Below are 231,430 nucleotides of genomic sequence, written 5' to 3'. Positions count from 1 at the left end.
AAGTAACATCACTCCTTTGATCCACACTTGTTTAAGGATTTCAAAAAAATGAGGCCACTTTGAGAGGATCTAAATTTGCTTCGTTAACTGAAAATAAATAAACACTTTTGCACTTTCAAAACGCGGTGTATTTTCAATATCACTGCTTTTTTAATACTGGAAATTGTTACCACATGAAAGTCGGAAATGGGTAAAAACGGAAAAAATTGTTATAATTAAGCAAACTGTAAAATGCTGAAACAGGAAAATCTCCCTCTAAAAGATTATGTGCAAACATTGTTTGAAATTAGTTTCAGGAGTAGAATATTTATGAGTGGTAATTTAAAAAAGTAGTTTTAGGTGTAGCAGTAGAGCGAGGTTTATGAATTTAATAAAAATATAATATCTCAGTGGAGATATCAGGCGTGGAGTAATTTTTACTTGCCTCTGGTTCCTGTTAGGCGTTTGCATGCAACATGCCCTTCTAATGTCTCTTTTTATTTGTTTTATTGCATTTAGTACCGCAATCTGGCGTAAGTTTCGAGATATGACACCATGGTGGTAATGGTAGATCGATAATTTTTGAATATAAAGTGGACTAATATCTGGCGTCGTTATGTCAAAGAGGTGCGGCAGGAATGTGTCTCACAATTGTCCTTTGAAATTGAGTTGTTCAGGCAAACTGCCTGTGGCAGAACAATTCAAAAGCCATCATAGTGAAGTTGAAAAACTGGCCGTTTATTTAAGTTTGGTCGATATAAATAGAGTCAATTTGAGCGGCTCTCGGTAATCACGAGGATTTAATTGCGATTTGGAGTCCTCGCCGCGTCTGCATCATCAGGATAATTAAGCCGGGTCTGGAAGTGTCGGAATAAATTTAAAAGATCGGGATGTAATTTAAACGTAATATTTCGTGAGTATCACGGGCGAACTAGTTAGGAATTTGCTAAGAGCTTTTAGGGCCATTTTTGGTGTTAACGTATTCATAAAGTCTAACGACTTGCTTTAACTTCCTGTTGCCTTAAATATGGTTAATATTCATGCGATTGGTTGTGTTGGGAACTGTGAAGTTTCGCAACTAATTAAGCGTCCGGCCTTGATCTTAACAATTTGCGGCTCTCGGGATTAAAAACCCTTGTCGGGGGTGAACTTATCATCTCACGCATTCTTTTTATCGCCCCTTGAGACGAATATTAAAATGCACTGCGGCCGCGCGGTCGGTAAGCGGGCCTTATTAAGGAGGCGTCGGGGAGCGCCGTTACGGCCAAAGTCGACGTTTACGACGCCCTAACCACGACGAATTCGAGCCCAAACACATGCAATTTCCACTTAACATTAACGAATAATTAACACGGCTGTATCGATTCGTTAAATACATAACGCGGCGGTCGGCCGGCGGTCACATGTTGCAATATTCGCTCATTATGCGAAAGTTAATTGGAATCCGAATTCGAAATGGAGTTGGCAGGGCCGGACTGAGGCAACGTAGGGTCCAAAGGACCCAAAATTAAGCCCTTGTTTTGGATAAATTAGGTTCCGTGGCAACATCAAGTCAAATTTTAATGTATGGTCTGCTCTGACGATAAATCTCTGTTGTTCCGCTGAGTTTGCAGAATATTATTAGCAACAAGGCATTGTTTTCGAATTTGCAATTGTCTAGTTGCTTTTTGTTCCAGAAGTTTTTCATAAAGCTTATTGAGCTTGATAAAAAAATTCACGAAAAATGAAAATTAAACATCAACAAAAAAATTGAAGAACAATACAAAGAAAATCATTGCTTAAGAAGAAGAAAATTATATTTCTATATTATATATCTGAATTACTTATTTGCGTACAAAATAAAACAAAAACATACAATTTGAGGTAAAGAAAAATATTCCTAATAGACGAAAAATTGAGTTCAGAATACTTACAACAAATAATAAAAATTTGAAAATCTAGGTTTTGTTATCAGCAAAAACGAGTAGCACTTATACAGTGATAAATCTTTTAATCATGTAAATTTTGCGTTTCTTAACTTACCCTTTTATTTAGGTAAGGATTTGCCACAGATTTATGATTGTAAGATTATAGATTATGTTCAAAAAAAAAAAAATCAACGTTTCTTCCTAACGAGTTAAGTTAAAAATGACAATTAATCTGAGCTACATTCAATTGAAGAAAAAACAGTTTCAATTAAAGAAAAATAAATACAGCGTTTCCTTCTAGAACAAGCTGTGCCAATTGTTTTTTTAAAGGTGTACCTTTTTCCATTTTTTTGTTTTTTAAGGCAAAATTCTGAAAATAATTTGAAGCTTCTAGTTTTATCTACAGATCACATTTTTATGCAGTTCTGTACATTTTAAAAAAGATTACAAGATTACTGTTATTAAACAGAGAAAGTCACTGTAGATATGTTGTTATCAGAAGACAACTGAATACAAATTTTATTACAGATTGTAATTTTTACAGTAATAGGATAATAACATAGTAGATAATTGGAAACTTAAGATTTCTGTATGCAGTATAAAAACTAAAACACAATTGAAAACCATTTTTTTGCTGTTAACATTCCTGAAATTAATTTATATTAATTTCAACAATAGAAATATTAAATAAAACATAGGTATATACTTTTTTCAGCACTAAATTCCTTTATTCCCGTCCCAATTTTTAAGTAAACATCAAATGCCATTTACTATTATTGGACATCAAAATTTTGTGTTCCAATTTTACAAGAATTTACAATAAAAGTCTTCTTTTGGAAAAACCAAAGGAAATTGTGGACTTAAATAAACTTATAGTAATAATTTAGAACAGGATTTAAAATTCGCATAGACTTTTTTCTGATATTTGTAAATCCTGAATAAACATAAATAAATGCGTGCGCATCCAAGAAAATCTCGTCTTCTAGTGAAATAAAATTCTTGAAATTGTACACACCTGACCGCTCTCAATTTTTATTAATTTTTTATTAATAAATAAAGTCGTTACAGTTTTATGACTTTTTGGCACTAACTGTTAATTTATTGACTATAAAAATTTCACACTAAGTGAATCCTTACCTGCTAGTGAATCGAACTCTGGTATCATAATTACAAATTTTTACTTGGTTGATTAAATAATCGTTTTTTTATTTAAATGCAAATCAAACGCGTCATTTATTGGAAGATGGTATAATTTGCCAACAAAGGGATCACCTACCAGTAGTCGACCTTTTTGAAGTCCCTTATTTGCAGTCTCGCAATAAATAAAACTGATGCCTGCATTCAAACATCCCAACAAAATCTTTTACAATCTTACCCCAATTACAGTTCACATTGTCACCTAAATTTATGAGGCCAAAAGTAGCAGTTCATAAATAGAAATAATTTTTAAAGTTGAAATAAAAAAGTGCGTTTAATTCAAAACCTATTTGTTATTTTTTCGCTAAAAAAATGTTTATGTTAAAGTGTTTACAGTGGTTCAGACGTAAAATTTTTGAAAAAAAAAACGTTTTGAACTTTTATTAAAAACCGGTGTCATCATCAAGACTAAGCGCAGTTACTTATCGAAAAAGAGAAAGATTTTTGGACAATTTTTTTTGACTTTTTTATCCAATTTTGATTTTTATTATAAGTCTTATAAATTTTCTTGGAGAAATAGTAAATCTTTTGAAATAAATATTTAAAAATCGAGAAACAGGACATTGAAAGATCGTGACCTTTTCGATTAAAACGTGTCTTGAAATAAAAAATTACGAGATTACATTTTTTTGGTTTATTTTGACATTGGAGGCGGCATTTCGGCGGCTCCGGGATCTTTAAAAATAGCTTTTCTTGTGACAATTTATATTCTTCAAATTAATATTTAAGCGGTTGGTGAATGCTGCGGTTCCTTTACGCCAAATCCAGTCAAACCGCCCCCTGAGTCCGCCGCTGGGAGTTGGGGGGAATTAATTTTCGGTGCGGCAGGGCAGCTGTCGGCTCCGACACATGTTGGTAACATGGTCGGCGATGGCAGTACTTTACCGGTTTACGTCAGCTGGTCATGATCACACGCCAAAGCAGCTGATGAGGAGACTTAACAGACGTCCAGGAGTTTATTAAATTCGCCCCGGTCGGACCTTGACACCTATCGGCGAAATCTACACCGGAAAAGTCGTGAGTCAGCCGGAAAATTTCGACGGCTGGAAAATGATGAAATCAGGGAAACGAGGGCGGCGGCGCCGGACACGCGGACGCCTTCACGAACACGGAAATTTTTGTTTATTCATTTACTCGGTTTTAAATTACAAAAGTGAAGCCTAACTAAGCAGAAAATTTCATGAAACAACGAACAAAAAATGACTCTATTGAACTCGAAAGTTTTTCAGCGCCAAACTTGGTCTACATTTTACAAACAACTTGCGTTCAAATTAATTTTAATGAACGAGATTTTGGAATAAGAAACGGGGAGCTGACGCCGGGAAACTGGGGAACAAAATAAGGTAGATTTGGCTCAGGTTACGACAGAATTTTAATAAAAGAAATAAAACCCGAGCTGGGACGTTCCTGAATTCATCCTAGTTTTTACTCTCGTTTTCATTAATTTTGCTTTTTCTTTGTTGGAAATAGAAGCCTGATTAAACCAGTCTAGTTAGCGCAGCGGAATTAAATTTTTCAGGTCACACTGGACGTTTCAAACTAAACGTGTGTTAAAAATCGTTTAATTTCCCATTTAATAGATGTTTCAAATTTAATACGAATGCAAGCTACCGAACCGAAAACTAATTGGGAGCTCGGAACAACATTATCGGATTCATAAAAGTTGCCCGCTTTCATTTTAAATGAAACGAGGTAATTAATTTTGTCTACTTTAAAGGTACACTACTAGATAAATGAAACATGAAAAACGTGCAAACCACACATTTCAATTAAAATGACGTGTAATCATTTTTTTGTTAACCTGTTTTAACACAATTAGAGCGACGAAATTAAACAACGTTTTTTAAAACAACTTGCTTTTGTGAAAACATCAAAAACAATTTATTTCGCGCGCTCAATTAATTTAGTTATTACTGCAAAGCAATGTATTATTATGTACGCCTGAACAACGAAATTGCTGAAATTTGTTGAAGTGCAAATGGCGACACAGATTTGAAATTTAAATTCTGCTTAATTGCTGAAAGCCGTAGCAGACATGACGTTTCAGGAGCGGTGCTTTAATAGCAATCTGAAAAAATACAAGCGTTTGGTTTTTCCACTGCTTCCTCCGAGATTTCGTACTCCTGAGGATTTTGCAATCAATACAGTTATCTATATTGAAAATGCTTCTAGAGGAGAATAAAGAAAACGCAATATCATGGGGATTTCTAAGAGAAATATTTGAAGAATAATTCATATTTATATCAAGATAATACTGTGCGGGTGTACAACCCAAGTCTGCAGATAGCTTTCCAAGTCTGAAATATTTATACCAAGTTTTCAATCTCATAGGAATGATGGTTGAGAAATGTCTCGATTATTATTGCCCACTTCTTTCATAAATTTAATATTTGAGCAACTTTTTTTGTAAATACTGTAACCGCTTTTATTACGTTATTGATCCAGGTTTCAGGTATATTTGTCAGATAAAAAAAATTAAGAAAAATGAGGGCGATATGTTAAATAAATGGCTGCAATATAGTTTAGTATTCATATAGCTGATTGCTCTTGTAATCCTGTCCCGAAACGGCTTTGTAAAGAAACTTTACAATAATAATTCCCTAAAACTTCCCCTTTCCAAAGTGATGAATTTTATTGAAGCCACGATGTCAGCTTCGGTTATTATCGTTTATTATCCTCACCGTCGTATGCACGAAAACATGAAATATTAACAATAATAGCCTTAGCGTTCCATAAATTCGCAAAAATTTTTGCTGAAAACGTCAACGAAATTGAATGCAAACTCCGAGAAGACGTGCCTTCGAGAAGGTACGTTCGGATTTATTCACTTCCAAGGTAATTTAACGACGGAATTGCTTTTCCTTTGCAGATGCTTATACGTTATCAGAGAAGGTTGTGCGGATTCAAATGCATTGTTTAAACCAGTACGATGCAAAATCGTGACGTGTCTACTTGGCAATCCATAAATTTACACCATAAATCCCAAAATTGATCGTACAAATGCATGCCAGGGTTCTATACATCTGATTTATGAATTGCTGCAACGGCATAACAAGCCGAGTTGGAAAGTGGAAGTAGCTAGTGGTTGCGGGAAACAGCAGGGCTCGTGTAATTAGGGGGAATAACTAAAAGGCGCAAAGCACCACAAGAACTCATACTGTGCTTAGCGAGCAACAGTTCTTATGCTTATTTTCTACTCACCGGATATTTTACGCCCCTGAAAAGTTTTCAGAACAGATAAAAGTGTCGAGTCGTAACAACCAAACACAACATTTACATCAAATGTGTACTAGTATTTATGAAATAAATAAAGCTCGTACCTTCTTCTATTAGTGTGAAGAAGTATTTTATTTCACATTTTGATCTGGAAAGCTTTACAAATTCTTTGTACATTGAAGTTTCTTCAACCAAATGTGCCGCTATTCGATGGAGAAGAAATTCGTGGCTGTTTATTTTTGTTTCATCGCGCTGTCTCCTTTGTTATCGCATTTGAACTTGAAAAATCAGACTGGCTTTCCAGCGACCTTTTCCCGAAAGCTCGCCGGACAACTTTTTGCAGCCAGGACCGGAACAATGCTGTACTTTTTGTAAAGTGGGACGACAAAAAGTATTTATTTTGTTACCTCAAATAATGGTTACTTTGACTACTTTCCGGTGTAATGATTTTGCAGCTTTAGCTCGGGGGTAGAGATTGTTCCCCTCCGGCAATGGTCGATTATTTATTCAGTTTGACGATATCGAGCTTCACAAACCCTTTATTTATTCGGGCACCCTTGTGGGGCAGTGTGTCGCGTGCATACAGCTGGCAGGGCAGATGTACAAAACTGGTCCTGCACTCTCCAGCACGTGCAGATAGACGCTGCAGATTAATCCCATTGAATGTCTATCACTGGACGCGAATTGCGTACGCAAAAAATCAAACAATAAACAAAGCCCGGTTTTATTAAATGCACCCTCCTCGACTCGATTTAGCGCAAAATTCGGAATTTCGGCGTCCCCAACGACTCGACCGTTGTTAATTGCGCTTCCGCTGAAGCAGTTGTACGAAAATAATTATTGTTATTATTGCCCTCGTTGCCGTTATGGGAATTTGTGAATTATTCCCATGGCGAATCAACGGTCTCTAAGGTATTTCAAAAACCCATCATCAAATGAAAGCGATATAAATCTATATATCGCCGCATGATGTACTTGATAACGAGCCGTCTGCTGCCAACCCCTTGTCACATTGCCAAATGTATTCCGGGGGCTACTGTTGGCGGTATTGTTACAATACACGTATGGCTAATGAAAGTGTGACGTCACATCAACGCGACAGATGGCCTACGGGTGCATAAAACGCACCCTCTGACGCGTGTCTGGCTGGGGTGGCTCGAGGGGGCTTTTCGGAAATTTTCCCAAATTTGTCATCATGACTTGCCGCATTATCGACGCTTCCAAACCTAAATTAATCGCCACAAACTTAACTAAGCAATTGAAAAAAGTGTGAGAACGGCTAATTTAATTGGTGAATACGTTACACAAAAAAATAATAATTAGGAAAGAGAATCCGTTCCGCGGATTCCCGTCGCTGTAGAATCGCTGGCAGACTTAGTTCATTATTGTTTCAGTTGCACCTGCACGGTATTAACAAATCTGCATAAATTGGTCTTTGTTTTAGCAGCTTAGAAACAGGAAATTAGACGCTTCATTTCGTCTAGGAAAATTAGCGGTTGTACAAAAGCGTTTTCCAGATTCAAGATTAAATATTTGAGTAGAAAATTGCATGTTTAAATAAATTTATACGCCTGAAATTAATACATTTCCACAGTTTTGCCGACAAAAATTTGAAATATGTTGCTGTTTGAATAAAGCAAAACGGAATTTGAATTTTACATTAAATTAATTCAAAATATTGGAATAAAATATCAGGGTTATAAAATTACAATAGCGTTATTTGAAAAATCTAATTACAGGATTGTAAATGTCATTATTCAGAAATCTAATTACACGATTATAAATGGGTTGCCACTGCATCAAAGCGGGGATGTAATATACAACCCCTCCCACATGACTGGATGGTGCTTAAAACTAATCAACTGTTTAGGTTTATTAATGGTTAAAATTGCGGCGTATATTAAAAAATACTGGATTTAGTTTCAGCTGACAATGGCTGTGTTATTTACGGCCAATGAATTTGTAACAGCTGTCTAATCATAAAGAGATAAAATCAGCAAACTAATAATTTGGGCTAGATATGGGCCAAACATAGAGCGTGGTATAATATGAGGGTTCCAGACCCATCCGTGAGGGGATCTTAGATTTCGTACCATTACCTTTGAAACCACGTTGACACCTTTGAAGCCTGCTCCGAGACAACCCCTATGTCGAGTGTACTATTACATGGTGGCCGGTCTTTTCGGTAATTTAACTGTCTGGAGTGCGAGCTAACTGAAAGGTTAAATAAGCACGATGCAGGTTTAACAATTTTCCTCTTCAATCCGGTGTTTCTTTGTGATTCGACTTCCAACCCTTTCATATCTCCTTGCGAAAAGCAAATGTAATAAGTAAAAGCTCCGCTTCGTTTTCTCGAATTGTGTCAGGAACTTTTATCTTCCCCATTTTTTGCATCTAAAATTTCGGTGTCGCACAACACTTTTCTGAAGTAGTATACAGATGCAAGCTTTCCCGGAACGTTGATACGAAGTTGATACCAATTACCGTTGCAAAACTTGAATATTTACGAATTGAACCGAATTTTCCTGCACGCTGCGCACACAAATTGAACGGTTTGTTTTTCGTTTATTTTGCGTTGCTGATAATTGCACAAAGAGAGTTTTTTCCAATACGTTGCAACAATTTACAACATTGCTTTAAAATGGATTCCAAAAGTTGGGACCTCGTAAAACGTTGCAGCTTTAACACTTACAGATCCAAGACAATGCTCCCTTGCTGTTTCGTAGTTCCCGGATGATACTTTGAATAACTTTTAAAATTCCTATTTTCCGCATGGCATAATTCAAAGCCAATACGGAAGATAAAGGTTTACGAAGCTACAACATTTAGACATGCGTCATAGTCACGAGTCCTTCCATATTTCTGAATTCTAGTAACTTTTCTGTATCGTTTCCAAGTCATCAGCTCGAAATTTGCTAAATATTTCACGTCTCACAGAACTATTCCAAAGCGATCGGAAGTTAGATTTAATTAACTATAGAACCTGTGGATCCATAAACTCACAAATCTGATTTAATTTCAGCGTACAAGTTTAAGCTCATGCTATTAATCGGTTCGGCGCGTAAGTTAACAGCAAAACCGAATATCTTCATTATAAATTTTAATTTTCATCAAACAAAGCCCCGATACTGTTTCGATCGGTAATTAAAGGCGAATTATGCAAATCCATGAAAAATCACTTTTCTAAATTAATGAAAAATAGGAGGGGTCGTAAGACAAGTAAAATGATGAATGGAATGACCAAACAAATCCAGGACGTAATGCCCGGGGGAAATCGACTTAAAATTTCCCTAACATTGTTTGCAGAGTTGACAATGTCATCGCAGAGCTTACATTCCACTTTAGAAACGCTTTGTTTTTTAAATCAATTGATTGGAGCACCTTTTTCCCAAACAAGACACAAGCTCTATCCAACGTATTGCAAAATTCTACTTTTTACCCACTTAACTACATTGCTTTTCACCTTTTGTAACATTTGGTGGCGGTGTTCCAACTCCCAGCGTATCAGCACAAAACTAATTAAAACATTAAATTATTTTTTTAAAGTGACAATTATCATGTCGACGATTTTAAATTCGATGATTTTGAAAAAGAAAAATGTTGCACAACTTATTCCAACTTTGAAAGAAGCCAAAGTTATGTTGCCGGACGTTAAGCAAAAATGGTCGTGCTTCACTCATTTTGACTCAATTTTTGTACTCTTCTCTATTATGACTAGTTTTATTTTTCATCTAACGTACAAATCTGGTTGTTATTTAATTCAAGACTTATTAGATGACGTGGAAATGGTTCAGTCGTTGATAGTTTTACTAACTTCTTTGAAATTCCTGGAATTGTTATCGAATTACTTTGACCAAACTAATAATTATTTCGATATAATTTTGAAAAGTGAGATATTTATTAGTGATATGAAAATGAGACGAGTCAATCAGCTCTACCGGACATTGTACCGTATACTTGAATTATGGAACAATATTTATGGAGTATTTCTGCTCCAATTATTTCTCCACATTATGGTTGTTTTAATCGACAACTTGCTAAGTTTGGTAGAAGAATTTAAACTGGGTTACAGTTTTTCTTGGAAGGTGGTAATTAGATCTCAAACGATTGCTATTTATTTGGTACCTTGCTTTACAATTTTTTAATAAGTAATTAATATCAGATTAATTCTTCTAGGTCCTGGCACTGCTTCTGTCGAAAATTGGATACCAGATATCGGAGAAAAAATATAAAACTTCGAAAACTGTTTTAAATGGTTTAGTTGAAATAACTCTAAGAGGTGGCAAGCAAAGCCAGTTGAATTTGTTGCTGCTAAAGTTGAAAACTTGGCCCAATTTTGTGTCAGCGTCTGGGTATTTCCGATTGGATTATGGTTTTTTCTTATCGTTGTTGGCAGCAGTAGTTAGTTACATCGTGATATTATTACAGTTGTCGTAACTTGAGTAGTTAGTTTGATATTCTGTGTATGTAAAGCACAATGCATATATCAGCACGGTATGATAAATGGCGTCTCGATGGAGCTACAGCAATAGACTAACTACACGTGGAAAATCATTAATCTTAATTTAGTCCCGTAGACATTCTCGTGTGGAGTAATGTAAAATTTATTTTCTTTACTGGAACTTGCTGTGTACTTCTGACAGTTAAAACGTAATTGCTTAAGTTTTGATTTATTGTTAAGAGCCATACCTTGTGATAAGCACATAAATATGTTAAGGCTTTTAATTAATTACTGCAAAAGGTATCGAGACGTAAAATTTTTCTCTGATAAAGCAAGAAACGCGTCGAGATAAGACGTCACAGGCGTCGTGTGTATCTGGCTCTATCTCGACGCCTCCATAACGAAGCTAATTAGCCTCCTTTGAAGTTTATTCGTTTTTACAATAAATTTAGACGTGATATTAGAGCTGGAAGTTCTGAATTCAGAATGCGTAAGATAATATGAAACAAGGTATAACAGATGAAAGGTCTTCACTAGTCCTGAAACACACACGAACATGTAATTTCCTGCCAAGCGCAATTATTTCGCTTAATTCAGGACAAATTCAGTTAGAAACTACTGAAACACGCTGGTTCGACCTGTCAAAGGTTGCAGGATCGATCCCAAAATGAATTAAAATAATTCCTGATCGATGAAGGAATGTCAAGGGGCGATTTTGATGCGACGTCAATTTATTAGTCGGAAAGCTGTTTTCACAACTTTGTTTACACGACGTTCCATTTAGGTTAAGCTCGGAAATGGAGCTACAAACTCCACTAGCCTCAAAACCTTATCAAGCTTTTTTTGTTTCCTGAGTTGAACTTGTTTGTGAAAGGATAATCATGTATCTAATCGGCGGCGGAAAATATTGAAACTGATAGTGCAAGGACGAGCTCACTTTGTTGCTAAGTGCACGGATTTCACGTGAATCCCTATGAGTTTTTCAAGAGGCAGGAAGGATTAAAATTAACTCCCAGAAATACGACTCAAAAAGGTATCGTCCCTTTTTTTATCACTGTGACTTTGTAAGGGCACTTAGACTTATTGATTCCAAAGGATAATCTTCTTTGAAATGTCTTCACATTACGGCACTTAAACTAAACGCAATTTGCCACATGTGAATGTAATAATAAAATCTCCAGGATCAGGATTCAAGGAGATCAATAGATGAGTCGAATAAGACATGCGCCACTGAATAGTGGGGAATCCCCACTTCCAGAATGATCTACTCAAAACACATTCCATTCATCCAGCAATAGAAAAGAAGAATTGGATACACTGAAAAAGAAAAACTTCCACAATCAATTGTGCTAATACAAAATTCCATTAATAAAACAGTCTTTTACGTTGGATTAATTATTCAACTTACTCTACAACGAGCTTTGGTTATTGACTGTGTTAATAATTATTTTTTAATGAAAAGAATAAAAATATCTACTGTTGTTTTTTACTGCTAAGTTGTTCTCTCTGAAACTATTTTTCAATAAACGTGTTTTAAAATAAAGATTCAGATATTAAAAAGATGGACATTGATTAAAATGTTACCAACAAAAAAAAGTTTAACAAATGTCCTTGGCGCGAAAATGTTTGGTAGGTGTAAATGCATAGTTTATCAACACTATAATTTTAAAAAATTAAAAGCAGGTAGTGTTTGGTAAGTGCGCTTTATTTCCGTTTTGTGTGCGTAAGTTACATCTCTCTGGACAGCTTGGCATTAATTTGCAAAAACACTATAACATAACTAACCGTCGACACTAACATATTAAGAATCATCGTGTAATCAACATCGAAAAAGCCCGCTGCAGAGATACGCGTTTTCCTGTTTTGCAATTGTAAACTGAGGAGTTGAAGCATCCTCTGGACTTCTTTATTATGCCCCGCGTTCGTTCTGAAGGTGTTACATATTCTCTGTGTATTTTGAAATTCCCTTGCAATTCTTTGTGACGGTGCAGCCGTCATAAAACTCAACGTCTGAAATTGTTTCAATTACTAGTGATTTTCCCTCTACGTCAATATTTTACCAGAAAAAGAGTGAATTTTGTTAGTGTGGCTACGTTTACAACGACAGTGCGAATGACTGAAGGAAAGGACACTTGAGACAAGCTGAAGAATATTCCCTGGACCATGATTAGTGGCGTCACAATTGAAGTGCCCAAAATTTGTAATCCAAAAGATTCATTGAAAAATCGGATACAATCAATTAATTTATCGAAGTTTTTTAAAAACGGCCGAAGTTCTTTTTCTGATAAGTACCGCTTTCTGGTCAAAGTTTTGAACAGTAGGCGATTATGTTCGCACAACAGGTGTTTGAGTAATTGAAGTATCATGAATATTTTCATTATCTCCATTGCCGTTAGATAATGGTTGTAGTAGACGATACCAAACACCATAAACTTTTTAAAGGTCATTAAATGACCTATCCAGTACGTCATAAATATTAACCAGGGAACCATCGTCACTTGAATCAAAATAAAGTCAAACTTTTGCATTTGGATCAATTTTTTCTCAGTTTGGCGGCCAACTTTTCGATTAACGAACACAAGGAGTTCGTTCGTTAGCCGCAGCAATTTATCGATGCTACAACGTTTAAAATACCCGTTCTGCAAAGTGGCCACCACATCAATTATGTTTATAACAACATAAATTAAAATGTAAAAGAACGCATTTAGGGTGTTTGAAGCGAGGAAACGTATTACTAAAGTTGAATACAGCGAAACTCCAGTTAAAGTAATATAAAGTGCACTGAGTGAAAAAATATAAAAGGAGTAAAGCCTTTTCTTGGGTTTTTGTAAAGGGAGACCCACACAGTTTAAGTAATTTATAAAGATAGGAAAGAACATCATGGCACTCAATTTTATGAATGCTTTGCGGTTTTATATTGTACTCTTGATTGCACCCCCGAGGACCATTATAGGAGATTTGATTAATAATTTATTCGATTCTTAGTTTCATGCAGTCGTGTTATCGTCTATGGAAATTTTCATGATTTCAGTCGTTGTTATTTATTAAAATCGAAATGTCAAATAATCGTTTTATGTGCTGGGAACGTTTTACTTTACCTTTGAGATAATGTTTGGCAATGACCGAGTGTGACCTTTTGATTAAATAATATATAAATAATTTTAGCCAAATGTTGTGTTAGTTTCCTAAAATGGCGACTTTGAAGTTCAAGCAGCCGTCACCGTATTCGGTTAAAGCTCCTTCGTCTCCAGATGAAGATATTAAATACAAAAAGTAAGCAAGTATTACACAAGATTGCAAAAATATCTTAAGCTTTGCAGATATCAGGAACATTTGAAATTAGATCACTCTGGCCATTCACAGTTCGGTTTCGCTCTATTTGGTGTTGGTAGAGCTGGAACTATACATTTAGCCTTCTTGGTGAAAGAACCTAGAGTTAAATTGCTCTATGTAGTAGACGATGATAAGCCAAAGTGGGAGAAACTGAAGAAATATTGGAATCTGGAAACCGTCCGCTTTTTGACAAATGCAGAATCCAAACTTGTTTACGAAGACCCCAAGTAATGTTCATAAATCGTGTAAAACTTAACAAAGATCGTATTTTAGTGTCCGAGCTGTTGTGGTTGCCTCACCAACATACACTCACGAGGAGATAGTAACAAAAGCTCTAAACCATGACAAAGCAGTTTTTTGTGAGAAACCTGTAGCTGAGGAACACGATAAAATCAAAGCTTTGTGCAATTTAGCAAAGAAAGTGAAGCAGCCGCTATTTTGTGCATTTAACCGGTTTGTGATTATTTTGGTGTGTAACAAATTTAAGTGGCAAGTTTTAGGCGTTTTGATCCTTCCTTTGCCGCTATTAGAGACAGGGTTCGCAGGGGCGAAGTCGGTAAAGTTTCGACCGTGAAAGTCTGCAGTCGCGACTCCCCTTTGCCTTCCATCGAATATTTAAAAATATCCGGTGGCATTTTTCACGACTGCGCCGTTCACGACATCGACATGACTTTGTACATCTTGGGGGAATACCCGACCAAAGTTATGGTCATGGCAAGCGCCAACATACCAGAAATTGCCCAAATCAATGATTATGATACCGTCGGAATCATGCTATCGTTCGACAGTGGAGCTATCGGGCTTATAGATCTGAGCCGCCACAGCGTTTACGGTTATGATCAAAGAGTGGAAGTCTTTGGACAGAAAGGAATGATTAAAGCTGAAAATCAGCTGCCAATTCACAACGTGGAAACCTACACGGAAAGGAGCGTCAGCAAGGCCCCTATCGCTTACTCCTTTCCGTCGCGTTATGCCGATGGTTATGAGATGGAAATGAGACATTTCTTGGATGTTTTGGAAGGTAAATAGCTTATTTTAGCCAAATCGGTTTCGAATAAACACGCATCTTGCCTCTGTTTGATCTCGAAGCGTGTTTTATTTTCATTTAAACCGCTCAGCGGGTGCTTTCAATAAAAGCGGAAAATGTTTACTGCCTTCGCACTGGTAACAAACAGTTGTACAGCAAAATGCATTTCTCTGAAATATTATCCGCTAGATCCTTGGTTTCGGTTTTGGCCAAACATTTATTAATTGTGAAGTTTGCACTTAGTTAATTCGTGTTTCAGGTAAAACGACGGTGTGCGTTGACAGTAATGATATCCTCGCAGTGACTCGTATAGCATCAGCTTGCGAGGAGGCCGTAAAGACGGGAAAATGTGTGGAACTTAAATGGCGAGATGATGAGAAACCGAAATTAGTTTGACGGTGTTAAGCGTTGTAAAAACTCCCAATAAATCTTTCGCGCTTTATATTTTGTTTTATATCAGCGTTCATATTTTTCATAATCCCTGGAGATGTAAAAAGCGGCTGCGTAATACCATTTTAATTAAAACTTGCTCTTTACCGACAAGCGTTCCTATTTCATCGCAGCTACTTATACGGTTCGTGCATTTTTCAGCGACCATTATTCCGAGTATTACAAAATTATGAGCGAACAAACATCCATCATCAACAGCATCCAATCTGCTGCCAAGTGTCACAGCCGATCGATCTGCACACGTTTCATTTTGGCCGTTTTTACGCTGATTGAATCCTCGTTTACCCTCGAAAACTCATTAAAAAACTTGTTCCAGCGTGCATGTAGAGACCGGATTATTTTGTGATATGAATTTGTATTGGATTATCTCCTTGGGGGTTGCCAATCTCGGGGACATAATTCACTGCAAATTCCTATTTGTGTCGATGTTTAACTCGATTCGGCGATGGAAATTTAGCGCTTGACCCAAGAGTCTTGGCGAGAGATTTCAGCTCCAATTTATGGAAACGACTGTTTTAAAAGCCTTTCTAAATATTCACGCTTTCGTGTGCTAAACAACGGAACGAAATAATTGCAAATACTCGTAGAGGAAAATTCCAATTTTAAATCATAATACTCGAAACTAATGTGCACAATGAATTTTATTTCAATATACGGTTTTATTATTCATTTGCTGGAAAACTAGACTGATATTAAAATTCTATTGGTCATTTTGTGGACGCCAATATTAAAATTTGTTATTTCAGCGAATGCGTTAAAACTACACATTAGAGCCTGCAAATTGCAGTAATATTGTTAAATACATTACGCTAGATTTGCAATAATTATCGTTTAATGCGTCCTTTTTACTACACTTTGGCTAAAGTTGGGTAAGGTTTGGGCGTAATAATTGCAAAAAACGTGCGATTTTAGTAATACCACTGGCAATGACATAAATTTTCAAATACAGTATTGAAAAACACAATTTTTAAGAAATAATGAGACTAATTAACACTTTTACTGATTACACTGACTGCGTGTTTTTTATCAACCTGGCCTTGAACCTGAAACACAGATAATTTATTGTTGTTTATTTTCTATTGACCAACTCACATTTTTCGCTCGTTCCTTGCAAAGTCCACGCACGTAGACATAACCAGGTTTACAACCGATAGAGGAGCTAATTACACCATCATTAACTACGCCTTCTATTACGGGACTTAGGGGTAAACAATGCTACGCAAAATATTAATCAAAAACTTTTTTAATTACTAAAATTAAAGATTTACCACAAAGCGCAGCACTGCAAGAAGTAGAGAAACTTTTATTAAAGTAGCTTTAAGCGACATTTCACAGACTGATGATTCTAAACTTATAAATTAAGAAACACAGAATAAAGGTTATCGTTGACTATGCGCAATTCTTTAATAAAGTATCTCAGATTTATGGAAAAAATTCGATTTTTCAGCTGCAAGTGAGGTGTTTGTAGTTTTTATTTGTAGAAAAATTACTTACTTGGTTGGCCATAATGGCCTACAAACTTTGTTTTTTCGAATATATCCTGGCTGACAGGGGGCAACAAAAATGCGTCTATTCGTGCTTTTACTCTCGTAGGTCATATTATTTGAAGACAGCTAAAATTCGTGAGGTAAAAGCAGTCCACATTAAGTTGATTTTTACCACAAATGGAAGGAAAAATAAGGTTGTTATTAAAATTATGCAGAATTGGAACAACATCACTCAGTAATTACGTCGTTTCAAATAATTCTAGTGCATTGGAGAGGAGTAGTAGGTTATCAAATTGTTTAATTTTGTTTACTGTTCGTGATTTAAATGGAATTTGAATTAAAGCAGTGTAATTAGAATAAAAAGACATCAAATTTCTACAGGGTAAACATTAGAAGGAAAAAAGTAAATCAGTAACTATTTAAGTTTGTTTTTTTATATTTAAAGGACTGTTTATTGTCCCAAACCCTTCCTTGTCCGAAACACCTACTTTATTTGTTCAACATTTTTCGATTATCAAAATAATGTCTCACAGGAAATATTTACAAAATTCTTTGGATAAAGTGAAATGATTGTCATGTTAAGTTAAACATTATTTGAGATACTAATAAATAGGTATACTTGTATTTATTTTTAAAAATTACGAAAAGGAAGCTTGTTGTAAAATTTATAAAATAAATTAATATAATATTTATGATGAAACTTCAGTCACTTTTGTAGATTTTGAAACCGGTGGGTTGTCGAGGTAAGCTCTTTCCTTACAACCATATCTTGTCATTTGATGGGTAGTAGGGCAGCGTATAGGAGTTGTTACTACAGATGCACTACTGGAATGTTTTTCCATATGACTATCAGATATTTCAATCTAAAATAATTACAAATAATATGTAGGTAGTTATAACACCAATTTTTTTCTTACCTTAGTGTTTCCTGATATTAAAGAGATACTTACCATTAATAAAATTACAACAATTTTTAACAAATACATTATTTGTGACATCCTATAAAATTATTCGAGCTCAAAAATAAAAGTTGGTTGTGAATACTAACACGAATCTACTGCTTTTATACCATATAAAGATTCATATATCTCTTATCTTTTCCAAGAATAAAAATGTTTATTTTTCTTAATAATTTTTCAAAAAAAAATACTTTCTTCAAAATATTCTTTTTTTCAAAACAAATTAATTAATAATTAGCAACAATCTGTCTCAATTAGCAACATTTATTATCTCATTTATTGTTTAAAATATTAAATTAGAAAAATGCTTATTTGCAATTTAATACCTTATTGCTTTTGAAGATATTTATAACCACTAATCAGTTCGGTAATTAAGAAAACAGAGGAGAAATAATAACTGTTTAACAAAAACTTGTTATCGTCTTGGAGCAGATGTAAACTGTAAACTGCTTCTGAGTATGTTTTTATAATTTCAGAAAGATAAATGTATTTTTATCAATCATTTAATTTCTAACATTGCCTTTAATTTTTATTAAAGTCATAATAAGGATTCTAACTCGATTTCAAGTATTTACCTAATTATTTCAGGTGATCTTTGGAATAGAAGTAGATTTATTTGCAAAGGAATTAGTTATTTTAACATTTTCAAACATATCACCTATACCTATTCCTATTTATTTTTGCTGATATTATAGACAATGAACATTATGAGCAACTACCTACAGAAAAATTTGTTTATTTTAATAACATTAAAAAATATGGTAATATAACGTTTCACAATTCTTTAAATACTACTACTACGACGTAATATCAATACGGGATCACAAACTGTAAGCTTACGCATAATGTAGAATATTAGGTTATCGCATTTGTAATTTTTTTAGCCCAACATCGTAAAAGATTATTCGTGCAGTTGACTGTAATCACTAGCCTAAAAATTTAACACAGATACAATTTGGAGTAATTTAAACCTAAATAAAACGTGTGAAGCTGATTGAAGTCACTGAAAATGGATATTTTCTAAGTTACTTTTTTTCGAAATATGTTACAACTTTGCTGACGTTAAAAATGTGCATAACTAAAAAGTCATATTCGAAAAAACAAAATTTTTATTTCCATGAAAGCTGGTTTAGAGAACGAAACAAAGGGTAAAATCTGACTGCGAACAAAGTCGAAATCAATATAAATGTTAATTCAAAAATCGTGCTAAAATTATCTTTAATTTTAGCATTCTTAGAATGTATATTTTTCGCTTAGGATGCTATTTATACAAATGTACTGTATTAAATGTCGGTATTATTCAAGGCAAAATTGTTTAAAGTGGCAGTTGGGTTATCGGAATTTGCATTTATCGAATGGGCGCGGAAGACTTTGCATTTTGCTCATCATAAAAACAAAAACAGATGAGAAACGTACACAAAAGGAACAATCAAAAATGGCACGTGCTTTCGATGTCAACAAGCCGTACAATTTTTTATTTTAATTCTTTGTAAAAATTCTTGATCTATGAAGCTGTTGTGACGATATTAAATTTTTATGGAAGAAGCAAATTGGAAGTGACAACGGATTCACTATAAACGTTATAATAAAAAGAAGCTTTTATAAAAAACTTTATTAAAAATAATTTTACCAATATAAAACACATACAATTCTAAAAGTGTGATTATTACACTTAAATACTTGAGCAGCTCTATTTATTAAACGAAAATATTTGTCTGCATCGTCCCCTAATTTTAACATATCCAGACTTGCACCCCACGTTTACCAAACTGTAAGGTGTAAAAGTGTAATTTCGTGCACTGATATTCATTTGGCAACACTGCAAGAAAAATTGTTTTTATTTAATAGTCGGAAAGTAAGTAAACATACCAGGATTAAAAAAAATATGAATAATACTAAGAATCGTCTCGTTAGTGCCATTTCTTCATTGATTCATTACATTGACAAACAGAAATCGTAACACTAATGGGTTATCGAAAGCTTCATTTATAGAATATATACCCGGAAGAAGTATATTTATAACAAGAAATAAACAAAATTAAATTTTGTTTTGTTCGAATAACACACATATTAATCATTCAAAATTAATGGCACGTGTCCTCAATTAAACATCCTGCAAACCTGAAACCTCCACGGAATTTTTTCAACAACCGTAGCAAAGAAGCAGATTAATGAGGCGTCCTAAAAAACTTATCAACTCCATCGTTTCGCCATATTGAAAATGTTGCGAGAGATTTTGTTCGTGGATTTAGTGTTTGCGGCGATTTAAATCCCGTGTATGCACGTTATGTTGACAAACGTTCAAATATATTGCATTCCCTCGTAATAAAATGCGGTTTCGGTAAACTGTTCGTTAGGTGTTTGCGGATATTTGCCGAGCAAACGAATGGAACAGTGCAACCATTTTTCCTCTTTGCAAATCCTTTGAACGATTATTACGATTTTATTAATTAGAAAAACGATCATTCAGATTCGTTATCTTGCAAACTGTTGTAATTAAATTCAGCCCGGGCGAATCCCGGCGACAAAAAACCTAATCCCGCTGGAGCTCGGGAATTAATCAGACACATTTATAGTAGTGAATTGGACTGGAAGGAGTCTGCATTAATGCTTTTGAATGAAAATTGCATATGTCCGGGGTGCATAGCAACTAGTACTTGTCGGATCGATCGGTGTTCATCCACTTGTTTATTTCTATTTTTCGCAATTATTCCATGAGAATATTAAAGGCGATGAGCGGAAATGCTCCCGATTGAGCCGCTTTTTACTGCCGTTATGGGAGGGCCGAGCTCCTCCACCCTTATCGCGGCCTCTTCATTATTGCCACTTGACTAGCTTTCGACTGAATTATCCTGCCTGGAATATCGACTACCGAAAGCAACAATTTCGCCAATTATTCTCTTTCTATAATTGAATCGCTGTTGATGGGTTTGGGTGACGCACAGGGAGGGTGCCGCCACGTGACCGCAGGACCCATGAAAAATCGGAAATTGGAATGAGAAATGACGTCATCCGCCGCCAAATTAGACCCTTGATGCGAAAACCTTGGATTGTTTACTCCCTGAATTTGACGCCGATATAAATGCAAAATGCCACTGTTGAGGCGAGCACAGCGAGATGGTGATCGAGCCGATTACTGCTGCGCTTTTAACTGAAATTGATTTGTTTTAGGCTCAATTAGAGGTCTTTGTTTTGCTGTTCGTTTTAATGAGCGTCGTTTGTGACTGGAAGGGCCCCGTTTGTGCATATCCAACCGCCGAGGAAGGAGCAATCGATGCCGGAGCTGAATCCGTGTCCAAACGAATTACGCGCAATACACAGAACACAATTCCGCAAAATTATGTGAATCCCGGAGGAGAAAGAAGCCAAATCCGCATAAAGAAAAGAGATTTGAGGAGGAAAAGGAAGTTTCGTCCTATTCCCGTGTTTTGCGGGTAACTTGCTTATCAATTGACCGTTTACTGCGAATTATTTTGCAACGCGTGAAACGACCGAACACACAAAGGGTGTGTTTGCCAAAAATTTATTAAATTAATCAATTCATTATTTAAGTTTGCTCATTGTTAGCGAGGGAAGCAATTATATCGTAATCCTAATTTGTTATTCAATGTGTATTGTGTAACACAATAAATGTTAATTTTCTTGTTTGGTAAACATTGTGATATAGGTACGAAATATACGCTCAACTAGTTAGTAATGTGTACAAGCTTCATCGCAAAAATTACTGTCAGAGCAGTGGCGAGGGTGTAAAACTAGGAGATGAGTGAGCTACGTTCTTAATTCTAAAGTTATTTAAATTATGAAACCAAATGGTACACATTTCTGCTGAAACGCATAAACATGAGCATATGAGAAAAAACAGTCGTTAAAATAAGCCAAAAAATCGCCTAATACGTCGAACTTATCTTATTACTTCGTAAGCAGTGTAATAAGATTTCTTAATTTGATATTTGTTTGGTGTTAGCATGTAAGCATGTAAGCAAAGAATTATCATGTACTCGTATATATTATTTGAATAAATCATTTGTATATAGTGGGTGTGTTTTATTTAAAAAAAGAACCGCCAAAGTTTGACTAGTAGAAGGTGTATTCTGAAAGGTCACTAAATAACTTCCTAAGGTGTTTTTCTCCATGGAAATGTCGACTTGTGAGAGTATAATAAGAGAAACACAACTCCATCCCTGCAGATTCACTTGAGTCCGGACCTCTTCCGTTGAAATTATAAAGACCTCTCTTGGTGGAATAACTTCAGGACCTATTCTGAAAGACTGTGTTCTTGGGACCTTTTCAAAGAATACAGTCGATAGGACATCTTTTGTCGTTAAACCACAACTACTCCTAAATCTGAAGGCCAAGTTCATTGCTGAACACGGGTCACAAGACCTTTTTTGTGGTAAGAGTCGGACCTCTTCCAGTTGGTGAGGTTCTCTGGACTTCTTCAGGGAAAAAGTCAAGATTTCTTCTTCCACTTCACCCGCGGAGAACTTTTTCTCAAAGGATTAGAGTCTACAGGTCCAAGTTAGAATATGTTTGTATTATCTTTGGTGTTGTTACAGTAATAGTTACTGATACTAAATAAATTTCTCTTTTCAATCATGGGTAACTGTTTAATTTAACGAACCTCCAAAATTCTTCACTGTCTACAAACTAGTCGTAAAGGTACTCTTATGTAAAAAAAATGACACTTCTACAACCAAGCCGCATAGCAAAATTTCGAATAAAATTTTTTGGTTATATATTTTAACAAATAAGTGAGTTTACAAACTGACCAGCTAGTTTACACATTACCCGGTTAGTTTATAAACCAGCCAAACGTACACATTAACCGTTTCATATCAAAAAGATTTGTAGCTGCGATTTCAGGAGTGTCATCTTTTTGACCCTGACGTACCTACAGTTTTTCAACTTTTAGGAAAAAGTTGATGACGCTTAGTTTAAGATAGTTAAAAGTGTAAAATTACAGAAGGAAAAAAATACATTACAATAGTCAGTTAAAATTTATTCTTTTTGTTTACTTTTTTTGCATATGGTTGATCAAACAAACCGAGAAAATATCTCAAAAATATTATCTATAAAGTTAAAAAATTAGGTACGTTATCTTTGCATTTTTCGAATTTTAGTAAATATGTCTTTTAGTCAAAAATTTTACCAAAAACTGAGCAAAAAACTATAAATAGGACTAGAATTTTTTTTTGTTAGACTTATATATTATTTTAGAGCGATAAATTCACTTCGCAAAGTTAAATCGTCGTAATTGATGATCTTTTTCATTTTTACGTAGAAACTTATAACTTTTTTCTTTTTGTAATATTTTTGTTACAAATAGTCTAAATCTATTGGCAATCGTAAATTTTTGGTACACACATGTTTTAGCTAAAAACGCAATTATTTCGCTGGAATAGGTAAGTTTAAAATCAAAAATAAAAAATTATTTCCGTTTGATTTAGCTCCACTTGATTTGTAAAATTTCGACAAAAAAATTAGCAAATTAGAAAGAAACTGACGTACTTTTCATCTGTTTATTGTGATTAATAATTAAATGCGTTTAACGAGAAATAACTTACTTTTCTGTAATTTTTATTTATTTATAATTTTTTTTGTAATAACTAATAAGGCGAAAAATTTCTAGTGACTTGAATCAACTTTGGAATAAAAAACTGAAGCGAGGAGAATATTATTTTGTTCTTGGCATTTGTTTTGTGTAATGTAATTTTTAATGTTTATTGTTATTATAGAATATAATTAACTTGGACCCTGTTTCACCAAAATTTTTTGCAACTTTGCACTTTCCAAACTCTAAAAATATGTCCGACCAAACTTTACAATCGTTTTTGCAAATTTTTGTAAAGCAAATTATTTTTGCAAAATATATTTTACAAAGCGTGAAAAATATACTGTTGATGGTGGAACGCAAAGGTGTTTGGCAAAGTGCAAAGCGCAAAATTCAAAGTTGCGAAGTCGTTTGTGGGCCCTGATTTTAGGAGAAGCGGCACTTCACCTACTTCACCAAGTGAGTCGTCAGGGTTTTTCAAACAAATGAGAATAAAAAACATTTTGTATTTTGGTTAGCACTAAATTTGCATATTTCGCCCGGTCCCATTTAAGAAATTAAAATCTGGAGGGTTTGGCTTTCCGCTTCGTCCACAACTCAAGAATCGAATTAGCCAAATTGATTTCCCGAGTCCTTATTCTTTCAAACTTTTTAATGCATATTAATGCCAAAATTCGCTCACTCAAACCCTCAAATTGATGTTTTCAGAGTTACTCAAGTCAACTTATGAATAATAACCGTAATGGAGACAACGCGGACCGTTGACATAATTGACTTATAGGTGCGCAAATCGATGACGTGCCCTAACATACTTTCCACAGATGGAATTGCGTTTTATTTCACAATTTCGCTTCGAAAATTCAATATCACTGTGGAAATTGTTCGGAATAACGTCGTTATTTAGCGTGTGATTTTTCAGACCTTAAGAGATAGCCTCCGGCCTGTCGAACAGACGGGGTGGTTTTTACAACCAATTTAATCACGCTGATGCGATGAAAAGTAATTAGGTAGTTTATTTCAGGGAAACTCGCACGTTTTCGATGCATTTTCCGGTTTTCCCCTATTGTTTTCCGCTTCCGCGGTCATGGACTCAGCATCAAAGTACCTTTTCATTTTTTCTTTTTATGTCTGTCGCATACTAAATGAGATTTTACGAATATGACTAGATTTTCTCTCACAAAGTTTAAAAAAAAAATAATTTAAAAAATAGAGCCTAGAAAGGCATGTTTGCCGCTTTCAGCGTTCGGAAATGGAATCTTGTCCGGTTTTGAAACCGCAAAACTTTATGAGTAATGTAATTTCGTCGGGTATTCCCCGAAGGCCTGCCTCTGTCCTGTTGTTGTTTGGCTCCCTCAGGCGTTGCTAAACTCACGAACAACCATTTTGTATATCGCACTTACTTACGACTACTTAGAGAGCTTCCGAATCGACACTCTTTCTGTCCAAGTCTCTTCTTCCCACGTTCGGAGCGAGCTTTCATAAAGCGCCGAAACTTTGATAATTAATAGGTTTCTTCACAATCACAACCTGCCCCTCGAGCGAAAGTGCTCGTGTAGTTTTCGTCATGTGTGCCGGCAATAAAGAGGGAGTCATCGGGTCATTGTTGCGTGACTCACCGGGATATGTGAAATGTCCCTCGGGAAGAGAGATCTTCCTGGGAACCGGACCAGGCGTATTTCCATTTAAACTAAATTACTTACCTCTGGGTTAGTAATGTATCATCACGACCACCTACTGTCGGATGATTTCCAACGAAGCAATCTCTTAATGAGGCAAATATTTGCCCTAGATCAAAATCGCCGAAAGCCTCGGCTGGAGATTTCGAAATGGGTCCTTTCCTCACTGGAACAATAACCCTTTGTTCGCGGCTCCGCAACTTCGACTAAATATTTTATTAATTAAAAGCTTGCCGGTTTATCGAAAACTTGACTCCTGCGGCACTTCTTTTCAAACCAACACAATGAACGCAGGCAAAAATAAGAAACTTTTCGCATTAAACACTAATAAAGCGGGAATAATTATCGGCTTACTTGCACTCTTGTAAAAAAGCTTTTTCGTTTCGTTTCGAAATAAACATAAATAAATAATAAGTTCAGCAATTAATTTTACTTGTTAAGAGACTGATTTTAAAAAACTTTCATAACACGCAATTTTTAAGTTTTCTTAAAACTGAAAATATTTTTTTTGTTAAAAATGGAAATATTTGACTTTCTTCTTATTTTTTGTATCCTACATGAGTTTTAAATATCCTACAGTTGTGATTAATCTTTCTAATTTAAAATACGATACTTTTATTTTGTTTTAAAACAATATATACACCATATTTTTTAATTTAATAGTTATTTTATTTAATAATTCTTTGATTCTCACTTCTCAGGCTTCCAGTGTTTTAGCTTTTTAGTTTCTTAATTTCTCTATAGTATTTCATATTATTAATTTTATCAGTTTTTCTTGGTTTTACTATGTTATCTTATTAGTGTTTTTACTTTGCAGTTTCATAGTTTTTTAATTATTATTTTTTTCAGTTTCTTAGTGTATTGGTTTTTTATTCAGAATCAAACGTATTTCTCTTTTCCAGTTCAATAGTTTTTTCAGTTTCTCAGTTTTTCAGTCGCTTAATTTTCCTTTCTAATTTTTTGTGTTTTTAGTTTCTCAGCGTTAAAGTTTCTTTGTCAGTAGTTTTTGTATTTAATTTTTTGAAAATATAAATACTCTACCTAATTTTATATTAAATTATTTTTTAAATTTAAACAATTTTCATGTATGTGTCAAAATTGCAAAATTGTAAATTTTAATTTTAAAAATTTATTTATTTTAATTACTATAACTCTAATTATTAGTTTTTACAAACCGACAGTGTAGATGTTAATTAGTTGTGTAAAAGTTCTACTTTTCTAGGATCCTTAGTTTTTGGGTAATAGATTTAATAAAAAAGTGTGTTTCGCCACGTCCTTTATTTCTTTCTGGAGTGAATAATTTGTTCAATAAAAATATAGAAATCATTTCCTACTTGTTTATTTGGTGCACAAAAAATTGCAAGACGATTGAAGATTGAAGCTTTTATTACTGGATATCGGAGGGATTGCAACTGTTCAAAAGGCAAAAAACTTTGTAAGTTTCGGCCAAACCAACTGGAATTTCGTTGTTTTTTAAAAAAATTTCAGGTTTTTTTATTATACTTGGGTTCAAAATTCGTGGATAAATTGTGGATCGATTTGTTTTTAATGAAGAGTGATTCTCGCAATTAGTTTGTGTTCAAACATTTTGCAAGTTTTTCAGCAAAAACTCAATTGTTTCGCAAGATTTCCTCATAAAACTCAAAAATGTACTAAATTAGGTCAAAAATCTTTATATCTTTTCAGTTATTAACTTGAGCGTTTGACAATTTATTTTTTTTGAAAAGCAAAAATGAATAAATGAAGTGTTTTATTTAACTTTTTAAACTATTGTTAATGCAGAGGTGCCTGATTTTAGTTCTAGTAGATACTAAGTTTTCTTACAATGAGTTCAATTTCTACGTTACGATGAATTCTTTCAGAAAAACAACTAATTTTTTAACAGCAAATTTAGCACAATATTAATTTAAATTCAACAACAGTTTATTAACTTTTTTATAGCATTTTATGGTGTAATAGATGAATTCAAGTTTATGACAAAACGTACTTAGTTCGTGTTGCTTGTTTATTTATGTAATCAAATTTATTGAAAAAAAAATTATGTTTTTTTCTGTAATAAGAATTAATAAAAAATTTATCTTAAATTACCAAATTTTAATACCTAATTTCAGTTTTTGTACAACCTTTTTTGTCTTTTCATAAGGATTTTAACTTTCTAAAAGTCCGGTCTCTCCTTATTACCTAGGATTGAATCAGGCAGAAAGTTGAGAAAAGGTTTTTATTCTTCGACACTGTCAAAATTTCGGATTTTTCTCCTGTGTAAGACAGTTTTGACAACTGTTTGGCATTTCTCAATACGAAACGTCAGATTATTTTTAACAGATTTTAAGCAATTTTAAGCTTTGTTGAGTCTAATTCGAAGAATAAAATGTTGTATTCAACTTATTTTCGTGTAAATCGGTTCATTTATTTCACCTCGTGGATGGTAAACCTCTCGTTATCACTCGAGGTTTAAAAAACCACTCGTGAAATAAAACGTCCGATTTACACTCAAACTCGTCGAATAAATAACTATTTTAATAAAACACTGATTTAAAAATCTATACTTTTATTGCATTTTTATAGTTTTAGAACTATTTGTTATAAGTCCTGTATGAATCTCTTTAGTGCTATTACTTTTTAAGAAACTGCAATTAATTAGGACAATGGACAATGTTTAAGAGCCAGAAATAAGTTTCTTTGTGTTTATCTTAAACTCCGCGTTATTGAAGGCTTGAGAGGCCTGAGCCTATCGATGTATCCTTCTTCGAGGGAACAAAGCCGGATAGGGACATAAATTTCGCAATCGGTGCGCCATCTATCGGGTGGTTGGCATACTGATGGTCCTTTTTCCGGGTAAAAATGCACTCCGGGAGCAAGCTAAATCACTATTCACAAAACATAAATTACCAAGAGACCAATATTGTCAAGCGAAATTTACACGAGCGATTAAAATTTATCGTCGTCGTGTGTGATTGCGGCCATGTTATAATTTAAATCGGACAGTGATAAATTTATGGTCGATCAATGGGAACACGTCCACCACTTTGTTGCGATGATGGATGTTTCCGGTTCTGTTCAGACGTTGACCCTGATGGCGATAAAACCGACGCCGAAACGTGTCCACAGGATGCTCCATTGAATTCTAACAAAAAATCGTCCCTCCTTCACGATATTTTAAAGGACTAAAAGCTCCGAGCAAATTTATAGCCGATGGAGCTGTTGCGCTATATATTAATGATACATTTAGTGCAATACTGTAGGGCTGTATAATGATAATGGGTGCGCAGCTTCCAATATTGATGATAGGCCCTAATGCCAACATCACTCTTTGATTAAACCAAACACGATGAATATTTTACTGCAGGGTGTTAATATTCATACCGGACGCGTACACGAAAATGATACTAGGTAATAAAAATTTATTGTGTTCAAACTGCGAGGGTGAGGTGCATGAAGCCACGAGAAAGACGAAATATAATTCAGTTATCTCAGTGTGATTTATCCGCACGGAAAGCTCATCAAAATACACAATGAACTTACTCTGTAGCAAAATTGTCTCAAACCGCGGCATTTACCGTCTAATGATAATGATATATGAAAAGTTATTACAGTTGTATTAAAGTTTTAATAGAACGATCCGTAATTTTCCCATTATTAAATTTGCAACAACCCGAATTACACGCAATAAAAACTTATTAAATCAGCCTTTCCAATACTTTTAGGGGAAAATAGAAATGATGTGAGTTTATGGTCCGAGAGGAAGTGAAGTTTCACACGTCACCCTCGAAATATTGCCAACAGCCACCATTAATAATTGCCCGAATACCGTAAAAATAATAACGACTGACCGCAGAACGCGTTCAACCAATTTACTACCCCGCTTTCGATAAAATACTTGACGGTGTGGCAGCTCTATTAATATACGGGGAAAACGCCTTAAGTAAATAAAGAGAGGTATAACTTGATAAAGCACGGACAAACAGAACAACAGGGAAGTGGAAGACGTCGTCCATTATTGCGATAAGCGCTTTTTTATGGAAAAATGTTAATTAAGACAATAAACACGTAATTGTATTTGTCATGTGGGCGAAGAAAGTTTTAACTTGAACTCTTTTTTGGCGAAATATCAAAGCATAATTAACTCAACCTTTCCAACTGTCAGCAACATTAAAACTTTTTTCGTAGTCTTTGAAAAAAATCCTCGTTTCAACTGATACGGGATGAGTTGTGGCTTTTTCACGCTTTTGCGCTTGTTCTCCTGACTTTTGGCTTTAATTTTACGTTAAAAAGGTGAAAGACGTTACCCAAGGTATCATCATTAAGGTCTAAACCGGCAGTAAAAACTTTATAGTATTCTAAAAATAGAAAACCAAGTACCGTTTTGTAACTCTGTAGATTTGACTCATCATAAAAAACCCTCGTTTCGTTAGACACACAAAACTTGTAACCCGAAATTGGAAGCAGATACTGTAGCACACTTCACTGTTTGTAATTTCGTTTTAATATGCAGAACCGAAACGAGTATAACTTTTATTAGAATCACCCGAGAGAACAGTTTGCTCAAAACTTATTCCATTCGAATGATATTTTTATTCCTGGAATAATTTGTGTCTGGATGAATTTCCTTGCAGCAGTCAGTGACCTGTCTGGTCTTTGCCAGGGCCTCCGGATCCAACCCATTCATTGATCGGAACCTTGAACTTGAGGCAACTATCGCCGCCGTCGGGACGCTCCTCCACCCCAGCGCAGTTTTTACCGGGTTTAACGGCCCTTTGCAGAGTTTATCACCTCGATTTATGGCGGTACGCGCAGTCTGCGTCCATATTACTACAATATGCGCCGGCGAGACAACCAATCAATGTTTTGTAATCTCATTCGTCTTCAAGCACCAGACGCGCTTAATGGATCCCTCACTGATTACTTCTTTTACAACGCTTGATGATAAGTGATAACGCTAATTTAATGCCTCTATAAGAAGCATTTTGTAACCTTTTCGCTGTGTCCGGGGGCGGCAACAGATAAAAATACATTTGAACGCCAATATTACGAACGCTCGAATGTAACAAACAAAATTGAAAGTCCCGTTTTATATTATAGTAAAAAATCAGTTCGGTTTTAACGAATAATTGAACCTCGCTTACAACGAATGCTGGCTTTTAACGTCCAATATTTAGACAAAAAACTGGTCTAAACATTTTCGATATTGCAGAATGATTTCAAAAGTGAAACATACCTTAAAAACAGCTAAGGTGTTAAGTACAAACACAAATCATTAAATAAATAAAATATTTGTTATAGGTATACATATGTATAACTATGAACTCATGTAATTATATAGCTTTTAATAAAATATAATCATACTTTATTTCATAACGTATATCTATCTTAAACTTTAGAACTCATTTATCTTGAAAATTACTCCATATGTTAAAACGAACGATCGGTTACAACAAACAAATTCGGAAGTCACTTAGGTGTTCGTTGTAACTAAGTTTCACTGTATTATTAATTGACGCGCTTGTAGTATTTATGGCTCTACAATCTTGCATTAGGTGTAACTTAATAAACTTAAAATACAAAATTAATTAATTTTTTTTAATATCTGAACTTTTTTTAATCAGTCAATCAAATAGCAAATTCAGTTCTAGCACAAATTCTCTAAAAATGCAAGATAATTCTGAAAATCACATGGGAAAACCTGAAACAATTCTTAGTAATGTCACCAAACATGTACTAGGTATTAAATGTTCTCATTTATATTCTGAGATATGTTAAAAAATCAGCCTGTATTTATTTATGAAGTTTTAAAAAAAAAAGCGTAGCTATTTTGCACTTTTTTCTACAATATTAGTTGTACGTGTACGTTGTCGCTGACTTAAAAACTTTTTCTGTAGATATTTGCATTAGGTACTCAGGCTTGTTCTCTGTTTACTTATTGTGAATTTAATATAATATAATTTGAAACTATTAAAAACATCTTAAAACTCATTATTTCAACCATAAAAAATCAGAACCTTTAGTTTGCAATTTATTTAAAAAATAAAGCTTGTAACAAAAAAATTCTAAAATTCTGTCGTTCTGGGCTATAGCCCATTTTCTCCTTATGTAAATATGCGACTGCTAATAAGTAATGAGAGCATAAGAGAAATTCGTATTTGCACGTATTTGGAGGACATCTTTTTTGAAACACACAGTATAAACAAATTTTAAAGTAGCTTGTGCCATCTCTTGGATAGTTGCCAAACATACCATTTCAATTTTACAGTTTTTCTTAACTTTTTGGGTTTTTTACAATATATTTTTGAGTTGTTTATGTTTTAGTAATAAGCGTGGTGAAAAATTTGCGGTAAAAAAAGCTGATTATGATTATTTCCAAAAAAAACAAATATTAAAAAATTTAACCGTGGATACAAACCAAAAGTGCAGATCGGTTTTGAGAGCATGCGTGTTGTTTGTTTTGCATTTGTCAAAAATGTCAAAACGAAAATTCAACGAAGGCGATTTTTCGCAAAATAAGCGGCGCCAGGTGAAGTTTAACGCAAAAAAACATTCCTTGGATTCGGACGAAGAGGACGATTACGATGAGACCGCTGAAGAGCTCAACGCCGACGACATCGAGGGCGAAGAGGAGGGAATTTCGCGTCAGGTTGAAGGGGTCCGGATGACCGCCTTCAACATGAAAGAGGAGATGGAAGAAGGGCATTTCGACAAAGAGGGCCACTTTATTTGGAACAACGAGAAGGAAATACGGGATAATTGGTTGGACAACATCGACTGGCATAAAGTCAACAGTGACGATAAGTACCAGTTGGACCCCAACGAGAAAGGCTTGGGGGCCGAGAGTGATTCTGAGTCGGAAGCTGAGGATTTCGATGAGGTCGGTTTGTACAAAAAGATGCTCAACTACATGAAACCCAAAGAAACGGTCAACAAGTGTTTGAGGCGGTTAGGGGGCGATTTGAAGTTGTCCAGTGTCGAGAGACTGAAGCGCAAGAAGGCAGGGACTTTGAATTCGAATCAGGATGTGGCGGACATGACCGAGATCGCGAATAGTATATTAACGAAGACGGGGAACATGAACGTATACCAGGAGACTTTTGAAGAAATTACCAAAAAAATTGACGACCGAACGAAACCGAAAAACAGTGAGCCTGTTCTGGACATGTATGCTGACGACTTCGGCGACAAGGAGAAGGAGAAGATGGAGACGGCGTCAGTGTCAGGTAAACCAGAGCAGTTAATGTGGGAATTTAAGTGGGACCAAGACAAGGACCAAGTCGAGGGTCCGTACGACACCTCACAAATGTTAAAGTGGTCCAAAGAAGGGTACTTCAAGACGGGAGTGTGGGTGCGTAAGTGTGGCGAACAATCCAACTTTTACACCTCGAACCGGATAGACTTCGAGCTGTATGACTAACAGTGTTATAAAAATTTTATTATCAATATACATAAAAAGTCAAGCAATTTGCTTAAAGGCACTTAATTACATTCCGTTGTAAGCCGGGCCGCCACCTCCTTCGGGAACCACCCAGTTGATGTTCTGACTCGGGTCTTTAATATCGCAAGTTTTGCAATGTATACAGTTCTGGGCGTTGATTTGCAGCCTTTGACCGTCCCCACTTTCAAGCGGGACGAATTCGTACACTCCTGCTGGACAAAACCGGCCTTCAGGCCCGTCATAAATGCCCAAATTTTGCTTAACAGGAACGGTATCGTCCTTCAGGGTTAGATGCGGGGGTTGGTCACCTTCATGATTGGTCCCAGTCAGCGCAACGGAAGAGAGGAGATCGAAGCTGATTTTACCGTCAGGCTTCGGATAATCGATAGGTGTACAGTCTTTGGCCGGTTTGAGTCTCTTGTAATCGGGATCGCCATGTTTGAAAGTCCACGGTTCCATCCCCCCAATCATTATGGAAAATCCACTGTACATCACTCCTCCATACATCCCCAAAGGATTATGGAAGCTGGGTCGTACGTTCCTCACCCGTTTCAAGTCTTTCCAAATGAAACTGTTCTTAACTTTGTCTGGATAGCTCTTCGGTTCAAAACCTTCAGTTTCTTGTTTTTCGCTATTAATGGCTTCGTAGGCGCTTTCCGCAGCCAACATCCCACTTTTCATGGCATAATGCGTGCCTTTGATTTTTGGTACATTGAGGAAGCCGGCCGAACACCCAACGAGACATCCTCCAGGGAACGTCAGTTTGGGAATACTCTGGAAGCCACCTTCGTTCAAAGCACGCGCCCCATAGGCAATACGTGTACCTCCCTCGAAGTAGTGTTTGACGCTAGGGTGGTGCTTGAACCTTTGGAACTCTCTAAAAGGGCTCAAATAAGGGTTGGAATAGTCCAAGGCGACAACAAATCCAACCGCCACCAAAGGAGTATCTTCATTGAGGTGGTAGAGGAAGCTTCCACCGTAGGTGAATTTATCCAAAGGCCAACCAATCGAGTGCTCAACGCGGCCAGGACTGTGTTTCGAAGGATCAATCTCCCAAATCTCCTTCAAACCAATACCGTAGGTTTGTGGCTCGGAGTTTGCCCTCAAGTTGAATTTGTTTATGATTTGTTTGGATAAATGTCCATGGCAGCCCTCCGCAAAAATGGTACATTTGGCATGTAATTCCATGCCTCGTTCGAAATTGTCTTTAGGGCTCCCATCTTTGGCGATACCCACATCGTTGGTCGCCACCCCTTTAACGCTACCATCGGGATGGTAGAGGATTTCCGAAGCTGCGTACCCTGGGTAGATTTCAACACCCATGGCCTCGGCTTGCTCCCCAAGCCATTGCACCACGTGCCCCAGCCGCACGATGTAGTTCCCGTGGTTGTACATGGGGGTACCTGGCAGTACCGGAACAGGGATTCGACCCGTGGCTGTTAAAATCCCGAATTTGTCTTCCTTTACTGGGGTTTTTAACGGTGCCCCCTTATCCGCCCAATCAGGGATTAATTCATCGAGTGCTGTTGGTTGTATAACAGCTCCTGATAAAATGTGACCTCCTACTTGAGATGCTTTCTCCACAACACAAACCCTGAGCTCTTTCCCGTCTTTTTCAGCCAATTGTTTGGCTCTTATCGCGGCAGACATCCCCGCAGGACCTCCCCCGATTATTAAAATATCCGTCTCGTCCCCGAACCGTTCCATATTCACCTCTGAATGAAAGCTGGTCAATTAGTGAGTACTTTGAAATAATTACCTTTCCATCGTGGGTCGTTTTCTCGCGGCACAACGGTATAGTGGGTCGTGATTTTGGGAAACTGGTCCGAATAACATCGTGCCAAAGGTTTCAAAGATTTAGCTGGAAAAAAAAAACAATATGCACTTTGCAACATAAACACGGTACAAAGGTCACTCTGGACAATATTTCATAATTTATCCGTGAAAAACCACCAGAATGACTTACAACCATTAAATTAACGTAACTTCCAGCAAATTCTAACATAATTATCCCAAGATTATTGTAACAATAATTAGTTTTTTCAAAAAAAAAAATTATGAAATAAGTGTAGTGACCATTGTCGTGGTTTTAGTTTATTAATGTATCAGTTGGTTGCCAAGTAACTTTATAATAAAGAACTTACCGTATTTTATACTTGTAAACAAATTTAATGCCATGTCGACCAGCTAGTTGCCCTACTACACCTTTGACGTAACATTTGTGATTGACAAACAGCTGTTTTTAAGTGTGTCTGATACTGATTCCGCCAGAGGGCCCGTCATTATTTTATCGGCTTATATAATTATCTCATGATTTATTACATTTTTTATTATTATACAACAATGTGAGAGATTAGATCCTTTTATTATATCATTTATAGCGTTACTTCATGGAGTTTTGGGTTATTTCCAGTCACAGAATCCTGTATTATCGGCCACCTGTCAAAAGATTAATGCACGTGTTTTTTCCATTTCGTCATATTTTGGTGTTTTTGTGAGTGAAAATGCCGGATTCTAGCGACGATGAGTCCCAGGCGCCCTCAGGTCCCGTCGAGAACGCTTGGGCGATGAAAATCCCGGAGTTTAAGCCCGAGGATAACCCCCATGGTCTCCTGGAGGAGAGTTCATTCGCGACGCTTTTTCCCCAATACCGGGAGCAGTATTTGCGCCAAGTGTGGCCCCTCGTGCAAAAGACTTTAAAAGAGCACCACATCAATGCAGAATTGGACGTGGTTGAGGGAAGCATGACTGTGAGAACGACGCGTAAAACTTGGGACCCTTATATCATAATCAAAGCTCGAGACATGATCAAATTAATGTCCCGGAGTGTTCCTTTTGAGCAAGCCAAGCGGGTGTTGAATGACGACGTCGGTTGTGATATCATTAAAATAGGGAAAATTACAAGGAATAAAGAGAAGTTTGTTAAGAGAAGACAGAGGCTAATTGGGCCGAACGGTTGTACGTTGAAATCAATTGAATTGCTGACTAATTGTTATGTGTTGGTGCAAGGACAGACAGTGTCGGCTTTGGGGCCTTATAAGGGGTTACAGCAAGTCAGGAAGATTGTGGAAGATACCATGAAAAACATGCATCCTATTTATAACATCAAAGCTCTGATGATCAAGAAAGAATTAGCGAAGGATCCCAAGCTCAAGAACGAGAACTGGGACCGATTTTTACCCAGATTTGTTAATAAAAATATCAGTAAGCGGAAACAACCGAAAAAGAAGAAGGAGAAGAAACCGTACACGCCCTTCCCGCCCCCACAAACTGAAAGCAAGGTAAAAAATTCAAAAATTTTGTAGGAAACAAATAACACTTTGTTAAATTTTAGATCGATAAGGAGCTAGCTTCTGGCGAATACTTCCTCAACAAGGAGCAAAAACGGCAAAAGAAACAGAAAGAGAAGAATGAAAAACACGCTGCGGCTGCGAAGAAACGTGAGGAGAAAAGAAACGAAGCGTTTGTCCCACCTGAGGAGCCCTCAACCTCGAAGCAATCACCGAATGTTAACACGAAAGTTGATATAGCGTCACTTAAAGAAAAAATCATGAAGGCGCGCAAAGGTGCAAAAATGTTTAATAAACCTGTAAAATAACAACTTGTTTGATTTGACACCGAAGTTTGACAATGTCTGATCTAGACGAAGACGAATCCCAGGAAAGAATCGCCGTTAAGGGTGGTTTTCCAGTGCGCATAGTTGAGTACAAGAGCATCAAACTGATTGCAATTTTTTTGACAGTGTTTCTTGTAATTGACGTAATTTTCTCGTTAAAACTTTTAATTTCCGCAATACAGATCAGATCCCACCTCGGGTATTTTATTAACATGATTTCAAGCGGCGATGGTGATACTTTACCAGCGTTGCAAGCCGTGCCGGTATTTTTTTTTCTCATCATTAATTTAATGATGTGTTATTTCGTTTATGCGGTGTTCGATCCCAGCGAACAACCCGGCGCCAATCGAATGATGTTCTTTTTAATTATCTTGGCCCTTGTTATGGTGGTTGTTCTTCTGATAATAATTGTTAGTGTTATCGCACACGCGTATAGCACGCATCAGAAACTCCACGATGGGATTGTCACTGCAATGAATCATTATTTGAACAGTACGACCTATAAATCACAGATTGATCGCTTACAAATTGAAATGCAGTGCTGCGGAAGCAAGAAATATGACGAATGGTATACCATCAAGTGGCAGGATCAAACACTGGAGAAGGAAACTGGGTATGTTTAAGTAGAAAGCAGCTGTTTTGAAGAGATTATTTAGAAAACGAAAGTTCACACATTATTTTTTCTATTTTGTAACTTTAACAATGCTATTAACGCACTTGTTTAGGTTTAAAAAACTCGAAATTGAACAAAAAAAGTTATAACTAAACCAAAGATGTTGGTCCTCAATTAAGTAGTAACGATATTTTTGTATCCTTTAGCGGAAGACAACCATTTGATTAGGTAGAATTCAAAATGGAAACGTTTTATTTTACTAATTAACAACATAACATTTTCACTGATACCTTGTACCCCTTCTTTGTTTCTCCATTAACAAAAAAATTGTTCAAAAATTCTTTTTACTTTTGGAAACAGATTTAGAGTCGCTTCTTTCGCGGCTTCCCAAATTCCCTCATTTTATTCAAAAACACTTTCAGCGTTCATCTGATAAAATTCTGTTTGTTTAATTTCTTGTCATGCGTTGATAAAAAACAATTTTCGTTAAAATATTTTAAGGTTTTACAAGTTGTCCATTAAGGATAAAAAATAGCGTCTTTAACTCGTAAGAAAAGTAGTTAATTATCTCGTGAAAACGCTCGTAAATCAAACTGCTTTTACTCGTTCGTAAACCACCACTTTACTTGTTTAACAATCTAAGTTTTTTTATTTAAGTTTTGTTTTGTTAGTAATTGCTTTATTTTTCTTATTTGTTTTATGTTTTTGTATTATGATTGATGAAATAACTATGAACTATCACCAACAGTCAATTAAATACAAATACAGTTTTGTTTATTACAATCTATTTTTAATGTTCCTTTAAAAACAGCATAAAATGCGCAAAGTAGAAAAATAGTACAAAAGACGGCCCAAGAAGTTTGGAATTTCACACTTTTGTTTTTTAATTTCTGAACGACATTATCACACTGGTTCTAATTGCAGTACTTTGTTTAAAACTTATTTATCACCCGTATCCTAATCTAGCGTAGAAAGCGACAATTATAAAAACATCGTTAATTAGTAAATTGGTTTTTAAGTTCTGCTGCTGATGGTAACACACCGTTTAGTTGTTGTTCTATGAAATCACTTTCTCCCTGTATCCACCACAATATCGAAGTCACAGGAAAAGCATATTTGTACACTCCTGAATTTAATTTGAGCATTTCGACGAGAGGATGTTACGAAATGATCCGCGAAAAAAAACAAACAGTTGGATGGATTATTGTGGGTAATTTAATTCTCTATATTATCCTTGAGGTATGTAGGACTCCGTCAAAATCAAACTTGTTTTATTATAATTTTTTTCAGGTTGTGACTCTAATTTTGTTCAGGTTAATACAGACGGCTCATTTTGAGAGCCGTAGGTTTCAGGGACGAGCTCGTTCTTACACCGTTTGGTTGTTCGGGAGTTACACTGGCAGAGTTAAGAACAATAAACCACCCCCAACGCCGCCACCCGTACCCCAGGAATTGAGAGACTAGATATTGCAAAAAATATATTAAACCATCACCAACAAATTTGTTTATCTGAGATCAAATTCTTGAGAGTTTTCTCCGTAATCAGTCGCATTGCGAACGTCGGAATCGACGAGTTGAATAAAACCGCTAGAATATTATCCCTGATTTTCATTGCGAAGCATTTATGATACTCCGAGCACCAGTAGGTTTCAAGCCCCACATTCGCTTCACTTTTATTGGAAATTTCCGCATCTTCATTCGAGTCCTCGCTCGGCACAAGGAACGTTAAAACCGATTGATAGAAAAACGTTCGTAAAATATCCAAGCGATGCGAGCTGCTCGCGTTCTTTTTATTACTATTCTGATGCGGATTTCTCGTAATCATGTATTTGCCGTAAGTCGTGTTCACCAACAGTAAACCCAAAATCCCGCCGTCGATGTGACAAGTCGAGTGGAAGTTGCGCGGGTGGCATTGTATGGCGGAACTTAAAATATCTGCGGAATTCTTGAAACAATTAGTCGCGGAAAATTCCACCTCCGAGAGCACGGGAGTGGGGCCGCAGAGACAACACAGCTGGATGTCCGGAATTAAAGTACAGCAAACGAAACGAAAAGCCACCTGAAATTAAATTCCCCCATTATTTCCGAAACGAATAAATCACCCCACGTACGGTTGGGCTTTTGTATGGCAGGAAAACGGGGATGTCTTTCGAACTCGACGTGTTCTCGCTCTGGGCCAGAATGGCCAAAAGCTTGATCTCTTCTGGGTGCAGCGACCACCAGCTGTTGGTCGCAGCCGCAATTTTGCCATGAATAAGGACGCAGCTAAATAAGGAATCGACGCATTCGGTAAACGAGTCAAGAACGATCTGGAATTACTTTCCTGTTTACCGAGTAGATTAAACGAGCGGCAAAAACCTGAATCAAGTGGTTTTCGGGACATAAAATCGTTTCCACCAGTCCGATTAAATCCGACGAGTGTCTGCTGCCAGAATCGCCACAGTCTAAAGAATCCAGCAGGCGATCGATCAAAGGGTAGCAAATCTGGAACAAAATTTTACGACAAACTAACTTTTTGTTGGCGGTTTTTACCCGCAATTCTCTCTTAAACCGTTCGATATTTCGCTGCGACTTGATTTCCTCGATTCCGACAATTAACACGATTGCGTTGAAAATCGAGTCGAGGGTCTTGGTGAGCACCTCGATGGTGCATCCACTTGATATCCCTATCAAAACCAAGCTGAAAGTACCATTTGAAACAAAGAAAATGTAGTTGTGATTAGTACCTGTCGTGGTACTCCTTCCAGGCTAAAGAGTAGTCTTCAGTTACCGTATTTTGAAGGGTGATTTTTTGCGATTTGCCAAACATGTGGACCCCATTTAGGGACCCAATGGTTGAAAAGGGCAGCTAAGGCAAAATGGCGCCAATAAATTTTGGACATCCCCGAAATTGCTAATCTGCATTATCGGTAGTGAAAGGGTTAAGTTAAGTGCTTAGATAGGGCAAGACATAAGACATTGTAAAAAGCTAGTTTTGTACTTTTTATTCAGTCATTGTTAGTATAAGTATATTTTAAGCTTAATTTGTTGTAAGACTATCAGGCATTCGGTGTGAAAGCAGATAGTTGTTAGGTGTCAACATAACCTAAGAATATTTACACTGTCCGTATTCCCTTTCTTCCTGGAAAATATGGGCAGACCACCCCCCGAGGTGACACAAACAACATGTGCCGACATTTTTCATGGGTTAGGGCAAATATTGTACAAGTAAACATTGATACATCACCGGAAATCCGGGTGACCCAGCGATTGCGGGCCTGAAAGGCGCTTAAAACACTGAAATTGGCCGATTATTGGCCGTAAATTTCGCTGTGGAGCGTTTTGATTGAAGCGAGTCGACGCCCTCTGTGGGCCACCATGACAAATCTCTGGTTATTGAACAGGAGACGAAGAGCGTCGCCGTGCGGACTCGTCGAGGACGGGGCTGGCATCGACCGTCCTTGTCGGTCCCGCGTGAAAGTAAAAGAGAGCGGTTGAAAGTCTCACTAGCACGAGGAGAAGCTGCAAAAACACGATGTCGAACGTCGCCGCGATTTTAGTATTGCGGCGGCAACGGATGTAGATGTAACGCGAGGAGGTGTTGATGGTCCTCAAAGACACTCTGAGTGCACTGTGACCGAGAAGCCGACACCATGAGGAGGAACGTCAAGGTTTTGCTGCTCTTCTCCATGGCATGGATGTTTGTTATTATTTACTATTTGCAAACCACCGGAGACTCGAAGGTGAATTTTTCAAATATATGTTTACGAAAGCACGTTTTCACTTAACCTGAACGTCGGCACGATGCAATTTTGGTGGCGGCGAAGGGAGAATTCCGCCTGCGAGGGGAGCGCTTTTTCATTGTTTGGGACTTGCTGAGTCAGAAAAACCGCAACTTGCCCTATCGAACCCTCCGACGACTGTATTACGAGAGTTCTAATTTTCAGCCGTGAAAAAGTGGTGTTGCGACACTTTCACGATCTTCTAACGACTTTGTTGCGAAATTATTGCACGCTCAGTTTTTTGCTAATGATGGTATAATTGATTTTAAGACGCCCACGCAACTGAGGCGACAACTGTTGAATTGTAATAATAGTGAACTTTAAAAGAGACGAGTATGTGCAGCCTTGGCATTACCATCTAAATTTTTTGGAACAAGATGAAACTGAAAGTGAGAGATTTATTATTAGCGCATTGGATTGGTTTCATCGCGACATTGACTCTATTAAGCGAATGAAGAATCGTTATCAGTGCCGCAGTTTTAATAAAGACAGAATCTTTCCATTATTTCGATTGAAGGGAATCGTTGTAGCAGATGGTGTGACCGAATCTTACAATTCGATTCAGTGAAGCGAGTAAATGCAGCCAAAAAAGATATCGTACAATTAAGACGAAACTTATTCAACCACGTTTAGTGTGAACGATTTATTATACTTTTATGCAAAATTTAATGAAGTTTTTGGAGCGTGAACTCTCTTTGCTTACAGTTGAAACTTTTTTCGGTTTCCGAACTTCTATTAAAATTAGATTTATTTTGTTAATTAAGTTGCAAAGAGACGAAAGATTCAAGTTAACAGTATTTACAGAAATAAAGCATTTACGACGAGGAACAAACGCAGTTCCAAATTGATTTCGGACAGTTAGTAGCTAATTAAAGTTGCATCAACGCAAACCTCTTTACTTTATTTAAAATTAAGAGCCTATTCTCAAGCGAATACAAAAGTGGAAGTTACGCTTCGGTTAACTTTGTATTTCCTCATCTTCCACCGTGAGAATTTATTAAAATAACTCGCAGCTGGTGCTGTTTTGTTTCAAGTGTGGTGCGCCGTCGGGACGTACTTAACGGCGCTAATAACAAGGATTTATTATTTGATTGGGAGCGATCGATGAGAGGCGAATAGATTGGCCAGTTTACGGCAAATCTCAATGTTTTTTTCGACCTAACCCCAGCATCGATTAAACTTTCTAAAAATAGAGCTAATACCGACATTGCCAATTATGTGACGCCATGCTCCAAAATCGACAACTTCGTTTAACATTACGCATCTAATTGCAACTTATGAAAAAACCAAACACAAAAACCACGATGCATCTGTTTGGTCGACCCGATTTCTATGCATGTTTCTGTTTACTGATAATCATTTCCTTCAAATATTATCGTTGCCGCAACTTTTTTAATTTCATTGGGATAAAGTGGGATCAGCCACTGGTTTGGCCAAGATGATATCTTTCGCCAACCAAATGCGAAGCCCTATTTGGGAGATTGATGGCGTCAATTTGTGAGGATTTTATTGCCCAAGTTACCTGGGGAGGAGTATGTTTAATGTTGGCGCTGTCATTTCTTTAAACAGTTATTTACTCTGCAAACTGTTGCGTATTAAACGTTTGTTCTTTAACTTTGTTATTATTGCGGGTTATAAACGGGTAATAAGTAATAAATGCTTATCTCATTTTACGATATGTCGTGATACCTTCGAAATAAATTCGTGTGTAATTTCCAAAAATGCAATCGAGTGAAAAACAATAATGGGAACACAGCAAAACTTTTACTATAACTTGTTTTTTGACGTGTATGATGTATGAGTTGTTTTGGACAAAGTATGATACATAAATTTGATAGTTATTATCAACTGGTGGCGTTAGATTTCACTAATTTATAATGCATTGTTAGAATTCATTGATCCATTAATAATAATTATTTAATTGGTGTAATTGTCAAGGTGAATATGCCTCTGGAACATTGAACTTGTTTTTCAAAACTCTTCCAAAAATATTTTTGTGGGTGTAAAAGATCGGCTGATGTAATTCACGAATATTTTATTTGACAGAATGTTTTCATCGCTTTTCGTTTGGTGGAAAACGTCAGCTATTTGAATATTTGTCTTTTTATTTATAACTCTGGCATAAACAGATTCTTATAGGATGTTCAGCCCTCCATGAGGGAAATTGGATTTTCTTTAATAAGTTTTTAACGATTCCAAGTAGGAAGTCTTAGTCGTCGTTCTCCCCAGTTTTTTCGTGGATGACAAAACAATGACGAGTCATTCCGTTTCAACTTTCTGTTTTATTTGAGGCAAAAATTCGATTTGGTCGGGAATGCAAATTTGGAGAGCCAGTGTACCTAATTAAATTTTTAAGCTACGTTTTATTGATTCGCAGCGATACAAAGGGAAAGTATTGACAGTGTTGAGTGGGGGCTAGCGTAATTAGGGGCCCTCCCCTTACATTTGTCCTGAAAGGGCGCCAGATAAGTTGGGCACTAAAGAACGACATAAATTTCTTATCGCGACCTGTTCTGGCATCCACTCAGCCTTCTATTAATTTATGGCAATTGTGGAGTGCCAAGGCGAATTTTTTCGCCATTAACGCCTCGAACACTTACGAGGGGCCTAACGCTCTAAAGTGGGTCAGAGTCTGTACGTTTATTTCGGATGTTCTAATTGTACACAAGTGCGCTAATTAAACGTGACGAAGTTTCCTAATTTCTGGAGTCATTCGCAGGCGTGTTCTTAATTTATCGCGGTAGCATCCTGTCAAGCGAAACATGTGCTTGCAGGATTCGGGATTTAATAAGCTTCTTTACATTGTTGTCGGTTTGAGACAATTAAGCTCGACTTGCGACAGTGATGCGCCACATACGCTTTCCTGATCCCGGAATAAATCACCCGGAAGAAAGGATAAGCTGTTATTGTAAACGGAGTCGTGATTAATTGACTTTTATGGCATTGATATCAGGAATGATGGGCGGGATGTTTTAGCGGCGCCGACCGGAATATCAAATCTTGAAAAATCATTGCGAGCTTTCGAATTAACGGACAAATAGAGAGTCGCTCCTAGCTATCGCAGATCCGGAATAAGACCGTTTACCACTCCGGTGCTAATAGCCATGCCAAATAAATTTAAGCGTACAAAAGCATTCCAGTTTCCGGAGTAATTCTTTCTAGTTTCGCGTCGCTAATTAATGGAATTAAGGCAGGGACGTAGTTTTGAAAAATACCCATTTCGTTTATTAATTTAATCCTTCGGAGGTGGAGATTTTTCAAGGCATTTATTTCACTTATCCTCAACTTTATTAGATTTAATCCCCGAGTGCTGTCTTCGCGTGGGTTTGGATTGTTCAAAGTCCATTTCTCGACGGAATTCGCGAGGAATGTAAACGCGGTCAAGTAATTGCAGGAGGATCAATCTCGAGTCTGGAATCGATTCCAATCTGGGAAAAATTTTATTAACCGTTCCACGAATTACAAATAAACTTAATGGAACGGCGTCCATTATATTTGTTTGATTCAAGATTTCACGCAGGTTTTTAACATCGCTCTCATTATTCGCAGGTCTAGTTTGTGCTTTTTTATTTTTACGATCCACTACATTTTGCCTTTTGCTGCACGTCAGTCTCTCATCACATTATTTGATTCTTTTCCTTCACGTGTCACGCGGAAATTCCCTATAAAGCCTTTTATATTTTATCTATATTACATCATAATGCATTTTAGTGCTCGCTTTTCGATAAATGATCACAAAAAGGGTCTCATATGCAGGGAATTTCAAATAACACATTTCTGAAACCTTGATACTGATTGAACTAAAAAGAAACTATGGATTAAATTTATTTTCTATTTGGTCCATTAAGCTAAGTAATTACACGATGTTTTATTCTATTGATTTGCAAGAGTAGTTCCGTATTTCAAATTTTTAAATTCCACAAACTGACCGATATTCCTAAATATTTGGAATTTTATTTGCATTTGCAGTTATTGATTTTTCAACAAAAACTGGTATTGTTGTACAGCTCTAATAACCTCTTGTTTCATTTATTGTGATTTCGATAATTGGCCCCTTAATGATCGGCTTTTTGTTTTTTATTCGCTTTGGGATAAATTAAATGAAGAAATAAAAATATCAAATATGTAGGAGTTTAAGCTTGTTGACGCTTTGGCCGGAGCTTTAACCATTGTGAAGCGTTTTCAAGAAAGAAGTCGTTCCGAATGAGAATTTTTTCTTTTGATTTGTGGTAAACCCAAACTTTTAGCATCAATTGATTCTGGACAAAGAGTTTTTCGGTAAACAAAAAATAAAACAAGTAATCGGATCAATACGGCAAAGTTTGCTTTAATACCAAATGAACTTTCTGGTGGTTTTCAAGTTTCAATGATTGAGGGAATCAATCTAGCGAAGTTTACAATATTGTTTTCCATCTTTTGGGATTATTTTACGACAATTGCACGAATTTTATCTCTCGTAAATTTCATTTTTCGTCGACTGAATCTTCTGTATCCCTTCCGCCAGTTATCGATTTCTGTTTCGTTGATTTGCATTCTTGTTTACCGACTTCCGCTGGAGATCTCTCAAGGATATGGAGTATAAAATTTGACTTGGCTCCGGGAAATACATAATTTAACAATTTTCGCCAAGTCTAAGTGGTTAATTGATGATTCCCTCGTTAAAATTCAGTTGGGTTAATCCCGGATAGTTCTAAATGAAGTGTCACTTTCGATTCCGGTCGGAAACCAATTAAGTGGGGAACAGACTCAGACATTCCGGCCGTATCGACTAACAGAATCATTTTTCTTGCTCACAGCGTAGATAATAAATGTAAAATGTACCGTAGAGTATTACTCACGGGTAGTAAAGCGCGAAATAATTCCTAAGGCCTGTTAATTAATTGCAACCGTTAGTTTTTGTGCGTTAGAATTCAGCCGCTGTTTGATATAATGGAACAGAGCTAGACCAAGTCCAACCGCTTGGGTCAGTTCGGAAATCGAGAACTTCCCTCCAGAACTCGCTTGACCCCAGCAAATATTACAAGATTTCTGGCTGTTTAAATTACAAAGTACACAACCACGCTGAAATAATTACGGCGGCATTGGCAGTTGCGAGGAAATGAGTTCCATTTCGATTTTCCACTTGTCCAATCTTAGTTTTCACGATTCCATCCGACGTCGGATTTAATTCTTTCGGTGTGAATTTCCTGCTGCAAACAGTAGCAGGCTTCAAGTGCGAAGTGTCAATATTTGCACAATTTTTATCCGACACAAAGGACTGTGATGGAATTTCAAGTTTGCGACTTCTCGCTCGATCCATCACATTCACTTTGCAAGTGTCAGACTAAACTTTGGCGTGTTAAACAGCAAAAACATATTTGCGAGGTTTCTATAGCACTTCGAGTCGCTCGAGGGAGAAGTTGCGTTTAATTACATTTTTTTAACACAACGTGAAGACTCATAACGCCCAATTAAATAAATTACACGTTCAACTGGTGGAAAAGTTGCCCGAGCGCTTACTTTACAAACTAATATGCATATGAGAAGTTTTTCGAGGGTTTGCGCGTCGGGAATTAATTCAGTTACGACCAATTAGTTGATAAATTCGAAAGTGATGAATTGAACTTTGTGAATAACAATGAAATCGCTTCGAAAATATTATTCTAAATCGTTTTGGTAACGGTAGTTTAGAAAGTAATGGTCGACCTTCGCAAGGTATGTAATTATGTCATCTTGGCCGAATCTTCATTTTTAATATACTCATAAATTCAATTGAGCAAAATTGTACTTTCATTTAATCAGACTCGAGTGGTTCTTGTGATGTACTAGATTGTAATTGCCATAACAAGATTCCTTTCGATATCCAAGGTGTGCCAACTGATGGTCGATAAAAGTGTAATTTTACAAAACAGTAGGACTTGTTGATAAATCTCTGGCCTGGCACGCTATGGAAATTAATTAAGAACCTGGCAGATATTAAAACTTTTCATTTTAAACCCATCTGCTTTTATGGATAATAATAGATCGCATCTATAGGTCAAGGCAAATGAGACGCTTCCAAGTGATCGCAAAAGAAGAAGGTCCGCTTTGCTGTAAATTTTAATTAAATACTTCCATTAAAGGAAATTTCAGTCTTGTGGCTTTATTGTAAATGAAGCGTACCGTAATATCCCACGTTTTTGTTTTGGCACCATTGGGAAACTTTGCTTTGGGTTATTTTTATGTGGGAGTTTTGATTATAATGCTTTAATTCACTGGGGGCCTCAAGTGATGTTTATTTTAATCAAATTGTCAAATCAAACATTAGGCAATAAAACACGCCAACATTTCGCGTTGCTCTGTTCATTATATTACTTCCAAAAAAAATAATAAAAATTTTAGCCGGGACTTTTCGATCAATTAAGATAATTAAACAACTTTCTCATAAGAATATAGTTGTATCTTTTACACTTAATTAGACGATTGCTTCCAACAAGATTTTTTCATCGAAATTAACTTGTAGCGATGATATTCAAGTTATTTACCGACATAGTGAAAGACATTTCGTACCTTAATAATATGCAAATTTGAAGCATCTCGATAGACTACTAATTGTTTTTAAGTCATAAATTATTTAGTGTCCATAAATGCAGCTTTCGTAATCACAGTTTCAGAAAGTAGATTATGTAGCGATTAATTTAAGATTAAAGGATGTTTATTTTTTGTTGTCAAGTTTGTTATTCCGTAAGTAGAGGATAAGTGAAAGGTTTTCGACTATTTTTTTAATTCATATTTCACATTTATTCGACTTTCCTGGATCATCTAGGTTACTAAAAACGGTATTTGATGATATTATTTGCAAATATTGGATACTTTCACTCATGCTTGAAGAATCATGTAATTAAAAATATAAAATCTGACTTCGAAATCTTGTTATTACAAATACAGAATCATATAATCGTGAGTGCAAGTGGGTCAAATTATGTTTGATTCAACAAATAAAGCTGTCTACAAGGAATATCCAATTTGGATTTTGCTATGGAAGAGGAAACTGGAGAAGCTTATCTTTTTAAAATCACATTTATGGATGAAAGACGGCCTATTTGTACTTTGCAGGATCTTGTTATTTGTGAGTAGCTCTCTATGCCGATATAAACTACATATTAAAAGGTAAAATTCAAAAAGTTGCGACTACGAGAAGATATTCTGCTTTTATGATTAGAGTTAAAGCTTTGCTCCCAGTTTGTGATAACCGGCAATTAAGTCTTCCGTTCGCAAATCGGTAAATACGGCAGTAGAATGTCTACTTTCATCACTTGATAACATATCCGTTCGAAGCCATTATTCCACATAGTTTCAGAGAAATGATGACCATTTGCCTTTCTAACGTCTTCGTGATTTATTCGTTTCATAATAAACCCGCAGCAAGAATGGCCGTAAATAAAAAACAATTTTGCCGGTTAAAAATAGCGCATTCGGAGTGATTTATCTTTCTGGAAAAGTTTACGACGTGCTAACTCACCCGATCGATATTACAGAAGACAAACCGGGGAATTAAGCCCATGTATAAATTTCTTAGTACGGTGCTTGCAACTGCCGGAAACGAAAGCGTAAACAAGCTCCACCCACGAAGATGTTACCCTCGAAATTTTGATTAGAAAAAATCCAAAAGGCGTGGTAAACACCCAGTGACGAAATTTAATCTGACATTTGAGGAGTGAAAGGATTTTGGCTGAAGATGCAATAACCATTGCAGGCCATGTGTAACAAATAAGCGAGTACAGAAGCGATCTCTGTGGCTTTTATTGCGACTTTCAACAATTTGCGATTGCCTCCGATTGTTCCAAACTCAATAAAATTTAATGAGAGTGCGAATGCAAATCTACTAATGTATCTTAATGGAAGTTTTAATTAGTAAAGCGTTATTGTTATTTTGTAATATCCGATCTGTGTTTACCATGCAAATTCTGGGCCGGATAAACCCTTCGATTTAAATTTAGGAGGATACGAACCTTTACGTTTCAATTACTGTTTTTTCCTTCCCCAAATTAAAACATAAAACGTTTTTTGGGAGTGTAAATCATGAATGTGGACGTGAATGTTCCATTTCCAAATGAAATTTTTATGGATGGGTCGGTCAATCCGACCTTTTTTGCGTTAAATCGATTGGAATTTACACAGAATGCAGACAATTTACATAACTGCAAGCTAAAGGTGACGGAACAACAAGGTTAATTAATGCAAGCATAAAGCAGACTAAAATTGAAAGAACAACAAGAGAAAATAATCCTCAAAACAGTTGCTGAAACCTTTACTTTCATAAAGTTGAAATTATCTGTTTATGCGACAGATAATAATCTTTATAAGGCCTGGAATTAACATCGCGATTGTGAAAGGTTTAGGCGCCGTTTTCGGCCGTGTAACATAATACAGTTTTTTCCTACTTTATTTAGGTCAAATTAGCACATTCTTGAGTTTACCTACATTGGCGCTGACGTTTTTAGCATCTAATTACTTTAATAGCAAAATAATTCTCGTAGGAAAACTCGCGTTTAATTGTCATTAAGATATAATATCCGGGCAAACGGGAAACGTGTTCGTGACATTAAAACACGTTCTTGAAAATTATTGCCAAGGCATTTTAGAACTTAGACTACTCCCAGATCGATTTTTCGATTGTGATACAAATTTATCGCTGTTGCTGACTCATCCGATGAAGACCTACATTAGATGCGCCTCTGCAGACCTGGGCTTAATGGACCAGGAATTGATTCAGTGGATGTAAAGCTAGCTTCATTTAAATAAAAATCACTCAAGCAAAAAAGCTGAATTTTATTTATGATGCGACCGGAATTAGATGTGTTTCTCCGAGTGATATTAATAATGGAATAATTGGAAGGTCGATCGTTAAGCGCTCGCCTTTCAATTATGGATTGCAAGAGTCGGCTTTCAGTTTTTTGAAAAAATTTTAAGTGGATTTTCAACAGTTTCTTTTCTGTTGCTCCACTTTGAGGTGCTTTTACAATTGCAGGAAGTTCCGTCGAAGTGAAATGATTGCTGATTGCGAGCACACTTATCACATGTAAAGTACAGAGTGTGTAATTGTTGCATAAGACCGTTACACAGGGTGTTTATTTTGAACTGCATGTTTGCCATTTTATTAGTAATTTATTCAGGAAGGTGTGGCAACTCCGAAAAACAAGCTGCGCCGGGAATTAAAAACAAGCAAGTGTTGTTTACATTTGCTATTACTGTTAATAGTAATAAGCTAAATACGTTCGGTTTATTGGAGTTTACGTAGTTCCACTTTACAAACACCTGCCAACACCAAGCCTTGATTGAGTTTCCGTGCAGCAATTATAATTTAAGGAGTGTGTGTACCACGTAGGAACAGTTGTGTACAAAATTGAAATTCTATTGTACTTCACTCTGTATACACCGTCAAAGCTCTTGTGACAAGCATGGAAAACAATACGACGCTGGCATAAGAAATCGCGCTTCGATCCACTTTTCCGAAAAAATCCCTAATTCTCCCACAGTGTAATCGCGGAAGAGAAAGTCCGGATAATCTAAGTCAGATCACTTTTATTGTGAGAAAAATACAATTGCAGCATCCCGATCCTTTCACTATCGTTGTTACTCAAGAGTAATTGTTTTTCCAGACTGAAAACCGAGCTCTAAGACTGAAAGAAGGGGTGACGATGGCGCAATACAGCGACGACTCGGCTCCAGGCCCGGCCGTTCCCATGGCCCTACAGAGTCTGGAGACGACGGACAGCCGCCTCACCTGGAACTACTTCGACGAAACGGGCTACGTGTCCAGGGGCGGACTCCGGCAGGGGGAGGACCCCTACATCCGCAATCGGTTCAACCAAGAAGCCAGCGATAATCTTCCAAGTAATAGGGAAATACCGGATACCAGGAATGCGATGTAAGCCCATAAAAGCGACCATTATAAATCCACTGATAACGGATTCGTGTCGCATGTGAAACTTCAATAAATTTCTACTCTTCATTGTACTTGGAGATTAAAAAATCAACGGAGATTGGAGAGAACTGACCATGTTTTTGTTTACTTTCTCGCCTTTGAAACGGTGTTTGGGAGTCACGCGAAAACTGGGAAAAATTCGGTTGCGCAACGAATTTTCCCACTTAAAAATGATTTAGAGATTACGGCAGATGACCAGTACCGGCCGTCGGTATTTAGGCTACCTTTCTCTATTCAAACTAGTTGATTAATCGAACCCTCGGCTGTAAGTAAAAGTTGGCACACGTGACCCTGAACCTGATCTAATTCACTTTCGAATTTACCGGAAGCTACCACGGAAAAATTTCTAAAAGAATGTCTCTGCGATTGATCGGCACCATGTAATTTGCCTTGTGTGGGCTTCGCCAAATTGTAGGTACTTTAGCTCAATCATCTGCTTAATGCTTCGCAAACAAGGAAATTATTAGAACGGCTGAAACGTAATTATGATTTTTAAATCTTCAATCAATCACATCTTGGGGTTTTAACGTTATTTTATGTTTATCTTCGTGTTTTCTACTCGGACATTAATTGCGCTCCATTCAGTGTCCAGTTTGTTCTTCCGGTGAAAATTATTACGAGCGTCATATGCGGCCGATTATGATCGGTTTGGGGAATTGAATCAAGTTTTGTAACATCGGTTACATCATTAATACGCATTTCCATGGGGAGAAATCTATTTCCCGCTCTGCACTAATAATTTATTATTTCACTTTCCCGATGATTGATTTTGGTCGTTAGGTCAATAACGCATATCGAATAGTAATCAAAAGTTCAAACATTGCCCGTGAGTTTCCACAACTCGGTGCAACTTGTGTAATTATCGCGGTTGAAACGTTTGGGAGTTGTATTATAGTCGGTAAAACACTGACAAGTGCTTTGTGCTCAAAGAAATTTCATTTTACCATTTGCAAAGCTTGGGTTATTTTACAAGATTTTCAGTGAAATTATCAGAGTTGCTTGTTTTACCTATTACGTTTTATGACGTCAGGAATTTTCTCTGCAATAATAACAGTAGCAATGTCCTGATATAGTTGTTGGGAAAATTTCAACAATCGGCCAATAACTTTTACTCTGCAATTCCATGCACTTTCAGATTGTTGGCGACTGCAAACAGTCGATAGGTACTTGACGTTGGCTGAATTTTAAAAAGTTTTACTGTTCGCAATATCGAGATCGTTTCTGTTTTTAGAATAGTCAATTAGTGGAATAACTGCACATTCAGCAAACCCGAATTGAAACAGTTTTTGATTTAACATGTCAGCCAGACTAAAAAAGCCAAAAAATAAATAATTTCACTCGTTATACAGAAGTACGTATGAGCAATAATTTAGATATTCTCTAATGACCTAATGAGTCTTTTATAACATTTATTATGTAAGAATACGTGCCATAATTTGTTCCAGCGTGGAACAAGAGCATTATAGTCTCAAATGACAGGAAGTGTTCTAATTTTCTAGTATTATAATTATAAAATACCTAGACAACTACTTTATTAAATATAAATACTTGATGGTCGACTTTTAATTTATTATGAATGAAATATTTGTGTATGTAATTCGAGTACAAGACATTTAAATATGTTATACACGTTTTGCAGCTGCGATTGGCTAAGTATTTATCAGACCGTTGACTTATAAATTTTTCATCAGTTGAAGATTAATACTTTATTAAAATAAATAACACTATTAAGCGTATTCTTTTTTAATTGCATCGGCAATTTTCTCTGCGACCATAACAGCGGGTGCATTTGCGTGTCCCGAAATGGTCGTTGGAAAAACTGCGGCACTAACAACCCTCAACTTCTCAATTCCGTGGACTTTAAGATCTCTATCGACAACGGAAGTTGTCTTATTTGGCCCCATTGCGGTGGTGCCACACGTATGATAAATAGTTTGTGCCATTTGACGAATCATGCACTCCCAGTATTGTCTCGAATGCTTGGTAAAGTCGCTACAAATGGGTACATCGAGGAGCTTGGCATTGATTTTTTTGAAAGCTTCGGTTTTTGTTAAGTTCATAACGAACTCGATTCCTTCAATTAAATTATCAATGTCTTCTGCTTCTGCAAACATGTTCAAGTCGACGAGAGGAAAGTCGATTGGATTCTTTGATTGTAAAGTGATTCTCCCTTTGGATTTTTGATGCAAGAGGGTCAAGTATACCGTAATGTCGCTCCGTGAGTTGATTCTGCTCAAGAAGTTGAGGGCGAGGTTGACGTCGTAATTGTAAATTCGTTTTAAAATTGGCTGAGTGGGGCCGCTCGGAGGAATAAACAAGTATTCAACGGTGGGGAGGTCCTCAGGACCGTCCCCAGTGTGAATGAAGCCGATGGTTTCCAGCATTGAACTTGTTAACGGCCCTTGCCCTTTTAAATATTGTTCTAGCAACATTTTGATTGTTGTATCGGAAAGTGTGTAATTGGTTTGTATTACCAGACCGGGAAAAAGGGGATGGTCGAGTAAGTTCTCACCAACTGGCAAGTCCTCAATTACTTCAATACCCAACTCTTCTAAATGTTTTTTGGGACCTACCCCTGACAACATTAAGATTTGGGGCGAATTTACCGCCCCTGCCGAAAGTATGACTTCTTTGTCAGCCGTTGCCGAGTATTTTTTGTTTTTGGTGACAAATTCAACCCCTTTTGCTTCTTTACTTTGTGGGTTTATTATAATTTTGGTCACTAGAGCGTTAGTTACGACATCGATGTTTTTCCGTTTTCGGGCATTATCTAGGAAAGCGGTACCCAAACTTTGTCTTTTCCCATGTTTTGTATTGATTTGTGATTTATCAAAACCGATTTGTTTTTTACCGTTATAATCAAGACGTGTCATATTTAACTCATCACACGCAGTGATAAAATTTTCATAAAGATCTGAAGCTGGAAATGAATATTCAACGTTCCAGAAACCCCCAATTCCGTGATAATCTGGATCGCCGTCAATTTGCGAATTTTCCGATTTGGTGAAGTATGGAAGCACGTCTTTGTACGACCAACCTGGGTTACCTAAAGCTTCCCAACGGTCATAATCTAGAGGATTACCTCTCGCGTAAATCACAGCATTTGTGGCACTGCTACCTCCTATAGATTTACCTTGAGAGATCATACATTTCTGATATTTCATTCCTTGGATTATTTTCGATTAAGTTTGTAAAGTAGTGATAGTGGTACTTACCTAAACAACAATTTTTTTGAGGCGTACTGTAGTACCCCCAGTTCATATCACTGAATTGCAGAAACAGGAAATTTGCAGGAATGTTACTAAAATCATTTTCTTCACCTCCTGCTTCTAGCACGAGAATTTTCCAGTTGCTTATTTCTGTCAATCTTGTTGCTAAAACACTTCCACAAGACCCAGCTCCTACTATAATAAAGTCATAATTTCCCAAATCAGTTGTTTTATTTGAATCGAGTCCTCGTTGAAATTCTGAATTGCGTTCAGGAAGTTGATAAATAAGACTTTCAGCAATTTTTTTAGTAAGTAGAACTGAGTAGTAGGCAGTAGTTAAAGAAGAGTTAACACCTACAATGAGGACACAAAAAATTACTAATTTCTTGAAGAACATGACGAACTTTGACTGTGCCTGACGTATTCTGACGTTGTATTTATAAGCGATAAATGATAATTATTATGAGCGATAAGCGTAGTGCATGGACGGTTAATATGTTGATAAATACTCTTTTAATAAGTGTTGAAAAAAATTAAAGCAAACAGAATATTCATTTAATGATGGAATATACTGTGCCAGTTGTGGACACACAACTGTAGATTTGCAAAATTTTTAACGGTCAAAGCTGAATAAAAGACAAGAATTAAAGTTATTATTTATTTCTAAAACCGTATTCGTTTTTAATAACATCTGCAATTTTCTCTGCAACCATAACAGCGGGCGCATTGGTGTGCCCCGAGATTGTTGTTGGGAACACGCCAGCATCCACCACCCTCAACTTCCCAATTCCATGAACTTTTAGATTACTATCGACAACGGAAGATGTTTTATTCGGTCCCATCGCTGTTGTGCCACATGCATGATAGATGGTTTGTGCCATTTGACGAATCATACACTCCCAGTATTGTTTCGAATACTTGGTAAACTCCGTACAAATCGGTACATTAAGGAGATTGGCATTGATTTTTTTGAAAGCTTCGGTTTTTGTTAAGTTCATAACGAACTCGATTCCTTCAATTAAATTATCAACGTCTTCGGGCTCTGCAAACATGTTCAAGTCGATGAGAGGGAAATCGATGGGACTCGTTGATTGTAAAGTGATTCTTCCTTTGGATTTTTGGTGCAAGAGGGCCAAATATACCGTAATGTCGCTGCGTGAGTTGATTCGGCTCAAGAAGTTGTAGACGAGGTTGTCGTCGTAATTGTAAACTCGGTTTAAAATTGGGAGGGTTGAGCCACCGGGAGGAATAAATAAATATTCGACAGTGGGCAGGTCGGCAGGGCCGTCTCCAGTGTGGAGGAAGCCGATGCTGTCCACATGGGCCGGACTTGTCAACGGTCCTAGCCCTTGCAAATACTGGTCAAGTAATATTTCCATTGTTGTACCAGGGAGCGTGTAATTGGTTTGTATTACCAGACCGGGAAAAAGGGGGTGCTCGAGTAAATTCTCACCAACTGGCAAATCTTCAATTACTTCAATACCCAACTCTTCTAAATGTTTTTTCGGACCTACCCCTGAGAGCATTAAAATTTGGGGCGAATTTATGGCACCTGCTGAAAGTATGACTTCTCTGACAGCCGTTGCTGCGAATTTTTCTTCTTTGGTGACAAATTCAACCCCTTGTGCTTCTTTGCTTTCTGGGTTTATTATAACTTTGGTCACTAGGGCATTAGTTATGATATCAATGTTTGCCCGTTTTCGGGCATTGTCCAAGAAAGCTGTACCCAAACTTTGCCTTTTCCCGTGTTTAATATTGATTTGGGACCTATCAGTACCGATTTGTCCTTTCCCATTGTAATCAAGACGTGTCATATTTAACTCATCACACGCAGCGATAAAATTTTCATAAAGATCTGAGGCTGGAAATGAATATTCAACGTTCCAAAATCCTCCGATTCCGTGATAATCCGGATCGCCGTCAATTTGCGAATTTTCCGATTTGATGAAGTATGGAAGCACGTCTTTGTACGACCATCCAGGGTTTCCTAAAGCTTCCCAACGGTCATAATCTTGCGGATTCCCCCTAACGTAGAGCACAGCATTTAGGGCACTGCTACCCCCTATTGATTTTCCCCGAGGGACCATACATTTCTGATCTTTCATTCCTTTAATTATTTTCACTTAGACGTAACATGTAGTAATAGTGGAACTTACCCAAACAACAATTTTTTTGAGACGTGCTGTAGTATCCCCAGTTCATATCACTGAGCTGAAGAAACATGAGCTCTGCAGGAATATTACTAAAATCATCTTCTTCACCTCCTGCTTCCAACAAGAGAATTTTCCAGTCACTTATCTCTGTGAGTCTTGTTGCTAAAACACTCCCCGAAGACCCAGCTCCCACTATAATAAAGTCATAATTTCCCAAATCCGTTGTTTTATTTGAATTTGAAGCTGGTAAACAAATGCTTCAGCATTTCGTTCGGTAATTAGGTTTGAGTAGTAGTCTGTAGTTAAAGAAGAGTTAACGTCTATGAAAAGGACACAAAAAATTACTATTCTCTTTAAGTACATGACGAATTTTGAGTGCGCTCAAGGTGTTCTGTTATGCTATTTATAGAGGGATGATTATCATGAGCGATATGTACGTAAAAGTCGATATCTTGATAAGAACTACTTAAAAATAGCTCAAAAATAAAGTAAATACTTGCATTAAATGATTTGAAAATTCGATTGCCAGCGGTATAACAGTTGTACAACATACCTCATTCGTGAAAGAATTTTGAATGCGTTTTTATTTACTCCCAAATAGTAATATCAATAAAAGTTGCATTGATTTCCTAGAAAGCGCCAGCTTTGTACTAGTTTTAGAATAAATTCACTTCCTTCAATAAAACTGCCAACATGTGTGTCAACATCTTCTTCCGGGAACAAATTTTCAAGTCGGAATATTGTCGCATCTTTCGATTCTTGAATACTCATACGATATGTTTTACAATAGAGACTAAAAATAAATTTAAGATGGTGGCTAAGAGCTTCTAAATTATTTATGTCCAGTTGTGTTAATTTTTTGGGCATTTGTTACAATCTCCTGAATTCTGTTGACACATAAAACTGCATTACGGCACCATTACCGCCGTGTAATTTTTCTCTAGACGCCCCACATTTATTATCTCAAAATCTCAGCTACTATATTATCTTGAAGTGTTTTGTTGCTCACTTAAACAACAATATTATGTTTGCGGGATTGTATATTCCCTCAATTTATTTTGGTAAATACAGCAGCAAGGTTTATATTAAACTCAGCTTCTCCATCTCCTAGATCATCGATTTCGGGAGCTAGTGGCGGAATCGCGAAACTTCCCGAATTTAAAATGATGAATGTTAAATTGTGGCGGTTAGAATTGCTTGAATACTCGGAGTTTGTTTCATTTGATGAAGCTCCGCTTTTGAATGCCGAGTTGGCAAGTGCTAAGTCGTAAACGGTAGCGTCTGTCGTGCATTTGGTGAATTGGGTTTTTGTAATATTCAACGGTGAATGAACAATGAGTATTTAAAAGAATGGACGGAATAACAACGAGGAAAACGTTGTATTTTACCGACAGAACTACTGAATAAACTTGATGGAATTATTTTGAATATATGATATACCAATTTTGCGAATTTGTTTGGACCTTAGAGGAGACATAAAGGACGCACTAAACCCTCCGTTTTGTGTTTTCACAAGGCTGCACTAAAGAAATTTAATTCGTAGATGGTTTGGACAAAACAAATATTCCAGCCGCAAAATGAGAGCTTTTTGAATTTTTTATCACAACATTTCGCTCTAGCTTTGTAATATTGAGTAAGTTTTACCAATCGGATTCAAATGTTGCGTTTTCTACTCTCGTTGATAGAAGTTTGAAATTTTAGTAAAGAAACTGAAGAAGAGCTAAAACACCAAATTATATTTTGCTTCTGTATTGTGTATGAGTCTACAATACAATTTTCTGGTACAAAGTTTGATGCAAATTTTAAGTTCAATCAAACGGTAAAACATTAAACTTCTTGAAGCTAATATTATTTTGCTTCAACGTAACGTAAAGTGGAAAATTGTAACTTGGGGACGCCGAACTTGTGTTCACCGTTTTAAAACGCGAAAGTTTTTAATTGATTTTTGCGAGTTACCGATAAATTCCATTTAAGGTGTCGACGAAAGCTCTGGAGGACCGATCTGCCTCCAACCAGCGTGATAATAACTTTCCACAACGAGGCTCGTTCCACTCTCCTCAGGACCGTTGTTAGGTGAGTAGATTAACCCTGCAATTAAATTCGCAGGGCGGCCCCTTTGTTTGCAAAATTCCCTATGAATTAGGCAAATGAAGAAAGCTTTTCTGGGGGGATTAAGTGAAACAAAAATTTCTCGTTCGTTGATTAATGTTCCCTTTTTAAATGCAGGAAGTAAATTCGGGCCCGTTTTCGCGTCATATTTCAAGTCACGACGAACAAAACACGAAAAAATCTCATATTAATTCCACAATCGCGTACGATACGAATCTCATTGTTTGCGATCTAAGTGAAACTACCCAGAAGTAGCATTGTTTCGCCTTAATTAACTCACTTAGGCAAGAATTTCCGGTTGATGTTCTCCTAATTTTTCAGCGTTCTCAACCGGAGTCCGGAACATCTGATCAAAGAGATCATTTTGGTGGACGACTTCAGCGATAATCGTACGTATGCGGGCCAAGGGCCGCGCCCGGAATAATATTTTTAATTTCGCAGCTGAGGACGGAGAGGAGTTGGCCAAGATCCAAAAAGTCCGGGTGCTCCGCAATGATAAACGTGAAGGATTGATGAGATCGAGGGTGCGAGGGGCGGACGCGGCCACAGCTTCTGTACTCACGTTTCTGGACAGCCACTGCGAGTGCAATGTCAATTGGCTCGAACCCCTGCTGGAAAGGGTCGCCGAGGTCAGTATGAGGGCTTATTCAAAGTTGCTCTGCTTAAAATAAAACCACGAGGCGAGGGTAATTAAAGCAGGAGTGTTTCAAAGAGGATGGTGGAACTGCACACGGTTTGCGAATTAATTAATTGAGGGCTTCGAACTGCAAGAAGGTAGTTTTTAGCGCAGTTAATTTCAACCACCGTAAAACGAAAATTTGAAAATTTGAATAAGTTTGTTTTTCTTTGGCGCTTTTGTGCAACTTCTTTTAGGAAATTTTTAGGAGTTGTATGGGCAGTGCTGGGCTAGGTGTCATCAGTCATCACTGTGTGATCTGTCAGCAGCGTCAAGTCCTTTATTGATAAAGCCCGAATAATTAAGAGGAAATAGCTTGAACAGATTTTGATAATAAGTTAAACTAAACTAAAACACAACAAAAATAAATAGTAAAAAAATAGTATATTACACTCTTTTTATAAGAGTTAATTGTGGCACTCCTTCGTCGTGCTCTAAAATTATTCGTGCCATCTTATAAAACTTGTATAATAATATACTATTTTAATTCGCTTGTTTTGTGATATTGTGTTTTCAAAACGATTTATAATTTTTGACAATAAATACAAGTGTAAATCCAAAAAAGAACCGAATTTATTTCGAAACCAGATTGTGGTTGCTATCATTCAGCGAATTTTTGTCTGATTCTATTTGTTTATCTGGCCTGGTCCATTTTTTACGCAAATTGTTTCATTGTTTGGTTGTTTAGCTGATTTGTGGTCGATATCTGGACAGTTACATTTACCAGACATCTGGCACAGCCTGCAAATGCATTTGTAACGAACCGTTTTAATTTTTAACCTGTTTTAAAAAGAGGCAAAGAGCTAGGAACGCCGTTTAAACGGCCAAAAGTTGCTCAAACTTTTCACGCTTAGGTGGCGTAACGCGAAGATATGAGAATTTTTTACTTGTGGTGAAAGTGCCGTAAATTGCTAATTGAATAATTTCGGCAAGTTTGCTACACTTTTTCCTTCGTTTTCAGTTTGACTTATCGTTTCTGTTATGGTTTGTTGGCTTTGCGTCGAGATTTGATCGGGAATAATAGATTTCGCGGCACAATTGGACAAATTACGAAGAGTTGATAATCTTCCCAAGTCACGAAGACTTGTTATTGCTTTGTCACGAAGTCTTACTCACTGAGGAGTCTATTAAGCTGGGAAAATCGAAGCGGGAGCACCATATCGCACTGCAGTCTGAATAAATTTCAAAAGTGTACATTTTCCCGATGTTTGTGCGCTGTAAATATTGCAAACATCGATCCCTTGGCGGTTTTTCGCCGTTAATAGTTTGTCTCGCTTGTTAGCATCCAAAATGTGTTTATCTTGCCCTGATGCATGTCCTTTGGTTTAGATCTCGTTCTAATTCAATAACTTTGGGCCAATGAAAGGGTCTGATAAATAATTCATCCAGTCCTCGGGGGCCACAAAACGAAAGCGTTTAATTAATTTCCGATTCATACAAAAGAAGTTTTTAATTAACGCGTCCCGATTTATTCCAGGACCCCACTCGCGTCGTTTGTCCGGTTATAGACGTAATCAGCATGGACACGTTCCAATATATCGGCGCTTCGGCCGATCTGCGAGGGGGCTTTGATTGGAATTTGGTTTTCAAATGGGAATATCTGGGCTATGCTGAGAGGGAAAGTCGCCAGAGGGACCCAACTCAAGTAAACCGCCAATCTAAATAAAAAATATCCTAATCGGAAAATTCCAGGCGATTCGGACCCCGATGATCGCCGGCGGCCTTTTCGTTATAAACAAGGCGTACTTCGAAAAACTGGGCAAATACGACATGAAGATGGACGTGTGGGGAGGGGAGAATCTTGAAATTTCGTTCCGGGTGTGGCAATGTGGCGGAAGTTTGGAAATAATTCCGTGCAGTCGGGTAAATAGCACCGCAACTTGCTTCAATATCCAATCAATAAGCACGCATAATTATAGGTGGGGCACGTGTTCAGGAAAAGACACCCTTACACCTTTCCAGGGGGCAGCGGTAACGTCTTCGCCCGCAATACTCGCCGAGCTGCTGAGGTCTGGATGGATGACTACAAACACTTCTATTATGCTGCCGTCCCTTTAGCCAAAAATATTCCATTTGGAGAGTGAGTAATTTTGTAAGTTATGTAATCATGATGATAAAATTGTTCCAGTATTTCGGAACGTCTGGAATTGAGACGTAATCTCCAGTGCAAGCCGTTCAAGTGGTACTTGCAGCACGTTTACCCGGAACTGGCAATTCCGCAGGCGACTTCTGCCCACGTGGGCGAGCTGCGGCAAGGAATGTACTGTCTGGACACGATGGGGCATTTGATCGATGGTACCGTGGCGTTGTATCAGTGCCACCACACTGGCGGTAACCAGGAATGGGGTCTGACGAGTGGTGGTTTGATTAAGCACCACGATTTGTGCTTAACGCTGGATGATTACATGAAGGGAGTGCAGGTCGTTATGAGGATTTGTGATGGGTCGGATAGCCAGAAATGGCATTTGATCGAACCGGGTGGTTTGCTGCGGCATTCCAGGTTTCCTCTATGCTTAGATTCTAGGTTTACGGACGTTAAGGGTATTACGGCCGAGCGATGCAATAGTAATTTAGAGACGCAAAGGTGGAAGCTTACCAGTACTTCGTAATTTAATTGTTTTTTTGATTTGCCCGATTTCTAGTCAATTTGAGAAAGACGCAAGACCGGAAAGTGTAATTGACTGCAATCAAAAGATAAAAGACATATATAGGTCATCGTGATTTAACCGTAAATGTTGTAGATATTTTATACAAAATTCATATTTATAACGGAATTGTTGATAAAGTGGGTACAGCTTTTTTGGTTCCGGTTGTTAGTGTAAATCAAATTATTTTCAAATACTCATTATCTTTAGGGCCAGTGTTGATCATTACATAGATTATTATCAACTTAATCATTTTATTTATCACGTTGGTGCAGACTTAATACGAAAAGTGCTCCCATTTTTTGTATTAATTGAGCAGTGTTTGATGAGTGGTTGTGATACTTTAGGAAATTAATTAGTCATTTAACTAAATACCTTCAAATTTAAGTTCCAAAACGGGTATATCTTCAACCCTGCACTTTTTCAGTGTATTTTCTCCTTATTTCTGTTTAGTTCAAATCCGACAGCAGTATTTTTTAGTTACGGTTTGATTTCATGCAAGGTTACGTAGACAATAATTACAGCATCCTGTAAAAGACTCCTAATGATATCGTTTGTGTTACCTTATTTGTTTTTTGTACTTATTTTTATGTAAATATGTTATTTTCCAATTGTACTTACCAGAAGTTATTGTAAATATTTATAGCGAATTTATGTAAAAATTTTGTATTACTCTAATTTAAGGGAAAATAAATCATTAATTGTACTTTTTTTGAATTATTTATTTCAAATTTCTTAATAAAAGCACTTTTCCGAACTCTTTGTTACTTTATTACAATAGCACCTTTTCAGCGATTGTGGATTTAAAATAAAAAAATATGAGAGTACACAAGGTATAAAATTACATTATCAAGATAACTTTCTTGGGCAAATAATGCGTTAGATCACTTGTAGATCCTTACAAACTTAGTTTTTCTTTAAATCTTCAGAAAATAACTGGTTTTATAAAGTCATTTTTTTTAAATTTCAACAATTTCTTTAAAACTGAGCTGAAACAATTCGCTTTCGGAAGTTAAAAACGGTTGTTTAGTTGTATGAGACTATGATTTATCAAAAAAAATTATCTTTTTACGAACAAAAAAGACCAAAAGGGTTTTGTCAAACGGTCAAAATAAAAGATCAAAGCTGTCATCGGAAGGTTAATAATTTTTACGGAAATTGTTTAACCAGATTCTGATACTTACTAACATCTGTATAAAACAAATAATGTGATAAAGCGGTCAAAAAAAAAGTGTTTTTACTGTAAAATTACTATGGGCGCTGTTCCAAAAGGCATAAATGTTACATTGTGGACATCCAGTTTTTCGAATTGGCGTTTAAGGGTAAATAACCAGAAAAACTCTACTACTATTAGAAAAAATCGGGGAAACTAAATGAGAAATGATCTACAGGACAATAGATTTGAGGACTAATTTGTAATTTTGAGGTTTGTTAAGCTTTACAAAAGTAAATGGAGTTCTTAAATTCAACTGCATTCTGTATTTGCCAATTAGACTAGAAAACTGTTTTTGCTTGTTCTGTAAAATTTTAAGTTTGGAAAGACCAATTCACTTATTTCATTTCTCATTTGTTCCATTGAATTCTGCGGCTCATTTTGCGTATAAAACCAACAAGATGTAAACTTTTAAAGTTTTTTGCTAAAAATTAAGGTAGGCAATATTTATAGTGAAAAATTTTATTTATCAAAAAAAAAATCATAATTCAAAAACCAAAAGTCGTAGAACAATGGGGTTTATTGCATTGAATTCAGCGGCTCATTTTGCGTATAAAACCATCTTTTAACAAGATGTAAACTTTTAAAGTTTTTTGCTAAAAATTAAGATACGCAATATCTATAGTGAAAAATTTAATTTACTAAAAAAATTCATAACTTGAAAACTAAAAGTCGTAGAGCAATTCGGTTTGTGGCATTGAATTCAGCGGCCTATTTTGCGTATAACCCCATTTTTTAACAAGATGTAAACTTTTAAAGTTTTTTGCTAAAAATTAAGATAGGCAATATCTATAGTGAAAAATTTTATTTACCAAAAAAATTCATAACTCGAAAAATAAAAGTCGTAGAGCAATTCGGTTTGTTGCATTGAATTCAGCGGCCTATTTTGCGTATAATCCCATCTTTTAACAAGATGTAAACTTTTAAAGTTTTTTGCTAAAAATTAAGATAGGCAATATCTATAGTAAAAAATTTTATTTAACAAAAAAATTCATAACTCGAAAACTAAAAGTCGTAGAGCAATGCGGTTTGATCCATTGAATTCAGCGGCTCATTTTGCGTATAAAACCAATTTTTAACAAGATGTAAACTTTTAAAGTTTTTTGCTAAAAACTAAGATATGCAATATCTATAGTGAAAAATTTTATTTACCAAGAAAAATGCATAACTCGAAAACTAAAAGTCGTAGAGCAATTCGGTTTGTTGCATTGAATTCAGCGGCCTATTTTGCGTATAACCCCATTTTTTAACAAGATGTAAACTTTTAAAGTTTTTTGCTAAAAATTAAGATAGGCAATATCTATAGTAAAAAATTTTATTTAACAAAAAAATTCATAACTCGAAAACTAAAAGTCGTAGAGCAATGCGGTTTGATCCATTGAATTCAGCGGCTCATTTTGCGTGTAAAACCATTTTTTAACAAGATGTAAACTTTTAAAGCTTTTTGGTAAAAATTAAGATAGGCAATATTTATAGTGAAAAATTTTATTTACCAAGAAAAATTCATAACTCAAAAACTAAAAGTCGTAGAGCAATGCGGTTTGTTCCATTGAATTCAGCGTCTTATTTTGCGTTTAAAACCATCTTTCGACAAGATGTAAACTATTAAAGTTTTTTGCTAAAAATTAAGATATGCAATATCTATAGTGAAAAATTTTATTTACCAAGAAAAATTCATAACTCGAAAACTAAAAGTCGTAGAGCAATGCGGTTTATTCCATTGAATTCAGCGTCTCATTTTGCGTTTAAAACCATCTTTCAACAAGATGTAAACTTTTAAAGTTTTTTGCTAAAAATTAAGATATGCAATATCTATAGTAAAAAATTTTATTTACCAAGAAAAATTCATAACTCGAAAACTAAAAGTCGTAGAGCAATGCGGATTGTTCCATTGAATTCAGCGGCTTATTTTGCGTATAAAACCATCTTTTAACAAGATGTAAACTTTTAAAGTTTTTTGCTAAAAATTCAGATAGGCAATATTTTAGTGAAAAATTTTATTTACCAAAAAAAAATTATAACTCAAAAACTAAATAAAATGAGAATTGCCGGGAACTGTGTTTTGAAAGAAAAAAAATATTACAAGAGAAACAGTTTTGGTGGATGCGCCGGGTTTAACACCACAGTAGAATCCTTGTTTTTAGTGTAGTTCCCGTCTGCTAGATGTCCCTGTGTCTCTGAAAGCTCTCTTAAGCGCGTTTGTTGTAAGAATTGGTGACTTTACGCGACGTCTGTTTGTATTTTGGGGTAATTGTGTCGTGAACGAGGCAATATACAATCTAAACTCCGTTTAAAGCTCGCGAACAGCAAACTTTTTAAACGCTACAAAAATGCAAATGGTGCGACAATTCCAAATTGAAACGAAACACGACAGGCCCCATTTTTCGGTGTCCCATTACAAGCCGTAACAACCCTGACACGAAATAATCCCGCCTCGAGTGCGAGGGAAATTGGCCGGAAGTAATTCCATGCAGTCTAGTCCTTTCCGCTGCCACCACAGAAATTGCCGCATAATAATCGCAATGTTGTTGCATTTTTCTTCCGGTCAAAAACAAAGGATTTGTCGGGCCCGGAGATGGGACTCTATTAGCAGATGAAGGTGCGATAGAAAGCGCACGTGCTGGCGCAACTTAACTATTTATTATTTTCGGATTTTTCTTTGGTTTAGCTGGCGTCTGCGATCACGGCATGATTTGCTTAAGGGGCACGCTGATGGGCCATTTCTGCTAATTATTATTCGGAGATCGGATATTGCTTCTCACGACATTTTTTTCTAAAATTGATTGTTGATAGTTATTTATTGTTTGTTTTAATTTGTGGTATAATTGCGTTGGTAAACAACGTCTGTCTTTGGCTTTTACGTGGGAGTCATTATGAAATTTTGTTTATATTAAGGTAATCCTTGCCTGTAACTTATTTAATTCTATAGAGTTTCGCAAGTTAGATTGAATCTATAACTAAAGGGATAATAAATTCGTTCAGCATGTATTAGATAGAAAGTTTCTAAAGTCCCGGCTTACGGCGAATCTTGCGTCGTTCCGCGTTCAGCTACCGATGCAAAATATTAACCTGGATAAAGTGCATTCTCCTGAACCACTAATGAGTCGGGTTTTAATCGGCAAAAAGGCTCTGTAATTATGACCGAAAGCTGTCGCCGTGAGTTTCGCGTTCGAGAAGTGGATTTAAATGAATAACTCAGCAGAATTTTATCGAACTCCTACAACAACACGAAACAAACTTCTAAATAAATGTCTACACTTCAATAATGGCCCCGGCTACATTAAAACACACTCAGACTCCACGCCTAATCTGATTACGTATAAGTCGAGTTTAAAGTTGGAGTTTATGAAGCCGAGGGCGCAAGTGATAATTCAATCGTTTGTGCTGGCATTAAACAACAATCAGGTGTCCCCGTAATGAGTATTTAGCGACCGCTCGATAATTTATGCGGGGCTGCGATGAAATCCGAAAAAATCGCAAACAAATCACGTCCGAAGCAAATTCAATCGCCCATCAGACCTAATCGGACTACTATAATGAAACAATCAATACTCTGAATTAAACGAACAGAAAATAAATAACGTAATCGAATTGTCTTGAGCGCAACATCATTCATTTTGGTAGCAGCGCGTGTTAGGGCCAGCTACTGGCGTTAAGAGCGATTTTTCTCCAGGATCGACGATCATTTTGCACCAAAAGCCACAAAGTATCGAGCCATGTTTAGAAGGGTAATAGTTTTTAACGGGTTGGGGGCACTGAATTTACAACAATGAATGGTAAACTCATAAACAAACGGCAGATACAATACTGCTTTTATTTGCGGTCGATAAAACAAATATTTGTTCCTACACAATAACAAAAATCTATCATTGAGCACCATGTGGTCGGGCATTGTCACATAATAATCAAAATGTGGAACAAGCTATCACAGGTACGGCGAAATTAAATCGGGCTTAAAAATAAATTGGAAACATTTGGCCTAGAATCGAAGGCATTAACCTCATGATTACCTCTGCACTGCCATTTTAATGTCGAAAAGTAAAGAGTATAAGTAAATGTAAGATGTATCAATATATTTTTTTTTAAGAAATTATTAAACATTAAGTATAATAAAAACTTCCAGATATTCAATCTTAGATTTTTTTATCCACGAAATTATTTATTTAATTTAATCTAATATCAACAGCACATCTTTTAGACGAAAAGGATTGTTACTTTATATAATATTTTTGAACGTATAACTTTAAAAAAATCAAAAGTACGTGCTTATAGGTATTCATTCCTTCTTTAAGAACCCAAGTTTGAAAGACATTTGTTATGAGCGCCCAGATTTTTTGTTTTTCAAGCAAAGTTTTCTGTTATGTCGTAATTCCTTTCGCCTAAAAAATACAAAAATAGCATACACACTGGGTGCTTAAAAATCGGCGCCGCACCAACTAAACGGTAAAAATAGTAAAAAAAGTATTAAAGGTATTGATAAATAAGGAATTGATTGCAATAGAATATAATCAACAATAAAAATAAATTATTTTCGAAACGGTTTCTTAAGAAATAGTTCCCAATGTTAGCACATTTACAAACTGTAATTTTTGATAAATTTTTATTTTTTTAAATTAAAACAACTGCTAACGTCTGATAGTATTTTTAAAAGTAATTGTTCATGATTATGTTAGAGAGTTAAAATGTTAAAGTTAAAATAAATAAGTTGTATTCCAAATATTTTTCAATATAACATTAGAAATTTTTTAAAATTTTTTTTCGTAATCTACACCTGCTTTTCAGCAATGTACCACAGAGTTGGTTTGTTGGTTTTTCAGCACCCTGTATAATCAGTTAACAAACTTGAATTTACCTAGATTATAAAGTTTTTTGCTGATTTTTTTATTCGCTTGTGTCACAAAAAATCACTAATTTTATGAGTCAATATCAGAAGTAAAAGCTTTACCTTTCAGTTGTAGAATAAAAATTTTATTTTTACGCCTAAGCATTTGCTTTTATGATAATTTTTACTAAAATTACCTTTTTCTTAATTCTCTCTTTCGCTGCTTTAGCAATTTCTCTTTAACACTCTCAAACCTGAACACAAATTTTCTGACTTTTGCTTACAATCAATGTTATGGTTCATTGCTAATTTCCAAAGCGGTTTATTTATTTGCTAATTAATGTTGCCTTTTACTATTTACAAAAACAGTTTTTATTTAGTAATTAATTTTCGGTTTAAATATATATTTTTCAAACTCAGTTTATACAACTCCAGGCGGATAAACGTGAAAACATAGTCACAGGAAAAAATAAAATTGATAGGTAGATTCCAATTTTAAATTCTATAGAAAAGAGTGAATAGAAATCACTCATTATTGGCTGATCGGAAAAGTTTTTCGCCTTTGTAGCCTGATGACGATTTAATAAAAATCGAAACGTCGCGAAAAATTTAAATGTTATTTACTTCTTGCCCTAAATAACCAATAAATATTTTCGATTATAATTTTCTGACTGAGTGATTAAAAATATTCAAGCACAGCCAAAAAAAGGTTTTCAACTCGGTTTTCAAAATTTAATATTTCCAAACGGGTTTGAGAAAACACCTTAAAAACATAAAGGGCACGCGTTTTTGTGATAAAAGAAACCAAAAATTAAGATAAAGTGTTATTTTCGTAAAGATGTAAAAATGTGGTGTTCAATTTTGGTGGATGCGCCGGGCTAAAATACCAGTTTGGACGTCAATAAATTTTGGAATAAATTATTTTTTAATTATTATTTATTTATAAACCCTTGTGCTCCACCCAGTGGGGTGCATAGTGCAATAGTCACGCAAGGGGCGGTCTCGACGTCAAGCAATGCGGTTTGCTTTTTGCTCACTTTACTCCTGGAATAATTTAAAGCAAGTATTTAATTTGAAGTACCACAATTATTTCTGTTTCCTTTGACGGAAGCGTTCCTATGCGTTTATTAAATCTGATTTGTCTCGTCAGAAAACGACAATCTCTCCCTAGTAGTTAGGACAGGATCTTAATTAAAAATAATGCAGCGACAAACTGGTAGTAAATTAAATCTGAAGCTAGGTGCCGGAAACGCCGGAACAAAGTTGAAGCTTCAATTTTGTCTCATTGCCAATTTACCTGAACTGACGTCGCGAGGCCTATTTTTTTTCGATTTGGTACAAAGTGAATGTTGAAAAATGAGGTCATTACGGATTGTACGATAGCCGTGATGGCCAGATAAGCCAGTCGGCCGCTCACTCCACCAGGCCTGGTCATTGACAGGTGAGGGCTCTCCATCTGATTGATGTCCGGAGGGCAGCTCCATCGACAGATTGCTCCCCCAGACGGGCCTCCGGCCAGGCGGAGAAGCAATTACCGACGATTGCCCCGCCAGCCATGCCCCATTTCGCCCAGAATTGCAAAAATCAACTTATAGGACGACGCGAAATTATCAGCCAGAACTAAAATTCACGACGAAAATCAAACTGCGGCCAACACGGGGTGATTAAGGGCGAAGTCTGGAAATACAAGGACTTACAGTGGAATCTTTTTGGTCGGAATGAAAAATAAATGATGCGAGAGAGCTTGGCTGTTTTAATAAAATCTGAAATTGTTTGTTTTTCCGTTAAAACCGTGCTTTCGGTTTCCCCTTCTTGGCTCCTAATCCTGACAATTGTTCGATTCCGGTGAGGTGCCTTCGGCTCTAATAAAATAATACGCTGCCGGCTTAATTAGTTCGGCTAAAATCTTATTTAAAAACATTATTACGTTGGAGCGATATTAAAAATTAGAGTGGCGTAGCGGGAGATTAAGGTTGCCGGCTTGATTTTTCATTTAATAGAGATTAATATTTTTAATACGGGCCATTGAGGCAGTAATTGGAGAAGTTGCAGGATTATTTTTAACTTTTGACGGTTATAAAATCCGGGCAACAGTCACATCGAGATTTACTCTTCGACTCACATAAATCTACTGTTTCTAGTTTGTGTTTAACTTTAGAATGCGATTAAGGGGATTTGGGGCGACTTACGACTGCCACTTCTGATTGATGTCGTCTTTATAGTTTGGGCGCGATTTTTGGGGGTAATGTGGGCGGCTCTAAACGTCGGAAATGATGACGATAAAAAAGGAATTAGGCGTTCTGTCCGCAATAGCGATACAAATTAAAATAGCATTAAATTTAATTAAATCCATAAGTTATTCAACAAACAAGGGCCAAATCTCTTGTAATGAATTCCAGCCAACAGCCCCAGACAGGACTCTGTTTCGGAACAATTAAGTTCTCGCCTTTGTCACAGTTGATGAATTTGTTGTTGTGGTCCGATTTATCCTGGATTATCGTAGAATTAGGAATTGTGAAGCTCTTTGGTGTTCCTTTGGCTCCTCCACAGGTACTCTCAACGGAAAACCATTAATTCCGACGCCTTTGTTATTATATTGCAACTATCTTGTGTTCCCTTGTATTTCCAATTAAAGGTACAGCCCGCGCTAGATTTCCATCAAGCCGATATAATTAATCGAACCGATGAAATTCCAACGCGTAAAGTTAGAACAAAACTTTCTGCTTAATATTGATCCCGAAACTGAAAAATTAATATGCTAAACATGTTCGTGATAGGTTCATGAAATCAACTACGAGATGGAATTTTAAAAGAAAATTTCATTTCAATAGACACAGCGCGAAAATTAAGTTCCTAAACATACATAAAAGCCAACAATTTATAACGGATTAAACCCGGTTTTAATCAACATTAATTAATCTCTTGCTTTGTTACACTGCATTCAAAGAAAAATACAAAACCGTAATGGAAAACGAACAACTAGCTAACTCGACTTACACGCAACTAGTTGAAAAATCCTTTGCGAAGGCCATTTGCGTACTTTTCCATAAGGGAAATTTTACAGCTGCGAGGCACGATTTACACTTTGTTGAATCTGAATTATTTGACGGCAAATTTCTCTCTTTCTAATTATCCAGATAGAAATTTTTAACCTGGTGTCTGCCCACCCACCGCAATTCTTGCTTTATCCAAACAAAAAATAAATGAAAGTACAATAAGAAAAATTTGTTGCTTAACTCCCAGTTTGCACATTTTCACTTGTGTCGTAAATTTGAAAGTGCGTGACACAAGATGTAAAAACGTATGTGTGCTGCGCCTATATCTTTGTAATTAGAGGGTTGACCCATATCGTTACATCAAAAGCACAAAGTCTAAAGCAAGATTAAATATGTGCCGAAAGAGAATGTCAAGGAAATTCTGCAAATTTGTTTAAATTCCAATTTTTAGGCTGTACACTGTTGGTAACAAACGACTTAGCGACCTTGAATCACTCTAAAAATTTTTGCGTAATTCTTAATGCAAATTGGCCTTCATTTCGTGGTATAATCACACATGATGGGTATGTGCGTTCCGCTGGTACATTCGCATATTAAGCCGTCGCACCCATTTCAAATGTATCAATTATCAGTGAACAGCCGGCATTCCGTGATACCAACTGAGTTGTTTATGCGAGAGATAGGCTAATTTGGACCAGAGCAGATGATTAGTGAGGGCCGCACGGTCTGGGCGTCGTGATAGCGCAGGAAGACAGGACATGGACGATGCTTTACGGATCCACTGAAAAAAATATGTCGTAGGATCGTGGGCTGGGTTTTAAATTTCAACGTGTCACAGCAAATTACCCACACAACCTCATTTTCACCTACGGCTTCATCGATAAATTACACGCATGAAAATGACACATTTAGAGGTTTTTTTCTTCGGCAATTTGCGCGGGAGTGCCCACGAATTGATTCATCCATAAGATGGATTACCCTGCCACACAATGCGGACCGCATTTTCACACTCCTCCAGTATAAATAATCTTCGCAGACTGAATCCTAATAATAATTAGCCACCGCCTAAAAATTCAGCCCGATCGATAATTTGGCAAAAAATTCGACCAAACATGCAGACTTCCGGATCGCTCCGGGTGGGTGCAAACACAGAAAACGAAGTAGTCTCGTTACAGGAAGGATAATTGCGTTACATATTCATGCGTTTCCAATCAGAGCTTTCGATCGGATATTTCCGGGCGGTTTCGGGCCCGGAGTTTTAAGTGTAAGCGCTGAAAATCTACAGTTCGCATTTCGCGCCTGCCGCGACACGTCCGGATTCTAGTAGTGTTCGGCTCCGGTTTTCGTGACTTTATTTTAATTGTGACCGAGTCCGGATTAAACCGATTTCAGGTAAGGGCGACTATTGACGATTTTCCTTGGATTTTTTCCGAAGCTGCGATTAATTCAAGTGTGGTACTTGAATAATGCATGACATGTAAATGGGGAGTAATTATAGTTTATCGGGGCATGTTTGGCAGTAGTGTACGTTTTAAGCAACAATTTACAAGTTTCAGGCCGATTATAAATCATTCCGGAGGCAAGGCAAGAGATCTGAATATCATTAACGGAACGCTACTGAGATTAATTTTAATAAGATGAATGTGGAAAGTTGGAAACGGGGGAAATATTGAAATTTGAATTTCTTTGGGTTTGAGTCAAGTGATATTTTTCGCTGCCGGTGGACTTAATTAAACACTTTCGCTGCGTCTTTACTTAGGTCGGTAAACACTACATTGAATCCTGTGCATACATGGAGATATTGATCACTTCATTGAAGCGCCTCATAAATGGACTTAATTAAATCACTTGCTGGTATTAATTACACATATTGGTTACCACCAAACTGGATTAGAGATTAAAACAGGTCGGATCTCCCGCAAAATCGCAATCACAAAAAATCCGTTTAAATTCCCAAGACAGTGAAGAAAAGCACGAGATTCGGAATAATCTGAAATATCATCCGGACCTCTTTGAAAGTAATGAGATTTTACTATCTGGTGGTCACGACGCCTTCATAGATCCGGATCAGATAAAGAGACCGAAAATGTATACAAATCGTTCGGAAGCTCATGAATATAGTTGAATTCCCTGATTCAACATAAATTGAACCTCATTCCTAAAACCTCAATCTTGTGCCGCTGTAGGCTTCTCAATCTCCAGTCTTGTATCTTAAATTAACTTTCAAATGAATGGCAAAAAACCGCACCGAAAACGCCGATTTAATTATCTTTCGTTCGACACAAAAACATATGATGACAGTCAACCACCACAATAGCTGACCCAAAAAACGGGGGTTTTGTTGATATTCGTCTTTATTAAACCCTTTTTCACTTGGGTTTACAAGACACTTTTTCGTCCTTTTTCGTGTAATGTGCCCTACGTGTCCTGTCATTAGACATATGCCGGGGTTTAAGGATGTCTCCACACTGCCTAAAATATATCTTTACCCAACAAGGCAATCTACAGCACGTGTTTGCGAAAACAGTTGAGTCGCAGCCGGTCCAGCTGCTACCTGCCTGAAATATGTCCGATCTGCGCTGAAAGTTTGATTCATGGCGAGGGAGGCATCCGGGAATACCAAACCGTAATAGAGCGGATTTCTCGTTTGATTTAAAAAGTAGAAATAGTTAAAAGCGCCGGCTTTTTATTTAATTGTGCGCCGTGCTCGTGGCTTGAATAGCTGAGACGAGCAGACATAAATTAAACCGCGCAGACATCTAAATAAGTGGCTGTTATTGTTTGCCGCGCGTAATTAATCGCACGTACGCCGTCGACTCGTTCCGGCTGAAGAATAAGATATGTTAATGAAGGGGGCTGTATTTCACCGGCAGAAACCCACCCTAATCAAGTTCTCGAAAGGGACGCGTCTGGATCAAATATTAATCGCTTAATTAGACGAATCGCGCTGACTAAGCCTTGACCGTGGCGACGTAAAAGTATATGTGCCCGTGTGCCGTCAATAATTCGATAAATGCCACACTTCGAAGGTTTTTCACCTTTTCCAGACACGCCTTTTTAAAGATTTATGCAGAAAATGTCGCGTGAAATCAGAGGTGCTCGTTCGAAACTATTTGCTTTTCTTGTCATGGCAATTATTCGCGTACTTGCGATGTGTAAAGAAAGATGGATCGAAAAATCACGTTTCAATAAGGAAAATTTTTGCAGGAAATTAAGCGATTATGAAATTCCCGGAACGAGGAAAACTGGCCTGTTTTAATCACAAATCTCGAAGAATGTTTCAACTTTTTCAGATTTGGTTTATCTTCGAAAGTAAAACAAAATTAAGTTTTATACACATCTACGTAAAACTAAAAGAAACGAAGTTTGAAAAATAAATCTTGTTACTTCACTTAATTAGAAATTAACTTCAACAGTGAAGTTTGTGTGTATGTTTTATAAAGTGACATACGATCAGGAAGGTAAGTAGTTATAAACTTATAAAAGATAAGATGTTGCTGAAAAAGCACATAGTACATAAAGAATCTAGTAATTTTTTTCGTCAACTATCGATTTTGCAATATTTAACAACTTGTGTATCCACGAGTGCCAAAAATTTAATGTTCTCAAATTCAATAATTTGAACTTATTTTTCCGGAAATTCTCATACATCGAATACGAACAACACTATGTTTGATGACTAGGAACCGGATCTTAAAAAACTTTTTTAACCTGCAATTTTTAAGGAGTTTTCTTGAAAATCGGAATAAATTTGTTAGCAAATATTTAATTCTCTTTTTATTTTTCCTAAATCCCTAAATTAACTTGTATTCTAAATATGTTTCAAGCTTCTTAAAATTGTATTCAGCCTTTAAGTTCAAAATAGAATATTTTTAAAATTTTTTTGTTAGTCAAAAGTCTAAAAACAATACACTGATTTTTCAATTTAATAATTTTTTATATTTACATCTAAAGATTTTTTTTATTTTTTGGGGTTCTAGTTTTTCAATCTTATATTTTTTTTAGTGTTTCAATCACTCAGTTTATTTTTCTTAGTATCCTAATGCAATTTTTTCATATTTCGTATTCATTTCTTAAATTTTTCAGTTTTACGTGGTTTTACTTTCTTATAATTTCCGTTTTTCAATTTTTTACTGTTGATGTTGTATATGTTACTTTTTAAGCTTGTAGTATGTTTTTTAATTCTAAAGATTCACTAGCTCTTGCACATCAAGCCACTTTAAAAAATGAGTTACTTTCTCACTTTAAAATTTTAGTAAATAGGTTATCAAATTGGAAGCAGTATTACTTGTTGAATCTATTGAACTCGTGAATAAAATGTAAATTTTTGTAAAGAGCGCTCTCGGAGTTGTAGACAAAGTAGCTATTAGTGACAAACTATAAAAAAAATAAATCTGGATATAATATTCTACTAAAAATAAAAAAATAATTAAGTAAAAAATACCGGTAATGTAGAGATGCTTAATTTTAGAACTAGTACTAATATGAATTTTCATACAGTGAGTTAATTCTTTAGATATGTCAACTTAGAAAATAAACTGAATTTTTTTTACAGTAAAATGAACTAATTATACAACCGCAAATTTAGAACAATATTAAAGTTCACAATTAACTAACTTCTTCAATGCTTTTTCTTTCTGCAGTGGAAAATTTTAAGTTTTTTTCAAAACGTATCTTGTTTTATTTGTATTTGTAATGTAATTTTTTGCATGAAAAATTATGTTTTCTTTTCTGCAGTAGGAATAAATAAAAAAATGTATCCTTAATTACCAAATTTTGTCAGCTTTTTTACAACTTATTTTGACACCTAAATTAAGTTTTTGACTTTCTAAAAATTTGGTCTCTCTTGATGAATAGGAAAATTAGTACAAAAAAATCACTACTTTGTCTGTACTTTTAAAATTTGAATTGTATTTGATTCTTGTAAGTCTTGGAATGTATTTTTCACCAGAACAAAAAATCAGCGTTCGACGATTTAATTTTCATCCTGGATGTTGGTACAAATTTGATTAAGCATTTTCTCGACCCAACTTACGTTACAGAAGTTCGAGTTGAGAACTTTTATGCGAGTTATAAGAAGTTAAGTAATTTTAAGATTAATATCCTACAATAAAATTAACACTATGAAACGTAAAAGCAGTGGAAGTTTGAAAGAATGTACATAATGAAGGAAAAAATTTTGCTTAATTATATTCTTTCTTTGTGTGTTTAACGCCTCTTCAATGTGCCGTGCAAAATACGGTTCATTTAACAATAAAGCTAATTGGTCAATTCCATTTATGTAATTTTGGCGCTGTATTGACTTTGAGAAAATAAATACGTTGACACGAAATGTAAATTGTCGAGATTTAAAAACGTGGCCAAACATTGAACTTGGGCTTAATTAGGTCGGGTAGTCTGAATGGCCGAGGATTAGGGCCAAGGACAGTGCAACAAGTGCAATTATCCTTGGTTAAAAATGTGCAAAGAAAATGTGTTATAATTAGGGTCTGATAGCCGTTTGGGGTTAAAGCGGTGTTTAACGTAGAATAATGTAAATGAATTTCGTAGATTGGATGAAAATCGGAACAAATAAGGCGGGAGATTAGGCGTAGTGGAGTTGATTTTTGCAAGTTGGGCTGTCTAATTAAATTCCAGTGTTGTCCTGATTGGTTCTATAATCCCGAAAATGAAATATTTACCGTGCGGATGTCTGGGGATATAATTGTATGCTCTTCTGATTAGCAATTAACGCCCCTTTGGACGGCACCATTACGACTTTTCCTGGGGGAAAAATCGTAATGGAATTACGGTGATCCCACAACCTTTACTTATTACGGTTCACTTGAGAGTAATTTCCACGCTGATGTATTATTATATTTTCCAATCGGCGTTTTCGTCGCGTAAGCAAACGCGAAATTCATTTCCCGTGATTTTCTTTAATTTCCGACTTGCACTTAATACACATGATTGTACATAGGGCCTGGAAAAGGGCGCGGAGGGCAATCGATTACCGCCTGAATGCCATTTAAGTCTATGACGGGAGTTTTTCTCAAATAACCGCCCAGGTAGCGGAAGCTCTATTGCTGGAACAATGCCGTTATTTGAACGTTTTGTTCGCCCGGAACCGGGAAATTCGATGAAGTGAAGTTTAATGGAAGTTGTCCCGAATCCAACTTAGACACAAACACACTGACGGACCCCTCGGCGCCCACCTGCTCCCCGAAATCATTCCAATTGCCGCTATCGCACAAACACCGATTTTACTATGACGTTTTAATTAGTATTTCGACTTGAAGTAATGGCCACAATTACCGCACTGTCTGCTCTCCAACGTCAAACAAACTTTGCTCTTATGCAGTTATTAACAGTGCATATGCAGTTAGCTGCATATCAGCCATTAGTCTGATGGAACTCTTGTTTCTTTTGTGCTAATAATTCATCGTCATGAAATTCAGTAAACTCGCAGATGGAAGCATTTTTCTGGCTCTCAACACTGCGTTCAATCAAACAGTGACCGTCTTTTGTTGCTTCAATAGAGCATTATTGTGCGGTTACGTCTGGCGTATCAATTGGATGTAATATGCAGCGACAGGACGAGATTTTTGAAATAAAAGGCGTGGTCTTTTTATCCAATCCAAAGTGGCTGTCAGTCTGACAGCGCCAATGGCAAACCGGAAGAGCTAATATGGCACAACGGCCCATTTTCTTTTGCTTTTAACGCTTTTCTTTAAGAGGCGTTTTTCCGACGACGCCACTGTCACTATCAGTTCAGCGCCGGCGTTTTATGTGATGAGCTGAAATCTGCACACATCCACCTGACTGTGTATTACTTCCGGATCGAATAGTCAAGAAATCGCAAATTATTACGTTGCTGCACTTGAGGATTTGTTTGAGGTCTGACGTTTCTGCATAAAATATGGTTATCCAGTCTCTCTCCTCGACACGTATCCTGTTTTTGAAATTTTATGTGATTGCGCGAGTCAAGAGAAAATTCTGATTTATATGTATAACCGACACCTAAGTTTCATTAGTTTACATATTTCATTAATTATTAAGACTTCCACGAACTTATCTCGGCTTCGGTACTGTTATTAAGGGTCGTGCACATTATCTCAATTAACTTTTCAGTGGAACACCATCTAAATTGAGCGCTGAAGCAAACTTTCGCGAAAGCGCCACTAAAGGCTTATGAAATTTTTAAACGGCCCAAACGGAATGCTTATACACCGAGCGCAAATTTTATTTTAAAACACCCAGACTCCGATCGGATGACGGAAGTAGGGCACTGATATTTTAGTGCGGAATTGGGTCAACTCCAGTCGATAAATTATTACACACTACTGCCTCAAAATAACGCAAAATGAATGAAGATTCAAGCAAATTAGTTAATAGTTTGTAGGATTGTTCAGTCAATAGGTTGACCTTATTAATAAACTGGATAATAAAACAGAGAAACCAAAACCTAGTTTATCCCAAAATGAAATTACTGAAAAATTAATTTTCAAATATATTTTTTTTATTTTTGCAAAAGTTTCTTCTAATGTAGGCTCTAGAAATATCACCTTGTATAGTTAAATGGTAAATACAATTTTGGCGGAGTATGAGACGGTAGATAAACATCAAGTATTGAAAAACAAGAATTTAGAATGCAAAATGTTTCAAGGGATTTTCCTACTTAACCCAACCGAAAAATTTTAAATAAATAAACGATATTTAATTTATGGTTACTAACTGAATAATCCTATCGGTCTGCGAAAATTAGTACAAACAAAATTAGCTAGCACATTACGATCTGTTGCAAAAATGGAATAAAAAATGATTTATTGGGAGCGGTGATTTTTTTGACCGATTAAACCGCCGAAGCGTGATCTAGCCTTCAATAAAACTGAACATTTTCAGACTAGTAACTGTCTGTATCGGTTTTGTTTCAAGTTGCGTGTTCTCTTTTTATTTGGTTACATTGCTGGACCCCAGCAGAGCATCTCTGTCAATTATCTTGTTTTTCTCTTATTTTGTTTCGTCGCCGGGCTTTTAAGCTGACGTTCATTTATGTTTATATTTCTAGGCAAAGGATTTTAGCACTCATGACACATTTAGTTGTTGCAATGTGGAAAGTTTTTAATTACCGAGTGCCTTTGGACAAAGAACACGTTCATTAATTCGCTTTTATATTTTAATCGCATCACTTTGTTCTTTTGCAAAAAAGAATCCATTAATTATTTGAAAGGATGTCCAATTAGAATTGTTTGATGGTGTTTTTGGCGTTTTAAATTTTGGGTTAGTGGCCGTTTATATCAATTCGAGTATTTTTCCATTAGCTGTGATTTTTCTTATCGAGCAAACAACAAAAGTGGTGCACTGTTGTGCTCACTGCGTCTCGGAAATAATTCACCTGCGCTTTGCTTTGGGAAATGTGCAAATGGAACCGGAGAGTCAGGGTAGGATTAAGGTTCCAAAGCGGCCAACTTAGCCTTTATCATTATACAAGTGTCAAATGCCGGCATCAAATCTCTTGTGAAAGGTACATTGAAACACATGTATTATTCAACCCGGAGCCATAAAGCGATTACCCGCCACAATCAAAATTGCTAAATTAATTTTGTAAAAATTCCAGGGACACGCTGTATAACATTTTCGCTGCGGCACTCAAATCTCAAATGGAAGTTTGAAAGTTCGCATGGCTCTCTCCGAGTATAAAATTGAATAGAGCGTAATGTTATTTTATGAAGTAAGTATCGGTCTGGCTTTCCTCGGGTTTATCGAGTGAAATGGCATCGATTAGGTTGTTGTTTGAGGTCGAGTCCGGCTCTGGGGGCGGCGTCGGGAATGCAAGCGGCGGCTCTTTCGTATGCACGCGTCATTCCGCCGCTTCCAACGATAAGGGATTTAGCCCCTAACATGCATGATTACTTTTTGCTCGTGACTTTTATTTTTTAATGATAAAAACTTGGCAAGGCCTGTATCCTGAATACGAAACGAGTGGCGCGGGTCCTCGGCCGGCGACGGCGACGTCTCCATTATTGGGCTTTGTCAAATTGCGGCAATAACAATAAAAATTATAGGGGCATTCATCAACGTCGCGCCATAGCGAAATCTTTTTATCGGTCCTTTACGCTCGAATAAAACATGTGTTCGAACGTAACAGGGCGATAAACGCGCCGACATCTACGAGCAACTAGTTCGGAGATCGATCAACTGGGTCTGGGGACCGACAGGAGGATGAACAGGGCGGATATCCATCCATCCATCATGCGAGAAGAACTGAGTGCTGCGAGCTCGTGCAGGAACCAGAGCGCAGTTGATTTAGCGGATGTCATACCTTTGATCTCCCGTGCGGGTGTATTTTATAAAACGATCCCTGCATGCTTTATATCTGTGATAATTCACCAGAGCAAACCGGCTCTTCATTAACCGTCACCAAGCTGCTTAACGGAATCCGGACTCGCTGCTCTACCAAACAAGAATCAACTTTGCGTCCATTTTACATATTTAATTAACAACCACGAGCAGGAAGTAATCCAGTTTCACACAACCAAAAACTGCCACTGCTACTTTTCCTTAGGGCATTCATTGTTAGACCACTTGCGACGTGCGACGGATGAATACTAACGACCACTGTTTATGCAAACTCTAGCTCTTCTCCAAAATCAAACACCAAAATTTTCATTTCAACTAACTCTCAAAATGAGCGCGAATTACAACAGGGTCTTTATTTTACAAGAGAAGGCTATGGCATTCAGGAGAAGCAGAGAAAAAGATTGACAAAGATCACAATTAGGTTTAATACGACTATTGATAAAAAGCTCCCAAAATACCTAAAGATATGAAAATATCTAAGCTCAAGAGGTCTTAATAAAAAAATTAGTTAAATATTGCTCCTAAACTGGAGGTGCATTAATTATTCTTCGTAGATTTAGTACATTAAAACTGACAGATTTAGATTTAGAGCAACTGATGTAAAACCGTAGAAGAATTAGAATTGGCGACCAGAACCACATTTTTTGTTTATATCTAGGTTCTTAAACTTTTTTCTCGGAGCACGTAGAACGTTCTGTGAGAATTCAATCGTTAATGCGGAACGTAATGGAGAAAAAGGATATGCAATGGCAAACGCAAATGAGTAATTTGAGAACGGTCTGAGCAAGAAACTTTATATCGAATGCACCCTGGATGTTGCGTTTTCTAACGGACGGATACACACGTTGTTATTGGAAAAAATTGGGTGTACTACAGTTTGAATCCACCTTATTTTCTGGATTTGGCACCTACCGTTATTCATTACTTTGTAAACTCAACTATTAAAAAAATCGTTTGGCTGAAGGTATGGAGTTACAAGAGCTTGAGAAAGAAGTGATTGTCGCTTTATTATTTTTTGCAATTCAAAGCCGATTTGTTAGACTTCGTTTTCTCAAAAATCAGAGAATCTCAAACAACCAATGTCAAAATATTTTGAAAAAAATATATTATTTTGTTTAATATTTTTTTTATTTTTCTTCTTACTCTAAGAGTACTTTACACTTGTTTACAACGTTTTTTACCACACATCTGTATCGCTGGAATAATTAACCCAAAGGGTAGATTTTACAATCGTCAGATAAACTCCGGATAAGTTATTCGAGGTGTAATTACCATAGTACAATTGTTACAACAATGTATTTTTAAAAATTTATTTCCAAGCGGCCCTAAGTCTAAAAAAATTAGGACCTCAAGTTTTTTAATATTTATTATAATTATAAAGTAACAGTATTTGTCACTTTTTACAACATCAAAAAAGTCAGTTCGCTGTTTTTTTGTACTGTTAGAGTTAATTTATCTTAATATAGATTAGTAGTAATCGACTAACAAATTTTTATCCCAAAAGCCTTATGACCTCTCTTAATAAATCTTTAAATCTCGATGGAAACGTTTACCATGTTCATCACTTCCCAGATTTTGTTAGGATAATTTGTTATAGTAGTTGTTAGGGCTACTTTCCATTCACCTGATGGTATTTTACAAAATTAAAAATGACACAGACTGCTTTTTTGATTAGTGCCATTTTCTTTTATTGTAACCAGCAATCTTAATAAACCTTTCACCATTTCATCCCAGATTTTATTTGGATAATTTTACTACAGAAGAAACAATAGTTGTTTGGGCTTCAATGACGATATTTTAAAGCAAATAACATGTTTAACAATAAGTTTATCATAGAAATAACAACAGACTCCATACAAATTTTCACAACTTTTGGTGCATATTTAAAAAAACTCAGTGATGAACCAAAAATCAAAATCAGTATAAATTATCTCTGGGTAAAAATATTTTTTGTAAAGTAGTGTTATCTATTATTAATCATTACTGTCTAAGGTTAAAAGATTTTATTCCTTAAAAGGCGTGTAGTTTGAATATGCGAAAATAACGAAATGGGATTTAAAAGAGATTCATCTTAGTTTCTCTCAAAGAGTTGAGCTATTTTTACTACAAGAGGAATAAGACAAGTGAGTAGCAAATATCACTTAATTAATTAAACTTGTTTTCGTGCAATCGAGATTTGTTTCAGATAAAACAGCGTTTTAAATTTCTAGATAATCGAGAGTTCGGGTAATCGAGAGTCTCTTGTTCAGTATTAGCAAAACAAAAAGAAATTCCATTTGTAAGGCTTGGAAATTGTGTCTATTTCCAACATTTCTTTCTTATTTGAGTTCCTTTTGTTTTCTCTATTTTTCCGTTGCTTTAAATCTTTCCATTATTTGCACAAAAGCCGCCTAACAATCCCCCGTCATAGGTGCGTTTAAAACTCGATTTTGTCGATCGTGCTTTCATGAATTCTCTCCCAGTTTTGCGATTGAAACCGATGTAATCTCTCACTGAAGGTTTGCATATGCATGCACAAAAATTGCTCTTGGGTTAGGCAGAAATAATCTCCACAACACAAATACGCTCCACTCTTGAAACAAACAAAAACTTTTGTTTGACGAGCACTCACTCGACGTTCAATTGTTTTCTTGTTGCTCGCAGATCAAAGTTATGGAAAATACAATAAATTCCACTTTGGCTACTTCTCGATGCTTGAGATTTTTATTGTTAAAAAATAAGTGCCTTTTTAACAAAGAAATTTAAGGGCCAACAAAAAATTGTATTGTGCTAGAGCGTTGTTAATGGTCTGGAGAGTTTAGTAATAATTATTGGCGACTGTAGTCATAATGAGTTTCTGGATGTAGGGCTTGTATTGCATTTCGCATTGACCGGTGAATTATTCCGTTCCATAACCGTTCCTGATTCTATCTTATCTCGTAATTAGGCGTCACATAATCCCGTTTGGGCGTCGCTGCAATTATTTAAATTCTCATCATTCGCCTTCGTAATTACGCTCTGTAGATTTTTCCTGATCAAAATGCAAACCAGGATCGGGAATAATCGAAAAAAAACTTATACAAGTACGTCCGGTGGGAGTTCGCGTGTGCGAAATTTCGCACCAGATCAAATGAAACTGTGACGATTTCGAACGGGGCAACAATACGTCCTGAGTGGAAGAGGCGACTCGTAGAAGCGAGTTGAGAAATAGAAAAGAAGTCCATGAAAGCGGCCCTTGATTGCCAATCTATCAGGACCCTGTTACGTTGGGTTAAAGTCACTCAGGAAACGCCCGCTCTTGCAGCTGACCGTTGCTTTATTTACACTGCGATTTATTTTCTTACTTTTGCGTCGGCACATCCGTCACTCGCGTCTCTAACACCTTTTTTCCGGAGTTTCATTACCGGAAATGTACTTTTCGGCCGATTTTAATTGCGACTACAGCTGGAACGACGGCTTAGTTTCACAGCGATATTTTATATCTTTTTAACGGTTTCACGTAATGCCCCGAATCCTGTTTCAATAAATTTTGATCTTCTATTAAATGGCGCGCACATAAATCTTTATTTACTCGGAATTTTATTGTGAATGATGCGGGGAAAAGTTTATGGTGCGGGCATCACTGCGCAGAGATAGCGACCTAACTAATTGGAAATTCTATCTGGGTTTTATTAAGAATTGTCAAATTTACTTCGCAAGGAACGGAACTTATAACAAGCACATCGATCCCAAATTTTCCATTCTCTTCATTTATCATTACTTCATAAAAATTAATTTTCTCCTTGTAAATTATTCTGATTCCGCCGAGCCTCCATTTAAATAAATTTGCTGGATGAATTTAATCTGCAAGTATTAAATAATTGTGGATTAACAGTTATTATAAACAATTAGATAAAATGTGATATATTGCCAGATTTAAATACCTCGCCAATAATTTATTTATTTTATTTACTTTACAGCAGCCAGATCAATATAAACACACGCACGCAATGCCTCTTTTATTTCCGCTGATAAAATTGCTTCAGTTTTTTGCGCCATTGCAGTAACATGCCAATAAAGTAACACTTGCGGTTATACCTTGTCAGTTTTTTGCACAATTCAATTAGCAAACTCTGCGAGCTCCCTTCGAAGCCCCAAATCCGTTGAATAAATTCGGCTTTTTTCAGCGGCTAATGCAAATTTCGGGTTTTAGTTCTTATATTACATTGTTTAGTAAGAGAAGCGAGGTTGAGGTGCTCCTCTCAAGATTGTAAACTGATTGCTTGGGGGCTCAACCGCAGTATCACGAGAGATTGCGCTGTCGTTTGTAATTCAAGTCCATGCGAATTGAAATTATGAACCGATGATTTATTTTAATCAACTGATTGTTTCGCCACAAATGTGTCAGAAATTTACGATTAATTTTATTACAGTGGAACTGTTGTTTGTGATTTTTAATAATCGTTGATTTATACGTGAGATCAACAATTAAAACACATCGAACGGATTAAACTATGCTATTTTATTTGTTCGGGTGACAACTACTACATATTTGCAATTCTGCTGAATTGGTAAAATTATAACATTGAATGTTTTAGTCTGGCACAAAACAAATTAAATCCGCTTCACCACAGATTCATTCGTGTGTTAATCAAGTCTGTTAGCAATTTGAAAAAAAATGAACCGATGTATTGGAATTTGAGAACGAAATATTGATTTCAAAAATTTCCTATTGTCTACACGAGAAAAAAGGTGACTAATTACTTAACAGATCCGGATGAGAAGCAATACTGTTCCGGGGAACAATGGTCGGGTTTTTCGAGAGGAATTTCAGTACTTTTACATCATTATTCAGGCTTTTATTCTAATTATTAAGGGCCAATTACGACCCTAATTGCTAGTAGAGTTCTATTTCGGTGGCGTCTATTCTTCCATAACGTTATTAAATTTTTAAATAAAGCTGCACCTTTTATTGACTGGAAGAATGAAAAGAATCTTATTTTATATTAAGTTCGCTTTGTTGAATTTTTTAAAAGCAGCTCTAGTTCCCGCGTCGCGTTTTTAATATAACTTGAGCCTTCAACCACATGAAGTTGTTTGCCTTAAAGCCGTCAAAACGAAACAACTTTTAGAGAAGATTGTCACCGAATCTAATCTAAACGAATTGGACGCCTTCTAAAGACTTCGATGAATTAGCTGTCAACTTTTTGGTCTCCAACAAAACTCTCCTTGTATTTGATTTGGAAATAAGCTGATTTAAAACAGTGAATACTTCTGAGTTAGTTTATGCGCCGAACAAAAGGGTTGTTTCAGATGCTACCCGCTTTTATTTTATTGACTTTTTCAACATGTAGGTAGCTGAAATTCGACATTTCTATTCTAAGTCGACTGTAAAATATCATTTCGCTATTGAAATTGTTCAGGATTCTATCGCTTCTGATTTATGTTATGATAGGCAACGTTTTTCTTACGGCCAGATTGAATTTTTATGTCGCTTAATTTTTTTATTTACGATCATAAATCACGCTTTGGATAAATCAATAAGCGATACTTGATCCACGAGTTTCACGTAATTTTACCCGCAACAATGGAATTATGGAGAGCGAACGGGTTTCACCTTGCAATTTTTAACAAACAGACGCGGTAATAAGCACAAATTGACGTTCTATTCTTCCCGTTCGAACTGATTTAGCTGAACTAATAATAATTCAAATAACAAAAATGGTGGATGCGCCGGGCTAACGTTTTGAGTTATTTTTTTCTTGGACTGCTAAGCAAAGCTAAGTTTTTATGCAGTGTTAAATATTGATTAGGGTGCGTTTTACTTGTCGACTTAGAAACTTAAAAGAATATATTTTGTCTCATAAAAACGCCCTTCCGCCCGTACGCATGAAAATCCGTTCTGAACACCCCTCGGTAATATTTTTCTTTTTTGTGTAAAAAGGCGGTAATATTTTACGGCGGCAATGTTGTCCAATAGAATAGATCAGAAGCTGAATTCTTAACCGTTACACTGCAATAACTAGCCGAGGACAAGTGTGGCAATGTTTTATGTATTCTGGTAAAGTTTGGGAGTAGGTGGTAAAAGGCGTGGAGCATCCTCGGCATCCATGTCGGTCGTCAGACCGCCACAAACATTAGCGGGTTGCCGCTGAATACTGCATGAGGCTCTTCTGGACCGGCGACGCCGCCCCCGATAAAGCCGCCGTCTTATAAAATTATGATAATGCCAGTAACATGCCCGCTTGTCGCTGTCACGAAAACTGCCGCCATCTCGCTAAGTGAAAATTATACGAGCTAGAACCGTCGCCGAGGCATTAAGAACAATCCCGTTAAGACCCGCTTGCATTGATATCGGGTTTCGATCGATTTCGGGAAGGCAATAAATAAGTGCAACACCACATTGTCCGCGTAATTTTTGCGTTAGATAACTTCTTACAATGTAGAGTAGGAAGCCGAGATGTCCGCTTTATGAGTTCAGAGTGGCGTAAAGGTTTAAAAATCGTCGTTTCGTTTTAATTGTGTGTCTTGGTGGGATTTGGTGAGGGGTGGGGGATGCGTCCTGAGAGACCACTTAAATCTGCTCGAGTTTATGAAGTATAAATTAAGTTTCAATTCGCGTCGGCAGAATAAATAACAACGGCAATCGTAATCATGAAATACAGCCACTCTTTGAGGCATAAAGGCGAAGTTTATAAATTATCCTTTATTACTGGCAGAACAACGGTACTTACAACAAAACTCGGCAACTTTCAAGAGAACAAATCTTAACGATGTAGTAACCAAGAGCAAGAAGAAACAAAGCAATCAAAAGAGAAAGTTGGTGTCGAGGGTAACCGCGTTCTTAATGGCACCCCCGGTTAAAAGAACGATACTGCCCTCGCAGGAGTTTCCTGGTCGAAGAGCGCGTAATGGCTCAGGGCAGCTGGACGAGCTTGCAGCTTTATTGCCGTTTTACTGCGTCTCTTGCTTACACCTACGACAACTACACCCCGTATGAATATCAGACCCTTTTACGAGCTGCCAGCGTTGTAAATTATTTAACTGCCCAACTTGCAGCGATACGATTGTTGCAACTTTCAAGTGGACACGATTTGTGAGCGGTCTTCGCCTCCAACTTTTTAATGTCCAGAAACTGATACAATGAGACGACTTGCTGTTCTGATGATTGTGCCTTCAAGTTCAAAGCATTGTGTATCCCAAGAGATAGTGTTAAAACCAGACAGATTAAGCTCTCACTGTAAAGCGCTCCGAACGCTATAAACTGTACAAAGTAAAGTTAAAAATTAAGGAAGACCGCTTAGCCAATTTACACTTCCAGCTACTTGGAGCAATCGAGGACTTTGTAATAAAAACAGGAATTTATCCTTGCAATTAGAAGCGCAACACTTTGGAAAACTTCAACTCCATGAGCAATACTTTGGGTTTCAATTAGAGATGTTGTGTATAATAAATAAATGAGCAAAATTTTGCTCATTTCACGTAGTCTTCAAGAATATTGTTGCACAAGTGTTAAAAAGAAAGGACCGTAATTGGGCATGAGTGAGTAGATAAAAAAACGAAATTGGTCTCGAAGTAAAAAGAGAAGAAAAACACATGGTATAGATCTCGCCACTGAAATTAATAAAATCCAAATACTCTGGTGTTTTAAGTCTGAAGATCTGTAGTTCAAAAACAATAAGATTCAAATTAGCAAGTCAAAAATGTACACAAAGCGCTTAAAAATACACTCAAGATTGTAGTATAAACTTTCTAATTTTCGTTTTTTTTTATTTAAACACAGTTTGTGGTTATTTTCCTTTTTATCTTGTTTATCTCTGTTTAAATTTCATCTCCGAATACGACTACTTAATTTATTGCTTCTCTTTTTTTTAACTGAACTACATTCTTAGGAATGACCTCGGGAACAACCAAGGAAGAAAGAGAAAATCAGCACAAGTCTACAAATTTTAGAGTGAATATGCAAAAAAGTAGAAATGATCAAATGAAAATAAATACGTCCTTGGTGTGATTAACGAAAAAAAATATTTGATTTTATGTTAATTTATTTATATGTATTTTTTACTTTATTAAATTAAGGGCATTGCATAAATTTTATATTATTAAAATATTAAAATAATTTTTTGGTATACTATCAGAACTATAACTTTAGCAATTTTTGGAAAGATGCGTATTCGTATCACTCCATCACAAAGTATCGTCGTAATTTATGTTAAAAACAAGAAAATTAACTTTTCTACATCTGTTATTTTTTTAAAAACAAAAAAATACGTCAATGTTGGTTTGAAAAGCCAGTACTAATAAAACAAACAATTAATAGTTATATTGTTATAAATAAAACTAGTGCGAAAACACAAGCTTAAAGTTCGAGGGCTGTCGTTCTGCAACGAGCGTATGCGAGTTGCATACTTGGACATCCGAGGACTTTAAACGTTTTCGTATAAATGTTATTCAAAATTTTTTTATTGGAACATTTTAATTTAATACACGTTGCTATGAGAAGCGTATTTTAAAATAGTGATAGCACGTTGCTATTGAAAACGTGTTTTAAAATAATGTTTATAATCTAGGACTCAGATATTAAAAAGAAGGCTTAAATTGTCACCAACAAAAAAATAGTTTTAAACCTTTCGTATTATTTCCATAAAAAAGAATAGTACGTACACGCACCCAAAATAGTATTCATGAGGAGAAATTGCGTTTTAGCTGCACTTAGTGTTTGGAATATTATTCTTGATGAGGAAAAAATTTGGGTGATGTATTGCGTGGGATGTTTTCTAAAGCCGCCTTAAGCCCCTGATATGCTTGAAGTGTATTAAGTTGAATCACTCAAGTGTACATAGTCTGATATCTTTATGTATAAAATGCGTGGAAATTTGTGTTAAAACCGTGGTCGTCCCCGAGAGCGTGGCAAATTTGTGATAAAAAATTAAGAGTTGCGTAATAGCTATCGCGTTTCGTTCATTATTCGCATTTGCACGTGCCCAGCTGTTTGCTAGCGACGCTTTGTTAGGCTTATTATTACCATTGAATTTTCTTCCATCGCTGTAAATCTAGAGAGTACACAAGTGGGAAACAACCCCAACAGCGGTTTTTTCACTCGTTGCAGTTAAATTAAAGTTCAACATAACATATTTCACTTGGGGTAAAAGCTTTGTCTGGTACGCGGCGTCGGTTAATCACGAATTATTACACTTTATTATGGCCGAGTTAAAAATGAAAGTGGTCGCAACGAAATTGTATTTGTTTCGAGGTCGGATTCATCAGCGACGACAGCGATTGGGCGGCTCTAATTTCGGAAATATTCGACGATTTGGGGGGAGATAAGGGAAAAAACTAAATTGAAACTTTATAATCGTTGTGGGCATGCAATACTGAAAAGCGTACGTGCTGTATCTGCTCTCCGATATATTTCCCGGCTAAAACCCCCAACGTTCTGAAATAAATTGAAAGTAAACTGCCTGCATGAGCCAAGCCCTTGTTGCCGAGAATCGTTTTTACGTACGATTTCAGAACACTGGAATACTAAATGTGTTTATATTGGATTTATTCGAGAGGACGCGGAGGCCTCAAATCATCGCCCAGAACATGCGGATTTATGAAACGGACAAAAATTCGTAACGCAAATGCAGCTATTTTTGATAGAAATTTGCCAAGAAATCTTAAAAACAATTGATCAAACAAAGTCAACAGGTGGAAAAAACAATTTTTGAAAACTAAAATCGCTTCATTTGTTCATAGTCTGCACCGAGTTTACATCAATTGACTTTGAAATTTAAAAAATAAAGAAAAAATATTTCTTAGTTTTTTGGTTTAGAGATTGAGTTTTATTTAATGCGTTTAAGAGCGAAAAGTCGCAGGTAATCGTTTCAGCGACGTAAGTATTTCTCGAGCATCTCTTCAGTGTTTCACAAAGCAGTGAATTCCGTGTTGTGCTTTATTTTTCGTAGGTCTGTTTTTGATGAAGTCAGATTTTTCTTGTTGACAAAGAGTTTTTCAGTATTAGCAAATGTCGGTTTAAGCGTGTCAGTTTACAGCGTGCCGCCGGCGAATCCCTCATTCGAATTAAATTTGTCTCCGGCGTGTCTTTGGCGCATGAAACCCAACACAATTTTTAATTATACCAAAATAAATTTGTTTTCTGCTAGTCTGACAGTTTCACATTTACAGGACTTAACGAAGCGGAGGTTCGTTGGCGCAAAGGAAAGAATTAACACTTTTAAAAGACAATGCTTTTCTGCTCCGTAGAATAACAAATTATAATGCGAACATGTTTTGACTCAGTTAAGAGTGTTTTAATTTTAATGAAAAATCTGCTTGCTGTTTATTTCGAAGACCTGCTTCCATTTAACGCTTAAAATTTTAATTGGACGCCCTCTTTGTGTCGGCGAAATTCGATCCGGAGATCCTCCAATTAAAATCAAACTTAGATACATTATTTCGTTTCTTCATGAAATATCCAGACCTTCTCCTTGCGACTTTCAATCAACTTTCCTAACCTGGAGACGTGACTGAAATTAAAGAGCCCGACTCGTCGCCGTCGCCGGCTTGTTTGCACTCATAATAAAGCCACGGTGTCCATGTCTTTGTTTATTTACTTTGAAATGTTCGAATTTACACCGGGAATAAGCTATTGTATGGCCCCCAGGAGAATAAATTGCTACTTCGAGCCACACCTGGGATTACACTGCCCGTATCAAACTTACAATATTAATAGAAAGTGAGTCTTGTCTAAAACTAAACTGAAAACATTCCTGAAACCTCAGAGTTTATTTTCTCCATCAGCGATAAAACTTCCAAAGAAACTAATAGAAAGAAACTCGAAGGGATTACGTCGAGAATGGTTGGGCTTATTTTACAGCATGTGGGGCGCTTCTTTATTAATTAAAAATTGAGGAAAAAGCCTCAAAAGCTCACTCCAAAAACAGCAAATTAAATTTTTATTGTTGATTAAATTGCGTGTCTAGGAACAACGATGCAGTAAACTGCATGAACGGCTTTAATATTGATTATGTGTATGCTTGGGTTCTAAGCAAACAAGACTTGACCACTCGTAAACCGAAGTCTGGATAAACAATGGGCGCAGAGCAAACATTGGCTAGAACTCCTGTCTTTCAAAAATAATCAAGGAAATTTGAACCTCTATGCTAACATCATGCTTGTTTAATGCATATCCATTTCACCTTCATAGACTTGTATTGGTTGCTATCCCGGCGCATCCACCATTTTTGCACTTCGAATAAATTTTAATAATCTACTGCTAAAAAAAGATTACAATTTTTTTAATTATCAAATATTTATATTAATAATTGCTCTGGCTCAATGTTAGCGTACGCCTACAATACACACGAATTTAACTTTTGGTGCGATTTTTGGTTCTCATATTATTGACATAATTTCCTCGTTGCGTTGCTAATGGAATCTTAAGCGAGTTAGGGCGATATTTTTACATTTTCTTGGGTGGCAAGAGCGCAGCTCGGTGTCGCTCTTAATGACACCGACATTTTCTTTCAACTAATCCACTTATGGAAGGATGCGCGTGACGTTAACAGCGAGTCAAGTTCGCCTCAAAGCCATTTTTATGGGCCGTTTAATTTTTAATTTTTGTCAGGTAATCGCAGCAAGATGATGCGTTAAACACAAAGTATAAGTCGTCGGCTTTTTGCTTTAACTGAAATATTTCCTAATGAAACTACGCTGAAATTCAGCTTTACAACTTCCTCGTCGAGTTGTCTTAGCTGTAAAAGCTCGAGATATAAGAGGTTGTAGAGAACGGAAAGAAGTGGCGTTGTTGAAAGTCTAACTGCATGTAGTAAAGTGGAGTACAACGTTGCTTTTAAGGACTATTGTCCTTCTTTTTGCATTTAAAATTTTATACGCGGGGCTAAACGTCCGACTTGGTCCAATTACCGGGCAATCTGTCATGAATTTTACTATTAGTTTTATTACGAGGTATGAGTTTTTTTATGTGGATGCCGAATGAGAAGTGTTAGTGCTGTTTTAGTGCCGTCTGATGATCAAAAAAATTTCGGGCGAATTTATTTTTGATACTGGGAGAATTACGTTATAAAGAATCAATACGGCAGTTTTACACTGAGCTCAGTAAACTTCATAATGCTACGGCCCGCTCGTAAAAACGGATTTTATCGGAAAAACTACCATTTGCTTGAGCAAAGCTCACCATTATTCTATTATCAAGACCGTTCCGAAAATAAGTGAGCCCTCTGTCGGTCTAATTTATCGCAGCTAAGAGCTGTGCTAATTGCGCCGATGTTGAGGAAAATATTTATCTTTTTCGCCACTCTTTTGCAATGTCTGCGAGGTTAACGACACGATTTCTTGCACGCACCACTGATTAATATTATGAACTACCTCTTGTATCAAAGCGAGAGGAAGCTAATAATTAACCAACTTCTTATCTTGTGATTGTGATAAGGGATTTCTAACGAGAGTGTCTGACGCCAAATTCATTATTGCGCAGATTAGAGTCAAGTGATTCGACAGTAAATTACGCTTGCAATATTTTTGAATTTCCGGAACCAAGCGAGTTAAAGCGCTGTATTTCAGCACAATTTGTGCAATTGCCCAACCGTAGTTTATTAGCAAACGTGCTTGTTATTACTATTGTAAGAGAAATGAAGAAAATAAAGAAGAAACACAATGTTGTTTGTTTTATTACGTCATGATCTCCGGGGTTTATAAACTACATACGATTACCTCCCTAGAAACAGTCCGATTTGCGAGACTTTTTATGTAAGTGCCTACAATAAAGTTTCTATTTGTCTAAGTAGACAAATATCCATTTGCAGCGCAACACACCTATCTGTCGATTTGTTGTTCTGAAAGCTCTTTATGTAAAAACAATACGTTTTCTGCATTAAAAGGCATTATTCTACAATTCCACATTATGCGGTGGTGGAAGATCGTTGGATTTATGTCGAAATTAGCGTTTGTTCAAATATTCTTTTTGCAAATTAGCGTCCGTTATGAATGTCTTCCGCTTCAATTTAGCGAGCCCGAAGTGTATTGTAGTAGTTCGGCCCACTTGGAAAATAATTACGAGTCGGTCCAATTTGTAACTCGATAACCGGGCCCAGAATTCGTGCTGCAATGTCGGTAATGTGGTCGTGTCCCAACACGCGAGGCCCTATCAAGTCGGCGTCTCAATGACGTCACTAACAATATTCAGACACGCGATGGCTGCATCGGGCCAGTGCGGCCCTGGCAACGGGCCCGAAATAATCTTTCGTGCTGTGTTGTGGTGCCACTTCAGTAACAATATGCAAACACGCGATTTGACGTTTTTATCGGGAACGCCGCTCGACTTTGTAAACTTGCTGCAATATATTAGGATCTATGGCCCTCGAACGGCGGTATTTCTTGGAAAATTCGGCGGAAAAAGCGCCACTTAGAACCGTTAAGGTCGATTTTTATTCACGTGTTTATTGTTTACGGGGATTTTGAGGATAGGACGGGGTGAGTGATGGATTTATGGCTGGGGAGGAACGGGAATGATCACGAGCTTGTCATTTTCGACCATCTACCGAATATTGCAAATTACTTCATTAGCAAGTCGGTCTTGAGCACAGCTATGCAGGGTCCTTTGGTAAAACTATTCAATCAATTCCGGCGATGTGTATCGGTCTAAGCGCCAGATTGATGAGTACAAAACAAAATTACCTAACTATACTGCTGCCCGCTTCAGGGCTAGTGCGGCCATTCCACTTTATTTTATACTACATTAAAAAAATTAAAATTTAAACAAAAGAAATATAGACTATATTAGTACAACATTGCAAACAAAAACAGAGAAGAGAGAAAAATAAGAAAAAGCTGATTGTATCAGAGGGAAGTAACTACGTATACGCTACAATTGTAGTAGTATATAAAATGTTACTTCTGGACCAGAGCATTTTATTACTTTTAATGGTTTAATGAAAAATAACATAAATGGTTAGAGACAAGGGGAAATAAATTCGTGAATAAATTTTCTAATATTTTTATAAGCACCAGAAGAATTGTGTACCAAATACCCTGAAAAGTATTTATCAAATGATTACAAGTTTTTCTCATTCGTCTAAAGCCTGGTGTTGTTCATAATCATTAACTTGGTGTGGATTTGAATAAGAATTCTGGATTTTTTTCGGTCTGGTTTTTTTATTTCACTAAATATTATTCTCGTACGTCAATGAAAAATCATCTAATACTGAGAAATTTTGACGCCAAATGGCCTGGTTCAAAAACAAAAAGCCATTTGGAGTCTAAAAATAACGGATTTTGAAGTTTTTTTTAAGTGCTTTTGAGATAATTTTGGATGATTTTGCGAGATTTTTTTTATGTGCTTAATTCTTGGTGGTCTACAGATATTGGTACTTTAGGGTGCATAAAAGCCAATGCTTTTTGAAAGGTTTTAGACCTTATAATAATACAGGCTAAAAAAAGTCAAAAACAAAAATTAAAACCGGTTATGTTTACTAGCTAATATTTTTTTCTTTTATTCAATTTTTTTTATTTTTTATTTTGTTTTTTATATTTTTTCTATTTGTATCACAAAAATTAAGATGTGTACTATCTTAAGGTAGTGCATGCTGTCATAGACAGAGGTACTGCTATCATATGATTTTGACAATAACAGCGGTTTTTTTACCTTGAAAAAATGACAAAAAAATTGTAAAGTTGTGATCGAATTAGTGTCAGTGTCATATGTTGTCACAATTCGGAAGTAAAATTACCGTTGGGGGCGCCACTGAGCTAGGTCGAAAACAGTAACCATAAATGGCGGGAAAATGTTTATTCGAATTTTGGGGCTTCACAATTATTACATTGCCTATGCGGAATGATTATTGTATCTTTGATTCAAGAAACTTATGTTGACAAATGAGAGATGACGAGGAAAACACGAATAACGAATGACTGTTTGGTTCACTTTCTTTATTGGAAAATTATTACAAAAACATTGAAAAGCCTACCTTTTGGTATAATTTACGTTTAAATGTATCAGCAGTTGTTAATCTTTATTGTAGTTTTGTAGATTTACCGCAGCATTTTATGATTTTTTCAGTGGAAAATTCTAACCTAAAATTCATAACACTTCACTAATTTATTGGTTTCTTGAGCCAAACTTTGTGTTCGCTGTGTTCCATTACTTATAATCTTTAATTAGACAACTGTTTGATAACACTTTGTAATCAAAATTTAAATATTTTTCACTTTTTATCCACTTTCAAGTTCCAACAATAAACACTTTATACCACGAAAAACTACAGAACCAAAGTCAACGCTAGTATTTACCACCACGTACTTTTAAAGTAATTCTTTCTATTGTAAGTAATTAACACTATACACGCAAAATTGTTGAACAATTCATTAAATGTCAGTTAAATGTGGCATTACGAAAATTTCTTTACGGTTTTCGACATAGTTCAAAAGTCATCACCAGAGGGCGTCTAGTTAATTTTATTTCCGAATTTAATGACACAAAAATTGACAAAGCAAATTTTTATGGTCATTGTCAAAATCATATGATGACAGTACCTCTGTCAATGACAACATCCAGTACCTTAGTACTATGTAAAATTATGAACAAAAAAGTTGGTTGTTGGTTGTTGGTTGTTAAAAAAAATTGAATACCGCACAACTCAAAAACCAATGACATCAAAAATGTCACTATTATGATGTCAAAATCTAGCATTTAAAAAAATAAAATCAATCTGTATAATTTTTAATGAGTAATTGGTGCATTGGTTTAGTGTCTGTATAGCTACTTTCCTGTACTGTTTGATTCATTCATTATTGTTCTGCACTTTCATCACTTTTTTGCTCGGAGAATGCTAAACCAACCTGGACCTATTAACATAGTATCAAAATTTTGAAAGTTGTTTTTTTATGATTTATGCATTCACATTTATTATCTCATCATTTACAAAGACTGCTAACGTTTATAGGTATGCCGTTTTTCCAAAATAAATAAAAAACGGAACTGCAACTTCAGTTACTAAAATTACTGCAAATTAATTTGCTAGTTATTGCTTGACACGTTCATTATTAAAAAACACACAGTATGTTGTTGTGACTCAGACAGATTCAGGCAAAAAGTTTTGGATGTTCATACAGTATTGTTTGTGTGTACTTCATAAAGTCCTTCTAATTAAATTCCGTTACACCGCCTACAGATAGCTTTTTATCATAGCTCCCATACGTTTGCAGTATCACCAAAATGCTGGATATGAAGATCCAATTCTCGCCGAGAAATGTTATGCAGCATTGTGTTCGTGGTTGCACTTTCATTTCAAATAGTCTCGCGTTACCAATTTATGTTTGCATAGTAAACAGCAAACTTTATATTAGCTGCAAAAGGGGAAATGTATATCAAGGAATCTAAAAATATAAATCACAATCGCATCTCTAAAAATATACCATATTTTTCACTGCAGCGAAATTTTAATAAAGCCGTGTTAAATTTAATAGAATTGATTTTTTATTATGGTTCACTGGCTAAATTTGGATTCGACCTATGGACGCACAGAGAAAATTGCCATTTACAGCTACAATTTCGCAAATGCTTGGAAATACGCAATTTTAATTACAGTTGTATTCATAAACTCAAATAAAGCCAGGGTTTAATGTTTTTCTAATTTCTTCTATGCACATTATTTATCCCGGGGGATGAAAGGTCAGTGCTTGAAAGTGCAACTAAATTGGAAAGGTCCGTTCACGGAAGAGGATTAACGACGTGGTAAACCGAATACAGCGCCGTCGTAAAGCCAACACCTTATTACGCTAGGGCGGACTGTAATAAGAGAGGCAGCGAGATGACTATCAAAATAGAAGGGGGCTAGAGTATTCTATTTTTAACCCCTGTTACTACTTTTATTTTTATAAATATGCCAAAGCCAAAACAAAAATCTTGTGCCCAATGTTAAATTAATCAACGCTTTGTAAACGATAAAGTGTGTGTTTTAATATCCTTGAGGTTTTGTTTGGCGTGCACACGTGTGTGTCGCTGTCAATCCCAACCCAATACTCCATTGAGTGTCCTCTCCTCATTGAATCAACATAAATCGATTATAAAGTACTTGTGCACGGTCAATAGCTTATCACGCGTTTTGTCCTGCAGTGAAATTTACAAGCGTTTCCACCGCGTTAAAAATTCTTTATCGCTCAGCTAAGTGTGGCCGATAAAACCAGTCCCATTACTCGTTGCATCTAGAGCAACCCTCGGGTCTTCCTCTTCTCCTCCACTTGCAAATTATTATAAATTCGAGGCCGTAAAAGGACCATAATTATCTCTCACTTTTATCGACCACTTTGCTCGACCTACCAAAGTGGGAGATTCTTTAAACGCGTTTTAATTAATCACTGGATTGCGTCCACTACGCAAAAATCCGATTTGTGTTTATCTGTAGCGTTATTATGTCAGCAGTGTTCATTCACTTGACCCGGTCGCAAGTGAAACCATTTTTTGTCGAAACACGCACGAAAGTTTTATAACGTAATTTGTTTAATTTGCGTCTTATTTATATATTATGTCGTAAGTTCTTTATGGTCGCAGTGTGATAGATCAATTGGTAGTCACGCGACACAAAATGAGCCGATTATAATGTGCTTAGGGTGGTGGTGTCACCAGCAATGCCATATTTAACCTCCCTGTGATTTTCGCTGTCAGGACTTAATGTTGGATCAGAACTTTCCAAACAACTTATTTAATTATTTATTAAGCAAATATTTATTTTTAAATTTTGATAATTTCAAATAAATCAAACTAAAATGGGCCGAAAATTTATGGTGTGAGAGTATTACTCATTTGTTTGTTTATTGTAACGCTGCAAACCTCTGCTATGATGGGGGAATAATAAATTATTGACTAAAGCAAACAGAAAAACGCTTTTACTATTCACCCAAATGAATAATTAACTACAACGTAATTATTGCAAATAATTTGCCGGCTCTAATTGAACATTGTTATTTTAGACCAACCGCAGAGGTGAAAATTATTTGTTGCTGGAAGCAGAATTAAAAATAATTATACGTTTTGTTTTCTATAATCGGCTATACAAATTCTTTATGGTTTTAATAAGCCATGGGCAAATTATTTCATGAATATTTTACTGTGTCACTGGTTATAACAAATCAATTTTTTTACTTTATTTAACTTTATTTAATGTCCAACAAAGAGAGATTACAAAATTATCAAGTGAATAAATGCATCGTAAAGTTTTGTCGATAACAGAAAGTGTAAAAATGGTAATAAAATTGCAACATCTATTAAAAAAAAAATTATTTCAAATTTTACAGTTGGGATTGATAGAGAGAGTCAAGTTTTACGCTTTGTATTTGCACAATTTCATTTTTCATTAGTGTTATTTTTCTATTGGTTCTTAAAATTGCAAGATAGTGCCAGAACATTGGCTAAAAACTTGTGTGGAAAAACCTGTTAGAATTTAGTGAGTGGTCTAAAATTGGTGGATGCGCCGGGATAGAAATAAATTTTTAAAATTTTGGCTTTTTCGTATTTGGCTCAAATTGTCGTGAAACAAAATAAAAATTTAAATTAAATAACTTTGTAGTAAAAACTAAGTACTTACCCTTTCACCTACCTTTAAAAATAAAACAAAATACTTTTAAAACTCGCTGAAGTGATATTTTATGAGCTTTCTTATGTCTTCAGAACCTTCTACAGTTGAGTTTTGCAAAGTAAATTACAATTTTATTTAATTTAACTCTAAGACTAATAAATCGCTAATTAAATGAATTTAAATTAAGTTGCCATATACTTATAAAGGGTCAATTATCAGTAAATTAGAATTAATTGTAAGCTTTAAAATGTGTCAACAAACAATTTGTAGGGGCTTTTTTAGGTCATAGCGTATTGTTTTTTTTAATTTTTGCACAAAACAACATTTAAGTATTGGTTGTTTAAGAATATCAACAGATAAAATAAAAAAATAAAATGCAGATATTTATTTTTCTGTAATTTGTTTTTGAGATATGTATCTCAACAATATGAAAAATTTCATAGCTTGTTTAATATCAGAGATATTGACTTTTTTGTTTTTTATATTATAATTGCGTTTTTGCTGAATGTTCTAAAAATAATGCAGTATATATACAGAATGTCCTAATATTAAAAAAAAACACTTTGAGGGTCGGTTCTTATTAACATTATCCGTAATTAATTTAATTCGCAATTAAATGCGTGACTAACTAAACACGTAATCGAATTAAATCAAATTGGTTGGTCTATTTGAGTTTTTTTAAATTTATTACACAAAAACTAAGAATCCTAGAAAAGTAAGAATTTTATCAAAAGAAAAGTGCAAACTTTAATCTGTATCAATTATTTAACGCATTGCAATTAAGACGGTAAATTGAACACCCTATTTTTTGTTTTTGCTTCTCAAAGATTATTAAATTGTCTATCTAAAAACATAAAGTTTTAAGTGCTTAATGTTAATAACTAAAATAATCATTGACTCTAAATGTTAATTTCAGCAACAATGCTCATTATTCATGAGCAACGTCGTTACTATAGTAAACCATACCATAACCATAGCAACTCCACCACAATTCATTTGTTGAAGTTTATACGGTGAAGTCGCCATAAATATTAAAATTTTAGTTATTTTACTGTAATACATAACGAATAATGACCTAAAAGTAACATTAAAAATATTATTAACTAAAAATTTTTTGATTACTGAAACTATAATTATTAAGTTTTTAATATTTAAAGTTTAATATCTTTTGAGTAATTAAAATTTATAAATTATTCAACTAGGAACAAATCTCATCATTTTTCTCCTCGACCAAACATCAGTGTGTAAGACTATTTCCAATAATACAAAAAATATCCTTGTACATTTTTTTTGTTTTTATTCTTAAAATTGCAAAGCTTTGATAAAAAAAGTTTACAAAAAATCTAAAAACTGATAAAAGCAAAGCAAATTAAAGAAATTGTTATAAACATAAAGCGTCAAAATTGGTGGATGCGCCGGGTCAGCAAATTATGTGATGAACTTTTTCGTAATTTTGCCCTCTCGTTAGGGCTGATTTAAATTAGCGTTTCCATCACCGTAACCCGATAACGTTTCCTTTCGCCCGCGGTGTCAAGTCGGCTAATTACAGTTTAAACAAATTTCCTCTTCCGTCAAGTATTGACCGATCGGAAGCCGTCGCTATCCGAGTGTCGCTTTTAAAAGCGTCCATATTTTTCGTGAAAACAAGAGCGAAACCGTCGACGTCGCGGGCCCGCTTAATGGAAAGCAAATCCAATTAACATAATCAAGTTAACCTGTCTGGTAGCGATGAGGGAGGTGACGAAGCACCACGATACCTCCACGAGGTGTTTTCGTTAGGTATCGATTGCCGGCGTCGAGTGTTGACCCATCTCCTGTAACCTTTTAAAAGTATTTGTTTTACGCGAACATCACTGTTTGCAATTTGTTAACCGTAACTACCAATTACAGACAACGATAACAATATCGAACATCGAGCGCAAACACAACCGATGCGCCGCAATCGAATAAGCAACAATTTAAGAAAAATACTCGACACTGCCAACTGCCGGCGTTATCGGAGCGGATGCCTTGCGAATGGTGCTGGTAATGGCCTGCATGCATTCTCCCAACGTTCTTCCAGTAATTCGGGAGTTTTAAGACGCGAAATTTGGGTCAAGTGTTGTTAAAAGTTGACACAATTGCTACAGCGAACAAACAACTCGCCGAAGCTGATTTAAGCAAGACGTAAGTGGAAAAGCCTTTCAAAGACGATGACAAACTGGACTAAAAGGTAGCGGACCCGAAACGTGATCAAGAATAATTACGATACAATTTACGCTGTTGACAAATGCTTAGCAAAAATCGGTGACCGGTAGACTCACGAATTCTGGGCGAAAGCTTCCTTTGCTGAATGAATATTCACGACCAGGTGACGCCAAATAAACAAATTGCCCGTTTCTCATAAAATCGTAAAAATGTATGTGGACTCTCAGTGGCTATTTGTTTGCTACTTTCGCAAGAAGTTATAAATTTTCCGGCGATTACGTGCTTGAGAATCATGAATGTAGAAAAATGTCTAAAATGCGCCAATTTTGAGGTCACTGCACGAATTCTTAAACATTTTATCAGGGAAACGCGACATTACCCTACAAAGTCTCAACCGTTCGACCCTGGGGCCACAGCTGATATAAACGAGATCCATATTGGTGCAATGAAAACTGGATCATTCCCAGCCCACTTATTATGCGATGTTTGTCGGGGATTTGGGGCACAAAATCCTGAGCCTTTATTATGATAAAGAGTTTTCGATGCGACTTTTCAAGCCTCCGCCAAAATTTCGACAAAAACAACGACTTCTTATTGAAGTTAAGACGAGTGCTGAGATTGATAGTGACACCGCCATTATCAAGAAATAATCCAGTTATTAAGCGCGCATGGAATTTTTTCTAAGTTATTTGTTCACAAACAATTTGGATCAAACTTTGGTGGTTAAAAAACGAAACAAACTTCTACCTCACTCACAGCTTGAATTTATTAGGCCAACTTAGCTAAACTCCGTTTTGTCATTTAATTAATTAAAGTAATTTGCTCTACCGCAGTTAAATTTGTTCAAGTTTCATATCTACAGAGTGTATTTTGGGAACTTTGAATATAAAATTCCTGCTTAAATCCCCGTTTGAGTGGCGCTAAATTGGGTTATTTTTACTGCAGGATGACGTCTGAGCTTTATTAAATATACATTTGTGTCTATATATCTCAGTTAACGCAATCAAGCTCTGAAATATCGAATTTGAAATAGCGCAAACGTACGACAAAAATAGTTCAATTGCGCATTTGCACCCACTTTTGGATACAAAGCCATTAAAGTTTGTTGCGCCACTCTACGCTGCACATGCAGTTCCCATTAACTCACCCTTCTAATTACATCAAAGTAAATATTGATGTGACAGTTGCATCTAGACCAAACCAATAGCTGTTTAATTAAATCGATATAAAATAAAGTTATGTAAGCCGATAAATTCACAGTTTATAATATCAATTTTATCGCCATGGCGGATACCAGCTGCCAAATGAAGATAAGCTTTTCCATGTGGATCTAGTTTTATGCAGTGCCGTGCTATTTCCTACGTAAATATTTTTATACAGATTCAAAATTCTTCGGCTTCGCTGAAGTTCCTTCGGGTGTATTCGTGTCTACCACTTCAGTGCTTAATATTTGCAATGTTTAATTAAATACAGATTTAATACAGTTTTATTATTATTATTATTATTATTATTTTATTATATTACTGTTTTTATTATTTATCCTTAAAAAAATTGTTGTATGACTACTAGTTTACAAGAAAATTGCTCCTGCCCACCTCCCGTCTTCTGTAGCTCAGTTATTAGTGGTTATTACTATTTGGAATTTAGTTATTTTGTTATTTATACTCAAGGACGCATTTGAGTAAAATTTTGTCTAATTATATAGAGTGTCTTAAAAAAGTGTGAAAGCTTTATAATTTTTTAAAAGCATGCTGTTAATTTTTGTGCTCATTAGGATACTATATTAGTTCCTTACATATTTCTAAAAAAATTTAAAACGCTTCAAAGACTACTTTTCCAAAAAAATAAAAACCAAAATAAGCGGTGCTATCTTAATATCGTTATTACTAGGTACGTATTGAGCAAAGTCTAACATACATATTAGTTAATTTTTTTTATACAACCCAAACATAAATCCTAACACATCCGTGGTTATTCGCAATTTTTTTTATTAATGACCAGTCGAAAATAGCTCTAACTTTGTTTATTCTGATGTCATTCTATTCGGAATTAAAAAAGGAATCTTTTTTATTAGGTACCTTATAAAAAACCTCAGCTTTATTTTTATTATTTTATTTATATTTATTATCCTGCCCTAGAAAATAATTTATATAGAAAAAACATTTTTAATGTCTACTTTTGTCATGTCATAATACACAAATCTCTATGCCTCAGTATAGTACATCCATATTTTAACGCTCGTTAATTTATAATGGTGTTAAAGTTTTTTATTCCACGATACTTTTTCAGTTAAATTTCTGACATTCTACAAAGATTTCTTGTTCTCACATGGTTAAATATGGTTTTCATCTTTATATACTACATTTCCATTTCTATATTCACTCTTTTGTTTCTTCTTTAGTTTTAAGTCTTCTTATTGTACTTTTCTGAAGATATTTGTTTTATTTTTCTTATTGTTTAATATTTATATATTTTTTATTTTTACTTTTTTTGGAGTTGAGTTGAATAGCCTTCGGCTATACTTCACCCCACAGAGTTTGTATGTTTATTTATTCTTATTTTCTTTTTCTTTAATAAAGGTCTATTGTTATTATTATTATTATTATTATTATTATTATTATTATTATTATTATTATTATTATTATTATTATTATTGTAAATTCTAACACATTCGGAGTTATTTGCTAAAAAAGTTCGACTCATAAGTAAGTATTTTTGGATTTTTGTTTGCATTTAATACGTGTCTTTTGACATGTAACTCACTATTAACTCATCCTGTATCGAAACAAAATAAAGATTCAGGGATTTTTCTCAAAGATACATTGCTTTGAAGATACAATTTATATTGGGTTTTCTTCAAATGAAGACTGAAAATTTCAGAATATATTATTATTTATGGTGTAGATGTGTGTGAAGAATAATAATGTAATTTTTCTTAAAAATAAACCGGCAAATTACAAAAATGCAAGATGTGTTTACTCCAAAGTAGGACAAATTATTTGAAAAATTATTTTACATTATTATTCTCATTAATCATATACACCAGAAATCACAATAAACATAGTAACCTTTAGTCTGCATTTGAAGAAAACACTATCAAAATGTGACCTGTAAACCAATGTATCTTTGTGGAAAAGCCCCGAATTTTTTTTTTCTGTATTTGGACTACTGAAGTGATTCCCTACAAAGCTCTAAACTCGGAATTTTCCAATTTTGAGACATCCTGTATAATCAAATAGAGTATAAATAACGTCTTCAAAATATCAAAAATTCAACTTTAGATACTAATAACTGAGTTATAGAAAACGGGATCTAGGCTGGACATCACTGTATGCAAAAATAGATAAAACTTGAATGTGTAGGAATTAGCCCAGAATTAGAAAAAGTAGTTATTAGTCAATCTTCCTAAATCTAGTTTTTGAAAAATCTTTTTTCAAATATTTAATATTTTTCAATCTAGGGCTACGAAAGTTTTTTGCACTTTTCTCGGACTTTTTCATTTAAAGCTCAAGCAGCTCAATTTTTTTCAAGCTTGATCAGAACGATTTGTTCAATTTTATATGTCGCTACAGTCTTTAAAAGGCAGAAGATGTCAATTTAATAGCGATTAAAAAATGCGAAAGGGAAAAAATAGATTAACAGCTACGATAGTTTTTTTAGTAAATAATATTACGCGACTTTAGACACGACATTTGCGTTGTTTCGTCGGTGCGATGTGTAAATTCGGTTAGACATGCGGTGGATTCAGGTGAAAAGTTGGAGCCGTCTACAGCGTGCTAACGACAAAGGTCGGCACTCGTGGCGACGATGTCAACGTCTCATCAAGCTCCTTAATTGCGATTAGCGAACGCTGCCACCATCTGCGCCCCTGCACCTGTGGCGTTGTTTAACTCAGTGATTACCATATCGTGATCCTCGAACACTTTTCGTCGATAAAAACGAATGCAAGGCATAAATTATAAACCAAAGTCGAGTTAAAAAACAATCCCCAAAGCTGGTGAATAAGTTATAGTACAATTCCGAGCCAGTCCGGAAACGATCAATGAATAGCAAATTGCGGCCGATAAAAAAATTGCAACCAAGGTAATTGTGAGAAAATCCAGATGCGGATTAAAAAACTGAGAATTTGAAAGTCATCAGCGAGGAAACCAAACAAAACTAAAACGGCTGTGTTTAAAAACGGCGAGCTCTTAATTAGGTTTACAAATAATGAAGAAGGAAATGCAATTTACGTGTCTGGCCACGTATTTGTATTCGCGGGGATAAAGAGCTTATAAAACTATTAACACTGGTGAATAAATTGTTGCTTGTGCTAAATTACTAATTATTAGTTTAGTGTTGTTGGCGAAAGAATACTAAAACAGTTTGCCCTGGAACAGTTTGTTTAGACGGCAAATTCCGTTAATTTTATTGAGAGCGCTGCACGAAATTTTTCCAAACATAACTCCATAACGTATTGTTTTCACGTTTTTTGTGCAAGTGTAATTTACTCCTGTGTACACTGAAGTAAACAATAGACTTTGTGTACAGACAAAATAAACATATTACTCGAATTGAATGTGTGATGACATTGTACAACCGCACATTCAGATATAGGAGAAAATTAGAAACTGTATCCAGATCGAAAATGTCAATATTGCCTCGTGGTTGTGTTTGTGGAGGCGGCTACTGTTTGCCCTAGCGCTATTTTGCTTCCCGAATATTTCTAATTCAAAAAAATGCAAAACCATCGTAAGTCATCCATTTGCGCGTTGTGTGCAGCAGTGGAATACCTGCAGGTACCGAGATCAGGAAGTGGGTGTTGGCAGACGGTGGAGTAACGAAAAAACATTATTAAGATTGTTTCCGGTATGCAAAACGGAAGATGGCAATTTACTATCGGCTTTTCCACACAGCAAAATAAATTCGCGTGCAATCTTCCTTGAAATCGACACGATTCTGTGTAATGTTTAAAAATCGATTCGAGGGTAAAAACCTGTTATTCCCTGAAACACACTTTGGCTCGCCGGACAATAGATATTTGGCCGTGCTCGGGGATAATTTCCCTGTTGTTGTACGGGATTTTGATTGAATTTAACGAGAGGTTATTTTTTTGATTGCCGTGTATATGACACGTGAGTAAAATGGCGGATTGTTATTTTTATCGCTTTTTATGGGGAAAAAATCCAAATTACGTGTCGACGGACGGGGAGAATTTGGCTCACGTGACGCGGATACTTATTCCACGTCGAAAGTAATGCACGCCTACCTTTCGCCGCAAAATTATAAATTTCACTTTTAATTCACTGATTTTAAAATCGTTAAAGGATTCGTAAATAAAACGAAGGAGCGTCGTAGATATTGTCATATTCATTAGATATCCAGACATCGTTAAATTTATAGATAAAATATTTATATCTAGTTCAAACCAAATTAATTTTCAAACGGTAATAATCTAATTATAAATACTCTCACGCAAATATTTTATATCAGAGATCAATAGCGATCTCATTTTTATTAAATGGATATTAAATGCGCTGCATATTTGTTATTAATACGGAAATATTTGTGTTATTTTGCTGCCAAAACTGAATAAAATATAATTAATCCGAAAATTGCAGAAAATTGCAAAACGAACCCCTGGGGTAATTTTTTACAATTACCACCTAATTCTAGTAAAGCCCAAGCAGGTTTATTTCAATTTTGCGTCCTAGAAAATAGGGCAACTAGAGCACAATAGCGTGTTATTACCATATCGCATTATGTATCAGTGGGTTTTTATCAACCAAAGTATCTTTAATTTGGAATCGAATCAGGTCAGCAATTTGACCACGTTACTAATTAGCATTGCCTTCAAAAACAGATTAATTAGCTGAAGCTGTGTTGAAATTAAAATAATAAATGGATGTCGTTGTGGCCGTGTGGTATCAATCATTAAGACTGCCGAGTCACGAAAATCTATTTCCAAGTCATTTCTGAAGAATTTTTCATGTTCGCGTTTGTAACATTTCAGTCCTTTAGGAGCAATTTCCCGTCGTAATTAATCGCATTGCCGGTCAGGGACTAATTTAATTGTGCTCGATGTCAAGTAATAGCTCGTTATACTTTCAAGTAAAATTAATCTACCTGACGTTTCCTCATGCGAAATATTCCATTTATTCTAGATTAAAATCAAAAATTGTTCATTAGAACAACGTCAGGTTTTAACTATGTGTGGGAGTGCATTTTAGTGCATTGATATCGGATCGGTTCGGTGCAATAAAGCAAGAGTCGGGCCGGAAAATTGACCCGGTCGGGTGGATGGTCCCTTTTCTGTTACATTTACTCGCAGTCGATTGCGTCACGGGATTTCTGGGCTCTGTCCTGTTGCTTTAGGGAATCGAACGGTGTAATCCGTCGACGTGATAATCCTAGTCTGCTCTAAAGCGTAATGAAGCCTTACTTTATTTAATAAACGCGACGGCCCAAATTTTCTTTAAGCAATTTGGGGTTACCTAAGCCGCCAGAAGAGACTTTGTCGGGCTTAACAATAGAATCGATTCTCCAGATGCAACAGTGTAAGGAAAATACATCTAAAGACTAAAGTTGGTGCTTGTTTCAGGTGCAGAAAAGGATTCAAAGATTTTGGACAAATTTTGATTAAGGTAATGGTTGTAGCTATGCATTTTGGTTCAACTATCTGAACCAAAAAATGGTGGATGCGCCGGGTTAGCGTTTTTTATTGATTGTAGTGTAATATCTAACTATTAAAATACGTACAAAATACCAAAATAAAAAATGTGTTTACAATAATTGTTTAAATTTTTTTTCTGAAATAAGTTAAAGCAGTACTAAAACAAGTCCTACATTAGAAACTTTTTAACTTCTAATATAGCCAGAGCTTTAAAATTTTGTATACGATCTAATTCGACTATTCTGAGTTTAACTAAATTATTTTCAAAATGGTTGAGCTTTTGCAACCACAAAAAATTGGCGCCAAGTTTAAAATTTTAAATAGTAACTACACATTTTTAGTACATATTTGAATTCAACTTTTTAAGCTGAGTAAAATGTACTAAAGCTGTTAGTACTTATTTATTATAGTTTTTGACATATATCAATTTTTTTGTAAAAATTTTAATTGCAAGAGTTTATTTAAGATATTACAGCCTTTGAAGTCTTTGCGATAAGCGAATATCTTTCTTTGCATTTGATAACAAAAAGTTTGGAAAAATTTTTAGAATTTTTAAAATTGTCAGCTGTCAAAATTCAAAGCTTGTATGATAATTTTTAAAAATGGTTATCAAAAAACTGCTATAACTCTGTATTTTCAAATAAAACGACCATATTTTCTTAACGGCAATCAAAAAAACATTGATGTTTATGGTAATCTTTATCCATATGTCTTGTACATCTTTTGGAAAAAATCACAAAAAACAGATTTTACTTTGTAATTTTCATAGTTAATCATGTAGACTTTACAAAATGGTCAACAATTGTCAAACTTTAATATTTTATTAAAACGCGTATTGTAATGGCCTTAGTACGACACCAAAGTAGAAAAAAAATATTTTAAGTTAGGGCGCACAATTGGTGGATGCGCCGGGTAACTTGTATTAAAATTAAAGTTTATTGCAATATTGTCGTAGCCAATTATGTGTTCTAGCAAGAGTTATGATGTTTTTAAATACGTGTTATAAATGAGTATATAATTACAGGTCCATAAATTACATGGTAATTTTAAACGCAATGTTGCATACATTAAGATATCTTAATTAATTACAAAATTGTCGCCGGTTTATTAAAGTGAATTAGATTTTTGCAACTTTGTAAAATATTGTGGGTACAGTTGGCCCTATCTCGTGTTTTATATTTAGATTAAGGCGTGCCATTTTCGAATTTTTATACCCGAATCTAATTACAGAACTGTCAGATTTTTTCATTGTTTTCCTGTTATACTTCACGTGAGACCAATTAAATGTTTCATGTCATTTTTATCGTTTTTTCTTCGTTGTTGTTTTTATCGCTTGATTTCGCGCGTTTCAAGAAAATAATGAAATGCGTGTCCGTAATTATATTGGCCGGAGGGTTTGGGCCGTCTGATTGGATTTCAGTAGTGAAATTCGTTTACGACAAGCCACTAAACTCGAGTAGATATTTGTAGGCCATTACGTTTTATAGACAAATTCCCATAGTGGAATTTTTACGGTGTTTTCATGCGATAAGAGTGTATCAACGGAGCTCTCCACTTTGTCACAATACATAAAAATATAAGGGCGTTGTTCTGGTTGGAATTAAATGATAATCCGGGTGGTGCGCGACATAAATTACTGTCAACGAATTGCTGCAAGTGTAATCGAGTATGTCAAACCATACTCGTATTTATGGTAATTTTTATGAATATTTCATCTATCCTCGCCGATTTGTAAATATATTGGATGAAAAATGTGAATTTCGTGTTTCTCGTCATCCTGACAAGCCCTTTAAATATTAATAACTTCGTTACGGCTGATAGGCCGTTAATTCGGTTTCACGCATTCAATGATTCCGCCGGCAACTAATTTCGCAAGTCGCAGCTCCATATTCGTGTGTTTAAAAGGTAATCTTGTTCCTTTGACATCTGACAGAGATATATTGGAGCGTCCACTCGGCCATGTAAATGACCTTTCGATTTCCTGGCGCGCAAAGGGCGCCGGTGTCCACTACAAACACCGAAAATATCAGGGCTGGGCCGAACCCACCCCGGTTTAATATTCCGAACAAAGACTCGGATACCTGCTCTATACGTAATATAAGTCGCGCAGAAGAGTATTCATCCTTCCGCGCCATTGTGTCTCTTGTCTTGGGCCTGTTGAGTTGTGAGAGGAGTTTCCAGGAGAACTTCCGTTCACTGCTGCTTACACATTCAGGACCGCGACGTGCTAGACGGTCGCTCTTCCAACACTTAATACGCTTTATGTGTGTTGGCCTATATTGCACGGATTTCGGAAGGGTTGGGGCGCACTGACGCAAACCGTCCTAACTTCATACAAATCCTTACTGTTAAAAAGTTAGCAAAAGAGGAAATACAGTTAATTAGTTTCACGTATTGGCAAAAATTCTTGCTGAAGAAGAATTGAAATGGAACCCTCAAACTGACCCTAACTACATTTCCGCTGGTTTATTTCGTGCACTTTATTTAATTTTTTCTATAAAAATGTATAACGTTTATTTTATAAGGCTTTTTTATCGTTTTCGCAAATTGGATAAAAAATTCCCGGCGTCTCGTATTCTTTTCCGCTTTCTATCTTATACATCTACCGGATTTTTTGGCAAAATTATGAGTTTTAAAAAGTAATCCCCGCCAATTTCGGCGAAATCAAATTAAACTTCTTAGTGAAATACGCGCGCTTCAAGACTCGCTATAACATTAATCTTACTTCTGATTGCATTCTTAAATCGCCGTAACCCTTTGGTAAAGTTTTTTACAGCGGATATAGAATTTAATTTGCAAGCACTTCAGCCGTCGGCCGCAACAGAGCCCGTTTCATTGTATTTGACAGAAAAATATCCTCTTTTCGCCTTTTGTAAATAACATAATAGCTCTCCGCGATAAGGATTTCTCTAGGATAAAATTAGAAAAGTCTTTTCGTTACTATAAATAATCCATCGCTCGGGTGCAGTTATTGAAAAATGCACAGCTTCCATCTAATAAGATAAGAAGCTTTCGCTTGGAAATTTCCTTGGAATTGAAAGTGCAGCGACGGTCATACGAGCTCGGCACTTCTTTGTGAGAAGAACAATTAATTGTCGAGTACCGAGCGCGATCCCTTTTAGTTAGAATCGCTCGATCTCGCCAAATTGGCCCTGTTGAAATTCTATTTGGTGTATAGGCTTGTCACATATTACATCAAAAGATCTCCTTGGAAACAAAGTGCTTGCTAAATTGAAATGTCGATGGTTAAGGGCTCCAGCCGCCGTCCTTTATTTCGCAGCCCCCATATTAACGAATAACAAAGACGGAACTAAACCGACATCCCGTCACAAAATCTTTATACCCATAGCTGTATAAAAGTGAAGAGAGCACGCCAACATCCAGATTTTTCCGCAATCGCACATGTCAACGGTGAGAAATGTGATTCGTTTTTATCACGCGGAGGGAAATCCAGAAACACCCAAAATTCAAATTCTGATAAAACTGACACCGACACTACTACGGAAAGGTTCAGTGTTTTATACCGCACAAAATAATTACTAAACGATTCTGATCTCGCTAAAGAAACGATCTAAAATTTCCTCTTCAACTATTTGTTGAAAGCAGCGAATGAAACAATGTCATAGAATAAACATTTCATCTCATTTAGATAATGTATACTTTTGCGAGACAAATGATGGAGATTTCTGGTTTGTAATGATGTTGAACTGCTCTATAAAACAGTTAGCGCTTTGTATAAAAAATCATTCCGATATCTGATTGTAAGTACATCGATGTTTGTGGCCCTCATGAATGGGTAATGTATTTATGAAATGTATTGTTTTGAAAAAAGCTAGAATTATGTTGCTGATTAATAATTTATGTTGCAATTTATCTATTAATTGTATCTCTGTTTGGAAACACTGTAATACCAGTGTGTGGTATTAACTGCACAAAACGTAAAAGACCACTTTGTCGGTCAATAGAGAAAAGGTATATTTGCCGTAATTGAAAATTTTCTCTTTGAAATAAAAGAAATGTGAGATTGCAGCACAAGCCATTGATCTTTTAAAACATTGGGTCGTATTAAGCGCTTTGTCATACTTACTACATCTTATAGACGTTCTCTCATAACTGGAAGCAATGAAATAAAAGTAAATCACATTTGTTCCATTGTCTGGAGTTGTAAGTTCGGAACTTAGACACTATCTGCTGGAAAGTCTCAAATGTATTCGGATGTTTCTTGAAATGTTAAATGTTAAATATAGACGACAAAAAAACTTGTTCAATTGAAAGCTCCATTTTAAAAGCAGTGCGACGAGTAATACCCAAGTTTACCAGTTAGTGAACACAGTTATCGATAAACATGAGACGACTGTGAGCATTTTTAACAAACTTTTTAATTAATATTTTATGTGAAGCTCCAAAACATTGTATTTACGACTAAAACTGCTGTAACTAACTCGAGTTACATGATTCTGTTTACAGTTTGAAATAAAGTTTAAATGAGCACCACACTACAGGAAAAATCAGAACTGATGAAATAATATAATTGGACAGAAAGCAATTTTATCACAAGTGGCAGATTGTGGATAAAATTCAATTATCAGTATTTAAATTTCATTACAAATATTTGTCAAAAATAATTAAACTAAACAAAAGCCGCTCTTTATTTGCAGCCAATACAAATATTTCCCTTTGGACTGTCATAATTTTGTGAAAACTCAAAAGCTTTGGCTAAATAATACAGTTTCACATAATTATTATGAAATAATAATATAGGTGCATTTATTAAAAAGTGATTACAGAGTCCGGATTTTACGTTTTATGACCAATTTTAGTCAGTAATTCGAATAAAATTCACTTTCGTAAAAATACACAGTTTTGATGCACATTTGTAATCGCCCAAAGTAGATATTTTACATTACGAGTAGATGTTGCAAACTCTTTGGCATTTTTTTTAACTTAATTTTTCTCATTTCCTTGAATGCTTTTTTTACTTAACATACGTATGGCATCAAACACATGGATTGTTGGAGGGTTGAGTAGCTTGTGTTTTGTGCAATTGGTTAATAATTTAGCAAGTGGGTAAGAGCGTAATTTTTGAAATTCCCTGAGCTTCCGGTTATTGCCGAATCAGGAATCCCTCTGGTGTGTAACAGTGTGTCGTTTTAAGAGCTCGGACTATGTTTATGCCATTTGATGTGGCTATAAAGTGTAACGCGTTGGGTTCATTAAAAGCTGGTCCGGCGGCAGCAAGCAAATATGTTCCGAATTTTTACGTCCGTCAATAAAAATCCAAGCCGAGTCGGAATCGAAGCATGAACATGTCCGGCCGTAACATCTTGTTTGGTGCGTTTGGTATTCAGTTTGTATAGGAAAAGAGGGCGGCGATAATAAAGCGCGCCATATTGCCGTTGCAACTGTTTACATACACCCACCCATTTGCATACATTGTAGTTTTCACGTCCTCGTCCATGGATAGAGCAATCCCAGCGTTTGCATTTTGCGGTGGATGCACGATTTTATTGCGATTCGCATTGCTTGCCGCATTGTTTTCATATAAGTGCTTGCGAGTCCGGCCCTGTTGTGGGCATTAAATTGCGGGGGCAAACAATGGGAATATAGTATTTTAAATACCTTGTCTGTTTACGTGTTACTGCCGGAACAATGGAAGCTCGCCGCTTTTTTTGGACGCTTCCCCCGGAAAAACTACACAATACGCCAGGATAAGACTGCCAGATGGTCCGTTTGTTCAACGCCGAATCGATAGTTTCTCTATTCCTCATTTGGATAAAAGTTTGAACGCTTGGCGAGAAAACTAGACGCGTAATAACAACAATAATGGGTCAACTTCCGGCCTAATGAGTTCGCTTAGAGAAACGAGACCCACACCAGATAGGGCCCTGCAACCTAATTAATATTCCGGACTAGGAAATGGAGAATTACAAATGGCTACGGAGGCATATACATCAAAATGTCGTCTGAGTGGGAATATCGGTATTAAGTTGGTTCAGGTGTATGCAAGCGGTACACGAGACAACTCGATTGACTGCAAATACTGTAATTATCGTATCGTCTAATTCAATCTGCACAAATTGCGCAAGGACTCTGGAAGCACAAAAACTCAGATACTACAAGCAGCAGAGCAATAGCAATCAATAAGTAAATAAATATATATTTTCTATTTAGTTTGTTATAATAAATAACGCTGTACGTTTCTCTAGATCACCTATAAAAATTTTGTAAAAATGTACTGTAATTATCGTATCGTCTAATTCAATCTGCACAAATTGCGCAAGGACTCTGGAAGCACAAAAACTCAGATACTACAAGCAGCAGAGCAATAGCAATCAATAAGTAAATAAATATATATTTTCTATTTAGTTTGTTATAATAAATAACGCTGTACGTTTCTCTAGATCACCTATAAAAGTTTTGTAAAAAATATTGTTATTATTATTATAATTATCATTATTTCTATACTATTTATGCTTGAATTAAGTCATCTAGATTACATTTTGTTTACTCGTTAAATGCAAACTAGTATTAAATTCTGCAAAATTGGTATAATTTAAAAACGTTAATTTTGGTGGATGCGCCGGGCGAGTATGGTTATTGAAGCGGAACATTTAATTTTAAATAATAAAATTCAATTAAAAATTTGAATTATGACTTAAACTCCGTATTAAACTAAACAATAACTACAAACGTAAATGTTTTTTGTTCTTTAATAATTTAAAATTTTTAAATTTTTATGTCGGGTCTAAGTTTCGAATACACAGCAACAACAATTTTTTGTTACACGCTGTGCGATACCAAATCGTCTATTGATTCTACAATAATAAATAAAGATATTTCGTGAATGATGCCATATTACGATGCCGTATTACGAGTAATTAAAAGTGTGACACGAGCGTATTGTTTGTGTAAGTGTTCTTAGGTTATTTATTCCGACAGATCGAATGTTTGTTGATTGTAAATAAAGCAAAACGTGAGTAACGATCATAACACATTTATCACGTTTAATGAAATAAGAGAAATAAATTGCTTTAGCAAACAATAAAATGTAGTCGAACGGACGCCGTAAACACAAGCGTCGATAATCGCATTTATACAAATTAAATAAATCGTTATTGACATTGTGTATTGCTAACGTCCGGTACCGAGTGACTTTAACCAGAAATATGTCGGACAGTTTTCGCCAGAACGATGGAAAGAGTTAGACTATTTTTAAAAGGAATCGTAAACTTTAAGGTGCCATGAAAAGAATTGAGTTTCTACATCAAATTTAACGGGATTTTAAAGTAATATCGTAAGCAACTTTTAGATTTGCGAATAGAGCCAGCTCCAGGGCGAGTTTCAAACGCACATATGCAGTCAATGAGGCAATCTGTTGTTTTCAGAGATCTAAGAGCGCTCAAAGAAGAAGTATATTCTTTTTCTCGTCGAATTTCCTAAGCTTAGCGTGATAGCAGAATACAGAAGGAGAGCTACGTCCGTGGATGTATCTGTGTTATTGTTCCACAGACGGAGTGCTTCCTGAGATTTCAACATTCTTTTTATGATACTTTTACCCGTATATTACATTCGCAAAAATTGGAACAAACACTTTTGGCCAAAATCCGTCCATTATTTGACTGCGTTTAATTACGTGTTGTTTACTTTTAATTTGGCCAAACACGCGGTGGCAATGACAGATTTTTTATTGATTCACTGATGTGAGCTTTGCCGAAGTTCGCACACCTGAATCAAAACGGAATACATAAATAAACAGAAACGTATTGATGCGAACTCATAATTCCGGTTCTGTAGTGAAAGTTTGCGATGTGGTGCGCGATAGCGGCAAGCGGGCATTTATTTAATTTTTAAACAAGTCTGAGATATATGAGCTTTTTGTACAATTGGACGACTTAATTGAGGCAACTTTTCATTATTTTTCTTCATTACATTAGATTCGCGCAATTAGCGTGACTGGAACTATTTAGTCAAGTGAAAAGGTGGTTAATTAAAAACGCGTCAAGTAATGGGATTAATAATCTTGACGCTTTTTTGTGCATTAAATAGAATAGTTAACAGTTACAAAGAAAAATTGCAAAAATGCTTCTTTCGCACCTAAACGTCTTTCTTTGAATAATAATTAATCAATGTAAATTATTCTCCGCACGAAGTGTCTGGAATTATCTTTAACACAATTATAAAGTTTCTAGAATTAAGATTTTGTAGTTTCACTTTGAATTTTCTAAAGCAGAATATGCAACAAAAGGTACAACGCAACGTAATGAATATCTCCCTATCTGGCCCGAAATTTTTAATTCAGCCTTCACGTCCATAAATCTTTTTTGTCGGCGCATTGAATAATGTAGCTTGAAAATATTATTTCAAAGTTAAACACTGCTCAAATTTACAATTCTATTTCCTCCCTCGTTCTGTATAATAGACTAATTTTTTATATTTGCGAACGTGCGTTCAGAATCCGGTAATTTCCCGGACAGGATCGAACCCGAGGTAAAAAATGTGGCGCTGGGCTGTGTCCTAAGTCGAGTGGAGTTTAGGGAATTAAAAGTGGCCTGGCAAGTCCGGCGTGCTAATCCCTTATCGCGAAAGAAGCTTTACGAGCTGCAGCATCCTCAGATGGACAACGAGTCCGCTCCTAATCCAATTGTATCCGGCAGTTGGTAACAGTGTATTCCCATTTAACAATTACATGTGAATCCACTTATTGCGGTCGGAACTCTTCCGATGCGTGTCGTTTTAAAATTCCGAACTAAATCTGAGTTCGTGATAGTGACAGGATAAGTTGGAGAAGTTTCGTTCAAATTAATTAACTGCACGTGAAGTTAGGTAAGTGTGTTCATGAGGGGTGTTGTTACGCTGTAACACGATGTTTAATCACTCCGAATGGCCGCCGCATCGTTGGGGCTGCGAAAAAATAGAAAGAAATAAATAATGGCCGCACCAAAGTAAAACTTTCCTCATTTGTTATTGTCATAGAAAAAATTGCATGAAAATTTTTTCGCTCCGAGAACCGCACCGAAATGGGCTCGGAGCCGGTCGGGAGCGCGGAAAGACCACCTCGCTGTCTTCAGTCATCATACATCATTTTCTGTCACTTATAATCCAGGTTTTAAGGAGGGAAATCTATATTAAACTTGTTTTTCGATAAAACACTGTTAGGGGCATTACATCTATCATCTGTCGCATAATCTATTACCGGCTTTTTTCGACATGCTAAGGAGTGTTTTCCTCTGTAAATGTTTGCCAACAAATCAATTCGTTTTATGCATTAGGAAATTGAAAGCAAATTAATTGCTGTTTTATTGGAATCCATTGTTCCTGTCGCGTCTCTTAATCCGTGTCCCTAACAGACGCGCAGACAAACATCACTTGACAGACATTTATATATTGTTGATCTTCACAAACAAAAGGGTAAATATACATTTCAACGTTATTCGATCCTTCAAACAGACTCGGTTTTCATGCAACAAATAAGGACATTTGCATTATTTACACTTTTTCAAAGCAAAATATACGTTTCAGCAAACATCTTCAAAGAGCAAACAATAGCTACACTGGCTTATCAAATGCGCGCTAAGAACAAATTTTGTAAAAATATTCCTTTTCCTCCAGCAAGAGTTTTCACTGCCGTTGAAAAAGCACTGTCACAATACGGCTTATTTGAGTCTCATCCCATTCTTTAGAGCATTTTGCTCATTCTTGAAATCAGAAACAAAACAGTGCTTAACTTTTTCCAACACCACTTTGCAGTAAAGGGTGACACAGGGGTGTGTAATTTATCTATAAGTTTTTTGGTAATTGAAATATTGCTATGCTGTTTTCATTGTCCGATAGATCGACTTAAAGTCCACAAACTAAAAATACAGACTGATCCAGAAATACTGAGTCTGTTAGCAACACATTGCAACGGAATTCGATTTTTCTTGACAATTATTTGACGTACAACCCCACAAGAATGTTAAATTGTTGTTAACTGAAAGCGAACTCCATTGGTATCCTTAAAAATTTAACTCCAGTGTTGCCAACAGGCTCAGTATTTCTGGATCAGTCTGTACTTTTATTATGCACAGGATGTTGTATGCAAAGTGGTTGAACAAAATTATATTTTTTAAATAGCACATTCTATATATTTTTGCATAATTAAATTCTACGCAAAAAATAATGTAATTTTATATAAACTACCCAGTGGCTTTTAATGATTGCTAGCTTGCTATATGGAGCGGTTTCATCTGACTGCCATGTCAGCGATCGTAGGTCGAAAGTGCATGACAACTGAGTACAAAATTTTGACAAAGAAATTTGATAGTTAAGGTTGCCAATTTAAATTTTTAAATTTGTTATCAACCTGACTACAAAAATCATTAATAGTCGTCCGGTATTATGAGTCTATCTTATTTCGTTTTGGAATTCTTCAACTTTTCGTTATAAAAAAGACCAATTTTTTAAAAATCATTGCAAAGTTGCTTATAAATATTTTCCGATAAATATGTAACAGAAAAACTTAGAATATCTTGTAGTTTTAGCAAATAGTCGACTTTTAGTTAAAGCACGCAGATAACATGCAGGATTTGCCAAAACGCACATTTTTTTCAAATGCCTTGCATATTCATCTTGCATAGTTAAAATATTTTTTGAAACTTAAAAAAAATATTACAAGTATTTGTTATCCTACATAGAATCTGATAAGTCAAATGGTAATTTATAAAAAAAAATTGAACACTATGAAATATTTCAAATTTGCTATACAAACCGCATATCATTAGAAAGCTTATAAAAAATGCTATCGATACGTGTAAAGAAATACATAGTGTTCCATTTGAAAAAAATTAGTTATTCAACTTATTGCGTTGTGGCACCCCCTGTACATTATTTGCGTGTTTCAAGTAAAAGTTGACTATTGCTAAAACTACAGGGTATACTGAGTTTTTTGTTGCAAATTTGTCGGAAAATATTCATAGACGACTTTGCAGTGATTTTTCAAAAATTGGTCTTTTTTATAATAAAAAGTTGACTAATTCTGAAACAACAAAAGATAGACCCATAATAGTTTATATAAAGTTACATTATTTTTTGCGTAGAACCTAATTATGCAAAAATATATAAGGTGATTTATTAAAAAAATAACTTTGATTCATACAAGACCCTATATTTTTAGTTTGTGAACTTTAAATCGATCTATCGGATAATTAAATCGGCGTGGCAATATTTCAAATAATAAAAAAGTTATAGACCGATTACGCGTCCCTCTGTCACCCTGTATAAGTGGTGTATTGCTGTTCTAATAACTTTTCCGATTGTTCTTTAATTGTTCCATAACTCATTTTCAAAAAGAATTATGGTAAAAGCCTATCAATAGTACATTTCATTACCAGCTTCTAATTATTTCAAAACAAAATAAAAAATCAATTAGAGTATTCTGAATTGAATCTATTTTTATACTCGTAATTTTCATCACACATAGCTGACTTTTTATTCCGTGACATTTGCATGGAAAAAATAAAGTTTCATTGACAGCTTTTTGTTGGAAAACTCCGTTGTGAACATAGAGGATAATAATAAACAAAAATCCATATAAAAAATCAGGAATTTAATACATTAAGCTCTTGGGGTATCATATGTCACTAATTTAAGATTGGACTAATTAAAATGAAGACCCTTCTTCTCCTGTATAAATACGTTTAGCGTTTTTTCAATGTAAGCAGATGACGTAATTTTGAACTAATTTTGAGTCGTGAACCGGCGTGCCACTAAGTCGGCGGCGTCTTCCGATGCAAATTTCATCGATTCGAAATAACTTCGGAAATTAACAAGTCTGGGCTAGATTACAGCGATGTGTACACACGGAAACAGCACATTATATTCCGCAACACCTCACTTGGCTCAAATTACGAACTGTTTACCCGCACCTTAACAGTGGTATCTCGATATCCTTCGGTCACCCCAACTTCCAATCTTCGCTGATTACATTTTAAACTCAAATACCACGAAGACAAGTGTTGAGTTCGAGCCCTCGGGCAATAACTAATCGGAACCGTTGTTTGGGAGGACGCAGAGGGTCAATCAGCCAGTTTATCAGCAAGTCGGGATCATGTCACGTATTGTCTCTTTGCGCTCACTTAATTGTTTCTTTTGTCGAGAAAATCTCAAAAGATCGGCGCTTACACCAGAGTGAACACACTTTTCACAGACGTTTTATATTCCGGATAGCGAAAGGAAAACATTTACGAATGGAAATTCACTATTCACAAATTCCGAAACTGGAGATTATTTTAATATTTTAGGAGCAGCTTGACAGGGAAAAGACGTCAATTTTAAAAAATTCACAGTGAAGGAGGAAAGGTCGGCCGAGAACTTGGTAATTGTTGCTAATACAAGCCGTAAATTATTTATTTCGGATGTGTCAGCTACATTTTACAAAACTCCCAAGTTCCTACAATAGCTTCGAGATAAATTCGCTCAAACCGCTAAAATTATACAATAGAAAAGTAATCACAAAACAGCCACCGATAGCTCCAGTTATTTAAATCCGGATACCGAACCCTCGCTGCAAAATCGAGACTGAAGCGATGCCTTATCAGTATTCAAACAAATTCTTTTATTTGCTCAATTATACTAAGCAGGGCCTGGAAGAGCTTGTTAAATCTAGTATTGATAGAAATAAAAATCAACTGTTGCAGGCTTCCATTTAACGGCGCATTATCCAAAGTAAATACGGCACAGTTTGCCGGATTTTGACGAACTCTACTTAAGCAAGAGCAGTGTTTTTAATAACGGAATTGGTATGCGAAAGTGCGCTTTCATGTAATTTCTAATTTTATCCGCGGATTTACTTCCGCCCTAGTGGATATCAAGAAACTGCTGCTTAATAATAATAAGATAAGTCGGTACACGTATTAACGAGAAAATAGCAAAAATACGCTCAAATTTTTTAGATCGAAAACCGTGTTATTATGCTGCGCTACATTTCCTAATATTAGTATTTAATTTCAAGTCGGCGTTCATTCAAATCTCGGTTTATTAAAACCGAGATTAGCTCATTCGTGTAAAAATTTTTAATAAAGTTAGCAACACTTGCGCTAAAACTACAACTAATCCGCGATAGGACCCAAATCACAAAGTTAGATCTGAACACCTGTTTGAAAATTGTCATTTGAAACAGCCCCCGGCAGTGTTTGATTGGGGGTCGAACCTAGATTATCTTCCATAACTACGACCACACGGTTCTAATTACTACAGGCCATGCTAACGAGTACCGTAAAGCATGCTATTAGCTTCGTTAGCCATACGTTTTGTTTTAGTAATCCTGCGACGACCAATTTAGGGTTAATCCTTCAATGGTATTAATATAGATGGTGGCACTAACGGCCACTAACTCGACACAATCAGCAGTTATGTCGGGACGAAAGCATAATTCGACCTTAATAATCTTACGTGTACCGATAATTAACGCTCCAGCGAACAAGCCCGTCCCGGCGGACAACTTTTCTCATTAAAGAAAAAGATTCCGCTGTGATTGATTATTCGCGACGGATTTTGATGAAATTTATCCCGAGATATACCAGTCGTTCAGACAAACTTTAACTCATTTAGCGATCCGATTCGACGATTTTACGCCACAACACAGCGCATTGATCCGACAGATAACTCCAAAAACATTAAACAACCAAATCAAATTGACCACAAGATGAGAAAAAATAATAAGGCGTTGTTAATACGTTTTTGGAGGTGGTGTAATTGGGATGTTCCGTCTAAATGTGACAGGGTGAGGGTAAAATATTTCGTTTGGAGCGCTCCTTCAGTATCTTGCACGCAAGTGTTCCATTTTGTGAACGTGACGTCACAATTATTAGAATAGTTATGTGCCGTAAGAAAAATAAGCTTCACTAGTTGCACGAGGATGCTACAAGTAGAACTCGGTGGTGTCACGTAACACACATTGAAACACCCCGATGATACATGTTTTTCCTTAATTTTTATAAAGTTGGGCGAAATTTCGAGAATGTCTTATGTGTCATTTAACATTTCGCTACATTTACTTTGCATTCTCAGGCGGACATTTGTTACCCCATGTCATCAAACAATTTAGCACGGAAGTAAAAAAGATTTGTTAAAATTGATAGCCGTGCATGGAGAAATCGAAGTATAAATAAATAAGCGTGTCATTAGTGCTCAAAAATTACGCCCTCATTCCGTAATTCCATAACTGTTGGCTTAAATTAGTAATGCCTCCAGATATCAAATGTTGTGACATTTTTGTGTAAATGTTTTATTCTGTCGAATGACCGGTTCGAATATTAGCAATTTATTCAAGATCAATAAGAGGTCACACGTGAGGGGTCGACAGTTTGACTCAAACTGAAAATCCTTAAGAAAATTCCTGTTAGGTTACCTCGTAGCACATTATGTTGTAAAAATAGCGCTCTAGCCTTCCGTGCATGCAAAATTAATGAAGCTGCAAGTCGTTGGAAATGAAATGCTGCAACGACTCGCCCTTCACTTGATCTATGGTGTCTCGTAGCGACTTGCAGAAATGCTTTAATTTTAATTACTCCAGCGTAAAGTTTTCGCTAGAACATCTCGAGAATCTTGTTAATAACGTTAACGTGTGTGATTCAAGAGATGTTGGGTAAACCCCGGTTACGGAGAAATTACTCATCCAGTTCAAAGACTACTCTTCCCACATCCAGTTGCAACTGAGACAACACGAATCACCGAAACCTTAGTTAATAAGCGCTTTTTATCCACCAAACAAGCGGGTATAATTGAAGCGAAGGGCTTTTTAAATTGTGTCATGCCTTGTGGGCATCTATCCTTTTCATCCCGTCTCGCAGCAACATTCCTGCGGCCTATAAAAACGTGAATAATGCCGCAGAACCTCGTTTATCCCCTTGATTTTCGTCAGTACAAATCGCTGAGGCTGCCTTACGTGACTCTGCCGCCATCACCTGCCCTCAAATATCAATGATTTTCAGTTTTTCAGCGCGAATAAACAACTCGTTGTTATTTTCTCTCCGAGTGGGACTTGATGGATCGGTTGTTGGGCCAAACGGCCCTGTTTAGACAACAAATATCGTCGACGTGACGTCGATTGAGTCGGTGCCGCTTATGGGCAACAATCCTTCGGCCCTTATCTCGACGCCGAGATGGATAAGAGTGAATTGACACACACACTCGTGCTCATTGTAGTGCATAAAGCACACTCGTGACGAGAGGATGTACGTGCCGGCGATATAAAAATTGCAATTATTTCGCAGACGGCGCGCTCTCCTCGGAGGGAAAAATCACTCGCGGAAATGGTTCGCTAATTCATGCAAAAGCAGGGGCATATTTAAGGGGTCTAAGTCTGACAGACACCAGACCTAGTGGGCCCTCAGAGCAGGAATACATTATTTGAAATTTATTTAGAAAAATAATTATGAACATGAACGTGAACACGAAAGTACTTCAAAATAATTTCACCTTTGTTTCTTTGACCATATTAATTTTTTGAAACGATGTTGTACGGAGTATTAATGTTAGACGAAAATTAATACAATTAATACAAAAAAAAAGATACCGATATAGGGATACAAGATATGTTATTTTGACAAAATTTTTGAAAATGCCAAAACGAAAAAAACTTTCTAACACAAAAAAGTTTGCTCTATTGCCTACTGCACATCCTGTAGTTGACTTTAAATTAAAACCAGCCTTATAAATATCACCACTGATGAAATAATCAACTAAATGACCGAGTTAAAGAAAAGATAATAAAGATATTTGGCTTTTTAAGCCCAATTTACTTGATAAATGCAACAAAACCATATTTAGAAGTAAAAGTAAATGAAAAATGTAACTGTAAGGAGTCAATATTTTAAATTTATTTCTCCTGCATTAATAGTTGAATTGATTAATTAATTATTAATAATTAATAGTCTAAAATTGTCTATTTTAGACAAGAAACCGCTTCCGTTTTGAATTAAATTTATTTTTACTTTTTAAATTATTTTTAGCGCTTCCAACAGAAGTAGTAGGTGCAACAAATCAAACAGTTTACATTTATGTAAACTTAAAATTTATAAATATAACCTTCATAACTAGGATTCGAACTTTTTAGCACAAAAATGACGGAAATAAACTGAAAAAATGTCTATAACTTTTTTCAAGAGAACTTAAGCTATTTTCAAAACAAAACTTTTTTATCAAATGTTTTACAAAAAAAAACTTTTATAAAAAAATTAATTTGTACAACATCAAGTAATTAGAAAAAATTAAAAGTACATTTTTTCGAAATCCCATTTATTTTTTAAAACATTATTTTTAAAGGCACTTTACTGCAGTAATTTTTGTTGGAAAATGATTTTGCTTTAAAAGTGACTTCTAATTCAAAAATATTGCTTTTAAACTAGTGCATTTTTAGATTAAATTATTAAAATTGCGTTTCGAACTTATTACAAAAATTTTCGAAAGTTGGCCAAATTTCATTCGTCAAATGTTTCGCCACGACGTCTCAAAATGACGAAAGTTTATTAGTTTAAAAAATCATAATTTTTTTTAAATTATTAGATTGTACTAAAGCTTAAAAAATTTCAAAATTTTGAAAAGTATGAAAACTAGCATAAAAAATGCAACACAAAAGGACTTTTTAGCACAAAAACGCTAAACTAGAAAATAAGCATTAAAAAATTGGTTTATTTCAAACATAAAAACCTTAATTTGCCATTGCCGACAAAAAATGTACGCTGCTTATTGAAATAATAACGATTAGCAAAATAAGCTATGAATGCAAATTCTACTCATAACATAACAAAAGTATTAAATCTCAAAAAAAGATGGACAAAGTAGCTATTCTTTCAACAGAAAAATATATTTAAATAGCTTAAATTTAGAAAATATTGTAAAAGAATTACGTCTGCAAAGACATTTGCTTCTAATTCTAATTTTCTAATTTTTTATTTTTTATAATGTTTTATCTTAATCATTTTTAATTACATTTGTTGTTTATTTATTTTACTTTTAATGGTAATTTGTTATTTTGTTTTTCAAAGTAAACTATTTGTTGTAAAAACAGTTTATTAATAATAAGAAATTATAATTTTGGTAACAATATCTAAGAACCGATTTATAAAAATAAAATTTTAATGCGCGTTAAGAGTTATTTTATTGAGCAAAATGCATTTGATTGGTGCAGTTTAGTCACGTGGTCATTTAATCACGCATTTAATTAAGACTTAAATTGATGACGCTTAGATAAACCGACCCCTAACATAATAAATTATTTATAATCCTTTAAAAATAATTAAAAATAAAGATTGCAAACTCATTTTGCTCTCCTCATTTGGCACCAACCCCTAAGATCTTTTGAAAACATGCCTCTAACTGGCTCACAAATTCTGTTGATTTTTTAAATCTAAACATTTTCCACATTAAGCCGGACCTTATAATTAAATTTGGTGTTATTTGAGAAGTTGGTGAGTGGCTGAATTTCCTAGAGCACCTGGTGGGGTGTCGAATGAATCGCTTTCCTTTCTGCGGTTCAGATTTTGGGGTTCAAGGAGGGTCGGCGTTGCAGAACGGTCGTGGTATTTGTAATAAGTTTCAGATTCCAGACAGTTGGTAGTCCACAAAGCTCGGTATGTGGATAGGAATTATCGAAAAGCCAATAAAATCGCAAGTAAATATTTGCGTTTTGTTCGTTTTGTCTTCGTGACGGCTCGGATGATGCGTTGAAAGACAAAGGAGTCGAACGTGATGAAGTCTAGTCTTTTTTAGTCGGGGTGAATTTTTAAGCGGGCACGCAATTAAGTTTCTCCGTTTAATTTGTAACATGAATATTTCAATTTAGGTTTTTTTCCCGGAGGCGGCGGGGATAAGAGGCGCGAAACAATTAGGCAGATGAATTAAGAAAGAGGGTTGAGATTCGCAAGTTTGCCCGGTCGGCTAGTCTCTAGTGGATTTTCACTAATGGAATTAAACGAAACATACTCCGGTACTGATGAGGATATTACCAGTCTTGAGATTTAGAACTTGCGAAAGTCAGGTCTTATCTTATTACGGCTTGGAAAAAGACGTGGATGATATCTCGTCAGGTGTGACGGAGTTTGCGAATTAGCCACCGGAGTTGGAAGCAAATTTTCCGATAACAATTTTAGGCGGAGGGAAAAAACAATTCGAATCAATCTCTTGGTAATCTCGAGCTAAATACATTAAGACACGTTCGCCCACATAATAGCGTGTCACAGATAAACTTCCCTGCTTTGGCAGGATGAGAGATTATCCTACATGACGCGTCTTCTACGGCGATGCAAGGATTATTCCAGCTTAATTACGTGGTGAACCCGTACCGTACACGGAGCGGTAAATCCTGCATGTCGGCAGTTCCTCTCCCGGTACAAGAACCAACGCAGCTATCCATTGTCTTACTCAGACGCCCCGGACTCAGGCCGCCGAGATTTAAATCAATTACGTCGCTGCAGACAATCAGACATCATAACGGTCTCTAAAATCCCTGTCGTTTTTTGAAAAATGTCCGCTGATTAATTTTATTGTTAACGAATTGAGTTAATTAATCGCTTTGCGTTTTATGTGCTGGCGTATAAATTGCGGCGGAAGGAATAATCGCGGATCGTTTTAGCCCCCAGCTTAACTTTCTTTAAAAATAAATCGTTTCCTTATAGTTTACCGACTTTGATATATGCTCCATTTCTTTCAATAGATGGCTAGAAAATAAAATTCTTCGCTTAATAGCCGTAACACAAAAATAGTGAAATAAATCTAAAGTAGGTATCGTCGGTCATTACTCAGTGTCGTTAGAATAACGGGCGCAGGCCTGCCATTCTAAACATTTTGCTGAATGAAAAGTTATGGTGGTGCCGTGTCAAAGGTTATTAAATCACGAATTAGTCGACAAAAATCGGTAAAAATTAACACTGCGCTAATGGGAGTAATTGTAGCGAGCGTTTTTTGTTGGCTGCGCGTTGTTAATTATCCTTTCAAGAAGCCTCAGCGGTTATAATAAATTGCGCAGGTCGTTATCGATTAGGCTAATAATTTTCAAAAATGCCGTGCTGTTTAATTGCGGCGGATTTATCGTAAATGTTGGAGATTAAATGAGTCTTAATTAACAATGAAAATGATTAGGTCGCAATTTCTTCGGATCAAGTGGTACATATTTCGTGGAGAGACGCCAAAAGAGAAATTTCCTTTGTTGATTTTGTTGGTATTTGCAGAAATGCCAACGTCTCAATTATGCATTCCCCTTGTTGAGTTCTTCCTCGAAATATGCGTTTACACGCAATTCTACAATATAAATTTGCATATTTATAAATAGATAAAGAGGTTTGCTCGCGTTTTTAAAACGGACGGCAATAATGGAAATTCCTTCGGGTAAAAATGATTCGTTTTCGATTTCCTGGGACGTCGAACATGATTAAAAGAGACACTGTGTCCCGGAATCAGTTCAAAGTTTCATTATTCAAAGCGGCTTGCTTTATGGGGCCGAGATTTATAGCGGAAAAGATACATGAAAAGAAATTACTACTTTCGAACTAAAATTATAGGATTAGGTTTGATGGATCGTTCGCATGCACCTGGAAAAGTAAAAGAACGTTTGCATTGCACGGATGGCGTCAGGAGCCGACTGGCAAAAAATCCTGCGTGCTACCGCAGGAATTCCATTGATCCGGCCATAAAAGCACAATATTTGTACTAATTAACTAAAGTAAATTTGTATGCAAATTATTTCGTTTTATTTAAACAAGTGTTGAGGACGAGTTAATGGCCACGCCATACATAAATGCGTTCGGTGGGGAAAATTGTAACCGATGAGCCTTTGGACAAAGACAACATTTCGGTTGAATCAACGAATTAATTTTCAATCAGGAAAACAGTGAGCAGCGGTGGAAAAAACGTAATTACATTATTCGAGTGCACTCTGTGAGAGACATTTTCATTTGTGAGCCGTGTCTTCAAATGTAATATGCTTTTTAAGTTAAACAAACCGAGTGAAATACTAATTGTCTCTTTCTTTGTAAACGAGAAAACTTTAGAAAAATTCATTTTGCTCCGCTCCGCCGACTTCACTTCTTCCTGGAAGGGTGATAATTAAAGTTTTCGCACAATTAGGAATCCCCATCTGAATTTAATAATTTTTTGTAAAACGATTAATTAGTATAGAAATCGGGGAGTGGACAAAAACACCGTCGCTTAATTCGATTCTACTCTGGATATCCTTCATTAGACGCTTTCGACACTTGCACGAATAATAAAATATTGAAGACTCCCTGACCCCCTACCGAGAATTTAATTAATAAAGGACCCACACGTGTCTCTTGCCGTAACCGTGGCTGTCAATGGTGGCCTGCCTCCAGTTATCATCAGCAGGCAGGCTTTTAATATCTGATCTGGCGAACCTTTGTTCCAACATGCACACTTCTCGAGATGTGTGGATTGAATCTTAATTTAGGATCAGCTTACTTCGAGACCCACTGCTGCTTAATATGCCGTACATAATGTGTAGCGAAGATGAGCCATCACTTAGATTACAGATAAGTTTGTTAAACTGATAAGAACGGCGACGATTTCTTCGCTACGTCATCCCATTAACGCTATTTTTTTACACACCGCTGGCTCAAAAACGACGCGTTTTACATGTTCCAAATTCCACGTAATTATCTGCGAATTTAACACGTAATTAAAATCGCAACTGTGCTCCTTATACAACAAAATTAAAATTTCTTCTTAAGCGGAAACTTAATTAAAGCCGTAAACATTTATCTTGTTTGCTTTTATGGCATTCGGTGACGTTGCGAGATGAACAAAATGGGCGCAATTCTCAAATGCATTTTTGCCTCAGTTATTAATCCGGCTTTGTGCACACCGACGATAAATAACACAATAAGAGGGATTGGAAACAAACGATAATAACACAAAAGTATTTGATCAATAAATTTATAAGTGGGGCGTTTTTATTTCAAATTCTCCCCAATATGCATACCAATAATTAACCAAATAAAAAAATATCATTATTATATTAGAACTTCCTAAAATTATTTACTAATAGTCCAAACCCCTCAAGAATGAAAAATTATTTTGTAATCAGAGAATCATTCTATACTGGTATCAATTTTAAGTAAAAGAAATGCCAGAACATATTGTTTTTATTTGTAAATAAAAAACAAAAGGCCGTGGAGAGAGCTTTCAAATAAATCTGGGAGGAGCATAGTCCTTTAAAAGTGTATGAAATGTTTTTCTGCTTTTTTAGTGTAATTTCTACTTTCACACTTTTTTGTGGCCGTATCCTCCCCCATTTATTTTTTCATTCCTTGTTTATGTTTAGTCCTGTATTCGCAACCGGCAGTAAAACTAATATTTACTACAAATACAACAGCTCGTCGAAACTTTTATTCCGTTACTTCAATAGAAACGTTGAAAATTTCCTTTTAGTCGGTGGAAATAATTTCCACACTGCACTCATGTTTACCACAACTGTATGAGTTTCAGAATTTAGATTAAAAAGAAATGTCTGCTACGTTGTAACATGTTTGAAGGGGTTTTGATGCCAGAATAACATCACGTTACAGGTCAGATAGCCATTTCAATTTGCGCCAAGGTTGGCGGCTTGTGATTACTGCTGCACGGCAAGATAAAATGTTTTAATTCTCAACAAAACTTCTGAACCCCTCGAAATGGGCCGGTTGTTTTTCATCCGTACTGGAGAATGCTTTGATATTGCGCCTTCAAACGTATAAAGGGTCAGAACGGACATCAAACTACACGTCTCTTCATGTATATTCATACGTCTCCACCTTAAATTGTTAATCGATGTGTGTTTAACCGCAAAGTAAACAATTTACGAGGATTATTTTCAACGGCCAGACAATGGAGCTGTCGGCCTTTTGATAAAAAATATTTTATCACCGGCCCTTAATGCCTCAAGATCGGGCCGAAATCCATTTTCATCCGAATAATGCAAATCACCGCAAATAACTTTGGGTATCTACGTGTAGGTTTGGTGCGCTCTCTGGCATTAATAGTTGACGACGTCCTCGCGACCAGAATACTTAAGCGACGCAACGAATTCACCACAACCACCAATATTCACGTCCACTCTAATTAGTCAAATTGCTACGGCTACGTCAAATTAAATAAAGAGCACACGTCCGTACCGAAATGATTACAGACATTGATGGAAGTGGGAGCACATGCTGTTATTGCGATTTTTGCACTAAATCAACGATCAGGGATTCTCCGTTGGTAAATTGGAAAGTTTTATGGCGATTCGGGCGAGACTAACTTAATAGGCGTGAATCAATTGCTGGTTTCAACTTATTCTGCAAAGAGCCGCGAGCTTGAAAACTGCTTACATTTTTTCTGTCTGGACATGAAAGGGTAAAACGTAAATTTGACGGACTGATTCATAACGCCCTCATCACTTTATTTTTACTTAAAAACCTCTCACTCATTTCAAAAATTACGTTGCTAACAATAATTAATAAGGGTTGACCCCAGTTCTAAATATGGAAAACGCTGCTGTCTGAAAATTTGATTCGGTGGGCTGTTGTCGTGCTTGAACTTTTAATGGGAAAGCCAAATTCATCAAAGATTAACACAATCAATTTTACATCATCTCAGAATGACCCCCTAGTTTTACAAAAGTAGACCGATATTAAGTACACACTTTTTTGTACTTTTAAACAATTTAGCTGTTTTTAAATTTCTCATTTATAAACTTGTTTTTTTATTTTTCATAACAATTTGGTGGTAACATGTGGAGATCTTTGAATTGTCAGACCGTTGCTTTGGGTGCTTAAAAGTGCGGGTAACGAATGACAATTTGCCTGATGTTTTTTTGATCGAGTTTGATAATTAGCGCGTAAAGGGTGGTAATTCGCGAGGCAATTTAGCACGTGTCCCGTTGACAGAATTCATTGAAACGCCTTTCAGTCAATTTCAGCCCGTGTGAAGGTAGAAAAGCCGGCAATCTGCGCCCACAAAAGCTGACCAATCGATTCAAGGGCGAGTTCGAAAGCTTGTTTGCATATGAAATGGTTGATATTTACGCCAGTTTGGATTTTCAGTAATGAATTATTAAGCGGCGAAAACGCGACACATTATTGTGAAGTTTGGAAAATTCATATTGTGGGAGAAAGTCGAAAATTGTAGCATGTGGTGCGTCGAAGTTAGATTGGGTTTTTATGTCAGCCGACTCTCGACCTTGTTATTTCAATATCAGATCTCGCAGATCCTTACATATTGATAGAAATTGCAAGGAGCAAATCCAAAGACGATTGTGACGTCCCTTTTCACGTCTTCTTCGAAATGAAATAGCTATCGTAAATTTAGATCCGCAACTTAATATCGCTGACACCCGACGGACAGATCGCCGGCCAGTGCTTTGTTCACAAAATCCAAATTTTGACCCTTTGTTCGCAACACTCCGACAATCTCATACGAGGATAATGAGCAAATTGTAGAGCAAAGAATCCTGCGGCGGAATAAATGCACAGAGCAAACAAAGTGAGAAGTTTGCTTTGTTAAAAGTCGACCCAACAAAGCCAAATAATTTGCAACGCAACTTAATATTATGTTTGACAATCGGACTGGCTTTAATTGGGGACTTTGGTTTAAACTTCATCAGTGTATTAACGCCAATGGCTTTGAAGTCACACTGGAGCAACTCGTTTCTTGCCTTGCTAAAAATCCAAATTAAACATCAAGGCATTGTGTCATAACGGGACGCTTTAATCTAAATAATAAATTCAGTACCTTTGAATTTAATGTAGATAAATCCGCTGGATTTACATATAATCCTCGCTTGGAACGATAAAATATATTTCTCGTCAACAAAAGCAAATAATAAATAATATATAGCTTCATGTTTGACAATGTAGTCGAGCTTCAATACAAATACAGGGAGGTTCTTTTTCTCTCGCCCCAATTGAACAAATATTAGCGTTCCACAAACACGAATTGTCATAAATAAATATAATTTTATTCAGAAATGCAACGTCTTCCGCTGCAATAAATTTAAAATATCGTTCCCGACGGAAATTAGTGCAGATGTTTTCTTGTGGAAAAAACATCATCTCTGATTTCAACTTTCTTTATCTTTTGACATTAAGAGAATTGTGTGCACAAGCAAATACAAGCCCTAATTTCACAAGAAGAAAATCGATAGGTCATTCCTGCGATAACGTGCTTTTTTGTCTAATCGATTTTCGATATATCATTGTTGGCAGCTTCCTGATTTGATTAATTCCTTCATATAATATATTTTGGCCGGTGCAGATGGCCACTTTACTCATAAATCTACGAAATGTGAAATCAAGATGATGTTTAAAAAATGGGACATTTTTGTTATTTTTCCAATAACAAACTCGTATTGTGTACAAATAAATAACGAGAGCTAATGGAAATTGTCGCATTGTGGCGAACTAAGCACTTGTAAATTCAAATTCTGAATTTATGGCGTAATAAAATTAGTGTAGGTTGTTTCGGCATTTTTCAGGCGAGTTTACAAGCCGTCCATAAGGTGTCCTGTCGCGATAGTGTGTAGACGCAATATTTTAGAAGATATCTTAATTTGATTTTTGGCGGAGGTTAAAAATTGTCCCTAGGGGAGCGGCGCGTTCGTTCTTCCGTCCACCGGTGTGCATGGCTAATATTTCACCGTAATTATATAAAAGTGCGGTTTTTGTTGGTAGTTCGGATGGCAGCGACCGCCGCTAAATTCCCTATTTAATTGGTGCAGTTACGGTTCATTTCTGCCTTAGGGCCGAACGTGTCCCTTTAAAATAACAAAGAAGTGAAAAATGCTCTCTTAAACTTAACTTTCCTCAAGGGTGTCTTAACTCAGTGTCTGCGAAAACTCGCATTTGTATTTACCGAAAACTGCCCTCGAGAGGCAGCTGCCGCTGGATTTCGCTTTAATTTCAACGACGTTGTCTTAACCAAATCAAAGGGTGGGTGAACAAGATAATATTCCGGGCGCAAAAAACTGGCAAGAGGGGGCGGCAATTGAGTCGATTGATAGATTAGGGATTTAATTAAACATTTTTGTGTCGGATTAATATGTCAAAAGCAGTGAGTTTCGATTATTGTCGAGAGGTTTGATTGCGGTTTAGACAGTAAGCCGTTTTCAATCAAAATTCGCGGCGGGCAAACAATACCCTTCTCGACGATTGGGAAAAATGCGATCCTGCTTGTGTATTTAACACACGATCGGGTTAAACATCGAGTTATATCGCTGGCCCATCTCATCTACGATTACCAGAGCTTTAAACGGTGCTTAGCTTTAAAGCCAACGGGGCCCCGTTAAATCCCGTTAATAATTGAGCTGCTTTAAATTTTAATTGAGCAATCATTTTAGCATCACTTAGTCAAGGTGAGAATCCCTCAGTCGGTTGTTGTCGCCCACTCGAGCGTTTTTCCGAAGCAATTAAGGCAATGCGTCTTATTTATCGTCTATTAACCGACCTGCAATCTGCAGTCGAAATGGGGAGCGAATTTATGAACACCACTGGCCGAATAAATTCGCGCCGTTGATAAATTATATAAGAATATTAGCCATAAACTGTCTTTGAGAGCCAATTTAAGTCTCGATTCGGGCCATTAATATTAATTAAACCTGAACTTCGTGTGCTCATTAAATTGTCTCTCTTCTTCGCCTTTCCTCAGATCGATATTTATAATTGAATAGTCGGGAAGTCATTATTGAATCTTATTTTCTGTTATCGCAAAGAAACTTTGACTCGCGCTATGTACCCAACTATCCAGCATTCTTAATTACACCCCAAACGAACACAGGTGGATGTAAACCATGATATAAGTATTGAAACCCACAGACCAAATGCTTACCCGCAAATAATTTATCGCTGTGAGCACATGCTGGATACATGTTTGTTGGAATAATTAAAATGTGTAGGCAAACATCAGCAGACGTTCCTCAAACAACTTGAATAATGTCTAATTGAATGGAGCCTCAGAGTGAAGACCCAAATCACAATATCGTGCTCATAAAAAATTCAAATTGTACCCCGGGTAAGTAATCACGAGCAAAAACCCGACTTATTTATATAAATAAGACTCTCATCACAATAAAAAACGGAATTCAACAAAATAATCCGTTTTGTAAACTTAAAATGACTTACAAACTAAATCAATCAAGTCCTCCCCATCCTTTCAACTCTCTAAATAAATTAGATTAAAACGTATTTAATCAATGTTCAGTCGATGAGCTTATAATCGAACTTTAAACATTTGCCCGTCTGAAGAAAGATTTTTAATTTGATTAATTAAATTTGTTTAATTAAACTAATAACTCAATTATGAAAAGCAGGTGGCGGGCTGAAAAAACGAATGGATTCTAATGAAATTGATAGATCTTCCGACTTTTCTTTCGAGCATGTTCTGCCAGAACCCATTATTGTATTAAATGCGAAGCTGACATGCCAAAATTTATGTCTTTACCTTAAAAGGGCGGAGGCCGTATGGAGGGCAATCAAATAAAAATCAATCAGAGAGGAAAAAATTTACTTACGGTTCCCGTAATTGCCAAAGTCCAGACTAACTCCCAGTGAAAGCGCTCGATGATTGGAGTATTTTTTCACTAATACTTAAATGTTTTTAATTAATGAAAATTAAGATTTTTAACGTGTTTCTATGCATTAGGTGGGGCGTTTCATGCGCTGTAAAATGAGGCGGTGCAGCTGTTAATCTATTTGACGCGTTTTGTCCGTTATGAGACATATTTTAAACGACCGCTTTTGAGCGTGGTTGCACAAAACTGGCACATATGGGATGTTCGTTAACAAGTTCTAAAGTTTGGCAATATTGCAGTGTATAAAGTATATGCATGACGTTCTCGATACATCGCAGCTGCGTCCGATCTGTAATTCAGATGAAATTCGCTATGAAATATTTACCGTTAATTACCACCTCGCCCTTTAGCCCGAACTTGCCGAGAAGTTCCACGAATTCGCCCCTGTGTAAATTTTTAATTAAGTATTTAAATTAAATGAAGAATGCTCGAAAACTTTAAAGTCTTTAGAAATGCTGGTTTGCATTAAACTGTGGAGTTTCGCAAAGACCTCGCAAGGTTCATACTTTCCGATAAACTTTCTCTTTAAAATTGTCCTGTTTAAAATTCCGACTGGCGTCGCCAAACAACAAACTTCCGAACAAATCGCTATTGTGCAATTATTACCAAGCAATGCAATTAATTTCCGCTAGGCCAGTAGTTGCGCGAAGACCCAACTTGGCGCATTAATCAACCCATTCAGCAATTAACATGCCGATTTTTGTCCGGATAAATCGGAAGCAATGCGAATGTAATTAAAATTTTCCGGTCATTTTTTGACGCGCATCCGTTTGAAACGATTTACATTTTTTGAATAAGTCCGCTGTCGCATTTCAAATTCAAATAGCGGCCCAAAAATACCAACGCCCAATTAAAGGTGTAACAAAAGCTTTTGTATTTGCAAGTGGCCGTAAGGTCCAAATGCTAATATTGCCTGCTCCGGGCCACTCCATTTGCTTCCGCAATACCCATAAATTAGCCCTATTTGTACGTATTATTGGGTCAATTCTCAACAATTTCCCGGCTAGGACAAACGGATGCTCGCCATGTCAATAGCTGACCGGAGGCCCTCCGCCGTTCGGCTCCGGTTAATTGACGATTTATCAATCCGACCATTTTATCAACAACTTCGTCACAATCGTGCTTAAAATGACGCGAGTTTGTGTTTTCCGAAGAAACAAAGTGTTTAATTGGGCCGTTTCGGCCCTTTATTAAAATATTGCTCAACGCGAAGTGGCGTAATTCCTCTCGGACCCCTTTTCCTTCCTTCCGGCTCTCCACATTATGAAAAAGTGCGCTTAATACTTTGTTGGAAGCGGCAAAATATCCAAAGAAGGCCTCTGAATGGAGATAAATGTGTCGCAGATAAGGCCAACGCAGATCTTATTCGTGTGTGTGAGTCGGTCCTACCAGAACGGCACGTTTTGCTCTTGGAGTCGGCAACACGAGCCCAAGTATCCTTCTCGGTTGCGTGACACGCCGCCGGCTGCGGAACTTAGTGCCGATATTCGTAAGAACTCGCCTATTTTATGCAGCTTTATGGCCGAAATAAATGGACGAGAAAAATCGGACACGAAACTGATTGAATCTAATTGATTCGGAGTTCTTGCACGAAACGGAATCCAGCCACGGAAAAATGACAAATAATTAGGATCGGGAACACGTGCAGCGCTCCCACGCTCCCGAAAATGCCGATTATTTCCTTATCGCCACATCTATGATGGATTGCCGTGTACACAACCACCATTAAAAGCACGCTGGATGGACAATCGGAACATTAAAAAAAGGACAGGCGTCGTTTTTTTGCCAATTTACGCATCTTACTGTATTATTATACGGGATTTTTATAACGAGATAATTGCCGCCACTTTCCATTCATTTTCCCGGCGCATCCACCAAAATTGCGAATTCCAGTCAAACTCGTTCTGCTTTTATAGGAACGGTTGTACCGGAAATGGCATAATTGTCACATTACATGGCACATTGTGCTACCAATAATAACCTGCATTAGTCTGAGAGGTTATTACCGACACGTAACTTACCTCACTAATGATTTGCTTCCACTCTGTCAATAGCAGTCGCAAAAACCTAAACTAAAATTGCCAATCCAATAATAAATTTAATTTTATTGTGCGCAGTTGACATTAGTGATCCATTTGACTAAGAGCACGAACAGCACTTGCTCTTTGTGGCCTCTGGTAATTGAATTACTCTCAAAACTGTAACATCCCACTTCAATGAGTTGCCCTAATGGTTGGAAATTTACAAAAGACAAGCAGTTTTGGCACAAAATAACAAACGTTGGGAAAAATTTAATGCTGTATGTGGAAGAAAACATAAACTGCACGTAATAGTTTTATCATGTTGCTAGCTTGAATAATAGATGATCATAAATTGTGGTGTATTAATGTGTAATAAAATTATTTACGAGTCTTAGAACCGAAGTTACGTTTAACAATAGCGTTTTAATGCCTTCGTTTCATCCCAGCAATTGTTACATATTAATAGCGTGTAAATTTGCATTTTCTTTAAAATTTTCGTTGCGCTTGCATATTGCGATTACTTAAGAATTTATTACTGCAATTTTATTTTTTGTTTGAGTTTTTCCAAATTCTGTTTCTGTTTTTCTGGCAGGATAATAAAAATAGAGCCATCATAATTCTTCGCAAAACGCCTCTCAGTGTAAAAATTACCATCGATTTTCCTTTCCGCTCCCAGCTGAAGCAGTGAGGTGATTGAACCAAAGTACCACAATACGCAGGAACGTTACACATGCATTTGACATGAGATAAAACGCTCAGCGAGTTGTTTAAAGGCGATGGAACAATGCCACAAAACAGTTCTAATTCGAGAAAGTTATGTTAAAATGGGTTTAGAAAGGCTCTTTTGTGTTGTTTTTCGACAAGTTCCGGTTTCATTATTTTTGTTGAAAAACACCGACATAAATTCTCATTTGCACCCCATTTTTCCCGTTTAGAGTATCAATGCGGAATTAATTAAATTAAGGGAAAAACTGATAATCTCATTGTCCTTGACATTCACTTTCGTCAAGTTAATCAATAATTACCAACTGGGTGGTTTCAAACCGTTATGGTTTCGTGTAAATATTAACTAGGGGAGGAAATTAGACACTAATGTTTGATTAATATTGTACGTCCACATTAATTTCTCATTTTTATTTCCGCTTGTGAATAAACTACCACATCAAACATCTGTGGGAAAATTAATTTGCGTTTAATAGTCAAAGTTCAAGTGACAAACTCGACGTTAGTGGATATGTGGGTCGTTATGTAGGTCACATTAGAGGTAAGGCGCTCTTGAAAGCGCAATTATTGTTGACTGCTGTAGGAAAGTATGCATTATTTCACTCCAGGGATTAATGGAAAAAGTTAATTAAAAGAAACGCTTGTCCTTTGATACATTCTCTATTACATCCCTAAATAAACATCATTTAGCAAAAAAATGCAAACCCAAACAATGAAACTTTCAACGTGCAAAAATGGTGGATGCGCCGGGCTAAATTATTTACTTGTGATATAAGTTTTTTCACTCGTCTTCTATAAATTTTGCCGTTGTCTAATTGCGTTCTGTGATACCTCCTGCACCGCCCATAATTCATAAGAACCGTAACAACGATCACATTCAATAATCTATCCCCTGTGCATGTAGAGATAAATCTATGATGAAAAAATCGATCGCAGGTGCAGTAAAACATGCCCAGCGCAATTATCTGAGCAATTTGGACTATTCGAAAATAATGGAGGCCATAAAAGCAAATTATTCAATTCTGTCTACCAACAGCTAGGTCGCGATTATTATCATAGGTTTTAAACGAAAACAACTAATTGTGGTCGTGGATGTAATGTGGTGTAAACTAATTCAGTTTTTACTGTCAAATGCACAGTTTTCATGCAGCAGCAAACCAAGTAAAATCATTTAAGTGCACGTTACGGTTATTTTGCCGTAACCTCGTCACATTTCCTTAACTCCTAGACTCGCAGTCATAAACCGGAATAAAGTCACAAAGCCGCGCGATTATTCCGACGAATGCAGTATGTAATGTCGCAATTGGCGAATGTAATGCTCGCGAATTATTGCAAACAACGTTCCGCTGGAAAAACTTAGTGATGGATGGAAAAACCAACATTTGGTGAAAAACTGCTTTCTAACTTGTTTTGTCATATGCCCATCCTAATAAATTTATTTATATTATTTATCGTAAAGCTCCATTATTATTTCATGACACGGAAACAAGTGCACATTATAAGGTAATTATTTATTTATAGCAGTGTCTACAACTAATGTTTAAACCTGTCTGTAATCCACTTCATTGTAAAACAAGTAAAATAATTACGTACTGAATAAGAAATAACATGTTTTATGGGTTATATTTTTTATAATACAGGGAGATGTAAAATAAAGTTGCATGCTTGGTCTTAAACTTTTGAAGCAATGATTCTTCTGACTGCGGCATAAAACAATGGTTTATACCTAATAATGATAAATTGGACGTTTCAAGGTGTATGCCGTAAACTATAAAGTTTTATTAAACCGACGACATCCATAAAATGCAATGCTTAGAACCAGTTATATTTTATTAACCAAATACTTTAAAATAATACATAATTAGAAAAAGGAAATTCCACCGAATTTCTATTACTATGACTTGTATAACATTAGACATTGCCCTCGTAATAATAAATGAATAAAACTTAATTGGTTCATTTATTTGACCTGCTTTTTTTATAGTTAATATAAAACGGACAAATAAATACGAAAATACGGACCACGTCCGCCCATTATAAAGCAAATCAATAATTATATATTTTGGTAAAATTCCGAGTTAATGTTTTGTTTACAAATTAGATCAAAAATAATGTACCCGACGGATATAACTTCAAATTACAAACGTCCATATACGGATCTAGTTTCATGACAGAATACTAAAAGCACAAGCTTTATTCGTTTAAATTCATCAAAAGTTTTGCAATATTTGCTTGTTTGTCTTCACTTTTCTCTGTTATTGTAGCTAGACACTGTAAAAATGTTAAAGACTTAGTAATTACGATTAATGGATTATCCTTGCCATAACAATATGTTTGAAAATAATGAAAAAGTTGTGTCAGCATCTTGAAAGCATTACTAAGAACATGGATTAGTGTTAGGAAAAGTTGGATAGTTTAATCGCCAAAGCTTTTATTAAAACTTAGTACTTTAACATCTTTACTTCACGGGGAGACCCTTGATTTAATTTATTTACCTAATTTCTGCGGTAAATCGTTGCGGAATAGTCGAACTTATTTAATCTTTATTGAGGGTACGTACGGGTTGTTCTGATCGGATTTCGTTCGAATGAATACAAATTAGCACTTTGGTCTCTTCCCCTAAAAATGCCGTTACCCGACTAACTGTATAATTAGTAATTTCCTGGAAGGTAAAGAAATTTTTTTCTCGTCCGCAAATGCTCGTACGTTCTCCCTTAGTCGACGCTTTGATAACGCATAAAGCAAGACATTTGACATGTTTATTGCATTGCACGTCGTACAGTTCAAGTCTCTCTCAAGATAGAACAGGAAAGCAAGGGATTTTATGGGAATCGGCGTGCGTTACTCTCATTATATTCGAAACGGGTGTACGTTGTAATTAAACCGGTGATTTACTAGTGGCGCAGTGGATTTTCGGTCGACGAGTAATACTCTTATTTGGGTAGCATCACTACATTGCGCTCACTATTGCTGTGAGAAACTAATTTTCCAATATGTAATAAAAATTACACGACTCGCTCGAATTTAGCTTATTTGGAAAAAGAGCAGTGGTCAAATTGGATTCGAAACCGGATGATTAATCGCCAAATTGGACACGTTCAAACAAAATAGAATTTGTTGCAAAAATGTTATTTGCCTCTTTTATAGAGTTGTGGTGCCTAAATTATTTATCAAGAAAAAATAAAATACAAAATAATCGCTTTAAGCGGAACTGAAAGCATTTCTCAGTTGCGGAGCTCCTGCCGTTGGCACAAACGTTGTTTATTTAACTTATTGATTAACCTGTTCAAAATGAGCAAATCCTGGGGGTTAATAAAAGCGTCACTTTGAAGTTGTTAAAAATCGATAAGCACATTTCGCACAATATAAAACCCAAAAAAGGAAACAAAATGTAAGAACACAATTATGACTGCAAAGGCAACGTATAAACCCACATCAAAAACATTTATTAAAGGAAGAACAGCTTTGCAAACCTATTGTCTGTAGTATCTTTGTGTATGTTACGATGCTCTCTAAGTAAAAATATTTTACCTTTCACGATACACGAAATGATATTTCGTGCCTGTGTTTCATGAGATATTTTGAGACAGAATGTTTGCAGTTTCGATCTTTATAAAATAAGCAAACCGGCGAGATTTATCGGAAGCTGCGGCCAGTTATTTTCGTATTTGTGCACAAACTTTATTAATTCCGGCATGAAAGTGCGATAAATAAGTGTCGAGACGGTTTTATCAGTGCGTCGGTTAATTAAACCGCGTTCAGTCCTAATGGTATGTCGATTAGGCGGCGACAAAAAGTCCCTTTATGTCGGCACATGTAAATCCCGACATCCTGACAAGCAATCGACTAGAAAATGGATGAGATCCTGGGTGTTTTGTTGCTGTGTATCCTTTTATCTTGTTCCAAGACTCGATAAAATGATATTGGTATCGCTAAGCGCTGGCTTGGCTGCGTGACGTCATTCGCTTTAAAATACACATGCCGCGGGCGACGTTGTTTAAGATTTAACGAACTCTAAATAAAAGGAAACCCTAGACGGAGCCGTGATTCCCTTTCAAAAAAAACTAGCCGAAAAATCCTCTAATCAATCCCGCAAAATACACATACGGTTGGTTCAATTTAAGCGATCCACGAAAATACACAGAAACGAAAATAAATCTTATTTATTTCCGCCAATATTTTATGTAATCCCAAACGACTAAAAGCAAAGCATCCCCCGGTATCTATCACAGCCCGGCGCCTACACCGAATAAATCGCACAACCAATCGAAAAAACACCAAATTTACTTATGCCTTGTAAACACTCCGCAATTTGCGATAGAAAATCTACTTACAAGCAAATTCTTTGAAACCGTCTCTCTGCACTATCTTTTATATCATCCTACATTCATCTTGTGCCTCGGTAGTTGGTGGATGAATGAAAACATAAATTTACAACGATTTCGTGCACTTGGATAAATTCTCATGAATATTAGTACAATTCATCATAAAATATTTATGCGATTTGTTGCAGACACCGTGAATAGCTTAAAATACACCCATTATGTATATGTATCTAAATAATAAAATAAACTCAGCAATTTATATCCACTTGAATCAAACATAACAATAAAAGCCGACGACAAAAATTTAAATTAGAAGACACGAGTAGTAAAGCTGCACTGATGGCATCTGCTCCAAATAACTATACCTGCATATCTGATTGTAGTGCTGAAGCTGAAACGGTAAATTTCAGACAGCTGCATAACATTTATGTATTGATAATCTACAATTGAACAACAATTGTACGTTTAATGTTATGTTTCCGCACACATCGGTTCAGTTTAAACCAACAACTGCTAAAATCTACTCCGGTGCTTTAATTTGAAACAGCAAATACCTATCCAAAATTTTCGTTTTTATAAGTATTTAGCTTTAATTCGGAGCTGTTTTAAATGAATCGTGGGTGGTTAGCGACCCGTCATTGAACGCTGGGGAGTGGCGATTAGAGCGAATTAGAGATTAGACAAAGGGTCGGATTAGAGTAGTTGTCATCTCGCCTAAGTGCTAATATTGTTAAACTGCTTTAAAAAAGCTTCATGTCACATGCCCTCCCTTGATAGCCACTTTGCATAATTAGTTTCCGTCCGGATTTTTGAAAGTCCGCTAATTGCAGTGTTGGCAGAAATGAAAGTTCTGGTCTGTGAATAAGTGATGAATAAGAGTTGCCGGCACCGGTATAGAGGTGTAAAAAGTGAGCTGATGGCGGAAAAAAGGAAAACCCACCGCCCCGATGTGTACTTTACATTAATAATTTATGCACGTTGCCCTACAAAGAAAAATGTGTTTGGAGCGTTCAGATGATGGCAGGCAAACGTTATTTACATTTTATTAAAGAGGATCTGGTGTTTGGCGCTAATTTTTTCTCATCCCGTCTTAAAAAACATCCTCGAGTGGCCCCGAGAGGGCTCCTCCCGCTTTTCACCTTGCCCTAAATTACTCCGATATATTCGGAAAAAGGCGCATAAAATGCGTAAATCACGCAGTCTCTTCTAATATTGCAGTCTTACTCCCGACCAAGCAAAACCACGAAATTACCTAATAATAACCTCAAGGCTGAGTTTTTTATAGGGGAGACGCTGGAATGAAATGATTTCAATTTCTAGAGGTCGTGTATCCTTAAATTGCACCACTTTCCCTTCGCAAACATTTTTTCCGGGTTTTCCCCCAAGACATCGAATGAACGCTTTTTCAGCAATCAGCGCCTCGTAATTATGGGCATTGGGAATTTCATTTTTTCAGGCGCTAAATTGAATTACCAAATTTGACCAATTATAATAAATATACCCTTTTAATGGCCAGTCCCGGAGAATTTCCAGGCGCCTAATTAAACAATTTAAACGCATTTTATTCAGGGAAAAGTGTTGTACTTGCACTAACTGTCAACGCAAAGATGTTTTATGACGGCTATTTACCCGCCTTGAGCCCGAAAAAAGATCATTAATTCGGCAAGTTTTCACCGAGAAATAAAGTAATGAAACTTGAAAAGAATTTTCGGGAAAAGCCCGCCTTAAACAATTTCGTCTGTTCTATAAAGTTTACGTTTTCACCTCTGGTTAGCAAAGTTTACTACAAAACGCATTATTGTTTATAATAAACTTTTACTCGGAAATTAATATGAGCATGTAATATAATCTCAGACCATAATAATGTTGAGTGGGAAACATTCACGGTGCTCCTAGTTGTTAGTTATTTGCATTTCTCGAGTAAGTCTGTTTAAATCCATGCCTAATGCATGTATAAATTAATTATCATTAAAACGCTGTTTAAACATCTTAAGACAAACATGCACATGATTTTTGACCAAACCACTGAATGGCCATACTTTTGTGAAACCCTCTCCCTAAATACAGCAATGTGCATCATTATTTACTTTTTGTGAAAGCCCCGATTCGTAATAAAGTTTATTGGCAGTTTTGAAAACAGTAAACGTGAGATAAGTTAGTATGAGTATTTTCAGTGGAAAGTTAAATGCACGACATAAAATTTATTCCAAGTATAAACAGTAATGCCGAGGTTGATTAAGTTTCGTGGAACATTTGGATTTATTGTTTTTCAGACAGTTGTAAATATCATTCCGCAATTTTACCCAAAGGTAGTTAAACATAAATGAGAGACAAACACTTAACAATTATGTAGTTCCAAACTTTTGAATAGCCTTTGAGGGTTGCTTTAATTGCGGGTTAAATGTAAAAGATAAAGATGTAAAAACGAGTTATAACCAGGGAGAAGAATTCTGCCAGAGCTTTGTAATTTAAAATACCCTTCTAGTGCTAGTTTACACTCGACCATAAATTATGGAATTGGCAAATCAACCCGAAATTGCGCTCTAGCTAGTGCTTTACAGCCGTGCCTTATAAAAAGTTTTTAAAAGGACATTCAAAACTTGAGTGAAACGTAAATTAGTTTTTAACAACGTTTTAGACCAGATCAGTTCTTCTTCAGACTGTAAACTGACAATTTCTTTTGCTTTACAACATGAAAGAACGTAAAATAAATCTAGAGACTGAAATTGCAATACAGCGGCAAAATCGTTTCAAACTTTCAGCGCCACTAAAATGATAAATACACTGAGATGTTTCATTTTTCTAAAGTCACGTATCTTATTCAGGGGATGAAATTTATAAACTGCGGCTTATCCCGGTTATCGTCACCAAATTGTGTACTATTTTAATAAACAAAATCGTGTTTTCACAGTTTTGATGGTATAGATAGCTAATTTTGAGACAGATAGGATTTTTTCATAAGCTATCAGCGTCAAATCTCCGCTTCCTGGTCCGACGAGATCAAAGCGCTTCTGGCGAAATCCAGTCAAGCCCTGAAGTTTATTGTGACTGCAGATAACGTCAGAATCACACCGTTTCTTTATTAAAGATCGAGGATTTATTCTTGTTTTTGTAGCGTTTGGCGTTTGATTTACAATCGCCGGGTTAAGAAAAATACTTGGCATTTTTATTGTAATTCTAGCATGTTCTCTCTCGCTCGGATATAAATAATTTAAGCTTCGTATATGTTGGATCGAAGACTCCCCACACCGGAACCTAAGTATTCAACCGGAGTAGAGTCCGGATCCGCACTCACGTACACACATCTGACATTTTAATAAAGATTCCCAACAGGTATATGGACTAAGTTGTAGGGGCATCTGTAACATGGGCCGGCCGGTGATTCCAAAATCAATCAAAAGATGCATATAAGGCGCCCGCTCTGCCCGACCAGAATGCTGATAAAACACCCACTAACGCCTCAATGAGGTTGGATACACGGCCGGATTATAGCTATTAGTTTGGAACTTGAGGGTGACTTGTGGCATCTTCAAAACTATCTCCGACAAAATGCTCCGCTCATAAATTGACTGGGCGCTTATTATAATCGCCCACAGCTTATATTTCCCCATTTGTAACGGCATCCGTTCCATCAAACCCTGTTGCAATTAGTACTTTTATCTTGACTATTATTGCAAACCCGTGACAGCTCAATTGTTCTCTGCCATCTATTTTGAATCGCAACCGCTGTGGAAATTGATCCCGCTGTAATTTTTGCAGCGCAGCTTCCGGATCGAAATAATTGGATGTTGACAGAGTAGCATGTGTAATGAAATAGAGCTCTCTGGCTACGTCACAGGATTATTTAATTTGTCCGCAGTGCTCTGGCAAAAATTGGATCAGCATCCTGTCAAGTCCTGTAACGTCGTCAGATTGCTTAATTGAAGTGCCGGCCAGATCTCAACACACTCCGAAATCCTCGCAAAAATCCCAAAACAAACACTCTTCCCAACACCGCCGCCGTAAAACCCTCCATTCACAAAACACGCAAAACCGCACGTTATTACGTACTTGCGAATTACACGCCGTGCCCCCAATTACGTTTACGATCAATTCGCTGCATTGTTTGGGGAAAATACGGCCCTTAAACGCCTGTTTATTCAATTTGAAGAGAGAAAAAACAATGGATGTGCAGCTTTCGATAGAGATGCTAGACGAGCCACCCTATTTTGCTCGACATTATTCGCAGCACACAACCAATTAAGAAAGCATACAAAAGTACAACAGATGTACATAATCTTAACAAGGAAATGCAAATTTACGGTGCTTCCACCAAACCAGGCAATTATGGCCGAGATAATGAACTCATTAAAGGGGTGATACACACTCCACCCATCCCGTTCTAACCAAAATTCTAGAGACGCTGCGGAAAACGCCAAAAAGGCCACCTCAGGGGCGGATTAAGATAAGCAAAAGAATAAAACTCAATGCAAAATCTTTATTCCCACATCAAAATCATCTTTAGTTTGATAAAAAGCGACTACCGTTTTTTCAAATTCAATTAGTCACTCAGAAATGTTTAATTAGAAGTATTTTGCTAAGCGTTTAATCGGCCTTTGCACATAGTTATTTAATAAACTAGTTCGTTAATAAAGGCGATTAATAAACGGAACTGTTTAAAGCACGAACGAGCGGTAGCGAGTGAGTGACTTTAATAGTTGAGTTAATTAATCGTCCATTAACAAATGAGTTCATTACAATATTTTTTCGTTGACCGTAAACTTTTTTTGTGACAAAATTAGAAACTAAATACAAATCAAAACCAATTTCATTTTTTTCACCGCCCAATTACCAACAATTACGAATTACAATTAGTTTATTCTATTTATTTATTCTATTATTCACCCAAAATGATCTAAACCTATTTATATTTATAAATCCTGACGTTGAGAACATAAACAATGTATCTGTTTCGTTCTTAAATTTAGACAATTGTAATATTAATAATATTATTATAAATAACCAAAAATAATTATAGATTATTAAATTTTATTATGTTTTTCGTCATTGTTTTTTTTATTTGTATGAGTATACTTAACTAGTATACTGTCTACATATCAAAACGTCAAAATCCCAATAGTTATAAACAGTTACTTAAGAAAAAGAGTGTATTATTCAAAGTTGGGTGTAATCAAATTACAATGTAATTAAATTAATTCAATTACAGATTAATCCAATTACAATGTAATCTGATCAGATTATTTTAGAAAATCATTCCCTTAGGAGGTTAAATGGGGTATTTAAGTTTGAATTTCAAAAAATCCGTCAAATATGCATATACCATAAAATTGTTAATGGGATCTTTGCTGAAAAATTAAGAAACACGGGTGTAAGTTTTTTAAAAATTCTACCCTGAAGAGAGCAGGGTGGTTAACCAAGACTTAAAAATTGTTTAAAAATTAGGTACATTTATAAAAATTGGTGTTTGAGGTTTCGGTTTTGGACGTTTTCGAAATTTCACCTCTAAGAGGGTGCAAAATAATAATTCGTCATTTTTTTAAATAAGATTCATGAAAGTTGGTATCTAGGCTTTCCTCAAAAAATTAAGAAATAAATTACTATTATGTTTAATGTAACTGAATAAAGTAATCAGATTGCATTGTAATTAGATTAATCTGTAATTAGTTAGTCACATTACTTGAGTAATCTAATATAAAGTAAACGAATTACAAATTACAGGTTTATTGTAATTATTAATTATTAATTAGATTACATTTTGCCCAACACTGGTATTAATGACGTTTATTAATACATCTTTTTTTAAATAAAATAATTAATTAATATCGAAAGTAATAAACGATCAACGGAAAAATTCTTCAACAACTTTTATAAGACCATTACTTTATTTGGAAAGACGTTTTTCGTGGGCAGAGAATTTTTTACTTTGCATCTGATCAATCTCCTCCTGCGTGCGATAAATCACCAATCCGGAACATTTTAGCGAAATTACTGGTCGATTTTCGGTTTATTGCAAACACTGAGACAAATCCGTTCTTGTTTTAAACCTGCACTAACAATTCATTTTTATGGCGCCGTAAATTTCTAATTGGAAATGAGCGTTCAATGTAGGATGAAAGTAAATGGCGTATTATTTGAGTCAAAATTGAATAGAAAAGTTTGCTGCGTCCGTCGTCAGTTTCATTGAAACCGCGCGTTTAAATTTGGAAATAGTGTTTGAAGCGAGCCGATTTGCATGATGGCGCGATTATGGGCGATAGGGGCGCCTCGGGCCATTGTTGTCACAATCAGATTTAACCGGTCCTCGGATGTGGAATTCATAAAACGGTTGTTATTTCTCCGATTCCCATTCATAGGCCATAAAGTAGCAGGATTAGTTGTAGCAGTGGCCATTGGAGGCGGTAATTGATGTGAACTCTACAGTATTAGAAGGCATTGTGGTGGCGCGAGACAAAAGCCGCCCCGGGAAACTTGTAGCCAACCTACCACAAACTTGCCCCGAGCTCTCCGTACAACCCCCAACTCTATTAATGTCCCACCAAACTCGACTCAACTTTATTGAAAATTACTGCCAACTGACACACTCCAACTCGTTCTTTCCGGACGCCGAAATACACCACGATTAAGTGATGCAAATAGGCCTTATCGCGAGACACAGGGGGTTGTAAATTTTTTCAAATCATTACCTGCACAATGCCAATAACGTTGTTCCCACTTACGAGCAAATTAGAGGATCTCCAGGCTTTCCGATATTTTTCGGGATAATGTGAGCGCTTGGAATAATAAAAACCCGACGGATTTATTCATTCCTTCAGGCAATGGAATTTTAAATTTCCAATTGGTGCGCATTCGCTTACATTCCACCGCACATTATTTCTACATTGGCATTACAAAAGTGTAACTTTATGGCATCAACAAGGCCAAGAATAACTTTTTCATTTCGCTTCTTGCAAAAGGATTGAATTAAATTCCACTGCTTTAATGTACAATTTTGTGGCAGAGCAGTAAAATCGATTTTACTCATGTGAAACCAATTCTTAAACTTAAAGTGTAAATCGAGTTACTTTTAATCCTCCCAGCATCAAACATCAGCATTTCCGTAAACGGAAGTTTCCAAGACTTCTAACTAAATTACGTTTTTATACACGGTAATTACGTGTTTATTGCCATACAGGGTGAGTTGTGCCAAAGTTTGAGTCAAGGTTTTATAAAAGCGCAAAATTAATCAAAAGTGTCATTTTGAACCTCGTCAAATTTTTGGCTAAGCTCGCCGTTTCTGGCGGATTCAAAGCCGGTAAAAGCACGTTTGATTTTTAAGTGATACCCGAAACTGTATTCATAACTTCAAAGGAATTTCTATAAACAGGCAAAGTTTGCATCTTGAATAACAAACTTGGCACATCGAACAGTCGACACACAGTACCTTAATTAGGTTGAGGCTAGATAATGAATAGCAGCAGAAGGAAGGCTCAGTTTTCGTTAATCAACAATTTCCGAAATATTAATTACGCCATTGGGGTGACAAAACGTGTTTTCTTGCTGTAAAAAAGCAATTGTTTCGGATCACATGGAGGTGGTTAATGAAGACCGACACGGCCAGTAATGAGAAGGAAAGGGGAATTGCAGGTCCGGTGATTGCAGCAACTGTAATTATAGGCCTGATGAGATCGAGGACGCTGTGATTATGGCCGCGGGAAGAAAATTTGCGATGGGGTTTACCTGGAAAATTGTTTCATGAACCGCACAAGTGGAAAACTGTATTACATTGACTGCGATAACAAACTGAATTGAATTAACAACTTGGATAGCCGAGGAAACTTACAATTTTCTAAATGGTGGAAGATAAAATCTTGTATAAGACACGCGAGTGTGTTTACCCACTTTACCACATCTATAATTGCAGCGGTAACGCGTGCAAAAATATTTCCATAATTGTGCACCAAACTCTCGGTGTTTGCTTAATATTTCATGTGCGCTGTCAGAGTTCAAACTTAAAGCGCACCAAAATAAAGAAAGTAAATTTTATTCTTTACACAAGTTTTATGGTTCTTGCTCGATTAAGGACCCCTCAGACATTTTATCACAGTTTGAAGGATCAATCGATAAACAAAAGCCATAAAAGATTTGTTGTTGCACGATGTTCCAGCTTTATTGCATTTGCCTGTTTCCTACCAGGTTTAACAACACAAGACAAAAATAAAAAGTTTGTTCAGCACATTTATAATGCAAGAAGATATAAGAGATCTAACCGAGGGGTGTTTTCTATCTACTCTTCTGGAGTTTTTCCGCAAAAAATAAACTCTGATTTTTGCATACATGCGAGGGGCGATAAAAATAGTACTGATTTTTTAATTAAATTCTGTTTTTCGGATGAGGAGAGGTAAAGTGGGTTGGAAAAGGTGGCGATTATGTTGGGCGTGAGAAATCTTGATCGATGTTTACCTGCCCGGGCATTACTATTTCATCGCTCGAGCGGCATTGGGTCGTTGAGGAGCAAAGACAGCTTTTTTCATGGTGTGTTTGCATTTAAATGTACATTTTGCGCAAATGTTGAGTAATAATTTATTAGCCGCCGGCACGTTCGATTTAACCGTGGATGGCTCTTGTGCATGCTTGATGTGCCGTTTACACGGGTCGAGGACGAGTGTTTTGATTTGTCCTTTTTTGTTGCAGGCCCGCCGTGGATGGGGTAAGTTTAATTAAAACCGGCGGGACGTAATTGATCGGCGGCAGTCTTGGAGAAAAATTCGGCAAATATAGTGGATTTATTGGGGCCAGGAACGCCTTCGGAGTGGGTAGTTTCTCTTCGCATCCACTTACATCGTTTTGCTCATTTCTAGTCATCGTTCACTGTCATGCATTCGCTCCCTGTATTTATCTCCGTCTCGGTATTGATTAGTGTATAATTTATATAGCTAAAAGCTGAATATATTATTACCCAGAGGCCAACACAGACATGTGTATTAGTAATAATCGCACGCCGCTGTATATCTAGATTGAGGCATTAGCTAATGACAGGGGACAAAGAGCAACGCGAATAAATCAACGCATATTGTCTCCCTCCAAAGGAGGATTTTTCTCGGTGGCGCCTTCAGGAAGCATCACTTGTAGCTGCTGCAGAGCCACTTTGTCAACGTGACGTCAAAAGCAACGCGGCCGACACAATGCCGCTTCTATATACTCGCGAATCAAGTCGAGAGCACCTCCAAATTAACAACGGAAAAATCGAAACTTGGAACAAATTAAGACACTCGTCGACATCATATTTAGTGACCTCTTGCGTAGCGGAACGCAATTGTTTCGGGATTACTTCATTTCCGCTGCCGAGTCAACGTCTATTTATCCTCCAACCCCCGGTTCTCTTGCGTAAATTGCCTTCTGCTGCTTCACAGCGTTCGCAAAATCTTCACTTTAATAGCGTTTCAAACTAACATTTTTCAAGCAATCCGATCCAACAAGATTATACCCTGAACCGCAAAGCCACTCTTAATAAACAAACGGATCAAAAGAAGTAAACTGTGAAGACGCTAGGTTTGTGAAACTGAAATTTACCCCGGCGCATCCACCATTTTTAACATATGGTATTTTTTGGAATTAAATTTATAGTAAAAGTTGTGTGGAATACTTGAAAACAAAACATTATCTTTGCAAAATTCAATTTCAATAGCGTTTGTAAACTGGAGAGCCAGTTTTAAAACGCAAAAAGTTAAAAAAAAATATAGGTAAAAAGAATTAAAATCTAAAAAAATTATTAAAAGTAAATGTAGTATTTATCCCGGCGCATTTATCATTTTTTAATAAATAGTTACGATATTTTTGGAAACAAAATTATAATTAAAGTTGTGTGAAATACTTGAAAACAGACATTACCTTTGTTAAATTTAACTTCAATAGCGTTTCAAAGCCAACATTTCTTAAACAACAATAAATAAGCCTGTAAACCGCAAAACCAATCCTAAAATGCAAAAAGTAAAATAATATGAGCTAAAAGAATCGAGATGTAAAAATTTAAACCGGCGCATCCACCATTTTTAACAAATAGTTTTAGTATTTTTGGAAACAAATTTGTAATAAACATTTCTTAAATATCCTGACCCAACAAATAAGCCTGTAAACTGCAGCGCTAGTCTTAAAACGCAAAAAGTAAAAACAGATATGGGTAAAAAATTCGAAATTAAAAAATTATTAAAATCAAATATAATATTTATACCGGCGCATCCACCATTTATACATTTAACTTTGATGTTCTACGAAACAAATTAATAGTTTGCTGCATAAAATTACAACGTTATTACATAGTGTCATCAACTAAACCTAACCAAAGGACCTGTTAGCTAAAAACGAAAATTGTGAAATTGAAAATGTTTTTATTAACAAACTGTATTATGTGATAGCAAACTAAAGATCAGTTACTAGAAAGTGAATCAAAATTTAATTCAGGATAAAAGTAATTTGACTTGAATTTGCCACTTACATAGCATTGACAAATGTTAAGTTATCTAAAATTGAAATTTGATTGCAGTAAAAATGTCCTATAAACGCCGCCTTTATAACATAATTCTAATTTTAGAAACAATTATAGATGATAATATTTGTATACAACAAAGCTACAAGTAGCATAAAGGCCCAGAATAGGTTTTATTAAATTGTTCAAGTACCAGTATTACGCAGCTCTACACACATTTTAGTACAGATATTATAAAACCTGATTTTAAGCATGTGTGATGAACTGATTAAATAACTTATTAGTTTTTTTATCTAATTTGCAAAAAACTGATATACTGTTAAAAAAATACATACAGTTTAATTAAACTAATTTACAAATATCAGTTTGTTAATCAAATTATTATTTTGATATTAATTTCAATTACATAACGTTTTTGCTACGTGCTAGTTATCTGTACGATATAAAGTTCATTATTTTAAAACGTACAGTAAAAGAATGCCAAATGTTACAAAATATCTAATATAGATCGTGCAAATTATCTTCAAATTGGTGTTATTACGTCAATGACAGGAGACCTCCCTCAGCAGTAGATTACCTGCATTATTATTAATTCTTCCAAAGTTATAATCAAATGCGTGTAAATACTCGTACACACAGTGATATTTTTCCAAAACTAAACATACTCATTATTTCTTTCAGTTTTAAAAATGCAAATAAATTGCGAGAACTTTGTAACTAATTAGGCCACACGTTGCCTAAATTTCTAATACTGTCAATTAAATCTTGAAAACTATTCCGCTAGCAAAAAATTAATTTCGTAAGGTTATATCGGTACAACTGCATTGCAAAAACAGCAAAAATGGTGTAGGCACCAGGTGGTTGTAGCGGCGCATCCACCATTTCAACATTTAATGGTGGTATTCTTGAAAGCAAATTAATAGTCAAAGCTGTGTAAAGTACTCGGATGCGAGACCGCATCGAAACATTTGCGAAATATTTGGCGCCTTGGGGAACCTTACAGGCAGTTAATTCAATTACCAATATTTCGGCATCCTCAGGATGTATTTATTTAAATTGCCGTCACTTAAAAGGAATAATAAATCGTGCCTTATGCATATTTCATGCGAGAGCTCAAACATACATAATCATAGTATAAAAGAAGCATCAGTAATTAATGGTTTCAAGTGGCACAAGACCACATCAAGAAAAGAAAATATAAGCTGTCATTTGTTATAAAGAGAAAGAATTAAATTAAGTGGAAGTGTTACGTATGTGTTATGGGATAAATTTTTACGGTCGTCATTTATCTCAGTCAAAAGCTCGACTTTTTAAATAATTTGTTACAACTGACTTGCATTACATTTGACCTCGCTCTCTTTTACAATCCCGTCAGTGGCAACATTTTTCAGCGGAACGACGGCACGACGCAATCAAATTTTTAACAATTGGATGGGTGGAATTATTGAACGCGAACGCAAAAAGGGTGTAATTTGTATTAACTCTCGGATTCAAAGTAAACTCAAGTGTTGACAATCAGGCCGTGTTTACGTGGGGATAAATTTTCTTTTGAAATGAGTTAAATTATCGCCGAGTTAAAAGTGTAATTATTAAGAGACGGCAACAAACGCCTAATTATCTCCTTTCCAATTACAATGTGCAAGTAGGCGAAAGTTTTTTAATTAAATTTTGACAGCATTTAGGTTTATGTGTTTATTATCGCACGGCGTTTGAAATTGTTATAAGAGTCGGGATTAAACTCCATCTTTCTCGTTTATTTATGGAAGAAATATGCACGCTTTCTTCTCCAGGTTTGAGGGAATAAATTCAGGGATGTCGTCGCGGTTTTCAGAAAAAGACTTGTACGCTAAGCCGATTTCCAGTTGTAAATTCAAGTCAAGCGGCTTAACGTTATCAATCACGTGCCTTTTATAATCCGCGGACGCGTTTCAACAAAAGTAAACATTCGGATAATTCGGCTTGTTTTGCCGTCTTCTTCGTTTTAATTGTCGAAAGGACACTCAACCATGTCAAGCGCTTACTTTTTGCGCTATTTGTACACTGTTCATTACGAGCTTTACACTGTTTTTCTTGCATAATAGCTTCATTTTAAACAATAACACCGACTACTTTAATAATGCAAGCATCGAAGTGAAAATTCATTGCATATTCACTCGCTGTCAGCAGTGTCTCTCAACTCGGGCTTTTTACCAGAAAAATCAATTCGCGGTAGATTATTGCAACATTGGACAAATTAATTAATAACAGAATAATACAATGAACAAATATCAAATTGCAATACAGCAATTCAATTACCAAACGCAAAGCCAATCACATGCCCTTGTTAACCAAAATAAACAAATGCCGATAAATCTGGAAGAATATGAATTGGTGCGACAACCGCGAATTCCATTCGAATGCGCTTTTACTTTTGCTTTCGTACCTGGCTTACCGTATTTGCTGAAAAATTCATCGCTTATCGAGCGCCGCGCCGGAAGAATTTGCACAACTGTTCATGTAAATAGCACACGGTTTAATCAGCGTTTGATTATTTCAATAATCGTATACAAGCATACCATCAAACATTCGCACTACTAATAACTCGGCCGATTTCGGTTTCATTATGCACAATGATTGCATGCGCATATTATGTACTTTTCGTGTTTTCATTGCAGCGCAATTATGCCCGCATTGCATATTTTAAAGAACGTAAATTGAATATGAATGTAAAAAAGTCACCACGATAAAACTTAATTAACCAACATCGGATACAGCGAGGGTTATTTATAATACAACGCGTATTTGTGGCAAATGTAAAAGAAAGTTTACTTTGCTTTACTTGTGGCGAACTAATTTAATTAGTTTTTGTTTGTGAAATTAGCATTGCACGGATTGTGGGGAGTACTTTAAGTAAACAGGAGAAGTTTAAAGGTTTCTTTAGAAATTTTCTTGGATATTAAAAGTTAGTTGTATTTTTGTGGATTTGGTTTTGTTCTTGTTACTTCAAGCGTGTAAAATTTTATCCGAAGTGGAGTCAGCGACCATCTTTATTTGCTCCTCTGAAATAGAAATGTAAATTAGACTCGGAGTTAATGTTTGCGTGCGTGAGTCTCGCCGTTTTGTTAATTATTTAATAGTTCAATTACGAATGTTTGTTGAACGTTTGTTTTAGCATTTATTCAATTAACTGCTGACAGAAGCATAATTAATTCTTAAATGCGTTTTTTGTTGTGTAGCACCTTTTTCAAAGCTTGGAACGCAATCTACAACTTTATAATGACCTCTATTCACTTGACACAGTAGCATATTCAAATGTACAAACCTGAATTACTTATAATTAGACAACAATTACTTGCCATGAATGGCTCGAATTATCTGATGTGACGCCTGAAAGTTAACCAAAATTCGGTTGAAAGTAAATGAGTTATAATTCGATATCGAATCAAGACAATGAAAAGTTAATGAAGTCTCTACTGTTTTTTAATTCGGTTAACAAGAGAAGGAAACTTGTTAATGAATACACTCGGGCTGAAAGTGGGGAGAGCTTTTTACACTCCTGACCGAAATCGGGTGGTAAAACTTTAATTGACCACATACAGCACCAAACTGTTATTGCGAAAACAAAAACAAACCTTCCCTCTATATTTTGGTGTAAAGTTTTACCACGCTATTGTATCCAGCTTTTGCCCCCAGCTCGGCTCTGTGCAGATCCGATTTTGTTTGTTCAGTGCCACCAATAATGTTTTTTGACTTCTTCACCGCGGAAGGTCCAGAGACATTATTTTAGAAAATTGTGAAGATAAAATTAACTATTAACGTTTATTTTGCGATTGCAACAGAGAGTTTCCTTTGTTTTGTCGGTTGAGACAAAGCAGGTGTCGCTTCATCGGTGTCTCAATTTATGCATCCGAGTGGTTTTCCTTTGGCTTAATGGACTTTCGCTGCACTAAGAGCAAATGCAAGCAGCATCATCAGAGCTTTAGTGGAGTTAATTAAATCCCGGATGCGTGTTCGTTTAATCAATGACTTGGCTTGATGGCCTAAACACAATCCTTTATGTATGCGAACAAAGAATGTGCTGAGATTAGAGAAAATTTGCATAATGCAATCACTTTATGAATGAGAGGGCCGAAAAGTGGGGCAAATCAAGAGAAGAGGTTCAATTTCCACAACCTGTTAGAATTTATCCGAAATCTTATATTTAACGGCACGCACGTCTTCTCCTTAATTGTTTCGCATCGCGAATGTTAAGCGGGCGCGAAGATGTCGCATCCAACACATTTTCTTTATTCATTTATGCAGATCTGACACATTTGCTTGTCTAGTACTACTGGTGACGTTTATTTGTATTCTACGAACCGTCCTTTTGCTCTCCGTACAGATGACGCCGGTGCCATCAAATAAGGAGCATCATATTTCACCGAAGACTTAAGAATTTCCATTTTAATCTTTCCGGGCCTTGTTCCAAGTCGAAGGTCTTAAACTTCATCCTCTGCACTCCACTGTGGTATTTAATTACGACCATTTTGCGATTCACCGTCTCTTATCGTCAACTCGCCTATTTATTTTCCAACAAAGTACGCCAGAAATTAAAGCCGAAAACATTCCCTTTTACGATTCAACATTTTTTAAAAATTCATATTTAGACGCGAATCGATTCCGACTCGAACGAAAAGAGCATAAAATAAGCGAATTGAAACTACCCAACATTAGAGGGAAATTTATACGAAACGCTCAAATAGAGCGAAATTACCTTCGCTCAAATTATAATAAAAATCTCATAATCATTCGAAAAAATTCCCGAAATTGGAAACCGCATCGAAAGTATAACTCGGTTAAAAACATCGAAAAATGGAAGAGAAATGACTAATTTCTGCATAATGTGCGGTTATGGCTCCTAATATTAATTCAGTTCGGTCAGCAGGAATTTTCCTGGCCATAAATTCAAATTACTTGTCCGATGATAACTATTGACTCGGACCAGATTTGGGGGTCTTAATTAAATTCCAAGTTCTGAAGGGGTCACCAGGTTGTTTTAATTTTTATTCAGGCGCTTTCAGCATAATTAACCAAAAGTTGTGATTTTCTAATTAAATAAAGACTTCGCAGTCGTTTCGATGTAATAACATTGTTGTAAATTTGTTGGGGAAAGTGCCAAGCAAAATTACAAATTGGATGGGTGTGAATTAACTTTTAAACTCGACGCTTAAACAAGCTAAGAATGTACGTGCTAATTTTCATTTGCAACACTCCGATTAGTCTAGGTCTAGACTGCTAATCAATAAAGCCGCATTATGTACGTGCTTTCTTAAAGGTGGAAATGTGGTGATTGTGCACAACCAGCAACTAATCGAAAGCAAACAGTATAAGCTGGATATAAACAGGGGACTTTTATGTTTTAGCATGATTTTATTGGTTAACTGCATACCATTACTGAGCCCAAGTCTGGGTATAGTTTTGCTCCAAACTTTCGCAGCCAATCACCTTCCCAGCCTTTGATTCAATACAGTCCCGTTTAACAAAATTGAACATCAGATGCAGAAAGCTAATAGTAAATTAAACGCCCTAAGCTCTAGAACCTGTGGTTACACTATTATTGAGCTATTGGAGGGATTTTGTTTACTTTTTAATTTGTTATAGGAGTAATGTAATTTTTCTGATATCTGTTTCAAAGTTGAGATTGAAGCCAATTGCTGGTCAACCGTAACGTGATTACGCAGCTTAACATTTCAGATTCAATAATGTGGAAGTTCAAGTATCGTAAAGTTTACTCTGAAATATCAAGCTTCGTATAAAAGAACTTTAACATTTATTCGTTCATTACGTGCAGGTATCAAACCCTTTTAGCAATTATTATGTGATTATATTTTTAATGAGGGTATAATTTAAGTGGAAAATAACGTCTGTTTACGAGGCAATTTGGATGCCTTTAGTAATCATTAGGTGCTATTCCTTTATACAATATTCGACCGTTTGGTTCTAATGGCACTGTAGGGGATTCTGTGGTTATCTCACCGCAATATTTGCTATTCACCTATGTGAGTAATAGCACGTGCTAGTTAAGCATCCCAGGAATACGGCAGTTGTTGTGGGTTGGTGTGAATTTCTTTAAAAGGGTGATAAAAGCGACATGATTAGTTTTACGGCGCCTAGTTGATAAAAATGCCTTGGGAGCAGTCCGCTGGGGAGTTTCTCCGATGTGGAAGTTCCTAAACAGGCCCCTGGACGCGTCAGAAAGCCCTCTTGTGTCCAGTAGTGTTCGGAGTTTCTGTCTAACCAACTCCAACCGCAATGTTTTACATTCAGCCACATGAAAGTCGGGCGAAATGGCTCGTAGTCGTTTGATTTTTGTCCAATTTCATGCAGAGATTGGAAACTAGTGAAGCGTGTCGTCATCAAGGCTCACATTGTTATTAATACGGGACTGGAGGGCGTCCCGAGAGGGGCGGCGTAATTACAGGGTCCGTGCAGCGATCAGGACACCCTTGATGTTCGAGAACTCGACTTGCCAACTCCACTCAACAGTACTTTGTTACAGTTGGGAAGTTCCATCTCTTTACAGGAACTTAATAACGCAAAATGTTGCAAATTCGTGTTGAGAATTAGTCGCTGCGTTCCGTCGCTATTTAACTATTCTTGATGATAACAAGCTATTTGCGAGGCCGGGCTTGATCCAGGTCGTTTATCATGGGAATTTCCAGACGTTTGGGAAAGTCGGGACTTTTTTAACTGGCAATAATTACTCCGAAACAAAACGAACGAACGTGAATAAATAACTGCAATAAGCCGGAGTTCTGCACCAAATACCGGGTAATGTCCTGTTGGGAATCGAGACACGATATAGGCGGGCCCCTTGCAAATATTCCTTGAGCTGTGTTAGCAAGATTCATGGATTTAGAACGAAATCGGTTCTCAGCTGCTATTAGGAGAATTATGCTATACTTATCAAGACTAAGTCTGCAATCTGTTCGTTATAACAACGATCCTCTTAGTTTAATTCAATTATTCGAATTGTTTCAGTCTGTTTTGCAACTTTTGCATAAAGCCAACACTTTCGGAGCGCGTCCAAGACATAGTTCACTTACTGACACGAAGCCTCTGCCGAGGATTATTCCAACGGACATAACTTCATAAAACGAGAAAAATCTCAAATATTTCAAGTCACAAAACCTTAATAAACTGCCTGACGTTAGTTATTCTCAATTTTTTCATCTCTGCCATGTATTACGCGACTCCAGCCAACAGCAGTTACAGTTACACGACCGAATGTCTCTTTTAGCCAGCATATACATCAAATTCCTGCAATTAACTCCATGCCTAGAGCAGAATGTTTACTATGCAAATGGTTGGCTCATTTAAAACCGGTATTTTGCATGTTTCTATGTAGTATCAGTATTTCCCCCGTTCTTGAAATTTATTTCTCCGCATTACCGAAGTATCTGTTTACAGAGTGCAAGTTTGTTGTGAATTCTCTATTTGAATATGGTAAAATATGCTGCACATCGAGACACAAGTGCGCTTATGGTCTATTTATGAATCGCTATGCAGTGACCCGTATTTACACGATTAATTTAGTAAGAATTTGCATTCGCCCGGCGCATCCACCATATTTAACTGTATACATTCGTTTATACCTGACAAATTTTGAAAAATCCTCTTAATAACTACACCACTATTAGAACAAAAAACTGTGTATTTTTATGTTAGTACTTAAAATAACACGCGGTTCAGAATAAATTTAAACGTTTTTTTAAGATCCGTCTGAGATTACAATATTGAGTTTTAATCCGTACTTAGAGTTAATTGTATCAAGTAGAAAATTTTCTACTATAACTCAAAGCATACAAAGTATTTTTTTTAATTAATTGAAAATTAAATGTATAATTAACTTGAAAAATATGTTCAAAAAAAAGTTTCGGCAAAAACTACACCCAATACATATTTAATTATCATGGAATAATAAAATTAATTTACATATTTTATTTTCATGTTACAAAAAAACTCTTCTTTCTTACTAATCTATTAATACGATAACTACAAAGGTGGTCGTGATTCTCTTGCGAGAGTTATAGGAGGGAATTATAAATCTTTAATTCTCTCCAATCAGTTTTCTTCAATCATTCAAGTTATTCCTTCTTGTACATACATTGTTTCAGACTTTGCTGGAACCAAAGCTAAGAGTCTTTTCTAGTTTTTTTTTTGCAATTTGTCGGAAATTTTACTTTTTCAACCCACTTTTATAAAGCGAAATTTTTTTTACAAAAAATTGTCAAAAATCTAAAAACTTGACGACAAAATTTTATTTTTTATGGTAATTTATTTTAGTAAGAAGTAAAATTATTTACATATCACGGGACTTATTGCGGATACTAATAAGTAATAACAATAGACAACGGACTATCCCTGGGACCTAGTTAATTTAGATATAATTTACAAAAAAAAAATTTGTCGAGTGAAACATAGACAATACCTTGCTTAAAAAAACTAAATATACTTCAGCTTGCTTTGGCTTTGATAACGATTCCTCGCTTAAAAACCGGACATATTTTCTGAAAATAGCTACTCGTAAATATTGTCTAATTTTGAAAATTGTTTCACTTAAAAACAAATTAATTTTCCTGCTTATAAAGGGATCAGTTTGCTTCAGAAATTTTTTTATTATACACCTAATCAAACTTATCATCTTATTTCGGCATTTACTAAGATTAGAATATTGGATTTTAATCCTCACTTACAGTTAATTGTAACAAATAGAAAATTTTCCACTATAACTCAAACCATACGTAGTATTTTTTGATTAATTGGAAATTAAATGTATAACTTGAAAAATATGTTTTCATGTCTTTGACAAATTATTAAATATTTATTCAATAATGTGGTTCAAAAAAGTTTCGGCATAAACTACACCCAATTGTGGTAATAATCGTAATAAATTCGATAGGAGTTTGAGTGGGCGTTCGGCAGCTCACGCGAACGTGTAAATAAATCGCAGGGAGCATATAATTTCCACTCGTCGAGTGTTGTTCTAATTAGGAGATTTTTAATTGAATCCGACACATTTTAATGAATATTTAGAACACTAGAAATGTAAATATTCTCGCCCTGTTGGACCCGTAAGAAAGTTAGCATGTAAGCCGGCGCCGAGATTAAACAAACACTGAAAGGACGTAAAGAGGACGCTTGGTTGGTTAACCAGGCCAGGCCGCACTGCAATTTCCTGTGAGACTTGAAAGCTAAAGTGCTTTTGCTTCCTATTACGGTCAAAGAAATTACAAAAAAGAGCGCTGATAAGACGAATAAAGATGCTTCAGTTATGATAAAATACGGTATCATTACCGCCGCCTCGTCTTAACGCCCGAGAACTGGCCGAGTTAATTCCAAAGCCGCGCATTTTGCATTTAATTGAAACGCTTCTTCTGCTCCAGGTGCTGGGGCAGTCAGGCCGTAGCCGCGATGGAAACCGAAGAAGAAGACAGCGAAGAAACGCAGCCTGTACGATGATCCCCCCAGCTCACACCATGCCATCTCTCCATTTCCACCTGGCCCTCATCATCGGCTTTTGCATCCAAATGATCGTGGCGGACTGTCCGCGTTTATGCGAGTGCAAGTGGAAGAGTGGCAAGGAGTCGGTTTCTTGTCCCAACGCAAACTTATCTTCCATTCCTCTCCATCTGGAGGCCGGCACTCAAGTCCTCGACGTCTCCAAGAACAATCTAGTCAATTTGAAACACGACGAGTTCAGCAAAGCCGGTCTGCTCAACTTGCAGAAAGTGTACTTGTCTCAGTGTCGTCTGAAGAACTTGGAACGGTACGCTTTTAGGAAACTAATCAATTTGGTCGAGTTGGACCTGAGCCACAACCTCTTGAGCAGTGTCCCCTCACACTCGTTTGACTCGATCCCCGAACTGCGGGAACTCAAGCTCAACGATAATCCCATACAAAGAATACTCAACGATGCTTTCATCAATGTTCCACAATTGATACGGTTGGAGCTATCAGAGTGTCGCATTTCAACAATCGAACCCCGAGCCTTCCACGGTCTAGAATCTTCACTCGAATGGCTTAAGCTCGACTACAACAAACTAACCGAAGTGCTGTCTTCTTCTTTTACGATACTAGAGAACTTGCACGGCCTGGAACTGGCCGGAAACCCTTGGAACTGCACGTGTCCTCTCCGCCCTCTCCGCGAGTGGATGTTGCAGAAAAACGTCCCTTTCGGGATCCCCCCCATTTGTCAAAGCCCCAAACGCCTCCGCTCCAAGACCTGGGACAAGCTAGACCTCGACGAATTCGCCTGTATACCCGAAATTTTTGCTTATGAAAGCAAAACTAAAGGAGTCGAAGGCAAAAACGTCACCATGACGTGCCGAATCACCGGAATCCCGGAACCCTCAGTCCGGTGGCTGCTCAAGAACAAAGTGATCGCGAACCTTTCGGGTTCCTCTTACTCCAACGGTAAAAAACTGTACATGGTGCACTTGTCGAACAACTCGAGTGATTTAACAATTTTCAGTGCCGACCTGCAAGATGCAGGTGTGTATGTGTGTGCGGCGGAAAACAAGGCGGGTCGTGCCGAAGCTAGTGTAACATTAGCCGTGATTAGGAAACCGCCTGAAACCGCTTTCAATAACAAAATATTGATTGCGAGTGTTATGACGGGCATCGCGTTGGTTCTAGCCTCGTGCTTGATCGCACTCTGTGTGTACTCGGTGCGGAAGAAGCAAATGCTCACATGGCGGACTCGCGAGTGCAGAAGGGAGGACAACTATGAGAAAATCGAAATGAATCATAAAGTGGCGGGGAATTCCAACGGGGGAGCGGTGCAAGCTGAGATCGCGGTGGTGGCAACGAAGAAGAATGGGGAGTATAGGGTTGTTCCAGTGGCGGATAATGAAGAGGTTGAGGAGGAGGAGGAGAGCAATGTTGAAGCGGCGGCAAAGAGGATATGGCAAGATACTGCCATTGAAAAGCGGTGGAACTCGCCGGAACATCTCCTGGATCCGGAGGATCTGCACATACCGAGGAGGACTCTACAAGAGGCAAGGTGAGGTGATGGAGCGATGCACTCTTCCAGGCAATAGGTATTTGCCACTTAAAGTAACAGTTTTGCCTTAGGTGTTGTTCCAATTAAGTGTTTTGTTACTTTTTTCAAATAAAAAATAATATGAAGTAGTTTAGATGCTAGATATTTAAATATTTTTTTTAATTTGTGTTAATTTCTCTTTTATTCATTTCCAGGGCCAAACCAAGACAAAAGCTGCCCTGTGCAGGTCCCAAATACTGCGCCCCTTTGATTAAATTATTAATTCGATGAAAGCATGCCGGGGAGATATTTTCGATTTTTTTTATTAACCAATGAAAACTTTTGTTTTTATACCAAAAGTAATAAACTTAAATATATTTCATAATGTTTGAGCAGATGATACCAAAAAACACTAGTGAACATGATTTTTTTTTTAGTTTAGTACGCGTCTATTGTTTACTTTTTTTATGCAAATTATAAAAATGTACTCAAAAATAGGCCATCACGTCGAGTCTTTGAAAATTATTATTAAATACTTTTATAAAAATATATTAAATTTCACTATAAAATAAAGAAAATACGTTTTTATTCGTACAATTTATATTTGTATTTTTATATTTTTTTATAATTTCTACATTTATAATTTACGCTTTTGTAATCGTAGTTATAAAAGCATAACTACGAATAAAAAAAAGAACCTGGTTAAATCAAAAGAACATTGCTATGCTGTTTGCTAAACCTATGATTTAGCGTGCACAAACGGTTCATTCAAGATATTAATATTAAAATTTTGTTACACTAAAACTTCAGAATAATCTCAGAATCAATATAAAAAACAAGTAAAAAGAAAATCTTTTTAATAAGCGCCACAATTTATAATACATATTTAATTATCATGAAATAATAGAATTAATTTACTATTTTATTTTCTTCAAAAAAGAAATGCTTCTTTCTTACTAATCTATTGATAGGATAACTATATAGATAGATATATAGATGGTTATAATTCCCTTGTGAAAGTTATAAAAGGGAATTATGAATTCTTAATTCTTTCCAATCAATTTTATTCAATCATTCAACTTATTCCTTCTTGTACATTGTTTCAGACTTTGCGCTGGAACCAAAACAAAGCTTCTTTTCAAGATTTTTTTTTAAATTTGTCAGAGATTTTACTTTCTCAACCCACTTTTATAAAACAAAAATTTTTTTACAAAAAATTGGCAAAAATTCATAAACTTGACGACAAAATTTTATTTTTTTGTGGTAATTTATTTTAGTAAGAAGTAAAATTATTTATATATCACGGGACTTATTGCGGATACTAATAACAATAGAAGGCATATTTTCTAAAAATAGCTACTCGTAAATATTGTCTGATTTTGAAAATTGTTTCACTTAAAAACAATTGATTTTCCTGCTTATAAACGGATCAGTTTGCTTCAGAATACTTTATATTATACACCTAATCAGCTTATCATCTTGTAGAAATATCAGTTTCTCAGAAAAATCTTTCTGAATAAAGTAAAAATTTGAAAATCCCGTGAAAGGTCTATTCTGCCGCCATCATCAAAATAATCCGTTGTCTTAAATTCAAGTTTATAAAATTGAGAAAAGTCTATAGGAAAAAAAATCTAAGCTTGTCAAATCATTCATCTTTACACCATCTCGTTTTTTTTGTGTACAGATCCAGTTTGTTGAAACTCTATTTTATCATGTGTTTGCTTATCTGGATGTCATTCATTAAAAAAGTTGCATGAGCTCAAATCAGCTCAGCATTGTGAATAAAAATAGATTCAATTCATTCAGCGACAAAATAATGTCCACGATTTTCATGCAAACGTAATGCTACCTCTACATTAATTCAAACAGCGTTTTTGAAAAGTTTATTATCAATAAAAGTGCAAATTCAAATACAAATATGTGATAATACTTCAGATTTTTTAGTTTTTATTGTTGTATTTTAGGGAAGATGTTGTGCTAGAACCGGGGCTGAATAATTTTAATCAAAAATAATCGAAACTAAAAAAAATATGAGCGCAGCTGAATTTCTGTTAAAAATAACTTTCATTAAACGTAGAACAAGGGAGCTCATACCATTTAAATTAGAAGATAAGTGCTAGAAAGACATCTCTTGGCAATAAAAGTTGACACATTTATTAATTTTCCGATTTTTGCTTTATATATTTTCTAATAAATATGAGACGGCCCTAGTCGTTTCCTTTACAAGACCATCATTCTGTTACAAGCAGTTGTCCTGCCTAATACCTTATGAACTAAAAATATCGATTAACTTAATTTACAACGTTGTTCCAATCATCTTTTAAAATTGTTGGATATGCGATTCGTAAATTGATAACTTCCATTGCTAATGAACAAATAACAGCAAGAGAAGAGAAATAAAATGTTCGTGATGAATTTTTCTGCTTTTGGTATTTTTAATATTATTTACTCGTATTAAATACTGCATTTCCAGTTTCGAATATAATACTCGTGCCATAATTAATTTTGTATCAAGGAGAAAATAAATTGCTTCTACCTTTAAATCTCAGCAAGAATGTCATATACGAAGAATTACAAATCCTCAATTTAGCATTATATAGAAATTGGTCTTTAAAAGAGTATAAGGCACACTCGTCAGTCGTTCATTCTAAATAAGCGAGTTGCATGAAACTTTGTGTCGTATATATTCAAATTTGGTGTGTGGCATGTGCGTGTTTGTCGTCTCGAGGTCTGCGTGAGATTTAGTTGTGTAATTTTTTTCTAGAGACGATATCAGGAAGGGGTTCAGTTCGACGTCTGGTATATATAGTGGGTACGAGCAGCCGTCGACATCCCTAAGCCAAAGCGTGGCACCGCATCTCCTACGCAGGCAAATATCCGGAGGCCACGCGACAACCTACAACAGCGAGCTGTCGAGTCTGATGGAGGACGAGGCTGACAAGAAATACCCGGATTTGATTGAGAACTCTTCGTACAAGTTCGGGCACAAGGCGAACAGCGAGGGCGGCAGCGTGGCCGACATCACGGACCTCTTCTGCACTCTGCCCCGGAAACGCACCCTCATACAGAGCGCGCGTTACAAGAGCAGCGACAGCCAGTCGCCCCTCCTCCCGGAGAGCAGGTACGGCAGCAGCGGCGGCGAAAGCAGCTGCGGCAGCCAGGAGTCCGGGCTCCGGCGGCTCTCCGACTGCCCCAAGTACCCGGCAGGGAACCTCAACAAAAACAGGGTAAATAAAATCTCCAACAGCTACTTGAACCTGACGCGGGAGGAGGAGCTGACCTCGACGCCGCTGCTGGACGTGACGGGGCTGGAAAGCAGGGTGGGTCTCACCCCGAATGCAAATTCCTACGATTACCATGCGGCCCAGCTGGAGCGCTTTCTGGAGGAGTACCGCAGCCTCCAGAAGCAGCTGACGAAAATGAAGGAAACTTGCGACAACCTGTGCCAGGACCATCTGCAGGCGGGGTCCTCGCAGGTGACCCCCTCCACGTCGAACGACGATGTTGTGAGGAATAATCCGGTGTCGCCGAATTCAAATCAGTCACTCGAGGACTCGATTGATTTTCGCAATTTCGAGAGCGAACTCACCAAGTATTTGCTCGCCAAAAGTTCACCCTCACCCAAAACTTTCACCAACAACAGCGGAGTGTTCAATAATTGAATTTGACGACAAAAAATTTGTGTTACAGTGATAATTACGATGGCAATTGCCCGGAGTGACGCTATACAAGGATTTAAACGACTCCCGGAAATTTTTACTAATGTGTATAAATTAACATTGTACATATCTGGATGACTGTTACGTATCATTTGTTTGTTAAATGTTGATAGTTCTAGCAGACATTTGTGATATTATAAAGGTAGCATTTTATTTATCGACTTGATGGGTTTTTCATATCGTACGAATTACGTTCTACTGTAATAACACATATCCTTTATAAGTTTGTAAATTATTTAAATAAATGCATTCTATTTATCACCATTTCATTCCACTTCCATTACCACTAACGGCAAGGCTAAACGTATCCAGAATTTTTTAAAAGAATAATAAATCGTTGAGAATATCTTATTCTGAAGCTCAACATTATAACTCTCTTTAGTAAAATATAAAATGATAACATTGCCTATAAACGCAATAATAATAGTAATATTAATAATAATAATAATAATAATAATAATAATAATAATAATAATAATAATAATAATAAAAAAGTAAAAAACAAAAGTAAAAAAATAAATAATAAAAAAAGTAATACCTAATCTATTAAAAAATAATTAAATCAGTGACAAATAAAAGGTTTCAGAACCACAGAAAAGAAAACATTTCTTTAGAAGATTAACATAATGTACGACAGCATAAGACAACGACAATAAATATCAGATGCTAACAGAACAAAAATAACCAAACAAAGGTTTAAACGATTTAAAAGAGAAAAATCATAAACAGAATAAACAAAAAATTATATAACTTTTTAAAGATATGTGAAAAAAAAAGTAATGTAATGTTTGGATAATCCGAACACCCCAATTGTGTAAAATGGTGTCCATAATCCGAATGAATAAATTCCATAATCCGAACTACCACTTAATTAATTAAGTTTCTTAGTTTTTATTTAATACATTTAAAAAAAACGTCCTTTTGTCAAAAACTCAAATTACGTATTTGAAAACTAAGCAAATTCGACGAATTACAATCTAGCTTAAAAGCGTCAGAGTTAAAAACTACATCCAAAAATGTAAAAAGGTGTTTTATTTAAAAAAAACATAAGTTTGGTAAATTAAAAAATACCCTGTTTGCTTTAAAATAATTTTAGATGTGTCAGGAAGTCAGTATTTACGACTTTCTTACATTCAGAGAGCATTAATGGACTTTTTCAAATCACTGGATCATCCTGTATGTATTTTTACAGTTAATTAGTTATGTAAGATACCTGCGAACTGAACTTGTTCGGATTATTGATATCATTTATTATGAATTCTATAATGCAAACGTTTTCGTAATCCGAACGGAGTCTGTAAACTTTCTGTTCGGATTATAGTACAAATATTACTACAAAACATTTTGTAAGCAATTTTTGTAATTAGAGTAAAAATAAGGGTAAAAAAGAGCAAGACAATAATTTATAATAAGTAATACATTCTATAATGTATTTATTTTTCAATTACGTAATGCTCTTGTTTTTTTTTTATTATTCAAAACTGGGCGCCACCAACTTTTTCCTAAAAGTTGGAAAAGAACTTATTAGCCGCTGTTATCCTCGTTTACACTACATAAGAGTGCCTTTTCGACTAGCTTTTATACAGTGGAAGTGGGGAGGTTCGATTTCAATTAAACACAAGTGATTGAAAAGAAAAAATTTTATTCAGTAACCATAACAATAATAACTTTAACAAACAACTTTAAACTTAGACCTAGTGAACCCTAGCCCTTGGGGAAGAGGTCCTCCGAGGGAGAAATTGAAGGGAGAACTCCCGTAGGTTGTATTTTCTGAAAAGATCTAGGGAATGATACCACCTAGAAGAAGTCCCAGATTTTATGTCCTTACCACGGAAGAGGTTCCGTGGCCCGTGTTCAGAGGTAAACTCGTTTCCCAGAAGATGTCCTGGGGCAGGTATGATTTAACGACGGAAGATAGTTCCGTCGACTGCATCCTTTAAAGAGGTCCAAAGAATGCAGTCCTTCAGAAGAGGTCCTGAAGTTGTTCCACCAAGAGAGGTCTTCGTGATTTATATTTTTATCAATTTATCTCCGCTCATCTCTCCTTGGTTTATTATTAACGTTCGTTTTAAATAAAACTCACACTATGCTACCCATATTTTTAATACCAAACAAACATTGAATCCAAAATTTTTGTTACAATGCAATTTAGAAGAAACGTACAAAAAGGAAAAAAATTCTAGTTATTTTTAGCCTGCGTTAAAAAAATTAAAAACCTTCTAAAAAGCAAGTAAAGCGGTCATCCCCCCGGGATTATAAAATATTAAAGCAAATACGTTCTATTTATCAGAGCTTAGTTTAGCTGCTCTATAAACCAGTCTTCGATTCGTGAAAGTTTCCCTTTTAGTGTATCCCATTTTTCAATTAGGGCCGCCGCTCTAGAAATTAATACTTCAGGATTCAGGATGTGGATAGGAAGCCGCAACAGCCGCGTTGTCCCACTTTAAGCCTTGCGTGGCGTTATGGAAGGAATCCGGCAGGACTCTCGTCTCTAATGTGTCCCTCAGGACTCATCTCGCATCCACGATGTTCATATAATGCCCTCTAACGCCGCTGTTTTGACCCGTCTAAACGCCCGATATAGATTTTTTCAGCGACAAAACAACAAAAAAGAGGATAATTAAACGCCATAAATTTTACATTTCGGACGGCCCTCAACCAAAATAAACGCAGAATCTTATTTACTTCTTATTCAAATCAGATTCTTATGTCGGCACAGCGAGAACGAAAAATAACGAATTAAATATTTGCTAAAGTCGGGAAATCGAAAGCTTTCACCATGGCATGGCGGCTGTCGAACAGCCAGATTTTTCCGGAAAAATTTATAGACTTGCAAGCGACCCAATTTCCAGGAAACGAAATGTTTTACTCATACGTACCAAGACATGTTACAAGATCAAAGACAGAAGTATGTTTTTTTTTATTGATAAAAATAAAAATCAACGTTTTTTTGTTAAATCTGAACAATGAAATGTGTCTTGCACCGAATATACGGTAAAAGCACTTAGTCTGCGGCAATAAAATGTTGAATATTACAAAATCGTGAATTTTATACGACGCTGATAAAATATAAGAGTAGTCAGTTGCAAACCACTGAGAGAACAATTTGTGTAAGAAATAATGGACAAAGTGACTTTATTCAGGCTCATAAATATTTAATTTCCCAGAGTCGAGATCATGAAGACATGAAATTGGAAGAGGTTGTTTTTATTTAATTATCTCGTAATGTCACGGCAATCCAAAGAAGCCTACATTATGCGAAATCGAAAAAACTAGAGCTCGTATTTTGATTGTTAATTTGGCTAAAAGGATTTTTAATGCCGTCACAACCGAACCGAGCCTTATTTGGAGTTTGAGGTGATTTACGCTTGTCTAGACTCGAAGAAAGTTGAAGCTTTTAATAATTAAAGTGTAAATTTTTTGCCTTGACAAACACGTCGTAAATTCGTGTTCAAGTTTCCATATATTGTCTGGACGTAAAATTTTATAGAGGAATAAATCGCGGCGCCTGCCATTTTTGTAATTTAATGCAAGTTTCCGCAAAGTTTAAATTGCAGCGGCGTCATTATTGGCAAATTTGTGTCGCTGAAAGTCTTAATCGATGAAAAGTGTTGTGTTGGTATATGGCGGCGATAATTTCGAGATTTTTTGGTTGTTGTGTGTAATAAATTGCTCCAGAAATTGGCTTCGGTTGTTGTGTAGGCACCGCTCTTGATTATATAATTGGGAAACTTAAATGGGTTTTGTTAATAGTTTTCCGATAATTCCGACAGGTGAGTGATTCGGTGCGGGGTCGGACCGGCAATTATGGAAGTGGGGGCAAAAGCAAAAATTTATTGGCGGCGGGTGTCTAAGAGAGAAGAATTCAATGAGCTCTCATTACCATTTATATTGTTGGATTTTTATAAGTGGAATGAATGATAGGAAGAAAAATCCCGGCTGCTTTCATTCCGGTAGAATCTCTGCTATGATATATGTCTCCCTAAATCGAAAATAGAGCAGTCTCATTCGATTTATAAGAAATGAAAAGTATTCAAGGCAAAGGTTTTTGTCTGCGGATTTCAAAAGAGTTCAAGATTAAATTATTCATCCCAATTGAAATTTCCAAGTTCATTTTCAGGTTGAGGAGGAGAAATGCGCCGATCATTTCTGAGATTTTATATTGAGTTTGTATTGTTGGTTAAGACCGGCGCTTCGTTACAAAAATGTAATAGAAGCTTGTTAGTTCCTTCGCAATTTCCATTCGCTGACTTTAACGACGTTCGTTCATTTGATCTCCTAAACATCCTCTTAAATTTATTAGTTTCAAAACGACGCCTGGATCAGATTAATATTAAAACTTTCGCGACGGAAAATTCCACTCCGAATTTCTTCTTTCTGTTTCTTTAAGCATATTATACCTTTTTTATGGTTCAATTGTCGGTAGCAAGTTTATCGAAATGTAAAACATGGTTAGAGCAAAAGTTTTAAAATCGGGAGGGAGCGAACGCGCCACCCCGACAATCAATACTAAAGACATGGGCTATTTGTCATGAACTCACTTCCAACGATCTAAATTTTAACGACCAAGCGAAAAATAAACCGTTTCATGCAATCACGAAGAAGTGCATTATTTATTTTTTTACCGTTTAGCAACAAAGCTTTACAGTAATTGAAAAATCGGCTGTTCAAAGAATTATTAATAAAAATCAAGTGCTTGAAATGTGGGGGAACGCATAACTAAGTTTCTTGCTAAAAAGGAAAACTTTTGCCGTCAGTTATGGTTTCCAATCTCGAAGTCGACTTTATATTCCGACCGAAGCGAAGGTCGTTTTTGCGCCATTCCGCTTATATGCAATGTATTCGGAAAGAGATTCGCAAAGACGCAGATTTCCATCTGTGAAGGAGCAACAGTTGTGCTGCGGCCTCTCGACCTCCAGCTTCAAAGACGTTTTCGGAATTATTCGGCCGATTAATAAATCGGTGCACAATTCTTTCGTGGAGCGATTGCGACGCGATCGATCTCGTTGTCAAAGAAAATTATGGCACCGGTTGTCAGTGTATTAAAATAATAGGCAATAAATAACGCGGGCCGGGTATGCAACTATTAATTCCGGTTTGATTTTATTCGTGGCCCAGATATTATTCCGACTAATTTATGAGTTATAATATGGACCGATGCACAGCACCACAAAATACGAACGGCAATATGACAGCGTTTCCGAGCCGATTCCTCGATAAATCTCGCCACAATCGGTGTAATTAACCTCCTCATAGGCGAAAAAGTGATTATGGCGAAATCATCGATCACACAGAACGCATGAATTCCATTAAAGTCTCTCAGCCAATTTTACCGAGTCAAAATGTATAACTTATAGATCCCCTGTTAAGCCTCGGAAGAATTTCAATTTTCCTCGTGGCGTCTCTCGATTCATAACTTTTCCCCGCTTTGCCTAAGAGTGATCGAAAAATTTGCCAGACTTGATATCCCCAGGAGCCCCATGGTTACCATTCCGGATTAATAAAAGCACTAATCGCCCCGCTCTTAATTGCTTTCATCACGCGTCTGAAACGTTTTATATTTTTGCAATTTTCCGGACGACTGGAGTATAAACAAACATAAAAGGCGAAATTTCAAAAAGCTATTTATATTATTCACCCAACTCGACGCGGTTACAAGCAATCTTTAATCTCATTTTTAATAGAATTCCGATTAATAAGCACACTACGCGTCACATCCATGATTTCCCAATTAAGCAACCTGAAAGTGACGTATGTCTGATTTGGGAATAAAACCGGCCAGGGATGAGTGGTTGATGTTATAATTTCGCAAATTAAACTCGCCGGACATCGTTCAACTAACTATTGATTATTCCGACATCCCGCACATCCATCCAATTTGATCAAAATCTATGAATAAAACGCATGCCAGATACAGAGTAAGCATCTGAAAGTTTAAAGAAAAAATCCCAACTTGCGAAAATCGATTTATTTCATACCCTATCCAAAAATGTATCTTTAAGGCATCTTAATGAACCTCTTATTTGCTTCAGTTCAAATAAACTTCCCCCGGCTTTGCCAAATTTAAACACGCCATTTTCGAATAAATCTCCGAAATCAAACATTTCAGCGAAATAACATTACAGTAACAAAATTTTAATTCTCTTGTCAACATTTGGAAACGGCTAATCGGCAAATCGCCCAAGTAAATAAAATTTCATTAAAATTGTAACGCAATTAAATGTGTTTAGCTTAAAAGCGATATGGGCGTTAAAAATGCCGAATTAAGAGCATTGAAAAATCATACATTTTGCAGTTTGTTTTTGTGAAACATTCACCTTTTCCACACGCATTCCAAAACAAACAATTTCATCGAAAATTTTAAACCCGCACAAAAATTGCCAGCAAATCTATTTGTATTTAAATAAACTCATTTTGCTTTTGCCAGTTTTAAACACGCCATTTGCGTATAAATCTCTATAATCAAACATTTTAGTGGTAATGCTGTTGCAATAACAAAATTACATTTCTATTGTTAATATGTGGAAAAGTTCATGTGAGGAGGCCGTTAGACCCGCTAATTTTAATTTTTAATCTGGCAGCAAAACCCCTCAAATGATGGCCGCGTTAAAATGTCAATAATTTGCGGATTTTTTGCGCGCAGCGGAGTAATAAACAGCTTTAAAAAGCCATAAAGTTGTGTTTAAAACGCTACTTTTCGATTCATCCTACAACTTGAAAGTCGAAACTTTTATTTAAAAACGTTTCATGTCGGTGTAGAATCAGCACACAAATTTACAACCGCCTCTCCCTTTCTCGACATTATGAACATTTTATTGCACGAATCCCGGCCTTATTCGATTTTTATGCTCTCGGTTGACAAGCAATGGCCCTTTTCTTCGCCGTTGCGTGCTTCCACATCCTCCAATTAACACACTGTTGATTTTTTCGCAAAAAAGCCCCATCCCGCTAGCAGATAATTACAAGCATATGAAATCTGACAAAGCATCGTCTGGAACAGACCTGTACAAAACAGACGACATAAAGAAGGCTCGCATCTCGCCGAACCTAAAGACTATATTATGTATATGAGGAGCCATAAAACGTCGCGGCGGATCGCGACCAAGGTTCAAGTGAAATTTTATGTTGAAAACGCTCCTTTGTTATCTACTTTGCTGTAATTTCTGTCACTCCGTATTTCTTATCTCGTCTCTTACAGGTTCCCCGTTTACAATAATGGCTCGAAGAATGCCTGAATTGTCCAAACAGTTTCGCCAGCGCTGATAATAGCGCGTTATTTGCAGGAAACGTGCACGCAAAAACACCACGATCGACGTATGCTCCTACCGACCGCTTTTATGGTCTCTTCCACAGGCAACATGCGAAATGACACAATCCTTGCATTACCAAGAGACAAATACTCTGCCCCTTGATCAATAGCACCACAGGTGTGACAATTAATGATTCGGACCTGCCTCTAAACTCTTCCATTGTCAGGGGCACAATGGCCGAGGCCTGAAGCATTAACTTAATTGTCTCGAAACATCCAGCAAACAATGTTGTAACTGATTTTTTATTCTTGAAGCAGTAATGGATCTGATATCCCAAGCAGCAGAGTGGCTGTTTATTCAAGCATGTTCAGCTCACCCTCAACGTATTTATTGACAAAAGGATACAGAATTAAATAAATACACCACGCCGCAAAATTACGAATCTTACGAAATTATGGTTACTAACATCAAAATTAAATCGGATTCATGTGCTTTGAAGGCATTGTTCAAAAGTATCTCTAAACTCATTAGAACGATTAAGAATCCAAACACTTCAACAGAATATATACCAATAGATAATTTACAAAAAAATCATTAATGTAACGAAGCTCACTGTGCTCATAGTGTTCTCATATTTTTTTCAGTCAACTCGTTAACAAATTAATAATTTGAACTTTTTTGAGCTCATTGGCCGTACTAAATGGTTCGCATATTACTTAGTTTTTTGGAAATTTGCAAATATTGAGTTAAAATTTTTTGTTTTTTACTGTATTTTTTAAATTATTACAGACACGTCATTGGACTACCAATCCCTCAGCAAGTGTTTTTCTTTCTGCCTATTTGTATTGCTACATTGGTTTGATATGTTAAAGCAAAAAATACTAATAAGTGTTCGAGTTTTTAACACATTTACTTAACACTTTGAGTTAACTCATTAAAACGATCAAGAAACCAAACAGTTCAACATAATATCTACCCATAGTTAATTTTCAAAAAAAAATATTAATTAACGATCAACCCTTGTAAAGATGCTCACTGTGCTCATAGTGTTCTCATATTTTTTTCAGTCAACTCGTTCACAAATTAATAATTTGAACTTTTTTGAGCTCATTGGCCGTACTAATTAGTTCGCATATTACTTAGTTTTTTGAAAATTTGCAAAAATTGAGTTAATTTTTTTGTTTCTTACTGTATTTTTTAAACTATTACAGACACGACATTGGACTACCAATCCCTCAGCAAGTGTTTTTCTTTCTGCCTATTTGTATTGCTACATTGGTTTGATATGTTAAAAGCAAAAGATACTAATAAGTGTTCGAGTTTTTAACACATTTACTTAACACTTTGAGCTAACTCATTAAAACGATCAAGAAACCAAACAGTTCAACATAATACCTACCAATGTTAATTTCCACAAAAAAACATTAATTAGCGATCACCCTTTGTAACGATGCTCACTGTGTTCATAGTGTTCTCATATTTTTTTCAGTCAACTCGTCAACAAATTAATAATTTGAACTTTTTTGTGCTCACTGGCTGTACTAATTGATTCGCATATTACTTAGTTTTTTGGAAATTTGCAAAAATTGAGTTAAATTTTCTTGTTTTTTACTGTATTTTTTAAATTATTACAGACACGACATTGAACCATCAATCCCTATGCAAATGTTTTTCTCTCTACCTATTTGTATTGCTACATTGGTCTGATATGTTAAAGGCAATAGATGCTAATAAGTGTTCGAGTTTTTAATACATTTACTTAATACTTTGAGTTAACTCATTAAAACGATGAAGAAACCAAACAGTTCAACATAATACCTACCAATGTTAATTTCCACAAAAAAACATTAATTAGCGATCACCCTTTGTAACGATGCTCACTGTGTTCATAGTGTTCTCATATTTTTTTCAGTCAACTCGTCAACAAATTAATAATTTGAACTTTTTTGTGCTCACTGGCTGTACTAATTGATTCGCATATTACTTAGTTTTTTGGAAATTTGCAAAAATTGAGTTAAATTTTCTTGTTTTTTACTGTATTTTTTAAATTATTACAGACACGACATTGAACCATCAATCCCTATGCAAATGTTTATCTCTCTACCTATTTGTATTGCTACATTGGTCTGATATGTTAAAGGCAAAAGATGCTAATAAGTGTTCGAGTTTTTAATACATTTACTTAATACTTTGAGTTAACTCATTAAAACCATCAAGAAACCAAACAGTTCAACATGATATCTACCAATAGTTAATTTCCACAAAAAAACATTAATTAACGATCACCCCTTGTAACGATGCTCACTGTGCTCACAGAGTTCTCATATTTTTTTCAGTCAACTCGTTCACAAATTATTAATTTGAACTTTTTTGTGCCCACTGGCCGTACTAATTGATTCGCATATTACTTAGTTTTTTGGAAATTTGCAAAAATTGAGTTAAATTTTCTTGTTTTTCACGACATTAGACTACCAATCCCTATGCAAGTGTTTTTCTCTCTACCTATTTGTATTGCTACATTGGTTTGATATGTTAAAGGCAAAAGATACTCATAAGTGTTCGAGTTTTTAACACATTTACTTAACTTTTTGAGTTGTAAAATAATAACAAACCTATAAAATTTCAGAAATTATGTTTAACTGTTTAACTTTATCCGTGATTTGTTGCTTCAAAACTTCGTTATGAATTAATTTAAATTAATTAAATTATGAATTTGTCAACTAGTCGGCCTATAATTCAATATAACAGCTCTGCTTGTTGTTGTCTTTCCGATTTCTATTATTTTCAACTTAATTGTTTTGTTTTCAATTTAATATAATAATTCAAAAGTTGGTGAATTTCCATCGTTATTTTCCGATATCTAAGTTATTTTTAACTTGATAAGTCTGAAATCGTTAAGTTGGCATCACAAAAACAGAACAACAAATGTAAAAATACAACTAACTACGGTATCATCTTTATTTTTATTTCTATTACGAAAAAAACATCCAGTTCAGGTTGTTGTGACGATGAAAGTTCCTGCGATAGATCGATAGAATTACATGGGTTTGAAACTCTTGCAGTTGGTGGCTTGTATTTAATTTTTTATTCGTGGGGCTGTAATAACACTGAAGGTTTTTTTTTTAATTTCTCAGTTTCGGTGGAGTAAAAAAATCAATAGACAATTTGGAGCAATTTGGTTACGTCCGAGCTAGTCGTGTACCTAGAGCATCTGTAATTTTTTTCGTAAGCTTCCCATCGTAACACCTGTTTGGCGCCGGAGTTGTAAGCGGCTTTTGTTAATAGCCCCCAAGGGCGCGTAGAATCCTGCCAAATTTGAATTATTTCCTGTCCCGAAGGTGTCTCTCGGCGACAAAACCAGCAAGGATAAGTTGAAAATATGCAAAAAATGCCAGGTTGAAAAAATGAATTATGATGAATTGCTTACCAGTTGTTTATCTAAATTTCAAGTTTAAAAGTTCAAAGTGAACAAGTTTGTTTATGATCAAATTTAAACTTTCGAAACTCATTACGGACTCACAAGTTATTAACAGTTTTCATTTCCCTAATGGCTTTTATTACTTTGTTTTTAGCATTGACTTTATAAATAACAGATATTATCTTAATGACGTTCTAAAATGTTGAACATCGTCGGATCCGACAATCACTTAGAACACATTCGCATTGTTCGAGGAATCGGCAAACACAGCCCTATCAATACCGCCAGCCATGCACAAAACAAGCATTTGAAAGTGTAAACAACGCTCCTGGGGATCTGTAAATTGTTGTAGCGTATTCTGTTTATATGATAGCGGTATAAATCTCATTACGCGGACCTCACACCACTCTTGATACTTTTCACAAGTCTAAATCGCCTAACGATGCCCCATTCACCGCCTCAAAATTTGTTCAGGTACTTTTCCAAACAGCTTCCGGCAGGATTTTCTGAAAATTGTTTCCTGCAATCCGGAATTATTAAACGCTCGGTCGCACCGATAAAATCGAGCCAAAGGCGAACTTTGATTCGGCCAACCACCAATCATCTTAATGACTCACACAACAATTTCGCACGAATTATTAAAGAAGAAAAAATCAGCGGCTGAAATCCGAGCGGAAATCTCGCGTCGAAATGACATTTGAATCCTGCATCTGCATGAAATTTTACCCGGCATTCAAATTAGATATTCGCACTGATTTACATCAATTTCTTGACAGCAAACCCGACAAATCATCTGCAATTCTGCGCCGCGTAATGCAGTTTTTACCACTCAAATCAATTTCATTTAATAGCTTTCCAAACATAAAGCGATTAACCACTTTCAGTTTTTAATTAAATTTGTAACAAAACGGGAATCGTATCCTGCAACCAGTGGGCAAATAAGAGAAAATGAGGTCTCTGTCAATATATCTGCGCCGTAATTAGGCCTGAAAACTCTCTTTTGACACGGAATTAATTATCGCGACGAAAGCAGAAGAATTTAAAACTTGAAAGTTAAATTCGAGTCGGAAAAAATATGCAGAAACTTTCATGAACCATCCGTCGTCACAAATGTGATTCAGTACGTCGGTGCACCGTAGTTATTAGGCGAGCTTCGCTAGAAATGCAGTTATTTCGCTCTGCTGAATTTCACGTCGGTGGTTTTTCGACAACAATCCAATTTAATTATTTCTGCAAGAACATGTGGCTGAATTTTCAGCATTTAATTCAAGAAAATTAAAAAGCTCGCGCGAAAAACGGCAATAACTCTTGCACTTTCCAGACAGAACTTTGCATTAAACGGCAGATAAGGCATTCCTCATTATTTAACTTTAATAAACACATCGTCAACTTTCCTGAAAATCTTGATAAAAATGTTTCGGAACTGGCTCGGCAAATGCTTTTGACAGCAATCGGCAATGTATCACAGACACCAACCAAAAGACCTGAACATAATAATATATAGCGCCTGACACATTGTCACGTATGATTAATTGATGGCTGCTTTTAAAGTCTGTCTCCCTTTATGCTACAACAAACCATCTCGAAACAAAACCCTTCACAAAACTAAAATTCGTCATCCAATCAAAACAAATTTATTTTTCATCGCTCGCACATCATTAACTACAATAAATAAACGGCCCTCTAATGCCTCAACGGGAAAAGCCCAGCCCTCCGCCCCAAAACATGGGGACGGAAAGTCGACGGCTCGTCACCCCCCAGTTTCTGGTTCAGCGCAACCGCCTCCAAAATAGCCGCGAGGTGCGCCTTCCTGGCAGCCTCCACCTCCGGAACCTCCCCAAGGGGGCTCCGGGGGATTTCCTCGGCGAGCTGCTGGGGCACCACGCGAACCTGGGGAACCTGGGGGACATCCACTGGACGTGGTTGGGGAACTTGGGGAATTACTTGAACCTGAGGGACCGGAACAACAGGTCGTGGTTGGGGCACCACGTTAGGTTCCTCTTCAGCGGTGTCCTCCGGGGGCAATTCGGGCAGAATGGCCCGGATCTGGGTGTGAGCCAGAGCGTGATGCATTTTCGCAGCGGCCACTTCTGGAGTGTCCTGCACCAAGTGCCCCAGTTTGTGGTCGGCGAAAGGGCCGGTCCAGCGGGGAGTTTCCTCCGCGGAAGCGGCGATTATCACAGATAGAAAAATCTGGAAATTGTTAAAGTTGGGGAGTTTGATACGAAAACTTGTTATTACTTACGATTTGGCAAGTGTTCATGATGGATTTTTGAGTTGTTGTGAAAAATCAAAAGTTGGGTTTCGTATTTATAGCGATTTCAAAGGTCGTGTATGCCTGTTAGGGACGCATAACTGTGCTAATTACCCGTAGAGACTTTGTTTTGGTAAATTAGTCGTATATTGGTGTGAAGAGAAAAGCGATTTCAACCCAATTATTCTACAATCACCTAATTCCGATGCAATAACAGGATTCAATTGAGCGGCATTGGTCTATTTATTGTCATTATGATTACATTAATTTTAACGAACCATGTTATAATAACTAGCACACAAAGTACAGTAATTATTTATTTGGCCAAACTACAATTTAGTGTGATTCCCGAGTTTGCTTCTTAACTACATGAAGGGGCAAGTTTGTCGCTCGCACTCTGAAACCCTTTGAATCAGCAATATATTCTACATGTTGGATTATCCCATTTGGATCCAAGTAATCATAAAAGCCTCTGGTAACACCATCTAGATCTCGACTTTCTTCCCTAACAACATTTCCAGCATTGTAACTGAAACTGTGTTGAGTTGTTTCATCTTGTTTAGTCGCGGAAACTGCAATCAAAAGAAGCAGAAATTTCTAAAGGGGATTGCAGAGACGAATCTTTAATGGAAACTCACCAGCATCGTGCTTGACTTACAAACTTGATAACGGCAGGATTTCAAAATTGCAAAACTTTATATAACTAACTGGCCAAGGTAAACGCCGTCTCGAGGCGCAAAACTACGCTTTCGTGGTAGTTGGCCGTTTGAGCGCAGAACGACAATTATTAAAAATTGATATTTACTCCCCACGGTGTTCGGGCAATCGAAATAATTTCCCTTCTTTGCAAAATAAATACTTAAAAACTCTACAGCGATTTGGGACATATCTGAGTCCCACAAGGAGGAATTAGCGTACACCCGAGGTTTACGCATTTGCTCTGAAGACTTGTCACGAAATCTAATGTTCGATAACAAATTCATATTCACATCTACACCCCTCCGGAAATGCTCATAAATTCGACTGCATATCGATGGGTTAGAGCAATTAGTGCTGATGACATTCCGACGAGGGAAAGTCGACGAAAGTTCGAGGTGGTGTCAACAATCAAACAGCGAGTTTAACACGAAAGGTGGGAAGAAAATCGATGCCGAGAGAGGGCTGATTTTTAAAACGGAAAGTTGAATCCCAATCATGTATAGGTTTAACATCAGATGAATAATTTAACTAAAGATAAAAATCAAGCTGCGCCCTAATTCACCTACATATCGCATTCATTAACTAAATTGATGCCACTCTGCGTGAATTCCAATCTGTACCTCAATAATACCTTTCAATCAATTCCAATTCATTATGCATGCAATTATAAAATTGTGCCCATTCCATACAAACACAATCACCACAAGTGTCCATCTAAATCTTCATCTGAATAAAATATACAAACTCGAGGTTTGTTTCACTCTTTCCCCCAAACCAGAAAGAAATTGCCAATTAATTGCCGGCTCTGTTCAAAGCCTTTACTTTGGCCGTAATGTCTTCCGTAAATCACGCTGTGTGTTAAAGCGTCATAAAACCGCCATAATTTTTACGATTAATAATAAAATGATTGTGAAAAGTCCAAACGAGTGTTTTAGATTAGTTTGGCAGGACGTGCATGCTGATGCAGAGCGTTGTAGACTACCTACAGGAGCGCAAACACATCTCGACGTAATTCTGAAGTATAGAACCTCATTAGTCGTGCAAATCCTATATGCAGCTCGTTGTAGTCGTCGGATGCACCGGAACAAATAACGTGGTGAGAAGCAAAGTGACAGATATTGATACATGAAGCGCTTTTGCCGAGAGCTGTGTTTCCCGTAAAAGCCCCATATTTTTCTCAAACAATATCTCTGTCGCGAACGGCTGCTAAAAAACTGTCTCAGTACAATGAATGATCACTGTTGTTGACAACCAGACGCCGGGATAAATACAAAATATATTATTTTCAACTACAATACTCGCTGTATAATGCACGTCCCTGTAATATTTCAAGCGGACGGGCGTTCGCCCTAAAAGGATTTCATCCAAGAAGGCCAAACCTAGGCCAACAAATAAAATTAAAGACCTCGACTGAAATTCGTACTGAATTATTAATGAAATAAAGCTCCAGAATCAGTCGCTAAATCGTGATAAAAGCCCATAAACAATTCAAGAATTTACTACGAGCCAACACAACGAAATAATGAACCTACGATAAACAATAAAATGAAAGAGGGCGGCCAAGTGATATTTGGCCATTGTTTGTGACTCTATATTTCCCCTGGTAACGCTTGCTCCTGTCTCCAGCGGGGCCACAAGTGGCCATTAGAAACCCGCACTAAGGAACAGATCGACAACAGATCGAAAAAAGAAATATTACGCTTCCTAAGCAACAAAAACTGAGAGAATGTTATTAAAAAATTAGACATCAGGTGAAGTGAATATTTCATTTAAGAACGACACACAATTGAAAGGAGGACATGTCAAGAGCGACTTCCTAAAGTGATAAAATTTGCAAAAAACAAGAAACAACATATGAAACGAAATATTGACCGCTTCCAGCAATTAATAAACTTGCAGAAGCTTGGCTAGTCACTCAGCAAACAACCTAAATTACCTGATCTCATCTCTAATGGATTGATCCATGTTTTTCGTCGGATTACTCAGACAGGAACATCCGAATCAACGACATTTATAATTCAAACTTTAATAGCGTTTTGGAGTGGGCTAAAAATAAACCGAAGGAACACCTTTCAAAAAAAGCACAAAAGGATAAGGGATCTATCTGATGGATTTGCAAGGACGTAGCCGCAGGCGGCAAATTCGAAAGCGTTTCCAATTCCTGGATTATAAATTGAAGCTTTTAACCCCAAAGAAACTGCCTCTTTTGCAAACTAAAACACAAAACTTCCAATCGTATTCTAATTACAACGTAAACCCAAAAATTGATTAATTTCTAGCAAATCCCAAAAGCTCTGCTGAAACACTGATAAAATGAATGATAGATCTTCCTGTCCACAAGCATCATTTTGCAATTTATTATCCTGTTTCTGCCGTGACCCAAACCGCCATCTGTCCCATAAAGGACCAACCTAGCCTCGTCCTGAAAATCTCCCAGAAGGAGACTACAGGGTTCAGGCTGAAACAGGAACGATCCGGTGGTCATTTAACTCTAATGTGATTGTCTATGCGTAAAAAAACCCTTCTCAAAGAAAGTCCTGAAAAATCCTGACGCTTTCAGGATCGTACTATCGGGATTTCAGGCGCCATCTGTCTTCGAAGTTAAACATCACCTCGTCCTGAAAATGTTCCGGCAGCAGTTTGCACGTTTCAGGCTGAACAGGATCGATCCCGTGGTCGTTTAACTCTGGAGTCCTTGGAAAGGACAACCCTTCTCAAATAAACATTGACGTCACGGCGGCCCACGCGTCCCGAAATCATCATTTCAGCGTCCAATCCCGGAGCATTAATAGTAGATTTATGCTCGGAAAAAATCGGGCGGCTTTCAAGCTCGCACAGCTTGTGCTTATCAGGATTTCAGTCACCATGCGCCGCCTTTTGAACCAGTCTTGCGTACGCCACAAGGCTTTTGCTATCGATTTCAGCAGGGTGCTGTCGGTGGCCATTTTACCGACTCTTGCGCTCGTCCTACCCTCAAGTTGAGGCAGAAACCACTGCCTGAAAAGCAAAGCAGTGCACACAAAATGTCCTACAGTTCTTGAAAGTGGAAAGTTTCCGTTCTTGAGGTCCATTTAACAAAAATACGTGAGTAAATTATCACAATGTTATCGCCAACACGATTTTATCAATTGAGGGAATTGGGGGAGAACACATCAATTACTAATTGCGTCATCGGGATTAGCTTGATGTTAACGGGAAATAAGATGATTGTGGCGAGATTCGTGCTAATTATCGATTAATTTGTGAAAAAAGTCGAGCTTTTGGTTTCTTCTAAAAATAGAAGGCGTCACAATAAAACTACGCCAACGAGAATTTTATTGCGATTTTTTCTGAAACGCTCGTAATTATTGATAGGTCACAATCTGAGGAAAAATAATTGATGGAGCGCAGCCTTTGTACGCACTCTCGAATGGACCATTGTGAGCTTTTTCCTTTATCATTTACTCGAATTAAATGCTTTTAACCTTTCGAAGTGCTTCTAAAGGTCGAGTTATCTGCGCGACATCATTCCGTGGTAATTTTCAACCCTTATTTGCGTCATATAATATTTAACAGTGATTTTACGATAAAGTCGTTCCACATCAAAAGTTTTACGACTGCATAATCAGATCACTAGTTCAGTTACTTGAATAGTAACCACGATTTATTGATCTTGCGATAAATAGTGCCAAGTCCCAGCTGATTAACGGTAGAGGAAATCTTTATCCAAAGCGGAAAGACCTCGATTTTAATTAGTTTTCTTTCAGGAAATGTCTCAATCGATATTAAGATTACTAAAGCGGGAGGCGAGCAATATAACCGCCTCCACCGGAAATAGTACCACAAACATAACACTTCCGGCAGTTTCAAGTGGAGGCACAGTACCAGAAACAATAGTCAAACTGGAAGGATCAACTACGGAATTTTGTGAGTTTGGAACGAAACTTGAAATGCGAATAATTTAATTTTTGTAGCAACAACTCCGCCTGATGTTACCACAACAGGACCAGCACTTAAAGATCGAGCCATGGAGATGGCAGAGGTTGTAGCTGAAAAGACTGGAATGAAGCCATGGATGGTCATCACCATCGTGATTGGTACGTGAAATTGCTTGTAAAGACAGTCACCAGTAGTGTGGTTTCAGCTATTTGTGCTATAATCCTTGGAATCTGCTTCTGCTGCATAAGAAGATGTTTCCGGAAAAGGAGAGCAAAGGATGGGAAGAAAGGTATGAAAGGAGTGGACTTGAAGTCAGTCCAGTTGCTTGGCTCCTCGTACAAAGAGAAAGTCCAACCGGACATGGACGAACTGACGGAAAATGCTGAAGAACCGGACGAGGCGGAAAAGCCAGAGGTGCAAAAACTGGGCAAACTGCAGTATAAGGTTTGTCGGTGGTGTGTCTAAGCTTCCATTCAGCAAACGTGTTACAGCTCGAATATGACTTCAATCAAAACAGTCTATCCGTCACTGTCATTCAGGCCGAAGATTTACCAGCTCTTGACATGGGTGGCACTTCAGATCCCTACGTCAAGGTGTACTTGCTTCCAGACAAGAAGAAGAAGTTCGAAACCAAAGTCCATCGTAAAACGTTAAGTCCAGTTTTTAATGAAACGTTTGTCTTTAAGGTTTGTTTGCTTGCTATTGGAACTTTGAGAAGTTTAAAGAGAGTTGCTTGTAGAACATTCCGTACGCCGATGCAATGAACAAAACCCTCGTGTTTGCGATTTTCGACTTTGATCGGTTCTCCAAACATGACCAGATCGGTGAGGTGAAAGTCCCCCTTTGTCAAATCGATTTAGCCCAAACGATCGAGGAATGGCGCGAGCTGCAGAGCGTGGAAGGAGAAGGTGGTCAGGTGATATCATAATCAAATTATCTTGTAATAGTCATATAGTCCGGTCCTTGCTTCAATCGGATTTTTCACACCCAGTTCGGACCATTGGATGCTTGCACAAGTTACAGAAGACTTATTATAGCACTTTTTCGTACTTTCAATGATACATTCAGTTGAGCATCAAACCCACGATTTCACTGGCACACAGTGAGCGACTGGCCATGGAATTACTTGTGTGCCAGTGGAATTGGCTCTAAGGTTAAACGAAGCGAATGGTAGCTCTTCTACCTCATTCTTAACTTTAGAATTGGGATCCAGTAGTTACTGTCATGTTGAGATTTCTCTGCTAGTTTATTTTTTATGGCAAAAATACGTCGCGTCGATATTGTCGACGCTGCCTTCAGGATCTGCCGACGGAAGCAAAGTTGATCGAGACTATAATCTCCAACTCAATGCAATGGACATGTATTGACGTAAATTGTTTTTTCTCTTTTCCCTAAATTTCTCTGCTCTGCTTTGGTTTGGCTGTGTATGGTTGTGCCGGCCGCGCATATGCATGACGCTTCCAAACAATCAATTTGTTCACGTAAGTATACTTCATCATTTAATTAACGACGGGTGCTGGGATCGGGTCACGCCGACCACACTCCCAAGGCATGACCAGATCCTTCACCCTTGTGACGACCTTTGCAGGAAAAAGCAAAAGGAATAAAGCGGTCCCCTTACCGAAGTAATGACGTTTTTCATTCAGTACTTGCTTCTTTCTGCTATTCACTTGTAGTTTATACATCTATAGTATTAAGTTGCCGTAAGAACGTCCCAGAAGCCGAACGGTGGGGTGCCGGGACGTTTTTACACCTTTTTATTATATTCAATATGTTGCATTAAAGTTGAACCATTTTTGAAATATCAACTTTTATTATTATGATAGAGTTAAGGATCATTCTGGGTCGCTTCCCAACTGGTTGTTGGTTCTTATTAGTTTGGAAGTGGCTCGATTCTTTGTGACGTAGATTTACAAATTTTGACTTTTCTCTTTGATTGCCCCACATCTTTTACCTTTGTTCCTAAAATTCTGCATATGCATGACCCCTTTTGTTGGCATTTGCATCTGGCTGGTATCTGTTTTTTTGATAATCAACTGGTTTTTAATGTTGTTTTCGAGTTCAATCGATAATTCAACTATTTTAGGTCTGCCGTGTAAAAATATCCGCATGCCAGCACCATAGTTAGTTCTAAAACGCACAGTACATTTTTACAGTAAACTCTCTGTTTAGCTGTTTGTAATAATAACTGTTTTTAATGGAGACCCCGATGTCTGTCTACTTAAGGTATTTTACTTAACTATTTTCAAACATTTAAGAACATTTTTTCTTAGCGTAATTTTTACTTAGTTCATTCAGATCGAATAGTTAGCAAATCCTGTACTGTGTTAGTTAACGAGTCAGTTAATCTAGTTAACGACAAGCTGGTTTGAGCTGGGTGTTTAGAAGAAGAACTCCACACTAGAAAAACCGACCAAATGCAGACTTTAGATCACGACTCGCCTACACGATGCAAAATTTTAGTATTTACCAACGAGACGGCTATTCGGCTGTCCCAGTCGCTTTTAGGCCAAACACACAACCGCTAAATGTTCCAGTTTTAGGTGTTGTAACCCCTTCTATCTTCGCCCTCCCCGACCCCTCCGTTTTTCGACCGAAACCCCGATTTAAACACTTCTGTCAAGCTTGACCACACTATTCTCTGATTGCGCATGTATGACAATAAAACCATTCCAATTTCTTTAAATCGTCTGTTTAAATGTTCTCTATGTCATGTCACACTGACACTCGTCCCTTCCAACTCCAAGTAGATGAAACCCTTGAGGCGGCATCGCAGATGAATATTGTGATTGAGCTTGTACCCTAGCGTATTTAGTTCACTCTATCGTCCGATATTACAGGAAAACAAGTTGGGAGACATTTGCTTCTCATTACGATACGTACCGACAGCTGGAAAACTCACCGTCGTTATCCTAGAGGCTAAGAACTTGAAGAAAATGGACGTTGGAGGATTATCTGGTAAGTTCAAAACACACCAAACAAACTAAATCTACTGAAAGAAAATCCGCAGACCCGTACGTGAAGATCGCTCTAGTACAGAACGGAAAGAGGCTAAAGAAGAAGAAGACCAGCATCAAGAAGTGCACACTGAACCCGTATTACAATGAGTCGTTCACTTTTGAAGTACCGTTCGAACAAATTCAGGTACTACCACTACTTTTGGTCCTACTTCAAAAAATCAAACCGAAACTTTCAGAAAGTTAACTTGGTGGTAACTGTGGTGGACTACGACAGGATTGGTACCTCGGAACCTATTGGTAAAGTCGTCTTGGGTTACAACGCAAGCGGAACCGAACTGCGCCACTGGTCTGACATGTTAGCATCGCCGCGCAGGCCCATCGCCCAGTGGCACACCCTCAAAGACCCAGAGGACGAGAAGAAGGACTAAGCTGGTCGCTTACAACGCTGATTTATTCAAACACTATAAGATTTACTCATAAAGATATTGGTTCCCTAGCATGAGAAAACGTCGCGTTACTTAATTTACTTAAAAGGAAAACAGTTATAAGTGTATATTTGTAACATCATAGATGTCAGTAACATATATTTTATAATAACTACTTGAAGGAAATATTCGATGTAACTCTCGGGACTACCTAATTTATTATTTTTCCCGAAAACAGGTTACTCAGCTTGCCTTCAACGAACTACTGTTTCTGTAAATAGATCGCCTTCTTCCAAACCGTTTTTCGTTTCGAAATTGTAACACCCACATTGAAACAGACGCGGAAGAGTCGCCAATGAGTATTAGACGATTAGATCATACAGACAATAGAAATTTGATAGCTTGTAGAACAGTTGAAATTACTTTGCAAATTTTAATGGACCGGAGCACAAAAAACTTTCGAATCTCAATCCCACAATGGGCGCTATTGCAATTTGTGGATTATTATTGCCTATTTACCACCAAAACAACGATACGACGACAAAAGGCGCATTGTTGGGATTGCGTCAGCATTGAGACATGCTGTTTTAAACAACGTAGAGTAGAATTCCGTTCCAAAATTTTATTTGGCGGTACCCTGACCAAAAATCACACGGTCCAGGGTACCAAACAGAAAAAATGATATTATTCTTCCTCTTTTCTTGTATATACCTATAAATAATGTTACAATGTTGTGTAAAATAAAAAAGTATGTAAACAGTATAGAGAAGTGTTACGGCCCCTCTTATGTATGTACCCTCCCAAACACCAGTATATGGGCCCAAGTTATTTATTTAGTAAGAAATCAGCACACACCTAGCTCTAATACCGAAGAAATTTGGTAATCATCAATGCGTGATCTTATTTTGTTATCAGGTGGTGACAATTGTAGTTTGCACGAGCTTCTTGGAGTGGCAATATCTTAGGAATGTAATTGTACGTGATCTTAGGTTTAGTTAAACAAAGAAAACAAAAACTGTAAACGGCTTTCCTTATCTAGTCATAGCAAAATAGCACTTTATTATCATTATTATTACATTGTATAGTTAATTTTTCAATGTTATTAAAGAACAATAAGTATGATAATATTATTATATTGTGAAATTAAATAAAATGTGGCAACCTTGCTCTTGTTAAGTAGACAAAAAATAAATAAATCATATCACTCGTCCTGTTGACCACTTTGTGTGTGTGTTTCATCAATCACAGATCATATCTCCTCTTTAAAGTTCTGTACTTCTTCAGCATGTACAACGTTTCCAACTCTTTCACTATATACTGCCCATGGGCAATCATTTTCTTTATTTTTTCTGGATCTTTCTCATCTTTATTTTTCATGAATGCTTTATGTAAGCGCGTTCGAAAAAACTCATAACCAGACGGATAATCTTTCCCCAGGTGCAGCAACTAAAAAATGTCAATTTTAAAGCTCACTCTGTATACACAATATTTTGGAGCCATGCTGTATACTAAACAACACAAAAAACCACACTTACTGTTTTGTAAAGCTGAATCACTTCCTTGCGTAAAGACATGTTAAAATGAGTCCGGGTAGTGTTAAAAACCGCACAGAAACACAAAATATTGTTTTTTTGAACTTTAACCCTTGAGAAGATAATTACGTTGGCAACTCGAAAATCCCTTCGAAATCATATGGTTGTCAGTTACTTTTAACCTCAATTACTGACAGCTGTTAACCCTTCAGTAATTTCTTAAATAATCACAGAAAAATGGAACAAAAACAAACAGACGTGCACTTGCGTGCAATGTTGAATAGCCCTGCACGTTTTACTCCAGCTGTCCCTACCCCGGACTGGTCCGCAGGCCCAGCTGTGCCCCCTTCAGTAAGTCCACTATTAACTTTCCCCATTTATTATGTTAATATTAGCCTCAGATTCCCGGAAAATCTAACATGATTGTGGCAACTCCTGGTTCAGCAGCTGGTGAACCTCATACAAACATAACAATACAGTAAGTAAATTAAAAAATGGATTTTTTCTCTAATGCAATTCTCGTAGAAATTGCGTAACCACGGTTGATCTCAATACAAAACTAGACCTGGCGTTAATTAACGCGAGGACCAGAAACTCGGAATATAACCCAGCACGGTTTCATGGGTTAATTATGAGACTTAGAGATCCAAGAACCACAGCTTTGATATTCCAGACTGGTAAAATTGTATGCACTGGGGCTAAAAGCGAGCAAGATGCGCTCCTGGCGTCTAAAAAGTTTGCCCGGATTATACAAAAATTGGGCTTTGATGTATGTTTTAATTTCTGATGAAGTGGCCTATGACTTTGAAGTTAAGTTGGCAGCAATTTCAAAGTCATAGACCACTTTGACCCGGCATTTAAAATATCCTTTTTAGATCAAATTTGACAACTTTAAGATACAGAATCTGGTGGCGACGTGCGATTTGAGATTCCCCATAAAATTGGAAAGTTTAAGTTTATTGCATGGACAGTTTTGTAGTTACGAACCTGAACTTTTTCCTGGAATAATCTACCGCATGATTAAACCACACTTGTGTTTGCTTATTTTTGTCAATGGGAAAATTGTTTTCACAGGCTCCAAGTCGCGAGAAGGAATTAAGGAATCGCTGGATAACATTTACCCAATTTTACGTAGCTTTAAGAAAAATTAAGTAGACTGGTTCTTTGAGATATTACTCTGAGAAATTTTTAATAATGGATATTGGTCCATAGAGGGCACTGGCAACAATTTCTCTCTATTACGCAAATGACGTAATAAAATTATTTTTTACACGTGTATTCCTCACCGTAATTATTTCTTGATTCAAATTAAGACTTCTACGCCCTGTTATTGTATTTATGTCAAAGGTTTTATAGATTTTTAAAATAGTTAATAGAGCGATGGTATTAGTTTTACCGCTATTTTACAGTGAAGTACTAATATTAAAATCGATCACCTGAGGGCGCAACAGTCATAATTTGAATCGGAAATTAAGTCAATCTTTGTGAGCAATTACTCAAAACACGAGTTTTTATTTAGGTGGGCGTTAATGGCCGTAGACATACGTAAGGCTTCAAACAGCCAATTTTGTTTTATTAAGTTTTCTTCGATTTTATTTTGTTAATTGAAAATAAATTGTACTTTTGTGAATCTAGCGTATTTCAATATCGATTGAACTTTGTTCATTCCAAGGCAATAATCCGAACCAAAAGGTTGAAACTCCCCTTTATTATTCCTCTTTTGCCTTCTCCTTTTCTTTGTACAAGATAGAAAGGATAAATTTGATCAAATCGTACCCTGTGAGATTTTTCTAACTCAGATAAACTGTTTTATAACAATACATATGTTAGGTCGTTAATTTATTTATTATTGTTAGATTAGGCCACTTAGGATCACGGTTTATCTGTATTGTATTTTATTGTTTGTACATTTTTTGTTAGCAATAAACTGCGTTTGATATTCCATAACTTTTTTATTGGAGACAAAGAACAATCTTTCACGACTGGAATAACCCGTAAACTTTGTTTTACTTTGGGAGATTAGTAAATGCAATTCAGGGGTGAATGTCCCACCGGCAAATATAGATTTGGGAATCGGTGGCGCCAGTGCTGAAAACTCGCCACATATCGACAAATCTTGCTTTTATTTTATTATGACGAGAGTAAACAGCGCGATTTTTCACTGTTATTATTCCGTGATCAGTTGTTGTTTGCCAGAAATAGCTCAAAGGTGAAGCATGTTTAAAAGAACAATAAATCGAAGCGCTAAAATTAAGCCAGGGGTAATAATTGCGATGAAATTCAGGTCAACTTAATTTCGCGAGAAACAAACAACGCGGCCCTGGCCGCAACAATTAGATTCGGTCCATTAATAACAAAACCATCCTCTCGGTTTCGATAAAATGTCCTAGCTCGTAATCAATTTAGGGAATAATTGAACGAATTTGTTCATGCACCTTGACCTTTTCACGTAATTGTCTGTTATATGAACATGACAAATCGTTGTGAAAGCAAACAACTGGGCCACGTGGCTGCGATGAGTGACTTAAATTCCGAGGGATTAGTAATTTTTGCCTAATAATTGAATTTTTCTATTTTAAGCTCAATCGATGCGAACCGAAGCTCTGTGTCGGTTTTTAATCAAAAAAATATGTTTTTTAAGCCCAACGCTATTTCCCGACAGATATGATAACGCAATAATTAATAAAAAAAATCATCGCGCTGCTGTTCTCATCAAGATAAGTGAGATTCGTTGTTTTGACGTCAAAGCTCAAGTTTAGTGTTGACGCCAGGACGAAACCGTTGTCCTGGTAACAGACTGCCTGGAAATTCGTTTATCCTATGGTGGTGAAAAAGCTTATCATTTCTGAAAGCACGCATGAAAAACTTTGCATGACGTGGGCAATTTTACGTCTTTGGGGCAACAAAAGGCATTCCCTCACTTCGACTATATGCGGGAAATTAGCGCCAGCCTATGAGATGACAAAAACATCCAATCTGAAATAAGCTCGTGCAAAAGTTAGCCACGGTATTGAGGCCAGGCCTCGCAATTATCGTGTTCCAGATTTTGAGAAAAAAAAAACGACGACGGAACTGATTTTTCTTCAATATTTTTTTATGAATTTTTGAAGGAAATTACGAATTCTAATAAAAGTTGATTTTGCAAGAATAATTATTAGACTTTATAACTTCCAGACTTGACATAATGGTAATTTTGAAACTCACATACTGTAAAAACAATGTCGCGACTGCGAACTCATTCATCATTCATATTTTATAAATGAAATCAACTCCTCTTTTTCTTACTTTTCAAATATTTGTTTTCCATTATTACCATCATTTTAGTATAGATACGGCATTTTCTCGGAATAAAGAATAGATTGATGCCTAGGGGAATAGACACAGGAAGTTACGAACGAGTATATGAGCAAATAAATCAAATATAAGAAGTAAGTAGATAGAGGCTACAGGCCGTAATAATGCGAATAAGCAGATAGTTATTTTCCTATTTTGTTTCATGTTTCTGAAATTGAACTTATTTCATTGATTAAATTCAAATTATTGAATGAATCAAAAAAATTAAAGTGATTGGTTTTTTATTGTTATTTTAATGGCCGACCTCAAATGGACCAATCATTCCAAAAAAACACAAAATTTGAATGAATGATGAGTTGGAAAGTGATTGGGGTTGCTACGTGGTAATGATGGCCGACTTTAAGCCGTCCAATCACAGTGCGTGCAAATTTTACAACAGTTCTTACGTGCTATACGTTGATTCATTGAAAGATATCTCTCATTGTCACATCGCACATCTTCAGTTTTTTTTGACATTTTACCTCTCTAAACTCTATGTAATGTTGGTCACTCTGCTAGGTAAAACATTATAAAAGACTGAGAAGACACAAATAAGAAGTACTAACTCAAAAATCCTTTATTTTAGTCAAAATTGCCGAATACATGAATGAACCCACTTAGAAGCCATTGCGCTTGCGCTCAGCCTGTCATATTTGATAATTGACATTTCGAAAATAATTCTGAAAATTCCAAAAAAAACGGCTAAAAGTCGAAAATGTACTCGGGTAAATAAAAAATACGAAAGGGGGCCATTGGGCACGTTATTGTTGGAGAAACTGGTGGTTTTCTGCAAAGTGTTATTTGTGCCCGCCTGCCCGCACACAGTCGGTGTGCGGTCCGCTGGACCGTTTAAATACCAAACTTTCTGACTTGGAGAAGTAAAATGGTGAATTAAGTCTTAATCTCTTAAGTCTTAATTTAAATAAAACCACCAAAAAATGACACAACCAGTTATCTAGTTGGTTCAAATAAATAGCGCAACTTCTTTGTACTATTTAACATTGCCGATAACTCATCTACCTTTTTCAACTGTACTTCAAAAGGGTTAACTTCCTGATGTGAATATAGATCTATCTCCATTCAGTAAACGTTAAATCCCAATAAAAATATTCAAATAAAAAAAATATGCTTTTTAAAATGATGTTTCATAATAGGAATCTTTAGCCTAAATAAAGAATTTATTTTAACTTAAAAAAAAACATAAACTTATATACTTTTAAATACAAATACAATGTTTTACCCCTCGGTTGACCTTTTCTGAAACACGTGTTATTACTTATTACCGAGCTCATTACTATTATTGGTCTGAATTTTAGTTGACGTAATCAGAAACACAGTTAAAAAAGTTTGACTTGAGAACAACTGCGTTGTAATGTCTGTGAATTTTCTAAATCCCTGAGTATTGTTAATTACAAAGTCGTCATAACATGCAACATCCAGAGCGTTACATTTCTGTTTTATTTCTAAGAATTTCCGCGTTTTGTTTGTCTTTTTATTCTGTGTTGGTTTATTGGAGCAAATAACAACCAAGCTCGTTTCTCTAGAAGTATTATTATAACAATTCAGTAAGCTTTAGAATCGTGATAAAATTCAACCGATGAAATTGGTCATGAATTATTTATCGTACCCGCACTATTAATAGCACTGTCACATAAAACAGTTCAATTTCAATTGGAAAATCTAGTGCTGAACTCATCGGAATAACAAAAAAATTATGCATAACTAAACAGATATAAAACAAACAGAAAACTAGGTAAAACTGGCGGTAAACAAAGCGAGAATGCAAATTGAGAGTGATCAACACAATTTCAAGCAGAAATGTGGGTAACAGAATTTTCAACTCAGTTTAATCTGGAAAAGCACAAGGAGCATAAATAACAAATGGAAACGAATAGGAAAATGTGATTTCCGATTTATACATTCATAAGAGGGAAAAATAGTCGAGTTATTCCGGGGATGAATAACTCATCTCGAGCGCAAACGTCATTCGAAGATCATACAAAAGATGTTTATTTAAGCAAAAATCAATACAGATTTATTAAAAAGGATCCCGACACTTTCTGTTGGAAAACGCCTTGACTATTCCCGATTTATTCTGATTTGATAACCGGTTGTGGGGTTAAATTTTTAATCCGAAAGCTCATTATTATCGTAAATAATCGATACTCAGCGATGGCTGCATTATTAATAAATTGTGACGATATTCGTGACTTGGCAACTTTTAACAGGATTGTTATAAATAGCACTGTCGAATGTAATTACTATTGTCCGTAATGTGGTATTATTTCTGGAAGGGTTCCAGAATAAACATAAACAGTTAGCTCTCGAGGGCAGTCTAATCTAGGTCTGTCGGGGTGCTGGTTTCCCGCAAGACACAAAATCAATCCTCCGTGCTCTCTAATCGCTCATTTAATCGCACCTAAAGCCGTAAATAACCCTTGGTTCAACAACCAGAAATGACCCCCAGCGGCTGGGCTATCTAGAGCACAGTCCGCCAATAGCGTTCGCTGTTGCTATCCCAAAAAGCTTCACCACCTGTTCTGGGGGAAATACAGTCGATAGAGCCTTGAAAATTGGGTCACAGGATGCAAGTGGTACACGAGCCTCGAAACTAAGTCACTGCAGGAGCAACGAACCCAGCTCGGAACTGGAACGAGTGCTACTGCCTTACAAACACATCATAATGAATCAATAATCCAGCAGCATTTAGGGCGCACTTAAGAAAAGTAATAAAGCTCGAACGCCACCTGCTAATTACAATAGATTGGTTTACTATGCTAAATATAAACAGGGGAGCAGTGGAAAATTTCCTTTAATCGGATCGAACCAAGATTCACGACTGGCCGGAAAACAATTAAAAACCACGAAACTTACAATTGCTCTCGCGTGTGCAAAAATGTAAACAAAGCACGAATGGGTTTAAAGCACAATCAGGGGCGATATTTCATACAACATGCGGCCTTCCGTGCTACGCAACATGTAGTTTCGGGAAAAAAATACAAAAAATCTGAGTTTCTATCGATTTGGTTTTTTATGACTGCGGATGGTTTATCTCTGAGTCTCTCACATAAAGCAAGACATCAGAATTTTTCTCAGAGTAACAAGAGCTCGTCGTATTGTAGAAGAACCTGATGCTGGACTAAACTGAACTTGCAAACTAAATTACAGGGAGCAGGATTGACCTTATTTCAGTTAAATGCTCAAGATTCCTTTATCCTACTCTTTCTGATGTTATTGAATTTCACCTCTCGATCAAATTGGAAGCTTTACTTTGCTCATTAGTGCGACGATTGAAATTTACTTCAAGAAAAAAATTAATCAATTCTAGTTAGATCGTTACCTGTCACCTGTTGTTACCCGAGAAAATGATACAGAACCCGAAAAGGTCAGGCAAAATAAACAGATATGTCTGGAGCGGCACAGACAGCGATTGTATTCATTTAGTCCCAACTCAAACTAAATATGACTTGAGCAAACTCTGTACAGAAGGTATACTACACCCATTTGTTGTTTCATCTTTCATAAGGTTTTTCATAAAGGAAGTTTTACATATCACATTTCTACGACTTTATGTTTTTTATAAAAGCCGGCACCCTCAAAGGCAGGGATTTGAGTCGTCTTTGCGCTAGTTGTAGCAAAGAAATTTACAAGTCTTTTACAAACAAATAAAGTTTAATTAAAACACGGTGGTGATAACTAGAAACAAGCGTAAAGTTGTGGTTTTGCTTGAATAAAGCAATTAATTTCTGAAACTAAATAACAAAAATATAAAAATAGGTCTCCAGATAAAGCAATCGATCGAGTGCGAACCCTAGCAAGTTGTCTTTATTGTTTACACGTGTAAACCTGAAGCCAACCTCCTTTTATAACCCTTGCAAAAACTCGAGGGGTTTTATCGGCGCCTTACACGCCTCATTATTTTTTGGCAGCATCAAAGATAAAATCGGATTAATAATGTCAGCACTGATTGAAGTTTAAGTAACAAAACACGATTGCGGCGTGAAATATAATCGTCTGCTTGGATTTCATGAAATAATCTGTAGAGAATCCCGACCGTTGGGCGTAATACCGGGAAAATGTCAAAGTTCATCCAGGACCCGTTGCCCGGATCTCGTAAACAAGGTCATGAACTGCTCCAGCAAGATACTGGATGACCTTTCGGCCTATAATTAAGCCCTTAAATATTTATCGAGAGAGTTCGAGGGTTGGTGCGAAAAATAAGAGTTTTTATTCTGAAGACATTTATTATATCAGTCAGTAGGTTATAATAATTTAATACTTTATATACACAGATTAGCGTGAGGTCTTATTCGACGGAATAAGAGTGTCTTTTCGTTTAGAACTATTACAGTACTTCAGCTATTCCTACGATATATCAAAATATAGTATTTACATTTGGTACAAAATATGCAGGGATATGTACATTTTATCTTCTCTAGTAAAACAGCTACGACATTTTGGAAATTACGACGAATAATTTTCAAAATGCACATTTATGTCCCAATCATTGACACAGACTTTGTCAATAATATCGACAAGAAGCAGCTTCTAATGCCATTATTATCTACTACAAAATATTTTGATTGGATGAAATTCGGAATTTTCCTCTGGTTCGTTCTTATAGAGTCTGACCCATTGGGAACGCAAAGTGTTGCCTGATATGTCGCGGAATTGACAGAACCAGACCGGGAAATTGCGAAAAGTGCCGGTGGGAAAATATCCGGCAAAAATATACTTCCTCTATGAATATCTATTAAAAAAATAGAGAAGCTTCTAATGCTGTAAGGAACAACAAGCATTTGCACTGATTGACTGAAAGCGCGTTAATGGAAGAGCTTCGAGAAATTCCAACAATCATTAGAGAACAACAAACACTTCTTCTAGTGAAAATTGTGCCACTTTAACGAAATTGTGTGTGGCTACACTGATCTAAACTGGGACACCGATTTTGCGACAATGAGACTACTGTAATAAGCACAGTCCTTGTTTCTCTGTATCACAGATTGCGTCTGCAATGTGAAGAATTATAATAGGCATACATGCGTCTCCGTACGCCCCTGACAACCCGTCCTGCCTATTATATGAAAATAAAGCCCGGAAAATGTGTGCTTGAACGAAGATTCGAAAGCCACAAACCGTGGCACCCTGTCATGGTTTAAGCTCTAATGTGAATGCCTACTTTGCTGCAGAAATCAACAGTAATATCGATCTGAGATTATTGTGCCCACAACAAGTTTCGTGAGTTACCTCTAGAACATCTCCTTAAACGTACAAACAACCATTATTGTCTCCTCTGGAACTTTTTATTTAACAGCAGGGAAATAATCAAATCAAAGTGTCCCATTTTCCGAACCGGTTAAATAAAAAGTCAACGTAACCCCGGAGGAATGAGTAATTGAAATTGACACGCAATATACAGAATGACACCGACGATTATTGTTATTATATGTACACCCAGGCAGCAAAGAGCCATATTGGAAGGATTACGAGAAGCGAAATGACAGTGGAACTGAAGCCAATCAACCTTAACATTGTCAACAACGAAATTAATACTAATTCTTCAGTCTTAGTTGCAACAATCTACCAATCTCTCTCTTACTGCCCCTTCTTCAGCACCGACAGCTGGTGGGTGAGGCTCTCCTCGCTCGCAATGATCCGCTTCTTCATGTGCGGTCTGATCTCGTCCGCTCCGTATTTCTGCAACAAACCGATCGATTCAGTATCCTACCCCAATGTTGGCACGGCGCCAAGCATAGATTGAATGAAGCGGAATGAATGGCCGTACTTACATTTTCAAGACTCTTCTCCATGTCGAGCATATGCTTGATGGTGTCGTAGACGGACGGCGTTCGCTTTCTCTCGTCGTCCTTCGACATCATCTCAAGAACGGGGCTGGAGAACGGGTGCCGCACAGGAGTCGCCGGACGCATCAAGACTTCTTCTTTCTGGCCCCTCGCGTCCCGCTTCGGCTCCAGAGAAGTCGCCGGAGGCGGCGGCGTCGTTGTCGTCAATTTATTTACTGGCTTTCTGTCGAAAGTTTTATCGCGCTTCTCTGTAAAGCTATTTTTACTTTGCTGTTCTTTCTGTTTGCGGAAATTGCCGTGCTGGAACCAGTGGATCTCGTTCAAATTCGGCTTGTTTTTCGACTTGACCAACTGTTTCAACTCTCTAACGTCTTCGTCTTCCTGGCTGTAGCGCGACTTTTGCTTCGGGATATCCTCCCATTTGCCGTATTCTTCGTTCGGGTAGTAGTCATCGTAGTAATCTTTCTGGTTATCGAGGGCTTCTTTGTACATTTGTGACATGATGAGGTTTTGAAGGAACGCAGCGTTGACATCATCCAGGTTTTCTTCGTTCGGGTCTTCATTTTCGTAGAGGAGTTCGTGTCCGATCGGTTGCGCTTCTTCGCGTTCTTCTCTTTCGGCTTCTTGCATCATTTCTTCTTGGATGTCGAGGGGGTCAGTGTCGTAGTATCCGTAATTGGGGCGAGTCATGATGTGGTCGCCGTAATAGTAGGGAAGGACAGCTTGGTACACCTCGTATTTGGAGGTTCTAGCCGGAGGGTAGTAGACTGGGTAGGTTTCTTGAGGATAGTAGTCGTCGGGATAGCCTTGGCTGTAAGGATACAATTCATAGTAGTTTACTGGATATCTCTGGGTGCGCACCATTTGGTATGGCGCCCAAGAAGAGACTCGTTGGCCTGAAGAGCGGCCGTACCTTTTCGTTCCATAAACCGGGTAAGACAACGAAGGCGAGAAAAGAATGACAATTACTTCGAGGAGTAGCAACATTTGTAACGCCATCTGAAACAAGTTCGGTAAGTGGCGGTTTTCCGCCCTCGTTTCGTAAACTCACCATTGCTGGCGTGTGGGCGCGTAACACTTTAGTCCGTTTGCGAGAAATCAGCGATAGCCTGGCTCCGTAGCCGAAATGCGCCTCCCTCTGGCAGCAACCCCTATTTATAAGAAAGTATTCCCCTCTCGTGGCACCCACACGTTATCAATGAACTGGAGACTGGTGGGGTGGTATCATAGAAATGCGCCAACACGTCACCATTGGCGGCATATTCAACAAGCTGCCGTCCCATTGGCGGCCGTATCTCAACCTTATTGATCCACTTACTATATATGCGCGAACTTTTAGGCCATATAACTTCCGGAGGATGTTATACCGAAATCTTACATCTACACACCAATTCCATTCATAACTTCCAGGGCCCAGAATCGATGTATGGGAGGACAAGGTGGAACTGGGTCGATGAAAAATTTAGATCGAAGGGGTGAATGACTGGGAACATTTTTACATTGCGAATTCAACGAATCGATTCGCTTCGCACTCGATTACTTAGCCAATCACTTGTTTACTCTTCGGTCCTGCATAATAATTAGAAGGCTCTCTCATCATAAATAGGTGACGCGTTAACGTACTTGACCTATATCCTGAGGGAAAAACATGATATAGATCAAGCATACCTGTTTATCGCTTGACGCTCCAGATATGATGGGTTATTAGTGTCAAAGACATTAATAACGCCCACGCATTCGAGATCGACTCAAATTTACTAAAACCCACATTTAAACTTTTTATTATCCTCCACAAACACTTTGATCAACTTTTACAGCCATCACAACTTGTACAACTTCGATGATTAAGCCGCGTTTGTAAAACCAACTTTAAACCAACTTTATTGATACACATAATTAACGTAATTATCATGTAGCACCAGGCAAATTATCCATCGTGTTTACGTTTCAAACACCCAAAACCACAGTCAATACAATTGAAATTCACTGGATTTGTATCTACTTTTGATATTTTCACATTTAAGTGATCAGTTTTCAGTACCTTCCTGGACCTGACTACCATCGAGAAACAAATTCTTTCAATTAGTTTTCCGTTTTGAGAAAGCAAATATCTTGAAATAAAGTAAAGATCAGGGGGTAAACCCTAGAGGAGATTGAGATAAGTATACAAAATTGGGGAAATCATCAGGAAATCAAAGGAAATTTTGAAGAAATTTGGTGTACAAGTTCAAACTTTGGGGCGTTGTTTATACTGCAAATGAACTCTTGTTTAGCTTTTTAATTATGAAAGAATGATGCTCTCAAATAAATACTTTTAGAGTGGTTACCTAATTTACTTAAAATAGAAAACATAATAATTAATAGTTGCGCCTCAATTTGCACATATTTTAGACAAGTCAGACATGACTTGAGGAATATAAACAAAATTGAGACATAGTTACAAAAATAACTCTTTATGAATGAAGAAAGAAACACTCTTTCCCTACTCTAGAGGAGTCAACTGTTGAGACCTTAGGCCAAATCGAGTAATTATAACTGCACTCGAATTAAATGAATTCAAGAAGCGAAAAATGTCTTCAAAAATGTTGTCGTTCATTTAGTACGGCAAGCATTAAGCGGGTTTATATTTAGCTCATTACTTGCGATGCTTTTGTTGGTTCTCTAAGCGATAATCTCATTTGGAAGTGCCGTCAGGAATTTCATTGAACAATAAAGCCTCCGGATAATTGTGAGACAACTGCGGGATTAGTGCTCTCGAGAGGAGACAATTTTAAATAAATAATTTTATTCGAGTTGTAGAACTTTATTACAGTGAAACATGCATGAAACTGTTTAGTTGCGAAGGTTAAAGGGCAGGAGTGCTTCGCGAACAATTTGTGAAGCAAACTACTGGTTAAATCTTTGCTCTTGTTGTATTTCGCTGAAGAACACTCGTGTTGAAAATCTCTCAAATTAACTAAAGTTTGGTGGCGTGGAAGTTACCTGTAAATTTATCAGATCAGACAGTGAACAACATGTGGGGCGGAAAATTCCGATAGCCCCGCATGCGACAGATATGCCTTTGTCTCCAACATATAACAGATTATAATTAATGATCAGTTTTGGATCTAAAACTTTCGGGAATTTTACAGACAATTATTCCGAGTCGCGTCCTCCCACACACAAATGTACATTTTCGAGAATCTTCCTGCGAGACGAGTGGAAATGTTCGAAAGCTCGATTTTTCTAAGCACTGACGTTTACACAAATACCGATATTAATCAATTGTTACGTAAACATTACGTAAGCCAGTCGGTGGATCGAATTGATCGCAATACAAACACCGAAATTTCCCTCCCTTCCTTTTGATATTACACAACAAATGACGCACTATGCCTTTATGAATAAATAAAGCCTGACAATCCAGTAATTAAGCTCGCCTTTCCCGGAAATCCCAGGTGTGGTATTCAACTGTAGTAAACAGAGGGGCGTGTATTGTTTCATTCATGGCAAAATTCGATCTTTTCGCGACATGACTCGAATACTTGTAATTTTAATAAAAATCCGGATCGACATTCAACCGACGTACGTCCTTGACGTCACGACGGCGACGCTCACCCTTGACTCTGAAATAATGTGCAAATTCCTGAAATAACGCACTTGCCTTGAAGACCTGTCAAAGGTTACGATACTGATGATGAATATTCGGACCCAAACTCTCTTATTCGCGGACAAGGTGTTTTAATTATAATTACCAAGTGATTTTTCTTGAAGAAAACGAATTTTCGTATCGAAAGGAGCATCCAATTAACCGCCTACACAAGTTTACGCGTGAGACAAATTCCTCTTGACAAAGTAATTAAAATCTTAAATGTAGTATTATGTAATATGATCAAGTCGAAACCAACATTATTATTTGCAAAAACAAACATACAAATTTTTTGTCAAAAGCTTGAATTAAAACTGCTACACCAAGCGCTGACAGTGCGACTGCTGTAGGTTTACTCAACAAATAGAATGTAAATCCATTAGAATATGTAAAGTTTCTGTGGCAAAGCTCTCGAAATGTTTACTCCAGTTACATACAGCCCGGTTTATTTATATTTTGGTGCAATGGCCACACTTTACAAACATTTACGAAACGGTTTTTTCAAACTACGATGTAGTTGCCGCAAAACCGTGGGCATGCCTTGGCAAGAATGGTGGATGCGCCGGGTTGGTGCGTCCCTCGGCAAGTGTGTATAAATTCTAAGAATCGCCCACACGCTTGCGAGATTTGGGCAAAAGCGGCCTCAAAGGGCACAGCAGCATTGCGGGGAGCCCCAGACATAGCTGACGCCCCCGCAATCCCGGGCCTGCTCGATAGGCAGAGGCGGGCCAGACACCACTGCGGTCTTTCCAGCTTGACTGTCTCCCTTCAAAAACAACGCTCAAAAGCTGGCGAAATGGCCAAAAACTGGACGCGAGCCAGATGCAGAGCAATGCACTTTGGTCACTTCAAGCCGCTTCCAGCCCAAAGGTTAAAGTTCACCCGTCTTGGGCCGCTTTGTATCGATTCCGCGTAAATACCTGTAGATCTCGTTATAATTCCATGAGAAGCCGCTCAGCCGCCGGAGTTCTTTCAATCAATTAGGAGGGCCCAGTAAGCAATTGTACTTTTTTGGGCATTTCGTGTTAACTGTCGTTTAAATGCTATTTGGTACCTATTAGGTAATTCCGGGACAGAAGCACCTCCGAATTCGTGCAGCGGCGCGACTGCCTGGAGCCTTTTCATGGCTTTTCAGCGGCGGCAGGCGCCCACACTTGTCTGAATGGTGGCATGAATCTCGAGTTTACTATCTCCTCTATTCAATTTTTTATTATTGCGGAGGAAACCGCTATTCGTGCGTCATAGAGTTTGCAGACCGCACACGGAACGTGGGCTAATTTATATGAAGATTTCGGGGAAATGTCATGAAATGCAAATTTGAGACAAGAAACGCTGGAGGAAAACGGAACTTATCGGAAAAGTAGGGATGATTCAGTTCCTGGCCGTATTGGAGATGTAACTCATCCTCCTGTGACCCTTGAATGAAATTCGGCAAGGGGTAGAGGTTCTAAAAATAGACTGCAGTAGGAAGGAGGGCGTAAAAAGAGATAGACGGTTGAGGAGCAGACGATAGGGGTAAATAGACATTCCCGAAGAAAGGGATGCCTTTTATTCAGACGCTGGGCTGAAAAAATTGCACAAACAGCAAGATATTAAATATTTTTAAATAAAAGACGGTAACAATACCGGATCAAAACAACAGTTTCCAACCGCAATTTCAACTCTCCGAACAAAAGCAATAACAGAATGTTCCATGGATTTGTCACAACTTCTCATTAAATTAACTAATTAATAAATTTAATTTTACGTAATGTAGGTTTGTTTTTGTTATTTGATTTGATTATAGGTATGATATTTCTGTCATGGCAAATTTTTGTAAAATGGTTCTCGGAAAACGTGATTATAAGAAAAAGTAGGAGCGACAGAAACAAACGGTTTTTTAATAAAATAAAACGCCATCCGCTTTGGCTTTTTCTAAAAAGCTAGTGTTCTGTGGTTGTGAATTCAAACACAAAAAACATGTAAGGTAATTCCCGCTTCCAGCATTCAAAAGGTTGAAAATCACATTAACAATTAAGCGGTGAATTATGTATTGATGAAGCTTTGTTACTTTAACCTTCAAAAAATGTGATAACCTTTATATCACAGAAAATAGATAAATACTTCAACTTGTGAATAAGTAAATACTTTGTTGTTGACAATTGTTAGCAAGCGAAACCGGTAATGTTTTCCCAATCATTGACAACAAAACCGTCAAGCTGTATTGATTTTGTTTAATGTGTGTATATTTTGCTCAAGTATTAATTTGTTTAAACTCAGACCACGCGAAGTTGAAAAAACGCCCGTTTTCCAATTAGCAATTTCAAACCTTACGTCACTACACTGATCTCAATTACATAAATCCCTTACCCAATAATCGAGAAAACGACTGAAACAAGAGCTGAAACAGACTTAAACAAGCAACTAAACGAGAGTATTCAAGTTTCAGTTTTATTAAACCAATCAAAACATGGAGTTCTTGAATTGCTACACTTGAGCGCTGTTAAGCGGAAAATCTATTTAGATTTTGTAACACAATTTTAATTCGTCCGGGGTTTAAATATTCATATGTGTGTAAAGTAAACAGTATTATTAGAAAAAACATAATTGAATCTCTCCTGAAACAACATGTATAATTCATGTTTTTGCGTTTGCTAACACAATACTTGAGCCTTGACTTCCATGAAAATACTTTATTAAAAAACGGTAATACAAGACACTAGTCAGAAAACCTAATATCAATTTCGGGCGAGTCTTCAGTCGTACTCGCCACAGTTGTGGTGGAAGTCCTTTCGGAACTGCCGTACTTGCACATTTTGCAGTGGTAGTCCACACTTGTCTCAGTGGAGCCCTCGATCCTTTCGGTGTCGCGTCCGTGGCACCGGTCGTGCCGATGGTCATTGCAGTCACCCCCGAAGTTCGGGGGAGGTCCAAAAGGTGGCGGTTGGTTGGGGTAGGGCGAAAACGGGGGATAGTGCGGCCGGTGCGGCCCGAAAGGGTTGAACCCGTGATGGGGGCCGTGGTTCGGCCAGCCCCCACCTCGGTGAGGATGGTGCCCAAAGCGGGGCTCCACCGGAAAGGCCTCCTCGGTGTCAGGATCAGGGCCGTCGAGATTAAACTCGGCTCTGACGGTCGTTGTCGAAATCGAGCGACGGAAGCGGTTACGACGAGGCTTCTTGCAATAAACTGCAATAAATGTTTAATTCATTTGTAATTATCTCTGATTTATAAAAACACAATCTCTACCTCCATCAAAAACGTAGTTTCCCGTTCGTGCCTCGTAACCCTTTTTATCTCGAAACGCGAGTAAGTAATTCACGACATCGTCTTTCTGCAAGTTGAGCCGCTGGTCGTAAATGAAAATCCGGTGGTTGCTGACGTCGTTCTCCCCCAGTTCTAGATATTCCTCATTTTGGTCTTTGCGTCTAACACCTATCCGGAACATCACTAACTTCGCCTCGCCATAATGGGGCACTTCGACCATCAACTCGTCCGGAGTGAGGACTTGAAACTTTGGCTCCGGCAAGTCAACACTCCTGACACTGGTGAAGAGCGCGATCAAAAAAACCAAGAACATATCGTACCGAAGTTCCGAAGCGACTGAGTTCATCATGCTAATGTTTTGTTAATATAGGCATCATTACAGACGATAAGAAAAAATGTATTAGTGTGAATGGGGGAAATACGCATGATGACAGGACGTTGCCTCAATAACCGAGATTTTTGAAGAAGCGATGTGAGTCACTTGACAAGGTCGGGAGACCATTGTAGTGCGATTTATTGGTAATAAGTGGTTGGAACGGAAGCTTGTGGACCGGTCAAGGATAGAACTGTTGCACAATCTTATCACAATCGGGAATTTGTGTGTACGAGTCTGTTTGTGTAATCGTTTCCATCCACAGAACGTGTTTTACAATTTCATATGAAACGTCACGCTGTCCCAACTGACTCTCCCGGTGAACGCTGTTTGTAACAGCAGATTTCCGAGTTCTATTTTCTAAATTGCAGGTGACTCATACATCGCTCAAAAGTTAAATAACATTTTTAATTATTCGTATTTCTTCAATTTTTCATTCTTCATACACACCATTAGTTCTTCAAAAGTTTAGCATGAGATCAGAAATAACGTGCAATGTTACTCACGAAATGCTTCCTAATAAAAACTTATTTTCGTGGCCCACGAAGAGAAACAATTTTTTACGAATTTTCAAACAAGCGAAAAATTCAATAAAATGCATTTTAATCATTATTTTGATTAATTTTATTCGTGCTTTTGATTACACTGTTGTTTTCATAATACCTAATATTTAGGATCGGTTTACATCAGCAAGCGAATTAAAATTTAATACAGGGTTAAACTAGGTGATTCGAATTAAGTTGCCATTTAGTTCGCATTGGCAAACGCCGAATTAATCATGAATTAAACTTTAATTAGGGCTAAATATTCAAAGAACGGCCCTAGACATAATTATTACAAAATGAGCACGTTATTAATAGGAATTCTAAATAATATTGTACGTAAATAAACTAATCCATACTAAACTATTTTTGTGAATAATATTCCTCTTTATTATTCAGTTATATCATAAATGGCCATTATGAAGCCGTCTAATGTGTATTTATTTCTCTATTATATACTTTCAATGATTTAAATCAATTGTAAAGGATTTAGCACATTCCCGAGCCAGAAACTACAAGATTCAAGAAATTTCACCGAAAAAAGTCGAGAAATTGTCTAAATTAACATCCATTTCACACTTACTCAAATCCCACCACCGCATTTACAAATTTTCTGAACACAAAATAGGCTATAAATTTAAACTTTCTGTATAAGAAAACAATTGTGTAAAATAATTTTAGTCCAAAAAAACCTCAATTAAGAGAAAAAATTATAATTAAAAGGTTGGAACCATTTGGTTTATTTTGTTTTTGCAAATTACCTAACTTCTTGGACTATGGACGTTTGCGAAAGAAAAAATGACCCTTTAACGAGTAACGACAAAGAGAAGCGCTATATGTCTATGTTTATTAGATCTTTTCAATTTTCTTCTCATTGAGTTAACAGAATTTAGGAAGGTAAGAAAATATTGTGTGGATATTCAAGGGGTATTTTGTGCTGCTTGTCATCTCTACGAGTTTACCCGAACTCAATTTATTTCGCTCTATAGAAAACTGATAAAGGATTCCACATTAGTTTGCTTGTATGGAAGAGATGGCGTTTTTAAAACAGGTTTTGCGTCTTGAAATATAAAAGGACACAGAAAAAATATAAAATTTTGCTTTCGTTAGCGTATTCGAGTTTTTGTTGTATTTTTATGTAGTAACGACGTTTCAAGAGATCATTTCTTTCTTTTATAAATATCCACGAAAGCAATTCTCAGAATAACAGTCATCCACAGTTCGTTAACTTTTTAACAAGTTCGTACGAAAATGTGCAAATTTAATTTCAAAAAGTAGTCCCGCCGCAGTAATTCATTCAAATCACCCACTCATAAATCTCAAGCCATTCAGAAGTTCTAAAAATTCTCGGGAAAGTACCATATATTTATTTCAGGAATTTATATCTCAACAACAAAAAACACATGCCGAAAAAAACGTGATTTTCCCACAGAGTTCAGTGAAGTTCAACAGAAGATATTTTTTACTGATTTATTGGAATAACGATTCAAAGAGAGGAAGATAAATGAAACAACAATATATTGAACACAGTGCCATAAATACTACGACACACTTGACTTTATTTAAAATACTTAAACAAACTAACCTTTACATAAAAATAATAATAATAACAAAAGATAATGTGAGAGCAATAAAGTGTCAGAAGCGCCGCAAAACAGCTCATAATAACAATTTTGGCACTGTTTTAATAAACAACAATTTTATTTATACAACATGTAAATACTCTTTTTGTTTACTACAAAATAACAATATCAAACGTTCCCACAGGAAAATTTATAACAAAATATCAAATTTAGTTCTCCTTAAGGGTCAATTCTCGTGGTTCGTGGGGCGCTGGGAGTTTCTCATAACTAGGTTCAACGCCCCATATCTCCCGTCCATATTCAATAATGGTCCGATCGCTGGAAAATTTCCCCGACGATGCGATGTTGTGAATGGCCATTTCAACCCATTTGGCTTGATCCTGCACCCAACAATTAATAAAACAAACTCACGCAAATTTCAAACAACTAACCTGATAGACATTGCTTGCTTCTTCCTGTTTCTTAATATAAGCATCATAATCGGCCAATAAAAAGAACCGATCGTACTTCAGCAAAATATCCGCTAAGTCTTTAAACTCATCGGGATTATTCGGAGTGAAAAACCCGTTCTGAATCTGGTCAACCACAAGTTTCAGTTCGGGGTTCGCGTTGTAGTAATCGTACGCGTTGTAACCCTTCCGTTTCAACTCTTCCACTTCTTCAACAGTCATCCCGAAAATAAAAATATTCTCGCGACCCATCTCCTCGGCCATTTCCACATTCGCTCCGTCCAGCGTCCCAATGGTCAAGGCCCCATTTAGCTGGAACTTCATATTTCCGGTCCCGGAGGCCTCCGTCCCAGCGGTCGAAATCTGCTCGCTTAGATCCGCAGCAGGGATTATTTTCTCGGCAAGTGACACGCGATAGTTCTCCAGGAAGATCACCTTCAACTTATCCCCAACCATGGGGTCGTTGTTCACAACATTAGCCACACAGTTGATCAGTTTGATGATTTTTTTCGCGGTGTAATAACCCGGCGCCGCTTTTCCCCCGATCATGACCGTCCTGGGGGTGCATTTAGCCGAAGGGTTCCGCTTGATTCTGTTATAAAGCGTGATAATGTGGAGGCAGTTCAACAGTTGCCGCTTGTACTCGTGTATGCGTTTGACGTGAATGTCGAACATCGAACCGGGATTTATTTTCACGCCGTATTCCTTCTCCAGAAGTTGGGCGAGTTTTAGCTTGTTTTCCTGCTTGACCTTCATCACGGCCCTTTGGAAATTGGGGTCTTTGGCCCATTGGGTCAACTTGGAGAGCTGGTCGAGGTGGACGACCCAGTCCTCGCCGATTTTATCCGAAATCAAGTCGCTCAGGCCGGGGTTACACATAAGGAGCCATCGGCGGGGGGTGATTCCGTTGGTCTTGTTCTGGAACTTTTCCGGAGTCATTTCGTAGAAATCCTTAAACCTGGGAATAAAACAATAATTCAAAAATGTCGGACAAACCCTCGTCTGATGACAAAAGACATTTTTTTCGAACAACTTTTTTTAAATTTATTTTTTGTTTTCCTTAGTTTAATTGTTGCTCCCTTATCTCATAGGATGTCGAATTTAATTTATTGTCATATATACAAGTTTTTTAATTGTTCTGTGCATCATTAGACATTAATTGTTAACAGGTATTTGTTTAATAGGTGTCGTCAAAAAAATTCAAAAAATATGATCTGTAGCATCAAAAAATTGACTAAAAGATTTTTGAACTAAGAGGTGCAAATCAAAAAATTTCCAAAAAATCTTGAATTATTTCGAAAACGGCTAAATTTACGTGTAGGCAAAGCTGATAAAAATTCCCTTGAAGTAATTCGAGAAATCCAAAAACATATCTTTCCATTAAAATAAAAAAGTTGGTCGCGACTTCCGGTATAACCAGAAATATCTTTGTCAGAACTTTTCAGACGGAACAGCTTGTATACAGTATTGTAGCAAGTTTTCTTTGTACACCATAAAGTTTTACAACAGATAATGGTGTTTAAGATAAGCAACACTCACATTACAATGTTTTGACAAGGGTGACCTAAAAATATTTACAATAAATATTTGCAATAAATCACACAATAAGAAGGGTCTTTCCATTTGGGGTAATCATAATAAAAATTTAACGGTGTACAAAGAAACCGTTGCTACAATAAACGCAAACGTGACAACGTACAAATCGCTCTTGATAATCTCTGAGTGAATTCTTGCGACCCCGTTCACTGCATGTGACCCCACAATGGACAAATGGGCCATATTCACTCGTTTCCCGCCCTCTTCCTCAATCAGAGACATGCGGCGCATCCTGTCAAGGTCCCCAGGCCATTTTTTCAAAACCTCCTCAAGGTGTAAGTGATTAATTTGGTAGATAATCTCCAAATGTCTCGGTAAAATATTTTGGAGCATTTCCACCGGCCACCGCTCTAGAGCTTCAGGTAGTACGGTATGGTTGGTATAAGCGCACGTTTTGACCGTGATATTCCACGCTTTATTCCAGGGGAGTCCCTCAATGTCGACCAAAATGCGCATCAATTCGGGAATAGCCAAAGAAGGGTGAGTATCATTCAACTGAATCGCAACCTTATCGGGTAACAAATCGAAATCAGTTCTTGTGTACTCGCGAGTGCCGAACTTGGCCGCTTTAAAGCGCCGGATAATGTCTTGGAGGGTGGCAGCACACATGAAATACTCCTGTTTCAGACGCAGCTCTTTCCCCCCGAAATTATTATCATTGGGGTACAACACACGCGAGATGTTTTCAGCTAGATTACGGTCGAGGACGGCTTGAATATAATCACCGTCGTTGACTGAAACCGGTCAATTAAACGCTTTCTAGGAGAGAAGGGACAAACTTACAGAATTTGAGATTAAAATCAATGGGCGATTTCGCCGACCACAAGCGCAGCGTGTTGACAACGTTGTTGTTATAGCCGGGGATGGGACTATCATACGGCAGGGCGAAAATCACTTGGGTGTTGACCCATTTTTTCCCATTCGGGGTGTCGACAACATTGCCGTAAAAATTAACAGGGAGCATGTACTCAGGCCGGGCTTTCTCCCACGGGTTGCCGAACCGGAGCCAATCGTCGGGCTCCTCCTGTTGCTCCCCGTTTATGATTTTTTGGGCGAAAATCCCGTACTCGTAGCGGATGCCGTAGCCATAGGCGGCCATCCCTAGAGTCGCCATCGAGTCCAGGAAACAAGCCGCCAGTCGGCCCAAGCCGCCGTTACCCAAGCCCGCGTCCTCCTCCAATTCCTCCAACTCTTCGATGTCCAAACCTAGCTGATAGAGAGCCTCGTCCACGGAATTTTGGATCCCGAGGTTGATCATTGTGTTGGAGAGAGAGCGGCCCATGTAGAATTCCAACGAGAGGTAGTATACTCTCTGGAATCCAATATTGTCAAGTAAAGTGCAATTATTCAAATTTAGTTCAAGGAGATGTGATTGTAAGATTTGCTCATAAACTTGTTTGGCTAATAAAATATCCCCAAGATTAAAAAACTCTCAGAAATATAAATTATGTGTAATTCATGGTTTTATAAAATGCGGTATAGCCGGATTGTAAACAGAACTATTATGCAACTGCATTTTATAATTACGCTGTCATTAAATATAGCATTGAGAAGCACATAAAAGAATACAAAGTCAAGGTTAGATTTAAGTTCGGAACTGCATACAAATGTATCTTTATTATCACTTATTCCCAAATTAAAAAAAATGAGGGAGAGTTCACTTTCATACAAAACTAAGAAGTGATGTTTATAAATTCTCCGACAAGACGTTCATTTATTAAATATTAAAGATGACTGGTGACGTAACTACTTGAATTACTATTATTAAACTCGATGTTAAATGATAAATTACAGGCAAATGTTGCATTGATGCAGTCCCGGAATAAATTTTTTGTTTGTTGTTTTTCTTTTTTCTACTTGTGTTTACTGATTTATTAAGATATTTTAACTTGCATACAAAAAAACTAAATAAATAGTAAAAAAACATACAGAATAAAGCTTTATTTAGCTATTTAACACAACAAACTTAAAACATTATTTAAAATCCTGCCGCTCTTTTTACCAGCTTAATATTGCAGTTTTTAACTGGAAACAGTAAAATACGTTACTGTTTTCAGTCAAGAACATCGAAACTAAATGCAAAATTTTATCAAAATAAAAGTAATAATTTCTTAGGACACTTCCAAATATAATTATTTGATTTGTAATTCGTCTGAATCACTTATCAGAATTCTGATACGCACTCTTGTTATCACAACAAAAACAATTTATACTAAAGGAAAACAATAAACAATATAAATAGTTGCATTTCCTTTTATTTTATTTTTATGAATGATCCAAAAATAAGAACAATATTTGAGAGAATAGCGTAATTGGTGCTAAGCCAGAAGAAATAAATTACCCCGCGCGTGCTTTTTACAAATATTTTTAGAATAATTTCAAATAATCAAGCGCGACTCAATGATTTTTTGACCTTGTTCGTCTTGAATGGATCGCGATAATAAAAAGTTCAACCACTGTGATAAAAAAATTCTTGACCTTAACACCCAGCATCTTCGCTCCGGAAGTCCGGAAGCTCTTCGTACGAAAATAACTCACCTTGGGGTCCTTCTCGTAGTAATACTGCTGCGTCCTGATCCATCTCGAGACCAAATGGTCCTTCACCGTGTGCGCCAGAGCGAAGTAGTAATCTCTTGCAGTGGCAACATTCCTGTCCTTGACGAGGGTGTAGTGAAGATGCCTGTTGAAGGTCTTCTTGATCTCGTTGACGTCGCCCACTTGGGCGATCCCTCGGACACTGATTTGTTTGCGTCTTTCGACGTCCGATTGGGGGATGGACATGTTGATTTCTTGGTAGCGACCGAATTGTAATGAAGAAGTTGTCGATTCGCCGGCTTTACTAAGTTCAATTTGAGTGTAAAGGTCACCTTGTGAAGTTGTAGATGGAGAGAATGCGCAAACTCAAGTTTGTAAACATAAAACAGCTGGCGGTGGCGTGCGGCCAGGGCCCCTTTCTGAGTGTGCGGCGCTGCCGCCAATTTTTCACAACGCACGTGGTTGTGGTCGCGGTATGATTGCGGAGTGATTGATGAATAATCGACACCAAATATGCTAGATTAACTCGCCTTCACCTGATTTTTGGATTTTTAATCGAGTGAAACCCAGATTAAAATAAATCGAGACTGGAAATAATCCTGCTGAGCGGACACTGATATATCGTTCTATTTTTGGACCGACTTGAGGCACAATTTTTGTTCATTTTTATACTGTAGTACTGAATTTCGATATATTCCCACAGTATACGCCTTTTTTATTTGAATTTAATACACAAGTTAAGTTAATCTGAAATTAAATGCATGGTTAACTGATTACGTGACCAAATGGAATAAGTTTGATTGGTTCATTCGCGTTGTCAACTTTTAACAACGAATAAAATTTTAACAAAGCTTTCCATAAATCGGCCCAGGTTTAAAAAAATATGAAGACTGCAGTATCTACAGTAGAGAAAATTATTTTATTTCATCTAACTAAAAGTAAAATGATTTTACCAAATCTTTAAATAGCGCCATAACTAATTTCTTTTACGTACATATTTCTCAAAATTACTGTTTTCAGTGTTTTCAAAGAAATAGACAAAATCTCTCAAAATCTCAACCGATTTTAATGATATTTGTGCCACATGTTATAAGTGGTATAAGTGTTTAACATTATCCAGAGTATGTATAATAAGTTTTATTTTGATTAGATGTTCCGCACATTTTTTATTAAATCTCATAAGTTATATACAAAAATTCAAACAAGTGTCTTTCCTATAAAAAAAATATCTACGCTAACTTTGACCTAATAGAACTTTTCCTTATGAGAACTTTTCCCTTTATAAACAATGCTTGATAGAAAAATTTCACGTACGGCAAGGACCAAATGAAGGCCCCACTAAAAGACTAATTTTTTCCATTTTTTTTATAAAAAAAATCATAAAATAAATATTATTTCATGAATTATTAATAATTGCGTCACTTTTTATCGCCGAGCGTCAAGGTGGTGTGATAACCATTATAAGCCTTTTGATAACAAAACTGGGACCATTACTAGGAGACAATTGGAAAAACAAATAAAACTTCGTTATCTTCTGGTTTCTATTCATCAGACGTTTTTTCAAATATATTCACAACATGTATAACTTGCAGGCTTGCGACAAGAATACTTTTCCGAGTCTATAGATTTAACAGCGCATTGACACACGTGTCAATAGTCCAAGAAAAAATATTTTTATACCTGCACTAACAACTACTGAAAGACAGCACTTTAAAACAATAAAAAACAATTGAAAAATAAATAACTAAAGATTGTTTTTAACAAAATTTTCATTTATCTTTTTTAGTTTCTTGTGTATTTGCAATACTGTTCTCTCCCTGAACGTTTTCCTCGGCCTCGGCACTGTACCCGAATTCATTCTTCCTCTTTTTATCAACGGGATAAATCCACCGTTGGTACAAGAATATGAGAAAAACAATATCATCCCTAAAGCACCCTATTCTGTACATTGTTGGCATTTTAATAACAAAGGCGAACATATCGTCTATGAAAGTGTTCAAAAACTTGTAAGTCAACATACGCCACGGCAAATGTGCGACGGATTTGAGTTTGTAGTTGATAAAAAGCTGAGGCGTCATCATTATAAATCCAAAAGTTAACAAATAACCGTACAACAAATCCAATACAAACGAATACCAACCTTTGTGCTCGAGATACAGCAACGCGTAAACACTGTAACCCACCAAAAGCGGGAAACACACCCACGATAAATACTTAAAAGCTAGATTATCGTACACTTTGGTGCTGCTCTCAACGTACGAGCCCTTATCCTTGAAAACGAGGCGACCATTCTCGAACTTAATGTCCACAACTTTGTAGATTTTCCAAACCTCGATCCCCAAACCTATGAAACAGCTAATCCGGACTAAAGTATTCGTGTCGTTATCGAGGACGTACAGCAAAACGACTAGCGACTGAAACACTCCGAAAAAAACGGAACGAACCGAGAGTCCCTCCAGCGAGTTGCGGTTGTTCCAGAACTGGATGTCGTTCTTAAAGGCTAACAACTCAAAGATGGAGTGGAGAATGGAGACACAAATCGTGATCCCTAAAAGATAGGGGTTCGTGTCCATCAGTGTCTCCTTCAGGGTGTCTTGCTCCTCGTCCGACTCGCCCTCCTTCTCGCCCCAGACGTTCCACATCTGCCGCATGCCCTGGGCTGCGTACATCTGCCACTTGAAGAGGCTCAAAGGCTGGTACAAAATTCGCAACGAGAGAACTAAATTCGTCTCGTTCAGCGGCTTGTAATCGCGCGCCATGTTCCAAAAATCGTTCGCGTACAAGACCGGCTTGTAGAATTTACCGTCAGGGGTGAATTTGATGAACTGGTCAAGAGGGGGCGGGACAGCCCCGTAAGTCCACGCCGTCTGATCCGTGACAAGATTTAGGGTGTAGTTGGGGTGCCAATGCGACACGATTTTCCCGTCTTCAACTACGGCCTTCTCACTGGTCCCCGTCAGGAGATTTTTAGTGCCAGAGGCTTTCAGTTTCTTGTACTTGTTTAATTGTTTGGTGACCTGTGTGAACTGTTTGCCATAGTTGGGGGCTTTCGGGTTGGGGCTTTCCCCTTGTCGCGTCACAAACGCGTGCAAGAACAACGAACCGTTGTTTCGAATATGGTCCGTGACCGTGATGTTTTTCTCGATAAAGTAGGTCCCGTCCTTGTTGGGGCCCGACGTCCAATCGCCGTAGACAAGGTTGTCCCGATACCAAAATAAATTAGAGGGGTTATAATCGTCCAGGTCTTCCTTTTCGGAGATGTAAACATGCAACGTGAGAGGGGTCCCCTCGATGAACATGTTCTGTGCGGCGAAGGACGGTGTAGTGACCCCCGTGTTGTTGGTCTGCGGGGGCGCAGGTTTGCGGAAGAAGGACGTGATGAAGTAGATGATCAAGGCGCGGATTATTAGCGATTTGGTGATTGCGAAAAATGACTCCATTCGGGTTGGCTGATGCTGCGGTTGCTGGGGCTAGAAATGGGGGCTTAGGAGGATTTGTGCGATTTTATTGATTTGCTTACTGCATTTTGGGTCGGTTGGGTTTCGTCCGGTTTGGCCACTTGGCCGTTGGCTGACGGATTATTCTCGGCTTGGGGATCAGCCATTTCGTGTCAATTTCTCAATTCTTTTGAAATTTAATTAATCATTGACCACATCACATGAACGAAATGACTTTTCGTTTTGAATTTTATGAGGTTGGTATCGGTAATGAGTCGTGGTTAGGGCAGGGTAGCCAACGCGAACAGCGGACAGGGCCGGGCTCAGGCAACTTTTATACAAAATATCCTTAATCTCTGTTCATCTAACAATCACCAAAAACATAAATTAATCGCACAACCAAAGTTACAAATAAAATAAAAAAATAATAGTGTTTATTCAATAAAACAAACACAGAAGAAAAATTCGACTTGACATTTTCCAAAGCACTCTTCGCAAAAATGATTTCTTGCATGTAAGATTCAATCATATCACGTGATGATACATCGTTGTCATCAGAAGTAAAAACACTTATAACAAATACGAAATGCAAATGTGGCATTCATAAGAATACCCAAAGTTGAGTGTTGCAACTCTGTAATCAAGAACGCCTTGGAAAAAATGACGAAGGATTTAGATTTTTTTGTAAAAATTGCCTGAAGAATGTTCTACTTTTTCTTTGGTATTTGCTTGTAAAAAAAAAAAAACAAAAATTAGAAATTTTTGTGTTATTTTTTTAGTAATTCAAAAAAAACGACACCAAATTTTTTTTAGATAATTGAACAGGCTGTAAAAACAGAGTAAAAAGTACTATATTTTGGCTTTAGTTTTTTAAAACTTTCCAAAGTATGGCAAAAAATGTCTCTCTGTTAATAAAAAGTGTTTATTTTTAAATATTTATATTTTTTTTCTTCTTTTCTGAATTAACTAATAAATGTTTTTTTCTTTTTTAAAGACTATGTCATAGGCAGAAAAGCCCAAAGTTAAGTACCCCGAGGCGGCAATGCACCTAAATACGTTACTATGTGGAATTATCAAGTATTTTTTATTTATTCAAGGAACAAAGATACCACGCGATCATCGGAATTTATAATTAGAATAGACGTTTTTTTTGTATATAATGTGTATATAATTGATAGACAGGTGCATTTAGTTCTTCAGCTTAATTAATTATTATAATCAGCGTTTTCTTGGTTTTCATACAAGATAAAAAGTACCTTATAAAGCCTACTAGAAAATAGGCATTTAATCCTTTAGGGCAGAAAGTCTAAGTACGGTTCTGTTATTTTTAGTGGGCCTTTTTAAAGAAAAAAAATAATTTGTATAATTCCTGGAAGATGTGTGCAATTTAGTGTTGTTTTTTGCACAAAAGCGGGCATTTCGAGGCTGTAAAAATCGAAAAAAAAAGGCCTAAGCCCGACACGTCACCAGACCGCAAGCCCAAAATTCCCTATGCAGCTGTCAAACTCTTCAAGTCCTTTTCTGTGAGAAATTGGACGAGCAATGGCTGCAGGAGTAAGTATTATCGAAATTTCCTCAAATATCTCGCATTTATGACACAATCATCGGCAGAAAACCGTTGAATAACCCAAATCCGGCATTATCTTTGACAGTTTTGTGTTTATTTTTTCAGACACTGTACACCTATCCCGACAATTTCCGTGCTGCTAAGGCTTTAATCGCTGCCCAGTACTCCAAAAGCAATGTTAAAGTAAGCCCAAACTTTGTGTTCGGTGAAACCAACAAGTCGAAAGAATTCTTAAAGAAATTTCCCAGTGGAAAGGTGAGTCTGGACGCGCTTCAAAATTGAGGTTAAGTCACACTGGACAGTTGTATAGGTGCCAGCTTTCGAGTCAAACGATGGCAAGTATCTGCAAGACAGCAACGCAATTGCTTACTACGTCGCCAATGAACAATTGAGAGGCAAGTCGGAGTACGAGAAAGCCCAGATTTTGCAATGGGTGGGCTTTGGAGAGTCGGAGATACTCCCAGCTGGCTGTGCCTGGGTGTTCCCCATTTTGGGGGTTGTCAAGAAGAACGCCGCCACTGAGGAGGTAAATTACGTATTTTCTCGCGTCCTCCTTCAAAGGCAAATTAACCAATCCGGTTGGTTGATTTGTAACTCAAGGAGGTATATTAAGACAATTACCCATTACTGAGTGTCTCGGTGGCGCTCAGTTAAGTTATATTATTGTAACAAGTGATTTTCGCCCAGTTTTGTCACTAGACTGACCCAGTTTTCGTGATTCTAGGGATATGCAAGAGCCAAGGAGGACATGAGGGCTGCTCTGGCAATCCTAGACAGCCATTTGCTTACCCGTACTTATCTAGTTGGGGAACGTATCACTTTAGCTGATATTGTTGTAGCTTGCAATCTTTCAAATTTATACAAATATGCGTTCGATCCCGACTTTAGAAAACCATTCGTCAACGTTAACAGATGGTTCACAACTTTAATCAACCAACCTCAGTTTAAGGCCGTTTTGGGCCAGGTGCAATTTTTGGACAAAGTTGCACAACCTTTCACCGGCGCGCAGGGAGGTGAAGGTAAGCCAAAGTTTTTTTAACGGTTCAAATGATCAGTATTTAATTCTTTTGCTGCATAAAATTCTATGAGTAAATGGTCTTGTTTATAATGTATACCGTACTATGGAGAGTTAAATACTAGGAAGCAAACGTCGGTACTAACTCGATTTCTGTTTCCTAACGTTAGTGTGTAATAGTTGTTTACCTAACGAGTTTGGAAAGTGCAAAAAGTCCGGGGACTTTTTTTATATTCCTAGACTTTTTTTGTCTTCAACAGTATTTCTAGTATTTTGATAAATATGCGACGGTGTTCAAAGCAATTATCGCAATAAATGTGTTGCATCCTAGTGTCCATATGCTGCACATAATGGATTAAGTACTGTTCAGTTTATTGCAACCTGTGTTAAATCCCTTAACCCAAAAATAATTTTACAAGCTGCTAATACTAACAGTATTGTTGCGGAGAAAAATAATAAAAAGAAGAGTAAGTTAAGTGTGGTTTTATTCGTCTTGCTTAGTTGCTTTTCCACCAACAGGTAAGAACAAAAAGAAAGAGGAGAAAAAAGAGAAGAAGCAGCAGCAGCAGCCTAAAAAGGAAACACCAAAAAAGGAGAAAGAGCCCGTTGAAGAAATGGATGCGGCTGAAGCAGCGCTCGCTGCCGAGCCCAAATCGAAGGACCCCTTTGAATCCATGCCCAAAGGGACGTTCAATATGGACGATTTCAAGAGATTTTATTCTAACGAAGATGAAGCCAAATCAATTCCGTATTTCTGGGAGAAGTTCGATCCTGAAAACTACACTATTTGGTACGGGGAATATAAGTACCCTGAAGAGCTCACTAAGATTTTTATGAGCTGCAATTTGATCACCGGAATGTATCAGAGATTGGATAAAATGCGCAAACAAGCCTTTGCCTCAGTTTGTCTTTTTGGTGAGGACAATAACAGTTCAATCTCCGGGATTTGGGTGTGGAGGGGCCACGACCTCGCATTCACTGTACGTTGATTCTGTGTTTTTAAAATTGGTTTGATTGAGTTTTGTAGTTGAGTCCTGACTGGCAAATCGACTACGAGTCGTATGATTGGAAGAAATTGGATGCAAAATCAGAAGAGACTAAAAAATTAGTTGCCCAATACTTCTCATGGACTGGCACTGACAAAAAGGGAAGGAAGTTTAACCAGGGCAAAATCTTTAAGTAAAACCTGAGGTGTAATATATTTTTTTTACAACCATGTCCTTTTGATAATTTAATTTAAATCCATCGTTTGTCAGTTGTTTAACCCTAACTGTTTTTCTTTCAATAAAACGCTTTGAGGATAATTTATGTTTTATTTGAATAAACCTATTACACTATAAGTCGGCTTCAAACTGATCGTCTCTGTTGAGGGGATCACCTTTCAACAAAGCCACAATCATGCTAAAAATAAACAAGTTGCGCAATGTTTGATATAAATAGACACAACTCACCAGTACAGATACGCAAAAAAGAACAGTAAATAATATCCTAAATAAATCATACAGTCCCTCATATGCTTCTTTAATTGACCTCTATTGTGAATCTCTGTGGGGTCATAGATCCCCAAATTTCCACTTGGCACTGATACTAACTCATACACCATCCAAAATGCCATTGGCAAGTTTAGCAGTGCTAAAATCCAATGGCCGTGAATTAAAAACAGAAACGATAAAAACCCATGAGCTATCAATTTAGGGAGACTCCACTGGTTCAGTTTCGAGCAACATTCTTGAGCGTTTAAATAGTCGCATTCTAAATCAGACAAAGTAATTACCTGAACGCTAAATTAAAGAAATTATACGCTTTGTTCAAAACTATTCAGTACAAATACAAAAAAGGATACAAAATAGACCAGAAGAAATAATACTGCTCCGGTGTTTAAAAGAGAAAAAGCGAAAAGCAGTGGATCCGAAAATATCATATTGTTGGCGTTTCGATGAGTATTTTAAATTAAATGAATGGTTCTTCAATTTTTTGCGTTCTGAAACGGAGCATTTTAGAGGTTAGAAAACTGTCATAACAATTTTGAATAATCAATAATCGCACTGCGCATGGATAGAAAATACCATGGCCTCCTAGATGTATTGAGACAACTTCGTTGTTCAGGCCTGGCGCATCGCTAAGTTCGGCTGATTCTCCACTGGCGCTGCATTTAGCGGACTGACGTTTATTTGACAAATACCAATTTTGAGGTTAAAGACTAATAAATTTGAAAGATGTAAATGTGCATTCGTGAAATACGTAGGAAATGTGAGGATAATTCTAAAGTTGTGCCCTGAACGAACGTTTGGATAGTGTAACTCTTGCAGGAAATCATTTTACGATCATTAGGATTTTTTATTTTCAGCTTCAGAAGATATACAAATTATTTTAGGGTGAATTGGTGGTTCGTCATCGTTTATAAATATTAAAGAAAACGATGTTTCAAAGTACCTTTCATTTATTAGGCATACTATATGGTTTTACCAATGGTTTAGGTAGAATGCGTTACAAATCTGTGATTTTTAAGACATGGCTTAAGTTTTCTGAAAGGTATTTGCAACCTTTTAATCAGCAGATATTTGCAATACATTGTTTAGGCAAATGAAACTATTTTGCACACACGTATTTTCAAAACCTGCTATTGTTAATTTAATTTTAGTAAAATGTACAAAGAATGTCGTTTTTTTCAAATGAAATGGTTTAAAAAAGCTCGATCCAGCGTTCCTCTGCTGCGTTACTCTCTGCTGGAGTATCTCTGGACCGTCCGTTCCAAAGTCCCTGCCATAGATTATAGTTAATTATAGTCCCTGTCTAGACCTCTGCTCACTCTCACGCACCGCTCGTGAATCACCAAACTCCCGAAAAAAATCTACTACTTTATTAATTTTTTTGAGTTTTTGTATTTATTGTTGTATTTGTTTACAATTACATTGTAAGCTCTTTTTCACCTTCTCTTCTGCTAATTGTACTTGTTAAATTCAATTTTTTTGTCGGATTTAACCTCACAAATGCTATTTGTCAGATAAACGTCAGTGCGCTAAATAGGGCGCCATCTACGGTCTCGAAAAAACCGCTGAAGCTTATCGATGCGCCAGGCCTGAACAACGAAGTTGTCTCCATACATCAAGGAGGCCATGGAAAATACACTAGCGGCTAGGCCCCGCCGGTCTACAAATATTCTCTCTGTCGAAATGTTGCGAGCGAGGTCGGAACAGTACGAACGGAACGGAGTAACGGACCATAACCTCTCTAATCTGTGCCATAACGGACTTCTCATTTCAGCTGGGCTGGTTAAGTCTGTGTTAAAAGTTCTGGTCTTGAAACTTGAAATGTTAAATTGCATTGACTTGCATCGGCAGTTTTGAATTTCAAAAGATGTCAGGGAAAGATATCAAATGTTGTGTGTGCCAAAAACAGTTTAGTGCAGTTTTTAAATTGGCAAAACACGCGCGGAAGTATCATCCAGGTGTGTGCATTTTTTAACTAATTAAACTAACCATAACTAACTTCTAATTTGTATTTAATTTGCAGAACAAGCAGCTGATATCATCCCAAAGAAGAGTTACAAATACCAGTGTTTACAATGTAACAAAAATTTTTCCCTGTTAAAAAATTTTAATTACCATAAGAAGACGCATAACCAATCGCATAACCCACCTTCAAAGAACACATATGATGCTGTGTGTCCGATTTGCCAGTTGAAGGCACCAAAAGATAATTTGATATTGCATTTTAAAGTAGAGCATGATATAAAATGTGAAACACTAGCAATAGAATTTACTACCTTTGAGGAATTCTCAAAATGGAAATCAGATATGGAACATGATACCAAAAGTAAATATGTTGCAGAGCGGGGATCTCAACGTGGTAAAGATGGGACCACAATAATCAAGTACTGTTGTCATCGTTCTGGGAAATATGTTGCTAGCGGGAAAGGGTTAAGACATTTAAAAACACAAGGTTCAAATAAAATTGACGGTTTCTGCCCTGCTCGTTTAAAAGTAATCATCGACAAGAACAACCAGTGTAAAGTGTCTTTTATCAAACAACACGTGGGTCACGATGAAGGAGATTTGCGGCATTTATTCCTCACCCTTCAGGAGAGAAAATGTTTGGCAAACAAAATGGCATTAAAAATTCCTTTCCCCCAAATTCTAGACGAGATACGAGACTCAGTGGTGGGATCACAATTAGATCGGATTCACTTACTGACCAGAAAAGATCTGAGCAACATTGAAAGGAGCTTCCACTTACAATCATCAGTCGTTCGGCATGAGAGTGATGCCGTCAGCGTTGATGCCTGGGTAAAACAAAGGGAAAGTTCTGGTAGTATTCTCTTCTACAAACCCCAAGGTACACTTTGCTCAGTTTATTTTTATTCTTGTTTATGCATTTTAATTAAGGAACCCAATCTGAAAGCAATTCCGATTTACGAGAAGAGGATTTTGTACTAATTATTATGAACCAGGGTCAAGAAGAAATTCTTAAGAAGTACGGTTCAGACTGCATTTGCATTGATAGCACCCATGGCTTGAACCAATACGATTTCGAAATGCACACTTTATTAGTGATTGATGATGTACGGGAAGGATTTCCATGCGCATTTTTAATTTCCAATCGGTCAGATGAAACTGTAATAAAAATTTTTTTCCATCATATCAAAGAAAGAATTGGCTTCCAAGTTACTAGTAAAGTTTTTATGTCTGATATGGCAGAAGCCTATTACAAAGCTTGGAACTTCATAATGGGCCCTGCAAAGTATAGGTTAGTAAAGAGAGCATTATACAACTATTTTTATTACAATATTTGTAACAGGCTTTTTTGTACTTGGGATGTGGATCAGAGTTGGAGGAAAAACCTTTCCAAAATTAAAACCAAGGAGAAACAAGTGAGTAACGCACTACAGTTGCAATGAAGTTTGTATCTTTACTTCTTCTCGTATGCATCAGGTTATGGTTTACAAGTACCTACGGACTTTATTAGAAGAGAGAGATGAAAACGCATTCTTGCGTATGCTGAATGACTTCATTAGGACTATCACCAATGACCCAGAGACTAACGAGTTTTCTGAGTACTTCAAAAATAATTACATTAACAATCGGCATTGCTGGGCATATTGTTATCGTTTACACTCCGGGCTGAACACCAACATGCACATAGAACGCATGCACAGAACCATCAAATGTATCTATTTTGGTGGACGAAAAGTCAAGCGTTTGGACAAGGCATTAGATGAGATAGAAAAATTTATAAGGGATCGTTTATTCAACCGCCGTACAGTCCTGTTTAAAGGTAAATTGTCACACAAATTGAATGAGCTTCGCACACGCCATGTCACTAGCCAAAAGCTTTCTACGGCCTTGCTTGTATCATACGGTGCTGGATGGGAAATTCCTTCAAATAACTCTTTTGAAGTGTACGAGCTTGAAGAAAAGGAGGGTGGTATTGCATGTAATAACTGCAAGTTGATGTGCATGGATTGTGGTGTTTGCATTCATAAGTACACTTGTAGCTGTGTGGATTCCTGTATAAAATTCAACATGTGCAAACACATACACCTATTGTGTAGATATAGTAAAATTCTTTTAATTTTGGTCGAATGTTGTAAAACGTTGTTGTCTTTCTTACTCTTCGAGAAAGTAGCTAGGAGCAAGTAAGATAAACGATGGGCCGCCCTCGGCTCGAACCAAGGGTATATTGTCTTTCTCGCACTTAGGTCATTTAAAAGAGACACAAAACTTTCGCAAGCCCAACTACGCCACCCACCCAAAATATATCAGTGATTCTCAACATGTTCAAATAATGCAACAAGCGCAGACAACAAGTAAATTTTATTTACAAAAAATGTATAAAAATATTAAATGTACAATATTTACAAATCTATTTACGATTTAATTAACATTTCGCTCTCACTTTCACTAGCTGTATCGTCAAATTCTCCGAAATCACTATCACTATCACTATCATTATCCGAATTCACGTTAATGATAATTTCTTTTTGCACCTGGTCAAGACAAATTTGTTTTTTTATGTCTTCCTCTATTAGTTTGTCGCAATGATTGACTGTGTTGCTCCAAACTTCTGGTGTAACTTGATTTAAAGCTTTTTGCCTCGTTTGTAAAATAGATTCATCGGTAGAATCAACTTTCCCGATATGTTTGTCGTAAAAACTTTTACTTAACGCCCAAACATGTTCTATCGGATTATAGTTTGTCTACTTTGTAATTAATATCCTGTTTATTAGACTTTGCAATTGCTAAAAATTCTTGTTTAATAGCATTTTGTGGGTGCACTAATTTTTTCTCTTCAAGCCACCTTTTAATTTCGTCTTTTTTTCATGATGACGACAATGCTGTTTACAAATTGTTCACATTAAAAAGTCTTTGGGATTTAAAAATCACTTCCAAATTAAAATTCATAATTAACATGTATATTTGTTGGTAATAGTAAACATTTTGTTTATAAAGTTGACCAGGCAAATAAACAAAAGACATATTAATTTATTTAACAACAGTAAACATAACAAATACCAAAGTGGCATCCCATAGTTTGGGAACGACTGGTAGACCCTCCCATTTTCCGCTACGCTTGACGGTTTGTATTTTGTTTCACTCATTCGCATAGTAACAACAAAGACAAAACTAGTAGCAGATAGGAAAGTGTTATTTGATACACTTATACAACATTCGACCAAAATTAAAAGAATTTTACTATATCTCAAACAACAGAACACTTCCCTAACTAACTGCTAGTACTGGTCTGTCAGGTAATATCCTTCTCTAAATCTCATTTTTACTTTTTGGCTGCCTATCTTATTAATCAGAAGAACAAAAAAGATAAATTCTTATAGGTTCAGATGATGTTACATCGATATTATAGTCATTTGATCATCTGTGATACTCCACCAACGTTTTTGGGATCATTGTAAAAAAAAACAGAAGGTAAATTTTCTTGGGAAGGTTAGGGGCTGGGGCCTAGCGGTGAGGGTGCAAAATAATGTCATTATGAATTATTAGTAGTAAACTGAGTGTAGGGGGGATTTTGTGGTGGGACTAACATGTTAATACCTACCTGTTTTCAACACAGATGAACGTAATTTGCTGATCAGCGAAGATCCCAAAGCCTCTGAAGTTTCCGGAATTGTAACCGGCCTTACCGTCAATGAAGCTCTAAACCCCAAAGAGTTTGACAAGCAGTTTATTGCCAAAGAAAGGCAGAGACTGATTGAAACTTTTATTCAACTGCTAGAAGGTGCGACTTGCATGGAACAACTTGAAGCTGCGAAAAACATGTGTATAGCTCTAGAAACCACACTGCAAGCAATAGCAACGAAAAGGGAGCTAACAACACCGTCTACACGTGCAAGTCCTAGCAACAAAAAAATTACACCTCAACGAGGTGTATTGCATTCCACCAAGAAAAAAAACAAGAGACCATCAATGACTCTAGTTGCGCCTACAAATGAAGAGATGCAAGCAATCGCGATACGAACGTTGTCTAAATAATTTTACTACTGAACAATAATTAACTTTAATAAATACTTACGCATTAGCTTTAAATTATTTTATTGTACCCTTTTCCACTGAGTAGACTTAAACGCAGTCTTGTCGGTTGTAGCACATAATGCTTCTCCAATAATAAATCAAAAATTAATGTATACACAACTGTAAATTTTGTCTTCAGTCCTAAATTTTATGGTACAGCCACTGATTTGTGAATTTATGTATTTACTATTCTCGGATTCTTTTGAAGATGATGATATAATAGTAATTACCCGCTTTGGCCAATATTCGGGCTGTTCCGACTCCGCTCGCAACATTTCGACAGAGAGAATATTTGTAGACCGGCGGGGCCTTGCCGCTAGTGAAAATACACGTCTAGAACTGGTCATCAACAGAACCGTTCAGAACAGAGAGAAAAACCATTAGTCCTAAACAAGGACTAAAGTATTAACTTGAAGTCCCGTAAAAGCAAAAAATAAATTATTGTTCCATTCGATTCAACAAATTCATATTATGACACCGAATTTTCTGTAGACTTTGGCCCCTATCTGGCAATAGCAGTGAAGTTTTTGGAAAAAAAAACTTGAATTTTTTGATATTGAAAATACTTTATTGAAAATACTGAATATACCTATAATAACTACTTAATTTTGGGCTAATTAATAGAATATATCATTGTGTTAACATCATAAAAGCGGCAAAACATAAAAACAATAAACTATAGAAATAACACAACTCAAACAAAAATTAAGACTTCAGTGGTGGAAACTCCTCATCAATAACGGCGTGCACTCTACACACCGGACAGGCACTTTGTCGTTTCAGCCAGTTAGTAATGCACTGAAAAAAAATCATCAGGTCTTGCTTACCTACCTCAAAAAAATTTACCTGTTTATGAAACTCATGCTGACACGATAGCATATGGCTGTTACTAGGATCAAAATCTTCAAAACAAATACAGCATTTATGTTCACTATGATCGTTGTGCCAGGCAGGTTGAGACACATTGCTCCATGCATTTTTCGCACTTTTCATTTTCAAAGCTTTCTTAATTTCAGGAACTAGTACTTGTTTCGGAATTCCTATAAGATTACCACCGTTATTGTTATCGCGAACTAGGCAAATCGCTTCTAGCAAATCAGTTTCGGGAACGCTATCGAAAGTAATTTGAAGAAATTTAAGCAATTCCTAAAAAATTAAATGTTAAATTAAAAAATACATTAGAGCTGTTAATTGTTACTTGTTCTAGTTGATACACATTAACAGAATTAACTCTAGGGGGTGACGGAGGCGACACCTGTTTCCTAATATTAGGTGGCTGTGGCTGATATACGTTGGGGGGTGGAGGAGGATATCCATTAGAGGAGGGAGGATATCCATTGTTGGGGGTTGGGGAAGCATATCTATGGCCAGATGGAGGATGATATCCATTTTGGTTGGCAGGAGGAGGACATCCATTTCCAGATGGAGGATATCCATTGGTATTGGATGGGGGAGGAGGAGGTGGAGTTTGTGAATATGACGGGGACCCTGTAGTTCTTCCGTCTTGATGGTAGCTTTTGTAGTTATTGGAGTAATTATTGGATTTTCGCACTGAAACGATTCAATTAAGTCTGTAGTAGTTAAGAGAACTTAATTTTAAAGTCACTTACCGTATTCTTTGAAGTTTCCATAATTACCCAACGCAGACAGATACCTGCAAAAGTAAACATTAAACACACTCAAATATAATATAACAATATAACCTACTGTTGTTGTGGACGCGTAGCACTGTAAATGTTTTTATTAAATTGAACCATACTCTTAAAACTGCGGTAAATAACATCTTGAATGTCGTTTGGAATATTGGGTATTCCAGGCCAGTCGCTTATTTTAACTTCAGCATATTTTTTTGCAATTATTAGGTCATCAACTGTTTTATAATATGCCTTAAACCAGTCATTAGTATTGCTCATTCAGCAAAAACTTCAATTCACCTCAAATAGTTTTTTTGCTTCTGAAACCTTATCCTGTGTATTTTTCCACAAGAACGCTTCCTGTTTGCATTCTTCTGGCGTTGGTTTATCGCTAGGGTACAAATATTGGTAAAGATCGCTCAAGTATGAAAACCTATAGTCACATTTTTCTTCAAACCTGTAACAAACAATTTTACCACCTGTTGACTCAATCGCAAGTAAACGAACATTTGGTAGATACTTTTCTGCATTTGATATCTTTGTTGCATTTGCTCGATGAGCAGTTTTTGCAACAGTTCGTTTTGTTTCTGTGTTTGCTCAAATTTTTTCTCTAGGACAAGATACTGGTCTTTCAAAAATTCAAACTCGGGGGATTTCTCCTCCCCCGTGCTATTTGTAGCAACAAGTTTTTCATTAAGTTCGTTGTTTTTCTTCTGAAGTTGTTTGATTTCGCCATCTTTCTTGTTTTGTATGTTATTTAATCTATTTTTAATTTCAAGAACAGCTGCCAATAATTGCTTATCGATGTCTTTCTCCATTGTTTGGACCTAGAATTGCCTGATAACACTAATCTGATAACAAGATAAGTACGTACAGAAACGTTTATCCCTTTTGAGGGAGCAGTTTGGATAGCAATACTTTTATTACTTTGGGCTGGTTTTTCCATTTTTTTGATTGCTCCGGTTTGTTTTTTGGTTTTCTTTGTGACCTTTTCCTCTTTTGGAGTCTCTTTTACAGTATTCTTTGTTAAACTTTCAAAATCGGGTTCACAAAGAGTACCAATTTTCAACCAATTTTCTTTAAAACACCTCTTCAAGTTGGTGTTATCTTCTCTAGCCAACAACAAATCACTACAATGTACCAAATTAAAAAGAACAAAATTAATCAAAACGCTAAACATACCAAATAAATTTCAATCCGTTTAGTTTCAACTTTAAAAATTCGTCGCTTATTTCAGGTACGATCTTCTCATTCAATATATCATTTGACTTGAAATTATAACCATCCTTCAATAAACTATTACAAAACTGTAACTCGTCATTAGCAAACGACAGTCTGTAAATACAAAGCTAGAATCCACTGACAAACCACAAATCATACAAATCACCTATCGTTCGAGATATGAATAAACGCTTTGAGATAAGGCACCAATGGAAGTTTTATAGGTTCGTGTATGGAGTTCAAAATAACCAAAGCTTGTTCTGATTTGTAATTAGCTCCAATTGAGGAATAAGCAAAGCAAATATGCAAAGAGAAAAGCTCAAGATCGTTCAAATTCAGAACCTCAACAATGCAATCTTTGTGCAAATCGGCCAAAATACCTCCGTAAATCATTTCAGCGTTTGGATAATCTTTATTTGTTAGACAATCAGTGGCCACTCTGAGGCATTTTTTGAAAGCTTTCACTCGAGATGCTATAAGTTCGCTGGGACCCTTTAAAACGCCTAACTCCATCTTTCATGCTAAAAAATACATTTGGAAAATATTACTCATGGGTTTAGGTGCTATGTAATTTTTTATTAACAAGGTGGTAATAAGATAACACACGGATTCTTTATTTCGAACAAGAATTTAATTTTCTTCAAATTAAATTTGACGTTTTTTCTTCGTATTATTATTGACTCAAGGGATGATGCAATTTACTTAGGAAAGCAATTTGTGCTGATAACGATAAAACTAGACTGGTTTATTTGAACAGATAAAGGGACCTACAAATCCAGTATTTCGTCATGTATAAAAACAAAAAATAAGACAATCCGTTCAAAATATTAAAAAAACTTCTTTGTTGATGAAATTAATGTTTGCAACAATGAACAGAACAGAAATAGAAGATATGATATTTGACACGTCTCATGTCTCATGTCCACTTCAATGCTGCCAACTTAATTTTAAAGTTATGGGCCATTTTACCCCCGAATTGAGTTAACCATTAAGAAATTTTTTGGTATACAGAAATATTACAAAGTTGTGCTAGCAGTGCTATAATTTAGCACTTTGAGAAACTTTCATGAAATTTCATCACCACTCCCGTCAAAATTTTATTGCCACGTCCCCATTGTTTCAGAGATAAAACCAAGGAATAGTTGTTGATTTTAGGCAAACTACAACAATTATCAGACCACAATAGTGCATATTGGAATGTGACACCGAATTCCGATCTGAAATTCGTTAAAAATGCAGATAAAGGTTAAGATTCACTCACCAATTATTCAATTTTTTGGAAAGAATTTTGACTGTTTGATATTAAATTTGAACTTGTTTAAATTCGACTGACGTTGAGCGTAAACAAAAGGACAAACGTTAATTGAAATGGTCAAAAACATGTGATGTAGACAGACCACTAGCGCAACTGATAAGAAGTGGAAAAGTTTTGAAGGGCTTGTTGGCACAGCAGATTTCTTGCTTTGTAACGCTATCGGGTCGATAGATGGCGCAAGTAATACTAAATCTGATTTATTTACCAACTCTTGTTTTTTAGTTATCGTTCTAACTCAAAATGGAATTTAATTTAATTTTTAACTTACTGTTATTTTTTATAACATAAGAAACGTGCCATAATTTTAGATACACATGTTTTTGTTCCGACACAGATTTCTTCTTGTAGTGTATATTGGAGCGAAAGGTGGCACTGTTTAAAATTAATTTTGCGCATTTTTCGAATTTTCAATTCCACAGTTCCTGTTGCAATATTATTAGAATTATAGTTTTGTTTCCTTTTTTTTGCAAGAGTTTGACTAAATAAGCGCATTTCTGCCAAAATTAAATTGCAAATGTCCAGTTCATTTCCATTTTAGTCCACTTTCAGTTTCATTCAAGTGACCTAAATGCAGTAACAGACCGGACATTCTCTTTGTCAAGCATGTTAGTAATAAAAATCCCGCAATAATATTAATTTCTCAACTTGTAGGTATCTGCTACATTTCTTACTCCGCTGGATGCAATTATTTTAAAATCGAAAGTTGATAATTATGAACCTTTATAATTGAATGATGATTATGCAACTTTAAACAGTCTCGCATTTTTACATTAAATTCTGAACCAGGAAGTTAAATGAACAGCAAACGGATGCAATAAATTGCTCATATCACAGCTCTGATAGCTGTAACTACCTTTATATGTATTTGCGTAATTACAAACATTAAATTTCATTTCGGATTGTTTAACTCCTAATAGGGAAGCTTTTATTTGAGAAAATCTACTTGCTTACAAAGAGAATACGAAACCTGTTTAAAATTTCACCGCGCCCGTCAAAACTTGCAAAGTTCAGAGGTTTGAAGCTGTTTTACTTTTACGATGTGTGATGTAATATGTCCATTAAAAGATGGCATCTTAAATTATAACGAAGTGAAGATCAAAATGTTCCCACGAAATTGATTCAACATAGGCATTATTTTGAGCACTTTCTTAAATACAAGCTCTCTAAATACAATTTCGGGCATTGTTCCCATCTTCCGACTCTTCCGAGTCCATTACTATGCAAATTTTTCACCATCAAAATTACTCAAGAAAGAACTGACACGTCAAGGCTAACGGCAATAATATAATTATAGTTTTGCAAAACAATGATTTATCTGGATTCGAGTCCATTTTTTATAATTTCGGTCGAAAACTTAAAATTATGCATATGCCAAGTTGCTGCGGCAAAAACTGGTCAATTAAGAAATGCCTCCATACAAAATCAATTAAAGTAACAGTGAAAGGCAAATAACAAAAAATTCATTGCTAATATACTCATTAATAACATATTGGACAATAACATGTTTATCTATCACCTGTTGCCATTACTGGAGAAAAAGATTCAAGCTTCCGAAGCACATAATCACAACAAATATCAAAATTCATGTTAAGCCTGATTCAAAGAGCAATAAGTAAAAAAAATACAGCTCCAAAAATATAAATACAGACCAAATAATTTCGCAGATTTCTAACCGAAAAATCCATAAAGTTTCGCCTTTATTATTATTAAGTTATTCCTTATGAAATGGACCTGTTTTAAATAGAACTTTTAATTAAGATATCTTCGAGTTAGATCAGTTTCATCAGAATTTTGGCAATGTCTAAAAAAACTTACTGCAATCGTATGAATTTTTTAACATTTGTCAGGAAGGCAGCTTTCTGAATAAATTTTTATCTCTCTCTGTAGTCATGGCAAATAATTAAATTAGTGCGTCTTCTTGTATCTTTTATTTAGTGGCAACTTTTGCATAATTTGTTTGGAAGCTTGTTCCATTGTTTTCAGGAAAAACAACATTTAAAGAATTCTTAGGTACTAAAAGCTTTTGTTTGTTGAAGACAAATCTTTTTTTTTATCACCTCTTAATTAAAATCAACATTTTTGTATTAATCTGGATATTCGAGAGCAATAAATGTGCAATGCACGGCAAAAAATGATGAAATTAAAAAATGATAAAATTAACGAAAATTTAACATTACCCAAACTATTATACTCGTATTTATTATATTATCTAAAAAATGTTTTGAAAACAAGT

General features: G+C 36.5%; 22 protein-coding genes and 3 long non-coding RNA genes across 37 annotated transcripts; 11 read left to right on the top strand and 14 right to left on the bottom strand.

The window, feature by feature from the left end:
• Positions 1 to 13,886: 13,886 nt before the first annotated feature.
• Positions 13,887 to 15,542, top strand: LOC658577 (inositol 2-dehydrogenase). Its single transcript, XM_964954.4, has 5 exons — positions 13,887 to 14,013; positions 14,061 to 14,300; positions 14,347 to 14,526; positions 14,574 to 15,094; positions 15,360 to 15,542. Exons 1-5 carry the CDS (start codon positions 13,931 to 13,933, stop codon positions 15,494 to 15,496), a joined length of 1,161 nt encoding a protein of 386 aa, XP_970047.1. The 5' UTR covers positions 13,887 to 13,930; the 3' UTR covers positions 15,497 to 15,542.
• Positions 15,543 to 16,455: 913 nt separating this feature from the next.
• Positions 16,456 to 18,109, bottom strand: LOC103312799 (uncharacterized). The gene is made up of 6 exons (XR_511411.3): positions 17,955 to 18,109; positions 17,210 to 17,900; positions 17,045 to 17,163; positions 16,819 to 16,997; positions 16,643 to 16,765; positions 16,456 to 16,593 (listed from the first exon to the last, which is right to left on the bottom strand). It is a non-coding gene; the product is annotated as an uncharacterized LOC103312799 (long non-coding RNA).
• A 1,484-nt stretch (positions 18,110 to 19,593) lies between these two features.
• Positions 19,594 to 19,987, bottom strand: LOC135267075 (uncharacterized). The gene is made up of 2 exons (XR_010335334.1): positions 19,866 to 19,987; positions 19,594 to 19,815 (listed from the first exon to the last, which is right to left on the bottom strand). It is a non-coding gene; the product is annotated as an uncharacterized LOC135267075 (long non-coding RNA).
• A 374-nt stretch (positions 19,988 to 20,361) lies between these two features.
• On the top strand, positions 20,362 to 22,030 carry LOC107397768 (uncharacterized). Its single transcript, XR_001574795.2, has 2 exons — positions 20,362 to 21,116; positions 21,168 to 22,030. It is a non-coding gene; the product is annotated as an uncharacterized LOC107397768 (long non-coding RNA).
• Positions 22,031 to 31,639: 9,609 nt separating this feature from the next.
• On the top strand, positions 31,640 to 32,669 carry holn1 (hole-in-one). Its single transcript, XM_964880.5, has one exon. It carries the CDS (start codon positions 31,678 to 31,680, stop codon positions 32,620 to 32,622), a length of 945 nt encoding a protein of 314 aa, XP_969973.1. The 5' UTR covers positions 31,640 to 31,677; the 3' UTR covers positions 32,623 to 32,669.
• On the bottom strand, positions 32,620 to 34,939 carry Etf-QO (Electron transfer flavoprotein-ubiquinone oxidoreductase). Its single transcript, XM_964809.5, has 3 exons — positions 34,788 to 34,939; positions 34,403 to 34,504; positions 32,620 to 34,358 (listed from the first exon to the last, which is right to left on the bottom strand). Exons 1-3 carry the CDS (start codon positions 34,819 to 34,821, stop codon positions 32,689 to 32,691), a joined length of 1,806 nt encoding a protein of 601 aa, XP_969902.1. The 5' UTR covers positions 34,822 to 34,939; the 3' UTR covers positions 32,620 to 32,688.
• A 27-nt stretch (positions 34,940 to 34,966) lies between these two features.
• Positions 34,967 to 36,244, top strand: dbe (dribble). The gene is made up of 2 exons (XM_064359095.1): positions 34,967 to 35,924; positions 35,978 to 36,244. Exons 1-2 carry the CDS (start codon positions 35,148 to 35,150, stop codon positions 36,239 to 36,241), a joined length of 1,041 nt encoding a protein of 346 aa, XP_064215165.1. The 5' UTR covers positions 34,967 to 35,147; the 3' UTR covers positions 36,242 to 36,244.
• A 29-nt stretch (positions 36,245 to 36,273) lies between these two features.
• On the top strand, positions 36,274 to 38,336 carry LOC100142408 (rod outer segment membrane protein 1-like). Its single transcript, XM_064358899.1, has 4 exons — positions 36,274 to 36,393; positions 36,442 to 36,872; positions 37,892 to 38,111; positions 38,163 to 38,336. The coding sequence occupies exons 1-4, from the start codon at positions 36,274 to 36,276 to the stop codon at positions 38,334 to 38,336; spliced, it is 945 nt and encodes a 314-aa protein (XP_064214969.1).
• Position 38,337: 1 nt separating this feature from the next.
• fy (fuzzy) lies at positions 38,338 to 40,229 on the bottom strand. The gene is made up of 6 exons (XM_964606.4): positions 39,972 to 40,229; positions 39,599 to 39,720; positions 39,405 to 39,552; positions 39,231 to 39,356; positions 38,984 to 39,181; positions 38,338 to 38,931 (listed from the first exon to the last, which is right to left on the bottom strand). The coding sequence occupies exons 1-6, from the start codon at positions 40,047 to 40,049 to the stop codon at positions 38,362 to 38,364; spliced, it is 1,242 nt and encodes a 413-aa protein (XP_969699.1). The 5' UTR covers positions 40,050 to 40,229; the 3' UTR covers positions 38,338 to 38,361.
• Positions 40,230 to 40,350: 121 nt separating this feature from the next.
• Pgant2 (Polypeptide N-Acetylgalactosaminyltransferase 2) lies at positions 40,351 to 62,077 on the top strand. Of its 2 annotated transcripts, none has more exons than XM_964528.5 (9): positions 40,351 to 40,594; positions 50,254 to 50,522; positions 57,916 to 58,014; positions 58,372 to 58,439; positions 58,492 to 58,679; positions 60,204 to 60,371; positions 60,419 to 60,589; positions 60,646 to 60,806; positions 60,855 to 62,077. In XM_964528.5, exons 1-9 carry the CDS (start codon positions 40,505 to 40,507, stop codon positions 61,333 to 61,335), a joined length of 1,695 nt encoding a protein of 564 aa, XP_969621.2. In that variant the 5' UTR covers positions 40,351 to 40,504; the 3' UTR covers positions 61,336 to 62,077. The 2 variants fall into 2 exon arrangements, with proteins under 2 accessions (XP_969621.2, XP_015834778.1); XM_015979292.2 differs by lacking the exon at positions 40,351 to 40,594 and adding an exon at positions 49,914 to 50,181.
• On the bottom strand, positions 52,128 to 54,187 carry LOC103312774 (glucose dehydrogenase [FAD, quinone]). The gene is made up of 2 exons (XM_015979291.2): positions 53,795 to 54,187; positions 52,128 to 53,745 (listed from the first exon to the last, which is right to left on the bottom strand). Exons 1-2 carry the CDS (start codon positions 54,183 to 54,185, stop codon positions 52,307 to 52,309), a joined length of 1,830 nt encoding a protein of 609 aa, XP_015834777.2. The 5' UTR covers positions 54,186 to 54,187; the 3' UTR covers positions 52,128 to 52,306.
• On the bottom strand, positions 54,433 to 56,403 carry LOC135267173 (glucose dehydrogenase [FAD, quinone]-like). Of its 2 annotated transcripts, XM_064359094.1 has the most exons (3): positions 55,945 to 56,403; positions 55,515 to 55,895; positions 54,433 to 55,451 (listed from the first exon to the last, which is right to left on the bottom strand). In XM_064359094.1, the coding sequence occupies exons 1-3, from the start codon at positions 56,009 to 56,011 to the stop codon at positions 54,442 to 54,444; spliced, it is 1,458 nt and encodes a 485-aa protein (XP_064215164.1). In that variant the 5' UTR covers positions 56,012 to 56,403; the 3' UTR covers positions 54,433 to 54,441. The 2 variants fall into 2 exon arrangements, with proteins under 2 accessions (XP_064215164.1, XP_064215163.1); XM_064359093.1 differs by having other exon boundaries at positions 54,433 to 55,895; positions 55,945 to 56,402.
• Positions 62,078 to 71,666: 9,589 nt separating the features above from the next.
• kek3 (kekkon 3) lies at positions 71,667 to 166,201 on the top strand. 3 transcript variants are annotated; one of them, XM_008194316.3, is made up of 5 exons: positions 71,667 to 71,794; positions 107,042 to 107,084; positions 149,428 to 149,443; positions 160,624 to 162,242; positions 164,986 to 166,201. In XM_008194316.3, exons 4-5 carry the CDS (start codon positions 160,696 to 160,698, stop codon positions 165,881 to 165,883), a joined length of 2,445 nt encoding a protein of 814 aa, XP_008192538.2. In that variant the 5' UTR covers positions 71,667 to 71,794; positions 107,042 to 107,084; positions 149,428 to 149,443; positions 160,624 to 160,695; the 3' UTR covers positions 165,884 to 166,201. The 3 variants fall into 3 exon arrangements, with proteins under 3 accessions (XP_008192538.2, XP_015835076.2, XP_015835077.2); XM_015979590.2 differs by lacking the exon at positions 149,428 to 149,443; XM_015979591.2 differs by lacking the exon at positions 107,042 to 107,084 and having other exon boundaries at positions 71,679 to 71,794.
• Positions 166,202 to 178,226: 12,025 nt separating this feature from the next.
• Positions 178,227 to 182,278, bottom strand: LOC103312797 (hypothetical protein). Its single transcript, XM_008194314.3, has 3 exons — positions 179,501 to 182,278; positions 178,854 to 179,459; positions 178,227 to 178,801 (listed from the first exon to the last, which is right to left on the bottom strand). Exons 2-3 carry the CDS (start codon positions 178,869 to 178,871, stop codon positions 178,292 to 178,294), a joined length of 528 nt encoding a protein of 175 aa, XP_008192536.2. The 5' UTR covers positions 178,872 to 179,459; positions 179,501 to 182,278; the 3' UTR covers positions 178,227 to 178,291.
• A 192-nt stretch (positions 182,279 to 182,470) lies between these two features.
• On the top strand, positions 182,471 to 188,084 carry Syt1 (Synaptotagmin 1). 2 transcript variants are annotated; one of them, XM_008194243.3, is made up of 9 exons: positions 182,471 to 182,645; positions 183,308 to 183,467; positions 183,515 to 183,637; positions 183,685 to 183,923; positions 183,971 to 184,165; positions 184,219 to 184,395; positions 186,329 to 186,437; positions 186,490 to 186,623; positions 186,676 to 188,084. In XM_008194243.3, the coding sequence occupies exons 2-9, from the start codon at positions 183,311 to 183,313 to the stop codon at positions 186,865 to 186,867; spliced, it is 1,326 nt and encodes a 441-aa protein (XP_008192465.2). In that variant the 5' UTR covers positions 182,471 to 182,645; positions 183,308 to 183,310; the 3' UTR covers positions 186,868 to 188,084.
• Positions 187,891 to 188,535, bottom strand: osi (orsai). Its single transcript, XM_008194312.3, has 2 exons — positions 188,400 to 188,535; positions 187,891 to 188,310 (listed from the first exon to the last, which is right to left on the bottom strand). Exons 1-2 carry the CDS (start codon positions 188,436 to 188,438, stop codon positions 188,107 to 188,109), a joined length of 243 nt encoding a protein of 80 aa, XP_008192534.1. The 5' UTR covers positions 188,439 to 188,535; the 3' UTR covers positions 187,891 to 188,106.
• Positions 188,536 to 188,611: 76 nt separating this feature from the next.
• On the top strand, positions 188,612 to 190,026 carry Trf (TBP-related factor). 2 transcript variants are annotated; one of them, XM_964163.5, is made up of 4 exons: positions 188,612 to 188,747; positions 188,798 to 188,874; positions 188,922 to 189,165; positions 189,272 to 190,026. In XM_964163.5, the coding sequence occupies exons 1-4, from the start codon at positions 188,634 to 188,636 to the stop codon at positions 189,545 to 189,547; spliced, it is 711 nt and encodes a 236-aa protein (XP_969256.2). In that variant the 5' UTR covers positions 188,612 to 188,633; the 3' UTR covers positions 189,548 to 190,026. The 2 variants fall into 2 exon arrangements, with proteins under 2 accessions (XP_969256.2, XP_008192533.1); XM_008194311.3 differs by having other exon boundaries at positions 188,792 to 188,874.
• Positions 190,027 to 195,953: 5,927 nt separating this feature from the next.
• LOC103312793 (hypothetical protein) lies at positions 195,954 to 198,731 on the bottom strand. 3 transcript variants are annotated; one of them, XM_015979551.2, is made up of 4 exons: positions 198,585 to 198,731; positions 198,395 to 198,532; positions 197,519 to 198,344; positions 195,954 to 197,426 (listed from the first exon to the last, which is right to left on the bottom strand). In XM_015979551.2, exons 2-4 carry the CDS (start codon positions 198,457 to 198,459, stop codon positions 197,325 to 197,327), a joined length of 993 nt encoding a protein of 330 aa, XP_015835037.2. In that variant the 5' UTR covers positions 198,460 to 198,532; positions 198,585 to 198,731; the 3' UTR covers positions 195,954 to 197,324. The 3 variants fall into 3 exon arrangements, with proteins under 3 accessions (XP_015835037.2, XP_008192532.2, XP_008192531.2); XM_008194310.3 differs by having other exon boundaries at positions 198,447 to 198,532; XM_008194309.3 differs by having other exon boundaries at positions 197,519 to 198,532.
• Positions 198,732 to 203,818: 5,087 nt separating this feature from the next.
• Positions 203,819 to 204,766, bottom strand: LOC657487 (uncharacterized). The gene is made up of 2 exons (XM_971155.4): positions 204,387 to 204,766; positions 203,819 to 204,326 (listed from the first exon to the last, which is right to left on the bottom strand). The coding sequence occupies exons 1-2, from the start codon at positions 204,751 to 204,753 to the stop codon at positions 203,860 to 203,862; spliced, it is 834 nt and encodes a 277-aa protein (XP_976248.3). The 5' UTR covers positions 204,754 to 204,766; the 3' UTR covers positions 203,819 to 203,859.
• A 2,071-nt stretch (positions 204,767 to 206,837) lies between these two features.
• Glyp (Glycogen phosphorylase) lies at positions 206,838 to 211,880 on the bottom strand. Its single transcript, XM_963867.5, has 5 exons — positions 211,486 to 211,880; positions 209,731 to 210,259; positions 209,051 to 209,681; positions 207,334 to 208,309; positions 206,838 to 207,282 (listed from the first exon to the last, which is right to left on the bottom strand). The coding sequence occupies exons 1-5, from the start codon at positions 211,726 to 211,728 to the stop codon at positions 207,112 to 207,114; spliced, it is 2,550 nt and encodes an 849-aa protein (XP_968960.1). The 5' UTR covers positions 211,729 to 211,880; the 3' UTR covers positions 206,838 to 207,111.
• Positions 211,881 to 213,005: 1,125 nt separating this feature from the next.
• LOC657329 (uncharacterized protein) lies at positions 213,006 to 215,219 on the bottom strand. Its single transcript, XM_963794.4, has 2 exons — positions 215,003 to 215,219; positions 213,006 to 214,952 (listed from the first exon to the last, which is right to left on the bottom strand). The coding sequence occupies exons 1-2, from the start codon at positions 215,084 to 215,086 to the stop codon at positions 213,252 to 213,254; spliced, it is 1,785 nt and encodes a 594-aa protein (XP_968887.1). The 5' UTR covers positions 215,087 to 215,219; the 3' UTR covers positions 213,006 to 213,251.
• A 1,093-nt stretch (positions 215,220 to 216,312) lies between these two features.
• eEF1gamma (eukaryotic translation elongation factor 1 gamma) lies at positions 216,313 to 218,805 on the top strand. 2 transcript variants are annotated; one of them, XM_064359064.1, is made up of 7 exons: positions 216,313 to 216,473; positions 216,592 to 216,741; positions 216,797 to 217,012; positions 217,211 to 217,505; positions 217,921 to 217,968; positions 218,021 to 218,481; positions 218,529 to 218,805. In XM_064359064.1, the coding sequence occupies exons 1-7, from the start codon at positions 216,462 to 216,464 to the stop codon at positions 218,682 to 218,684; spliced, it is 1,338 nt and encodes a 445-aa protein (XP_064215134.1). In that variant the 5' UTR covers positions 216,313 to 216,461; the 3' UTR covers positions 218,685 to 218,805. The 2 variants fall into 2 exon arrangements, with proteins under 2 accessions (XP_064215134.1, XP_001809758.2); XM_001809706.4 differs by lacking the exon at positions 217,921 to 217,968.
• Positions 218,801 to 219,561, bottom strand: cnir (cornichon related). The gene is made up of 3 exons (XM_963724.4): positions 219,345 to 219,561; positions 218,953 to 219,275; positions 218,801 to 218,902 (listed from the first exon to the last, which is right to left on the bottom strand). Exons 1-3 carry the CDS (start codon positions 219,420 to 219,422, stop codon positions 218,836 to 218,838), a joined length of 468 nt encoding a protein of 155 aa, XP_968817.1. The 5' UTR covers positions 219,423 to 219,561; the 3' UTR covers positions 218,801 to 218,835.
• Positions 219,562 to 220,636: 1,075 nt separating this feature from the next.
• LOC103312776 (uncharacterized) lies at positions 220,637 to 225,034 on the top strand. 4 transcript variants are annotated; one of them, XR_010335521.1, is made up of 8 exons: positions 220,720 to 220,949; positions 221,015 to 221,836; positions 221,887 to 222,247; positions 222,299 to 222,371; positions 222,433 to 222,775; positions 222,825 to 224,249; positions 224,334 to 224,424; positions 224,570 to 224,707. XR_010335521.1 is itself a non-coding variant. In XM_064359062.1 (7 exons), the coding sequence occupies exons 2-7, from the start codon at positions 220,859 to 220,861 to the stop codon at positions 224,986 to 224,988; spliced, it is 2,109 nt and encodes a 702-aa protein (XP_064215132.1). In that variant the 5' UTR covers positions 220,637 to 220,713; positions 220,766 to 220,858; the 3' UTR covers positions 224,989 to 225,034. The 4 variants fall into 4 exon arrangements, 2 of the variants coding, with proteins under 2 accessions (XP_064215132.1, XP_008192473.2); XM_064359062.1 differs by lacking the exons at positions 222,825 to 224,249; positions 224,334 to 224,424 and adding an exon at positions 220,637 to 220,713 and having other exon boundaries at positions 220,766 to 220,949; positions 224,570 to 225,034; XR_010335520.1 differs by lacking the exon at positions 224,334 to 224,424.
• Positions 225,035 to 225,573: 539 nt separating this feature from the next.
• LOC100142477 (E3 ubiquitin-protein ligase TTC3) lies at positions 225,574 to 229,304 on the bottom strand. Its single transcript, XM_008194307.3, has 11 exons — positions 229,144 to 229,304; positions 228,049 to 228,403; positions 227,844 to 227,996; positions 227,536 to 227,791; positions 227,169 to 227,488; positions 226,962 to 227,118; positions 226,735 to 226,913; positions 226,638 to 226,681; positions 226,226 to 226,578; positions 225,874 to 226,173; positions 225,574 to 225,825 (listed from the first exon to the last, which is right to left on the bottom strand). Exons 2-11 carry the CDS (start codon positions 228,393 to 228,395, stop codon positions 225,733 to 225,735), a joined length of 2,202 nt encoding a protein of 733 aa, XP_008192529.2. The 5' UTR covers positions 228,396 to 228,403; positions 229,144 to 229,304; the 3' UTR covers positions 225,574 to 225,732.
• Positions 229,305 to 231,430: the final 2,126 nt, after the last annotated feature.

This window comes from Tribolium castaneum, chromosome 9, assembly GCF_031307605.1.
Source record: "Tribolium castaneum strain GA2 chromosome 9, icTriCast1.1, whole genome shotgun sequence".
NCBI classification, from domain to species: Eukaryota; Metazoa; Arthropoda; class Insecta; order Coleoptera; family Tenebrionidae; genus Tribolium; species Tribolium castaneum.
The sequence above is the reverse complement of the archived record's forward strand: the minus strand, read 5'-3'. Positions and strand labels throughout refer to the sequence as shown.

Coding starts and splice junctions, on each gene's coding strand:
- dbe (XM_064359095.1), top strand. CDS start 35,148: ATGCCGGATTCTAGCGACGATGAGTCCCAGGCGCCCTCAGGTCCCGTC. Junction 35,925..35,977: donor CCCCACAAACTGAAAGCAAG/GTAAAAAATTCA, acceptor GTTAAATTTTAG/ATCGATAAGGAGCTAGCTTC.
- Glyp (XM_963867.5), bottom strand. CDS start 211,728: ATGTCCATCCCCCAATCGGACGTCGAAAGACGCAAACAAATCAGTGTC. Junction 210,260..211,485: donor ACTACGAGAAGGACCCCAAG/GTGAGTTATTTT, acceptor ATTGGATTCCAG/AGAGTATACTACCTCTCGTT. Junction 207,283..207,333: donor AAGCAAGCAATGTCTATCAG/GTTAGTTGTTTG, acceptor TGTTGGGTGCAG/GATCAAGCCAAATGGGTTGA.
- Etf-QO (XM_964809.5), bottom strand. CDS start 34,821: ATGGCATTAAATTTGTTTACAAGTATAAAATACG. Junction 34,505..34,787: donor GTTTACAAGTATAAAATACG/GTAAGTTCTTTA, acceptor TTTTTTTTCCAG/CTAAATCTTTGAAACCTTTG. Junction 34,359..34,402: donor AAACGACCCACGATGGAAAG/GTAATTATTTCA, acceptor GCTTTCATTCAG/AGGTGAATATGGAACGGTTC.
- osi (XM_008194312.3), bottom strand. CDS start 188,438: ATGTCTTTACGCAAGGAAGTGATTCAGCTTTACAAAACA. Junction 188,311..188,399: donor TGATTCAGCTTTACAAAACA/GTAAGTGTGGTT, acceptor GACATTTTTTAG/TTGCTGCACCTGGGGAAAGA.
- Syt1 (XM_008194243.3), top strand. CDS start 183,311: ATGTCTCAATCGATATTAAGATTACTAAAGCGGGAGGCGAGCAATATA. Junction 184,166..184,218: donor ATGAAACGTTTGTCTTTAAG/GTTTGTTTGCTT, acceptor AGTTGCTTGTAG/AACATTCCGTACGCCGATGC. Junction 186,438..186,489: donor GGACGTTGGAGGATTATCTG/GTAAGTTCAAAA, acceptor GAAAATCCGCAG/ACCCGTACGTGAAGATCGCT.
- LOC657487 (XM_971155.4), bottom strand. CDS start 204,753: ATGATGAACTCAGTCGCTTCGGAACTTCGGTACGATATGTTCTTGGTT. Junction 204,327..204,386: donor AAACTACGTTTTTGATGGAG/GTAGAGATTGTG, acceptor CATTTATTGCAG/TTTATTGCAAGAAGCCTCGT.
- eEF1gamma (XM_064359064.1), top strand. Junction 217,013..217,210: donor AGAACGCCGCCACTGAGGAG/GTAAATTACGTA, acceptor TCGTGATTCTAG/GGATATGCAAGAGCCAAGGA. Junction 217,969..218,020: donor GAAAAATAATAAAAAGAAGA/GTAAGTTAAGTG, acceptor TTCCACCAACAG/GTAAGAACAAAAAGAAAGAG.
- LOC103312793 (XM_008194309.3), bottom strand. Junction 197,427..197,518: donor TGGAGAAGAGTCTTGAAAAT/GTAAGTACGGCC, acceptor GGTTTGTTGCAG/AAATACGGAGCGGACGAGAT.
- Trf (XM_008194311.3), top strand. CDS start 188,634: ATGGAACAAAAACAAACAGACGTGCACTTGCGTGCAATGTTGAATAGC. Junction 188,748..188,791: donor GCCCAGCTGTGCCCCCTTCA/GTAAGTCCACTA, acceptor TGTTAATATTAG/CCTCAGATTCCCGGAAAATC. Junction 189,166..189,271: donor TACAAAAATTGGGCTTTGAT/GTATGTTTTAAT, acceptor TATCCTTTTTAG/ATCAAATTTGACAACTTTAA.
- LOC103312776 (XM_064359062.1), top strand. CDS start 220,859: ATGTCAGGGAAAGATATCAAATGTTGTGTGTGCCAAAAACAGTTTAGT. Junction 222,248..222,298: donor ATGGGCCCTGCAAAGTATAG/GTTAGTAAAGAG, acceptor TATTTGTAACAG/GCTTTTTTGTACTTGGGATG. Junction 222,776..224,569: donor CCGTACAGTCCTGTTTAAAG/GTAAATTGTCAC, acceptor TTTTCAACACAG/ATGAACGTAATTTGCTGATC.
- holn1 (XM_964880.5), top strand. CDS start 31,678: ATGTCAAAACGAAAATTCAACGAAGGCGATTTTTCGCAAAATAAGCGG.
- LOC100142477 (XM_008194307.3), bottom strand. CDS start 228,395: ATGGAGTTAGGCGTTTTAAAGGGTCCCAGCGAACTTATAGCATCTCGA. Junction 227,119..227,168: donor CAGAAAAGTATCTACCAAAT/GTTCGTTTACTT, acceptor TGTTTGTTACAG/GTTTGAAGAAAAATGTGACT. Junction 226,914..226,961: donor AAGCAAAAAAACTATTTGAG/GTGAATTGAAGT, acceptor GACTGGTTTAAG/GCATATTATAAAACAGTTGA.
- LOC135267173 (XM_064359093.1), bottom strand. CDS start 56,011: ATGTTTCTTCAGCTCAGTGATATGAACTGGGGATACTACAGCACGTCT. Junction 55,896..55,944: donor TCAAAAAAATTGTTGTTTGG/GTAAGTTCCACT, acceptor AAATAATTAAAG/GAATGAAAGATCAGAAATGT.
- LOC103312774 (XM_015979291.2), bottom strand. CDS start 54,185: ATGTTCTTCAAGAAATTAGTAATTTTTTGTGTCCTCATTGTAGGTGTT. Junction 53,746..53,794: donor TCAAAAAAATTGTTGTTTAG/GTAAGTACCACT, acceptor AAATAATCCAAG/GAATGAAATATCAGAAATGT.
- LOC658577 (XM_964954.4), top strand. CDS start 13,931: ATGGCGACTTTGAAGTTCAAGCAGCCGTCACCGTATTCGGTTAAAGCT. Junction 14,301..14,346: donor CTTGTTTACGAAGACCCCAA/GTAATGTTCATA, acceptor ATCGTATTTTAG/TGTCCGAGCTGTTGTGGTTG. Junction 14,527..14,573: donor CTATTTTGTGCATTTAACCG/GTTTGTGATTAT, acceptor GGCAAGTTTTAG/GCGTTTTGATCCTTCCTTTG.
- Pgant2 (XM_964528.5), top strand. CDS start 40,505: ATGAGGAGGAACGTCAAGGTTTTGCTGCTCTTCTCCATGGCATGGATG. Junction 58,680..60,203: donor TGCTGGAAAGGGTCGCCGAG/GTCAGTATGAGG, acceptor GATTTATTCCAG/GACCCCACTCGCGTCGTTTG. Junction 60,807..60,854: donor AAAAATATTCCATTTGGAGA/GTGAGTAATTTT, acceptor AAATTGTTCCAG/TATTTCGGAACGTCTGGAAT.
- LOC100142408 (XM_064358899.1), top strand. CDS start 36,274: ATGTCTGATCTAGACGAAGACGAATCCCAGGAAAGAATCGCCGTTAAG. Junction 36,394..36,441: donor TTTTTTTGACAGTGTTTCTT/GTAATTGACGTA, acceptor TCCGCAATACAG/ATCAGATCCCACCTCGGGTA. Junction 38,112..38,162: donor TTCTCTATATTATCCTTGAG/GTATGTAGGACT, acceptor AATTTTTTTCAG/GTTGTGACTCTAATTTTGTT.
- kek3 (XM_015979590.2), top strand. CDS start 160,696: ATGATCCCCCCAGCTCACACCATGCCATCTCTCCATTTCCACCTGGCC. Junction 162,243..164,985: donor AGGACTCTACAAGAGGCAAG/GTGAGGTGATGG, acceptor ATTTTTTTCTAG/AGACGATATCAGGAAGGGGT.
- cnir (XM_963724.4), bottom strand. CDS start 219,422: ATGATATTTTCGGATCCACTGCTTTTCGCTTTTTCTCTTTTAAACACC. Junction 219,276..219,344: donor TATTTCTTCTGGTCTATTTT/GTATCCTTTTTT, acceptor TTTAGCGTTCAG/GTAATTACTTTGTCTGATTT. Junction 218,903..218,952: donor TTTTTTGCGTATCTGTACTG/GTGAGTTGTGTC, acceptor GTTTATTTTTAG/CATGATTGTGGCTTTGTTGA.
- LOC657329 (XM_963794.4), bottom strand. CDS start 215,086: ATGGCTGATCCCCAAGCCGAGAATAATCCGTCAGCCAACGGCCAAGTG. Junction 214,953..215,002: donor CCCAACCGACCCAAAATGCA/GTAAGCAAATCA, acceptor CCCCATTTCTAG/CCCCAGCAACCGCAGCATCA.
- fy (XM_964606.4), bottom strand. CDS start 40,049: ATGTCGGCACATGTTGTTTGTGTCACCTCGGGGGGTGGTCTGCCCATA. Junction 39,553..39,598: donor TGGAAGGAGTACCACGACAG/GTACTAATCACA, acceptor TGGTACTTTCAG/CTTGGTTTTGATAGGGATAT. Junction 39,182..39,230: donor CCGAAAACCACTTGATTCAG/GTTTTTGCCGCT, acceptor AAGTAATTCCAG/ATCGTTCTTGACTCGTTTAC.